General features: G+C 41.2%; 4 protein-coding genes, 1 long non-coding RNA gene and 1 pseudogene across 5 annotated transcripts; 4 read left to right on the forward strand and 2 right to left on the reverse strand.

The window, feature by feature from the left end:
- The first annotated feature begins 20,148 nt into the window (after window positions 1-20,148).
- On the forward strand, window positions 20,149-102,001 carry MMS22L (MMS22 like, DNA repair protein). The gene is made up of 28 exons (XM_088520410.1): window positions 20,149-20,327; window positions 20,680-20,805; window positions 23,415-23,467; window positions 26,186-26,273; window positions 26,363-26,540; window positions 27,571-27,664; window positions 30,372-30,502; window positions 35,839-35,952; window positions 38,118-38,297; window positions 43,424-43,486; window positions 49,841-49,960; window positions 50,407-50,633; window positions 53,011-53,520; window positions 65,685-65,766; window positions 66,222-66,371; window positions 79,205-79,314; window positions 79,748-79,889; window positions 80,224-80,509; window positions 81,654-81,804; window positions 85,538-85,680; window positions 86,448-86,590; window positions 86,746-86,905; window positions 89,245-89,414; window positions 94,496-94,707; window positions 98,035-98,198; window positions 99,164-99,260; window positions 100,161-100,328; window positions 101,867-102,001. Exons 1-28 carry the CDS (start codon window positions 20,149-20,151, stop codon window positions 101,946-101,948), a joined length of 4,323 nt encoding a protein of 1,440 aa, XP_088376536.1. The 3' UTR covers window positions 101,949-102,001.
- Window positions 102,002-106,966: 4,965 nt separating this feature from the next.
- Window positions 106,967-202,117, reverse strand: KLHL32 (kelch like family member 32). The gene is made up of 12 exons (XM_088520408.1): window positions 202,088-202,117; window positions 195,428-195,544; window positions 183,560-183,648; window positions 182,312-182,492; window positions 166,835-166,942; window positions 158,642-158,740; window positions 138,830-139,045; window positions 117,343-118,069; window positions 110,872-110,930; window positions 109,307-109,499; window positions 108,237-108,331; window positions 106,967-107,128 (listed from the first exon to the last, which is right to left on the reverse strand). The coding sequence occupies exons 3-12, from the start codon at window positions 183,580-183,582 to the stop codon at window positions 106,967-106,969; spliced, it is 1,863 nt and encodes a 620-aa protein (XP_088376534.1). The 5' UTR covers window positions 183,583-183,648; window positions 195,428-195,544; window positions 202,088-202,117.
- Window positions 202,118-202,477: 360 nt separating this feature from the next.
- On the forward strand, window positions 202,478-207,504 carry LOC104566461 (kinesin-like protein KIF11; annotated as a pseudogene).
- An 8,267-nt stretch (window positions 207,505-215,771) lies between these two features.
- On the forward strand, window positions 215,772-218,724 carry NDUFAF4 (NADH:ubiquinone oxidoreductase complex assembly factor 4). The gene is made up of 3 exons (XM_088520405.1): window positions 215,772-215,923; window positions 216,276-216,373; window positions 218,413-218,724. The coding sequence occupies exons 1-3, from the start codon at window positions 215,797-215,799 to the stop codon at window positions 218,707-218,709; spliced, it is 522 nt and encodes a 173-aa protein (XP_088376531.1). The 5' UTR covers window positions 215,772-215,796; the 3' UTR covers window positions 218,710-218,724.
- Window positions 218,725-232,293: 13,569 nt separating this feature from the next.
- LOC148595506 (uncharacterized) lies at window positions 232,294-242,009 on the reverse strand. The gene is made up of 4 exons (XR_015913131.1): window positions 241,960-242,009; window positions 240,839-240,928; window positions 239,906-239,984; window positions 232,294-232,303 (listed from the first exon to the last, which is right to left on the reverse strand). It is a non-coding gene; the product is annotated as an uncharacterized LOC148595506 (long non-coding RNA).
- Window positions 242,010-262,804: 20,795 nt separating this feature from the next.
- Window positions 262,805-266,800, forward strand: GPR63 (G protein-coupled receptor 63). Its single transcript, XM_010216996.2, has 2 exons — window positions 262,805-262,864; window positions 264,842-266,800. Exon 2 carries the CDS (start codon window positions 264,986-264,988, stop codon window positions 266,243-266,245), a length of 1,260 nt encoding a protein of 419 aa, XP_010215298.2. The 5' UTR covers window positions 262,805-262,864; window positions 264,842-264,985; the 3' UTR covers window positions 266,246-266,800.
- Window positions 266,801-288,358: the final 21,558 nt, after the last annotated feature.

Consider the following 288,358-nt stretch of genomic DNA (forward strand, 5'->3'; position numbering starts at 1 on the left):
TTTTTGCTTGTATCATATTTAATGCTTTTGGAAGTTTTGTTTATCCAAATAGCACTCAAAGGAATGTGTGTCTGTTACTCTGCACATTTTGACTCTATCTTTTCTTTGTGTCATTTTTCCTTTTGGGTCCCCAATTCTGTACAAACGTGCTTAATTTTAATGTGGATGTAATTTCAATGAAATCACAATGAGGCGTTTGGTGTATAGGTCTTTTTTTGGAGAAAGTCTGTTTGAGAGATCCTATTTCCTATCTTTTCACAAATACGTCCTAAAGTAAGCAGTGATTTAGTCTGGCACATTCCGTCACTGCTGTGCACATCTTTGATACTTTATCAAATATTAAACAATGGGAGTGGCATATTTATATTGCACTATTAATCAAATATAAAAATATAATAGCTTCTCTAAAGAAGAAATCATTATATTTTTAAACATTTCTTTCTACAGAGAGCAGGAAAAAAGTTACCCAGGCGACTTGAGACTGTCATATGACAACTGTGAATGAGGTCTGAAACCTCCTTCAGCAACAGCTACTGTAACCCTGCAGCCCTAGAAAAAGAGGTACATGATGCAATTACTTAATGCTTTACATAGTCCATTCAAAAACAGGAAAGTTTTGCAGTCCCATAACTGTGACTAAGTCCTGTGATGCAGGAATGATCATTGCACTGGAAAGTCCTAATATAGAGGTATAAAGTCGTATTTAGTCTCCCCTGTAATTTGTTGAAGACAGCAAGGATGTACCAAAAATTCTGTCCCTGACTGCTCGTTCAAAAATACCGTGTTAATCACAGCACACATAAAAGTATAGAACTACATCCTTCATCACCCAATGCTTTGCATTTACACACTTACACAGCTAGATTAGGAGATGAAACACATGGGAGATGTGTAAATCAGCACCAAGAACGTCTTGTACGTCTGCTAGGCACCATGCTTGAATTACTTCTAAATAAAAGTGACCAGAAGTCCAAATCAGATTTACTGCTTCTTCAACAATCTTTTCAAATGTAATGTGAACAACTCAATTCTCTTGCCACAAGTGCTCAACTAATGCTCAACTGAAGTTAAACACACAGGTATGTGATCGGAAACAGTAGGATAAATGAAACGTGTTAACCTCAGCTGAATACAGAGAAACTTTTCTATTTTTATTTTTGCCAAAGTATAGCTGTATTTCCTCATATTCATTGTGTAACCATATTCTCAACCCCAAAATTGATAAGTCTAACCTTCCAGGTCAGTTAATCGCCTTAGCATGTATAGAAAAAAAAAAAAAAAAAAAAAAGGACTTTTTTCTTTCAGAGAAGCTGTATCACATATTACTCACATGCAACATACTTAGACTTTGAACACTGTTGGTTAACCAGGAGTTACTAGGATGCATCATTATATTATATGGACACTATGAGTCACATTTACTATGATTTCTAGTTTTTATAAAGGAGCTCAAATTATCAGACTCACATTTCTTATGAGGGCATGAAAGCAATTTAAATTATTTGTTGTATATCCAGAATCACAAACTTTCATCTGTACACTGAGCATTCTAAAGAATTAATGCCTGATATATGAGCCCATTAGCTGAAAAGAAACACTCAATTCACTTTATAGTAAGTATATTTTACTCAAAGTGCCCTTGAAAGCAAGTATGCACATCTTAAGTGTTCCTTCCTATGTACTCTTTAATCCTTGCCAATGAAATTAGTCTCTATTGATTTCCTAGTTCACTAACAAAAATGTCAAAATAGAAGAGATAAATGAAAATACTATTGACCTCATTTCTGGACTTTCTGTTCCTCTTTACGCATACGACAGCTTTATTTATGAAGGGTTTTTTTAATTATCATTTTAGAAGTTACAGTCCGTCTAAAGCAAAACTTGGAGCGTATCAGGATCCCACCGCAATTTCTAATGGCCCCTGCTGATACTTGACTTTCGTTCGTTTAATGCTAAAGGAAATAAAACTCCCTGTCACCCCTCAGAGACCAGTCGCGCAGAGGGCGCAGGCCCCAGCGCGGCTTCCTCATCCCAACCGGAGCAGGCGCCACCCCCACAGCGCGTGTGGCGGCCGCCGGCCTCCCCAGGGCCACGCAGGGAAACCAACCCGGACCTCCAGCGGTGGTTCCAGCTCCAGAAATACCTCACGTTTTTGGGCTGCCTCTGAGGTCGTCGACAAGGAAAGCTTTACGCTCAGGAAGCCCCGGCACTGATCAAGGTACTAGAGGTAAAAGACGCAGGATGGGAGTGAATTCAGAGCTCCTCTGTACAAAGAAAGAGCTCTGTATTTTGTGATCTCCCAGTACTAGGACTCAAATCCTTTCATTTGGTGCCAAGCCCATTTTGGAAAGGCACGGCCTGAGGAAAAAATTCTCTTTGCGTTCTTGTTCCCCTTCTTGCAGGCTTTTCCAAGCAAGTCCCTCGTTTGGCCCACAGTTACACTCTTCTGATTATGTGTAATTCTGTGCATTTTATAGGTACAGATAAAATACTGTTGCTTTTATATATCCTCTTTTAATTTTTACCATTGCTTTGTAAATACAATTATAGGGATGTTCCGATGTTCCCAAAATTACAGTCTTTTTTTTTTTTTTTTAGGAAGAAGGAACAGAATTGTAGACAGGTTTTCTGAACAAGAACGCTTGTAGATTGGTTTCCTAATTTGATGATTTTAGATTTTACTTGCAGGTCACACATGCTATTAAGTATTTCAGAAGAGGAGCTATTATTAAAAAAGTGACTTCATCTTTTCTGGAACTATCAATTAATTCCACAAATAGCTTATAGTGCCTATCTTAAAACTTCCTAATGTTTGAGAAAATAGAAAGATGGGCAGATAACAGCATGAGAAATACATGTCATTACAATACGAATACAAAAATGGTACTACCAGAATGTTTCATCATCTTTGATGGCACCAAGTTACAACCATCTTCAAAATGTTTTGACTTTTGGCCATCTGATCTCAAAAATGGCGAAGCAAAGAGTAATAAACTGAATATAAGTTAAGAGAGTCTTAATGTCTCTATAAAGCTAATGAGAAGACCAGCCTTATTTGGGATGAAACACTAGACAAAAAAATACCTAAGACAGATATATGCAGCAATATAATAAAAAAGGTTAAAAAGACTCTCAAAGAACATCTAGTTCATCTCCTTGCATGTCATAAGCATAGATCAAATAGATATTAAACAGACTAATCACAAACATTAAAAACTAAGCTGCAGTTTTCCTCGTTTAAAACATAGCAAACTTTCAAAAGTGAGCTCAGTCTAAAACCCAACAAATTAACGTAACTATTCAGCATTGAGAATCCTAGTTTGTATTCTTGGCATACCAAGGCACATACTGAATTGTTTTATTATGCTACCATTCTGTTAGATACCTGCATACCATTTGGAGCACAATTTTAAACTTTTATAAATACATTTGTGAATTCTGCTTCAAAGTACATCTTTTAAAACTCCATTTCCATTGTTCACAGCTATATGGGATGAAATGCATCATCACAAAGGAAAAGGGTACTCTTCTAAAAAGCGTTTTCCGATTATTAAATTAAGCAATCTGGTTTTTTTTAGATCAAGTGATATAGGAGGAGAGAGTTTCTGGTATGACAAACAACGAAATTGTGCATTTGATGGCAAGGACTAGAGCTCAGACAGTCAGCATACTAGGGAAGTTCTGCCTGTAGTTAAAATTAAATATTTTGGAAAAAAACAAGCCTCAAAAGTCTTCATCTTTTCATCTTTCAATTCCAGCAAATATATGGCACAGAATACATAGGAGTCAGTAAAGAAGTAAGGAGAAAGATGATGCAACCTCATTGGCATCGAGCCTTAAAATCAGACACTACTTTCACAGATGTGGTGAGAAAAAATGTGGAATGGAACAGAGCATCTACAGGAGACTTTTCAGTGGAATAAAAATACTCTATCATAAAGACAATCAATCCTTGGTTTTAAAATGGAATGATAAAAATACAAAACATTTTGCAGATATGAAAAAAAAGGATAGAAATGATAGTATCAAAAGCTCCTAGTAATGTCTTAGAGAGAGACATGTAATGGATAAGGAAAAAAAAAGTAGCCAACTCCTATGTTTGCTGGGGATTTTTACAAAACTCTTAATATTAGAAAATAGTACATACTAGTTAGATATGACAGATTTCTCAGCCCCTGAGAACTTGCAATCTGAAAAAGGAAAATCCCAAAATAGACCCAAATAACATTGCTAAGAAATGCATGAGACTCAGCTTTCACACAGAAATTGTCTTGGCCACTACCCATCTTCCCCTCATGGATATTCAGACCATTTCTACATTTTTTTTTATTTGCACAGAATACCTTATTTTTCATTCATGACCAGAATGCAGACTACTACATCTGCTACAGACAGAGCAAACAATATACGTGAGAAATAAGTAATTCATTTCGCTTAAAAGCTGAGAGCGAGCAGCAAAACATGAGCAAGAAGTTTTTCCTGGTTCACTAGATCATAACCTGAAAATCTTAAAAAAAAAAAAAAAAAAAAAAAAACTAATCTAAAGGAAAAATATAAACATAATAAAAAAGTAGAACTTTTCTTATGACAAGGAAAAGGAGCAAACACACAAGTGTGCCACACACACACAAACACAAGTTTTAAGTGCATAAAAGACTTCTGCTTTTCCCTTTTGGAATCAAAGTTCATAAAGACAATTTTGTGAAATAAAATTTTTATCACTCAGCCAAATTAAGTCCAGCAGAGGAATAGCACTGACCAACCCTGAATGGAACCAAAATTTGCTGAAAATGCATAATGTAAGCAACTTATCCAGAGACAAACACATCTACACACACAGGGACCTGCAAATATATACACTTAATCTGCCTCCCTGCATACACGTACACGTGTAAAACATGTGGACTTGCTACTTATTTGCTAATAACACAGCAATAAGCCTCGGTAAACAACTTTAAAGTCATTCTTTAAAGAAGAGTTCCTCTTTATATTCCAGAATTGACCCTCCTCAGCTCTGCATAACTTTGGTCTTAAAGTTCCCCTGCAAATTTCCCCAAACAACTAGTGAAATGCCTTCAGAAAGCACTCCCACAAACTCCAACATCAGACCTCATATCTGCATCAGCTATTATGGCATTAAAACAATAGAGACTTTAATATTGCCCATAAGAACAAACTCTGAAAGATTTTTTTTTTTTTTGCACTGTCCCTTCTTGATTCAAAAAATGCAAACTTTGATGGAGTAAAGCGGTCATTTGTTCTTAAGTGCTGAAACATCTGAATTAAAATCAGATTAAAAGACCTGGGGTTATCTCCTTTTCACAGACATAGACTGATCTTCAAACCTACAACAAAAAGCCAGTCTGGAGGATGAGGAAAAAGGCTCAAGGAGCACACAGAGAAATTGTAGCAATTATACCACCTTATTTCTTAAATCAAAAAGTAAAAATTGTTTCTAACAAGTAACTGAAAAATGGTAAGGCATGAGAAATAAAATGAAATATAGAATGCAATAAGCACAACAGGCCCTCCATCAGAGTCTAAATTACAGCCAGTTTTAACAAAAGCAGTGAGAAAGTGTGAGCAACTCAACAACTTCCAGAGAAGAAAACATTTATTAGTCAATCATTTCCACTGAGAGAAAAGTATCATTTTTCTAATGCACACTGCCCAAGATCTTGAATTATTGCTTTGTACTCTATCTAGAAAGATGACAGTCTTGCATTTATATAATAAACAGTATTAGGCTAAAAGCTTCTGTCAAACAAGACCGACAACAATCAGGAAAAATACTGCAAGAATAATCACAGAAAATTCACGGTTGTGTAACAGAGAGCATTTTTTTTTTCCTTGGGAAATGAATTTCAGCAGACAGCATACAAAACATATTCCAAAAGCAACTACCTATAATACCATAAAAGCAACACTTGCTTAAGTGTAACGAAGAACTCTAGGAAATGTGAAGAATCTGGAAAACGAGTAGCTCTTGCAAGCAAAGTTTTATTACTCACTTATGCCATCTACATATACTGTCTATGAATGTATTAGCAAATCATATTAAATAAGCAAGGGGCGTATTTTCTAGCAGTATATTGCAGGCTCTGCCTGCATATTTACCTCCATAATTTAAGCACTGTTTATCTGTGAACCATAAACTTCTACATAAAAAATAACAGAACAAAATAATCGAGGCTCACCTATTGAGCACTCAAAATCTGACCCTGCCCTTGTGTCTGCTAGCAGGTATTTCTGGATGTTTTGATTCTGGTCCTCTCTGAGGGATTGGGACTCAGCTTAGGGCATTCAGATTCAGCCAAAGCAGCAGCTGTTCTGTGTTAGTTCAGTGGCTATTCATGAGCACAGTTAACAGGTACCAGAGGAGCTGTGATGAAAGACGATATTAATAAAACACTATTCCCAACTGTCAACTTTTTGCTATTTATGTTCCTAGACATATTCCAATTTTGTTTTATTTTTCTAGAATAATACGATTAAGGGAATTGATGACATGGAGATAGCATGTAAGACAATCCGATTCCAAATGAAAATTCTAAAGATTTCTAAAGGATTAAGAGATCACGTAGATACTTCTAGAAAACATAAGAAATGCCTGGAACGTAAAACAATTTTTTTGAGTAGAAGCTAAAGCAGTGAATCCTGTAAACCATAAAGGGTTACAGAAATGAAGGAGAGAGGAGAGGGGGCTGAGGGAAGAGAATGCAGGGCATGTACTGGAGCTTCTGGGGTAAGGCCAGCAGAAAGAAGCAGCAGTAGCAGCTTCCCACCCTGGAAGCCTGACAGCTAAACAGATCCTTCAGGATACGGATGAGATTTCTATGAATATGAAACTATGACTATATTTAAATATCAAATAATTCAAAATGAAAAAAAAAAACACCATATTTTTACTAAGAAAAAAGGCTTAGCAGAGTCTGAACAGAAAGCTGCTTGTACCAAAGACTGCTGTTACTTTTCACAATTCCCTGAAAAGTCAGTACTGTAATAGTACTATAAGTCTCTTTGCTCATCTTGATCACTTGTGGTAACCAATTTTGTCCCAGGGAAGAAGTCTCAAATATATGGCAATCCTACAAATTTTGTGAAAACAGGCAGCTGTTAGAAGAGGCTATCTGCTAGTTAGAAGAAGATAAAGTGAACATTACTTTTATTTAGCTGTATAAAATCCACTTCTCAGTAAAGGCTTCCTTCTGCAGTGTGAGATTTTATTTAATTAAAACACCAATTCACAAACATAAACACATAGGAAATCAGGATGCACTTAATCTTACAGAACTACTTTTCAATACTTCTAATTTAAAGCATACAAAAAGATCAGCATCCAGGTCTTTCTTGGCATCCTGCCTCCGACAGCACCCCTGAGAGCAGCCAGCAAAAAATTGCCAAAGGAAGGGATGTAAGAACAGAATAACCACACAGTAATGCTTTCCCTGACATATTCTACCAGTAGCTGGTATTTTGTGTTTGTATAAGACTACAACCATGTTCATAGCCTGGACTTGAAGCTGTCCTCATAACATTGCCTTAGGAGGGCTCAGTAGTGGTGACTTACATAGGGTCTAGAAAGGAAGCTGTCCCACACCTCCCTTTACACACCTGACTCCTCCATGCTTTCTAAAAGAAGGAACAGATGAGCACATGCAGTTAAATACGTTCATGAACAAAGGTATGAACTCCTGCAGCCTTAGAAAGAGCACAAAAAAGTCCACGCTCAGATACTAGAAAACAAATCAGACAATTTTCAGTTTCAGTAAAACCAAATGTACAGCTGTACAGAAAAAAGAGACTACATTGTCTTTCCAATTAATAATAGTTTAAGAAATAGTAGTATTTTGAATATTGAGTTTCCAAAATCTGCTATGCAAAATACTATGTCGATAGTTTGAAGGTGCATTTCTTATTTGCAGCAATTTGGGAAGTGAATTAGGAAGATAACCCACAAGTTTATTGGACCAAGGTAGCCCCTGAAACAGAAACAGCACTACAGCCTCAGCACAAAGTTGTGTCTAAGTGAACCAATATGTTCAGGTGTAGAGTGTATTAGCTTGGACAAAGCAATGTGCTAATTCAGTGGTAGTATTTTCAAGACCCTAGCCTGTGTTTCTGCACTTCAAAAATGATATAATCAGCCTTGTTGACCCTAGTTTTAGGGTCAGAAAAATATCCTGTGGATTAATTAGCACACTGTGTACTTAAAATGGATAGGTTCTTTCTAACTGGCCATGATTATCGAGGATATCTAGCTGATTGCCTGTTGTAAGAAGCATTGAAATACGGTATTGATTTTAAAAAGGCTACATCGCAGTGCTAATTTACGAGAGATTCAATTAGTAAAGATGACTATCAACAATTATTTAAAAATGTTCTTCTACCTTCTCTGCTTGTGAATTCCTTTCACAAAATATGAATTCTAAAACTTTAGAAACAAGAAACAATTTCCAAAGAAAAAAGTTTCAGAAAGTTAGATCCCTTTGAAATACCTCAAACAACATATTCAGAACGTGGGAACAGAAGAAAAAAAAATCAGCTCTTACTTTTAGGAGCGTTCGTCTAAATAATTTGTTGGATTTTCACTCCAGCTGCTGCTATCCACTCTGTTCCATCAAAATGTGCTCATTTATTATAGTTGCCCTGCTTTTCTGAGCAGTGTGGAGGTGTCTTCTATGTTTTACACAGAAAAAGTTGAGCACCAATTGAGCAGTAGCATTTATGTTCTTTTCTAAATCTCTCAAGAAGTTTCCACCTGGCCTACTTTTTTTTGTTTCAGTAGAGTTCATGATACCATAATGTTTATAAACAAATTGAAATCTCCCACTAACAGGGGGTATTGCCTTCTCCAGATGAAGTCTAATCATTTTCTATAATTTCAATTATCAGTACTGTCTCTGGTCTTCATTATGCTCAGAAGCGAAAAAAAAAACTCCTTTCTTTCTATTACTGTGGGAAGAATCTACTCTCAAATAAGCGATTATTGAAACATCTGCTCCAATGAGTTGTCCAGACAACTAAAATAAAGTTACTATTTTTGTCGAGTATTTAAACAATCACATCCTAGGGTTTGTTTGCTTGGCTTTTTTTTTTTTTTTTTGAGAATCATCTTTGTCCATGTACCAGATCAAGAGACTATGCAAGAATTTTTCCTGTCAGCATCATAAGCAGCTGTATGGGCTACTTATAGTGACATTCCCTTGGTAAAACACAGTTCATCCCATAAAGCTTTGAAAATTCTTTTATTTTCTTTTTTTCTGAAAGAAACAGAGATAAGAAAGGACCACTGCCTCAGTTCTTCCTCTAAAAAAGTGCTGCCACAACCTCACAGAACTGCATTTACACTGTGCTTGGAAAAAAGGAGATGTTATTTTTTAATTTCTTCTACCAAGGCTATATTCATGGCCACATTGGTCTGAGCAGGAGATAAATTACAATGTCTTAGGAGTGTCGTTTTACGAGGACACTAGATACAGTTTACTAGAAATAGTTAGTTTCGAACATAAATTTAGCACAAATTTACAGCTTTTATCAACCTACTTGAAATTGCAAGACCTCTTCCTTTACGTAATACCAATTTACAATCTTCATTTTTTCAAAAATAACTCATCATTTTGGTAAGTATTGTTAAATCTATCTAGAATATACAATATACAATTAGATATCATTACTTAAGCCCACTAGTTAGACTGAGACACACTTTTAATACAGTTTTCATTATAATGTGCTTCTGTTTTTGTAGCCTAAGCCTGAAGCAAAACAACTGTCAGTTTGTTCTCACTACTCTAAGGTTTCTAATCCCAAACTTAAATTCACATATCAGATTGAAAACAAGGAAAGTTTTATGGTCTTGTAAATCATATAAGCTCATCTGACAAATTACAACGCATATCTCTCATAAGGATATAAACCTGAAAAATCTTTAAAAATCTATAATTCCTTGCATCTTCTCTCTGTGTAGGTTTATTAAAGACACACAGAATAAACTACAAGGCACTTCTTGGTGTGGTAAATCACTCCAGGAGGCAGCAGACAAACTTTCCCTTCTCGCTTCCCAGGGAGAAATTTGGCTCTGGAGATTTCAGATCTCAGCATCAGGCACTATCAGGTCTCTCCTATCATCTAAACAGGGCAACTGATACTCATATCCAGATCATAGCGTGTGCGTCGGGAGACAGGATCATACCAGTAGGATCATTTTCAGTTATCACACAGAACTGGTTGTTTTAAGGCAACCAGGCACAAGAACAAACTCTCCTCCGAATTCCTCTTTTCTTCTCTGTGACAGTCGCTTGAGGACAGTCTCATTATATAGTCCTGTTCAAGTGTGCTCTCAGCAACTCTTCAGCCACGATGTCTGCTTCAGCCCTATTTATTTACCTAAATGACTGCTGCCAAAACAAAGACTATGTCATTTTACACCCCTGTTTTGTAGATTATATAGCCAGGGCATCTGCAAAATGAAGGTTATGCTCATTTATTTTGGCAAACTGCTTTGAGATCAACTGATGAATATCTGTACAGAGTTGTTTTAATAATATACTGGCTAATCATTTATCTTTAGACAATCTGTATTGATTTCTATACAAAATATCTTAAGCATTTGTTTTTAGTGGTTCATGTTACTTTTTGGATTTTTTTTTTAAGAAAAAGGTCTTCCTTTCTCAATTTTTCATTTTCTCCAAGAAAAAAAAAAGAGAAAAACCTATTGTGAATTAATTTTATAAGCAAGCTTTTAGCACAGCTACACAGTAGCTCAATAACATGAAATTCAGACAACCTTATCCCACATTCTGAAATGAATAATGTGGCTGCTGAAGTCTAAATGAATGAAGAAAAGCTGCAGCACTGTATGACTGTGTTGTTGCCAAGATCTAAAAAACAGAGCAATGCGTCACTGCTGCCACTGGGAAATAGTAATAAGGGTGTGCAAAAGATGAACAGGGCAATGTTGACCTACAACAAATGATAACTAAAACTAAAGAATTCAATTAAAATCTGAAAATGTAAATATATAATTTAAGAATGAGTATTTTGACAAATTTCCCTTGCAGTTCTAGAAGGAAGCTAGCATTACAAATATGTGCTTTGCATATTTCTTTGCAGATGACTCATGTTCCCCCAACTGGTTAACAAACAAGAATATTTTCCTCCAAAATTTTCCTCAAATACAGAAACATCTTCAGGTAAGTATTTTTAAAAGACATTAATCTTGTTCAAAAATAGACATACGCAAGATTTGATGCAAGTAAGACTTGCATCTTGATTTTTATCTCATCAAGCTTGTAGTAGATGATTTTAATTCCACAAATTGGAAAGACTTAAGGGGTCATCAAGTCCAGTTTGCACTTTTCTCAGGCAAACAGTATATGACTCCTTCCACAGACTGTTCCCATTCCTTTTCAAAAATCAGCCCCTCCACCTCCTTTCAGGAATCTCACTGGACAGTTATTCAGAACTTCACTTCATTGATGGTTGGAAACTATTTTTAATTTCCACAATTGTTCATAATAAACTTTTTATAAATTTACTCAAATCCTGTGTCAGTTCACTTGAGTATCTAAGAGCTTCTTGTAGGCTTCAAATGAGAGCAGGACATCGCTGGGATGCTTTAATCACACAATAAGAGAGAGAGCATGCACTTAAATTCATATGGTCCAAAGAGATTTGAACTTTGGATTCTGAAAAGAAAGTAGGAAGAACCTAGTCATGAACTTGGGTCATAATCACTGCCTTCATACTAATCACATATCTTTTTTCCTAAATTCCTAAGTGATTACTTGAGATACAGGAATAGTATGTTTTTCTTCCAATACATGAACAGTATGCTAAAATTCAGAGAGAAAAAAGAAAAAAAAAAAAAAAAAGATCCAGAAGTCATGGTAAGTATCCAATAGTCATTTTTTTTTTTTTTTTAAAAAAAAGGAGGGTTACCTGGAAAGGCAAAGGGCAAAAGTGCTCAAAAAAACTCAAAAAGAAATATTGCTGAGATGAGGCAAAAAAAGACAAAATAGTATACTTTTAGAAACCTCACATGAAGTTTATCAGAGATCCACCTTTTTGATTTTGATCCACCTTTTTGATATTGTTATCTGTTTTAATTACAGCAGCTATAAATAGGTATTTTGCTTCTCTAAATACCTGTTTGAAAATGTATTTTACACTGAGAGCACCTCTATGTGAGGCCCACATCCATAACCACAGAGATCATTAACTTGCTTTCTAAATGTACAAGCCACAAGAAAGGAAAGCTTTACTAAGTTCATCAGGAAAGCAGGAGCCTAGCCTTGGTTCCCAACATTAGACAGATACTGTTAGACGACTAGACTTAAACTTTTTTTCTGATTAGCAGCTTGAACTCAACTTCATCCAGTGGTGCTGAAGCAAATATTTGGCTTTTAAAAATTCCCCAGAAGATTTATGCTTTGGTTTAGCCAGACAGCTCCTGCTAAGCTTGATGTGGCATTGCAGAGTTGTGCCTTCCACTTCCCAAAGTCAAGGGACACGACCTGCTCCTTTGCACTGGATACTGCCAACACACACACACACACACACACACACACACACACATTACATCAAAATGCTGACAGTCAAGAGCCAACCAAACAATCCTGCCAACACCTAGAACGCGTGTAGCCCTCAGCGTGTCAAAAGCACTGACTCTTCCCAAGACTGTGCACTATCTTCTCCAGAAGAGATGGACAGATGCCTCCTACAGACTGACATCATCTCGTCACTGTAGTGACATCTCGTCACTGTAGAAAAGCTACGTTTTTCTTGTATTTACTCGACCACTTTCTCCCACAGCTTCCCTCCTCCTCAACCTAATAGCCTCCCCACTAGACAAATGGAATTGTGTTGCAGAAATGTTGTGATGAGTTCAAAAAGACTGACAATGTTATTGCAGCAGTTGAAATATTTAACCATGTGCATTATTTATATGACTACTGTTACAATTGTCAGTTGTATTGAGATAGTGCCTCAAGGCCCAGTGTTTTGGGCTCTCTACAAGCACAGAACAAATTCAGTCTTTTCATTTGAGAGCTTACAATCTAACTTAAGTGGGGAAACAGAAATGGGATACTACAAGAAAACAATGCAAAAAGATAGTATGATAGGAAGGGTTTCCAAGCACATGAGCAGCCAAGCTGCTGTCAACTCGTGTAGCAAATCTAACAAAAGACTTGTAAGGAGGGAATAGTAAAAGCCCCTTGAGCTTCAGGAAGAACATGAGGGAAAGTTCAAAGTTGAAAACATTGGTGAAGGTAAATGAATTTGAGATTTCTACCAGATATCCTGATTACTATAACTTATTTAATTATACAACAACAGCATATCTTCCACTGGAGAAACAGATAACTTTGGAATTTTAAATATTTGGAATTTAAAATATTTGGAATTTAAAATACTCAATCTCTTTCTATTCTGAATATTTGTTTCTTTTGGCTAGCCCCATTCATTGTCAATCAAGTTAAAATAATGACTCAAAAAGGAGACTTCCTGACACATCTATTGACAAGTTTTTAGGCTATTCCACAGTGCAGTACTCCCACTAGTTCTCATGGCAATTTTGCATATAAAAGGATTGCATTAACAGGCCAGACTAAGAGAAGGGTATTTGGTCACATGTATCATCCCACTTCAGCATTTATTACTTATAGTGATACTTGAATCTGGAGGTACACAAATAAAAGCAGGAAATACCACGTACGTAAGTATGTTATGGATGGATTTTTTTGATGTTTGTATTAGATATGCCATTAAAAATTGAACTAAATTAAGAGAATATTTTCTTGATTTCTGTGATATAAAAATAATTACAGAAATGCAAATCAGTTAATTCTCAAAACCTCCATAGTTCCAAACCTCTAAAAGTCCAAGTCAGAGGGCTCTCACAGCTAGCAAGCTAACTTTCTAATTTTTTTTTTTTAAAGCAGTGTACATCTTTGCTACACAGGTAACTCAGGTCTTTTGCTACTGGTTGCCACTAACTCCCTTGCCATTTCACCACCACGACCACCAAAAAATATCACCTAACTTCTGTGTTGCCTCAAACTCAGACCTGGCTGGGGATATGAGAAAATGTTCAGATTTTAACTTTTCTGGATAACAAACTTCCTGACAACAAGGGCATGCTCTTTTGGTCTTCAGACAAGTCTACCTGTGGCAGCACAGAAAATTTCTCTCATGAGTCTCTGGCTACTGGAATTCACTAGTTACTGCTAAGGATAACATAGTCATACATACAGGCCAAAAAATGTTTTTGAATTAAATTTTTGAGTTTGATTTGAATTTTGAATAAGCTTTTTGAATTAAAAACTTATTCAGGCACATAGCGCATATCTTCATCCTGATCTAGATTGTATGCCTGAATTAGCAGATGTCATTGCATCTGTAACATGCAAGTCATATTGTTAAGATTTTCTTCAAAACCCACAAAAGCAACAAATAACTTTTTCTAAATGAAAATGCAGAACTTATTTTTATGACAGTTGGAATAGCATGTCTGAGAAGCGCATTTGAAGAAAGAAGAAATACAGAAAATCCAGACAACAGCAACAAGAATGAATGATCTAAAGCACAAAGAAAAGAAAAAAAAAGAGTCATTTTTTTCTAACAGGAAAAAAAAAAGTGGAGTTGATAAGAGAAGAAAAGAGAGAAAATGTGATTAAAAACCTCAAAAAATGTATGTAAAATGTATGTAAGAATTTGGTACAGAGTGGGAAAAAAGTCTCTGCAATCACACTGTAAAAAGTAACAGGCTTATGTAACTTTCACTGAGTAAGTTTCGGGTCAGAAATTAGTAAAAACTTTCTAATGACAAGGCTGGTGAAATGCTGGAATACGTTAAGTGGGAAATTAATCATAAAAATATTTAAGCTAGGCAAGCAAGCATTAAAAAGACAAATTTTATTGATCCTGTCTTCATAGAGAGTGAGGGCTTGGACATGATGCTTTCTTGAAGACTTTTTCAACTGTGTGACTCTACTCTGAAATGACTGAAGAAACGGAGCTATGTAGTGATACCAATAGTACATACCAGCACAGTTTGGTGTGGGATCGTGACTTGGAATGAAAGCCATATTCTGCAAAAATCTCAGTTTCTTCATGTTGATAATCACTTGAATTCTATCATCAACTAGTTACAGATCAGCTATCTACATTAATCTATACTTCAAGTTCTTTCTTTGGCCATTTAACAATAATTATTTTCAGGACTGGACTACACATAACTAGTCTAGCTTTAGCTGCTAGGAGTAATGATTTAGTAATGTGTTCTGAGGCCTTAAAGACAACACCAGTAAGAACAACAAAAGACATGTAATTCCAGATTTAGTCTCTGGAAGAATATTTTTAAAGGGGTTAGCTTTAAAACACTTTGTTTTCAAATTCTAGATGTGCTCAAAATTCTTAATCCTATGTCTTATATTTGACTATTGAGTAGGGGCTCTTTCATTTTTTTAAATGGAAGAGTAGATCATCTTTAAGAGTAGATCACCTACTATTAATAGGGGATTATGTTTAATAATTAGAACTGCAGTCCTCCAAATACTGCATGAGAATAGGTTTATTTCAGAGAACTGTACTCTCAGAGGCTGTTCTTTATATCTTGGAGACTTAATACAAAATAATTAAATCAGCTTCTCCAGTGAGATATTTCATTTCCAATATGAAAATCATGAATGTCTAATGTGAGAACTCAGGACAACTGTACAGCTGCCAACATGACTAGTGACTAAGTATGCAAAAAAACACTCTCTCTCCAAATTCTTCACGGTTGTCCTGAGTTTTATTCTATAATAAGCAGCGTAGAGGAATGGGAAATTTGCACAACCATGCAAATTTCCTACATTTAAGTCACCTGCCTTAAAAACAGGTTAAAGGCAATAAGGAGGGGAGGAGGAAAGGAACAAACTTGTTTTATAAAACACATTTTTGGATGGTGAGGTGGTACTGTTAGAAAAAAAAAATGTTTTCTAAAATGTGCATACTTTGGTGAAGTCCACGAGAACTGAAAAAGGTACCACCACAAAAAAAAAAGCATCAGGTGTTCTCCAAGTTTCTACACTTAACAAAGTAACTCCCTTTTACAAACCTGCAGTTTGGCAGAAGCTACAAGTGTCTGTGCTTCAGATAAAATCTTTAAAAATACCTTTAATGTCCCCACCAAATCATTGCTCTTTGCTTAGCTGTACATCATTGCCCTGCTCGCAACTTTGGGACAAAACAGGCACAAAACACAACTCCACCCCCATACCCAGCCCCACCAAAGGTGCCAAAAGCAGGGCTAAAAGTTAAGTGCCCCCCATTTTGCTGCCTGGAGGTACTCACCACAGCAGGTTGCTCCGGAGGGCCTCCTTCCCCTCCCCCAGCACCTAAGCACAGGAGCGAGAAGGGAGAGGGTTTCAGAATTAAATTTGAACTTCCCTGCTTTTGTTACTGTGAGTCACCACCTTAACATTATCTCCACTGTAGACTTTTATCTGTGAATATCTAAGCCCTGTCTTGTGGAAAACTAATTACTGAGCCACTGAGAGGCTTCATAATGTCCTGCATTTAAGTCCTGAACGTCATACATAATGCATAGGAAGCAGTCTCTGCACTCTGATTACAGAACACTGTCATTAAGTGAGCAAATTAAAGATGTGAATAATTCACTGGCTGAGCTTATTGTCAGTGCTGCATTGTGAAATTAGAATTTCTAATAAGTACTGCAATTTTTTTAACCCAATTAACACAGAGAACATCTTGAGTCTGATTAGTACAATAAAAATTATTACCTTATTCTTTTGCTTCACAACAGCCAAATTAAATACTGTACTTAATTACGCAGCATTCATTGCTTCTGTGATAGAATAAAAAAAATCTTGCTCTTGCTTTAGTAAGAGTTCTAGTATTTAGAAAACCACTGAAAAAACAGCATTTAAATCTCTAGCGCAATTTCTTATCACAAAGTTGCTTTTTTTTTTTTTTTTTTAAGACTTTGCAAATCAGTTTTAACATCAGTGGTCGACCATGATGTCACTGCTGAAGTCGTCTCTAGAAACAAAAAATGTATTCGGGGGGGAAAAAAAAATCACAGAATGACCCTTTCAGACAAGCTCTGAAAATCATAATGAATTAACTTTTGGCGGGTGAGGTAATGGCAGGGTAAAAAAATCCACTTAATGATTCTCGGCATACATACAGCTTGTGTGCGTGTGTATATTTACACACATCTACAAACACATATATATATGCTATGTACACACAGAACATATCTTGCTTCAAAAAAATGCTTAGGAAAGATACTAAGGAAAAAGAGCAGGACGAATGGCTCTCTTACCTCAGTTCCCCCTCAGCACGGGATAGATAACATCCTTTCATCCTAGGAAGAAGTCCGACTCAACATCCAGCATGTTGCTTTTCCCGCACACACGGCGCCTGCTGCCATATTAAATAAAGAAAACGATCTCTGAGGACGCAGCTTTTGTCTCCCAATGTTTTTTGGCTGCCTTTTGGTGCCAAGGAGCCCAGGCACCCCAGCACATCTGGCAGGGCAGCACACACCGCTGGCTGCAGCTGCTGCAAGGGCATTTTCTTCAGCCCTATTTCCTTCCAGCTCCTTTTCCTTCCCCATCCCGGGGAAGTTTAGTCAGTGAGCCTTGGTGAGAAAAATAAAAAAATAAAAAATAAAAGAAAGAAAGAAAAAAAAAAGATAAAAGATCAAAGAAGGTGGCATTACAATCATGAGATTTCTTAGGTTTTCTTCCTAGAGACAGGGACTGCAGCAAACACCTTGCATCTTTGTCTAGTTATTTTAGCATGTGCGTGCAAGAGAGAAAAAAATAAAGGAGCCCTGAAAATCATTCAGACACAATGCAATAAAGAGAAAGAGAGAGGGAGAGGAGGGAGGGAGGGAGGCAGGGAGAGAGAGAGGAAAAAAAAGCTCGCAGAGACTAAGAGAGGGAGAGGGGCTGTCAGTGCAGATAAATCTGCATATGGAAATCAGGGTTATCCTGGGTACAGTTTTATTTAACCATGATGTACTGTTTTTTTAATTAGACAGGAATTTAGAGAGGGAAATGAGGGATTCTTGCATACACAAGAGCGAACGGAGGTTTTTTAATCACAGCTGAGTTTTCACAGCAGGCTGTGGCACCAAGAGCAGAACTTTTTTTTATGGTAACTTTCCTGTTAGAAAGAAAAGTTTAGTGCGCTGCTGCTAATTTACACTAAAAAAAGAGAAAGAAAAAAAAGGGGGGAAGAGCATTAAGAACATTTTGAAATTAAACTAACCAAGGGCAATGCAAAATAATGCAGTAACTATTGAAAAGACCAAGGAGACACCATTGCACAGTATGTATCTTAAGAAGTTATGCCAAGTATAGGCTCTAGGACTTTCTCCCAGGCTCCTACTCCAACTGCCCTAAACATGGAAGCGATTCTACTGAACAAAAATAGTGGTACCTAGCCCAAATTCTGCATGTGCGAGCACAATTTCCTGTGTGTGAGGAGCATTGCTACTCTGGAAATGGGTGCCTGAAGGATGGAGAGGGATGAAGGGTTTATGTGAAGGGCTGGGAGATGGGTCTGTGCTTGGGCTACCGGGAAGAGGGGAGACAAGGAGGAAAACCAGCTCCTGCTGCAGGGAGTTGAGAGGCTGAAATGGACCAAGCCGCCAACAAGATGGTGGCTGACAGAGAAACAGGAAGACTAGGAAGCAACAACGAGATCTGGCAGCTTTATTAGGAGCTGGGGGGCCACAACGAGCCCACGACGGCTGGGTGGGCAAGGGGCACCCTGTGAGCCCCGGATCAGGAGGAGAGCAGAGCACAGAACCCTCAAGGGGGGAGACCCAAGCAGAGGACAGGGGCAGCCACAGCGCAGGACCGACGCGGGGCGGGCCGAGGAGGAGTGCGGGGCAGCTGGGCACGAGGCCGGCACGGGAGGGCCCCGCGCGGCCGCCCGGGGACGCGGCGGCTCCCGCGGGCAGAGGCGCCGGGGCCGCGGGGGGCGCGCGCGGCCGGGGCGGGGCGGGACGGGACGGGGGAGGAGGAGGAGAAGGGGCGGCCAATGGGCGCCGCGGCGCCTGCGCAGTGCGGGCGTAACGGCGGCGCGCGGGACGCGCGGAAAAGTGTGCGGGGCGGAAGGCGGCGGTTGGCCGGGGCCGTTGGCGGCGGCGGTTGGCGGCGGTTGGTCAGGGCCGTTGGCGGCGGCGGTTGGCGGCGGTTGGTCAGGGCCGTTGGCGGCGTCGGCGGCGGTTGGTCAGGGCCGTTGGCGGCGTCGGCGGCGTCGGCGGCGTCACCGGGGCGCAGGTAGCGCGCGGGGCGGTCTCGCGCTCGCTGTGTGCGGCTCTGGGGAGAGCGGCGGGGCGGCCCCGTGGGGCTGTTGTGCCTCGTGGCCGGCGCTGGGCTCGCCGCCCGCCCTTATTCCCCCGTCCTGGCCTGGGCTGGGGCGCCGGGCAGACGCCGCGAGTGAGTTTCCTGCGCTCGGCCCAACGCTGCTCTGCTGCCGTTCCCGAAGGCAGGGCTGAGTGTCCGTGATCAAGGGTCACGTCGAAAGTGGGCGCCGACAGCAGCCGCGGTGCCGGGACGGGGCCGTGGGTTCGGCGGACACGCGGCTTCAGGGCCTATGCGCAAAGTCTAAGAGGTAGATGCTTGCTGTAACACTAAGTCTGTCAGCAAAGAGGCCTTCAGGAACTTCTAAGTTACTCCGAACTGAATTACTCTGAACTAGATATTGCTGAAGCCAACTCACCCGTGCTCCCTTTCTTGGCCTGCATCCCCACCTCTTTTTTGATCTTAGTGGTATTCTGACCCCATAACTGGTCAATCCAGAGAACCAGCTGAAAATGCACATGTATTGTCCCTTTGTAGGGTTAGGGGTTTTGCTCATTTAACTCCCTGAACCAGTTGCTGTGGGGGAAGACAAACTGCAGTTCTGCACAGAGCTGCAGCGTGTGCCAAGGGGTGGAACCATGTCTGTTTTGTTTTGTTTTTGTTTGTTTCTTTATTTGATGGTAGCTCCCCTGCTGTTTTCGCACTACAACCATGCTGATCTGTGGGGTGCAGGTTTGGTAACGTAATAATGAAAAATTTCTTTGTAAAATATTGAGTTTTATTTATTGATTACTTCTGTTTTCTAGAACAAGTGGAAGCCATGGATGATGACTATATGGATTCTTTCACGCCCCTATTCCTCACTGACAGCTTGGAGATGGCAATGGAAGTGGAGAAAGAGCACTCCAAGCTGTCCTGCTTTTCCTGTGTTTTTGACAACCAAAATGGAGGGAGAAGCTTCTCTTCAGAGTCTTATTTAGCTAGTGGGTCTCTTAAGAGGTACGTTTGTGTTGAGCTACATCTGTAATGATCTTTCCACAAGTTTTGAGTGTTTCAGAATGCTGACAGGGTCTCCAAATCAGTTTTTCCTTGAGTTCTTACAGGCCTGGGTCCGGGTCCTAGCTTTGTGAACTTCATCTTTGGTGGTGTAAATGATGTGTTGCAGTCTTAGTAGAACTCTTCTAGACAAAACTCTAGAAAAATTCCACTGTTGGATAATAGCATCTAAGACTTGCTGCAGACTATACCACTAATATTTGATAAAAAAGCAATGATACAAGACTGTAGGCATTGAATCATTAGCACTGTTCATAAATTCTTTGGTAATAAGCCTGATTTTATTTTATTTTAGAGTTTTGCTGACACTAGATCCTTCTCCAAATGACTATGAGGAAGATACAGTGGAAATGTTTGGCTTTCAGTGGGTTACTGAAACGGCATTAGTTGAATCCTGTGGGCTTCTCTTTGGATTACTTAGGTAAGATGTCATTAATGTATTCTGTGATTAATACACTTCAGCGGTTGCACACCTTTACATAAAGAACTTAACAAACATCTAAAAGTTCCAGATAATAAGAAAGACTGTGGGTCATGTATCTAAAAAACTGTTATCTGTGTAATCCTCTGATAAGTGGTGGGAAACACACAAATGACATTATTGGAGGAAATAAATTATGTATTGTAGAGGTGTAATATTATGTGGCTTACTAATATATTTTGAAGCAGGGCAGTGCATAGCTTAGCTACAGACAGCTACAGCATGTTTATAAATATACTTGCTAAACAATTTTGTGATTAATTTAGAAAGCAGAGTAATATTATTTGTGTGGCTTCAGAGTATATGAATAAACTTTGTCAGATTTCCTTAAATGATTTTATACTATTTTTAGCGTTGTGTCCCCTCCCGACCTTTTTTGTGTGTGTGAGTAAAGAAAAGTAGAAGTTAAAAATCAAATACTGTAAATGTTAGATGCAATATTTTCTTTGATTGTTTGAATTAGGATAGCTTCAGCAATCTCCTCAGATACAGTTGCTCAGTGTTTGGCTAATTCAATGCAGATGTTTAATCTGGTCAGTGCAAATATACAGATCACTGATAATCCGCTTTGCTACTGATAACCCTCAGGATGCACAGCACTTAAGAGGGTTGTTGGAAAAGGGGCTTTTGTGCAATACGTGGATATGTGAAATATTCCATAGTTCCTTTGACTGTAGTGGATTCTTCCACTACTTGATGGTGTGACCAAGGGCATGGTGTGAATGTCATCAGTTGGGTTTGCCTATTGGAATATGAGGGCATAAATGAAAGGAAGTGCTTTGGAAACTGCTGTTATTTCGTTTGGCTTGTTAAAGCAAATTTTTACTTGGTTGTTTGTTGTATTTCTCTACTTGATAGATAGGAAGATATTCAATTAATAAAAAGCACTGTATGCATTTCAGCATCCTCTCTGATCAGTTTATTAGCAAAGAATAAACTGATTGGGTAATCAGGCAGCAGTGTAATTGATCTTTGGAATATTTTTTTTTCTTTTTACAAAGAAACCCATCCTGTAGTCCTCTTCTAATTTTAGTGGAGACAAATATAGGACATTATATATATGTGTGTGTATGTGTATATATATATATATATATATACATATATATATATATGTAGAGAGAGAGAGAGTTATTCAAGCTGTACATGTTGCAATCGCTTTTAGTAATAAAACCATTCAAGTGGCAGAAATTATGGACATGAGCTGACTCTTGGCTGTGAGAGTTTGGTTGCTAAGCTGTTTTTTGGTGTGGCAGGTCCCTCTGCAAAGATATTCTTTCTTTCAGTTCATTTGTTTAATCATAAAATGGAGCACTTCATTTATAGAGCAGTTGGTAACTGAAAGTAGAAAAGCTTATTTCTACAGTGTAGAAATCATGTGCGAAAGTACAAGTTCTGCTGCTGTTTTGGGGTCAGGGTGGTCCTCCTGGCCCCGTTCTGACACACTCTAACTTTCAGCCTCAACAGTCCCCTTAGATAAAGTCAACCATTTTTAGACTTCCTTGCATTCTACACAGCTGAAAAAGTTGAAAAAATCATTCAGAAATTCAGCATTTGTAAAAGCTAAATAGCTGAAAGTAGTCCTAGGTAGATTTTTATCAAAGCTAGGAAAAGCTAAGGGATATAGTTTTAAAGTGTGTTTACTCTAGTTTTTGTTTTCTTTCTTGTTTTACTCCTTCCCCACTCTCTTCCTCTCTTCTGGATTGGGCATCCTATTTTGAATTGTGCAGTAGCGAGTGCTTAGACTGTATGGACCATAGCAGATAGAAAGCTCCTTCCTCAATTTATGTAGTATTTTATAAATTGAGCTTAGCAAGTTTGTTAGGCTTTTCTTTCAAATCCTTGTGCAGTTGAGCTTTTTATGTGTTCAGTCTAGTGTCCTGTTATCTCTGTGGAGAATATACTTGATGACTACTTGAAAATTAGTTGCTGTAGAATATGGCAGAATAAATCTGTTATTTGCAGTGCCTGTTAGCAGCAAATTCTATAAAGATGGTGTCTCTTCCGCTCCAAAATGGAGTTTTACCTTTTGCAAAGATGCTTTCTTCTTTGACTGTTGTTATTAACTGTGTGTGCTCAAGTTAAGCAGTAGAACATATTAAGCAGAAAAAGTAGAAAGCAGCTGGCAAAATTTCCCAGTACTCTTTCAGAAGTGAATGAGCTCAGTGTGTGCTATGAGGGCTATCATTCCAGTTTGTTTGGGAGTCAAATGTGAGGGAGATTGAGTTATATTTGTGGGAGCAAATCTGCAAAACAGGCGCTCAGTAAGGAATTTTGAGTGTTGGATTTTTGTTTGTCTGATTGTGTTTTTCTTTTTTTTTCCCTCACTTGGGTATTTAGCTAATTTTATCGTTGTTTATGTTCTGGAAACAAACAAAATGCTGACTAGTATTATTGTTTCACACGGAATGTATGTAGTCTTCAAATTCTTTTACTCAAGTTATATTTTTGTAAGCTTTCTCAGAGCAGATGTGTTCCTTGCTTTGCATTTCTTTTTATTAAATACCTTGCATTTGTATAAAAGCCATAAACCTTTATTTCTTTCTAATTAGGCAACAGATACACAGTTTGGAAAACCTAGTACAGATGAGTTCGTCTGATTTCAGTAAGTTTAACACATATCACTTTACATGGGTAGACATCTGACCACATTTTCATTATATGTATTATATAATCCTTATAAACCTGCAGTAGGTGTAATAACATATGCAACAAATTGATGCAAGTTGAATGTGAAAATAGATATGTGACCATGCCAGCTGAAAGCGTTATGAGCCAGTTTGGAATTGGATCTTCCTGTGTAGCAAAGTCATAGGTCAAAATTCTGGTTTTATTCCCTCGGTAAGGAATGCTGTGTTAACTTGATAAGAACTAAGATAATACGTCTCTGACAAGGCAGGACTTGGCAAATCTATTTACTCATTTAATTAAAAATGGAACTTGCATTAAAACTCCCAATAGCTATTCTAGTTATAAAGGTAATTGATTAGATTCTTTCTTACCACTATAGCACTTTTTTGGCTTACATTTAAACAAGTTAGTTATGTTTGCCTAGGTTAGAAGTTATTTACAGTTATTTATCATTGCAATAGGATCAATGAAATAGGAGCCGTACAAAACAGTTTGTTTGAATTAAATACTAGTGCGTGAGAAGCAGTCTGTTTCTGAAAGATTATTGCAGCCTTGGGCTTATTGTGAGTTTGAAGGCTGTGTTACTCAGCAAGTGGATAAATTCAGTAATTTATCCAAGATGCACCCTGTCTGTAGTATCTTCTTGTTACAAATAAACTGGTCGTATTATAAGAGCACAAGTGGATATTCTCATACCCTTTTGTTATTAATTTGGCTTAAAATTGTCATACTATGCCGTTTCTATTGCTGTTTTGAAGAACTAGTAAGATTCTCTCATATGCTTTTGTTGATTGTATCTTAAAAGTATGGCTTTAGTTGAGATTTAATACTTAAATGGAATAACTATTTTAAATTATACTTAAGCATTCATAGCATATCTGGACATCAGTAACTGTTCTTTAATTTGTTCTTCCTTAAATTTAAACATCTGCCTGGTTCTTTTCTTTGTTCCTTCATTTATCAAATAAGTTTATTAAATAGTTTATTAACTAAAATCAGTGTAAAGGTTATATGGAAAAATGTCAAAAAATATGAACTCTTCTCCATGCCCAATTCTGTAACACAGGATGCATAATACTCATATCCGGTCTAATTGTATAGCACGAGTTTGGATTCTGTGCTGTTACTGATAATATTGCGGTTGTTTCAGCTAGGTCATATATGATGTTAGTTGTGAAATAAACTTTGCATACAACTTTAACCATACCTGAGTTTTAGCAACTTTATTTTACTATAAAAATAATTACTTTAAAGTAGGCTGTTGTATAAAATGCCCTTAATAATGTAATATAATGAGCATGATGATTTTTCTGGTGAAGCAGTGCTTTAACTCTGTAACGTCAAGCAGGGATTAATACTTGAAGGTGCATGTAAAACAGGCACAAAACCGATACAAATGTTTGCAAAACTCAGATAAACCGAGGGAAATGGGTTGTATAAACGTGCTCCTGCACCAAACTGTGAGAAATGCAGGCTGAATAAAAACTATCTATCCTGCTTAAATACCATCGGACCTGATTAGAGTCCTCTTCAGAAAGCATTTCTGCATTTCAAGGCCATGTCCAGGACCTATGAGATGTGAATTTTATGCTTTATACCTGGCCACTTTTATCACTTAGAGCAAATCACTGATGTATCTGTGCCTCAATTGTCTATTTATTCAAGCAGGGTAGTAGTAAGAGTGTAGTGTGAGGATACAAATATTTAAAATGAACAGACAGTGTGATGGTAAGTATTATTGGTATCTCAGATAAATGGGCTATTGTCAGAGTTGAAAATCAAGTTTGTTTTTTAGCTCAATGTATATTTGTTGTGCATATTCCTTTGTGTATGTTGATATAGATATCAATATTATACATTTTGTTTGGTATCAGTCTTATGGAACTTTGGAGGTTTTGATTTCCTCGAATGGAAAGTAAAAGTGACCAGCTAAGGTGAAGGAAAAAGGAGGGATGTAAAGGGTGATTCTCACAGCAGTGGCAGTTGCTTACCATGAAGCTTGCCTTAGCAAAGGTATTCGGGCTTGCAGGTACAAGGTGATGAGGGTAACACCATGAAAACAACAGCAGGAAGCAACAAGGGGCAGGAAAAATACCACCATAGAGGCAGAGACAGTCACAATAGCTAGATGAAAAGATGCACCCTGCAAGCAAAAAGCAGGCTACTGCACTACAAATAAAAGGCTCTTAGCATTACCCAGCTTAAGGTAGCTAAGGCACTGTGCAAATGCGCTGTACCACAATGCAGTGCTTCCCAGGAAGATGTGACAAAGCAAGGTTCCAGATCAGTCCATCTGCTTAAGAAATTCCCCAAGAGAAAAGGATGCCGAGAAATTGCTTCATACTGCTGTCTTTTCTCAAGGCTTCTGGGAAGCAGACAGGGAGCAGAGCAGTAGGGCTGAATAGTTTGTTCTGGTAATGATTGCTTGCCTCTACCCTCTTTCTGGAGGGTTTGGATACCTTCTCTTCCCTCTGTATCTGGATATGCACCTTTGATGATAAGATTAAAGAATTACAGTTCCCTCTGGCAAGATGGCTTTTGGAAGTGGTTTGTTGCCCCTAGAAAATTCACCTAACCTGCAGCTTCCCCCTGCCCCAAACCTGGATTCAGGAAAAAAGATGGCTTCATGTGATTCATGAATCACAGTTTGGACAAGTCAGCTTTAAGCTATTGATCTTTTCTTTTACTTCAGGTCAAGCTGCAAACATGCACTCAGAAGCAGACAGCATCAGGCATCAGTGTATTGAGTTTTTGCATTATGTGAAAGTTTTCGTCTTCAGGTGAGAGTTGCATGCAGTTTACTTATTTTATGTATTGAGCTCTGTCTAGCTGTTTTTCACATGTTCTCTGATTGTGTGTGTCTGTTCAGGTATCTGGAACCTCCTAAAGCAGAACATGACGGAATGCTCCACCCGTATGAAGAACTAGAAGCCCAACTACCATCTTTGTTGGTGGAAGAACTTCATTCTTTGACCCTACAAATTGGTCACCTTTATGAACTTCCTAGTAGTATTCTGGCGGCATTTACCATTCAACATCAGGCAAAGGTTGACGACTGTTGTAATTTTAAATTTATTTGTATGTGTTTGACTTGAAAAAGTGAAATTGAATAAGAATTAATGTTTCTTCAGAAAAGAAAATGATTTTATGCTTTTTAATTTTCCCCTTTTTAAACTTAAGTGCCATTTCCTTCTTCAGAAACAGCTAAAGAGCTCTTGATTTACTCTTTCATTGTTTGTTATACTTTCTTTCTTTTAAAATTTCTCCTATAATATACAGATGATAGCAATTACAGGTAAATAGGTAGACTTGAGTTAGTATAACATGTTACAAATTTCTCAGTGATTGTCCATGATAATGGTTAGAATTTCTGACCTCCCCAATAGAAGGGGCACTTTATATTCTGAAATGTGTTTCTAAATAGGAAAAAAAATCATTGAAAGAAAAGTGCAAATATGGAAGAAGGTACTGTAACATATGACACTGTAAAGTATATACACCACTAAGGTCTGGACAACTAATGCTTTCAAATCTCTAACTTCAAATCTCTTGATTTGAGGAAATAAAAAAAAAGGAATTTCAGTCTTTGATTGTATGAACTAATATCTGGAGAGGAATGATTCACTGAGGAACAGCATTTTGAATCTTTCTGTTCATTTGTCTTGTCAGCAGGAAATGAAATAAGTGTTTTCAGCAATCTTAAGGGAAGAGAATATTAACTACTTGGAGTTCTAAGTGCATACTTCACTGTTAGCACACTTCATGTGCCCCCTAATACTTTGCTGGAAAGCAAAGGATAAGTAAATGCATTTAATCTGGAAAATCTGAACGAAGATGTTGTGGATGAATTGTAGTTTAGATCAAAGTCTTCATGACTTTGTAGTCTACATGGTCTACAGACAAATTAATTGTTGGGAAGCTCATTTCACTGAATGGCATGTTTGTATGTTACAGCTGATTTGATTGCAGATATCAGTAACATTACAGACTGTATGCCCGCATTCATGTGCCTTAGTAGCATCACAAATTCGCTAAAAAAAGTGATCTATAGATAATGTATTTTTTTCTTAATTATAGCTCTTTCCTCCATCCTGGCATTTTTTACATCTCCATTTGGATATCCATTGGCTAGTACTGGAAATTCTTCATGTACTAGGTGAAAAGATGATGAGTAAGTATATGTGTTGGTTTGTTTTTCTGAAACGTATTCTTCTGCATATGACTTATCTAGATTTCTTATCTGAAACTGCCTAGAATAATTTGCTTTTTGTTACAGTAATTACTAAGCATATCTATATTTAATTGGTTAGGCTCAAGCAGAGTGAAGACTTTTTTGTTTTGTTTTGGCAGATCTTCCTTACAACTCTATGATTAAATCTTCCTTAATATAGCTTGCATTAAATGAAATAGCTTTGGGAATTTGTTGTATCAAAAGTTGACTAGTATTATAAAGTTCTTTCTTGACTGACACTTGCAACTAAATATTTAATAATAATATACATTTGACAAAAATTTGCAGAAATCCAAATGTATAATGATGCACTGCAGTTTAATGCAAACAATGTAGGAAAAGTGCCCAGGGATGGGCCAGAGCTAAGACTCTCAGATGCGGTCTCAAGCATCAGAATATCAAAAGGAGAAATATTCTTCTAGTGATGATTCCTCTTTTATTATTAGACTTGCTAGAAGGTTTTGTGAAGGCTTAAAACAGAGAATCCACACTGCTAACCATATATAACATTAAGAAGATACCGGGCAAAGGTTTGGTCAGAGGAGTTTGTAAAACTACAACAAGAAAAGGGCAAGGCGAGACTTTTTTTAATGGATTTTAAAAGGGCAAGGAATGGATTGATATGAGTAAGCTGTTCAAAGCAGCTGAACAAAAAAGGTCATGGGATGCAGCTGAAGAACCAACTTAAAAGCAGTTCAGTTTGTTAGAGAGGAAGTGTTAAAATATAGAACATTTCTGTGGGACTATGTTTTTATTATTTTTCAAGAACTGTTCATGCGTTGTTAATTTTCGTGTCAGCAAAATATATCACAAAAAAAGTTTTCTCCTTTAATCATTATTGCATTACACCAGAACCCCACTTTATTACAAATCAGCTATACAAGTTCTGTATAAGAATTGCAACAATTGGAGTAACATTGAGGTCTATCTAGAGTGCCCTATAAGGCTAGTCCAGGTAACTGGTATTGAATCTGAACTCTTAGATTAACATTAGTCCACTTTTGAGTGCTGTCACAACACAGTTTTACTCAGGTTACAGCTTCACTGTTTTCTGCACCTCTCTTTCTGGACAGCTTGTGACTTGGCTCTTCAGTGCATTATGTCTTGAAGAAAAGCTTTGTTCTCTGTTTCTTTTATGATCCATTGTGGGATAAACTGTTTTCTGGTTTGAGGCTTTGAGGCCTTTTGAATAAGGATGGGAAGACTGTTGGCTGTCAAATGATTTTTCCTTTTTCTTGGTTAAGGAGTAGATAGTTCTAATCCAGAGCTATGCTTTGATTCATGTATATATAATCATATAAGCATGAACATATTCAAAAGATGCATCAGAACAGAAATATTTGCCCAGATGTTATTGAGAATTGACTAAAAAAAAAAACCTTATTAAAGCTAAGACATTAGTGTAGGCATTGCAGTAATTTCTTAAGAAGATCTACCAGTCTTTCAACTGATTTGAACTCATTGAAAAGGTGAGAAAAGAAACAGCAGAATTGAGTCAAAGCAAAACTTTCTGTTGTGGTTCAAAATACTGTTTTATAAATTATCACAACTTCTTGATTATTTGTTTTGCTTGAGAGTACCATAGAAAGTTTGTAATTAATTTAAACTGATTCACTTGAGCAACTGATTCTTTATTTGTTGCATTCAGAACTGTTTTCTTTTTCTTTTTTCTTTTTTTTTTTTTCCTGTGCAATAGAAAGATATGGGTTCAGTATTTCAAAAACACTTATGTATGGGACCCACAAAATTTAGCACTGTTTTCAAACAGGTGCTTTCCTTAGCTGAGGGGAAAATAGATGTATTTTGAGAATGTTCTGAGACTATGAGGATTATTTCAACATTTGTATAATGTCGACCATGTGACGTGTGCTTTACAGAATACTTGAAAGGCAACATCCCTCTGAAAATTTGAGCTTGTAGGGTAGTATAAAAAAACCAACGTGGCTGGCAAGATATTTCTTAGGCTTTCATCTCATTGCATAAAGCCTGCTGAGCAAAAACTTCACGCTGCTGAAATCAGTGGCAGGATAAGTGGGCTCAGAGCTTCACCCTATGTTTCCAGGAATGAACAGAAGCTCAGTCTGCACATCTTCTGTTGCACTGATGTCGAGGAAGTTGTGCTGTTGGGAAGCTAGTGAGATACCATCCTACAGTCTCTTAACTCTACCATGTTATCTGTGCTAATGTCTGCAAATGCTCAAGTTGGAATAGGATCATGCCAGCTTTTCACATCAACACATCTCTAGGAAAGTGTTAGACCTCCCTAGAATTGTTTGTCATCAGCTTGCATATCTGTGAACGACTTCATGATTTCAGAACATGCGCACTGGCATGTGTCAAAGGAATTGCAGATAAATAATTTTTTATTTCCCTGAAAAGGCTGTGCCAATAAAAGACTGTGGAAATGTCAAACCATTCTACTGTCAACCAGAACAATATCAAATTTCTGTGTAATGATGAAAGCACTAACTTGAATTTAGAATGGATGAACTTTCCCAAATGAGTTTGTAATTGAAAACTACATATAGCTCAAACAAACCAATTTCATGATATACAGTATAGGGGGGAAAAAAATATGTCTTTCCTTGTATTTCTAGAACCATTGCCAGGCCTAAGTAGATTTTTCTAATTTTCTTTTGTCTTTTAGGACAAGTTGTATATGCTAACCATTTCATAAACCTAACCGGAGAGAATTTAACCAGTATCAGTTTATTTGAAACACACTGTGGAAATCTCATATGTGATTTAATAAGTATATCCATCAATAAGTATCTAAAGGTAACTTTTGTATATATATGTATATGTATATACACATATATAGGACAAATTAGATGCTTGTATTAAGAACCACATTAGGTGGTGTTCTCATGCATAGATTACTTCTTACTGCTAAGTTTTAAATGTTATGTGTGGCTTAGTATCTCCATGTTTTAAACAGTGTTATTTGTTAGGAGCTCAAATTGTGTTATATTTATTCATGACCATCTGGCAGTTGAACGAGAGAGTAATATTGAGATGCAGTGCGTGCAGAGCAGAAGTGTGCCACGTTTCCTAACTTCAGTGTTCCAGGTTCCATGCCAGGCATGGCACAATGTAAAACGTTTAGAGCCACAGATGAAAAAAGAAAAAACCTCTTTTCAAACTCTCTCCCCAGGAACAAAAGAGTTACTGTATTATTGGCGTTAAGCTAACTGGACACTTACAGAATTTCACTGTACGTTTTATAGTTAAACTGTTTCAGCAATTTCATCTTTTCAGCAAATGCATCTTTCCACTATAGTGCATCTTTTCTATTACATTTGTCAAAGGAAAAACTTTCTTTCCTTAATGTCGTTCTGTCTTTCTTTTTCCTACTTTGGCTGTAATGTTTTTCTTGCTTGTCTAAAGCAATCCAAAACTAGAAAGTCATAACAACTCCATATATCAACTACTAAGAGCTGTGCAATCTTCTTTGTCTGTGTTACTGAAATCTGCTTTAGATGGGTATGTGTGATCCATGAATTCAGCAATAGACTCTAAGAATAACTAGCAATGACCACTGTATAATTTATATTTTCCAGGTACAAAGATTAGAAAACTGGGGTCCCCCTTTCTTTTCTATTTTTCTCTATGGGAAGAGAACAACTGTGGCAGCATCTGAGAAATCTTCTGTTAAACAGTCCTAGAATCATAGAATGCTTAAGGTTGGAAGGGACCTCTAGAGATCATCTAGTCCAACCCCCCTGCACACGCAGGGTCACCTAGAGCACGTGGCACAGGACTGCGTCCAAGCGGGTTTTGAAGATTTCCAGAGAAGGAGACTCCACAACCTCTCTGGGCATCCTGTTCCAGGGCTCTGTCACCCTCACTGTAAAAAAAAAATTTCCTTAAGTTCCTGTGGAACTTTTGGTGCTTCAGTTTCTGGCCATTTCCTCTTGTCCTATCAGTGGCCACCACTGAAGAGAGGCTGCCTCCATCCTCCTCACTGCTTCCGATGAGGTACTTATAGACACTGATCAGGTCTCCTCTCAGCCTTCTCTTCTCCAGGCTGAACAGGCCCAGCTCTTTCAGCCTCTCCTCATGGGGCAGATGTTCCAGGTCCCAGATCATCCTTGTAGCCCTGCGCTAGACTCTCTGCAGCAGCTCCACATCCCTCTTGTACTGTGGAGCCCAGAACTGGACACAATACTCCAGATGCGGCCTCACCAGGGCTGAGTAGAGGGGCAGGATCACCTCCCTCGATCTGCTGGAGACGCTCTTCTTAATGCACCCCAGGATCCCATTGGCCTTCTTGGCCGCAAGGGCACACTGCTGCCTCATGGTCAACTTGTCGTCCACCATGACACCCAGGTACCTCTTTGTAGAGCTGCTCTCCAGAAGGTCAGTCCCCAGCCTGTAGTGGTGTCTGAGTTATTCCTCCCCAGGTGCAGAACCTTGCACTTGTCTTTGTTGAATTTCATAAGATTTCTCACTGCCCAGTTATCCAGTCTGTCCAGGTCCCTCTGGATGGCAGTGCAGCTCTCTGAGCGATCGGATACTCCTCTCAGTTTGGTATCATCAGCAAAGTTGTAGAGGATCCCTTCATCCGGGTCATTGATGAATAAATTGCACAGGACTGGACCAAGGACTGACGCCTGGGGGACACTGTTAACCACAGGCCTCGAAGTAGACTCTGCATCACTGATCACCACCCTCTGAGCTCTGCCATCCAGCCAGTTCTTAATCCACCTCACTGTCCACCCATCTATCCCACACTTCTGGAGCTTGCTCAGGAGGATGTTGTGAGGGACGGTGTCAAAAGCCTTGGAGAAGTCGAGATAGATGACATCCACTGCTCTGCCCTCATCTATCCAGCTGGTCATTCCATCATAGAAGGCTATCAGGTTAGTCAAGCAAGATTTCCCCTTGGTGAATCCATGCTGACTACTCTTGAGCACCTTCTTGTCCTCCATGTGCCTGGAGACAACGGCAAGTATGAGACGTTCCATCACTTCCGGGGACGGAGGTGAGACTCACTGGCCTGTAGTTGCCTGGGTCCTCCTTCTTGCCTTTTTTGAAGACTGTCGTGACATTGGCCTTCTTCCAGTCCTCCAGCACCTCCCCCGTTCCCCAGGATCTTTCAAAGATGATGGAGAGCGGCTTAGCTATGGCATCTGGCAGCTCCCGCAGCACTCTGGGGTGCATCCCATCAGGGCCCATGGATTTGTGGGTATCAAGTTCCCTTAGGTGCTCTCTGACCCAATCTTCCTCTCTCCAGGCTTCTTCTCTTGTCCCTAGGGCCTGGGACTCTGAAGGGCTGCCCTTGGTAAACATCGAAGCAAAGAAGGCATTCAGCAACTCTGCTTTTTCTGTGTTTTTTTCGTAACCAGTGTTGTCAAGGAGAATTCTTTATCTTTTTTAAATTGGTTTTGATGTAGCAAATTTTCACAGAATACTGGAACCTACTGCCCCCTCAAAAGGCAAATAGAAGCAAGTGGCCTTTCTAAAACAAGATTCAACTACTATCTGTTGACCACTGTACCCGATGGTAGGTTCTGCACTGTCGGATGCTAAACTGAAATTCTCCCTCCTGGCAGACAGAAAAGATCCTTTTGTGGCCAGGGAGACATGAAGGGATAAAAGTCATTGCTTCTCTTAGCATTGATTTCAGGCTAGATGATGCTAGCTTCTCAGTCTCTTTCCTTTTCCTGTGTTAGCAGTAATTTTGGGCCCCTCATGTACAAGAGGGAGAAGGTTTGGATTCTCCGCAAGTGGTAGATGAAGATACTTAGATGTTGCAGCAGCAGGCGTTCCATGTAACAGGTCTGCAGCTTTGGCTGTAAGAGAGTTTGCATATGTAATACTTCCCTGAAATGCTCTGGTGTTTTAGTGCATCTGCAATAAGGAGATTGCTCCTTATTGAGGGATCTGTTAGATTCCTTGAGTTACAGTAATTTTGAAGCTGTTTCAGCTTTGGGTAGTCAGCAGATAGGTAATGGATATTCCATTAGACTTTAGACTCAGCCACTTTTGAGGTTTATTCTGCATTTTTATTCTGAGGTTTGTTCTGCTCTGCAGAGAAAGACCTGGGTGTCATAGTGGACGACAAGTTGACCATGAGGCAGCAGTGTGCCCTTGTGGCCAAGAAGGCCAGTGGGATCCTGGGGTGCATTAAGAAGAGCGTCTCCAGCAGGTCGAGGGAGGTGATCCTGCGCCTCTACTCAGCTCTGGTGAGGCCACATCTGGAGTACTGTGTCCAGTTCTTCTGGGCTCCACAGTACAAGAGGGATGTGGAGCTGCTGGAGAGAGATCAGCGCAGGGCTACAAGGATGATCAGGGGCCTGAAACATCTGCCCTATGAGGAGAGGCTGAGGGAGCTGGGCCTGTTCAGCCTGGAGAAGAAAAGGCTGAGAGGGGAGCTGATCAGTGTCTATAAGTACCTCAAGGGAGGCAGTGAGGAGGATGGTGCTGACCTCTTTTCAGTGGTGGCCACCAACAGAACTAGAAGTAATGGCCACAAACTGAAACACCAAAAGTTCCGCAGGAACTTAAGGAAATTTTTTTTAACAATGAGGGTGACAGAGCCCTGGAACAGGCTGCCCAGAGAGGTTGTGGAGTCTCCTTCTCTGGAGATCTTCCAAAACCTGCTTGGATGCAGTCCTGTGCCACGTGCTCTAGGTGACCCTGCGTGTGCAGGGGGGTTGGACTAGATGATCTCTAGAGGTCCCTTCCAAACTTAAGCATTCTATGATTCAATGATTTATATTTGCATAAGGTTTTTAGGTTTTTTTTTTTTTTTTTTTTTGACATTCCTGGAAGCATGAAGAAGCATAGGCATGTGAATGACTCTAAATAACCTGCATGGAATGTGAATAAGAGAATTATTTTAAGAACTTAAGTCTTGATTTCATCTTTTTTTTTTTTTCTTTGGCCCTGGATCCACCATGTTCTAATTGTGAGCATGTGATTTTTAGTCCTCCACTCCCGCTTCTGTGTTCTATTTCACATAACTGCTGCTGTTATTGTCGATGCATGTTTTGAATGAATTTTTAATTTATGCTATTACACTTCCAAATTCAGGAATAATTTCAAGTGCCAATGTGCTGTAATAGTAACTGTGTGTGAATGGATCAGGATGGACAAGAGGATATAACAATATAGGATGCATCTCACCAGCTTTAGGTGTCTGAGTTCATCTAAACTAGTCACCCTAGGCTCCATTTATTTTCAGAAGAAGATAGCAACAGTTCTTCTTAACTGCCATAAAAAGAGTCATCACTTGCTGTAGGTGACTCTTTCTTTTTCGGCTTTAGAAGAGTTTAGGCTGGTTACCCAGAGTTGGACTCCTGACTATTTAGATTCCTGGAATTGGGAGAAATACTCAAGGTTTGTGGGATAAATTTAGTATAACCTGCTTTCTCTTACCTCTTATTACATTTCTGCTTGCTGTTTTGCTTGTTTTGTTTCACAATTCAGGGAATGTAAAACTGAAAGATGAATCACAAAAAGACTACTTTGCATTTGAAATTCATGAGTCTAAGAGTGAATTTTGTTAAATATAGAATAGTAATCAAATAACATACATAACTTGAAATATGTTGTTTTCTGCATATTAAAAAAATGCCTTGCAGTAAATTTACTGAAGAGCAAATTTAGTGAAATGTTGTAGGAACATTAACGTCCTCATGCCAACAAAAAGATATTCTGCTAGCATTATGCCTAGTCATTAAGTTAAAAATAACGACAATAATAACTATTAAATCATTTGAAATCCTTTTCATGTCTTCCCAGGAGCATCAAGAAAATCTAATCAATCATTTTCTCTTTTTCTCACTGTCAGACAGTGAATCAGTATTTATTACAATTCCTTTTAATTTAGACCTCAAAAACCCATTTTCATTTGGTTGAATGTTTGAAAGCGGCTTGGAAAAAACTAAGAAATAGTACAGCCTATAAGATACATAAAATTATGAAACAAAACCTTTGTTGCATGTGAGATGTGCATGTGATTTTGGAAGTTAATAGGATAATGTGCTTCCCAGTCTGTAATTATGGATGTATTATTTAACTGAAAAAAAAAAAAGGTGTTGGTACATGAAATGCAATTTCAGAGCCACCACTTCTCTGAGTAATGGGATTGCGTATTCTTTTTTCAGGTGAGACCTTCTGAAGCTCTTACTAGTCACCATTACCCCTGTACCTGCATTAAAGAGTTATGGGTTCTAGTTATTCATCTGCTGGATCATAGAAATAAAGGGTGTCACACAGAGGTAATGGAAGACTATTGTTACATATGCATATGTACTATATGTGCAGTGGCCAAATGTCCTCAGAATGCCATAAATGCACCAGTTCGTACATCTGATGGTGAAGTTGAGCTTCATTTTTGCAGGCTTGATGCAAAATTCATTTTTGAACTTCATTTTTGCAGGCTGCATGCAAAATGTGAGGCTTTATGCTGTGTGTTTTTCAAGTCCAGACTCCAGCTTTACAGCTTACTGTTTAGTTATGACCTAGGCCAGTGTCAAGGAGAACTCCTTGTGCTAAGGAGAGCAAAGGGAAGGAATGGGCTGTGTAGGTTGTGTTATGCTATTAAAAAAAGAAAAGAAAGCATCTTTATCCTTTTACTTTTTATTTATTTATTTTATTTGCAATTTGTGAATTATGTTATGTGAAAATTTGTCAGATACCAGAAATATGAAAGTGATCAGACCAGTGATTCATTTGGTACATCTTGCTGTCTTTGGCATCTGTAATTTAACCAACTGTATTAGAACAACCTGCTTTGGTTTCTGAAACTTTTACCTGCTGACTTCTTTCGATGCTTCCTTACACTTTGTTTTAAAAGTATCTGTCATTACCCACTCTTCTTCATTATACTAGTATGACTTTACATGCCTCTTCAGGTTCTCCGATATCTCCTGTGTTCAGCTTTCTCTTTTCTGGGCTGAGAAGTTTTGCTGTGTTCAGTCATTCCTTTTGCAGCAACCAATCCATGCCTGTGGTTATACTTGTTGACCTTCTGTTTTGCATCCTTTCTACATCCTTTTTGGAATGTCAGAGTATGAGAATATCCAAAGCATGGGCTATGTGGTTGTGTGATTTTCATTTTTCTTTTTTTTCTAATACTAAATAATGATTTTTTTTTCTCTTTGCTAAGAACTCCTAGTGTTTGGATTTTTATTTCTCTCTCTTTTTTTTTTTTTTTTTTTTTTTTTTTCCCTCCGTTGCTGTTGGGAATTCAGCTGATGTTTTGCTGAGTGCTTATTAAAAAGTAGCAAAATTCTTTGAAAGCTTTCTGGAACAATCACGGTTTAAAACGAAAAAGAAAAAAAAGGTGCCATCTGCACAACAAGTGCCTTTAGTGTGGAAGAAAGTACTTCGTAGTAGAGCGTTTGTGCTGATAGTTGTTTCTCACTAATGGCAACAGATGTAAAGGGGGAAACAAATCTGAGACTTTGCAAGCGTTAATTTTTTGCATGGCACTGGCAACTTGAAGCCTAAGTTAGGATCAGGACCCAGCTAGGTGAAGAGAGGTGTTATAGAAATGCGTGGAAGTTCCTCAAAGCTTCTACATAATTAGGCACAGACTATGAGAAGTAATATAAATATGAGAAGTAATATAAATAGGCACAGACTATGAGGAGTAATGTTAGGGTATCATGAGGCTATGAGTCAAAGAGAGAGCTAATCAGTTTGATGGTGCTGGAGCAGGCTGACCCCAAACAAAGCAGGGAATCTGAACCTGGGTCAGCCTCTTCCAGACTTTTTTTCTTATTCCCTTAATCTTTCCCTTCCGATGATTTCCTATGGTAGAAGCTGCATTTTGTTCACTGCCATAAATAAAAGATCATTTTTATATTTGTGATTATTCTCTTAATACTATAAATGAGTATTAATGCCTAGATCTTTTTCTACCCTATGCTGTTTCTTGGCATTAATCACATGTTTTGCGGGCTGCGTACAAACTGCTACCAATTCTGAGAAATAAATGTATCCAAGGTGTCATTGGGTAAGGTGTTAGGTTAGTCTGGGGCAAAGACTCTTCTCAAGGGTCTGTTAAAACACGTCTTCCTTACAGAACTTCAACGTCTGTAATGCAAGTACGAGCTGTTGGTGGTACACCATTCTATCTGTACAGCATTATTCCTACTGCCTTGATTGTACCTGTAAAGTGTCACATGATGTTGTCACACCAGGTGACCAGAGCTGGTCCTTTCACACTGCTTTCTGCTGGCATTTGAGACAGCATCCTAAAATGGTTCTAGGTTTTCTCTGGTAGAACAATGTTCACACTGTTGTTATTTTCTTATATGATTGTCACCTAGCTTGCTCTCTGCAAAAGCAAATTTATCAGTAGTACAATATTGTAGGGAAGACTGTTTACAGTTTTTGTTATTCACCACATTTCAATTTACTTTTCCATTTTCTGCAGTCTTTCTGGAGCTCAGTGAACATAAATCTAAAGAAGATCTTTGAGAAACCAAGCAATTCTGACAGGGCATCTGGTTTTGAAACAATTCAGTGTAAAGATCCATTGAGTTTTAGCTGGTGGATTATTACACATCTGGCGTCACTCTACCAGTTTGATCGTAATGGAAATCTAGATGAAAAGGTGGGTATACTTCTTCTAAATATTTGAAAGCTGTATATTTTTCTTAGATCTGAAAATGTGTTTGGTTGTTTTTGTTGGATCAAAACAACAGAAGAATTTTAACATACGTGTTACCAAGAGTCCTTTATAACTCGTGGCAATAAGGTATCCTTGGTGCAGTTCACCGTGTACTGCAGGGTATAGACACTTGACACATTGGTGCCTAGCTCAGACCTGCACATGCATTTCCTAAGGTTGCAAGATACATGTAAGATACATGTAAGGCCACTGGTGCATCCAATTCCTTCATGAGCCATTCCACCATTCCACATGACTTCTGCACTTCTAGAGCAACCTAAGCCTTCACCCTTCTTTCAGTCTCTTACTGTGAAGTTAATCCTGCCTAGTTTTAGGTTTCTGATCATAAATTGGGAAGGAAATAGACACTTGCTGAGGCGATTCATCCATTTTGAGATATGAAAGCTGCCAGTTTGCTTTAATTGATTAAAGATGGAGCTGCAGTGACTAATATGGACTAGTCATGCCAAAGAGATCTCTGGGTATTCAGTAATCTTGTTTATTAGCAGCTTCGTGGTCTGACGAAGCCCTCAACATGAGGGAGCATCTGGTTGTACTCTCTTCCATCCTCCTATCTTCTCTGTGTTAGCTGCAGAAATGTCTCATTTCAATCTTAATTTTATACCATTTTGTGGTATAAACATCTTGCCTTGATTTCAGGAGCTGAACTGAAGCTCTCATCTTCAGTTTCCCAAGCATCACCTATATATGGTTCCTTCAAAATTAATCTTAGTTGTACTTTCTGAAGTACAGGATCTTTTTCTGAAGTACATTATCTTTCACTATTTGTAATTTAATAGTGCATACTAAAAGCTTTAATATATAAACAGAGAAAGATGTTGAAATGTTGAACTTCTCTGAATACTTTTGATCCTAAATAAAATTAGGCCTTCTAATCAAAATAAGAATTATTTTCATTGTTTTTTATCTTGCTAACTTGCTGATTTGTTTTTAAAAAAAAAGGAAAAGAAAAAAAGAAAAGGGGAAAAAAGGCATGATTAGGATTGATTAGGGAAGGTGTCGTCCGCAATGTGTGAATACTCAGCTGAAAAACTCCTCATCCTGTTTGAAGACTGGAGGACCTGGTGAAGGAGGGACTCTTACGCCTCTGTCTGTGCCTTGCAGGCAGGAGAAGTTTAGTTTCCTGAGGGTTGATGGATCCGTCGGGGTTCTATGAGAGGTTGCCACATGCATCAGCCTAATAGAAGCATGGCAAAATGCAGCAACTTCTCATACACTTAAGCAGTGTGGGGGACCACAGTGTACTGGGTATTTTGGGAAGATAGAATTTGATCTTACAACTTATTACAGGAACTTATATGCAGAGAAATTGTTAATCCTAGGTCGAACAAAGAAGCTAAGTTTGAGATGTGTATCCTGGGTTTCTCCTATCCTAGTACTGTTTGCTTTGATCATTGTTTTCCTCCTGTCCCTCTTGGTGATACGTAGAATGTATGTAGCCTCCTGAGAGTTTATTTTTGCTGCAGGCACTATATTATTTAAATAAGCAAAACAGACATAGAATGGAGGAAAGAAAAAAAATTCTTATTGTTCTTATTTTAAAGTAGGAATCTGAGATGCAGTGTCAGAGAGTGACTTGCCTAAGATTAAACAATACTTTTTCCTTAAAGTCTAAGTAGAAGAAAGCCAAAATTTGTAAATCATGAAGCCATCCAGTGCACAGTTCTCTGTTTCCAGCACTTTTTATTTTTTGACTATTAGTCTGTGCTTCATAGTTCTCTGTGTTAAGAGTTTGTCCAGGCAGCTCTTCTATGACTACTCTTAATTTGCCCATGGGTGCTTACAAAAAAAATGACAGGAACGTAACCTGGTAATGGACAGCAATCACTTCTTACAATTTCTTCTTCCCCCTGAGTTATAGCCTCAAACGTTCTTTGACCACAATAAGATAAAATAGTCCCTTATAAAATGTTAAAGTCAGTGAAATTACATCCGAGCTGAGCGTAGTCTTGTCCCACTGGTTAAACAGTCTGATGTGGTGGCCTCCTGAGCCACGTGCTGGCTTTTAATTAACTGTGAGCAGAGGTGGGAGGGTGATGTGGCCTAGTGATGGTTATTCATGTGCTCCATAGTAAAAATTGCCTCCAAGCCTATGTCATCTGTGGAAGATTTTCAGTTTTTTAATGTGGGCTGCATGGCCTTGAGGTTGTTATGAAAGCTTTTAAAATTCTAAATAGGTTTCAAACCTACTTCTTTTTATTTTTTCACCTTTAGCTCATATAGCATAATTTCATGTATGAAATGATTCATATATATTAAAAGTGTTTTTATACACATGAAAAAGTGGGTTTTTTTAACTAGAAGATTTCCCTATTTTTTTCTGGAGACTCCTTTTTGAGATATGTACAGTGCATATCTTTTTTATTTTCCCTAACTCCACATTCAGGTCCCACTATGCTATTCTGAAAAGCCTGTTTCGTACATTTAAAAACCAAATGGGACCTGATGAGACAAATCCCTACTTCTGAACATTGCAGGGGTCAATTTCAATATATTGTGGACTTCAATATATGTGGACTTGAATATATAAGGGAATACAGGTAAAATTGCTTGGGGCAAAGAAATCTTGCCTTTGAATAATCTGCAGTGGCTCCCTGACAAGATATGCAAACACACATTTCCAGCTGAGAAGCCAGCCTGTCTCTTCCAGGTAGTAGCAGTTAAAGTCTTTGCAAAAGTTTATACTATAGAATCCAGTGAATTTTAGTTCATTTTTTTGGCTTTTCCAGCACTTTAACATACTGCATGAAGTCTCCAAGTTCTGCTCATTTTAGGGCTTTGGGGGTGTATGAAGTATACAGTAAGTCAGCAGGTTTGGAAAAAGATATGCAGATTATACAGATTATCTGACAGGGATGGATTTTAAACTGTTGCCATGCTCTGTTGCCAGTGTAGCAGGGAATCCTGTTGGATTGCAAATGTAACTAACTTGAATGAAACAGGTTTCTTAAAAGGTAGAGACAATTGAGGCGAAAACAATGAAGCGTGTTTTCGGTCTCATTCCTTCCCTGAGTGTGAGATAACAGGGATCCAGTCTTGTCATCAGTTATGGCTAGTGTCAGGAGTTGCCATAGATTTCTGAAAGATCTCATAGTGTGGTCAGCAGCAGAACTGAAGCTTGTAAACACCTTGCACAGAAATGACTGCTAAAAGTGTCTTGTGGGCCAGCGGATCCAGAAATCTCACAGCCTTAGGAGGACTCTCTGGTGTGTGTTTCCCTGCGAGAACCCTGTCCTCTGAGCAGCTGATGCTCAGAGTTACCTGGGGGTTGCAGTGGTCAAAGTGTGAAATGGGCACGTGTGAAACAGGCACGCTGGATCCGTCCAAGGACACTCATCATATGGTTTCTGAAGTTGCTATCTGTGTCCCTTGGCTGCTTGTTGGATGAAATAGTCTCTGCTCCTGCCAGGATTCAGTTCTGGTTTCATGCTATAAGGACCTTGGCATCGATAACAATTTAAGAACTCCTGTTTATTGCTCGAGGCATGATATACCCTCAGCTGGGCACTCTGGCACAATTAGAGAGCTATTAGGTGGCCTAGATGAGGTTCTCTTATTTTTTTTTTTTCCTTTCTTTTATTGTCTTCCTTCATTTCTTTCTTTCTTAAAACTCTGGGTTAGTTCACTTTTCTGGTTTGCCTTGGCTTTTACAAGCAGAAATATTAGAACACCAGAAGTAAGCAGCATGCCACAGCTGCGAGGGCAGAGGAGGCAGCTGGCAGGATGAGGAGGAAGAAACAGGAACCCCCTTAAGTTATGTTGCTGAAGTTGCTGAATCATTACGTCAGAGCTTTAGTGCAACTTTCTGCAGATTTGTCTTCTCTTTGCTTTCTGTTCTATTTGTTCTTTGAACAGGTAACAGGTTGCTATCATCAGAAGTTTACTTAGAGGTTTTTATTTAGAATTTTCTTCTTTGTAGTGCAAAATTGTAAAACTGCTAAATAGCCAAACTATGTTATGTGAATCGCAGAGTATCTTTGATTGCTAAAATTCTCTGAATGTTCTCTGGAATTCTGTGTGGAATTGACACCAGATCACTGTGTTGAACTGGCAAAGTCAACAGGAGAGGAAGGCCATGGAGGATGCTGCTGCTGCTGCAAACTGGTTATATTTCAATTGCTAAAGCACAAGATGCTCTTCATTGTATACTGTAACCACATGTTAGATAGCTACACGAGTTGCATGCATAGCTGTGAGTAGGGGATGGTTGTGTTTCCTTTTTTTGTCCTCTAAAGTGATCTAGACGTAGCCAAGAATTTAAGTACGTTGGCTTGGTCTTTGATTATTTATTATTTCCTGGCAAATAGTCTGAGTCGCAAGACCTTCTATTCTGTTATTTCCCACTTTGCCAAAACAGGTTTTTTCTCCTGTCAATATACTTTGCCATACAATTCTGTTGCTTTATAGGAATGGTCTAGTTGATTCTAATGGATAGTCATCCAGCTTTCCAAATTGCAGAATATGAATTATGGTAACATTTGGGTTACCTTTTTTTTGGGGGGGGGGGGCGGGAGAGGGGGGAGGTGAGGGGCGAGCAGGGGATGGGAAATGCAATCCTGTCTGTTCAACTGCTTACTAAGTTAACCAAAACAAATCAAAATGAGTTAAAAGTCTCCCTTTGGTGAATGGGAAATAAGAAAAGTAAGGTTATTCTATACCACTCTTCCCACCCTTCTCCCTTTTTTTTAGAGAATGTCAAGAAAAGAAATTTTAATATATAACACACCACACTAATTGAGAAGGCCTGAATATTTTGCTTCATTGCTATAAAAGGGAAGGTTGGGGTTGAAAATGAGTCACTTAAGTCAGTTAAAATAGCATTTTATTTTATAAGGAAGGCTTTCTATTCGTTTTTGAGGCCTAATTATTGAGGCAGATATCAGTCACATGCCTAAAATAGAAAAGCTCTTTTCAGTGATGGTTACAATATCCTGCCATGAAATGAAATATTTCTGGAAATCTCTTGCCCACTTATTTTCATGTCATTACATAATGATTTCTGTGCAGAGTACAAGTGCTGTTTTCTACTGATAATCATTATTTTTCAGAAACAGAAGGAATCCAATTGGAAATTTGTGGAAGAACTACTCAAAAAATCCATTGATGCTCAAGTAAGTGTGTAAAGGAAGAAATAATGAACAGGGAAGTGTCAGAGATGCTTTTTTGGAAAAGCCAGTGCCTGAAACTGAGACCAACTAACAGGTGTAATTTGGAACTCTAGTGTTTTTATCACAAGTAAATTAACATCCTTGATGTAGCTGAGCTACGGATGTATATACAGTTCCCTCCTTGTTAGCAGTTGCACTTCCTTTAAAGTGATTGTGCTCGATGCTAAATTGTCAGATGAAGGAAAAAGATAATTATCCTGGAAGGGTATATGGCTACTCTGACAAGATGTATTCAGAATAAGAACTGGATGCTTAGAAAATGTAAACTGTACACTGCCTGTAAGGATATCAAGTTGAGAAGACATGATGAGGGAGATAGTCAGTTGCATTGAAAATTCAGCTATATCCTCATCACAGCAGGAAGGTGACTTGCCTTGCTGAGCAATTTGTCTTACAGGCTTGAATCAAACTCTTACTGATAAGGTTTTAGTTTCTGAGCACTCATTTCATACCTTATCATTTTTCTTTCTGCAGAGCTGTTAATGCAATGCTTCATGGCCCAGAGGTCAGAATTGACCTCCTTTTAAAGTGCTTTTAAATATGCTGTTCATCACATTTTTAAATATGTTACGTTGCAGCTCTATAAATTTGTTCTGAAGCTGCATGGTACAAATTGTAATTGCTGTAACAGTAACACCTACAAAAATAATTTCTTTAATTTGTATATGCTTAAAGTGCGAATAAACAGTTTATCTTTTGTATGTGGTCTCACATGAAATAAGTCCTGCAAAAATCTCTCTTTAAAAATGAAACAGGAGTGAGTTCTTTTTTATTATCATTGCTGCCTTGTCTGGGCTTTAGTAAATGCTGGGGTTGAAGCTTGAGTTAGGAATATAAGGAACATAAGAAATACATTTCTGTCTAATAAAAATATTGCAGAATAGTTGAAACAATAGATTGGATAATGGAAAATCATTCTACACACAAACTTTAAAGAAATGTAAAATTTGATTAAAAAGTGCTTAAAAAGAAGGGAAAACTTTTTGGCCCCTGCAATTTAATGAAGGCAGACGGACTTGCAGAATGCTTGTTCTTAAAAATAGTTGCTGATATCCCAGTTTCAGCGATGTTACAGTTATGTCAAAGACACTTAAAATCTTTCTCATATAAAGGGGAACTCTCAACACTTTGCTCTAAGTTTTGAAAAATTATATTCTGCCAAGAAAATCTTGTAGCAGTATCTGTTTCAACATCTCCTCCACGTTCATACATAGGTCTGCCTGTGGTCTTGGGATTTCATGTTTATTACTTCCCATATTTCATTTTTAAATGCCTCAGTGTCTATATTTAGGAAATGTAACAGAGTCATGTTGAGCCAGTGCATTCACGTTAGAAAGGTAAATCTATCTTACCCATAACTTAAAATATATTTTAATTTATATAAATATTTGTCGAGTTAGCATGTTTGGTTTTAGTTGTCTCTTAATGCTGATAGTTGGGGAGATATTTGTTGTCTATGTGGTCTTGTGGCTTATTGAAAGATTAACTCTTTTCTGAATGATTTCATTGCATGTATTTGAAAATGTATCCTGTTTGTTCCCATTGAAACTATAGTGATGAGATCACTTATTGCATGGTTACCTCTCTGTAAGAGAAATTGCAGAGATATAGATGAGCTAAGTCATAAAAACTGTAAGTGGCAAATTAGCTGTTTTCCTACAAGGCATCTTCTGTAGGGCAACAACCAGCGAGATGGTAGGAGAACCCTTGTGGTTACTCAGATTTCTCTAGAAAATAGTCCTCTTTTCTTGTATTTATTATTTTGAATCAAGAATACTCTGAAGTCAAATATAAGTCATATAGACAGCTTTTAGACATTTCAAAAATGCAACTAGATGGCAAGTTCAGAAGACCTGAATAAGGAATGAATAATAACACTGTAATAGGAGGTAAAAATCTATTATAAGATCCAAGGGCAACCAATTTCAGATGTAAAACAAACCATTGTTTACCAAATTCATGTTTGCAACTACTGCCAACAGTTTAAGGAGACATCTAGGTTATATAACATTATTTTAATTTTTTTTTTCTTCAATTGAGGAAATGCTCCTTAGAGAGTCGGCATTGGTTCCTACGTGTGTGTGTGTGAGTGCTTTATTAAAACATGCATTTCCACCCCCCCACTTCCTTTCCGTTTACAATGGCTTTCTTGACAGTGCCTAGAAAGGAGATTTTCTTTGGCCAGTAGATACGATGTGTCCATCTCCTCTGTTGCACTCTCAGCCTTGTGTTGGCAATATTGCTCTTGCCTTTTGGGTAACCCTCTCGTTTTGTTGAAGTGTCTGCTGAGTGAGGATTCCTGAGAGCAGAGAATGTGGGAGTGAGAAGCACAATGAGGTATCCAGAAGTCAAGAAGGAAATGGAACGTGGGCCAGTGGGCAAAACCCGAAAGGAGAGAAGAGGTCTTTGTATGACCAGCAGTAATAGATACCTTGCCCACAAGGAGTTGTCTTTAATTTGTTGGTAAATCCTACCTGAGACATCCTTTTAAAGATGTTTTATGTGTGTCATGAGGAAGTTGTATCCATACACTGTTGTATCTGTAGTAGATATGTATGATAACAGCTATGCAGAGTAAATTAGAAAAAATGGTAATTCTGAGTCACTCATTTGTGTGAGAGTACGGGCGTTACTGGCTAGAAACTTAAGTATATAGGAGATTTAAAAATTAGTGAAGTTTTACACTGTTCACTAGCACTGTATATATTTAGGTATTTCCATCAATGCCATAACCTAATTGAAGGTTTTGCTCCCTGATTTCAAAAGCTTACTTGATTTAGGAGTGTAAGGAGAACTGGATTAGAAGGAGGCTGGGGTAGGTATGGCAAAATCAAGTATCTGTAACTTTGTGTGTTTGGAAAAATGTACAAATCATAAATTTGTAAAGTACACTGGCAATTTCTCTCCTATCAGTAAATGACCTAAAGTTTTTCAGGCCGAGTTGCAGGGCTGGCCCTGTGGGTCCCCACCGCAGAGAGGGCCGAGCTCAGGAGGCTCCTGAGAGGCTGAGCCCAGTATGTGCCTGAGGCAGGGCGGCATAACAGGGGCTGCTGTTTTTAGTGATTCTGGGTAGATAGAGCTAGAGACAATTACTTGGCTTAACGATCTCTCATCTGTATCGTGAAACCAGTGATTTCAGGGGGAACTGATTGCATCAGGTATTGCCTACTTATAACTTGTATTTGTTTGTTACCAGGCTATTGCCAAAGGTAGAGCAGGCTTACAGTTCTGTTTGAACTACAAAATGAAAATTACTGCACTAGGAATATTAGAGTAGCTGTATTATTTGTAGACTGGGTAACACTGAACTGAGCACGTTCTGTGGATTTTTGGTACAGGATGAATTTGCGCTTACAAACTTGTATTGTGAGGATTGAAGGAAGGACATTTTTATTCATACGAACTAAACAGCAGCTTGTGTCTTACCTCTCATTTTGGAAGATGAATGCTTTGTGTTGTTTCATTTCTACTGCAACTTGATTAAACCTCCGCTACCCTTTGTGTTTAATTCTACTCTGAAAGAAGAACAGAAGTACTTGCTGGAGTTCTAGGAAACCAATTTTGTTACTACAGTAGGAGGTCATAAAGGAAAAACATTGTGTTTAGATAGTACTACCATTTGGATAATATCTGGTGTTCCTCCCTTCTGCGATAAATTAAAAGCTGGCTGCCTCAAGAGTTCTGACAGTATTTCCAGCAGTGCGGAAGACCATTTTAAGCAAAAGAGCAATGAGAGAATCCATTAATCCCAGAGGGTTTTGAAGTCTGGAGAACTCTTTCGTGATAAATTTGAGATAAAGGCTTCCGTACCATCCTGGTTTTGAAAACTGCTCTAAAACTATGGTTGGAACGATAAATGGTCTGAGATGGAAGCTGCTCACAATACTGTATTTATTGTTGAATTAGTCTAATAAAACCAATAATTGAATGTTGAATCAGATCCTAAATATAATCCTGTGCACAAATTTGGGCTTTAAAACTAAGAGTTCTCATTTAGGAGCTTTTTTTCTTTTTTGTACATTTTCTGTAACTTTGTAGATCTCTGGAAAAACAGATATGGTTGTCTCCATTTTCTTGTGTTCTCTGTCGGACACTTTTATCCATAAAAATAGCAGCTGTTGAAAATGGCTGTGGTTCGGTCACTTCTTGTTTTCAGACAGGGTTACTTTTATTTCATTTGAATTGGAAACTACCAATTTAATAGTACTATTATATATGAAAACAGCATTTGAAGATCACCCTTCATTAGTAACTATTTTTATTATATTTGAGTTATTCTCTAGTTTTTAATGAGGCTCTCTTCAAGAGTTTCCCTTCTATATCAGTTTTTCAAATATTATAATTCATTGAATACATATTTTGTATTACAAATGAATTTCTTTTCTAGTTTCAAGCTGTTTTAGGAATATACCCCTTGAAAACCCATATGCTGTAGATCAATTGTTCATGAGAAGGCAGACATTAGAAGTTACCGTGAATGACTGGCATAATTGCTCACAGTATTCTGATAAAGTATAGCAAATAACAGGCTGCCCAGAGAGGTTGTGGAGTCTCCTTCTCTGGAGATCTTCCAAACCCGCTTGGACGCAGTCCTGTGCCACGTGCTCTAGGTGACCCTGCGTGTGCAGGGGGTATTGGACTAGATGACCTCTAGAGGTCCCTTCCAACCTTAAGCATTCTATGATTCTGTGATTTTTTTTTATTATTTTTTTTTCTACAGAGGAGTGTGGCCAAATTTATGATGTTAGTTTTAAGTTCGAGTTAGAGTTCCTCTACAGTGTTGAAAATGGGGGAAAAAGCAGGTCTAAAACATAACAAGTCATAGGAAGTAGCTCTGTGGGTCAGATCAGAAGTCCCTCTCTTCTGTTATGCTGTCTTTGATAACAGTGTAAAAGGTGTTTTAAAAACCTTATCCTTTCCCATCACCTAGCATCAGTGTTTTGTTTTATTTTTTTGTATTTGTTTGTTTAGCAGTGTTTGCTGGATCGGCTTTGGCAATGTGTCTTGTGCGCGTTAAGATCCAGCAGGGCAACTGGAACTGAAGGGGGCAATTTGCTGATATTTATCTGAGGGATGAAAGAGGTTCTGTGTCTTCTCCCTCCTGGATACTATGTTTTTAAGTTTTTAAGACTTCACCTGTGTTTCTGTCCCTTCCTGCTCCCTTCCCCCTCTTCTTTCCCTTTATTTTGTGGATTTAGACATCGAGGCCTATTTAGTATTCAGAAGTATTTGAAAACTAGGAGTAGGTCAGAGGTTTCTCTTGTCCCAGATGAGTTTGTGGCAATCTCAGATGTGAATAAAAGTGTTCCCGTAGGATGACTACACAGAAGCTGGTCCCCTAAACTACCTTTCTATAGTCAGTAAAAATGAGAATGCTCTTCCAAGGAATTATCCTTCTCGTCTTAAAGCCTGATGCCTGAAAGTTCAGACCAAAAGTTCAGGTATCTGAAACAGGAAAACATAAGATTTCAGCCTGACTGTGCCATAATGTCCTAGATCTGTTGCAAGTCCAGCTTTGCTGCTCTCAAATGCTGGCCAAGATGAATCCCACCTGCAGTAACCCAGAATTGCCAGCTGAATATTTCGTGGTCTTTAAATCATTTTGAATTACCTATTTTCTTTATGTGGACTATATATTCTTCCTTACTGTGCAGAGTTGGAACTGATGAATACAAGAAAGTGGGGTTTTATTGTTTGTTTTTTGGTTTTGGTTTTGCACTGGAACTAGTTGGCAGTGTTGAAGCTTATTTGCCATTGCTTTGGAGTGGTCCGAAATGTTCCCACACCTCTGCAAGGTGGCTAGGGTGAGAAGAAACATGGTCCAAAAGGGGGAGCCCCTCCTGCTCGTACCAGCGCCGTGTCCCTGGCAGTGTGCCCTCGGGTAGCCGGAGCTGCAGCCTCGCGCAGCCCCTGCCCCAGGGGCTTAACGTGCCCCTCACTCCTCTGCTCCCTGCAGCTAATGCCCCTTCTACCACCCTGGGAGGTCTGGTGCCATGCAGTCGTGCTTCAGGCTAGGCTCACAGTATTGAATTTGCTGTTACCTTAGTGTGGACACTTAAAAATGTGTATGATGAGCTGTTATATTGGCTGGATTGAGGGGGCAATTGGATGGAAATACATGTTTGTCAGCTTTTATTTTCTAGTCCATTGCTCATACTAGTAGACTATATAGTTATATAGTACACCATATAAGTAGAAATAATTTTTATATTAGGAAACTGTGTGGCAGTTTGATGGTATTGGGTTGACATGTAGGCAAGATGCTCTCTAACAAACTTTTTTTCTTCCCTGTGCAAGTCTGGTGTGTTAGAGGAGCAGTTACGAATGCACCTTCAGTGCTGTTTGACTTTGTGTGGCTTCTGGGACTTGAACCTATCTGTTGCCACCATCCTCTGGGATTATTACAGCAAGAATTTGGTAAGTAGATGGATTTTTGATGAAATAAAATTGCGTGTGGGCAGTCCTCAATTTTAGCAGTTAATTCTGCTTCTTCTCTGACCATACATTATTGCTATACTTTTGTAAAACTGATGGCAGGATCTCTAAATTTGCTTATTTATTTTAACAACTATGTTTAAGCATGTATGTTGTTATATTAGATTGTTATAATAGAATAAATTAATAAGTAGAATAAATTAATAAGTAGAATAAATTAGAATACATTTTGACTCTTATTTTTAATCATTGCAAATAATTTTAAAATCTTGTAAAAATGCTTGTACATATTGAGGGTGCATTTGCATTTTTGGACTTAGAGGAGGAGACAGCATTTTATTTATATGAAGGACTGCGTCTTTTTGCCTTTGGAATATCACTTTCTTTTTGTTAGTTAACTTGTTCTGTGGTTTCATTTATTGTTTTAGAACAGCTCCTTTACTGTTCCTTGGCTTGGACTGAAGGGTCTGGCAAATGTTAGTAAAAACCCTTTGTCAATGCTCGAGTTGGTGAAAAGCTGCTGTTGTGACCAACCGATCCCTGCTCTGTACAAGTCCAGCAACAGTTACCTCCTTTTCCTCAGCATTTTGGCACGGATGATGAAAGGAGAGGTCGAGAACAGTGGTGTGCATCCCTGGAAACAAGTCAAGGGACGGTATGGCCGCTCTTTATCTTATGCTCCCTGTAAGAGACGTAGTCAGCCTGACTGTACAGGCCTTGGAGCCCCACACTGCAGTGAAGGTGCATTGCCTTCATTGGAAAGGGGTGAGGGACTCATGATTGGAAGAAAGCAGTTGTTGCCACCTAAGGCTGTGCCAGGTGTATAGCTGAGTCCAAGAGTCCTCTTGGCATCCACAGCCTTTGATGGTTTTCTTCCAACAGGCCAGGGATTTAGTATACCGGCATCCTGTGCACCGGTATGGCCTTCTTGCCAGTCAGCTAATGTAGGTAAAGCACAGGAATTCTACTTGAGCTCTATGTAAGCCATGTGTCGTCCAAGAACCTGCAGGCAGGCTCTTGCTGTACCAGTATTTCCAGTTATATTTACATTTTTATGGTTGCTATTTTTTCCACAACATTTCTGGGAGGGTTTTACTTTTTCATTAATTTTGAAATATATAAACTATGCGATATATTAAGTGATTACATAAAGAAACATGAAATACATGTGCTATAAATCAAATTCTGATTTTTTTTATACTTACTGAATCCTTAACACTTGTATTACTGTAATAACACCTTACTGATCACTAAAGGTGCTAAAGTTTCTAAGAATTGGTTCTAGACTCTCGGAATTAGTTCTTAGGTATTAATCTCACATTTGTGCATATGTAATACATGTATGTGCATATATATATATATATAGACACACATATATATGTATGCAAATCCTACAATGATCTATCGCAAGCTTTTTCCCAGAAGGAAGCATTATCTTGGTTCTCAGAGGGAGCAAATATATCTACTGCCTATCTATGCTTCCTGATTTATTAAAGTCTTCAAACTTGCATTTAAGAATTACTACAACTGCATATTGAAACAAATATGACATTGAATGTTGAATCCAAGTCTTGCTTTCGTTAGTAATTTTAATTAGTCTGCTCTGTTTTCACTGAAAACAAATCATACTTACATTTTTGTCTTATTATAGCTTGTTGCTTTTCCTAATTTAAGAGGGGGAATAATAATATATAACACACGCTCTGCCCGTCTTCTCACCCAGTATTCATCATTTCTACCTTGAATAAATCAATTACACAAGTAGCAAATTTTAAAAGCCTGCAGCTATGATTTTGGGATGAACTCTGTTTTCTGCAGCTAACCAAGCATTAATTGATGCATGAAAAACATAAATGCCTGTCAGTAGTAATTTACTACTAAGCAACATTAATTGGATTTGCTATAATTTTTGGTAGCTAGATTTGATAACCTCGGCACCATTTCCAACTGTTTTTCTGGGTGATGGAATAAGAAAACAGCATTTACGGATGTTTAACTACTCTACGCGGAACTTATTTCAAGTTAAAGGTGAAGGAGATGCCCCAGTTTGTAATCACAAGATGAGCAACCCGTTTTCATCTTATTTCATCTCATAAGAATGGTGGCATTTGCTTAAAAATCCAAGTATAAGCTAAGATCACACAAAAATACGTATGGAAAAGCTTTCTGCTTTTTGCCAATCACTTTAAAGTTGCAAAGTAGCTTTTCACCATCAGCAATGTATGACCTAAGTGCTATGATATAAGCAACCCAGCTCGAAGTTTTTATCGTATCTTCCTGCTAGAGAGAGTTCCCTCTCCCAGATGAGCCAGTTTCCTATTTTCTCCCAAACTTGCAGTGTGCAGTCCAAACAGCAGATAAACTCCATGCAAGACTTGGGCAGAACGCTGTCCACAAAAGGGACTTTCAGGAGTTCTCCTTTCAAGTGTAGCTGTAATTAAGTAGATGAGCTTTTAATAACAACAACTCTGATAGTATAACATAAGAGCAGAAATTAGTATTTTAAGGAGAGAGATTCCTGACCATTTCTGGAATTGTGTGTGTGTTACCTGGAAATCACTGAGCTCCCAAAAGGGAAGCAGCTGAGGTACAGAAAATGCTAGGTACTGTGGAGAGATGCAACTTTGTGAGTTAAGAAGTTGCTTTCTTTTCCACCAGTGCTCATTGGGGATGTGCTAAGTGAGGCAGGGTATGGAGGGAACCCATCACAGACAAAGCAGAGAGTCTCCTAGTAGCACTGGGCTAAACTTTCTGCCAGAGGTTAGATGTTGGGGTAAGGGAGGAAAGTTAGGCTGCACTTGGAGCTGAAAGCTCCAATATGCACCTGGTATTGGGAGCAGAAAATGAAATAGCATTTTTATTCTATTCGCCAAAATAGTAGGAAAGGGGAAGGAAGGAAGGGAAAAGAGGATATCTAAAAATTAAGAGTTATTATAAGAGGGCAGTTCTGGAATAAAAGCATGAAAATACAATTGCAGGTTGAAAATAGCATACTTAAACTGTTGTTTTTTTGTTTGTTTGTCTTGATGTAGAATTTATTCCAAGTTCCATCGGAAAAGAATGCAGGAGTTGACAGAAGTAGGACTGCAGAACTTCTTTAACCTTTTCCTTATGCTAGCAACTGTTGCAGAGACAGAAGACATAGTGAGTCGAGTGTTGGATCTTTTGAATTTCCTGACTCCATCCTCTGTTACTATCTCTCAGAGAGCTCTCATTTGGAGAGGCCAGTTTGCTTTTCTTTTGATTTATGTTGAGAAGAACATGGATATCAGTGTTCTAGCTGAGAAACTCGCAAACGCTTTCCGTGAAAAAGCAAAGGAGTTTTTGGTAACCAAAAATGACTACACGCAGAAACAAAATCTCTGGACTTTACTTTCAACGTATGTTGATGGTGTCCAAGAAGTGTTTGAGACCAGCTGTGACCTGAATCTTTCTCAGGAAAAGCTGCTAAATGATGGCTTTACCATGCTGCTGCCTGCTTGTCGAGGAGCTGAACTGAGTATGGTCCTAAATTTTCTACAGGTTGTTCTAGCAAGACTTCGGTAAGTTATTTAGTGAACTTAATAGACATAGCCTGGCATGTTGTGTTTGTAGTGAAAATGTAGTTCATACTAATTTCTTCCTGAAACACAGCGGCGGTAGCCAAATTTGCTTTTTTTTGTTAAGTTATTAAGGGGTAGCTGTTGATCTGCCATTACTTGACATGTGTAAAACTGGAATATGTAGAAAGAACTGTGTGGGAGTGTGGAATAGGGATAGGGAGGCCCATGCAAGATCTCTCTTTAACAAAGTTCTTTGTTATGGTCTAGTAGTTTGAGTGCAGCTGTCAATAGCCGATACATCCAGAGACAGCTGTGTTTCTGCCAGTCTTTTGAACAAATATGAAGCATGAAACTAAGTTTAGTTGTTTTATTATTTATTATTTCAGTTCTACTGAATGTATTTACTGGAATAAATCAGAGATTTCAAAAATACTTTGAAATTTTCTCAATCAGTTAATATATGCCATATGTTGGGTTACTTTTAAAGATCAAGTAGGGAGAAATTTTACACTGGTGAAAAAGTTGTCTATTTCATAACACTGACATTGTTCTGAAGCTTTCCAAAACTTCAGGGTTATGTTGTCCTCTTGTAACACAGAAGGTAGAAGTTGATTCTAGACTTCTCAGGACATCATGTACAACATGCACTACAGTATTTACACCTTTATTTATACAAAGGAGTTGTGAAATAACTTGCATTAGCAGCATGCTCAAATACATATCTGTATGAGCAAGATTATTGGAACCTTTTTTTTTTTTTTAAACTCTTATTTCAATTTCTGTGTCTGTATGTTTGATTCTTATTACCTGCCTGTATATTATAAAGAAGCTTATTTTATTGAAGTGTGTAAAGCACTTGGTCTTCAGGTGCTGGGGAATAGTGAAATGTTGTTGGGTTTCTTTCCCACTTTGAATGACTCACTGAAAATAGCCCTTTGCTGCCACATGAATAAAACAGCACTAAAAATAATCTCTTCATTCAGAAGATTTAGAGGACTTTGTGCCAACCGCAGTATTAGCATCTTAACCAGACTGATTAGGCCTAGTCTGTTTGCAAACTTGGAAGAGGATGGAATGGTTCAGTGCAGTTCTCTCTCCTGTTCTAAAGATCCTGATGGACAAAAGATAGTAGAACTTTCATAAATGTATATATATATTTTTCTCTAGTCTGCACTCTAATAGTTTTATAACTGTGTGACAGAGAATTTCCACGTAGGAAGGATGTGAGATCACTGATTAAAGAGAGAAACAGCTCCCTCTAGGCTGTTAGGAAATAATAACCTCATATGCCCCTTTCTGCTAAACCCAGAAAATGTCACACAGGAGCTTTATTTATTGCTCATTGAGCAGCACTGTGGAAATACCCACTTGATTCTGTTAACTAAATGTCTCTGTATTTAAAGCTTAGATTGTCAAATAGTCCTAGTCATTTCCTTTAACATTCCTTGCAATGCTGCAATCACATTCCAGATTTCCTACTTGCTTTTATTGAGGCTATTGTAAAAATGGCAACCTTTCCTTTACAGAGTGAGGTGTAGCCAAAAGCTCTGCTTTAATTATAGCCATTTGTGCTGCTCTGGTTAAGGGTCGTGTCATCATTTCCATTATAAACTATTTTTTTCACGGGTTTGAAACATAGCTGTGAAAACTTGCTCAGGGCTAAAGCTTGGCATAGGAGGTTTTGAAAGTGTGCTTGTTTTCTTCCTTCCTTTCTTCTTAAAAGGCATCACAAAAACAGACCTCCACTATTTTTACACTACTGGATTTTCAAATAACCCTTTCCAGACCTTCCCTTTGTTTTGTTGACTGCTGGAAAATTATGGGGAAATTGCTTTTTATTGTTGTTTCCACCTGTACTTGGAGTATTTCAAATATATGAAATACCACTTTTTAATGATTATCGTTGTCATAATTATTACTATTTGACTGTCCAAGTACTTCAAGTGAGCTGTGACTTAGCATAAAAAAAATATTAGTTTTTGATCTGTGGAGAGTGGATAATTGGAAACAAGATGCTACTTGCTGGCATGTTCCAGGTATTTGGTTTTCATAATGAGATTCAATATGGAAGTGTAAGATTTAGTCTTTAAAAAGGAGACTATTAAAATATAAACAGCCACATACATGCGAACTTAGTAAAATAAGAAATGTGACAGGATATAGACTTCCTTCTTAGGTTTATTTGGAGCCTTCAGCATCTAGCTCTGACATAGGTTTTCATTACTTTTCTATTCTTTTTGATATATTTTCTATTACTTTTCTGATTTTAAACAATGCTTTAGATCCCCGAATTCCTTGTCTTTAATGAAAGATAAATTTGGGGTGCTTGCTCCATGTGTACTTTCATTTGTTGCAAATTGAGTGCTTTCTATTATCAGAGGACCTCATGCCACCAAAACCAAAAGTTAATAAAAATACAGACTCTTATTAGATTTAATAAAGCCACATTTTATTTAATAAAATAGGCACAGGTTTAGAGAAATTTGCTGAGCAACTGGAATACAGTAGGTTACAGAACTTTATAATATTTTACTCTTAAAAGAAGCGCTTGCAACGTATCAAAATGTCTTTTATTGGAACCAGATAGATGTTGTTCTGACATGAGCTTTTTGTCATTAGCATCATCCTTTTTGTAGTAAATTAGAACTGAGTTACAGGATGACAAAATGCAAATACATGCATGGCCTTGGATAAAACCACTGCCGGTGCTCTCAACATCTGCATAGTTTCAGTGAGACTTACTGCGAATTCACATAGGAGAAGGAGAGGCTGCCACAAACCTAGTTAGAAAGAGTAATTTTATTTGTGAAGACAATTTCTGAGTATTTATGCTATTTTCTACTGCACTGACAAAATTGTAGGATATGGAAATTTCCAGAAAAGTTCAGTGTGTAAAATTTCCTAAGTTTGTCTTTTTGTCTGTGCATGAATACTAATCAGGTAAACATGTGCAATTAAAATCCCCATTAATAATTCGGCCCTGGATAGCAGCAGCAGTGGAAGTCTCTATCTGTCCCAGGGAGTCCAGCCTTGAGGCAGTGGGAGGAAACACGGCAGGAATGAATAATCCATTCCTGGCTTCACTGGGAAAATATGTAGGGTTTTGTTTTGTTTTGTTCTTGTATTTACATCAAAAAAAAAATGTGGGAAGCATTCTGATACCAGCAGAACTTTCTCTTTCCCTCTCTGGTACTGCATTAGTCATCAGGTCGAGGAGAATGGAAAGGTTCTCCCTCCCTCCCTCTCTTCTTCCCTTCCTCAGGGATTTTTAATCTTCATAAAGTATATTTTTCTTAGGCTGAGCTTCTGAAAACTGTGCTTGGAAAGGTTTGGAGGAATATGAATGGTCTCTTAGCCATCCCCTCCCCTGCAGATATTTACAGCTACCAATGTGATGTCCTGATAAGTACAGAGGATAGCTCTGGGATAAAAACATTGCACTGAAGTTCAGGAGAACTTAATTTGGCTCTGCCAGGTTTACTGAATAACCATTAGAAAGTCTCCAAATGTTGCTGCAAACTTTGCTTACCTCTACAAAAAATGGCAGCAAGTCCTTCCTTTTTTTTTGTCTTGCCGTTAGAGGCTGGGGAGTAATACTAGAATTGGGGAGAAAGCATGTCTACTAAGACATGTTTTGTTTTGACCTATAATTTAAAATATTTGGGGGCTTCGATTCTGTTAATTAAGCTGAGGTGTGAATGAATTTAAAGGAAATTTAATATCTATTGGTTTGGGAACATGGAAAATAAACATTGCTTTAGAATGTAGCACTATTTTGGGAGATCCGTTGTGCCTAAATGCTTTCCAGTCATCTGTTTCAGTCTTCTCTGGAAATACTGGATGTGTTCTGAGCTACTTGATTACTTTAAGGTATGGCTGTCATAATTAAAATTACGTTTGTTTTCTCTACCTCTTTCTTTACCTGCTATTGCACTCTTGTGTGAATGTGTAAAATAGCATTGTATACCTTTGTGTTGTGATTTTTCAAAGATATCTAGCTAAAACTGAAGTGCATTTTGATTGCATGTCCTCTGTTCTGAAAATACTACTATACTAACGCAGGATACGAGCTACCCCGCGCTGAAGCTGGTCCCTAATAACTCAGCTCATGGAAAGGGCCTGCCTTTGTCTAGCACTGCTGCAGGTTTGCAGGAGTATTTACTTCCACTTCTGGCTATCAAATTGCTTGAGTCTGTAAAAGGTCACATGAGAACTGAATAATTGCTTGAAATCAATTTCATATTAGAGTTGAGGATGTAATAGAGAGAGCACCTGCCATAACACCATTTTAAGAACAAGCTGAAGTAACAGAAACAGCCAAGGAGTCGGCCAAGCTTCTTCTTGTTGATGCCCAAGTAATGCCAATCTTTTTAGATATGTAGGAAGCTAAAGAAATTCACGTATAGCACTGTAATTATGAAGATATTCAGCTCTGTCGCCTGTGCTAGAGTTTGGAACCTTTTTCTGTCTTTTATCCTTTGTATTCATTTTATCTACCCCCAATTAATTCATACTTTTTTTTTTTTTTTGTGGCCTAGCTTACAGCAATACAAGATTTACTGTTGTGAAAGAGTAAATCCACAAAAAGAGACTAAAATTGTATCCAGGTGTAGTAAGAGCCTGCTGGTTGAGATCCTGTGGTTGTTTAGAAAAATATGTGCTTGCTCCCTGAAGGATGTAAAGCGGAGATTTGTTTTCTGGTGGAAGTGTCTCATTTTTGAAAGTGTTTTCCCCAAATGAACTTTCCTCTCTGTTTTCCTTCTTATATTCTTTGCCTGAAGTGTGAAAATGGCATTTCATACGGAATATGTTTTTGTTGTGGATTTTAAACAAAGAAATATTTTTGCCGGTAAAACCATTATATACAAGTAGCATTCTAATCTCTTAATTTTGATTGTTTCTTCGTTACCTTACAAGATATATATTTCTTCTCTCTTTAGGATATCTCTTGTCAGATTTAAGGCTTATTTAAAATGAAAAGAAAGCTGAAGCAATTTTCTTTATTCCATTTCTGTCTCCTAAGGCCTATTTCCCCCTGGTGAGCTCATAGCAACAGGGGGGTTTAAGGGAATTCAGCTTTCTGCAAATTAATGTCTCACATCATGAAAATTCAGGACTTTTTTTTTCCCTCTATATCTTGAAAAAGTAATACAGTGAGTGCGAGTATTATTTCTTGCCAGCGGGTGGAAGATGAATGATTTTGTCACAGTTTTACTGCTTGATGAGCAGTGTCCTGAGGGTCAGGCTTAAGTCTGTGTCACTATGCTGCTCATTACTCTTGAGCTAAATAAGGGCTGATTGGATCTAAATTGCCTAGCACATGGGCCGCAGATGAGCTCGGTGAGCAGGGCCTGACCTGCTATTCAGGCTGGGAGTCACCCCGGTGTGCAAATGCTGCATTAGAGCACCGGGGGAGAAGGAGAGGCTGCCCACCGCTGCCAGCAAAAGAAATCGAAATGTAAAAACTCTTTGATGCTGCAGCGTTAGAATTTGAAATGGAGGAAGTGACAGGTTGATGGTAGTTATCAGCTTTGGCTGGATTAGAGAGCAGTGTCACCCGCTTCCATAATGTGAGGCGAAGGAAGCTCCCAGCAGCTCCTTGGCGGCAGTGACGGCTGCTGCCCCTGCCCGCGGCCGTGGTGTGAGCCGGCCCCGGGGTGCTCTTAGCCTCTGCTGCGGCCCACAGGGCACTCGGGCACCTGCCATGCACCCCTTCCTCAGCCCATGCTCTCTTCTGCCAGCGGAGAAGCCACAGACCTGACTGCTAAAGCCTGGGTGAATGTTTGGGGCCAAGAGCAGGTCACTGCTGCAGCCTTTAGAACTGCTGCACCGCTCATCTACTAGTCCTGACCTAGGCGTGTGCACGTGTCTGCTCCACACGTCACTTCCTTTATACTCATCCCTCCTTTGCTGGGCTCTCTGAAAGGAGATGCTCTCTGGAGAGAAGAATTAATTTGTGTCTGCCTGCTTTAAGGAAAGTTGCCCTTAGAACGAGGACATGACTCTACACAAACTCCAAGGAGAATCCTTATGCCAACTGAACAAATGAATATGCTTGTCTTAATGGAGGAAAATGAAAAGCAAGCAAAGCACCTGCCAGACTTTGAAGAAAACATGGCTTTATAGTAGTGTTTGCAGTTTGAGAGATTAGGCAGTTCAGCAGAATGATCTTTTTATTATGTTTTGTTTCCTTGCCCATCACTGGTGCTTTGGAAACTGAGTAATAGCTACAACAACAATAAACAGCCACTTCATTTTTTTACAAGGCAGTTTCAGATTCTGATAGTGTCAACTGTAAACTACAAGCATGAGCCTCTCTCTGTACTAACTCATGGGACTGCCTCACTAGCAGAAACAAGGTGGTTGGCTCCTGAAACCAGCTACTAGCTAAAGAGAAGGGATGAGTCCAAATGTAATCTATGTTTTCTATTTACTTTCATACGCTACCTGTGAATATACCATTTGATTCCTCTTCCCCAGGGATAATTCTGCCCATGACGAAATTCCTTCTGGGACATAAAAACAGCTCCCAGTGTATTCATTTCTAGGCATTGTAATGAAAAAATAAAAAAATAAAAATAAAAACAAGAAAGAAAAAAAGAAATGGGAAGAAAAATAAGGAAGAAAGAAAACTGACAACAGGCTCACAAGAGCAAACGTTTTTACAGTAAAACAGTGTGAGTCTGTGGGGAATGAGAGAACAATTTTTAAAGAACATAATTAATGTGAGGTTTCACTATTACATGAAATGTGTTCTTAGTGTTATCAATGTTTAATGGCTTCATATTGGATCACTTAAGATGAAAAACTGTTTAGCATGACTAATTTTAGTAGATGAAAGTGTCGAGTTATAGAATAAATTGCACAGAAATTAAGTTTTGTCTGTATGCAGGAAAAAATGTATGGTATTTCTAGGCACTCAAATGCAGAGCAGAAACAGAATTTGAAAGGATTTTGATATGCTGGAAAAATGGTCATGAACAAGAGGTAATAAAGTGAAGGCCAACTACTGGAATTTGGAAAGAGATATATTAATAGAAAACAGGGAATGCTTGGCATGGCAGGAGTAGTGTCAAAGCCTCAGGAGGCAGCATGTACCGTGAGAGGATGGGAATAACGGTGGCACTGCCACGTCTGGTGAGTGACACCGAGGCAGCTGCCATAGCTGCTCCCCCCATCTGGCTGTCTCGCCCTTTCGCGTGGGCTTTGCTGCCCACTCAGCACGGGTGGCTGCAGGACATTGATCTGTCCCTGCACCGGTGCTGTTTGACGTCTGGCACAGGGAGGAAAACCAAAACAGTTCGTGAAAGGCAGCTCAGGTGGCTTCTCCAACAGCTGAAAACAGAAGAGCGAGGAGCTGTATTTATGCTTTGGCTGCTGTTTGCACGACTATGTATTTAATTTCCAATAATTTAAATGTCTATAAGAAAATCATTATTTGCAGTTTGTTTGAAATTTGTCTGTGTGCTAACTCCCATAACAATAACTTTATTTCAGGCACACACCTTGTGTGGTATCAGGACTTAATGTGACTCTGCCTGAAAGGAGGGCGGAAAAAAGCAACCCTCCTTCCCCTGAAAAACAAAACAAACCAAAAACTTGGATATTGTTGTGTAGTGTAACAAGTATTCTGGGTGAGGTACAGGAGCTGCTTATTTTGTTTTTAGCTGTGATTTTGTAAGCAGTTCTGGACATAACAGTTTACAAAATAGGTTTGAATAACTGAAAATTGAAGAGCTGCTCAGAAGTGAACAGCAAGTGTTCCCCATCCCAGTGGCTTTTAGCTTAAAGTTGCCTTAATTTGTGTCTGAAAAGTTTAGTTTGGCTATTTAAAACATTGTGAAAGTGTCAACAAGCAGTAAAAGAGCTATAGAATCAACTTTTTCACTTTGTAGAAAAGATATGTCAGGGATCTTTGGGATCTTTGTCAGGGAAGACCTCAGCAGAGGGCTCAGATGGACTTTCTAGATGACTGCTAAGGTACTTCCCAGCCCTTTGTTTATGTTTTGGTGATTTCATATTGAAGACTGGGTATGAAGGATGCTCCTTAAGCAACAGTCTGTGCTCTTCTTTACAGAACAAAACCTCAGTGAAATCAGAAACCAAGGGGCACAAAAGAAACCCTATCTGTCATAAAGGAAACGGCAAATCCGTCCTAAAGTTTGACTTTGTAAACCTGCCATTAATTTTGATTTATAGTGTCAACAGTCATATCTCAACTTCTGATTTCTATTAGGGGAAAAAAAGCAAATGTGTTTCTTCTTGCAGTAGTAAAGTTTGGGATTTCTGCAGCGGAGGTGTCAAGGTGGCCTGTGCTGCCTGCTCACCAAAGTGAATCTGTAGTCAGGCCTTGAAAGCTGTTTAGAAATGACTTATACAAAATGTTGCCTTTTCCCAAAGGAAGCACATTGAGGCAGGGCGTATCTGTGTGCGTCGCACGTGTGTTTTGCTTGGAGCGAGTCCAGGTGCCGTTTATTGCCCGTGCCTGCCGTGCACAAACGTGCTGCTGCTTTGCCACTTGGCTAAACCAAGGGCGCAGCGCATGTGCCCAGGTTGAGATGAGGCTGATCCAGTAGGGCACCTCATCCTTGGAAAGGGAATGCAGAGAGCAGAGCTGCCTCTGCAAAGTGCGCATCACACGGCATGGCCTGCTCTCCTGGGGCTCCTTTCCTGACACAAGTCCTGGGAGGAGGGAGCAGAGAAGGTAGAACAGTTGTGGTTTGTCTACTTCTGTGATAAGCTGAATCGCTGTCTGTTCTCTCCTCTTTTGCACAACCAGAAGGCCCGGTTTATCTCTATTAGGGGTTAATTAAAGCCTTAGGGCAGTGCTGAGCCCCTGCCAGTGGCTGCAAGGTACAGACCTAATCACGGCTGCAGCCCTCGCTGCAGGGAAGGAGGGGGAACCGGGCGCTTATCGCAGGCTCCGCTAATACAGCAGGGCTGATTCTTTCTGAAAACACGCCACTGAGCTCTTCTGTCAAATAGTTCTGTTCAATTCTTGATTTCAGAGTGTTAGCAAGCAGTGGTAAGTAGTCCTTGGTTTAATGTGTGCGCTTGCAAATCCACGCCAAGAAACAGAAGCCTCCTGGTTTCATGTAGCGTACGGCGGTGCCCAGCGGGGCAGCCCTGGGCAGGAGCATGTGCCACAACCCCCATCCGCAGGGAGGAACAGGCCGCAGCTGCTGCGCCTGCCGCGCTCCCCTTTCCTGCCGCTGCCGGGCCCGCGTCACTCGCCCAAAGTCAGCAGTGAGAACACAAGCAAGTATTTTCATTGGCATTCCTTGTTTTCTTGGGCATTAATGTATTGATAAGCCACTGGTGATGGACATGAAAAATAAGTGCTCCAGGTGTCTGCCTAAAAATATTTTAAAGCTGCTAAAGATTTGCTCCTAGGGAATTCTTCCAGTTCAGAGCTATATATCCCACCTCTATATCCCCCAGTGTTGTACAGTGCCTTAGTATGGGAAGAAGCTGGTGTGTGTGTGTGTGTGTGTGTGTATGTGTTTTAAGTGCTGCATTTACATGTAGTTTGGCGCTGGGTGAGAAAGATGACATCAGAAAGCAGTGCATCGTGTTTCTTAAATAATAATTAACTGTAGCCTAGCCAGGATTATCCAGATGTCATAGGGAGAGTGAATAGATTCAGGCAAGCGAGGGACTTCCAGTGTAATTATTAGAAACAGGGGAGACCTGACCCTGTTTTGGATAGCAGGGAGCTGTGGTTAATTGATGTTAGTCTAATCAAAGTTTTGCCATTTTATTGTTCTGGGAATCTAGGCTTTGCTAGAAAATATTAATGTATTTAGGAAAAAATCCAACATATGAAAGTGCAAGCCAAAGACTCAAAGACTCAAACTTAGGGTTACACTCTGTCATCTGGCTGTACTAAATTACTGTTGTCACGATTGTAAGGGTTCAGAAATCAGATATATTGTCTGTAAATCATCCACGTTTTTATTACCATAGTGAAATGTAATACATTTTGATTCTGAACCTTTATTTTGTAAAGGCATCTATTTTTCTCAGTCATCAGGAATGACTACTGATTTTTCTAAACAGAACTGAAAAAGATGAAGATCTTTTTTTTTCCTGCAGCCAAGAAATTTTTGTTTTCTTTTCTTTTCTCTGAAGAAAACCTTTGATATGTGCACACTGTGAGCATTGTGACAGAAAGTGCAGTTGATGCAGTTCCCCCTGGAGCTTCATTGTCTTCTCCAAGATTAGAACATGAGGACATAAAACAGAATTTCATTTCATTAGAGTTCATTATGAAAGGGTTTCCACTGTACTGCTGTGATACTGAACCTCTGGAAGCCACCCCTTGGAAGATCTGAAGATGAAGTGTAGCCCTGCTAGTGTCTTTTCCTGAAAGTTTCTCGCTTGCTCTCTTTTTCTTCTCTTTTCTTCCTCTTCGTTGAAACAAGGTAATTTCTGAAAACTCTTCAGCAGGCCTATCTCCATGTAAATTAATACTGTAAATTGTGCTGCTAGGGAGGGTGGAGAGAGCAGTAAGAGTGGGTGGGGGGAGAAAAGAATTAAAATCATTCCAATAAGTGGTTTAATTTATGCCTCAGCAGTTAAGCATGCTCCTGGTTAACAGAAATACCCTTCAGCTACACAGGATTTGGGAGGGTTGGAGGGCACTCATTTGCACATAAATAGCCATTAACTGATAAATTCCCAGAGGTCTCCTGTTGCATGCTAGTGGTTCTGACCTACTTAGCTAGCTTAAATTTGTTTTACAGAATTATTATAATTCCATCCTTGGTACTTAAACTTTGTGATTAATGCATGCCTCACAATACAATTAAAGTATAATTACACAGTTTTACAGTTTGCTATCATGGTGTTATTATTATTACAAAGAGCTGGATTTTGCAAATATTAGAAGAATTAGGGTTCTGATACCCATCACTTTGCTGTTATTAAGTGATTAAGTTAAATGGGACCCCTTTATGTCTGAAGAATGAATTGGAGAGAGAGAGGGGAATCATTAACTAACACATCAGATGGTTTCTAAGTGATTGAGGAAGAGATGTGTGGTAGGGGCTTTTGGGAGGGGGGAGGAAGCTGGGAGAGGAGGGAGGGCTGGAGGGTTTTTACACATCTGTAGACCGTAGGTGCAGTTACCTCTTTGTTCCTCTTTGCCAGCTGCCTCTGATCTGCTCCAGCAAATCTGTGCCCTGGTGCTGAAAGTTTCTACTTAGTCTCCACTAAGCATCTCCTTTTAGCAGTCTGTTACTAGTCATTTGCCCATGTTAACCATCCGATACTGTTCGACTTTGAAGCTTTTTATTGGAGGGGTCATTTCTCTGATACCTTTGCTGGAAACACTAACAGAGCCGTAGATCTGTGCAGTGTACGTTGGGATGTGCATGGAAAGATTGTACAGTTTGGATTTTGTGCTCTGGAAACCCACAGCAGTTCTCCGAGGTGCACACGTGGGTTTGAGCAGCTTGAGAATATTCGTATTTATAGTAGCTTCAGATAGCTAGTATACCAAATCACAAGCACTGCTATTTTTGCCATAAATAAGGTAACTTTGTAATATAATATATATAATAATAATCTTGTAAGGGTTCCTGGCCTTCCCGTGTTTCTTGCCACCCCTAGTTCTGCAGCTGCAGCTCAGGCGGGAGAGATGTGAGAATCACGTTACTTATGTGTGACCCGAGAATCGCATCCGTTCTGTGTCATTCTCCTCGTAGCCTTTTTGCGGAGACACAGCTGAACCAAAAAATCTAAGTCTTTATGTTAGCCAGTAATAAAGTTAGTAAGTCAAAGGATTGACAAGTAATCCTTTATAATATTTCCCTAGTCCAATATAAGTTATAAATCTTTACTTTTACTTTCTTTACCTGTGAGTATGTGCCATGTTGCACACATCAGTGTTAGGAAGGATGTCAGATGACACATTTTCTGAATTTTCAGCCTGTTATTCTAAAGCTCTTAAGGTTATCCTGTAGTATTTTGTAGCTACAATTGCATAGTGGGAACTCCAAGCAGTGTACAAAATCAAGTACTGCACCCTCAAGTCCTGTTTGATCCGGCATCTTAGATTTCACTTTTGCTTAGTTTAAAATGGTCTGTTGCTTTTGTGATTTTCTGCTCTTTTAAGTATGGTATGCTGTAACCATGAATATATTTATTCTTTGTAATTCCAGAGAACACAGAGGACAAAAAACAAGTAGAAATCTTTTCATTGGAATGCTTTCTGTCACATCTGTCATTTTAATCTATGTCACTGTACTGTTCTGTATGTACATGCTATGGTGGTACAGTAATATATCCTCTGCTTCCACTAGTATCATTTGCTGCCATTGAGGTCAGAAAGCACCGGTCATTATTGCTGATCCATGAAGGCACGTGAGCAGAGAGCCGGTAATGATGCTTGGGAGAACTCGGTGTGTTTCACTGCTTCCTGCTTGAATGTATGCGAATAGATTTTATACCTATTTGCCTATCTATACCTGTGTGTGAATAGGTTTCAGACCTAGCCTTTAAAAGAAATACTTCATAGAAATGATTTAAATCATTTTCATGTGGCACAGCAAAACCGCAAAAGCTCCTTAACAGCGAGAATGGTCAGCAATAAGAACTGCTTTGCAAAGTTGGCTTGCAACAACTGCCCGGCTCTAAGAGGAAAACAGTTATCCTGTAATAATAAGACTAATGAATTCAGAAATCCATTGATTGTGTAGGCTCTGCGTAGCTTATGTGCAGACTTGCTTCGAGGAGAGGAATTTCTGAAAGGTTCGCGGCATCCAGCAAGCACCGCCGCTCTAATACAGCCGCCTCCTCAGTGGTTTGCTTTGATCCCGCGGAATGAAAGGACAGGAGGATCAGCTCAGGTCTAAATGAGATTACAGCTGGTTCGGCAGCTTATCTGGTCTAATGCCAACTAGTGTGGCTTTGCACGTCCTAAGGGGTTTACAACAGAAACTGTTTATTGAGTATCATCGGTTTACTCAACACAAGCAGGCTAATCCTTCCCAGCCTCAGCGTGTTGTAGGATTGTGCAGGAGCCAGCCCAAAAGCTGCTGTAACCAGGGCCTCCTGAGCCCTTTGTCTCACTTCACATTGATTTTTTTTTTTTTTTTACCTGTTTTAAAGACAGTAAAAAATAAAACCAATAACCAGTCCTATTGTGAGCAAAAGGTTAATCTGACCTAAAATCTTACAAAAGCATCTTTTAACCCTAGCAGGAATGGCAGCCTTTCTCTGACTTTTCACTCAAGGGATTTTCATTTCAGCTTTTGAAGAGCAAGACGGGAAAAAGGAGCTAAAACATTTAACTCTGTGTGTCTTGCGAGGTCTCTGAAATCTTTGAGCAGCTGCTTAGCAAATTTTAAACAGTAATTTCTGAATAGCAACCACTTTTTAATAGAGTATTGTCTATTTGGGATGCATGATGCTGTGCAGTAAGACCACAAGGTAGTAGAGAGTGCTGGGAGTTTGTTGGTATCCCAAGGATCATCCTGTCTTTTTCACTATAGTATTTTTTATGTTAAAAATTCAGAAAATGCCTTGTTTGGTTGCTTTCTCCTAAAAGGAATTCAGAACTAGGCAAAGGTTTTGTAAAGATTAAAAAATAAAACAGGCCCATGGAAGCAAGCAGATTTAAAAATAAAATAAAATAATGTGCTCCAAATTCTTATTCAAAAGAATATCCCTTTTTGTCTTCATGTGGAAGAAAATTGAATATTGAATATAATAGTATTTTACTGAATGTGTTTCCTGTCTGAAGTGAGTCTCTCAGAAGACACTGCAATATGTGATTTATTATATTTTATAATGAGCTGTTTTTCTTGCATAGAGAAGAAATAGACTAGAAACCAGGAAAACATGCAGAGTAACATCAGTACCCCTGCAGGGACTAAAAACCCAGGAGGCCGCTGAACAGGCCTCACTGGCGATATGTGGGAACCGATGAGCTCCCCGCGTTTGTGGCGTCTCCTCTGGGGATGGTTAGATCAGGCCTGGCCTGGCACAGGGAGCTGGCCCTGGTGCCAACCCTGTCGTGGACACAGGGCACCCTTGCCCTGAGAGCTGCTCCCAAGGGAGGGCCACGTACCTGGGCAGGAGTTGGAGGACACGCGAGTGCTTGTTTTCGTCCTCTTAATTGGCTGGACCGTGCATGTTAAGCCAAATGTAAGCAAGGCGATTGCCATGGACACCATGGAGGCGCTGGGGCTCGCCTGTGGTGAACTTGCTAAAAAGGAGGTGCTCGAGATAACCAGGAACTTCACGCAGTCCTTAAACTTGACAGGCGGGACGCGTACCAGTTGAGAATGTAGTATTTATCCAATCATTCCCGTTTTATCCAACCTGGTCTTAAAGCAATTAGTTGCTCTCATGGAGTATTATGTTTTCAGTACGTTTGGAGATAAATATATTGGTGGTGATTGCTTAAACTCTCTTTGTTCAATCATCTGAACAGTATAAATCAAAGCATTTTGTGAGACGGAGAAGTTTCGCCTAGACAATACTTCCCATACACATAGATCACCAAGGAAATTGTGCTCCTGGCTCTACGGAACAGCCCGTGCTGGAAGTTAAATGGGTGCCCGCTGGTAGAACTTGGTAAACATTTTCCTGTTAACACGACTGGATAGAACTGATGTTGTTGATGGCAGCTTTGATCTAATAAATCATCAGTTCTAACAGTGATATTTTTTACTGTTTCTGAAGGGATGATGATAGAAGCTTAGCAAGCCCACAGTACTTCCTGAATGACAGAAAATTCGCTGTGCTGTCTGTGTTACCGGATGTGGGGAGCAGTGTTAGCAGGGGATGTTTTGCACCCAAAGTAATCTCCTTTGCTAGAAAGATGCGTTCCATGAACAGCATTCTTTAAAACAGCAGATACTCCATAAAGAACAAAATTGCTTTTTAGGAAGGAAGTGCAATATTTTGTCGGAGAATTTGGAAGCGAGTTACTTCATTATCTTGACTACGAGACGCCTGCCTTCTAAAATTTATTTTATCTCTTGGTTTAGGAAAATCTTTTGCTCTCTGCTTGTGACATATGACTCCCAGCAAGTTGCTGAAGTGCGTACATATGCATCTAGTGTTTGCTTCTCTGCATAGGCAGCTGGAGAGTTTCATTTGAAACAGCTTTTTTAAAACTTCACATTTGAACTGTAACGTTTCTCTCTGTGACCCTCTTGCCTTAAATTAAGGGAAATAATAAAACACAGAGAGAAGTATTTTCCAGCACTACCTAAGAATAAGCATGTTATAATAGTGAAGTGCTACGTATATAATGTTGAATTGCTCCGCACACATAGTGATGAGTGGTGCTTACTGGAAATCAATGTTGGCACTTCTGAAGCCAGGACTGGTGTTGGAGAAGTTCATATGTCCTCCTGGTTCTTAAGTCTGGATGAGGACATCATGAGAGAAACTGCATGTCTAACGCTGTGGCAGATAGAGGAAAACGCTTGAAAGAGATGGCAACAGTATTTATTCAGGACAGGACTGGGGTATATGATGATACGTTTTAATATGCAACTTGGGAAAAAAAAAAAAAAAAAGCAAAGGCTCACTGAAAAGTCTTGACTGTGCTGAGTGAATCTTGAGTATTTGGAAGAAAGGTGGCGTTTAACCTCTCTGAGGGTTATTTGATCCCTGTTGTTTACTTTGATCCTTGAATCTTCATCTGAATTTACCTTCTGCTCTTGGTACCAGATGGACCAACTATCATAGTACGTTGTTAAAGAGGTTCTTGAGCACAGGAAATAGTAGGTATTCTCAGCTAAAAAAAAAAAATGTAATACTGCCTGTTTCTTATATGATACGTATTAGTCTTTATGTTCCCCGTAGGCTACAAACTTGACAAATTAAAAAACAATCATTTAAAGTGATCTAGACTTCCTGTTCTTTTGAAGACAAGATACTTTAGAATCCAAATCTAACCTCTAACATATTGAAGTTGATTGAAAATATATCCCTGTAATTTCAATTCACAGAAGTACAATTACAATTCCTGCTTAGTTTTTCTAACAAATCTTTTAAATGAAAGATTTTGTTTGTTTTAACAAGGATTTAACTCTCTTGGGAACTGTGAGATATTTTGGGGAAGCAGGGAGTAACTTTGTGTGTCTGTATGTTCAGTTTATAATTACAAGGCATTAATGACAGCCGGATAACTGTGATCGTTCTGTGTAGTATCTGGGAGAGGCTGACTAGACTGAATACCAACGAAGGTAATGAAAGAAAAAATGCATTTAAACTCAGATTAGCTACCTGATTTTCCCAAGACTGTTCCACAGGCTGAGATGTGAACTGGTTACACTGAATTCGCATAGAAGTTACATAGTTTTTGCTGCCTTTTCAACCTAATCTTAGTTAAATGTGGTTAGGAAAAACGAGAGCTGTCTGGCACAAATTTGCTGGAGAGGCTGAAGAGGACATAGTATTCCCTGTCCATGGACCCGAATAGAGCAGCCTGGAGCTCTGTAGCTGCTTATTTAACCTATGGTCATAACAACCTGTCTTTTCCAGGACATAGCTGCACCCTTTGAGAAGAGCTAAGGAGAAGGGGCTACCTAATTTGTGCAGCTCTGGCTGCTTGGCTTTGCTGTGCTGTTGTGCTTTAGAGTCATGTGTCTCTTCTTGTCAAGATCCTTACTTTGTCTTTGAGCACAGTAAGGATGTTGGGGATTTCTGGTTCTCCCTGTGTGTTTCCCAGGTATTACTGAGCACACACAACATGCTGTCACGGTCAGCATGGGCTTCTCTATTACTGTGCTTAGCTGTAGAGAGGATTATATTAAACTCAGTAACCTTGCAGGAGCCCCTTTGTACATCGCTGCTCTATTGAGAATCTTTACATGATTCAGCCGCAGTTGAAAACCTTTTATTAACACAGAATTAACACTTTGCGTCCCAGGAAAGATGGAATCTTTCATATCAGCAGATGAGCTCTTTAGTGTACAGGCAAACACTTTCTTCTGTTGTGGTCCTGCAGATGCTGATTTGGACATTGCTTCAGCTGGACATGTGTGGACAATGCTGCTCATCAAGCCTCAGCTATTCAGAAAAATCAGTAAACAAATAATTTATGGTGTCCTAAAATGAAATAGTGAGTGGCAACGGGACTGCTCAGCTGTCTTATTGCCAACAAGATAGTCAATGTTTTAGGAAAATATAGTGATTTTTATAGTAATTTTAAGAAACTCACAAATAAGTAATTAAGGAAAGACATTTCCTCATATTCAGCATTTAAAAATGAAGAAGCAGTGTTACCTGTGTACCAGGGCGTTGAAGAAGCAATAAAAGAAGTGTTGAGATTTTATCTGTGAAAAATACAGACCCAGTACAGATGCGTGGTGAACGGCTTTCTTCTGAAAATGTGAATTTAAATACTTAGAAAATGTTATGACTTTTTAACCTAATTCCACAAAATGTGCAGTTTTGCACATTACAAAATCATATTTTTGGGGACATTTACCTTACAGCTCTTTAAAATAAGAGGAGTCCAGCCAGTGGACAGAAATTTTAAGCTTGATTTCTTTTCTGTTTTTCCATAATTCTGTTTTATTTTAGGTCTCTAAAAGTTTCTTGCGGTCTCCTGTAACTTAATGAGAGATTTTTCTGGTAGGCTGCTGGCCCATTTCTAAGTATATTTGTTACAACTTACAGCAAGCAACAGGTAGAAGATTCCTGCAGGTGTTTGTGTAACAGCTTTCCCTTGCACCATTATGGCCTCTGTTTTGCCTCACTCACTGCAAATCTTGCTGCAGCCACAGCCATCTGGGAGAGGAGAGTGGACCGTGCTTGGAAATCACTGTTTCTTTAATTTTTTCTGCAGCTCCACAAGTTTTAAAATAGGCTTTAAACACTCTTGTTTCTGCCAAGTCTGTTACAGGGGAGCAGCAAGTGTTTCCAGGATAGGGAAACCCTGCAGGACAGGGATGCTGAGGCTTCTGCTTCACACGGCTTCTGGCTTCCAGAATATATGAATTGCACTGCAAATACTGAGTCAACTTCGTCTCCCCGATGTATTGCTCTCTTCTAAATTTCCAGAAGACGAACTCCCAAAGAATTATAATATTTCAAGTTACAAGGGAGGTGGCTTCATAATACTTGCACAAGACGCGGAGAATATCCAAGACAAAGGTGATTTGCGGCTGTGTCCTCCTGCTCATGGGAACCCCGAGCAGAATCATCTTGCTCAGCCTTTTGCATCCAGAATGTTCAAAATGCACGTTGCCCCCCTTCTCTAGCCTTCGTCACATCCAGGCACCCAGAAGCTGTACAGACTGACACATCTTTTGTGGATCCCTGGCCGCGAGTGGGGGAAGCAGTGAGAGAGAGGTTGGCTGTTCTGTCTGCTTTGTGGATGCATGGGTTGTCATCCTGAACCCTGAAAGTCACTGGATAGCTGGTCAAGAATTGCTTCAGAGTAATATGGAATTATTATTTTAATTAAGGCGTTTGTAGCAATCAGGAAGCAAGCTTACTGAAATTTTATGTTTGTGAGGTTTGAGTGCTGATCTTTCTTTATGTGTCTCATGAAGTAGTAGTTCAATAGTATCGATTAATTCCATGTATCCTAACTTATTATTGTTTCCATTGTGCCATGTAAAAGAAACTCATCTTAAAACCAGAGGATTTTCCTTCCTTTTCCAGAGGATCTTTCTTCATGCTACAGGTTTTTTGAAGTGTTACACCCAAATACAAAGAGTTTAGGGAAGAATATAGCTTTGCTAGATTACTCCGTATTACCTTGAGGCGAAGAAGAGCCAAATTTTCTCTACTCATTTTCTTTAATGAAGTAGATGCCAAATGATGTATTACAGTATCTGTTGTCAAAAATAATTTGTTAGGAAATTGACTTAAAATTTGAATAGGGGAAGTTTCCCATTTTTGCTTATTACAGGGCCAGCAGGAATGGTCTGTGATTTCTTTCCTTCTTTTATGACATTGAACTTGGAAAGCTTTATAAAGAGAACTGCATTAGATTGATCTGCTTCTTATTTTGGCTCAAAATCATAATCAAATGCTTTTATTTGTGCAGTTGATTGAGTTATTTCTAGAGGCATATAAATCAAGAAAGCCTCTGAAATAGTTGTAAAGTATATTCGAGTCTTATATAGAGACTTATTAAAAAGTCACAAGGGCTTTAGCTGTAGATAGTGTAGTTATTTAATGTGTTTTTAATTGCTGGCTATATTGTAGTCAGTACTGAAGCATTGTATTTATTGGTGCCCAGTTTAAGAAGGTGATAAAATATTGACTGCTGATATGCTGCAACGTTTTAAAGGACCTTTTGTGTTTTCCCAACTCTTTGATATGTTTTAGTGAAGATATATATATATAAGTGTATATATATATATATATATATATATATATATATATATACACACACCCAAATAATGCCTGAGAATTGAAATTTGTTTTCATTCTTGAAATCAACTCAAGGAAAAAAATGTAGCCATTTACAATGCTTGACTCATTTTAAAATATTTGCATCTTCAGAGAGGTTTATATAATTTTCTTGTATATGTTACTAACTGAGCAGGCTGTTTAGTATAAGGTATTTTCTGTTGCCATTGTTTATCATGCAAAGGTGACCCTGAGCTGAACTGAAATGTGCAATTAGAATGCCCATGGGCTGTCCTTCATTGGTTTGATTGGGGAACATTACCTGGATTTTTAATATATCTTAATTACTGTGCTTATATAAATCGTCACATTAGAAACTTCTCAACTCTTGGGTCTGTTCTGTCAATGATCCACTAACAACAGGAATATCCTGGACTCTTCCAGTGAAGCTTGAAGCTCTGTGCCATCAGCGAGAGAACTGGAATGGTTCCACAGAAACCTGCTCCGTGGTTAGTAAGGGTCTGTAGTCTGCTGCCACCGAGGCAGCAACTGCTGCGTGGCAGGTACATGGAAAAAATCCTTTTTTAATGAAGAGAACGTAATGCAGGCTATGTTTTAGGATGCTTATGGGCAGCTGTTTGCTGACATGAACATCAAAAACAGGGAACAATTCGATGAGGGTTTGGTGGGGAGCAGTATCGTTTAGCAGTGATGAGCTAAGGCTTTGCAGAAAAGCTGTCCTAACTGAAATACTCCCTGATGGCTGGATGCATCCCTTGTAGCCTCTATTAGATGGTTTCTTTTAAAAGTACTTTTATTTAAATCCTTTAAATTGGGTTGTGAAAGGTGTCAGTCCCCGAGTGTTATGGTGATTTAGGACTTTTTACTCCCAAGTGCTGGGCCATCTGCCAGCTCCATTCAGATATTCTGGCAGGATGTAGAACTTGAAAGGCCCTTCAAAGTTACAGGGGTCCAATGGCAAAGAGTAACGGGGCCAGCTGAGTCGCGGCTCACTTGACGTGTACAGCAAGACATTTGACATGTCTTTTAAATCAACTTCCCTTCAAAAGATGTGAACTATAGCTCTAATAAAAACAAAATAGTTGCCTGCTATTAGTTAGGTTCAGTACCTGTTTTAGCTGTATGGCCTACAGAGTGGAAGTCAAAACTCTCTGAAATCCTGCCGGCTGAGTAGGAATTTATCTACTGAAAGGCTACAGCAAAGGTGAAATGCAGGTTTGAATCTGATCCTTGTGGTGGGACCAGAGGTGTCTGAATCACTCAAGAGCAGAGTTCTGTCTACTTGAAATCACTGGGAAGCCCCTACATAGTATGAAGAGAGAAGAGTATTGTGGGTTCCAGTCCTTATTTTAGGATTTTGAGGGATTTATCCAGTGACCTATTTAATGCAAAACTCGCAATCCAAGGAGCAGAGTCTGACTGCAAAACCAGATTGCAAAAACTGTACCCAAATGCCCTGCCACCTGTGGCTTTGAGTCATTGGTGCTATATAAAAATATACATTTCCAGTTTTAAAATGATGGTAGCTACTTCTGCACTCTACATAGCCTGCTTTCATTGGTATGGGTTAGCAATGGTCAGATTTCTGGGCCCTGGTAGTTAGAAATTAGAAATAGATGCTCAGCTCAAGGCATTTGTGGATATGTAGATGAATTATGGGCACCAAGGGAATGTCCCGGTCACAAGAGGTTGATGTGACTGCCAATTGAGTGGTCTGCAATTACGATTTGAGAATCTAAGATCTCATTGTGCCCTGTTTTTTACCCATTACATCCTTTTACTCCTCCTCTCCTCTCTTTGGATCTCACCTAACTTCTGAGCCATGTCACTTTGCCAGTGCTGCATGCTGTGGTGCCTGCTTGAAGGCCTGGGGTAACGCTGCGATGACCAGCGTGACTATGTGCTATGTGGTCTGATCTGGGAAAACCTTGAGCACTTATGGGTGAGTTAAGGAAATACTGAATTAAAATTGCCCTGCATGTTACAGCATCCTTGTTCCCTCATGTCCCTGCTTTACTTCTTCACCCCATACAGTTACATGTACACATACATCACCGGGTGTGTAATTCAGACATCATTTTCTCAACAAACATTTAAACATGCAGTTTATTTTGGATTATTGAAGCAGATTAAAGAGAACACCACCGAAATGTGCTGTAATAAATACTGGGCTGATGGAGGCATGTTAATGTTTGATAATATTTTATCAATATTTTTCCAGTTCTGTTTGTACAGTCTGCAGTACAGCACTGTGGTGGTGATGCTATCGTTCTAGCTCAGACAACACTGACACTTTCATTATAAACCCATTTTTTTCAAATGTTCCTGTTAAAAGATGGGGAAATTTATTTTTGGCCTTCGGTTTCTCATGTTGCTTATCCTTCTGAAATCTGTTTTTTATTTCCCCGAAGGTTGCACTAAAATTCTGTGGTCTTTGTTTTTGAGTTATCAGACAGTGAAAAGGCTGCTACTCAAATATTAAGAAAATTCACAACCGCTTTGTGCATTGCAGATACAGAAGCAGCTTAAATTGAAAGATCCTGATTTGGTGTGGGATTAGTTCTTCCGCTGGCTTGCTACTGCAGTCACACCAGTCCCAGTGTATTGGGTGCTATATAAAGGCATAAAGAAGAATCTGTGTCCCACATCTGCGACTTCTTAGCAGTCTCCGATGTGCATTAGCTGCAGTGCTCTTTTCTTGGAGAACCAGCTAAATGCCAAGAGTGCATGAGTCCAGAAAGAGAACATGTAAGAGCTAGAGACACAAAGTTGCTCTTTCAGACTTGGAAATAGATGCTGAAGTCGACAGTAAAGATATTTTTCATAGCTGTTTTTCATCGTGGCCCGGATGTGACCCTGGGCCACGTGCTGTAGGTGCCCCTGCTTGAGCAGGAGGGCTGGACTGGATGATCTCCAGAGGTCCGTTCCAACCAGCATTCTGTGATTGTTTCATATGGGCTAATTTTGGAGTCGTGCTGCTCAGTTGCTGGTCTTACAAATTTCTTTGCCTGATCCCTACTTCCCCCATACACTAGAAGGTATTAATTTTAGTGTGAGAATCCCAGTCTAGAAGCTGGGTGTTTTAACAGGCAGTCTGCTTGTAAAGCAGGCAGCGTTGAGCTGCATTACAGGTAACCCAGGAGTGTTGGTCAAAGGGACCCACGGAGGTCCCCATTCCGAATTCCTGCTCAGAGGCGCCTGCCCTGGATCACGCTGCTTGGGCCTTGTCTAGGTGAGGCTCTGAAGTCTCCAGGGATAACTGCCAAGTAACTAATGACATAATAGTCAGATAGATGAATGCCTAAACTGAATTATTTTCAAAGGCGTACAGAGAAAATCTCTTCCAACTTAATTTTGGGTAGAACTAATTACTGAGGCCTTCGATGGCTTCTTGGGCAACTTGCTTACAAGTCTAGTCATCGTAAGAAACAGCAAGTATTGGTGAGTGAATAATTTTGCACTAAATTCTGAGATACTGCTTAGTAAATATTGGTTGGTCTTTGAAGCTGAATGAACTCCTCTGTCTTTTTCTAGTGGAGATCTCAGAGTTTTATTCCTGTAGTAATAGCAAAAAAATGAGTATATCACTGCAGTATGATTTATACAATCACAGCAAGTGTGGCTGCATTGATTTCTACAGGAAAACCCAATATTTTGCCATAGAATAGTGCTATATAGCCTGTTTGTATTGGCAAGTGAGAAGGGAAGGGAAGCAAAAACACCTTTCCTTAGGGAATGAAGTACTGTTAACATTGGCGTTTTCCCCTGGATTTCATTTTCATGCTGTCTTTATGGTATAGCTAGTTGCCAGTCTCTTCAGCAGGAACAAATATGCTTTTCACTGTGTTAATGTGGTTTTGGATTTGGGGGAGAGGGCTCAAGGGCAGTGTCGGTGCTGTGTTATTCAGCTCCATGGATGCTGTGGAGGCTGCAAAGCTCCTGTTTTACCCACCTTTGAATCTTGCTGTGGTGAAGCTTGGTTTCATTTTGCTTCTGACTTTTTCTTGAGAGAGCCAATGTTATTATTTAAAATTCTAAGCATCAAAGCCATTTATCATTGTAGAAATAGCTCCTATGCCTCTACCTGATCTTCCGCGTTTTACCAAGGGTGTTGGTTCTGCTGCCGATTTTTCTTGTCTGTTTGCTTCAACATCCAAAGGTCATTCAGAGATTGTAAGAAGACTTCCCCGGCTTTAATCTTGGCTCTGCTGTACGTGTGGGCTCTGTGGCTACCCCTTGGCCTGGGCTGGCTGCAGCACCCATGAAGAGAGCGGTGTCAGTGCAAGCTTCTGTGGGTGGTGGCCCCTGTCTCTGCTGTGTCCCCGTGGCCTTGGTGGGAGGAGGAGATGGGCACCCTGTCCCATTGCAGCACACTGGAGAGCAGATTAAATGACACTGTGTTTGCAGGAGCCCGTGCGCAGCCAGCGCAGGTTACGGCCAGCAGGATCTCCGGTTTCCATTGCGCCGGCAGGCTCCCGCCTCTCGTGTGTTTTACCCTTCCGTTTGACCTAAAGTTTCGCTTTGTTTGGGCAATCCAGGCTTGGGCTAGCAAAGGCAGGGTTTAGCATTGCAGGAGCCACATCCAAAGCAATAGTTTCTGTTCCTTAGCCAGGTGTAGCACATGGCAAATCAGCCTGCATACTGCTGCTCTGTTTATACATCCAGCAAATCCTCCTGCAGGGCGCACAAACAGTCCCTTCTTCTATAAACCCAGGGTTTATTTGATCTGATAGCAAAATGAAAAACACCTTTTTTTACAGAAATAGAAAATCCAGGATTTAAAACAAGTAAAAAACACACCAAGTTATTACCATTGTAATAAGGCAACTGGTGGTTCCATAAATCTTAAGACAATGGAAAATCATATATATCTATATCTATATCTATATAGATAGATATATATATATAGATATATATCTATCTATATAGATATAGATATATATGATTTTCCATTGTCTTAAGATCTATATATATATATAGATATATATAAATGGTGCAGTGTTTGATATGCTTGTCTGACATTAGAATAATGTAGAAGTCTGGATAAAAATGGTATTTATCAACATTTTTATGGAATTAAGAACACTTGTTTATGGGTAGGAGTGGCTGACTACACAAGCTGCAGCAAATATTGATGCCCCATTGATTCTAAGCATTTACCTCATTGCAAGCATTTGTGTAGGTTACTATGAATAAACATAAATACTGATTTGTACATGTTGCCCTTCCAGTGACACGGAGATATATTACCTTGCTTTGGTAGTCTGTGCACCCTTCTGCTTTGCATAGATGGCTAAAGGAGATGCAAGCCATCCTTCTTTGGAGAGGCAGTTTAGAGGAGAAAAAGGTCTTTGTGCAATGTTGCAGTTTCGTCTGGATGCAAGTAGGACAGAATTTGGTCCTGGGAGTTCTATTCTCTGCGCCGTGCAGCATTATATTAATAAATGCTTTCCTTTTCAACAAAATAAAGTGCAAAAGCGCTTTATGATTTTATGGTTAAATTTTGTTTTGGAATGGGAAAAATATATTTTTACCTTTCTTCTTTAGCCTTCCTTTTAGCTTATAATGGTTTGTCCTCTTTACCTTGTGTTTTCTTCCCACTTTTTTTTTTTTTAAATATTATCTTGGAAAATATACCTTGTAAATGGGAGTATCAAGTGAGATGCTGAATATAATCCTCAGTTTCTAAACTCAGATAGTTTTCACAGCATCCTGAAAGGGAGGGGAGGCAGCATTAATGTCCAAATACTGGGACTGGGAAACTGAGGCCGAGGAAGGCTCCATGTTTTATGGGAAGCTGCAGAGGGAAGAGGTTTAGGATAGCAGGTGCGTTACCCAGCCCTGGCTTCTCTTGCTATGTTTGGTCTAGAGCTGTCTCTGAAGGAATACTTGATTCATCCTAATATTACATGGCCTTCCATGTCTCTTAAATGTAGCCATTCAAGAAGAAGCTGATACTCAATTCTCCATGTCTGTCCTATTGAAAGTAATGGGTGCCTGCAGGCAGGCATGAGGTATCGTTACCTTTGACAGCCAGTATGTTTTATGTTTTAAATTATGTGTTAGGCAGAATTTTTGGATACTAATTTGATATAATGAGATGCGCTTCTAATATCCACCCTGGTAAGTGAAGGCCTTGCAGCCAGCCTACTCTTTATTTAAAATTATTCCATTTCAGATGTCCTAATGAGTGCTGCGAGTTGTGTAATTCTTTTATAATTCCCCCACATTCCCAGAAGGGAACTAGGAGCTGGAGTGGTTTTTTTTTTTTTTTTTTTTTTTTTTTGTTCGTTTGTATTTTCTGTTTTTGTTTTGTTTTATTTCAAATTAGGATGAGCACAGAATAAAGATACAGGAGAAGAGACAGTTCTGTGAAGCGCTTGCTGTTATGACAATGGCAATTAGGAACAAATGTTGTAGGCTACCAGTGTTAGCGCTAAGGCAAGTCTTGACGCCGTCGCTGTTTGCCATTATCTTATAAATATCTTGACTCTGACTTTACAGTGCTGCTTATAGAATTTAATAAAGCAAATGTAATAATGCTGCCTGTGCGCTAATGCACAATCTCAATCGAGTTGACCAGAAGATAAATAGGAACAGGAATGATAGCGCGTTCCTACAGATTGTTTTTAATAAGCGTGTTATTTAGCTGATCAGTGCGGTGCAGGAATGCCTCCTGTGCAGCTCCACCAGGCACGTTTATTAATGCTGCCCCCCGCCCCCCGTTTCTCTGAGAACATTGATTCCCTGCAGACATATCTCTATTAAACCTCTAGAAAGTCACAACTTCCAAATTAGATTAAGTAGCAGGAATGGTACTGGGAGAATCAAAGAAAATTGAGTGCGTTATTGAATCCGTGCCACGTTGTCACAGGAAGCGAGGGGACTTGTGTGTGGTGGTGGTTTCTGCCCTCGCTGCACTCGCAAAGCTGGGGGCATCGCTGGAGAGCCCGATCGTGCGCGGCCCGGCGCGACAGCACGAGTCGCTTCTGCTGCCAAAACTTGTATCCCGCAAGGTTTGTCAGACTAGGAGGAGGTTTCAAAGAGAAGCCGTACGATTGAGCAAAATCACCTGCAAAATCGTTATTTACTCCACACCGCCCTATCCTAAAAGCCGTCGTGACACAAATTTGGAAAAGCATCTGGCCGTGGATTGTAAGCAAACTGGCTTGTCATGCTAGCAGTTGCAAAAGGCAAACGTTCCTCTTAAACTACCTATTTCTCATTTTGATCTGACATATTAAAAAGCATATAATTAATGGTTGACATTAGTAATTAACATTAACTTTATGGTGCTTAATATCCCATCATTCATCCATCAAATAACCGGTATGCATAATGTCATTGCAGAAAGGTTTTAATTACACAAAACGCTCCCTCGGTTCTCAGGCTCTAAATTTGCTGCGAGTGCGTTTTTGCGAGCTGCGCGTTCTCCGTTTCCCGCCCGTAAAGGCGGCGTTTCCCTGTGCCTTCCTCCGCAGGAGCGCGCGCAGCCGCGGCCCGCAGCCCCCGGCGGCGGCCGGCGAGCACCACCTGGCTGTCGCCGCCGCGCTCTGGAGAAACTGCTTCCCGCACCTGAAGAGCCAGCGCATGGCGCCCACACCGCCCGCCCCGCCGCTCGCCGACGCCGCCGCAGGTGAGCAGCCCCCGCCGCGCTCGTGCCGGGGCCACCGCCTCTGAGCGCGCAGCGACCTACCTGCGCGTACGGGCAAAGCGGGGTCTGTGCTGACTCCTCCCGTGAGATGCGCACCTGGTTTATTTTTCTCTCACTTATTTCACTATATCCAGAATTTGTATCCGTTTGTAGAAGTTTGTTACAATTTTGCATGGAACTGTTTTATTTGTTATGCCTTTGATTCAGTATAATTTTTCGTTTTGTAAAATATTCTTCTCTGAAGACAACTTTTTAAGAAGTTGATTTTATGACTGTTGCATTGTGCTGAATCTTTAGGCTCGTGCTCATAAATCTATTTTATGATTCCTTTTTAATTTGCACTGAAGTGCAGAACATCTCAAAGTGCAATGTTGCATATTTATGTGTTGCAAAGAATACTGCTCCGTCCCCAGCCAGAGGGTCAGCATGTCAGTGAACAGAATGAAAACCGAGTCAGATCTTCAACACAGCATTAGTAGTTATCGCTGTATTCTCCTCCACATTATTTTCCCTGAAAATTTACTATACTATGCATGTTTTCACCTTAGTGCAGTATTTAACACAGTAACCTCTGCAACATGAGCCTGTTTTGATAAAACTAGAAAGGTACCAACTCTTACTGGCCCCAAACATTTCCTAACACATTTCTTCACTGAGTGAATTGTGCAAAAATAGCTGAGGAGATAAATAAAGCCCTGTAAAAGCTGTTATGCGTGTAAAGGAAATTATGGGTAGAGGCAAGAAAAGGAGTCCAAGAAGGCAAAAAAAAAAAAAAATTATAACGTGGTGAAGCTACGCCTTTAGCATTTATAAGCTGTGGTGTCCTGGAAACTTTTAAAATTGTGCAAATTTGAACCATATATTTGTTTGCAAGTTTGAATCAGTCTCTCCTTCTTTGCATTTAGTGCATCATCTTGCCTTATAGACTCCCTGGGGCAGGACTACTTCTTGCCATGTGCACTAACAATATCCTTTGGAAAAGCTGCCCAGTTTTCACTGAGATTTCTGGTGCTTCCAGGGCAGCACCTTATTAACTGCAATCAAGAAATTTCAATGCTTCCTAGTGGAACAGGAATATACTGAGGTATCATTAACACTCTGCCATGTTTTCTCTGTTTAAAACCAGGTTTTACTCTCCTGGCTTTGGACATGCCCAGCAAAGCCCTGCCAGAGCTGCAGCCGCAGCCGGTTCTGTCGATGATGCAGTTGTTCGGGTGGGATGACATGGTGTGGCCACAGCTGGTGTCAAGATACCTGAGTCACCTAATACAAAACAGGTGAAAAATTGCTTCTCTTTTCTCTTTTAAATCCTTCCAGATGCCTCTCATTTCATGGTCAAACCTACAGAAAGTGTTGCTACAAACAGCAAGTGTTTCGTTAAGGTGGTTCAGGTTCTTCGCATCTCTAATTTCCAGATTTTTTTTTTTTTGAAATGAATGTGTCCTCTGTACAGTTCACATGGGGAGTCAGTGCTGCTTCTGTTGGTTGGTCTGTGTGCTTGTTTCTTTTTTTGCATGTAAATTAAGGTATTAAAAATTTGTCAGGAAGATAGCTAACTATTTTGCAAAATATACATGTATTTTATATAGCAAACTACTTTTTTTTTTCCCAAATGAAAACAGTGTTATTAATAGATTTTGAAAAACAGAGACTTAATGTCTCCAGAGCAGTGCTCCTCTGAAGACGAGTACTACACCAAAGGGAAGTGCCTGGACCCATAACCTATTTTTAATTTGCCTAATTGTAACCATCTGTCCCCTTCTATTACTGTTACACTTCGGCAATGTTGTTAGTTTGAGAAAGCAAAAGCCTCCTGCCTTAGCTGTGCTTTAAAAATAAGTTGGATGTTGTAACTTGGTAAAATTAAATATTCTGGTCTTAGTCTCCTCATACTGTTTACATGTAAGAGATTCAAAACTTATATCCTTATTTTAAAAGTCAAGATAAATATTACTGTAGAAATCTGAAGATAACGTATGATAAGTATTCAATATTTAAATAGCTCGACTTTTGCAAAACAAAGAACTTTTGCAGGAGGATGTGTTGGGTAGTATCCAGACCTTAAAAGAAAATGATCACAAGCAATGCATGTACTGAAACTTTCTTTTTGGCAGTCTGAGGCCAATTTCTGAATGCCTAGTAGTGTTGCTGATGTTTGTTGAGTTTCTGAGAGCTGCTAGACTGCTGCTTTAAACTAAATACTGGGATTAAACATGTATCGTGTACTCTTATGTACCAATGTTTGTTCACTTGTTTGTTCTTAATAAATAATCTTTATTGCCTTAAATAGGCATTATTTAGTTAAGATGGGCTTTGAGTCAGGCTTTGGAGGCAGAGGAGGTGAAAGAGAAGGGTTTATATTTTGGACAGTATTTGAAAGTGAAACGTATTGCATATTTTTGAGGGTACATACTGTGCTAAATTGCTCTAAGTCAATCTACAGTAGAGGCTGTATAAGTGTGAGTGGCAAAGATGAGTCTGGGTGCTGCTTGCTGGGAATGGGGAAGGGGTTGAGCTGAGTTGTGAGGGTGGCGGTTTGGAGCTCGGAGATGGGCATTCAGACCTTGCGTAGGACAAGGTTAAATTTGTGCAAGGTTTCGGATACCCAGCTCACACTGAACGCAGTGGGAGGTAAGCACACAAATAATAATTTGTAATTTGCGAGCTTTGCTCTTCAAATAAGGTCAGGAAAAACACTTTGATGCCTCAACTGAAATTCTGGTATAATTTAGGTGCTTTAGACTAATTACCAATTTCTCTGGTAAGCACTGAAGTGCTTGCAAATAGTTACTTAAGTTTTCATTAGTAACATTAATTAAGTGCCTAATGTATTGTTATATGTGCATTTGCAAACGTATTGCCATCCTGACCGGGGCAAACATATATCTACTGTGTTCGAAACCACAGCCTAAGGATTCCTTTTCTCAAGTGTCGGGAGCCTGATTGAATTTGCAAGTGCAGGCGCGCGTGGCTCAGGCTGAGCTCCCCGTAAAGCCCTGCTGCCGTAAAGGAAGGAGAAAACATGACTCCAGAGTTCAGCAGTGGTGGATGTTTGTCTTTTGCTCATTAGGAGTGTGTATGTTCCCTCCTTTGCCTTTCTCTCCCTCTCCTCTTGGATGACTTTTCTGGGTGTAGGGAGCATGGGACATAAAGCACTCACCCGAGGCAGATGATTTTGCCTCTAACGTACTGGGAGTATCATTATGTGCGTTATTTCCCTCATGAGTTGCCTATGTTCCTCTCAAGGTAAATCATCTGTATCTGAGTCAAGGCAAAAGTAACTTTGCTTCGTGCTCAAGAGAGTGCTCAGATTCCCTTGTAAAAGGAATCTGTTAGTACCTAAGATAACTTGAGTAAAATTACACAGATATATATACTATATTCTAAACATTGTTGTTTTATTGTATACTAAAAAGATAACAAAGTTCGGGTAATATGATTCGTGTGCTTATTTACCTTAGGCAATTGTAAGAGCAAAAGTTAGCAAAGTGTCTAAGTGCTGGGATCTTAAGACTTCATGGTTACTGTGCTGTAATAATTTTCACATCAAACATTCTCAGGTAAAAAGTGAAAAGACTGATCTTGCTGCTGATGCTGTTATCCACCCGGCAAGCTCAGCCTGGTCTCCTTAAGATTGAAGCCGTGTTTGGCGTAGCAGCTGCTTCAGTATCAGTAATAAAGGTTCTGAAGGACAAGTTGTGCCCTTGGGAACATAGGCACAAGCGAAGGTGTCTCTGCTGCAGCTGCCTAGAAGTTCCTTTCGAGATCCGTGTGGTGCAGCGCGATGCTGCTGCAGCCGTTCAGCCCAGCGCCGAGCGCGTGCGGGAGCTCCCTGGTGCGGGCGCCAGCAGTGACGGGCCCTCTCTTCCTGAGGGGCTGGGAGCGATTCCTATGCCACCCTGCCCTGTGGCCTGGCTGCCTGCGCCAAGGGGAGGTGTCGCTGCAAAGAGCCTTAAACCCCCAGGCATCCCTTTTGTGTGTGTGTTGTACTACTGGAATGTGATTTTCATTTTTGCATTCCCTTTGGTTGCATTTTGTCTCATTTATTTTGTCAGTAGCTCTTCAGCAGGAATGTTCGACAAAATGCAGGTGTCAGTTGTTTTAACTAACTGAAAAAGAAGTAAAGAAAAATAAAGGTTTATTAATGTTGTTTACTGAGAGGTAGAATCCGGCTTGGTCATCTGGACTGGTGTTGACTCTCTCTTGCAAGCATGGGTAAAAAAATCAGTAGAAAATAAGTAGATTTATATGTACATATATCAAGAAAAGAGTACAAGCATTTATCATTAAAGTCAAAGCACCTCGGACTGACCAGGGAAGAAATCTCTCAAATAAGAAGGCGTAACTATTTTCCGGAAATTTCCCTGACCTGAAGCACATACAGAGCTCACTGCGTAGGAGTTGCAAAACGGACCCGCTGGCCTTTAGCCGGGACTTTGCAAGGGTAGCCAAGCATAGCAGTCTCCTATGTCATCTCTGGGTTGCCTTTTTATGTTTTAATCTGTTTTTAATATAGCTTTTTTTTTTTCTGATCAGACGCATCTTCATTTGCTAATGCAGACCTTCTCTATCTAAGGGGGCTTGAGAAGAGCACAGGGGTTCCTGAGCTAACTTCAGGTGAAAGGCTGGGGTGGTTTAAGCAGTGTCAGTATAAGGTTGCAGGTTGATTCAGGTAACTTAGTCCTGCTGTTGTATGTCACTGTTTAGATAATACTCTCAGATTGCTTTTTTCATTGTTGTTAGAATGAGGAATTCTACATTGTGTGAATTCTTTTCTCTCTGTTTTGTTTTGTAAATATGCTTTAAATTACTGTGCTTTAAATTTTTTGTGTTCTCTCACCAATATACTGTGAGCAAAATCAACAGAGCATGCAAAAAGTACGCAATTTAATTTTATTTTATTTTTAGCTGTCTATATGTAGTATCTTTATATCTAGAGCCAAATGAGACCTTTTGCCACCTTTTCACATGTTTTTATTAGATCTCTTTATTTGCCTTCTACCTATGCAGTGAGCTGTATGAAGCATTTTCCAGTATGGGCTATACCTCCTATGAAGCTTTGACAGTTCGTTCTTGGTTTCGATGCGTTTTGCAAATGTTCATAGATCAGCCGGCGGGTGCGCTGGCCAAGACAGATGCTGAGCGAACAGTTGGTAAGTGTTCACATTTCCCTAATGTTTGCAGCAACGACTCTATATTGCAGAACTGGCAAACATTTTCAGCTAATTACAAAATATATTTTTGTTTGTATTCCTTTACTTTTACCTAATTACAAAATGTGTTTCTTTACGCTGCTTGCGCTATTTATTGATGGTTTGCCTGTTCTGCATATGACAAATTTATCGCAAACAAAGATAAAAGAGCTTGTTTCCGTGGAAGCAGAGAACAAAAACTTGCTCCCAAGGAGACAAGCTATTTTTCCCCCATGGAGAAACTGCTCTAAAAAAAAAAAAAAGTGAAAATATGAAGTAAATAGTCAGAAATCATGCTGTGAATGCCCTAAAAGAAAAAAAGTCCAATTGTAAACACGTCTTTCTTATTTTATATAGGATATTTTGCTTTCCTTAGTTTTTTTCGTTATTGAGCAGTACTTCACTTTTTTTCTACAAAGCACTGCAGTACTAATTATCTAGTAGAACACATGTTCTAGAACTTTTTCATGCACTTTTTGTAGATTTCTAGGAAAACAATCAGTAAAATGAAAGATTTGATTATCCATGCCTAATATTCTTCATTCTTGTAATCCTGTATTGGATTCATGCTTTCATTCTCTAGCATGGTGCTGTCAATTGCTGAGTACTTGTGGTTTGGACATTTTAAAACCTGATTTTAATTTTGGGGGAAGAAAAGTAAATAGAAAAGCAGTAGACAAGCATAACTGTATACTACATTTACTGTTGTGTTTTCTTATAACAATCAGGGAAAGTTTACATGGAGCAGCTCACTGAAATGACAAGACTGGTTTTTAAACTGAAGGAAGTAGAAAACATCCTCTCAAAGGCTCATGTCGAAGAGTCATTTTTCAAGCAAGACCCTAAAAACGCTCTTGTCCAGTTTATTAAGGTACCATACTTTTGTGCTAGCTCATAGGATAATTTAAGAGAAAGAGGATTATATATAGTATTTTGGTTTTGTTTTCAAGAAGAAATTACTCACCCGAGTCTCAGGAGAGGTGAATAAATTTAATCTGGTGTTTATTTCAATGTCTGTTTCCTCAGGCTGTTGGAAAAACTTACAGTGGCCTTCAGACACTCCCTGAAAAATCTGCCATGGTAGCAAAGGCTCTGGAATACTTAGGTGACGTACTGAAGTACGTAAAACCTTACCTGAAGGTAAAAGGACCTCCAGAGGGCCTGCAGCTTACCTACTGGATCATAGGTAATTATTGCACACCATCTAGGAATGTATGTGACTTTTTGTACTTTTGTTTTATGTGTTGTCTGTGTAAAGGCCAGGTCACCAAGACAAAGCAGCCAAGTAAATAAAAGCAGAAACAACAACTTGGCGAAGCGGTTTTGTGCTCTGTTATGTTTACTGGAGTTAAGATAGCGGACAGGTCTGCTTATGGAAATCAGAGATGCAGTATGCTTCCTTCTAGAAGTGCTCTCCTTACGTGCTCTCTGTGCTTTATTAAAGCTCAGAGCCCAGTATCCTTCCACTGCAGTGTAAAACCAGTAATGGCATGCAAAAATAATCATGGTGTTTGTTATGAATGAGTCTGACCCACTTATCTTTAAATAATAGGGTAAACCTTACCTATCATAAAGGCAGAGGTAATGATTTGCATGTAAACACAGTGTGCATCATGATGATGAGGAGTACAGTGAACAGCATGATCACAGCACAGAAGGTGCCTCAAATGTACTGGAATTTGAATTTATAAAGCGCTTGACTTTCCTACTGCAAGATCTGTATATTGTGCTGTACAAGATAAATGTCAAATGAAATGTTTTCACGTATGCAGATAGTGGAACTTTGCAAAGTAATTTTAGATTGATATTTTTCTTTCTCTTCTTTGCAGTAGGTAATGATTAATCTTCAGTCATGCTCTTGTGTACAAGAAATTGCCCTTTCATTTAAGGGGAAAGAAAGAAAGGCTTTACAAAAATATTCAAGGCTATTTCGATCACTTCCTTAATGTTCTGTAATGTAGTAAAATTATCGGGGCAAACTAAGATATTTAAGATATTTAAAAACTTTCCGTCCGCGCAAATACATTGGATTGTGTCTTCTGCTGTCCCATTCGTCACAGCAGTGGTAGTGGGAGGAGCACTTCTGAATGAGCATGTGTCTTGCAAAGCAAGGAGCTTGGCCAACGTTATTAAAAATATAGTTATATGTTCATTCTCTTCCCATGTGATTGATCATTGTGTTTTCTTTCGCTCTGCAAGATTAATGTTGTTTTTCGTTGCTTTTAGAGATAGTGATGGGATGACTTTTATAGATTAATAATATCTTGTAACATGCTGTTTTTGATCTTCCGTTATTTACTGTAAAGTCTTTAACAGATTTTCCTGAGATATTCCTGTATTTTCTACCCAGCAAACTTTTCTGTGCTTCTCATTAAATATAAACTTAAATATGTTATTAAATGACTTAAATATGTTACTGAAATGAAAATGACTTAAATATGTTACTGGAACAGGCTGCCCAGAGAGGTTGTGGAGCCTCCTTCTCTGGAGATCTTCAAAACCCGCTTGGACGCAGTCCTGCGCCACGTGCTTTAGGTGTCCCTGCGTATGCAGGGGGGTTGGACTAGATGATCTCTAGAGGTCCCTTCCAACCCTAAGCATTCTATGATTCTATGATTCTATGTTTGTGAAAACTACTACGTAGGAATCTCTTTTATGAGACACCTTGTACTATTTCATATCTGTTTGGAGTATTTAAACTCCTGAGTATGCAGTCATTTTCTCGAGAAAACATGCATCTCACTTTCTAACAAGGATGTTTCAGAAAGTCAAGGTATTCATGAGTGCCTTTTTACAGTTTTTGCAGCTCAAAAATAAGATTTTAAAACTAGCTGAAGTCGTGCAAACAAGACATTAATATGCTGGAAAAATGTATGATGGTCTCTGTGACTCTCTCTGTGACTCTCTGTTCTCTGTGACTCTCTATTTGTGGACTGAGAGCCCATGAAGATCTGGAGAGAGGATGCTATTTCTGTGGTGTTGACTGCATGTCGTTCTTTTTAACTTGCTAAATTAGAAACTGTAAAGAAAGTTTCAAAGAAATTTAAAGTTTTTCTAACATCGCAAATCTGTGCGAGTAGTTGCTGATGTGACCAGGCTGTCGCTAGACAAACGTGACAGGAAGGCAAAGGCAGTGTCTTTCTGCAAAGTACAATCAAGGCACACAGGTAAATGTTTTCAAGCGCGCCTGTGCCTTATGCGATAGTTTGATGTTCATGTTAGTTAATTTTCCTGCAGAGGTGTGAGAAACTGTTCTTTCTTAATGGCTTTACTGTGCTTTTCCTAAAGCAACTTTGCCTAGAACCGTTTAATGTATTAAAACAGTTGGTGCTTTCATTTTGCTGAACTGTAAATAGACTTTAAATCTTCTTCACTGGGTTTTTCTAGGCAAGTGCCATGGAAAAGAGCACATGGAAATGAGCATTTTGGTCGATATTGTTACTCTTGCCTTATCTAACTGGTAGATTGCCTATTTAGGCCTTTTTCTGTCAATGACCTTGGAAATTCTTGATTCTTTTCCAACAGGGTGTCTTGTGAAGTTCTGGGCACCAATCCTGGCCACGTCGAGGGCGCAGCAGCTCCTCTTCCGCATCATAGACTGCCTGCTGCTGCCCCACTCCGTGCTGCAGCAGGACAAGGAGCTGCCCGGGGCCCTGCTGTCCGCCATCCAAGAAAGCCTCCCCCTTTACCTGCAGGTCAGTGCCTCGCTGGTGCCACCAGCAGGAAGCCTGGCGGCAGGAAAGCGTTGGTGCGGCAGGCAGGCGTTCCCCCCGTTGCGAGCAAGCCTCGTTCGGATGGCCCTGCCATGCGACGCGACGCGGCGTCGCTGCGCTCACCAGCACCTCGAGAGGCGTCTAGCCACCCGCTGCCTACCTGCCCTCTGAGGTGGCGGCTTTCCGAAAGAGCAGATCAAATATTCGTCACGGAGAGGAGGGCACTTGCTGAAAGACAGAGCAAAGAAACGGGTTTTAATTCAGCCTTGACTTGCTAACAGTGGCTAGTTAAAGGTGTGCTATTCTCTGCATTTTTGTCGCTCCTAGTAAAAAAGACAACCCTCTGCATACCATGACACTCTCTTATCTTAATAGTTTGAGGATATGTCTTGCTGGATCAAATTCCTGCTGTTTCTGCTGACGTTTCTGAAGCCTTATTGTCCGTTATGCCTCTCCTTCCTCCTTCAGCTTATCTGTTACCCTTGAAACTCAGTAACGCTTTGATGCTGTTGTAGAAAGGGTGAATTCCCATGGATGAGGAAGAGAAAAACATACATTTTTAAAATAAGTAAGTTGACATATTATTCTTTGTAAATCCTTAGGTCTCTTGCGCTTGCCGTTTTCCCTTCCCTTGTAGCCTTCATTTTGATTGCAAACTTAATATAATCCTTAAAAACTATCAGCTGCGAAACAGTGAGGTAGTGACATGGTAAACATCTCTCGGATGTATTCCTTCTTTCAAAACTTGCATTGTGATTGATGGCATGTCGTATGGAAATGAATATGGCTATATAATGATGTGCAGAGTAAGACTTGCTTCTCTACTGCTCTGTAGGTGTTTTCAGAAGCTATCTACATCTAAGACCATCTGGACACTGATATTACCTCGGAGTGTGATTGTCTGCTTGCTAATTTAGTACTGGAGCCAGAGAGCACATTATGGTGTTTTTCTATAGTCTGCACATACGGATGTAGTTTTAAGATGAAGCCACTCAAGTTAGTTTTGAAGTCCAAGTGTCGTGGACCCTGGCTGCTCGTTTTCTTCGTCTGTCTGACCCCACTAAGGGGCCCTTCAGCAATCTGCTGCTTAATCCATGTGCTTTCAAGTTGATGGTTCTGGATGATTTTATTGAGGAAATAGTTTGGTTTAGGGAAAAAAGGCTGCTTCTGGAAAATCCAAATTCTTCTTTAATTTGACAGTTTTGGAGGGAAATCACTTAGGAAGAAAGGGTGAAAAAGAGCAGATTTTTTTCATATTTCAGTACAGAAGTGTTTAACTTTTTATTTTAGAAAGTTCCAAAATTGTTATTGTTCAAAGGGCTTCATTCATTCAGAATTCCCTCCTCTCAAATCAAAAATGAGAATATTGAATTATAGTTTAAAAGGTTGTTCTCACGGGACCTCTTCTGAGCTCCGTTGTGCCCAAGAGGGTTCTCGGCGTCGGCTTCGACTTCTCCGGTTGTTTCGCAGTTGGCTTAAGCCAGTGGATTTGTTAGCTGCCAGCAAAAGGGGGAAATTCCTTTCACTGCCATGGGTTTATTGAGTTAGTGATTTTTAATGATTTTGTGAGTAAGGATGACTCAAATCTGTGAGTTGATTCGGCTGAGAACTACCTCTAACAACAACAACAGCAACAACAAAAACCAGGCCGATCGGAACAGTGATATGAGAGTGTAGGTGAGAAGGAGGGGATTTAGCCATGGTGGGGAAGATGGATAGACAAAGTCTTCCAGGAATAATCTCACACTGATTAATTTAAGATGCTGGTGAAATACATGATCAGACGCTGCCCTTGGCACATGGGCCTCTGGCTGGGGCCTGTTTGTCAAGGTGGAAGAGCAGTATTTTAGTGCAGGGAACCTACTCTGTTGTCGTATCACACATGCACGTTGGCCCGTGCATCTGTCCCCGTTAATACTCTGATTTACTGCTGCATCCTCTGGAGACTACATGAAAATAGAAAACTGTTCTAGGAGATTCCTGGAAGATAGGAATTTGGAAACCAAAAACCCCTCCAACATCCCCATCAACCCCATCACCCCCCCCAAAAGAGAGGTTTCTTTTTAACAGCTGGCATTAAAAAGTAGTAGGTAATTTTACATAGGCAAAAATAACAGCTGAACGCAGTGTTTAAGAAGGGTATTAAGGGTAGACACGGCATTTTTCTCTTTTCAATTTAGACCAGTTGTATTTAGTTTGCTTTGTCTGCGTTAACTGTATACGTAAATGGCAGCTATAGATTTGTGCCTTTTGATATCTGCTCCGTTCCCTTTGAACTTGCCCAGAACTATCAAACTCACTCGCTGATGCAGCCTTGATGAGATTAGTTCTAGCATTGACTAGCTTAGCTCCAGCCTTGCTTTGCAACTTTTAAACTGATGCTTTTTCCTGTCCAGGGATTGCTATATGGATATTGTTGTTATTCTTACTGTGTGCTGCCTGTTTTGATAGTAGCTATTTGCCCAGGAAAGATTTTGCTGGGATGGGATATCATGGTTGTCATCAGAACTGTTTGAGGGATGGGCATTAGAAGGCAAAGTATAAAGGACATGAGCAAAAAGCCACTTTAAAGCTTTATGGGACTGTTTTTAATTATGAGATAAGGGCGTGAAAAATCTCAACATTGGGTCTTTTGCTGTTGTGAAAAATTTTTGTGATTTTTGCACAGGTGGATTGTTGAAGCTGCTACAGGGAGGTTCAGAACAATTTAGTTTGTTCACTGGTGGATTTCTTAGGGAATGATTTGGAGGAATCCTAGTATATTTTTGCTAGTAATATAGGAAAGAACCTGAAGCAGAGTAGAGAGTTGATTTCAGGGAAGATGATAGTAGTTTAAATATGTCCTGCAGGATGCAGGCTAGGTGCATGGAATCAGCATAGCATACATAATGATGGAAAAGATAAGATACCCGGCTTGGCTTACGAGTGCCAGTCTGGCCAAATACAAGCGATGATTGATAGCTACCTAAATACAGGACAGCATCGCAAGAGCTTGATTCGAGGCAGTGCTGGCACATACATTTCCCAGTGACTTTAATGAGCCTGTGCAGGCTCAGCATTTGTCAGAGATCAGACCTTAAAAGCCCTCCTGTGAGCCACATCTGTGGTCTGATATTTGAGCAAGCTTATTAATACATTTTGTGAATTATAGTATGTGTTTAATAGGAATTGTACATCATTAATTGGTGAACAGCAGATTTATTCCAACAGCAGGACTGATACTATAAGTCATCATTAGGTAGCTTGGCATTTCTGCAGTGAGTAGTTCCAGTAATCCATACTAATCGGTTCTTCGCTCTCCACAGGTGATTTACAGATATATGAATAAATCAGAAAAAAGAGGCATCTCTGGCCACAAAAGGTTCCTGCAGTGAACACACAGGAATCAGTTGTCTCTCTGATAAAACGAGGAGCAGATGTTGTCATGCCCCTCTGCTCCCCTTAAAATTTCTTTGCTTTTTTGCCTAGTTTTCCTCAGAAGATGACTAAAGAATACAGTGAAGAAAAGAGCGCAGCTCTGTCAACCATTCAGTGACCATCTGCTTTCTAGACACTGTCCTAGGAGTCCAATGCAGTTGACTCAGACCTGTGGCCCACTGTGCAGTGCACTATCATGCCTTCCTCTTTTTTTTTTTTTTTTTTCTTGTATACTCTGGAGCATTTGCTGCTGTTCGGTTTGGAGAGGTCTCTTGTTTTAGTCAGCATCACTGCTTCTTCACAGGTGATACATTCTTTATATATGCTCTATCTGATGTCTCAGGTAGACTGAATATTGCAAGTAGGTGTTCTATGCTCCTTGCATTCTGTGTCCTTGCAGTGTGCTCTGCATCCCTGGGATGTGATAGCACACTTCCTCACAGTTGTTACTTGTGTTGAAAGAGTCTAGAGACTTGCGAGGTCCATCTTTGATTATAGGATTATGGATTTTTTTTTATAAGAGCAGTGCCAGAGAAAGCTCCTTTAAACCTCCTGCAACATCTCTTTAAAGACACTAAGCTCTCAAGGTTACAAACTGAATAACATCATCTGTAACAATATCTCTGCCTTGTATTTGCCATAGAGTGTCTTTAAGAACTCTGGCGTAGTAGTGACTGCCTTTTAGTGCAAACTTTGGTTTATATCAGCAAATGGCAGAGTGAAGGTGGGTTGCTTATCAAAGCCTGACTTTTGTTTCAGTAGTGGTTGTATTTCAACTGAGACTTTTATCACTGAGACTTACGGCCTTCCCAAGGAGCTCTGCACGCGTGGGACCTGGGGCTGCAGCTGAAGGTGTCGGTGTTGGGGAGGGCCTCGTGCAGGAAGCCGCAGCCCTCCAGGCACCCTGTCCCACAGGGCTTTGTGGCAGTGACACAGGTGGCCGTCTCACACGTGGAGCCTGTGCGCTGTACGAACACCGAGCGGGGCTCGGGCCGGCGCTTCCTCTTCGGCTTTCGTTATCCGTTTTCTTTGGCATCAATATTGCTTATATTGGATAAGTCACACCAGTTTAATCCTTCGTTTAAAGAGATTTTTAAAATCTCCAAATCTCTTGCAATTGCTGTTTAATTTACAAAAGCGTGTTTATGCTGTGATTCTTCTTCTTGTCAGACATTCTTGTCAGACATCATTCTTAAGCACTCGTTATTCTGCGGTGCCATCCATACAAAAGTATCTGAAATTGCTTTACAAACTGCTGAGCTGCTCCATTTCCCCTCATACACCTTGCTGTCTAATATTCTTTCTTACATCATATGAAGCTGAAAAAGAAAAGGGCTCTTGGGTCTGAAATGTCATGTTTTTGCTTAGAATTTGAAGGGCAGCTTGTGTGTTCCAGAGCTTGTCTTCCAAGTGTATTAGTTATCTAGTAAAGGATATCCTCCCTCCTTTATAAACCTTGCCCTGATTTAATCTTAAACCATGGTAGCTGCAGCAAATTCCTCATCCTTATTTGTCATGCAGTGGTCATGCAGCGTGCAGTTTAGTTCACACGCAGGTTGTAGAGGAATAGAGAATGTATGTAGCCTCCTAGTGTTTATTTATAAGATTTATTCCGTTTTCTTTCTGATTTTTTTTTTCCCCCGCAGGGCTTGTCCTTCATATGTTGTCAGTCCCTAAATCAGGGGCCCTATTTGAATCAGCTGCTCGGGAGCATTATTCAGCAGTACTTTGGACGCTTCCTCCCTCCTGCACCAGCGGCGCCAGGAGCCTGGCTGCATCCCGTGGCAGTGGCCTTGAGCACTTCCCTGACGCTCCCCCAGATGCTCCGGCTTCGGAAGACCACTCTGCATGTCATCAGGTAAGGCCCAGCGAAGGAGGAAGGCTTGAGAAGTGTTCGCCTTTCACAGAGAGCTCCTGAGAAGGGAAGTGGCATCGCTGACTTCTCAGTAGCAAGCAGGGTCTGAGCTGGGCTCTGCAGAAGTGCACTCAAAGACACTCCGTGTTGTGACAAGCTCTCAGTCTGCTTTATTCAAGAAGTAGCAGTTAAAAGTAGTGGATGTGACACAGGGCAGTCTGAGCGCAAAAGAAATCATGACAGCAGTAATGAGAACACAGCTTAGACCGATGGGTTAAATGCACATTTTTCCTGTTACTCTTGACTTTTACATTTAATTTTTTAGTGATTAAGCAGGAGATGAACAAAAGTCTACAGGACTGTCTTTCTTAAAATGATTTTCTTAATGAAAATTATATATTTATTTATTTCCTTCTCTCATGCTCATTTTTTTTAAATCAGATAGAAGATAAAACTGCCAATAGTTCTATTTTTATTATGCAGCTTCAAGAATTTGAGAGCTGGAAAACATCACAGAGAGAAGAACAGCAAATCACAGCCCGATAAAGCTGTGACTTGTAGGCTGGCAAGCGAAAGGGCAAGCAGAAGGCAAGCAAGACCATAGCTTATTTGTTGAATATTTAACCCTTTCCAGCTCTATAAATAAATAATTGTGTATCAGTTTGACTTGGACAACATTTTCTGGAAGGGCCTAGGAGTCCCCATGCTTGTGTCCTCGAGGGGTCAAGCTCTGTAAACCCACACACGCTGTTCACGCAGTTGTATCAACATATCTGCCCAGGGCCATTTGCCTGCCCCTGGGTCCAAATCCATGCAGGCAGATGGAGTGTCCCTGCGCCCAAGTGCCCCATGTTCCCACTTCCACTGTTAGCATCGGTTCTGTTGACCAGTATTCATCCTGTGGTGGATAGAAACCACAAGGATCTTTTTTCCTGGTTTGAGCACTAGGGAGGGAGGCTTGGGTTCTGTTTTGGCCTCTGTTGCCTGTAGGTAAGTGGAGCGCTTCAGTTTCAATGAATGCAGAAACAGAATCCTCTGTAACAGAGAATTCATATATGCTATGTGTTATTAAGGTGGTTAGTTTACATATATATATATATATATATATATGTAAATATATATATGTATATATGTATATACATATATATATATATATATATATATATGTATCATAGATTAGTAGTACTAGCGATCATTAAAAGTATTTCTATCATAAGACCTTGATAGAAGTACTTAAAACTTTACTGCACTTCATCAGTTCAAATCTGGATTTTTCAGTACTGACTTCAGATTGTCGTTGTTTCACGGGCACGCCTGTATGGGACACTTCCTTTGATCATTGCAGCTACTCCACATCCCAGAGCAGGCACTTTAAATTTGATACAGAGTTAATTTCAGTCTTCCACACTTCATCAAATTCATTTCAGTTGTTCCTATCTCATCTTAAAAGTCTGACTTTGCATGTGAGCAGGCCGGTGCCTGGCAGGCCCGGAGCGTTCCTGTTGGCACCCAGGGAGCATCGACACGGGGATGGAGGGAGAGGTAGAGGCCGGGAGGGAGAAGTTCTCAACAGTGCTGTTGCCCCCAGCCCCACAGCAACAGCAGCTGTAACCGCTGGGTCCTTTTTGCTGGAGGCTGAAGCTCCTCATTTCATGTACCCTGGAGTTTTTGTCCTTTGGCCTTACTAAACATCCTCAATACAAGGCAAATACTTGCAGTTAAAGTAAATGTGTTTTAATTTATTAGTGTGCATGCCTGTTCGCTATATAAAATCCAAGGCTGATCTTAGATTCAAGGAGATTCGGTGGGAAATCCTGTAAGTAAAGCCTGTATTATCACATATTAAGAAAGTGAATTAAGATTTCACAGTCTTTGTTCTGTCATTTCTTAGCTTACGAATACTCGAACTTTGTTATCTTACTAGAATTATATGGGAATGTGGGCATGCACGTGGGAATTTTTAAGACTGGTAATGGAAAGGAGTTTCTGTAAGTGCAATGGCATTTGTTGACTTGTAAGACATGAAGTGTTAGGGATCTGTGAAGAATATCCTAGAACTGAACAGCAGCCGCTGAGCTGCAGCTTGCGGGACGGGCTGGAGGCAGGCGCTGGTTCCTGCAGACAGAGTTCACTAGCTGCTTTGCCTTTAGAAAGCTAGCTTTCCTGCTGCACAGGGGAAATGGAACCACCTCTAAGTGGTGTATTATCCAGATCAGATAATCATTTTAGTGGAAGAGAGCCAAAAAGATTGAGTCTTGAATTGCCATAGTAAATGGTCTAAATACTGACGTCAATATTATATCTGAAATCTGACTACAGTATGCGAAGAATATAGGAGGAAAGTGTTACCACTGGTATTTGCTGTGTTATAGTAGTGCTCTAGAGCTGGGCAATCAAATCTGCACACCTCTGAAAATGAGGTTTCTTCTGACAGTGCAGTGGGGTTGTGCAAGCAGGCATCGTCGTTTTAAGCCTTGAACAAGAAGTTTCTAACCGATGTATGCCTTGTGCAGGGAGCTGATTTTAAACATCTGGAGAGTTATTTTGACGGCTCTGGGAGTTACCTTGTTAACTGATGAGTGAATTCTGTGTTCTGCTTACCTGTGCTCTTCTCTCCCGAATGCTTAAGTGTAGAAGTCGTGTCTTCATTCAGTAGAGTCACTTGTAATTTCAAATCAACAGCTGTTTAGACTCTGGCATCCTTTTGTGAAAAATAACAAATCAAGACATTAAAACTGGGACACTGGGAATGTGCCTGTTGTCAAAATTTACTCCTGTTGCAGAATGACAGGTTACCCTTTATCTTTGCAACAAATTTTACAGTCGAGATAGTTGTTTTACTTCTGACAGAGCAAAAGCAAAGATTGCCTGTCCCATTACAATATAATGTTGACAAAAATAAGTAACAGCACATTCCTTGAAATCAGAAACAGGAGAGCTGTTAACACCGTTGAAATGCTAAGTTGACAAAAGCACGTAAACAAATTAACTGAATAAAAGTTGTATTTTGAATGTTGTTTTCAGAGTCTGCTTTCATTCAGTTGTTTTGTCTGTATTTTAACTTTTTTAGTCATATTTGGCTTTTTAACTATGATAGCTGCTATTCTCAATTCCCTCTCAATAGCTGACTTAGAAGGCATCACTGTCCTCTGATAAATTGGAAGGCATTTCCAAGACTAAGACAAACAGAAGCTGTTAGTTGAAACGAGATAAAGAAAGGAATCTCTTGAAGAGCCCTGCTGCTGTAGCAGAGTGTTGTTTGGGAGCGTGCGGCGCTCGCAGCGAGCGAGCGGGCAGTAACCCTGTGCCGTGTTGTTGGCTGTGCGGCAGGGAGCAGTTCCTGCAGTTCCGAGGCGCCGCGCCGCCGCCCCGCCTGGCCGCCGTGCTCGCCTTCCTGCTCCACGTGCTCCCGGGCGCCGAGCGCTGCGACGAGGCCCTGCTGCTGCTGCCGCCCGTGCTGCGCTGCCTGCTGCTGCTGGGGAGCGAGCCGCAAGGTGGGTGCTGCCGCCCCGCGCAGAGCCAAGGCGGTGCCAATGGCTCCGTGAGGACAGCTCCGAGCCTCTGTTTCCATTTTTAGTGTCTTAAAAGTGAAGTACTCCCTTTGCCCCCCTTCTCGCACATTCTGCCCCTTGCTGCCAGTGGAGGCATTAGGCGAAGTGGGGATTCACCTCTGACTTCTCCTGGGGAATTTAGGTGTTAAAGTAATTGTTAATTCTGTTCTGTAGAAGTTCCAAGGACAACATATGCTCAGGAGATGACCTGAATTCCTTCCCCTTCTGTCCCCTCGGCCGTATCCCTGTGAAGGTGCCTACCTTGCAGCGTGCTGGAGAGCAGAGCTAGCTCTGTGCGCTGGGCTGCGGCAGCCACCAGGCCCCTGCAGGCCTGGACAGGCCTCACACGCCCCGGGCAAGAGGCATCTCGGTCCCTTCCCAAATTCGTAAGGGAAGAGGGAGCTATCTTGCAGCTGCAGTGGTTTTGGAATGAATTAAATGGAAGAAAACTGTGTTACACAAGGAGGATAAGGAAGAACTCAGAACAATATCCCCACACAGAAAGTAGGGAGTAGATGTGTGCAGCTTTGGGCAGGATATAATGCCCAGACTGCTTTTCTTTAATTCAAATAGGAATGATTTAAAGAATACAAACAAAACCTAAATTTAAATAAAATCTCCGTTTCCATTGAGCGTGTGTCTTTCTGCTTTGACTTAGAGAGTACCGTACTTAAAATCTATGTCTTCACAGGATAATGGTGGTGAAATAAGGCTACTTTTGCATAAATCTGTGATTCATTCTGTTCTTTATAGCCAATCTTACTAACTGCTTTTGCAGTCATTTTATTTGCATCGAAGAAAGATTGAACCATTTTTCCTCCTTTAAAAAACTGCAGTCTTCAAAAGAGACATTCTCCAGATGGTCAGTTCAAGGGCTCTGTGTGAATCTTGTGATTTTTCTCTTACAGTTAAAAAACTCTCTACAGACATTCTACAGTACATGGTAGAAGGCTGCCAAGCAGGGGCAGGAGGAGAACGTGCCGCCCAGCTGACTGCTGTATTTAGGTAACCAGAAGCTTTGCCAATTGGCAGCAAAACTATTGCAAGCCCATTGACAGCAAACATATTTCTTTTAAATAACTAATTATCCTTAACATACTGCATTGTCACTTGTTTATAGTACTTAAATTGTGGTATTTCTGGCACTGGTTTTAAAGATGGCGTGGACAAAAAAGCCAGAGCAAAAAAGATAAAAGCAGGAAACACATCGATTTTCGCACCGATTAGGTAGTGTTTTGAAGGACCAGTAGTAGGGGAGGATTTGGGCACTGTAATGAAAGAAATTTTCATGGATGGTGATGCTCAGTGTTAGGTACTGTAACAAACAGAGGTGCCTGCCTAGTTAAAAGTGCATAATAATGGATATCAAATGCTCATATGCAAAGCTTTACTTTTATCTATGTTTTGGGTTGCCTTGATTTTTGTGACAAACCAGCCTAATAGATTTTTATAATGTAAATTATACTTACGCCCTACCTCTGCAAAATGATATTCTCCACAAATGCCATTTCTCACGTGGCCGCAGTGGAAGTGTGAGCTAAGGCCCCAAGACAGTCTGCGAACACGTGCAGGAGGGGGCCCGTGTTGTACAAGACCGGCTTGAGAGCCCAGGGCCTTGCTGCAGTCAGCGTGGGTGCTGGGGGCCTGCCAGCTGCCTGGTACAGGCTGCATTAATTGCATGGGACAGTTTTTTCCCTCTTACTCCCAATTCAAGTAATAATAATCTTTTTTTTTTTTTTTTCCTCCAGCATTATCTGCAAAAACATAGAGAAAGTGAAGTATTCCAAATAAGAGCATTTCAGTGCAAAAATATGAAAGCTTTCGTGCTCTGGATTGCTTGTTTGATTAGACTCTTGGGTTTCGGCCCGTTCTCCGCACTCAGCTCTGACCTCTGTGTCTCCACAGGCAGTTTATCCAGGACTACACAGCCCTGTACGACCAGCGGGTGCTCGGCATTCTGGAAACAGTGGCCATCCTGGACCCGGCCTTGGTTACCGGCCTGATCCCTACGGTCACGCAGGCCCTGAAGGAGTCGGAGCACAAACAAGGCCTTGGACGGAATACTGCGCTGAGGTGCGTGCGGAGCGTTATTCAAAGTACACTGCTTCTTCCCAACGAACGGGAGGGGTTTTGCTCTCTTTCTAGAGAGCAATGCTAGCAGCACAGATACTCAAAAACGAGTGATTTTTAAGTGTGTTCAGACAGAAATCTACCTTTCTTTACGCCGTTCATGGTTCTAAGTCTTCCATATTTGCTGAATATTTTCACAGACATGCTGACACTAAGTCTACAGACCCCCCAAAAATTATGCAAAGCCAGACTGTCCCTGGACACTATACTGTGTGTTCTAAAATACAGAACAGAAAGGAATTCCTGCCCCAAAGAACTGGTCTGTTTGTCTGCAAGTCCTTGCTTTAGAGGATGCAGATTATGCGTAAAATCAGTATAATCATATGTGACCGGAGATTTCATAATTATTTCATAAATTATTTGCTTTTTATTACCCTCTACCAAAAAATGCAATTGTTTTATTTATAGGCCTTCACAATAGGTCAGACTGTAGTACTATCATATGCATTTTCAGATGGATTTTCATACTATCTGCATTTGTCCTTTTAGTAATGTACTTCATAGTCAACTTTCTTTGTTTCGTGGTTTTTTTTTTTTTTTTTTCATAGTACCAGTAAGGCAAAATTCATTCATTTACCTACAAATATGGAAGAAAATTGGTTGTTTGAAACTCCTCAAATACATGTTTCAGAATTAAAAAAAAAAAAACAGCCAAGTTTCTTTTAATTGTATCCCTTAACATATACATTATCAAATCTCTTCTTGATGTTCTGTATAAATAATTTGTATTTAGAATGTGCCCCCTTATCCAACAGCCTGAGTTGCTCCGTGAACGTCTCAGTGTATGTGCACTAACAACTGATTTTCTCTTTGCAGTCCTGGCCTATATAACATTATATTAACATATTCTGTTCAGTTACATGATAGTCAAAACCCACGTATATAGGAGAAACCAAGGGCAGAAGTTGAATTAGATCCTTATAGTAGCAATGCCCACAGTTACTGTTGCGAGGAACTAGTATGACCGCTGCAGGGAGTGCGTATTTTCAGTTTTGTTTGCTCTAGTTAATAGTTTCACGCAGCAGCTGTATTGTATAACGGGCGTTTACTCCTCAGCAACCCCCTCCAGGCTGCCGTGGGGAGCGTGAGAGCACAGGCAGGCGAGACGCGCCGCGCCAGCAGCCCCCAGCTCTGCGGCCCGGCCGCCCGCGACAGCCCCGCGCTCAGCCCCGGCTTCATCTGGAAACTCACAAAGGCTGCGGCTGGGCAGCGGCCTGGGGCTGCCGGTGCCGCTCCGCGGCCTCGTGCCCGGGGCTCCCGGCCCTGTGCGGCAGCAGGAGCCACCGGGAGCTTCTGGTTCCTGTGCGGAAATCCAAGCACTCGTCTCCTGGGAGCCTTGGTGCTCCGTGCTTTAAAATTGAAAAAAAAAAGATCTCTTTCATACCTTGTGGTTTAATATCCCAGTTAAAGACTCTAGGAGTTGTGTGCTTTTATGAGTGAAATTAAGTGACACGTTACATTCTTTTTTTTTTTTTCAACAGAGAAGCCTATAAGAGACTCTTATCTCACCTCGCAGAGGCTGGACAATGTGAGATAGAAAAACTGGAAAATGAGACAAATTAGCAGTGTGTTGGCAATTAATCCTTTCCTCCTGAATCTCCTCTCACTGTTGATATCTGAAACAGCACTTCACGACACACTGCCCAGGTTGTTTATCTTTACAGCTGCAATGCCTCTGTTGGTTTTTTTTTGGTTGGTTGTTTTTTTTTTTTTTTTTTTTATTATTATTTTTATTTAGGTTATACATTGATTATAGTAATTTCTGTGGTATTTGAATAATGGCATGTGTATGAACTCATGTAACTCAATTCATTGTTGAATGATGGCTGAAAGATGTGGCAAATTTCAATTCAGTTTTCAATTCATTTCAATTCATACAGTCCTCTTAGCAGTTCTTCTGACCCCCTTCCCGGTCAGTATGTTCTTATGAACATTACAACTCCTTAGCTTCTAATTTAAAGTATTGGTAGAGCGAGAGCGAGGGTGATCTCTGGTGCTGCACCTGCTGGACACGGTGCGTTCGCCAGGAGCTGGAACTGTGTCCTGAAGCTGGAATGGTGCCCTGGAGCTGTCCTGCGCTAAGGGAAGGCTGAGTGTACAGCGGACAGAATTCACGCAGCTCCCTCCTGTACAGAAACATTAAAGTCCTTCAGATTTCAATGTAAAATCGCTTCTGTTTTCCTTCCGAGTCATATAAGAAAAGGTAAGTTCAGATCTCTCTTCAACACTATAAGAATTAACTCAGAATTTACAGTGATACCGTGACAGTTTTCTGAATATTCATGACACACTGACAAGTGTTCTTTTGACTTGGACTATGTGCAAGTAGAGGGAGTAAAAAGAAGATAGGGCATAAGGACTTTTTTATGCTAATTTTGGAAATTAGTTTTATTACATTGTAGGCTACTTATTTCTATTTGACTAGAAAGCTGAATTTTTCTAATATTTTGCTGTACTGTGGATTATTTTTTTGGGTCTGACCTGTCTTCCAAGACAGGTCTAGCACTGCAACTTTGTCTATGCTTTTTTAAACATCTCCCAGGGAACCTCTTTCATGAATAGCTGTGGAACTCACATTGCTCACTTCTTCCCCCACTAACCTGAATTTCTGCAGCTCCTACTGGACTGTGGGCATCGTAAGTTTGCTCCTAATGGCAGCACCGGGGAACAGGATGCCCACTTTCATCATTATTCAGATTTTAACTTTAATGGGAAGGAAAGATTATTTTTTGTGTCTAACAACTGCACGAAAAAATCCCTAAAATCTTGTTCAGAGCAGCTTCTGTTTCGTCACAGTAATCTTACCAAGTCGAAATAGATAATCTTGCTCCCTAAATCAGCTGTCGCTACTTCACATAATGCAGTAACTAAAAGCCTCTTTAGGCTACTTAATAGTGCAGAATATGGAGGTCCTTTTCATCATGGAAGTGACTTATTGAACTTGCATTGTAGCTTCTTGTAAGTGTCTGTACCTGGGAGGAGTTCTATTTGTCTCAGGGGGATTGTGCATCTAAAAAGCTTTTTAATATATTTATATATTTACTTATATAAATATATATATATATTCTATATATATAAAATATATATATATATATATATAAAATAAAAAAATCCTCTAAGTTTAATACTGCCTGTAGTGGTTGGAATTTTTGGAAAAGGCAACGGAGCTTTATGCAAATGTGAGACAATACTTGGTGCATGAGAAACTAATTTGAACAGTTTGGAAATTATCATTCTTCTATGTCAAAAAGTTAATGCGCACAGAAGTGCAGCACTTTGCATTGTATTCATCAGCCACTGCCAACTGGGCAATCTGCTTTGGTCTAATTATTTGGTGTGGCCGTGTGCAGATGTGACTGACAGTGCTGGGAACGTTAATGAGGTGGAGGCTCCGGCGTGACTTACCGAGTAAATCCCAATACACCCCTCCAAACTTGGGAGGGAAAAAAGAAACTGCTGAATTTAAGTCTCATACAGGAAAAGCAAGGATTGAAAACCACCGTAATCTAAAACAACTACGTATTTTGCCCTATTATATGCTGTCCACATGAGACCTCCCTAGGCCGCAGAACATTGCTTGGATCCTGCACGATCCGCACGCGAGCGGGCGCGTTCCCGGCCCCGCGTTCCCGACCCCGCGGCTGCCGCAGGGAGCTCTGCCGGCAGCCCCGGGCAGGGCAATCCGGCCGGGAGCAGAGCACGAATCCCCTGCCCGTCGCACAGAGGTGCTTCGGGGCTATGCAGTCAAAGCCGTCTATCTGCTTTATACAGATTTCCCATTTTAAAATTGTTATTAAAGAGCAGGAACAAGAAAATTGAAATTGCTCCTTGCTTCCATTTTCAGTCGCAAAAAAGCAGTGGTGGGGAAGGCATTCGTTTCAATGAATGCTTCTGAAATTAAAAAAATCCTTCCTTTCTTGCTGGACGAGAACACCAGACCTATGCAAAAATGAGGTTCTGCAGCTCTGCTGTGACTGTGCAGAGCAGGGGCTGCCAACAGGGTGCTATTTAAATAGACATTTAAGGAACTTCTGTGACTGTCCACTTAGAAGTGACATATTTCCCTGAGGATACAGAAAAAGGCTTTATTGCACGCTGTTTTTTTCTTCTTTTGGTAGCTTTTAAAATTATGCATGGGTATTTTCAGTTTAATCATATTTTATAATTTTTAACTATTACTTAAAGCTCACATTCAGTGTAATCAGCCCATCTGTTAGCAATACTTACAAAATTATGTTGAAGATTAAAAATCTGATGCAGTGTCAATATGTCCTAGCATAATTAAGCTTGTTTTATAATGAATGACTAAGAAATGGCTTTTGTCTGTTTGAGCTGCTTCCCTAGTAAAGCTTTATAGGCTTAGTGCACAAAATATATCCAGGTGTGTATGTAGGGAAAACAGCCAAGGCCCCTCACATCCTGTATCAAAGGTCTGGTGTCTCTGCAACCCTGGGGAGACACCAGCTGGGTTGTGGCATGGAATTATGTTCACTGCATTTTTAAATCCCTCAGACGCTATCTCAGCTAGACTGCCCTACCTGTAGAATGTCACCCAAATAAGCATTAAAAATTCAAATTTGCTAAATGTACTTACTAATTTTAGAAAGGGCCACCATAACCTGCTTTGCAGTGATGCAAAACTGAGCACAACTTTCATGTTTATGCAGCCAGAGCGACTGAAACTATTTCGTTCTTTAGTCCTTTAAGTATGGTAACATAATCTAACTGCGCAGAATAACATCTAAAAAAAATTAATTCTGGCATTACTGTGGAACAGCCCTATACTCACCATCTCTATTGGAAAAAAAAATCTTGATAGAGACATAATTTTTTTTTTTACCTTTAAAATGTGGTCTTGGGGCGGGGGGGAAAAAAAAAAAAGGTTTTGTTTGGCAAAATCAAGCTGTGCAAGCCCTTTAAGCAGTCTGCTTGCTCAACTTTGTGCAAAGTTTTCCTCTCCTCCAAACTGCAGCTGAAGGGCTTTCACCTTGCCCTCTTAATTTATTCTGCAGCCTAATTTTCAATAAACAGATGCCGCCTCTTCTCGCGCTTGTTTCCACATTGTTCCACAGGCTGCCTGGGTTGTTTCTGCATGTGTGACTATTCAATTATCTCGTGCTCCAGCATCCTGCAACTGCTGCCCTGAACGTCTGCACGGCTTTGGGGGAGGGAAAACCTAAAGGAGAAAGAGTTACAGCACTGGGAGTCGGGGCTCTCCTCCCTGTATCCCTAAACAAACCCTCAGGCCTTATCCGCTGTGGAGACCCTGCGCAGGGTGACCTCCAAAGCGTGGCCGTGGGGCGAGCGGTGGCTCCCGCCGCGGCGCCTCCTGCCCTGCCCGGCCACGAGAGGCAGCAGGAATCCCACGGGCCGGCTCAGCCAGCCCAGGGCAAGCACCAGAGCAGCAGCTGGGGCCGAGCGGCAGCCGCACCTGTAAAGCACAAACAGAGGAAGGTTTAGTTATGTGCTTGGTTAATATTTACAGCCACTGAAGGTGGTGTTCAGATGTGTAAACTTGAGACGAAAATAAGAGACGGGGCTGCACTAGCCAAGCAGAGCCAAAATAAAACAGGTTGGATTGGAGTTTTTATTCCAAATTGACATCTTTCTGGAGGACGGTGTGGCAGCTCACCATATAAACTGCAAGAATAAATAAATATGGACATGGTTATGCACCTGTTTAGCCTCTAGAGACCAATGATTTGTGGGACCATATGTTGAACAAAATGAGACTGTTCATTGATAACTGAAAATGTGGTGACCCTTCACAAAATGGATATTAAAAATATTAAGTAAATGGTACATTTTAATTATAGAGTAAAGAGGCTGTTTTCCACCATTAAAAGACTGCAGCTGTCAGGCAGAATTGATCCTATGAGAGAAGGTACCATGTATTTGATCGAGACCTTGGTAAATGACACCCCAAATGATCTTTAGCCTCGCAGACAAACATGTTCAGTTCAGACTTGGGTTTCACCACGAAGCTTCAGCATCTTTGCCTTTCAGACAATACAAACATCAGGCGTGTTCCTCATGTAGTGCAGGCCTTGTCTGTTGGTTGTTGCTTTTGTTTTAATCTGCTTGGCAGTATTTAAAATTCAAGTGAAGTATTATTAGATGGGAAACTGTAAATGCTGGAGTTTGGAATTGGTAGCCAGCACGTTTGTTACTCTTTTGGCCACGGGTATGGAGTTGCATCATCACCGCAGTTTTCCATCGTCTCTGTCAGCACAGACAGGGCTTGCGGGCGTCTTCCCGAGCTCCAGCAGGAGCCGAGCACTCTCCCGAGGCCGTGCCAACTTGCTTGAGGAAATTAAGAGACAGGGAGCGCGGGGTCATCAGCAGAAAGGCCCAGGGTCTCACACATGTGCACTACATCTGAGGCAGTGGAGAGGAACTGCAGGCAGTTTGGGCAGCCTCCTTCTTGCCTACTGTGATCTGGCTGCAGGACAAATGTGTGAAGGAAGGCGAAGCAGCAGCCTGCGCGCGTGGATGCTTTCCTTGATCCAGAGAAACCCTCCTAGCCCCCGAGCTTGATGTTTCCCCTGGACTTCTGGCCTTGGAAGCGCCTGTGCCCCGTGTCACAGGGCGCCCATCCTGTGGTGAGGCACTTGCAGCGTCTGCAGGTTGGGGCAGGTGAAGCAGGGGGCAGGGAGGAAGCAGGCGGCGACCCCGTTGGAGGCGAAGGGCAGCGTGGGCCCGTAGAACACCTCCTCCTTCCCCTCCTTGCTCACGTCCAGCACCTGCGGGCAAGGCGGAGAGAACAGCTCAAGGACCGCAAACGAAATGAGAAACCAAGTCACTGGCACACACTGCCAGGTGCCAGCGACCAGCACACAAAGACGGGGAAAAAGTGGTGGTTTGGTCCTTCCGAGGGAGAAGGCAAATTCAGCTTTGCCACATTTGAAGCTGAAAGGGCCAGTTTTACTGGCTGAGGCCGGGCACAGCGCCAGCGACTGAGAAGGGAGGAGGCAGCACATGCAGTTCTGCCAAAGCCCTGGGCAGGCTGCCAGCTCACGGCCGGCTGGGGATGCGGACGAAAGTCCATTTGGAAAGGAAGATCCCAGGGTCGTTTTCACTTGTCACTGAGCAGTGTTTAACCCCCGGGGCAGCAACCCTGCCAAGTACCTGCGGGTTATAAATGAGTGTTTGTGGTATCCAGCGCCTTGGCACAGCACTGTGTGCCACTCTGCACTGCACTGCAGCTGCTCCCAAGGCAGCCCCAATGAATTCCTCCAGTTACAGTTCCGGGGTAGCCAACAACTTAGAAAAAATATGATTGCACTGTAACCAGAACTTAGTTTTGACTGTTTCTCTTGCATGATCCCCTCTTTACAAACCTTGTGACTTCTCAGCATTAGATCAGCAGCATGGCATTCCGTACATTGCTTTATTGTGCTAAGTCTAACCTGTATCCATGTGGGACATTTAACCTTTGGAGGTTGAATTCCCACATCATTATACTTGGAAGCTAATGAAAATGTTGTTCATTGGCAGAAGAGCAGAGTGAGGCGTAAGGAGGTTCTGCCTGCCGCTGCCCAGCTGGTCACACCGGGAAGGCTGCGCGGGACATTTCCATCGCTCAGAAAAACGTAGCAAGATAAAAGAAGTTCCTAGTGTCTGCACAAGGATATGTGAAAGCTGCGGATCTGCAGGGCAGCTGCTATCATTACATTTAATAACTAACCTGGCAATCTTTTTAAGACCCACAATGTTTCCTCTGCGCATTTCTGAAGGCTCAGCGGCTGCATAGGAAACACCTTTAATCTCTGCCCTTCACGCACATTTTCACTTTTGAATAACCTTGCAAAATTACTGGCAAAGACTTTTAAAGAAACCTAAATCACTCACCTGGATACACGCCAAGGGCTCATTTGTCCAAATCGAGTAGCCGCCAACTAAATATATTCTACCATTGTGCACGGCAACTCCAGACTCGTTTTGACCTACAGTAAAAAAGGAAATAATAGAAATAGGAACCACTTTCAACGTTCAATTTACCCTTTTAGCACTGAACACAAACGTGGACGCACTTGGCTGCAATTTGAGCGTCTCTGAACTCGGTACCTGCCACAAGGGGAGGCGAAGAGCAACCAGGCACTGCTTCCTCTGACACAGAGCTCCTGTTTATTTCAGCGAACTTCCAGCTATGCTGAGCTCCTCGTTAAGATCCTGCAGCTTTTATATCCCTTCCAGGGGTCGATCTTGGAAGGGAAGGCAGGGCCACATGAAAGAGGATGCAAAGTGCGGGAGGGCCAGTTCTCAGGCTCCAGGAGCAGCCCAGGAACTTTTTGGTAGACAAAACTGTTCCCACAAGAGTGCCGAGTCTGCTGAAGAAGAGACCAGCCCCCAAACTAACAGTGTTCTGAGAGCACATCCTCCTCTGCAAAGCTCCCCTGGCTGTGACTCACGCAGCAGGTCCTTGCCTGCCCCTCCGACGGCTCCGAGGTGTCCGCGCGCCCGGGAGCGCCACCGGCCTGGGCTGCTCCGAGGTGTCCGCGCGCCCGGAAGCGCCACCAGCCTGGGCTGCTCCAAGGTGTCCGCGCGCCCGGGAGCGCCACCAGCCTGGGCTGCGTGGCAGAGGCAGGGGCAGCAGCAGCAAGATGCTGCAGCAGCCCTTCCTGGTGACTGCAAAGGAGCTTACAATAAGGACTGATGATTTTCTCAACAAACTACTGTGACTGCTTTATGAAGCCACATTAAGCCATGCATCTTCCTGAAAATTCTGTCTATGATACCCTAAAGCTAATGTTTCACAGAAAGGTTTTGCCAGAACAGTAATCAAAACTCTCCTGCTGGAAGGCCCCCAGCCCGCCTCTTGACCTGTGGAGTTTTACCTACTGCAGGCATCTAGAGGCAAGGAAAAAGCAGCTGTAAAGCTGCACTAATGAAACACTCACTGCTTCTGCACCAGTACTGGCCTGTCAACATGCTGAAGCTGCAGCGCGTCCACTGGTCGGTGTCGATGTTGTAGCAGTCGATGTGCCGGACGAGGACGCGGTCGTTGTTGTAGTCCAGGTCGTTGCCGCCCAGCACGTAGAGGCGGCGCTGCACGCCGGCCATGGAGTGGTAGACCCGTCTCTGCGGCATCGGGCTGCGGCCCAGCCACTTGTTCTGCAGGCGGGGAGAGCAGGCGGCGCTCAGCGGCGCTGCGGGGCGGCGGCAGCAGCAGCAGCAGCAGCAGCAGCTTCCTCGCGGGCTCCTGCCCCTCGGCCCCACTGCGCCCTTGTGCTACACCTGGGCCCATTGTAGCACGGTCTGCATATACTGGATCTTCTACACTGCCTACTACACTAGTTCTCGGATTTAACTTTAGTAATTTATTAGTATTTCTGGCTCTGTGTTTTTCTGTTTATCTCATCAGATTTCAAAGCCTTTTTTTTCACCTTTATAATTCAGCAGCAAATCCCCCTTAAGCAGGACTATTATGCTTCAAGCAAAAATAAAGTTTTAGATGTCTGTCTCCTTTGTATATAGCACTAAAATTATCCAGACCAGCTAGCTATGTTATGAGAGGAGAGATTCTTCTACCTTTTGCTAATCAGAAGCTTATTTGATCTTCTCCTTGGGGAGCAAAGGAATGGGGAAAAAAAAATACTTTCCTAGAGAATCTTTTCAAACGATTCAAGAAGTGGGTTTAATGCTAACCCTTTTTTTGGGGGGTACTTGCAAAGCAACATCCCTTTGCAAATCTTCCCTCCTGATTAATGACATCCCAGAGTGCTACTTTTTGAGGAAAGAGGTGCGGGGACAAGGAAGCAGCGGGATTAAGACACAGCACTTCTTTCTTTAAGAAAGCAATTGCTTCTGCTACGCCTACATCAGATAACCCAGTGACTGACAAAGATTAATATATTAAAAAGTGGATGAAGTTAAAAATTGGCCATGTTTCCTCCCGCAAGCAAGGGCAGAAACAGCCCCCAGCCTCCGAAATGGGCACCGAGCGCTAACCTACCCAAGACACACGCGGGACGTGAAATAAATAACCCCTAAAAGATACTCTAAGCGCTTGTGTAGTGCCGTGCTAGGTGCCCCAGAAGCCAGTGGAGTAAGTCCCCGACGGGCAGCATAGTTCTGCGAGCGTGCAGGAAACAAAAGGCCTGCGCTGCTACAGAAGTTACTAGGCAATTTCAGAGCAGAAATGCCAATGAAAAGTAGCACTTCTGTGACGCTGGCTCAGGTATCTGCTGCCCAAGGCTTTGTTACGGAAAAAGGAGCAAGCAAAATAAACACCACTGAAATCAGGAAATCTAAAACACTTCCATGTTTCCTCCAGGATTTTTCTGACACCCGAAGGCTTCACAAATACTGAAAATGTCAGAGTCTTCATTACACGATTAAACAGAAACATCAGTATGGAGTTAGTGTAAAACACTACCAATTCACTCGGGCATCACTTTCAACCTTACAAAATCTTCAGAGGCATTTGCTACTAGACCTGGTCAAAGCAAAACATACGAGAAAAACACACAACACGGACACCCACCTGCTTTGGATCATAGACCATGAGCCTGTTTTGGTACTGCGCCGTATTTGTTACTCCTCCTATGAAAGAGTTTACACAGGTTACATTTTTTCACATGAACAAAACCGAGACCCAGATTGTGCAAAGCAAACTAACCAGTGCTAGGATTCGTTTGCTGACGCAGTTGTACTGTCCCCAACCAGATAGATACACTTTACTTTCCGCTGCACTTTTTAATCTGGCTAAGAGCACATTGCTAAAAAAAAAGGGGGCCATAAAATAACAACAACCAGCTCTCCTCCCACTTTCCCTCTAATTCCATGGGTTACAAACAGGATAAAAACATGTTTGTTGAGGAACGACTGCCCATTCAGCCCTTTCAAGACACAGCGACAGAAGCCGCGGCTGCTGCGAGGACCCGCAGCGCCTGACACGGTTTGGAGAAAGCGGAGGAGACCGTTTTATGCCACAGAGAAGGGAGAGGTGAAGAGGAGCTATCCCTGTGTGAGGGCAGCAGCGCCAGCTGGAAAACCGTGCACAGCTCTGAGCAACTGCCTGGTATTTCTAAATTCTGTACTTGCCTTACGTTAATGAGGGCGCATCTCCTGGCTTAGCTGTGGCCTTCACTGGGAGGTTCCTCCATAGGGATCAGCAACATCAACCCTTTACCAGTACTTACTTTTCAGGAATGTGTAGAAACCAGGGTGGGGACAACCTTGGAAAAGCCTAGGACGGGTTTTTATCAAAGATGCCCCAAGCATCTCCTCCCCTCCCCACGGGCAGTACGGGCTCAGTGCTGGAGCATCCTGTAACCTGGTGGGTTTCATGGTAGGTGTCCCTGAAGGAAGCACAGGGAAACGCCTCAGCCTCCAGGCTGCAACCGGAGCTGAGCAAACGCTCCCGGGACACATGGGAGCCGCCGGGAACGCCGGGCCCTGCAGCACCTCCACGATCCCCGGCCCCACCGCTCTCCGCCGGAGCCTGGAAGCCGGGACCAGAAGGAGCTCCCGCCAAAGCGGCTCCGCTAGGTTTGTCCCAGCAGGAAGGGGGGCGCCGCTGAGGCCCCCTGGCAGCCACGTGCCGGGGAGCACCAGCGCGGCAGACAGGGACACCACAGAGAGGAGCAGCCGAGTGTGGGGAGGGAGGCAGCGAGGAGGAAGGGAAAGGAGGGAGCTGCTCCCCGGCAAAATGATGAAATAATCAAATACGCAAAATTATTTTCGTCTCTCCACACAGCTCCTCGCATCAAGCGCGCAGCAGCTCACATCTCTCCCCCTGCAATACTGCTCATCTTGGTGTTTCATCATTACATTCCCTTCACATACCGCTCTCCACTTTTAGATTAATCTGCCAAAATGAGATGCTGAGGATTTGCATACAGATTTGACTACACAAAAATAGATCTGGAATTAATAACAGTCTCTATATGTTTTAATTTCTTCCAGACTGGAGTACCCTTGCCTCCAGCAGTATTCCTGGCTTTGAAAGTCATCAAGCTGATTTGCCTGCTCTTAGGTTATGATGCCACATGCTGCTACACTGTCCCCTGCAATCAAAGTGCTTGCGGAGACAGATTCCATGCCTTCCCCTAACAAGTGTATTTTATAGATTGGCAGTTTTGATCTCCCCTCCCCAGGGGGATAATCTGCATCTTAACAGGTTTCTATAGATACATCTGTCATACATCCTATATCTGCATCAATTTCCAACTCAAGTTCCTCCCAACTTTGAAGTGCTCTAGCAAAAGTTTAAAATTTTCTGCCAAAATTCAAATTTAACATGTCTGTAATGTCCTCTTGAACTATTCTTTTAAAAATACTCCAGGCAGCTGGGAGAGGGCAAAAGAAGAGTAATATGTCTCTTAACAAATAAGCAAAGGAAAAATAAAAGTTTAAGTGGTACCAAAAATAGTAAGATATTTTCTCTCAGAAAAAAAATGGCGTAACCCCGAGATGATTTCTTAAATTCCTCTGCAGTGCTCCCTGGTAGCAGCACTTACAAAGCACTTACTTAGAAATGAAATACACATTATTGCATTTGGCCTCAGCAATAGCAGCTGGCATGGCAGTAACCCATCGCATCAGAGAAAGAAAATCTTCGGTAAATGCCAACAAGGTTTGCAGTGTGGCCCGGGCTGACGGGACCGCTCAAGCCCAGGGTCAGCTCGGCAGGCCGCGCTGACACGGCCGTTTGCCCGGAGAGCCGCTCCCAACGGAGCCCTCCCAAAGTCAGGAATTGGCCTGAACCCGCCCGCTGCCCCTCCACGGGCACTCGGGGTTGTTACCTGCCCTGCCGCGGTTCTCGAGCTGAACCCAAAATCATCTCTGGTAAAGACCGCTCCAAAACAGCAGGGCGGGAGGCCGCGGCTTCAACACAGTTTTCGCAACTGGGAATGTGCAATGCCTCTGTAACGTGTCCTGGTAAGAGCCCCTTGTGACATCTAATCCCATGCAAATCCCGGAGAAAACGGCACATGTCCCTGCGGTCCCTGCTCGCTGGGGTCGCGCAGCGGGACCCGCTGCTCCCTGCAGCAGACGCCCCCGCACAGCTGCCCACGGGGACCCGCTGCTGCTCGAGGACACGGGTCGGGTGTCACACGCCAGACACGGCCCCTCCACGCGCAGCCCCCGCCTCCCGCGCCAGCCGGCCCGGGGACTCGGAGCCCGTTCCTGCAGCAGCGCAGGAATCCCCTCAGAAGAGCTCCAGTCTACACTGTTCCATGTCCTGGAATTGCCAACAAGAGGAGCACCAGCCCTAGCTGAAAAAAAATCATTAAAAATTGATGTTTACGTGCAATCTAAGAAGAAACAAGGACATCAAACCCACAGCATCAGTGTTTTGAGCTGTGTGAGACCCGCTATTCTTACTGGGGGTTGATGACAGTGAAAAGGAACCATCTGCCAAGCACGGACTGAGAAGGCATCACGGGGAAGTTTTTATCTATGTGTTGTTAAGCCCATAATAATTTCCCTAACAGTGGCAGCACAGAGGTCGACTTGGTGAGATACTGCAGGGTCTTGTCCATTCCCCATCTATTTTTGGTACAACAATTTCACAGCAATGAAATAGTTGCAGACACAGAGCAATTCCCCAGGATATGCAGTCCCTATTTTCTCCTTGGTCAAAACCACCACAGGTAGGAAAAAAAATGTCAGCAATCAAACAACAACATCAATAAAAGAATCAGAGAAAAAAAAGCTATTTCATAAGCTGCAACTCAACCCCGCACAGCTGAGTTTTCACGCGCACGTTGGGTTGTGCTGCTCAGCTGACGCTCTCGGCCCACACGTGGGGGCGGGAGGCAGCAGCTCCCGCGCTGCCCGCGCACCTTCCCCCGCGGGGAAGCACCGCGGTGCCCGGCTGCAGGCGGCGCCCGCGCCGGGGCGCAACGCGGGCGTCCGGGGCGCAACGCGGGCGTCCGGGGCGTGGGGCTCGCCGGGAACACACGGGTCTCGGCAGGAGCGCGGAGACCTCGTCGGGAGCGCGGGGGTCTCGTCGGGAGCGCGGGGGTCTCGTCGGGAGCGCGCGCACTCCGGGCTGTCCCGGCCGCGTGTTGCAGGGGCTGCCGGGCGCCGCGAGGAGGGAGGGTCGCGCGTCGGCTGCCAGCTGGGCCTGCAACCTTCAGTGCCCCGGAAAACTTCAAAGCCATCTGCCCAGTGCTGCTCTGTCAAGGCAGAAGACTTATTTTAATGAATTCTCATCCACTTTTCAACTCTAAACTAAACTAAACTAAAGGGCTGTAAAAAAAAAAAAAAAGGACAAGAGCAAATCATGACACAAATATAAATTGGGATGAAGCTGACAACAACTCCCCACACCCTGCACTGGTAACAGGGCAACAGGGAAGCCCTCCATCTGCTCCTGCAGAGCGCGGATGGGCATTCCGGCTCTTTGAGTGCAGGTCACATCTTGAGGTGTCTCTCCACAAATCCGGGGACTGGAAACTTTTATTATCACTATTTAGTTTATTCACTTATAAAAACCTGGACAAATTCTCGTGGTTACTTTGCCAGTTGGTTGTATCAGCCTGACCTTAAAAGCTCTTGCTGACCACCCGCCGAAAGGAGCAGGAACAGAGCTCAGAAGCTCCTCTAGCTCAGAACAGTTTTCTAGCTACTTAATTTTAGGCCACATATTATTAGTTTTCTTCCTCCTTTACAGAATACTCTTATTCTACCACCTTATATTTCATAATGGAACAGTGGGTTTGTTCAGCAGTGACTACAGATACTTTGGAACACTAAAACATCTCTCTCTACCACTGCCCTCTCCCTGAATGTACATGTAGAAAGAGCTAGTTTCTGGCCCTAAGCAATTAATTAATAATAGAGAGCTAGCTACAGTCTTTGCATCTGCATCTACTTCTATTTTTGAAATAACTGCTTTCAATACATATAACCCAGTTTTCAGTCCGTGCGAGCGCAGTGCAGATCAGCACCGCACTGAAGCATCGCACCAGGCGCTCCCGCTGCTCCCACGACGCTGGCAGCATCCGGCAACTCAAAACCGCGGAGAATTTTCTCCAAAGGCAACAACTATCCAAAATACAACCGAGAAGTCCTGCCTAGTTCATTCGACTGTCAAAACACTCCTCCTTACTGCGACTACTATATGCCACTGTTTATATGCCATTATATGCCACCACAAACAGAAAATTTGCTAGCAGTATTTTCAGGTATAAAAGGAACACAGTTGACTGGATATTTTTGTTGCTTTGCCCGATTGCAAGCACATCATCTTCCTGTTGTCTTCCACTTACTTCTTGCTCCGCTTCTACTGTTGTATTAGCAGCACATCTTTAAACGCAGCATCACTCCGGTTCATAACATAAAAGCAGATATTGTTTAAGCAAATGGCTCACACACACACACAAACACACACACACGCGGAAAGATGCAATCTGCAACCAACCCCACAGGCACCCTCAAAAATCTCAATCAAAATAAACATTTTCTTGCTCCTTCTTGTTAAAGAAAAAATGAAATTAAGACGGCTTTTTTTTCATGTATCGGAGCAAGGACCACACTCTGATGAGTGCCTCTAGTCCTCTCAGTTTTTATACGCATCTGTTTAACACAATTTCTTAAAAAGCTCCTTTCTCATTAATAAAACCTGCCAAACATAAGCTACGAGAGGTGGGAAGGCGAGAGAAGAACAGCCCTCGAGACGCAGCAAGCGCAGCACATTGCGGGGTGCAGGCCCTCCTCTCCCCTCTCCGCCCTGCCAAACTGGGGAGGGACCCGCTGAGGCCTGACCCTAGAGCCGGCTGCACCCTAGAGCAGAGCTTGTGTCTCCGCTCCTGCTCCGCGGGACTCGCACAGGGCGCAGGGCCCCCCTCGACGGCGGCTGGTAGCACGAGGCGCCTCTCGGGGCTCCTTGGGCCCCGCGCGTGCTGTGCTGCCCTTCATTCCAAACCCTTCACTTGCGATTTTAGTGCACATGTATAAGGACAGAGACCTGCCACTTCCCCACCACTGCGTGGGAAGCCACCCTCCTTTGGCACTCAATCCACATAGGAAGAAGGATACATCTGTGAGGAGCCCCGCTCACCTCCGTGACATATGCTGGGAAGCAGTCACGGCATAAGTAGCCAATTTCTTCTTTCATTCAGGTACCTTCTGTTCGCCAGCAGGATCCCACACCATATGAAGCCTCCCAGAGGGCTTCTACAGTGAAGACAGCAATCACTGCACATTTTCTTCAAGGGTTACACTCATTTACTCATTACCTTCCCTCATAAATATTACAACTTTATAACTTTCCATGACACATTCCTTACTGAAAGGATTTTTTTGTCTCTCAGATCTTAGGTAGACAGCACTGACCTTTTTCCAAAGACAACCCACGCCACATAAGCCACAACGAAGACTCACGACAGCGTTCTCAGCTCCTACCAACGTGCACATGTAAAATAAGAGTGCATCAGACTGAGTTCCAAGTGACTTGCGCTGGGTTACGATTACGAAGCCTTTACTCACGGGTGTGAGCCACGACGCTAGGATTTCACCAGGCAGCCCGGTGCACTCCTGCCAGGCAGCCCTGTGGATCCATCCACACAGACCCACAAGCAGTTCGGTCACCGTTTCACTGTCAGGAGTAAACGCACGAGACCGGATCACACCACAGAACCCGGGTTTTGCTTTTCTGCTGTTCTTTTCAGCAAGCACAAACCCACATGTGCCAAGAAGTTGGCAACCACTTTCATTCACTGTGATTTATGAATGGTGACTGGAAGCAGCACATGTGCTGTATGCAGCTTTGAACACAGGGGTATTCAGGAGACACAAAATATTGCATAGGTGTGTAACACTCCTATACTTCTGACCAGGCTTCATTACATGCATTCCGGCTTAAATTCTTTGAAATGCCAATCTCCTAAGGCAAAAGTTACCCTGCCATGTAAACCAAAAAAACATTTGTTAGTTTCACTGGAGACAATATTTCGTATTTCATATTTTGTTAGTACCTCGAATTGTGTGAAACGTTTTCTACCTGATATCCAAAGAAGCCCATCCACCACATATCCCGCATGGCATGAAAGGGACCGGTCAAAGGACTGTACAAAGGTCCACTTGTTCTTCTTGGGGCAGTACCGTTCCACGGTGGGGAGAACCTGGCGCAGCTCGTTCCTGCCCCCGGCGGCGTAGAGGAAGTCGCCCACGGCGCCCAGCACAAAGTGCTCCCGGCAGTTCTTCATGGGGGCGATGTCGGCCCACGCGTCCGTGCGCAGGTCGTAGCGACAGGCCGTCCTCACGGCGCACGTGCGCCCCGTGGCCTGCTCGGCCTCTCCCCCCGCCACGAAAAGGAAGTCTCCCATCACAGCGACACAGTGGTGGCTTCTGCCCACGGGCATGGGCGCCAGCTCGCTCCAGTTGGCGATGCCGGCGATGTGCACGTTCTCCTGATCCACGGGGTTGAAGTAGCGCAGCTCCTTCACCTTGCAGACCTCGCGCTTCTTCCCACCGATGATGTACAGGGTGTCCGACTGGAAGCGCGGCCTCGTCCTCCCGGTCTGCCACACGGGCTGCGCGTAGATGCTCTCGTGGTAGGCCAGGGCCTCGTTGACAAGCGCCGTGGCCGTCTCGCTAGCTTGGACGAGCGGATGGGAAAGGGCTACGGAGTGCAGTGTATCCACATCCATAAGGCCGAAGCGGACGTACTGCAGAAGCTCGTCCATGTACTGGAAACGGCAGTTGTGTTCCAACCACCTCACAGCGAGCTGAAAGCGCCGGGCGGAAGGAAGGAAGGAAGGAAGGAAGGAAGGAAGGAAGGGGAAAAAAAACAAAACACACACAAAAAAATCAATCATCTGCATACAATTCTGTCAAAATTTGGTCTTTAGAAAATTGTGTTTGCATCCTAAGAACTGTATATTTGCCTTAGTAGCAATGTCAATCAGTGCAAGAAGTACTTGTGAATTAATGAATCAACATAAAATATACGCTTTAAAGCACGATCTACTATATATATATGTGTGTGTGTGTGTGTGTGTTTGTATGTATGTAAGAGTACCGCCTTTTACTATCCCCCCCAAAAGTTACAATTTTTCACAGTATTAACACCAGACTGCAATAATGCTATGCAATACTCCTGCTGTGCAGACTGGTCGAGATGCTTTAGGAATGACCAATACCCAGGAATCCAGCTGCTGGAGCACTATTACAAACACAGACTATGTGGTCATTGAAGGTAGATTGAAAGACAGTAAGTAAGATTATGGTTAAATAATTAGGGAAAAAAAAAAAAGCTCTTTTTTTCCTGCTCCTTCTTTCACTTCATTTATGACAAAAAAATATAGGAATATAAGAAATAAATAATGAATCCCTCATTTTTTTTCCATTTTCATTTATTTTAATCATAAAATGAGGAGATATTTAAAGGGACTGGCAATTCAAAGAGAGAAGCAGAGAAGGGCTTGAGACTGGAAGGGAGAGAGAGAAAAAGAGGAGAGGAAGAGTCTGAAACCTATCAGAAATTGTAACTGGTCCCAAGAGCCAAAATAAACACAGATTTTAAATCGCAAAGCACACCAGCTGGATCCAGCCAAATCTATGCGGAGGCCAGGAAGGCGTCTATCCCTAAACCATTTCAAGAATGCTGTATAAATTCTGATGAAGATCCCTTAACTTCCTCAGGAAATCTATGCCCATGCTCTGCTATCCTCTTGGACATTTTTTCCTTTTACCTATAGAGGAGCCCAAATCTTTCAACCTTTTGTCCCATTTTCCACTGCATCTTTGTATTTCTACTGCAGAGCTCAGGAACCCTTGGTCCGACTGAACCTCCTTTGAATCTGATGACTGCTGCATCCTGTCCATACAAAATGTAAACCATTTTGCTACCTTCCTTTTCTCCTCTAACTCAGATGCATTTAAAGATGTCTGCTGTAGTTTCCACTCCTCTGCATGAAAAAAATCTTTTTTTTCTTTTTCTCTCAGGTTACATTTCACAAGTGTCTGAACCTCTGCTGCTTGGCTATGGCTCTCTCTCACAGAAAGGAAATTCCCCCTTTTTCTTGATAATTGATAACCAAAACTGGGTAAAATCTTCCTTTTAAGGTTGTGGTAGTGGAAAATAGACAGGCAGGATACCTTTGATCACACCAAGCTATGCCACTCTTGTTTGTACATTGCCACTAGTTGAGACTTACTCTGTCAATACACTATGATATTGGTGATGCACATTTAAGGTTATGACCTGGTAGTACCACATTTTTTCACAAGGTGCCATGCTTCTATCTGTTACTGGTGAGCTGCCTACTTTATGCCACTGTCCCAATTTGCTTAGATCGTTTTGAATCTAATTTTCTTTTTGAAAGTGCTTGAATGCCATTCCATTTTCTGATGTTCTGAAAATATAAAGTCCTCATTATTCTATCATCCAAGCCATTAACAAGACACTGAATAGCTTCAGGTGAGGACAGACTCCTCTCCTTGATAGAGCCTTTCATGATGACCAAGGGCTCCTGAGCAGAAGTTTCTGACCAGCTATGCAACAACAGATTTCTTTACAACTTACTGCTGTGCACTGCTCAAGAGAAAGTTGGGTAAAACGGCCTAAGAGTAAGGCTGGTGTTTGGATCAGGGCTTTTTACACTCACAGTACCTCAGACTTACTGCTTCCCTTGTATTCTGCAAGAGGAGGACTGGCAAACCAGAAACCCTGTTTTATTAAGATGAATGTGAAACCTTCTTCTCTATGCTATTCAACCCTGGCAAAAACAGAGAATCAGTGAAGAGCATCAAAAACCGCAACAGTTCAATGAGTTACAAGCTGCATTGTGTTTCAGTGGGTGTTTGCTGTACATGCTGGTTAGCATTAAGGTTAATTAAGTACATTTAAGAGCGCTTATGGTCTTGAAATCATTGAGGATTATAGTCACATGTCCTGAAACCTATCACATACACATGTCTAGTTGTCTCCTGTTGTATGGCTTTAAGTAACTCCCCGCTCCATCTCTTTGGCTGTATGAAACATTTCTCAAAATGTTCAGATATTTAGCACTGCGCATTAAGTAGACACTTAAGTTCATGAGGAATTCAGGTCATCCTCATCATGATGAAGACACCTACTGAATTCAGACCGACTGACGTGCGGGCAGCTATACTGAAGGACAGATATTTACAAAGCATGAGCACTTTATCTGTCACCACTCGAATCCAACTGATCGGTGTTTCTTCTGCTTACAGTCCATGTCCTCACCCATACTTAAAACATCACGGCACAGGCGTCACCTGCACTATACATGACAAAGGTTACAGACTATTAAAAGATACACATTGCTGCCATCAGGTCTTGGTAATTGCAAGGTTTTTAAGTCACTTTTAATATCAGTGCCTGCTAATATCTTAGAATCTCACTCCTCCTTTTTCTCCCCCTCCAGTAAATACTGTGTAAACACACAAATAGCACTATGCTCTTAGCTTTCACAAAAGCACTATCTGCATTTATTTGTGCATATGGGGATATGTGAAGAGCTGCTGCAGCAGCAGAGGTGGACATGTCCATTACAACACAAATTTGCTGCTGTATGAAGTTTGGTAAAAGCAGTTTGGGTCACCCTGAGTTTGCTCTGCACTGAGATTTTCTGCAGCTACGCTACTTCTACCCTTCTCTTCTAATGAGCGACTACAACAGCAACAGAGGGAATAATATGAATCCCAGACCATGCCTTTGGTATAGGCAGCTACTGACTCCTACCAGACTTCAAGCCTGAGTTTGTTGTCAGGTACTGCAATTTCCTATACAAATTTAGAGGCAGGGCTAAGAAGCCTATGCATGACCTTATCACCTGTGTGGGCTGTAGGTAGTTGGTACTGGGCAGGGAGGCTTTGCTGGCATCGAAGCTGCTCATCAGGAGAAACTGTGATCTGGGAATCACCACGTGCAACACTCACTGGCATCACCAGCCATGTGACCTCCTGGTACCACTGAACACAGCTTGACTACTGTATCTTATGCAACTTACACCCATGTGAATATATACTATAGAAGTGCAAAACTGTATGCAAAATACTAGCAAGAATCTGTATATTTACTCATTGCAGGTTCCACCACCTTCAATCACAGGAACATCACAATTCACGCCATATACACCCCGATTAGAGTGCCTACTTCCTGGCCTCCCTGGCAGCAGGTACCAGCAGCGGCAGTCGGTATGGGCAAGCGAAAGCCATTTGACACTTTGGGACATTGCAAGGACACATCCAGACTTCTCTAAGAAGACTCCACTAATGCTTGAAAATACAACTGGGTTTAAAACACAAACAAGTAAACAAAAACAAAGAGACTCTCCACAATTTGGAGTTTAAAAATATTTATATCACTACTAAATAATTCACAAAATAAGGAAGGACTCCTACTCTTAGTACCATAGGGGCAAATGCTGTTTAAACTGTTAAAAGCTTCATTTCTTATTAATTTTAATATGTGAGTATGAGAAGGAAACCACAGCTCAGGACCTGTATCAACTTTAATAAATAATTTACTTTGCCATATTCATCCTCGAAACTAAGTAAATGACAAAACCAGGTCCTCAAAGGACATGATTTCCAGGCACACGCAAACCATCAGGGAACAGGGGCACAAGCTCCTGTGGCCTGGCTGGAGCACGCAGCAGCGTGCCTCAACGCACTGCAACATGCCTGAACACACCTCAACACGCCGCAACACGCCTGAACACACCTCAACACGCCGCACCATGCCTGAACACACCTCAACGCGCCTCAGTGTGTCTCAAAGCGCTGCACCGCGCCTGAACACACCCCAATGCGCTGCAACGCACTGCACCGCGCCTGAGCAGACCTCTATGCGCCGCAATGCGCCTCAGCACACTGCACTGCACCTGAACCCACCTCAACACGCCGCAACACTCTGCACTGTGCCTGAGCACACCTCAGTGCGCCTCAGCTCGCTGCAACACACTTCAAAGCGTCTCAATGCGCCTCAACGTTTCTCAAAGCACTGCACCATGCCTGAACACACCTGTGTGCCTCAGCGCACCTCAGCTTGCTGCAACGCACCTCAACGTGTCTCAAAGCACCAAAGCATTCCTCAGTGTGCCGCAACGTGCCACAACACACTGCACCACCCCTGAGCACACCTCAGTGCACCTCAATGCACCGCAACACGTCTAAACGCACCTCAATGTGTCTCAAAGTGCTGCACTGTGCCTGAACACACCTCAGTGCGCCACAACGCGCTGCACTGCGCCCGAACACGCCTCAACACGCCTCAATGTGCCTCAGCGTGCTGCAACGCACCTCAACGTGTCTCAAAGCGCCACAGTGCGCCTCAACGCGCCCCAACGTGCCTCAGTGCCCCTCAACGTGCTGCAACGCGCCTGCCTCTGCTTTCGCTGCGCTCAGAAGGGCTCCTGCTGCTCCCAACCCAGCTCAGCAGCCCAGCCCTGGTGTTTCCTGGGCGTCCAACTCTCCTGGGAAGCAGCAAGTCCTGAGAGGTGTCTGACTTGCCTGTCCTCTCTTCGCGCTGCTGGAGGATATGAGGTGCCTGAGCTTCCGTTGGCCTCGCGGGAAGTTTTCCAGCCAGACACGGCAAGCTGCTTTGTCAGTGCAAAGGCCTGGCATCTTCATCACACCCACGTTCATTTGTGAGCTACTTGAAGTCACAAACTTAGTCACAAACATTAATACTTACACGTTTTTAGATTTTAAATATGCAAAACTAACTTAGAGAGAAGCTTTCTCCAAGGCTGGAAGCAAATATATTCAAAACAAACCATCAGATTTCTGCATGGCAATCTGATGGCATACCAGGGTAAGGGGGTAAAAGCAAAACAAAACAAACACCTCCTTCACCACCCCCAATCTTTCACTACAAATCTCATCTGAATCGTCTTTCCGTACCTTGTTTATACGTAAACAAAACTGAAAGCCAAAAAAAAAATCAATTTACTATCTTAAGTAATGATAAATAAGGCAAAAAAGTCATAAAAGCAACACAGCTGCTACAGAAATGACTTTAAGGGACCTAGGGAACTTCAAAATGCAAAATCTGGAGTTTGCCAGTTCACCATTTGCTTTCAGTTCTAACTGTATTGTTTCATTCTCTTTTGCAATGTGAAAGTGTCTTTCATCTATAAATTGGCACATCAGATTTGGCCTCTCCTTGGAGTTTTTATAATGAACAAGTCTCAGATTTTCCTGACAGGGAACCTCTTTCCTCAAAAGCACTATGTTATTTAACAGGACATCGTCTGCATCACCTGGCTCCTCAAGTCTCAAGTACAGGATGGGAACCTAGGTATAAACCTAGATATTCACCAGAGCTCTGTAACAAAGTCCACTGAGGCCATGGAGCGACTTCCACTTCTAAAATACAAATGAATTGGCAAAGGATTTTAATTTATATCTCTGACGGGTCCGAGTCCTTGTCTCTTTCCAGAGACTCTTGAGAAGGAAACCGGTTTAGGTCATCAATTTAAGCATTTTATATAAGCAAGGTGGACTAAATTGTAATCTACCATCCATTCAGGAAAATATATATATATGTATATGAAGAATTCCTTCTGGAAACAAATGAACAAAAAAGATTGTACGTTTTCAAAGCCAAAGTTGCTTATGACTCTCTTTAGGAAGTAGACATGGAGGTTAAGAAAGCAAGCACATGGCACAGTGTCCAGATGATCTTCTCCAACTGTATCAGTCAGGTACTTCCTTACATTTGACAGCAAGTGACTCAAACCAACATGATACAGAGCCTTAAAGATAGAAATCCTTCTCTCCTTTTTTTTTTTGAATTAAAAATGTGCATAAAAATAAGATTGTAATGAGCTGCATGTAGAACAATCAAAATTATTAGGTATTTGCATTTCTTTTGCACCTTGAGCCAAACAACTAAAAAATTATGCATAGGATCCTCTCAATCTGAACAAAGTAAATATTAATAATCTCCGAATCTGCAATGAAATGTCTTTTGCCCCGAACCCTGAAGAGAGCCCTCCCAGCTCAGCGCGTTGCAGTGCAGTGACGATGCCTGTACTCGCAGCGCCAAGCCGAGGCACACGTGTGTGACCAGGAAATAATGCTCCGCCACCCCCCGCTCTCGCTGCACAGAGACATTTTAAATTTACCTGTTTGTCAGTTTTACAAATGGGTGTCTGTGTAAGCAGCCTCCTGCGTGGCACTGCGTTAGCAAGCGAGCTCTCATTTGCACATGCTGATTTTACAATCAGAATTAAAACATTTACTCTGTTCAGGGTGAGTTGATAAACAGGGATTTTAAAAATCTTTTTTTTTAATATGAAAAATGAAAGAAAAGTGTTCCTCTGGATGCATTATGCCTTTGGGCTCCATTTGAGGGAAGGGAAAAAAAGACAGAGAAAGCTACTGTGAAGGTCACAGAGTGAAAGAACTTCCTCAGGGCACAGAATAAATTAAATCCCAAGGAAAAAATAAAATGTGATTTCCAGAGTGTGAGGCACAAACTCAAAATGACAATGATTGACAGGCAAACTATATCCGTGCAATATCCAAGACTGCACGTTCTCATTTACCTCAGTGTAGCCAGCAAGCGCCCATTAAACATCCGTCTGATGCCCAAATTAACCTTCTTGGCAAACTGAAAGAGGCACAAACTATCATAATCAACCTTTCATTATCACAGCAGCCTCTAGTTAAAGGGTCAGAATAATTGTGCCATCAGAGCCCTGATTGTTTTCAATCAACAGACGACTGGAGTGACAGCTCAGTGATGGAGTAGTTTGATGAAACCGCACCAGGCCTAATCAGAGCAGATGAAAGGAAGGCATGATTGGTGCAAATGAACAGCCGTGCCTCTCTTTTTCATTTACAATCTGAAATTACTCTTAAATTTACAGGGTTTTTTTCTCCCTTATGAGTACCTCTGGAAGAATGTTTGACTTATTACTGAGTTCTGACAGTGCAGAGTTATAAAACACAGGTAGGGTTTTCAGCCGAGGCTTTAAGTGGGTATTCAGCATAATTCTAACAAATTCACTCTTGAAAAGCACAAAATGACTAAAGACTTTCAATGACCTAACCTTTCCGTGCTGTTTGATTAGCAGAACAATTTATCACACATCACATTCTTCACGATAAGAGAAGATTTAAAAAAAAACGGGCAAGGATCTCTTGCAAATGTTTTCTCTTAGCCAAAGTATTTATTGCATCATTGCTCTCCTGTTTTCTCTCACGCACACACAAAATCAGAGAGCAGTGCATTAAAATGCCTTTCCCCTTGGAAGAGAAGCCAGGCAGCGAGTGTTCGGAGAGGAGGGCAGTGCCTGTGCCGCTCACGGCGCCGCCATGCAGCTCTCTGACGCCCTGTTCACTCCCACGTGCGAGCGGCCGTGATGTCAGCCTGAACCATTAGGTGCTCCTCACCTCAGCCAAAGCGAGCAGCGCATCAGAGCGCTTCACAAATCAAAGAACAACAATTTGAGCTCTCTTTTGGCACAACCTGGAAAGAGTGGAAGGTTCAGGCTTCCTGCAACTCCTTGGCTACAGGCAACTTTTACTCCTGCCTTCACCCAACTGCAACCAGGGCTGCCCACCCTCGCAATGGCATTGCAAGGAAGCCACTGGAAATCAAAAGAACCTCTTTGCATCTTCAAAGGCAACAATTATTTCAAATGGAGAATGGCAGATCTTTTCTTACGTGATCTTTGCCATGATCAGATGTTCTCTAGTCTACCAGCCATCACTAAATGTGTATCGACATTAGGGTCAGCATAGGAAAACAAAAGATTAATATTTACCTGAATCAGAAGCAAATAAAGAAGACTGATGCTGCCAGTAAAAGCCTTTTAGGTAATTCTATTTTCTGTACCTTTTCCTCACACTACCGAACGGAGGTTTTACAGCCCTAAACTTCACAGAATTAAGCCCAACATCCCTGTCAGTAGAGGAACATGACTGCCCTACGTTGAAGAGGCTCTGAGCAGGCCTGGACACTCGCCCTGGCTGACACAGGGGCTGCCATTTGCGCTTGCTCCTGCACTAGTTTAATTTACTGAAGTTGGCTGTTGACACAAGCAGGTTCGCAGTAACTAAGTCTCTGAAGAAAAGGCACTCCACATGGATATTAAATCTGAAAACAAACTGTAACTATGAACTGATACTTTCAGGTTACCCCATATCCCTACTCAGCAAGCTGCCTGCACCTACTTTCAGCCAGGTACACTCAGCATATTCAGCTACAGACCTTTTTCAGAAATACATGTGCTTTTCTTTGTATAACAAGCAGTTTTACTCCCTTCAGATAGCATAAAGGCTCCAAAACCAGTCTTGTTAAGAAGGCTCTGTTAAAGCCAAGCCCTGCTTAACTAAACAGTGTCCGGTCTGTCCATGGTACTTTCCCTCCTCACTCCTTCACTATGACAGCTAGGTTCCCATCCCATTTCAAACACTGAAGTGCCCAACTTTTTGTAGGCATAAAGACCCTGCTTTAAATCTACATGCAGATGTGCTGAACTCCTGGGAAGGGCTCCAAGACATTCCCAAGTGCACCTGGCCTAACATACCACGGGAGAAGCATGGGAAGTTGCCAGCAGAGAAAAGATTCGGGGGAAAAAAAAAGCTGTTTCCCACACAAACAGCGACCAAGTAGCGAAGTCTCTCTGTATTTGCATCTCCTCCCGTGCTGGGATCACACAACCATTCCAAGACACCCTTGTTCTGCTGCCTGTCTCCAAGCCCTTCGCACACTCCTACAGGACCCCGGCAGCAGCAGTGGCACCGCCTGGGTGTGCAGGGGGGCCGCACTAAATGTACTCCCCCCGACCCAGGGTTTCACTGACAGGACTTGCAGATAACAGGCTCAAGTGAGAGGAGGCGGAAGCCAAGCTGTAACTGAACTATTCAGTAAATATGTGGCCCAAAAGGAAGACGAGAGAACCCCAAAGTTAATTAGATCTGGAGAGCGAAGGCACTTACTTATGCATCTCCCCCTGGCTCCTTTGGCTGGAATTTTGTTGGTTTGGGATCTCTGTAGCCTAAGGATGACAATCTCTGGCTTTCTGAAAGCATCCGTTCATCTGTGAGCCAGTGAGCATCCAACAGGCAGCAGCTCGACTTTGAGCTTTCAGCACAGAGAAGCACTCTGGAAGCTGAGTGTTGGGCACAGCCTGTCCAGCCACATGAATCACGTGCTTCACCATAGTATACTGTGATTAAGGTAGAGCTGCACAATGCAGCTTATTAATAGCAAGCATTTATCAAAATTAATGGTGTTAAGGTGAATCACAATGTATTAAAAATATTTCTCAGATTTTCTCAAGTGCTTGTAAGATCTCTCTTCCTAAATCAGTCATGCTGTAAAGCATCAATCACCAACTGCCCCATTTCTGCACAGGGCTGCTAGGTGAATATGCTGTCCCATAGAGTCCTCAGCAGGTACCAGAAGCATACATATGCTTCATGAGTTGGGCAGATCTCCTGGGCACACACTCTCATCTCAAAAAATCTTCAATATTTTTCCCCCTGCAACATTCTTGTTAGGAAGGGAGGTATTAATGCCTCGACTTTGCAGATGAGGAGCTGAAACGAGCCAAATTCCAGCCACGCACAAATATTCCAGCAATTCAATCCAGCGCCATTCTCCGTCCAGCACTTTCCTGCGAGCTTCCTTCTCCTCCACAACACTGGCACAACCACACAGCCCTTCCAACAGGGCCATTACGGTACCAAGGTGGAAAAGAGATGGTGCTGGTTATGGGGAGGTTCCATTTTTCAAGCAAAGTTCAAAGGCCTTTTTTTTTTTTTTTGAAATATAAAGGAAAATATTATGCTTCATAATGATGACCAATTATAAACAGTGAAGAATCGAAAGTACACTTTCCAAAATCTTATTCAATTACTTTCAACATTTTATCCAATGTGTTTACTTTACTAGTTCTTATCGATACTGGAAATGAGACTAGATAGCAGCTGAGCTAGAAGACACTGACTAACCTCAATAAAAATGTTTCAACTTTTCAGACTTTCAATAAACCACCATGTTCAAAAGCCAGTTTTACAAAAAGGTACTTGCATTACACTAATATAAATATTAATGTTATATATAGTAACATATCATATTATATTAGAGCAAAAAGGAAAAAAATAAACTTTTCGTCTACTCAAACATGAAGTAGGGTAAGTTGAGGTGAGGTGAGGACAGAATGTAAACTCTCAGCAGCTGTAAATGGCCACAGTTCATGGAAACACGCCATTTTATACCTTCTGGGGAACCTGGACTTCAAAATTATGTGACACTTTCCTCCAAAGTCTCTCACAGCAATTTATAAGCACTAAAACTAGAGCTTCCCTGTGAGAAGTACACATTTCAACCATGATCCAGGCATGGAAACTAAGAGACAGAAAATTTAAGTGATATGGCCCACGGCAGGAGTGGTTCAGCTAAGGTCCTGTCTCCACAACCTGTCCATAACTGAAAGAGCCTTTCCTCTGCAGCCTAAATCCCCTTGAGATATCTGTGCTCTGTGCCCCAGATGAAGGTGGGCCCAATGCATGAATCTGACAAAACATGAAGAAACAGACTCCTAAATATGATCTCCAAAACTATTTAATACTTTTTTTCCCAAGAGGAAGTACATTCTCATGCTATTATATCTCCAGCCTAATGGGTGAAGTTGTTTCCTTTACAATTATTTGGGGCTTCTCTACAAAGATGATCTACCAAAATGCTTCCTGCACCTCTGTCACTCGCCTGTTTTGTCACAGGGATGGAGCAAAGTCCTGTGCAACCCACGGGGCAGGGACACTCCACACACAACTGCACGTTGAAAATTTCTATGAGCTACTGAGCAGCCCCTACTGCAACGCACTCTGCAGCTACCCCACGACTGACAACAACTCTATTTTCCTGTGTGCTGCAATGACCACCAGACCTGGAAGTGTGCACAAATAAATAAAATAGATGAGGTGGGATTGATCACAGTGGAAAGGCTGTCCCAGCTCTTGCAATCAAAGCGACCTTAGCTGTAACAAGAACATCAGGACAGAGCATGGAGGGTGACAGTCTAACCAGATCACACAAAAGCAATGAAATGAAACCCCCAAATTGGAATCCAGAACCAGGAATACCATCTTTTCAGACTAGATCAGCCATAGAAAAGAATCAGAAATGACAAGCAAGCTCCCTGCCATAAGCATGTCCTAGAAGTAGCTTAATGGGTTCCTAAAACAACAATGGACATTGGCCTTTCTTTGATAACTTTACCAAAGGGCAGGAAGCTCTGCGCTACCAACTCCTCGGGCGCCCATTTTCTAACTCAGAAGAAAATGCTCAGGTTTGGCCCCACCATCATCTGTCATGATGGTCAAACCAACACTGCTAGATACTTTATCTCACTTGAACAATGTTGTAAAAAGGTGCCATGAGCAAAAGCTTCCCTCGGCGTAGAGAGAGCTGTCCACCTAGGACTCTTCACTGTGACTTGAGTTTAAGGAGAACAAAGTTTATGGCAGCATTAAACCAATTTAAATAATCACAATCTCTCTTTCTAAAAGAAGGGTTAGGATGGGGCCCATGGAAGGCAGAGGAAGAGAAAACTCCCAGCAAGCATCCTTTCCAACTCCAGAATAATTCCATTTTTATTTTTAAATAAACATTCAGACTGACATTAAATGCCCTGAAACCTTGTATTGCCACACTTAGCATGAAAATAAGTTGTTGGTGTGTAATTATAACTGTAAATGACAATCTTCTACCTTCCAAGACACACTATTTCGTTATACCTCTGTTTTTATTTTATTAAGCCCTTGGAATATATTTAAAACATGTAGCAGTTCTCTGTGGAGACAGGAATCTACTGGCTTTTATCAATAAAAATTGTTAAAGAATAAAAAAGATGCAAAACCAACAACATTCTATTCTATACTGAAATTAGTCTAAATGGTTCTTGAATGTAGAAGGATTATTATTCCTTTCTTCTGTACTGTTAGGGTACATTTTCTATAAAATCTATAGGCAAATCTAACAAATTACATAAAATGTATACTTTTCTGTGATAATCTTGACAACAGCTATAGAGGACTTGTATATCATTAATGTCCTAGATCGCACACAAAAACACGTATCCAAACACATACTCTTTGCTGGTTTACATATACATATGCTCTCAACAGAGCACATAATTATAAACCTGAGGTCAATTTTTCCAAGTGCAATCCTTAGAGGCATGTTATATATATTTATATATATGTAGTGTATATGTAGTGTGTATGATATATGTATCATAGAGTTATCATAGAATCATTAAGGTTGGAAAGGAGATGATCTCTTTAGAGGTCATCTAGTCCAACCCCCCTGCACACTCAGGGTCACCTAGAGCACGTGGCACAGGACTGCATCCAAACGGGTTTGGAAGATCTCCAGAGAAGGAGACTCCACAACCTCTCTGGGCAGCCTGTTCCAGGGCTCTGTCACCCTCACTGTTAAGAAAGTTTTCCTTAAGTTCCTGTGGAACTTTTGATGCTTCAGTTTGTGGCCGTTTCCTCTAGTCCTATTGCCGTTCCTCTAGTTCAGTCGGTGGCCGCCCCTGAAAAGAGGCCAGCACCATCCTCCTCACTGCTTCCCTTGAGGTGTTTATAGACACTGATCAGGTCCTCTCTCAGCCTTCTCTTCTCCAGGCTGAACAGGCCCAGCTCTCTCAGCCTTTCCTCAGAGGGGAGATGCTCCAGGCCCCTGGTATCACCAGTACCTTCACTGCAGGAAGAACCTCATTTCTGGTTTATTATTTCAGTGAACCCTCTGACAACCACAGTGTCCCTCCACCCTTCTGGGTTTCCTACTCAAACGCTCCCTGAGGGTCCTCCCCTCCCCTTACCCACTCCACACTCGCAGTACGGGAGGACACCAGGTACCGCAGGCTGCATCACGCATTCGTAAGCCCAACTCCTCGCCTCTCGAGCACTGCAGAAACCTCATTTTAAGGACAGGGCCACTAAAACTGCCTGTGGGAACACTTACATTTTTTTTTTCTGTCAGTGGACCGCATATTTGTACTTTACGAGTTGGCATTCCTTTCAGCTGATTTTTCAGTTAGGATTTCCATTACAATGTCCATTTTTTTGATTCTGATTTAGCCTTTAACACCCACATGCTAGGCTTCAGATTAATGTATAACTTTAACTACTTTGAAATAATGAGTTTAATTTTCAAAATCAACTAATTGCCCTAAGAATATTATTTCTTCTTAAAAGTGACTTAGACAAAGTCACATTTGTAAACATATTTACAGTCCGATGTATTTAGTATCTCACGCATTGGAAAGGCCAGAGCTTAGCTGTAATAGGAGGAACACAATCTTACTGATACTCAAACTGGTTATTTACATGGCTTTAATCTAACTTTCTTTCTCATTCTTCCTTATTTCCATAGTTTCAAATACAGGCAAGACTTTTCCCTGCTCTCAAAGGCAAATGTAATGAAATATGGAGCCTGGCATCCTCAGAAGAGGAAGCTTCACATTTTCTAGTGGTGTCAGCTAGGTAAAACCTATCAGAAAAAGAATAATGTTAAAGAGCTTTATTGGAATTTCCAAAAAAAAAAGTAGAGATTATTGCCATTCGTAACTCTCAATGACGAGGATGGCTGACTAAGATGGTAACAACTGACTGCCTCATTTCAGCATCCATAACATCTATCAGATTATGCTTATATATTCTTTTATCTGAAAATGAAAGGAAGATGTATTTCCAACCATGCCTGGCTTTCACAATACTATGGCCATGGCAACTTTCTTACACCATATAGCTGTGTATTAATATAATTATCCTTCACTTCATCTTTTCCAACAGATCAGTGCCACAAAGAATATAACATTTAACACAAAACCCCGACTAATTCAATCCTCACTATTTTAGATGCGGACTACACTGCTGTGTCTTGCTGTGTGCACACGCTGGTGTCATCTCTGGCTGTCTAAGCCCAAACAGGGATCCACTGCCTGGCTGAAAAGTGACCTAAATTCCCGAGCCCCGGGCACAGCCGCCTGCCTTGATACTGGTGTGATACTCAATGCAGTTCTGAAGTTAATCAGGAATAAATTAGGTGGCGTGATGCTACTGGAGGACACTGAAGCACAACTAATGCCCTCCAGTAATTTCCTTATTGCTTGCAGCAACAGCAGCAAAATGATCAAGCCTTTTGGAATCAACATGTATCAAAATGAAAATTAGAAGAAAACACAGTTGCTTCTAATGTAAACCTTTTCTTTTTTAAAGGTTGTTTATGTTGTTCTTGCTGATAAGTAACAGTTATAATAATTTGCCAATATTCAAGAAATAACATGCAGAAACTTTGAGAACATCAAAACAACACTCTATAAAGCACAGCAAATTTATTTTGAATGACAAGATCTAAGCTAAGGCAGACAAAGGAGGGAGATGCCTGTGAAATCCAGCAGGTAAAGGGACAGCACAAACAGGCAGGAGACATTTGCACTATAAAGCAGGATACTAATCCCGTAACAGATGATGCAGAAGTTACATGAGGAAGAACGTGTGTGACCTGGGAACATTAAGAGGGAACACTGTGATGTTCAGCTGCTCAATCCCCCTGCACCCTGCCCCATCTCCACAAGGACACAGACTGAGCGCCATGTGCCCACCTGCCAGGTCGCCCTGTATGTCATGGATATCCTACCAAAAATGCTGCAGACAGCTATGCCTACACAAATGAACCCCACCGAAATAATCCATAGGGACTGTTGGGAGTACTGCCATTGCACACCCTCCATTCAGGTGGGATAGACTGTGGGAGCTGGGCCTGTTCAGCGTGGAGAAGAGAAGGTTGAGAGGGGATCTAATCAGTGTCTATAAGTACCTCAAAGGAAGCAGTCAGGAGGATGGGGCCACCCTCTTTTCAGGGGTGGCCACTGACAGAACTAGAGGAAATGGCCAGAAACGAAAGCATCAAAAGTTCCACAGGAACTTAAGGAAAAATTTCTTAACAGTGAGGGTGACAGAGCCCTGGAACAGACTGCCCAGAGAGGTTGTGGAGTCTCCTTCTCTGGAGATCTTCCAAACCCGCTTGGACGCAGTCCTGTGCCACGTGCTCTAGGTGACCCTGCGTGTGCAGGGGGGTTGGACTAGATGATCTCTAGAGGTCCCTTCCAACCTTGAGCATTCTATGATTCTATGATTCTATTCTATGATAATGGGGCAGGGGGATTTACCTTCGGAAAACAAAATCCACATCCTAGCACAGGCCGTGTTTTCACAGCAGCTTTACTGGAGGGCAACTGCATATCCTTGGTTGGAGCTGTCCACGATACAGCCAGCGCGAGGGCAGCACATCTGGCACAGTGCAGAGTGAGATCTGAAAGTGGCTCTTTGGCACTTTACACAGACTGCCCATGAAAAAGATAGTACAAAGCAGGTGAAAAACCACCAAAACACCCACAGGGAATACACTGATTTTAACACATAACTTCCATAATCACCTCAGCCTTGATATGCATCAAACTCCTTTTTTCTCTCCTACACCGCTTGATAAGAGGCTGACAGCCACGTTAACGCTAGTCATTTGCTACTGAGGCTAAATACTCCCTACAGACACGCATTAGGCCACCAGACATAATTTTTCTTATTGCCCAAGAGAGCACTTAAGCTTATTTCTTTAACAGTGAAATGCTAATATACTGTTTAAATACAAAGCTGATTACCAAAAGGCTCTCCTTTACTTACTATTCAGAATGTTAACTTGGTAACTTGTTTTGCAGTAGGACTTCAGCTCACATTTAGCGAGGCCCTTAGACCACATTTTGTCAAAATGTATATAAATCCCCGAGAAACACAATTTTTGCTATCATATTAAAATTTGCTCATAAAATCCAATGATTGCAAGCAAAACAAAAAAATAGAATTTCAAGTACTACACAAACGGAAGGGCAAGTTTGGACTGCTACCTGACAAGCCACCTCTAGCAAGAGCTGCTGCACACGAAGTTGGGGTATGCTCGTGGGCCCGGGGCAGAGCTGGATCCCTGCGGCAGCCTCCAAGACATCCCGCAGCACTGAACTGCAGGGCTTTTCTGCTGGAGAATCCATTTAGCCCTGCACACTTGTCACAAGGAGGTTCAAATGCATCAGTATTGCATAAAAAGGCAGTTAAAAACAGGGTCCCTTACTCTTCCTTAGAAGGAGATAAACAGCACTACAATCAGAAAACTGGATTTATACATGTGTTATTTTCATAAAACAGATGCTCACCAACCTTTCACTTATTTTCCTACCTATTCAACCAAAGACAGTCCTCTATTATAGAGACCAAAGACTGATTTTGCACTTCAGGTTCATAGTAAGAAAAGGAAAATCCAGCACAGCCCTTTTGCACGTGGAAGGTCAGTGGGCGCGAGGCGCGCGCGAGCTCACGCACCTCACCGGGAACAGCTGACGCACCCGCGTGCTTTCCGCCTGGATACAGCACTCCGGGACTGGTATCTACCAGCTCTTCCTACGTTACTTAGCGCTTGATGTCAGGAAACTGGACTGAGTGGCAAAGCAACAATTAACAAGAAACTCTTAATATTAACTTGAGAAGTACTGGCAACCACTAAGATGGACCTACTCTTAATTTTAACCATTTAAAATAAATATATATATATATTACACCCTCTAATAACCTACTTTCTCAGTAGCAGGGGAAGAGAAACTAACCTATACTGATCTCGAGTGATGCTTTTTAGTTTCAGGCGACTCAGAATTCCTGCTGACTCAAGTGCAGTGTTTACTACAGCATCATTTGACCAAGTACTGCCAGGGACGGAATGATCCAGTTAACATGTTAAACTATTAGCATGATTCTTGAATAGTGAACTTTGAAGTCTCTTGACACTGATTTTTAATAATGTTTATGACTGAGATACAACCATACTGCAGCTAAAGCTAACATTAGTTTATTGCTTAAATCTTTGGCTTGCTTTCTCCTCGCAAAGGTTCCAGCGAGCAGCCCACTTCCACTCCATGGCCCCAGGCATGGCACAGCCATAGAAGGCTGGCTACCTTGCCACTTCTCAAGGGAAAGAATTAATCTGCTTGCTTAAAAGAGAGCCAGTGAGTCTTTTTAGTAAAGGCCAATTATAAAAAGATTCACTTTTCACCTCATGCACAACTAGCCATTTAGGTCCTCATCATGACTGTTTCCTGGAACTAAAGTATGCAGCTCAGACACAAACATATCACGAAGAGGGAAAGCACCAAGGAACAATCTGCTTTTTTAATCTTGGTTTTCTTTGTAATTTTTTAATCCTTTCTTTCATATTTCAATTTTAAGTTTACTCACATTTTAACACAGCAGACAAGCCATACCTTTCATATGGTTACAAAGTAATTTTTAATAATCTCACATAGTATTTGAATGTAATGATCAGTATGAAAAAAAATGCTATGCCACATAATAATCATTGTTATTGGCTTAAGCTACCTAAAATACTCCAATGACTGAGGCTAGGAAACTGCTCCTATTTCTCAACCTGTAGAGGTTTTATGAGGCAGATTGCTTGCTTAAGAAATACGTGTTTATATTTATTGTTTATTGCATCTTGAGAAATAATTAACCTACAAGAGTCGAAGCAGTTTCATAAAATTTTAACTATTTAGTTTGTCTATTATAACCTCATTTACATTTTCTTTCTGAAAGAATTGTCAGGAATTACTACACTACTATAAACCAATACATACCCTAATTTATTGACATTAATACTACTGGTTAACTTCCTTAAACTTAATTTGTTCAAGGATAAATCCTAAAAGATATCTACACTATAACTAAAGCTGGGCAATTTGTTATTGGCAGTCAATAACAACCTGGCGGGGGCTAAATACGAGCGGAAATCCCTGCAGTTCAAATCACACTCAAGCACGGCTCTGCATACAGACCGCATGTGCATCGGAGTCTTTAAGTGCACTGGGTGCATGCAGTGGACACTGGGGATGCAGGCAGGATAACCGCGCTTTGCAGAGCGCGGCCTCCTTTCCAGAGGTTTCGAGGGAAGCTTTAATGTGTGCTTAGGGAGCCCTGCTAATCCTCCTAGCCTTAGTAGTGCAGGTGGCTTGACTACCTGGGGACACGTTCAATTCCTGGAGCCACAACAGGCGCGCGTGCGGCAGAAGGTCTCACTGCCATTTGATGTGTGTGTCTTACCTGGGGCCAGCTGCGAGGCACCTCCCCTGCTCAGCTTTTCTATTACCTACCCCACTTGGTGCCAATTTCGTCCCGCTTTCCCACCACCTCTTGCTTTGCTGTTCTTCTTTAAAACATAGGATGGGAATTTGTCAAAGTCAATGAGCACTTTATTACAGTGAGAGTGCTCAGTAATGAACAATTCAGCAATTTAATGAGATTCTGTAGATCTGTCTCCAGCCTGTCCATCAAGTTTCACTTCTATAAAGCACCCTGACACTAATCCTCTGGCATACCCAATCTTCACCCTGGGCTGAATATTAGATTCTTCCATGGTATATTGCATTACCACTATAACCTTAGCAAAAATGATGAACTTAACTACACTTGAGGCAATATAGCTGGTCTGATTTGATTTTCTTCTATTGGATTGACTATGAAGGAATTACTTATTTACTAAGATAAAGCAAAAACAGTTTCTTATTGCCTTCTGAATGCCTACATTGGTAAATATTTGTGTGTGTCTTTTAATTCATTTTGGGGACCTGTAATATTTATAAATATATATTTATTCATGGGTCTACAGAATGAGTTAAAATGACACACATATTGCCTGCAGCAGCAAAGCAGTTTAGGAAATTCTTCGTAACTGCATGAGTAACCTTTACAGAGGCAATTACGATAACACTTAAATGGACAGTGCGGAGTCTGTTGTCACTCAAAAAGCAGCACGTTGCCTCTAAGTATCGCTCCCCACGACGACTCCGCAGCAGCAACATAAGCTTTGTCAGTCTGGCTTTATAAAGTGTTTGGTGACGGGAGCGCAGACAGTTACGAAAATGATTTACGAGTTACTCCTGCAAGACAGGAGAATGCCCAAAGACCTAAGAACTTCCATCTCCTAAATGCTATTTTGGCAAGTTGCGTAGGGCACGCTATCTGGCATCCTCTTGTCCTCTAATGAGCTGACATTAAACAATTCTTGCATGCCTTCTGCAGTACCTATTCCATAGCAAAAGTATTTCCAAGCACAGATCTACAAGACTTCATTGCACACTCAGAGAAATGATCATAAAAAACAAACTGGCCAGTCAGCTATGCCCCATATAAAATCTTGTACATCAAAACGTGCTTTGCTGATCAAGGGAATATAGGCTAGGACTCCAGAGTATCCGGCTTTAAAGGAAGAGCCAAGAAGCACCGCAGGTAGCGGCCTCCAGGTTCTGCTGCACACACGCTCCCCAGAGAGCAGCAGAGGAAGAGGGCAACTTTTCAATATTACCATCTGCAGAAAATAGCATCTTCAGAAAGACTCCAGAATCTTAGCCTCAAAGTTTTGGAAACAAATATGTCAGTTATCAGAGCGAAGGAGTAAATTACATCTACATGCTGCCATTATAGCTGGAAGAGCTTAAACTGGAATATTTGGTTCCTACCTGTTACTGTACACAAAGTACTTACAGATAGTATTTTATACTTTGAGAAAATGATAGAAGACAGATGTAATGATTTGCTTAAGATAATCCAAAATGCAAGAAGATAAACAACAGGGTTTGAATATAAATTAATCTTCTGAATCTTGGGCTTCCCTGTTGGGCCAAGATGCCCACTCTTCTAGTAGAAAGATTTCTTTCAAATCAATTAAGTTCTACCTTAAAAAACCCTGAACCACTTTGCTTTTACAAAACATGACAGAAAAAAGAAAAAAAAAAAAAAAAGCAATTCAGGTTATCAGGATTCACTTCCACTATATCATGACCTCCAATTTTCACCAGAGTGCCAGATGTCTGGTGGCAGTGTTTCCAAGGCTGGGCTATTTTTTCTATAACAAATCTCACAAAACAATACTTTACGCTTGCTAATATTCTCTGTCTGTCAGCGCGTGGTCCCTTCTGAGATCCAGCTTTCTGCAGTAGGAGTGACCATCACCGCCAGCTTCCTGCCTCATCCCCCAGCAGAGAGAGCAGCCTGCAAGGCCTCCGCGAGTCCCAGAGCAGCCGCAGTGGCCCTGCCCCAGGGCAGGAACTACCTGGAGGCACCGCAACCAGCTCTGCCTCGAGGGACGGGACGGGCAGAGCTCGCACGAGGGGCCTGTCACGCACTGGTGGCGCTGGCCTCGCTCACCAGCAAAGCCGGATCTGAGAGAAAATACCTCATTACACCTGCAGCACGCAAATTAAGCGATAAGCAGAGTCCGCTGCAAATGAACTAATAATGTTAACATAATACAACATTTTAATCAAAGTTTTTGCTCAAGTCCTTAGTCTCTCAAGATTGCTCCAGGCTACAAAAAAAAAAAAAAAAAAAGTACTGTTATGTTATGGTTTACAGAGGATCACACGTTTTTCTTGTTTCACTGATTTCCTTACCTGCCAGATTTGTTCTTCACTGAGTGAAGTGAGTCTATCGCTTTTAAAAACTTCCCGAAGGAGACAGTATGGGAGGGCCAGGACTTCTTCAGGATGACTCTTCAATAGCTCGGACAGATGTTTTACTAAGAAGTCAACCACTGCATTCTCCAACAACGTGAGGTTGAAGAGGTCCGCCAGCTTATACAGGTCCAAATAATTGAAACTATTTAGTTCCTAGATGAGTGAAGCAAACAAAATACGTCTCAGAAAAGAAAAATGGAGGAAAAAAAAAACCCAGAGATCTCAGATAATAAAAAAGGCTGCTCTTTTGGAAGCTGGGGAGAAAGAAGGCAGTATAACTTCAGATTAATTAACATAGTTTCATTCAAAATGTATGTGCAACTGCTACCCCTGTATATACAAATATACATGAGAGGACTCATTTGTGCCGCAACTGCTAATGTTATATATGTATGCAGCATCTATAAGAAATACAAAGTAATACACAAAATAATAAACTAGCATGACTTACAGTGCACAACAAAAGCTCTCAGGCCTTAAAAAGTAGATGAAAAATATATATTTGTTAATTACAATGGTTTGTTCCAAACAATTGTTCATTATTTACTATTTTGATTGAGCTAGAGAAGCTGTGTGGCATAATTCTCAGCTCCATTGAAACAAAACGCTTCCTTATGACACGATCAACTACATTTTCTATATAAATTTATTTTCAATGAACGACAACAACAAAATCACTTTTTTCCTACCCGGCAGCAACCTGTAGATGACACTGGCCTCAGTCCTTTTTTTGCTACCAGCAGAAAAATCTAGAGACCAAAGCAACACTAACTAAGCACAGGAAGTACTTTCTCACGCAGCTAACAGGTATCCCGTATTAAGGAACCAGTAATTTCAGTTTGGCCTTCTTTGTAAACTAGGGCCGCTCCTGTTCTGGATGGGGCCCTCAGGGCAGAGGCACGAACGCGAGCGCAGCACAGGAGAGCGCGAGCGCGCTCGGGCAGTAAGCGCGTGTGTTTGGGCCTGCTCTCGCCGCGGGCTCTCCCTGCTTCCCGCCCTCCCCACGCGTGGTTTCCATCGTGCCCATCGCCGTCGCGCACCCGCGCTGAGGCCGACAGGCCGCGGTGTCAGCTTCACTGTGCCGCCTGCTTAACGTGGAACCGAGCGGCAAGGAGAAACCGACTCCACTAAGTCAATTTGCGCCGTGCCGCGCGGCTGGGGGCAGCTGCGCGCTGAGTGACGCTGACAGGAAATCTTGTGGTGTCACAGGAGCCGCGTGGCAGCCAGAGCAAGCGGCCGTGGGCAGGGGAGGAGAGGCAGCTGGGGGTGTTACACAAAGCGCAGCCCCAGCGGGGAAGGGCGGCTGTCCTGGCGCCTCTGGAGCTCTTTATGCAGGTGCAGTGCACAGCGCAGGGTGCAGGGGACGATTTTTTTTTTCTTCCACCTGCTTGGAGTAGTCAGTACTGAAGGAAATTGAACTGAAATAATCTTCCTCTCTAACTGCTCACTTCTGGTGGCAGGGTTATATGTAATAAATAAATAAATAAATTGTATTTATTATCTACCTAAGCTCCTGCATAGGAGTCGCATTTTTTTTTCTTGGAAGAAAAGATAAAAGTTGACTAACTTGCTGGAATAAGCACTATAGGCCACAAGCTCAAGAGCCACACAAATCCCCAGCGGTTCTACTGTGTCACCACCTCTTCACAGTGAGTAGGGGAGGTGAGGATAAACCCTCGCCAACAGCAGAGAGAACGAAAAACAAAAAACAACAACAAAAAAAGGAAGAATGAATTTTAAATGAGAAGCGTTTGGTGTGTGCTTGTTTTTAGAAGTAGCACGTGCAGATCACAGATGGCACCTCAAAACACCACCCTGCCAAGCAGCTGAGGCACAATGTAAAGCAGCGTAATTCAAAGAAAAACCACAGCATTTATCAGGTAACAACCACATTTTACTGTCACTGGTTTGGAAGAGCAGCTTTAAAAAAAGAATCATCAGCTAACGGAATGAATTTGAAACATGCAGGGAAAAAAAAGAAATAAAATAATGCATATTTATTGAACTTGGGTTTTTTTGCAACCAACAGCTATAGTTGGGAATAACAACAAAAATAAAACCAATAATCAAGATCTGTGATGAAGATCTGTGATCTCGCTGAGATACAAGCCTGATCCAACTCCACTGCGTGTCAGTGGAGGGGGCCAGAGGGACGCTGGTGGTCTGCAGAAGAGGGCAGTAATGGCTGCTCATTAGCCTGACAGAGCCACACATATCGTCACGCATAAATGCTATTTTTCCCTGACAAAACAAACAATCAAACAAAAACCTTTAAATCTTCAGTGAAATCTAAAAGACACTGCAGAGGATTCATTTTTATTTGGGTATTTTTGATCATCTCCCAAACTCCCCTATTCCTTCAAATCGACATCAGTTGAAGTTCTTGCTGAAAATTGTTACATAGTTGAAAAGGCTGAAGATACTCACAGACAAATAAAACTATCAGTTGTTTATTTACAGTATAATTTAGTCATATTTGTGTGTTCATTTACTCATTTCAGGTGTTTATTATATGCATCTATTTATGATGGGGGTTATCTATCTATTTGACTGCTAGGCTGCAGCAGATGCTTGAGATTTCCTGCCACACCCAGCGCTAGTGACTTGTCACGACTAGTGGCTTCCTGCTTGATGCTACTGCCAATGCATCTCTTGCAAACTGGTCTTGGGCTGCGATCACAAACTCACTTGTCTTTCTCTAAGGTTGACCTATAGGTCTGTATTTATTATTATCAAGTCATCCTGTACTTATTATTATCAACTCATCCTATTTTCTAGATTTTTTTCAACTAAATTCTTAAATTCAAACTTTCTGCTCAATACATAAAAGTGAAATTGTTACTCTTTCAATTCAGCTGCGGGCAGGGGTAGGAGTTCTGCCTGCCTCTGCTTTCCATGAGTTTTAGTAGATAGCGTTCATAAGTAGTAATAAAAATTTAGAAGTTGGGTGCAACTTTCTTCTGGAATTGTATCATAGAAATTTTCCTTTTAAAAATGGAATACAAAACAGGTATTGATTTCCATATTTCCATATTTTCCAAGTGTTTATATTTGAATAATTTATAAATTATTGTAACTTGTAAAGTTGTTTTGTTATACACTTTTAAATAGGCCACTTATCTTTTTTGAGTGGAATGACAAGATATAACCACAGGCAGAACTCTCGAGAACTAAAGAGAATTAAAGACTGGTAGTGATCCTATCTTTTCTTCTAGGATGCCTTTTACACTACTGAAACACTTTTGGACAAGGAAAATATGTATAAGATTATATATAAGACAAATCTTACAGTTAACAGTTGAAATGATTCTAAAATTGCATCACAAACTCAAAGAAGTTTTAACAAATTAACCAAATGATTTATCAGTGCGTACTTCACAAATGAAGAGGTATCTGATCCTGTGCATTCGCTGTACTAGACATTTCCCACAAGCTGACATTTAAAATCCTCATAAAAGAAAAACAGTTTTCCAAACCTGAAAACAAGACAATATTAAATGTTTAAAATAAATGATGTGACACTGTCTGTATTTTAATGCAGATATGCCGTATCATAACTCTATACTAAAACTGCCAAACAGGAAGGCTTTTTTATAAACACTCTATTTAAATTACTTTCAAATTCCTCCTTGTTCATTTGTATTTTCAAGAATAATTGCATTGCACAAGCCACAAAAAAGGATACAAACGTAGATAAATTAGAGTTAATCTTAACCAAGAACACAGCAGACTACAAGGCACCTCTATTCCTGTGCTCTGTGTTAGAAATAGCAGAAAAAGTGCAAGGAGAACTAAGGGGAAAGAATGCATTTCTTTATGACCTTATTCGAAAGATAAACTCCTTGGGGAAATACAATTTATTCAGATTATCAAGACCCTGCTGTGCAAATCTACAGTCTGGGAGCACACTACAGAGATCAAAAAATATTTACTTTATTCTGTGGGGTATAAAAGCTTTTAATGAATGCATAATTAAGACAGAAAAAGTATATACAGCTTTGGAAATTCCACTGCCGAGCCAAGCCATTAATACCCAAAGCCCCATCCCCGGCTGCGGCTCCACCTGCTTCCCGCGCGGCTGCCGGCACTGGGATCCATGCGGGATCCGGTGCAACAGGGTCCCGAGCCTCAACCCTCCGGGTGTCCGCGAGGCTAAATACAAGGCCCCAGGTGAACCCACCGGGCAGAATCCTGGCACACATCGCAGCAGAGAGGTCCGTAACAGCTCAGGAGCGTCACCGCAGCACAAAAGCCTGGTTATATGACAATAAAAGGGATCAACTGCATTTTGAGGGAAAATAAATCCATTTCAGTCAGTGCTAACTCTTTCTTCCTATGCCAGCAAAGGCGCCCGCAGTGGAACGCCCCACTCGTTTCCCCAACGCTCATTTCCTCCAGAAGCACCAAACTGCCTGTAGAGGGAACCAGCCAAGAGATGCCCTTAGTTCAGATTTAGCACGTACACAGATACTTCACAAACTGTGTTTTAGGTCTCCTCTGACAGCTTCCTGCCCCCGAGGCCCAAACCGTGCAGCTGGGCCATGCCAGGCAGTTTTGCTGAAGCAGAGGCACAGCGGGGCCAGAACACCCTGATCTGCACAACAGCGTTTACATCATCACACCATCGCTGCGGAGCGCAGACGCGTTTATAGACACAGTTAAGAACAACTTTGTAACTGACTCATTTTCTAAAATTATTTTTTTAGTTATCATTCAATATGGCTAATCTGTCAGCTCCTTTGCTGACTTTCCCCCATCCATTAGTTGTTGCTAATGTTATCAAATCCAGAAGGAGCAAGTTTTGTGCTTCAGAGCCCCAGCAAAGCTCCCAGAAGAAGAGCCAGGAAGATCTCTACCATCGGCATGAGGAACCACAAAAAGCAGGGCTGCACAGTGCCGTTTCTTTACATCTTTTTGTAGAGTCTAATGACAATTTAAGAGACGAGAACACAGGACTGCAAGCCGATTCCTCTGCAATACTGGATGAGCTCAGTCTTGGTCATAAATTTAGCAAGATCTGTCATAAACTACTTCAAGGTATCGCTCCCAACTGCTACCACCAGCAGGCTCAGCTGATTTGGAGGCTCCTTCTTCTAATTTCGAGCTTAATTTACTCAGACAGTTTATACACATTTGTTCCTGTGCCAACATTATCTTTTAGCTTTAACAACTCTCTCTCCCTAGTGTTTATTCCCTTGATATATTTACAGAAAGCAATCATATTCCTCCTCAGCCCTCATTTTGCTAGACTAAACAAGCAAAGCTCTTTTAATCTCCTCTCATAAAACAGGCCTGCTGATCATCCTAGCTGCCCTTTTCTGCACCTATGCCAATTTGACTTCATTTTTGCTTCTGCTTGGGCAAACTCTTAAAAATACTTTGCATGATGTTTCAGCACTACCTCGTTTATTGGCCTTGATATTTCCTTAGCTTTAAGAAATTATCTTGCACGAAATATCCCATGCTCAAACTGCCTTCTCTTGATGGTATCACATTAGTCGTTCAAAGTCTCCCTATGATTCAAGACATGAAAATTCTCTGTAAACTTGCTCCTCATATGAGACACAGTAACAGCCCTTCTGTCTGTCAGGCAGGACAGGAATAATATGACACGTTACAAATGGGAATTGAGTATGATCAGCTGAAACACAGCAGATTCTACTGAGGATGCTCAGAAATGATTTTCCAATTCTTTTTTCATTTCTTTCTATATTTGAGTAATGGATCTGGCAGCTGTCCTGGTACACATGATTGTTTACTGGTGCAAAAACTAATTTCAATAACTTTCTTAAGATTTGTTTCAAAAGTCAGCAAGGAAAACCCCTTAATGTTCTGAAGAAATGAATAATTTTTAAATCAATACTAAAGCATGAAAACCATCATGCATAGTGGAAATACTTGCCAAAAGTACACCTAACACACAGTAGGTTAAAATATCATTTTCATTAACTGCAGTCTCCATCACCATGAAAAAAATCTGCATTATATTAGGTCTGTTTGCACAGTTAAATTCCTGACACTTGTCTCTCTAATGCCTTTTTTTCTCAATCACTTGCTACTTTGCCAAAATTTAATACTTCAAAGTTGAAGCTTTTCAGCCTCAAAACAATCTCTTCAATTCTGCAGAAAACACCTCAGGAAGTATATTAGATATTATTAAGAATAAGACAGAGTAAAAAACGAATAAATACACATACAAGCATATACATACACACACATATTTTGCTTATCCACACTCAAATTTATTGCAAAAGGAAAGAACTGGTGGGAGCTGCTGTCACTGCAGCTTCCACAGCTGACCGCAGTTACAAGCCCCTGGAAAAGCAGGATATTTTGCATATGCTCAGGAAAGACTGGCTTGCCCTTGCCCTTGCCCTCAACAAGGCCCGTGGGCATCGCTGGCCCCGCGGGCCAGAGCCCCCGCGCAATCCCCAGCGCAGGGAGCCTTCTCCCCTCGCGCTGCTGCGGGGCTCGGGAATGCAGAGCCGGGCACCGTCACGTGGAAGTGCAGAAACATCAGCAAAACCCAACGCGGAGGAAAGCGCGGAGAGCACCCGCAGCCAGGGAGCCGAGGGATGGCCAGTGAAAGGGAGGGAATCCAGCAGGAGGGTGTCGGTTTTACTGGAATTACAATCCAGAAAGAAATGGTCGCATGAAAGATCCTCAAAGTGTTTTGAATAAACATAAGCAAATAATAAGGGAGATGGAGAACAGCAGGGGAGTTACTAACTAAAAGAGGAAGTCAATGTTATGATTATAGCATTATCCATCTATATACTAATGTTGATAGTCTAGGTACAAACAACATTTGCAGACGTTCATATACAAACAACTTTGTTTCAGAACCTTTTTATGACATTTTATTTCTGGAAAACCAAAATAACTGCAATAATATGTTAAGAAATGCAATGTGAGACTGCTTTACTCTTTAAAAAGTCTGTCTCTGCAAAGCAACAGAACTTTCTTGGGTCTTTTTAAGGCAGTACATGATACTCCTTAGACACAAAGACCAAATCCAGTGTAGGATAACTCGATACTGAAAACCATTTTGACGGACAAAGCTGAGTCAGTCAGGACAAATTTAACACAAGGTATTACAGGAAACTGAACATTACAATACCCTATAAAACACTCAAAATGAGCACTAAAAAAGACCACATACAAACTCAAGATAAGCCTCTGGCTGGTCAGTTAAACAGAGATGTGGAAGTACGAACAGAACAGTACCAACCTGGGTATGTAATTTTGGAAAAAAGAGAAGCAAGCAAAATGAATTTTTGACAACAAGGGGCCAGAGCCTATTTATAAAAGCCAATAATGAAGTTGCAGATAGTGACACAGGAAAAGCAGAAAAATTCCAGTTACTTCTGTACTACCTTTAGCATGAAAGGCTAGCCTCCCCATATCGGCTGCTGCTGTTTGAACAACAAATTTTCTACTTGTAACAAAGTGAGATATGAACAGAAATTACATACCTTAGTATCACCACCATGGACGGCCTGCAATAATGAATTTTAAGGGAACCCACTAAGAATTAGTGTTAACACTGATCAAGCTTTGGGAAAAAATGGAGAAACTTTCTCGAACTTCTGTCCATGCCAGTGACCTACAGATTGGTTAGATAACTTGCAATGCATGCAATGAATCTGGGAGTTTATTTACAAATGCAGGTGAATAAGAGTGAGATCTATCAGGTAGACATTGGAAAATGACATCTCCTACCTCTGCAGAAAAACTTGGTTCATTTTATTAACTGCATCGATAGAACAAAGCAGTTCTCAAAAAATACCCAGTTACAATCTTTATTTTTTCATATATGAAACATATGTAAGATATGTTTCTCTTAGATGGATCAGAGATTTGTTCAGTGACAGATCTCCTAATGAAGTTATTAACAGGAAGTTATCAAGCAGTGTGACTCGTAACAATGAAGTCCTCAGGGGATTCGCTCTTGGTCCAGCACTGGTACCAGTATTATCAAACTAGACATGACAAGTTCTGCTAGCAGAGCTTGCACAAGACTCTGCAGTAGGGTGACAAATTATGAGAATGACAAATAAGAGAATATTGTCTGGCTTTCCCAGCAAAACAATCACATCCTAATGAAATACATCTGAGAACCAGTAACAGAGCTGAAGCAGAAAATGTAATAGGCCCTGCTTGGAACAGGCCTTATGGGCTACCAGGGGCACATAAATAACCATATGAGTTCTCAGAATACTCCTGTGGCAAAAACAGGCTCATGACATAAACTACACACCAAGTACTCCCCAATTAAAGGAACCTTCTTGCTGTCTCATATAGTATTTTTAAAACTGCTCAAATATTGGTCAACTAAGAAAGATGTCATTTCTCCATATAATTATATATGTCAAAACTGTTGCAGAGAATCAGAACTGGGAAGAAAAGTTACCATTACTCCAGCAACTTCTAAAAGTTATGGCCTCAAAGATCAAATTTTTCAAAGACAGTTTCTGATTTGTGGATGTAGGATCAAAATTTCACTGGCCTAGAAATATGGGACTTTTTGCATTACCTTCTTATGCTTATAAACATCTTGCATCTCTGCATTAAGAAAATTACTACAATAAAATAAGGGTTTTGCTGATTGTTTGTACAGCTGAAGAAGGAATTCGTTCCTTTGATGCATAAATTGATCTTTAAGAGAGTAAGGTCCCATATTCCTCTGAACAGTGGGAGACTTGTTACAGGAAGATGTGAGAATACTCATCTCTTACAAAGAATCTGATCATCAGCATCTGAATGATAAAAAGGCATCATTAAAGGATTTGCCAAATATGCATTATTTGTGAAACTGTTACTTGCTTGGTGCCTCCATCCTCCTGCAGTATCTTAACACCTCAAAAATCAAATAGATTTTGTGCTCACAACTCTAAGCAAAAGCAAATCTGCATTTTACAGAGAAAAAGTGGGGCAGCAGAAAAATTTAAAAATTGGCTGTGATGGAGAAGTTTGAAAATTTAGATATGAAAACAGAAGCTCAATTGCCTGGAACCCATTCCAGTGCTCCAGCCACTATATAATTCTTTTCATCCAACAGTAACACGGTTTTAAATTATTTATGCAGTTTAGTATATCAGCAAAATGTCTGTAACATGTTTTGTTAAAGCAATATGTCTCAGTGATATAAAACATCTCTGTAACAGTCCGTCCTCAAATTTATGCAGTGAAAAGAACATACCTCTTTTTCACATGACTGGGAGCTCTGCTGATTAGTAGGTTTACTACATAATAATCAGAACTGATTTATCTGGAGGTAAACACGATGAAAAGAGATAGGAATCCACACATGGGTGGCAAAGAAGGAAAAAATGAAAAAAAATGGAAGTATCACTGGCTAAAATAAAAAAAAGATGGTATGCTTTAATGGAATCTTTTTTTATTATTATTTCATTTTACTTGAAGCATGAGTGACCTTGGATTTACATATCAGTCTCATGGTCAAAAATCATTGTAAATCCGACTTTCCAAAACAGGAAATCTAGGAAGTGCAAAGCCCAATGTAAAAAATGTGGACACTGACTGACTGTCTAGTTTGACAGATTCTACATCTGCCTCTCATTATCACAACATGAGTTACAAGTCCTACCAAAATTAACCCATCTGAATGTTTACACTGCTGAAGGTGTTAAGCATAGTAGGATCTTCCAAAGATCTAGTTTATTTTGCTACTTTAGTTTCCAGGTGCTCTTAAGAATAAGAAAATACCACCATGAGCCCCCACCCATCCTCTGCCCACCTCAAACAAATTATGGTCTCAATTCCTTGCTTTACCCCAAGGCATCTTCTCCTCATAAGTAAAGAGAAGAAAAATATTTATCAAAGTGTTAGGCATGCAAGACAAATGCAGATTTTTAAGATTTCAACCACTACAATAAACTGCTGTTACCATTTTACTTTGTATCTTATGATAGGCTACATATATCTGATATTATTGCTTTTTCTGCAGTATTCACCACACTAATAATTTTGGCTACTTATTTGATTACTTTTCCAGAAGCTCCATCTGTCTGTTCAACTTCTGGAGCAGGGATGCATGGTGCTACCCAAGTCCAGACCCCGACTACAGCTTTCCATGCTACACAATCCAGACTCACAGCAGTATCTAGGGGTCAAATACTTTCAAGTATTTAGTTACAGGATATAATTAATACCAGTCTCTGAGGTCCTTGCACTGTATGCATGCACTAGCTGCAGACTTCTGTTCTCCATGAAAATGGTAGAAGTGTCAATATATCTTAAGGCAGACAAAACTAAAACCCAAATACATTGACTCTGAGTGATACGACATTGGACCTCTCTCCTCAGCTTTCTCCCTGTCCAGAATTACCTTTTCAGGTAATCGGAATTCCAATTTTGAGGCATTTTAGAAGCTGGACCTATCTGAAGTTACCACCATACCTTACACCCATGTGCTTTGATACTGTAAAAAATTCAAGGTTTTTTACGGAATTACATAATTTTACATTTTTTTGTACAAAATACATTTTACATAATTAGAACAGATGTGTTTTCAGTTAATAATGAAAAAAATCTGAAATGGAATTTAGAAAAAGAAAATAAAAAGAAAATAAAAAATAAAACAGATATGAGAAACAAACACCAAAAGTCAAAGCGTTTTGGAAGGAAGCCCAGCTAGTATGTTATTACCAGTTTCCCTATTCCAGAGGATATTACAGCACTCTAGTTACATACATACAAAATCCTGTAGAAGCCATTCCACAGGCTGTCAGCTCAATTCCCTCAGAACAGCAAATTTAAGTCCTGAATTTAAGTCACTGAAGATGACCCAGTACAGCAAGACACATTCTGTGACATAAATCCCAAGTTCTGCAAGGCTCTAGCGACACAGATGGGAAATTTAGCACCAACTTCCTTCAAATTAATAGAGATGTTTACCATAATTTACTTAAGAAAATAGGTGAGTAAATTTAAATATTTTTCAGGTTGGAATAACATACTTGGCAGGACATTACTTACATATTACTTACATATTTCAGAGCTCTCATTAGCTATTGGCTGCAGACTCAGTAAGACATCATGCATACAGTTACATTCACTCTGGGTTTAAATCCTCTTCATTACCCTACTAGACAGAAATGCCTTTTTTTTTTTCTCTCTCTCTCTCCTCCCCCTTTAAGTAGAACTGAGTCTGATCACTCCTGTTTTCCTGGCGGGTTCTACCCCTCTGCAGTTGTGCAAAGCAAAACACTACGAATGAGGGGATGTGCTACTGCACTGCCTCATTGACCACTGTGAACAACTACTGGAAAACACAAAGTGCCTTGCAGAGGACTCTCTGCTTTGTGCCTCCTACAAGCTGAAATGTTTAGTGAGGAATGCTTCACTATTAAGTATTTAAATATTTTAAATTTTAAAACTAGATGTTAATTTGGGGTTCTTCCAGCTCTGAAACTCCTTATGCATATTTTAGGCTTAGGATCTCGCCATTTTCTTTATGTTTCTTTTTTTCTACTGGCAGTCGAGTTGAGTGTGCTGTGAACAGCTCAAATAAACGGATCCAATGGTACCGATTCAACCATCAGAGGAACATGACATATAATGAGAAAAAAAACCCAACTACACAGACTTGCATCAAGTTCAAATTTCCTGCCTTTAACTAGAGATGGTCCAAAGAAAACTCAAAAATCCAAATATTGGAAAACAGTAGATTGTATTAACTTGGATCTTTATAATTTCAGTCCACCTCTCCCACTAAGCAAATAGATGAAAGTTTTGAGGACATACAGGCCTCTATTAAACTGACTGTAGAATAAAAATAAAATCCTAACAGCTATTTTAATCTCTGTTAAAAAATATGCTGAGATATTAAGTATTTTCCTGAATGTAATGCTTTAAGTGGCCTCTCAAAATTTATCAAATAATAATTTCCTCATTTTCTCAAAAAGCTTCAGCTTAACATTTCAAACTTCCAATTGATCCCTATGCAAATGATAACAGAGTATTTAAAATATAAAGAATACAGCATGTAAAAGATACTTATTTCATAACTAGGAAAGAAAAAAGAAATAAAAGAAAATCTGTTCTATTTCAGCAAAGCCAATATAGAGAAAAAAAAAAAAAAAAAAAAAAAGGCCGGGCAATTACCTATCTGCCACGGTGGCACTTCTGAGATAAAATCAGACTCTAACTCACTTCAGGCCCAGCATTCCCATCCAGATTCATAGGTCACAAATGATTTATAGTCACCATTTTGTACTTCCCATTCTGCCTTTTCCTCTACTGGTAAAGACTTCATAAGCGAAGCAGTTTTGTGCTTCGGAATACCTTGGCTAAAATGACTGAGCACGATTCAAATTGATTTAGATCGGAGCAAACTTAGATAAACCGTCCCCGCGCTCCTCCGCAGGAGGTGGATGGAGGCAGCTCTGTGTACCCGGTGCCTGTATTCCTGTTCCTCCGTACTGCAGCAGCAAGGCTCCTCTTTCAGGTCACGTCTTCCACATAAAAGTGCTAAACTAATGCTGCTTAATGACAAATTAATGTCCATGAATAAAAAATACACCTCTAATAGCATAGAGTAATTTGCCATTACAATATCATCATTGGACATGCCCCTGGTTTAATACGATGTATTTAATTCATAACTTAATGAGTGATATATAAAAAGAGAGAGATGAACCCTGCAATTACATTTATGTGAGTCTGTCACCTTATTTGTAAAACCTTAGAGTCATTTACATTCAAATTAGAACAAATGAGTGATTTCACAAAGTGCAGTGATAAATGACCATTGCTGCACAAGGCAGACCTGTATTTCCTGTGAAAACATTACCAGTTTCCTATTATTTGTTAAAAATTACAATGCATATTGCCCAGTGTTGTGCGAATAATGACTTTTTTACTGATTAGGTCAGGAGACTAATACGGAGTAAAAATAAATAATTTTTCTTTTCCTTTTTTCTGATTTCAGCGGGAACGCAGCCGCTCGGCTGCTGTGGACTCACACTGCCACCTGCCGCCCACGGCCGCGCGGGGAAGGGAAGGGAAGGGAAGGGAAGGGAAGGGAAGGGAAGGGAAGGGAAGGGAAGGGAAGGGAAGGGAAGGGAAGGGAAGGGAAGGGAAGGGAAGGGAAGGGAAGGGAAGGGAAGGGAAGGGAAGGTCCCTGCGTGCCGCTCTCTCCCAGCGCGCCCGTCTCACCTTTCCCTTGTCATGGCTCGCAGGGAACCGCGTTTTCCTCCCGGCCTGATAACTCCGCAGTGCCACCGGCTGATAAACCAAATTACCAGCAACGCCTGTTTTTTTGTGCGTGCCTCTGAACCGCCCTCCTTGGTAAGGCGAATTAGTAGCTCGAGAAAGCTACTGAAGAAGCTACTAAAGAGAAAGGGAGGAGGGGAGATGTAAAACATTAGTATTGATCAGGCAGCAATAAAGCGGGGGCAGATTTTGTCCACTAAGCATTCTGTGACTCATCGGGCACCGTTTCCAGCCTTATAAAAATACTTGGGAAGGATCCCAGGAATCTTCTGGGGCTGAGAGACAGAAAGCCATGCAGGTAGGCCATCCGGCCTCCAATCCAGCTTTCCCACTTACTATTTCATTAGCAAAATCAACACAAACACATTCCACACACACATAACCCCAGGAGGTCCCTGACCACAGCTACCATTCACTGCCAGGAGCGACACTCCAGGAGCAGAATCCATGACCAGAGCACAGCTACAGCAGCAAGAGGATTGCAGTAGGAATGGGATTAAAAGGGACTGGGTCTACTACTTTCACTTGCCTCACTGACACCGGCTGGAAAAAAAAAAGGAGAATACCACCAGCATTTCTTTCCAGTCCCATTCTGGCTGGAATTGTCAGTAGTGCATTCACATTTTATGTGGATCTACCTGTGTATATGTATAGATACATAACACGGTGTACATGTTAAAGAGAGAGAAGCCAGAAATGCCCAAAGTCACTTCTGAGCCCGTGCAAGAGCTTTCCTGGTGATGCTGGTCAGGCAGGGGCTCAGCACTGAGCAGAGACGGGGCCCCAAGGAGCAGCGGGAACAGCGCCCGCTCCTGCTTGTGCGGGACGGGACGGGATGCAGGGTCTGCTGAGCGTGAGTTTTGTGCTGATGGCTTTATAAAAGGCCACTCTTACTCTGTGAGCAGGCTGTGTGCTTTTACATAGAAATAAATAACTCCATATTAGTTAAAAGAAAGAAAAAAGCCTTAGTTGCTAGATGACCTTTAGATTTTTTTTTTCCGGCAGTTTAATTTGCTCTATATGAAAAATCCAGGAGCGAAATTCCCAACTGAGCTGGGGTTTCTAGCAATACAAAGGTGATGCTCTCAATCTCTAGTGTAAGAATTAATTCATCTCTGAAGGAGTGTATCTTAGTGAAGGTTGGGCAGTGTGTTCTTGGCACAGCTCCAACAGAGAAGGTAGGTTTAGCAAGAATTAACAGCTTATATAGCTCTGGCTCTATCACATATGTAGACAATACAGAGCCTTTTTCATATCACAGGCAGACCCATTTGTAACTTCTTCCTTTTAAAAACAGAAACAAACGTAATTTGATATGAAAACACACTCAAATAGTTTTAAATTAGTGCAAGAAAAGTCCCAGCTATTCATCAGGTGCTCAATACCAGAAAGAAAGATTTTATAAGCACAGACTGACCAACACGGTAGGTTACAAATTAAATGTCCCTCTCAAGACAATTAGTCTGCTTCAACTGGTACCAACAATTATTCAAGAAGGTTTTATTTTATTTTATGATTTGAGAGTTGATGAATTTAATCTAATTTGTAAATTCCAGCCAGGTCCTGCTCACTGGCTGCTTTTGTGTGTAAGGATGCAGGGCAGACAGTACAGAGGAGACTCCAAGAAAATTCCAGCTGACTGCTACTAGAGAGCCCTGTGGTTTTCCTTTTCAATCACTTTTTGCTCATTCACTGACCTGCTCCTTCCAGCTTAAGTTGGCCCTTTTTCAAATATCACTGCCATTAACAGCCAGACAGATACACCTGTGGGAGTCCTATCCACTCACTGCAATAAAGTTTGTAAGGGGTAACCTGGTGTGTTATCCTTTAGCAGAGAACTTAAAGCAATTAAAACAAAAGGGAGATTTGGCATTAACCTTTTAACTTCCCTTGGGCTGAAAACATTCATAGTCCCAAGAGTAATTTTTAACAGCCAAGAAAAATTCAACAGCAATCAGGATTGCTACAGTTGTCTGAGTCTTGCTGCTCCTGCCTAATAAGAGAGAAGAGGAAATGCTGAAAATCAAGGACAGTCAACAAACAACACTTCTAGCAAGGCTGCATAAAACATGAAAATATGCAGCTGTGCAACCAGCACGTGCAACACAAACGGTATCTCAGGCTGCCCAGCATGTAACTGCCTTTGCTCCTGACAAAATACTCCTGGCCTGGCCACTAAAGGGTTGAGGAGCTAAACAGGAAGCACCACACCATGTTCTTCCTCTCACACTGAAGCCGCGGATTGCTCTGGACAACCCTGCTACCTCTGCCCCCTTAATCTATATCCACCACGCTGCTATCCTGAGTGGTAATCAGGAGGCACATAAACTGCAGGGGAGAGAAAGGCTGGACTTCCGGCAATACCAAAAAGTCACTTAAGATGTCCACGCTTAAGATGTCGAAGGTGAACAATCTTAAGTCTGAGGTCTCTGAATGACAGCTGAAATCATGCTGGTTTTAGAAGCTGATACTAATTTATACCTATACAAGAAAAAAAAACATATACACACACATAAATAAATTAAAACATCAAAAACACTCCCATATTCATATTCTCAACAGCATTCCCTCCTCATAAAGATATAAGGCCCTAGACTGCTGAGATGATCTGCAGTTTGAGATACCTTTGCTATTGAATACTCAAAGAGATGAGGCAGAGGGAGAAAAAAATCTTCCTCCTACAGTCAGTTAGAAACCTTGGACAGACTTCCAAAACAAACATTAGCAAGTTCTGAATAGATCTTCTAAAAGTTTATCTTCCATAATAAAACAGTCACATAACCTTTCGCAAAACATTCCCAAGCCTTAAAGAGCCACCCCGGCCATCACAAACACACGACCGGGCACGGAGCTCTCTGCAGCTCCATTCAAAAGTCCATTCTCAGGTCCCCAGCTACACATCCAAAGCCTGCCATGGGCCTGCTCCTCCTTCTCTAATGCCACATCTACTAGTTCTATCAGTAGTAGAATTCTACTAGTAGAATATTTACTCCATAGATACTCTAAGAGGTTGCCAACTTCTGAAGGCTACAATTTTTTTATTTAGATAACCTGTTCCTGTTAAATTTCAACGACCATCTATCTGCTATTTACAGTCAAAACTGACAACCAGAAGCTGTACACGCGTGACCACGTGCTGAAGGCACATTCAGGATATTCAATGTGTTCATGTGTTCGGAAGAACGTGTAAGATTTCTAGCCTTGTTTCAGTGTTTAAAGTACCTGAGAATTATGCAGGTATTAAAGTAGGAGAGACTCATGAATATTCATGTATATTAACTAAAATAAGTAAACATGCTTAAAAAAAAGGTTTCTCTCTACAAGACGAGCTGAAAAGAAAAACCCCAAACAGCAGAAGCTGGAGAGTAATCACAATTTTAGCTAAAGAACTGAGGAGTGGGAAGTTTGCACCGTTCAAGAGTGGAGTTACACCTAACAGAAAGAATGGGATCTTTATGGGAGCTACATAGCCTTTCTATTCCAAAGTGTTGGGTTGTGATCAGCGACACAAAGTCCAGTTGCAGGACAGTCACTAAGGGTCACCCTCAAGGGTTCAGAGAGTGGGGAATATTCTCAATGTTTGTAAGTATTTGATGGGAAGATGTAGAAAGGATGGAGCCAGATTCTTCTCAGAGATGAGATGAGAGGCAATGGGCACAAACTGGAACATAAGAAATTCCACCTGAACATAAAAAAAAATGCACCTCTTTACTGTGGAAGTTGTTGAACACTGGAACTTTTTTTTTATTATTATTATCATCACTTTTTCAGAGAGGTTGTGAAGTCTCCATCCTCCTTGGAGACAGTACAAACCCAACTGGTTTGGGTCATGGTCCTGGGCAACCTGCTCTAGCCAGCCCTCCCCAGTGCAGGAGGGTTCAATCAGCTGATCCCAGAGATCCCTTCCAATCCAGATTACTCTGCAATTAGGCACTGCAGGGTATTTGACACTAAGGTGTTACATTCATAAATGAGAAAACACACTTAGTAAGCTAACAGTGTTGTCACAAGCCTCAATTCCATCATACTATCATTTCTTAGATATGGATATTACCTAATTGTGGGGAGGAGAAGGGAAAACAGGACAAAAACCAAAATGATGAAGAATGAGAAAAGATTATTCTCGCTCCTTGCCTCTGTATCATAGCAGGTGAGGTCAGGTATAACAAGATTCCCCTGTTCCCAATTCCAGCAGTGATAAATGGATTTTAGGAAACCTTCTTTAACTCTTTCATTGTGTTTTTAGATCATTCTAATATAAAGCAATAGATATTACAACATAAAAATAAATTTTATATAATTATTTTGCACCCTGCAAGATATCACAGTCTATTTACGCACAGCCTATTAACCTCTGCTAAAAAGACTTACATGATTATCCAAGGTTGATTACTTGGATGGACCGCAATTTTGCAGAAGAAACTAGGTAGATAAATTATTTCCCTGGTCTATTCAGACTGCAGATTTGTCCATAGATATCCTTTTTTTTTTTTTTTTGACACTGAAGTTCATAAATTAATGCAGTGAGAAGAGTAAAATACAGTTTAGAGCCCGAGATGAGATAAGCTACAATCATCCTACAGATATCCATGCTGGTTCAGTACCTCACAATGAAACCCTGATTCAAAAGCACCTTTCAGAACTCTAATCTACTGTCTCCTAATACATATTCTCCCCTTATTCCCCAGCTCCATCACTGTAGACCTTGGGTTTGGGTCCCACTCCCTCTGGACTTTTACAGCAGAATAGCTCCAGTTGCTCCACATTGGCACGCTGCTGAGTGCCACAGAGCTCCTTCGCATCATTCGAAAAATACTCACAGACATCCCCATCCATGGGATTTTTATTGATCTGGAAATAACAGACTGATTTGGCAGCGATGTTTGCTCACTCTTTTTTTTTTTTTTTTTTTTTTCAGTTCATTCACACACTGTTCCTAAATGCCCAACATGGCTCGCACATTCACGGGCACTAGGACCAAAGCACAGTTAACTCTACAGCTCTTTCCCTTGCAACTTCAGGTTGGAAACGCATAAAGACGGTGCAAAAGGAAGAGCTGCCAGTACCAGATGCTCTCCAGCACAAGTCAAGGGAACAGTCAGCAAAATTCTTAAACTGGGCCTCAACCTGCTCCTCTCCCTCAATTCTCTCCTGCCCCTCAGCAGCTCTACAGCATCCAGCTCCTCTTCTCCTCCCTTATGCTTTCCTAGCTTCTTTATCACAGTGGTCTCTGGTCCACTTTCTGGCAAAGACAGAGAAGGCAAGAGGCAGAGACAAGCTCACACTGACCGATATGCTAGGGGACATTAAGCATACTTTATGTCAATCAAAGCTGGACCTATACCTTCCTCCTCACTCTATAACCCCTTCTCACGCCTCCTTTAAAGCAACTGCCAACCTCACAGCTGCTAGGCAGCGCAGCTGTGTGAGTTACTTGGCATTTCTTATTTCTCAAACTGTCTTTCCCATTATGTTTCACCTCCGTTTTCCTTTTTTTTCCTAAAAATAGCTCAATCTTTCTTTATAGTCCCTGAAAACTAAACTGATATAAAATGCACTACTCTATCAGCTACTTTAATTTTCTAATGGGTTTATAATGTACAAATTGTTACCTCCTCACTGCCTGAACATATATTTTGAAGGCTTCCCTGAGGCTATCCCCAAAGAATCCTCTTTCTCTACAAGAAAGGGAGCCTTTTAGCTCTTCCTGAGGCTCCTGCCACGGGATGCTGCACGTCTGTGGTACTCCGGGGCCCAGGGTGCTGCCAAGCACGCTCCGCGCACAGTTGTGCTGCTGGAAGGCAAGCGCATATGGAGAGCGCTGTGCTGACACGCACTTCCTTGCCCAACTGTCAACTGTTGCACAAATACAGCCAAAGTGCCCTGTTGCAGAAACAATCTTGAAAGATTACAAAGACAAGGAAACAGTTCTGTAGAATTGCTACTGCCATTTTTCTCAAACACAGCTTTTCACTGATGCACATCAAAGCTAATGTTATTGCCACGATCGTGAGCCATTTCCTACAGCAAAGCACAAAAAAAATCTCAATTCAGATTTGTTGCTTCAAAATGACAGTACTAAATCTGTTATTGTTATTAGCGTTACAGGCATGAGGCCAGGTGTTGAGAGGTAACTGTGCCCACAAATATGCATGAATATTCTTTGTAGACACTCAGTCATGATCACACCAGGGAAGTATTTAATGTTTGTGAAACTGAGGCAAAAGAACGTGAATTGTTTGGAAGAGGAGTGAATCAAACTCCTGTGTGTTGATATTAATCAATGGACTGTGCTTGCTTACAGGTCTAAAATTAATAAAGTGATTGGGAAGTGAAAGCATCCAGCACAAATTAATGTCCTGCCAATGATAAAATACAGGTCTCCCAATACACATCTTTACTAATTCCATTAGACCATGTACTGTACTAAGGTTATCCTACTGAAAATTAGGCTTAGAAAAATACATTTACCAAGCAGGAATGGCTAATAATCAGGTAGAAAAGCGTCACCTGGATGAGATAGTGAGAACATAAACTGAGAAGCTCCAGTAGCTGCAAATGACTCCCAGCTGCTAGCACGTCCTGGATCACCCCTGGCTCCAGGAGGATCTGTAAAGAAGAAAACAGAAGCTTGTTAGAAAGAACTCAGAGCATTTGTAGAAAACTCTACAGGCCTTTGATTCTTCAGAGATTTAAGTCAACAAAAAGAACAGAAAGAGTAAAATCAAGCACATACAGAGATTTTTGAAGGATGGGAACAGAATTTTAGAAGTTCACTGCAAGCGTCCAAAGAATTTTTAAGCAGATTGGTCTTTAAGTGCCCATGAACTACATCACCCCAACATTCTTTAAAATTAAATGCATGATATTTTAAAAAGAAAACTTTTCAACATAACAGAACACCCTTTTGTTATCAACATGCCTGGAGGTTTCCATATATATTGATGAAATGGGATAAGAGAATAGACTCTGAAGTCCCCAGATTTCTCATGCATGTTAAAAAGTGCATGTTAGAAGTTCTCACAGAGTGAGAACGCTGCTGGGGGGCTGCCAGAAAGGGCTTAGAGATGAAGCCTGATTATCCTGACACTTGTTCACATGAAACTCCCACTCATTTCAATTAAAATAACGCACAGGCAGCAGCCAGGGTAACTGGTCTCAGTTCCCAGCCTGCTGTCTTGGGTCAGTTTGCTAGAACATCCCTCTCAGGATATTAGAAAATGCCTGGGACCACAGATCAACGGTCTGTTAATGATCAGCAGTCAATTTCGATCATCAAGCACATTACAAACTACCAAAGCGAGTATAATTTCATGACAAATGGTGCAGCACTCATTACAATCTGAAAGACATGAGAACTAACACTGATTCTGCAACGACGCTAAGGCTGTGCAGGGCTTTATCCTCATCGCAAGCGTTTCCCCCAGCAGCTTTGGCTTCACACCACATGAGGTCAGTCTCTCACTGCTCCACAGGGAGGTAAAGCTGCTTTCGGTCCCCATACTCCCTCCCCCTCCCTTTTTTTTTAAATTTTGCACACACACTGTAGTTATATGTCTCAACCACAGAGGAATAAGGAGGTAGAATAAAAAAAGAACACAAGATCACCTGCATCTTCTACAGTCAAATTAGTTTTAAGAAGATGAAAAAAATAGGTGCACATCTCTCCACACTAAAACAAAATTGCCTCCCACACAGGTGATCTTTTGGAATGGGAAAAAGGAAAAAAAAAAAAAAAAAAAGAAGAAGGAATGAGCTCTTGTTTACACCAAGAGCTTATTTACACTGAGTTCTGGAAGCATATGTCATACTTATAGCTTCTACAAATTACTGCATACTCATGTGAAGTCTGAAGTGACCATACGTGTGATTTATATGCAGTACAACACTTCCTTTAGTCAGCCAGGAAGACATGCAAGGATCTCCGTGTAAATGAGAATCTGGCCCAGCATGACCTAGGTTTGCAGCTGATGCTACCTAGGTTGCTACACGGGCTGAAAAATACTCCACTCAAGGGAAATCTGGACTGGATTTCAGTTATAAAAACACCTTTCACACCCACAATTTAAAAAATGTGTAGCACGGTCAAGACTTCCACAGGGAGAACTCAGGGTCAGATTGACAAAACACTCAGCTAATATTCTCCAGGGCCCGCTGCTTTAGACCTACAATGTTTATTATTCAGACACGGTTTCTACTGAACAAGTTCTGTCACCTGGACTGATGTCACATTACTTATTAAATGCCAGCCACGGGCTTAATGTGGGTAAAGACACAATAGATGAACTAGAACCCTAAGCAGATTAGTGTTGTGGGCACAGATATAAGCTCTATTTAACTGTGTGAAATATTAATATATTTTAAAGCTAGAGCAAAGCGTTTACAAATAATATATCATGAGCAGCAGCATGAGATAAGTAGGACAGAAGCAAGGAGGGTCACTGCTTACTACATAGAGGGAATCTCCACAAAATCAGCAACAAAAGTTAAGGTGGCAGCCACTTGAAAGAGCACCATGTAATTTTCCAATAGTCCAAACTTTCAGTTCTAACTAAAATAGCTAGAACTTTGCAAAATTAGTTATAGGATCAAGTAGTTGGGTTTTTTTTTCTCATTTCTTACAAGTTTCTCAGCCCACCCAAGATGAGATTCTGCTGAGAAAACACGTCCACTTTTATGACTCCCAAGAGTACACAGATAAGTCTTTTGCTTCTCTTCCCCAAGGCTTCACCTTAAATTGAACTGTCTGAATTTCTACTCAATTCCCATTTGGAAATACACAAAAATGCTTGTGCTAAATGTTCACATCAGCAAAATGCATTAGAGAGAAATCCACACAAAAAAAGAAGCACAATGAGTAAAGAAGAAAATATTTCATGCCCTCCTACTGAACTTGGGGCAACTGGCAATTACTAATAAACCTCTTAACCTTTCTATATTAGTAGATTACCGTACATATATAATTTTTTTTTAAATCACCAGCACATCTGTTTATATGCTTTACAGGCTGCCTAGCTCAACCGTAAGAGTAAATACACATAAATACCACTTCAAACAACGCCAAATAAACACAGTGGCTGCCTCTCCTCTGCTTATCTGTTCAACATCAAAACAACAGCTCTGAGGTCTAGAATGACACGGATAAGAGAACTAAGGGAAACTAAGACCTATTTTAGATTCCCACCTTCAAAATTAGTCATGAAGCAAAAGCTGAAGGGAGAAACTTAATCCCCTTCCCTATTCTACCGCCAAACCAAAGATTATGGTTATGACGATTAAACATATGAGGACAAAAGCTCAGATGGCATCATTTGGAGCCATCAACTTCAGTCAACTTTGCAGTCTTCACCAGTGCAGGATTTGCCATTGTGTAATGTATTATCATCTTAAGACTGTTCTCTGTGCTATTTTTATATTAAGATTAACTACATGCAATTTAGATATTGTGTCTGGCAGCACATTACAAGCAGCTCTCTATTCAACCCTTACTTCTGCAGGTTAATTTTCATTAAGTTCTCAACTCCAGGCTATGTTATCCAAGAAAACCAGCTTAACCACCGTCTCCCTGTAGACTTTCCCAAATCCCTAGGTCTGAGGCACTGCACATTTTGAGACTGACCTCACTGGCCAGATTACTTTCTCCTACACAACTAATTAGTGTTCAGATAGAAATTCTGGCCTTCAAGGTAGCCCTTTTCCCTCCATCCAACAAATGTCCAAGACAGCACCCTATCCTAGCACATTCCAGCCTAGCGGGCATGACTTCTTGAACTGGGATCAGCATATGAGCCCAGGATACATCCTTTCTCATGAACAACTGTAGGAAGAATTCTCCCCTCCTTTCCTTGAACTGCTTAGACTGCAATATTTCTCCTACTCCTTTTTAACGCATTTTTTTTCTCTAAAACAAAACCAAATAAAACAAAACTAGGACAGGCCCCACAAAATTTGCATGGAAATAGCAAAGGCTGCAGCGATGAGCAAAATAGAACAAGAATGAAACTTTGCAACTCTCCCTATTAACAAACCAAGTAATAACTCGAGACATGGCATTATTTAATAACTGCATTATCACAGAATCATAGAATGGCTGAGATTGGAAGGCACCTCTAGAGATCATCTAGTCCAACCCCTCTGCTCCAGCAGGGACACCCAGAGCACGTGGCACAGGGTGGTGTCCAGGCGGGTTTGGAAGATCTCCAGAGAAGGAGACTCCACAACCTCTCTGGGCAGCCTGTTCCAGTGCTCTGTCACCCTCACAGGAAAGAAGTTCTTCATATGGAGGTGAAACTTCCTGTGTTTCAACTTACACCCGTTACCCCTTGTCCTGTCACCGGCCACCACGGAGAAGAGCCTGGCCCCATCCTCCCTGCATTCACCCCTCAGGAACTTGAACATGTTGGTCAGATCCCCTCTCAGTCTTCTCCAGGCTAAACAGGCCTCTCAGTCTTCCTTCATACGATAGATGCTCAAGCAATAGGGAAATAGGCAGTATTACAGCAGACAATTAAAAAAAGCAAACTATGAGGAATTTAACACAGAAATGGGGAGAAAAATCCTAAGATTCCCAAAGGTCTGACACAAGAGAAAATTCCTTCTAGACATACAGGCAGTGAGCTGCATATCAAACAAGACAGGTATCTAAAAAAAATACCTGTTGTTTCTTCCACCTAAAAAAAACCTTTTTTCACTCATCAAATCAATTGGGGGGGGAGGAAAAAAAAAAAAAAAGAGCTGTTCACAAAACTGAGATATCCCTTTAGCTAAGACAGGAAGCAACAACTCAAACCACCACTTCTGCTATGTGCCCTAACATTTTCCAGAAAAGTGAATAAGAATGTATGTTGAATACACTGAATATCAACCTAGTTTATAAGCAAATTCATGACCTTTTTGAGGAAGATGTACTTGATTACTCTCAATTCTAGAAAAGATCTATTGTGGATATCTTCATATCTATCCAGAGCAAATAACATAAAACTCTATTTTCTCTACAATAAATTATGCACACTGAGTTCATTAAATTCTATATCTTCCTAAGTCTTCTGGATTCTCTGTAATTCAACTGTAAACTCGAAATTTAGTAGTAATAACCTTATGCTAGGCTCTGAAACAAGATTATCCTCTTTATAATATTCCCTTTTATATTATGTCAGAGTATCAAATACATGGCTTTGGTCCTGAAACTACATTGAAAGTGATGGTAAATAGACATTTACAGTAAAACGTAGTCTTGCTGTAATCACAGTTTTCCGAGACCCCGGCATGAATCACGCAGCTCTCGTGGCCGTTGACCCTGTGTTACAGGAACCCGACAGGCCCACAGAGTCACCGGGCAGCTAAGCCAGCCAGAATCTTCCTCCTCTCCCTTCTGCCTCGAGTCTCACCCTCCCCACACCACATCAAGTCTTTCAAAATCAGGCCAGTGCTGTAAAATCAGTTTGATCACAGTCTCCAAGTGATACAAGAATGGCAAACAGAGCTGAAGAAAACAGCACTGAATATTTCAGCTGTTTTTCCCCTCTCATGTCTATGTCCCAGAGGCCCTTGCAGACAAGAAAAGGATATTTTAAGGCCCTCTCCCCTGCACTTCTGCTAAGGACCCCAGGTAGTTTGACTGACCCCTGTGATTCATATTTGCAAAAGGCAAATGGTAGAACGGTGTCAGACAAGAACCAGGAGGTCACTTAGGCAAGAAAGGAAGAAACATAACACAGCTTTGCAACACGGCTCACCCCCAACAGAGCTAGCAAGGATTTATGGAATAAGAGCTGTCTAGATCCTTAGATCTGTTCTCCACAACCTTATTTGAAAATGGAAGGTGAAACACCAGCTAATCACCAGGAAAGACGGAGTTTTGATGAGAGGTACAAGGCCAGATTCTGTAAAGGAATCAAAGCAGCTGTATTTGCAAATATTTGTAATGAATTAATTTATTTAGAATTATTACATGATTTGTAGTTAACTTGAGTTTTATGATGATTTTTTTTTCTATTGAAAAATCAATTTGCCTTAAGAGCAATAGATTTTCAGCAGTACTTATGATAAGGCAGTGCCCGCCTAGGCAGGCAAGAAGCCACCTTTCAGAGCAGAAAGGATGTGATGATGTCAGAACCGCATTTCAGATTCAGTCATGCCAAAAGTTATAATTTTATTAAATTCTAATAACTTAAAATAACCACAAGCATCAAGTATTGCTATCACGCAATATGAAATATTTCCACCAGATGTCTCCAATATACTGTTTTACACAAAAAAATACATTTCAGTTACAATGCATTCAAATTGAAAACAAGTGCTTAACTATTTTTTTTTCCAAAACAAGGGAAGAAAGCAGACTTTGAATATTCATTTGTTTACATACTGTGTTACACATAAAATGAATACCCTAGGACTGTCTCTGCATTGTTATTAGTTCTACAGTGTTTTCTAAAGAAACAGCAACTTTTTGGATCAACACGATGGTCCAAAGGTTTAAAAGTGGATCCCATGAAATCTCCCTTTTTTTCTTTTTATGATTTATTTATTTTCCTAAAGGGTAGATCAGATCATGTCTTGAGACTTTCATTTTCAAAGCAAAACAAGGTTGTAAATAGTAGGACCAAATTTTGGATAACTAAAAAGAACTCTGATGTATGCATGAACTACTCAAATTATTTATTATATCCTTTATGGATTTCTCCTACTCACTATCTTGAAATATTGACCAATATTCTTCTCACTTTGAATTTATTAATATAAGCAATATTAGCTCAATATGTATACAATCAGAGTGAGAGCAGAATTTCAAGGACATAAGGGAAAATTCAGTGTTCCCTCATTCTCAGACCTGTACCAGTGACCTGTGTTTTCAAAAACACCTTTGTAAATCTTTGGCACTTATCTGTGTTTCAAAGTAGCTCTTGGTATATCTGAAGACACAGAGTTCAAAGCTTTGCCCTACAAATGCTTATATATGTGAGCAACTGTACCTACTGGATACAAGTAGTTCTAACTCAAAAAGCCAGCTCATTTATTCAAACTAGGTCACACCTGGAAACGCAACACTCGAGTGTGTGTGGGATCAAGGCCAGAAATCACCTATTATTCACTAGGGGCTGAAGCAGGGGTTGGTGGCATGGGGTGGATTACTGTTTTTTTAAAAAAAAAAAAAAAAACATAGCCTTATTTTCAAGGTTCTCAATGTATTTTACATTTATTTATTATCTTTTGAAATTCTCTTAAAGACAGGGGAGTATCTCTACTCACAAGAGAGAGCAAAACTCACATGCAAGTAAATTACTATTCAGCATCTCAAAATTAACTTTGGAAAGCATCCAGTATCTTTTGGGTACTTCTGTTTCACAGCAGGAGCTCTCCTCTCCAAAAATGACCTATAATCTCAACTGACTTGAAGCACAATACAGATACTGAAAGCACAAGAAAGATTCATTCCATTTTACTTATCAATTTAGCCACCTTTCAACCAAAGGAAGAACAAAGAGCATAGAGATGACGAGCCATGCACTGAGACGTCCAGTGATTCAGGAATACAGCATATTAATCTGTGTCTCCCACCTACCTCAGAGATAAATCCCTGAATAAGTTACATTTTCCGTAAGAGTAGAAACATGAAAGTTTCAAAAGCTAATCTTTAATATGAACATGAAAGTACTCACTGTTGTGTGGACAGATTATAAAAATAATTCTTTTAAAACAGATAAAAAAAAATCTTTCCTTATTTTCTATTTGTATATATTTCTATTTACTTCCCTTCATTTTTAAGGCCAAATACTCAATCCACAGTATGGAACAGACGCCTAAATTTGCACAAGCTAACAACTTGAAGTAATAAAATACAAATTGAAGCTTCAAATATGAATTTTGTTTCCAAATTAAGCAATAGTGAACACAATAATGAACTCAGATCATCAATGAACTCAGATTTTTTTTTTTAACAGTATTTCCAGAATCAGTTTGGTTACCTAGAGTTTTAGGGTCCAAAACAGAAATTGCATGTCTCCATGCCCCGGTGCAAACAGATCTTAGTTCACTAGGCCTGAACCCTAAACTGAGATCAAGTCAGACCACAACATGAACACGTGCCTGGGCAGGCAGTGCATAGATATGGCAGGTCACACGTACTATTTTGGAGGCAGGGGCATCACTCTGCATTCCCTGGAGTTCAGTGTGGACTTCCATTCTAGCAGCATATCACAGTAAGCAAGACACTATCATTGCAAAATGCTGCAGTAAAGAGGTATCTGCAAGCATCTACAATGATGCTTGGAATACATCTGCCAGGAGAGTAAAAGACTGCTTACACAGAAACAGAGATCCATAAAGATTATTCTAAAAACTATCTAGGCTACTTCTTTTAAATTTTATTTAGCAGATGGAATCAACTCGCATTATATTTATATGAAGAGACAGGTCACTATAAAGGGGCATAGGAGTTCTACATGCTTCACTACCTGGGAACAACACACAACTAGTAGGTGCTTTCTATTAGATAAATCTTAAAATAAAAACAAAGCAAAAAAAAAGGAAAAGCAAACAGAAAAAATACAGCAGAGCCTTACTCTGGATATACTGCTCAACTCAGTTGACGTTTTACTGGGCAGGGCACTGACATAATCATTTCTAACACTTCTGTAAGAGTCATCTTTAGTTTTTGCAATTGGCTTTCACTTGCATCTGTTAATTTGAAAAACTGTACAGTACCTGTCCAGTATATGCAAAGTCCAGGGCTTGTTTTAAACCCAGGCTTGTGACACCGTGTAAATTCACCTCATCAGCTCCACTTTCAACCATGCAGAGACTGAACATTGCCTAAGAAAAGAAAAGAACTGTTATTAACCATTCAAAACAAGACTTACTGATGGTTCAGGAAGAACAGGAATAATTTTTCCACCTTTACTAACTTTTCTTCTTCTCCAGATCGTAATCATAATCCTGAACAGCAACAGACACAGACTTGCCGGTCAGAATGACATCTATACCAAGTTTTAAATATTACCCCAAAGCAATCAATCTTGCCACAGAGTCCTTTTACTGATAAAAGGAATACAAAAATTTATTCTGGAAAAAACAGAAACAAAACCTTTGGGTATATACACATATATATATCTCTCAACTAAGTAATTTAGGTGAAATCAATGGGACCAGTAACACAATAAAAATTCAAAAATTAAAAATTTGACTCTGGAAAAAAAAATCTATGCACCCAATACTGGAAAAAGTCTCTAAAAGAAAGAAAAACAATAAACTATACACAATTACTTGTACAAGAAGTACTAAGTTTGTTAGGAACAGTTAATACACCATCCCTTATAAAGAATCCCATGCAAATGACACCTCACACTGGAGTGTGAGCCGTGATCCCCAAGTAATTGAATGAAGAGTCAGAATGGAGGTGCAGTCACTTAAAATCAAGATGCGCCTCTCCTTGTTACCTTCCCACTTCCACACCGTTTCAGTCCCCTGCGTGACACCTAGGCTGCCGGTCGGTGACATTGTGTGGAACCTCCTTACGAGTAACAGCGAGGAGAGAGGCTGCCCTTTTCCCCCACCAACCTTCGAGGCCTTGTGGACTGAGGCAGCCATACAGGGAGCCCAAGCCCGAACAGAGCTCTCTCCTCGTCACTGTAAAGATTAAATTCCTGGCTTTGCCTCAACTCCTCTCCTAGACTGCACTTACTGCTGCCTCCCTATCCTCTTATCAGCCCTGTTCTCCAGGCCAACACTTTCCCAGGACCAAATGTGCTCAGGGACTTTAGGAAAAGAACAACTCCAAGTTTCTTGCAGACAGCAGCACCCAGTACAACAGAACAGAAACCTTTTTCTTTACCACCCTCCCACACATATTTTAAGCAAAATATCTCACACAGTTTTTAGACAGTAAACTGTGAACAAATAAATCAAACAGTTCTACCATCTGTCATAGCTGAAGAGAGACTAAACTTATCCCTGGTGGGTTTTGTGTAACATCTAGTTCTCCTACGCAGTGGAACTCCAGCGGGCAGGACCGCAACAGCAGAGCAGCCCCGTAGCTCCTACGACGGTGTGTCCACCCTGGCTGACACCTACAGAGGCCGAGGCCCTCAACACACCCACGGGATTTCCTATGGGCAACTCGCACGCCAGCTACTGCTGAACTTCAGCAAAAGAGTAGCCCTGACACCCTAAGCCCAGCACTGAGGATTCGCCTCAGCTCGAACGGCTTCTTTCAAGCACTGTGGCTCCTGCGAGCTAGTCAGGTCATTGGAAATGTCAGCCTCTTTCATCCCACTGAAATGCAATGGTTTGACACAAACCTGCTGCCTGGAAATCAGCCAGGATAAGCAAACATGACATTTATCACATGGTCAGTGCTACACTTTTGCAATTTCTATTCCAATTAACTGTTATCAAGACTTCTTCCAACTGGCAAGAGAAAAGAAGTGTCAAATAGTTTAAAAGATTTATTGCACTAATGTAGTAAGATACAACCATACGAAATATTCCTAGCTAGGAGGAGAAAAAAAGAAAACAGCAAAACACAGAACAAATTGAGTAGTTTTTCTAGTTCCATTGAAATTCCCTGATTACATTATCAAGATTGAATGCTTCATTTTCATTTAGCTATATAACTACTAGTAACTATTGTGAGGATCCACAGTTTGCCGGGAGCTGTAGGGCACCCATCAGCCTTCTGCCCCGTGCAGGAGCAAAACTGCTCCTCGTGGCGGCTAGAGAGAACTCAGGGCAGCAACTGGCTGCCCACAAGGCTTGGGCAAAACCCTGCCCTGCCTCTGACACCTCTGACTCCTTTGGGAGGTGCTGCCTTCCTGCATGGCTGAAAATAGTGACTCATGTCAAGGGCTAAAGATGAGCAGTTTCATCCAACACTGTCCTCCACATGCTGCTGGTCAGGCTTAAAGATAAAATAAAGCAAATACTGATTCACTAGTACCCCGGGTTTTAGAAACATCTAAAAGCAGAATAAGCAGATGCAAGCCTATTCTGAATTTAGCTACTTTCTGGTTGCCAAGTTGAGTTAGTAAGACTTGGCTCAGCTTTCTAACAACAGTTCTAGTCAAAAGCAAACAAACAAACAACACCCCAAGCTATGATCGTTGCCTGAAATTAGGCTGGATATCTCCCTTTCCAGGTGTTTACCTTCCCTACCTAAAATCCAGATCTACCTACAATCTGGAAGTGTCCTGGACACAGGAACTAGGGATTTAAGACACACATCAAGCACCTCTTGGCTGCTGCTTTCAGCTCCGAGAGGAGAGGGCTGACATTTGTCCTCGTGAGCCTCCTCCAAGTTATCTTCCACTTCAATTCTGGGGCACAGACTGGCAGCAAGGGCTTCCTTGCCTAGGATAACCCTTCCCTGCTCTCTCCCCTTAGGTTTCACACTGCAGTTTCCTCTCTCTCACCAAGCTCAGGCTTCTGCTCTTCAGACGACACAGGCTACACCTGTGTTGGGCGGTGGTGGGGCAGCTCTACAGAGCAAAGGTGGTGGCGCTGGGAACCCACCACCAGCACCTACGGTGCTTTGGGAGGGTGCCTGGCCCTGTTACGTGCCACATAATGCCTGGAATGCATCTTCCAGCTTTGGTTCATGCTGAAGGAAGCCAGTCTGCACTACGAGGTCATGGTTAACAGGAGCAAGAAGAAGAACTTTACAAGGACACCCCTGGCCCAAACTACGGTGCTAATCTGGCTACCTCCACAGCTGCAGTTTTTGCAAGGTCACGGCCCCCACTCCCATTGCAGCCAAGGGCTTGACTTTAGGATATGAAACACACACACTGGGCAGGCCTTTCTGGGCTCGGGAACTGAAAGTCAGGATCATGTGAACTAACAGAAATATCTAAAAAGAAATCATTTTTCACTCCATGTAGACTTATTTCACAGGCACCCCTAAGCCTCCATTAGAGCTAGTATCACATACTGGGTGTTAGAAAAGGAAACTCAGACACGAACTTTTTTTTATGAAGGTTATGAACAGTGATGTGTCACCAGCTAAGAAGAGATCTTGTGTTGACCCTGTCGGCTAGTTTTTCTAGGTATTTTCTGGATGCTTTTACTGGGATTACTTGCTGCCCATTGCATGCAACAGAAGTGTTTCTAATCCCTACACTGATTACAGTTTCAGTGGAGAAATACTTAAATGGTCAGTGGGAATGGTCGTAGATCTGTTTCCTGAGTCATCCATGTTTCAGTACATTGGAATGGAGCACCTGCCGAATCTCCTGCAGCATTAGCTGTAAACACATTCAGTCATGGGAACGATTATCACAGCATGAATTGTACTCCCACCACAAGAATAAAAAGCCCTCTGTGGCAGGGAACTGCACATATTGAAGTGATTGTACATGACAGCACACGATGATGAGAAGGGTAATGCAAGACTCAAGACGAAAATCATACCAGATCACTAACAGAGGAATATTTAATTTGCCATTTTTACATACTGAGCCTTTCAAAAAGGATGACTTTGTTAAGCACAAATACATTCCTGGTAAAGATCTGCTATGCTTTGCAAATGGATGCATGATTGCTCACATGTTATGGCTATTACTTTTCATTAAATTATGAATTTTCCATATAAAAAGTGTTTTTTGTGCTTGCTAAGCATTAACCAATGAACAATTATATCTTCATATATTTAAGCTATATACATGCCACTTTTTTAAACATTAGGCATTGTCAGTATGTCTGAAAGAACGTCATGCTACAGTTACAGAATACACTGTGCCTCAGTGGAAGAAGGAAAAATGCTGATCAATTTCTCGTACACAAATGAATTTACACTATTATTAATGACACAGTACCAAGTGTTCCATGTGTCAACTGCTTCTATTTATACTAAGCAGTAATTTGACCTATTAGCACCTATTATGTTGCAGAAGTTCATTCTATTTCACATGTGCCCCAGCCCGGAACAGAAAAACACTGGCTTCAATACTGAGTTTATTTAGAAGCTGTGATCATCTTTCTTGCTGCAAAGCATACAAGTTAGATATGGCTTGTAGTAGTCAGTGTTTTTCATGAACTGGTTTTCATGGATGCACATGGACTACCTGGACTTGAAGAAAAATGTTTTTATTTCTTTTTCTTTCTGCAAAGGTGTATTTCCAAAGCCAGGAGCATCTGTTAAGTATTCTAAACTTACACAGAGGCTCTTCTTTTAACCACATTTGCCCTGATGCATCTAAGATAAAATATTTACCTGTGTCACCATATCTATATGTACTTCCTTTTTTATGAAGGCAAACTTCAGATCTCAGAAATTCATAGTCAAACAACAAACTTACCAGACAGTGCTCCTTTGCCACCTGACTCCCTGAACAAACAATCTTGGAGGGATATTTGTTTGCACAGCTCTTGCCTGGAGAGACGTGCTCACCTCCTAAGCCCGCCGCAGCCTCGCGGGCTGCTTGTGGCAGCCTGCAGGTGCCCGGTGACACATTTGCTGACTGCACTGCAGCCGCGCGGTCCCAGTCAAGGCCGCTGCAGGTGGCCCCGCGACGCTCTGACTGTGTTTACTGGTTCCCTGGCAAGTCTGAAGATATTAGCCCAGCTTTAACTCATTGTCCAGGTACTGCAAAAGTCTCAAAAGAGAATTTTGATTCATGTGTTTACGCAGTTAATACTGTAATATTACGCGACCCCCGCGTCGGGTCCCGGCAAGGCCGCGCTTGTTCCGCGCCACACGACGCGTCTCTGCCGACTCAGCTCAGCTCCCCCGGCACCTTCCAGCCCTGCGAGCTGGCAGGGGAGGCTCCTGGCAGCTGCCCTCCCGCAGGTGCCTTCACCTTCCAGCCCGGAGCGGCCGGCACGGAGGCGCTGCCGCGTTCGCTGCGCTTCCCACAGCACAGCCGGCCTGCCGGGGCGGGAAGCGGGCGCGGGCTGCACGGCATTCCTGCAGCTCCTCTCCCTGCAGCACGCTGCGCAAAAGCAGAGGTGAACACCCAGGAAGGGCAGCTGAATTCCCTGGGAGCTAGCCTTGACACACACAAGCTTTTCGTCTGTAAGCAAGCACAGAGCTCTCTGTTAAAAACTCATTCCTCTTCCTACCAATTATCAACTATATTTAAGAACTCCCGCCAAAAGTTACAGGAAAAATATTCTATTCTGTCTTACCAGAAATTAATTCATAGGGACGCCATTCAACCCAGCCTCTTTTATTACTGAGGCTTAAATTATAGGCAACAAGCAAAAATCATTTAATGACTTTTTTGGCAATTCCATTGCCTATTTATGATGGAATAGGATTTTTTACTACCCAATTCAGAAGACACTATGTCTAAAGAAAAGAAGAAACTCTGTATCTGATGACTGTAGCTGAAAAACACCATGTGCCAAAGGACTTCATGTGTCAAAGGACTGAGTGCCTATTCTGTCCCTGTAGCAAACCCTTGCCAAGGTTTCCCACAGCTCTGTCTTCCTGCATTGAATCTTCACGGCACCCTCTGATTCTGTTCTGCTACTTTAGACGAGCAGAATTTCCATCACAAATTTCTCCTTATCTGCCACAATTCCATAAGGACATTGCTTGAGCTCTTCTTTTTAATCATTTTAAATAGATCGGTATCTTCATTAGAGTGCAGTGTACTGCTCAGATTTACTTCCTACAGGACATTCAGCTTCTTCCCTATTCAGCTGTTGGTATCACACCTCTGCACCCTCCTCCTCCCTGCAATTCACTGCACTTCTGATTTGATGAATCATAAAAACCACTAGAAGTGTAAACTAACATTTAAAGGATTTTGGAACAATTCTCTACACTGCTCAGGTAGCTCAATTGCAATGTGACATCTCTCAATTTGTAATTGCTTGTGTAACCTTAAGCCTGTGAGAAGTTTTACAGGCACCCATGGAACGACTCACATCCCTGTATTTCCTCACCAGGAACCTGTCTGCATATAGGTTGCTGAAGCTGGTAAGATCCAGAAACTGTTTTAGGCACTTGGACTATAATTGCCTTGAGGCCAAAGCATTCTGACTTGCTCTTGAGAAAATCCTCAGAGCCATTTAGGCAGAATCAAAATACTACTTTGACAGGTGACAAAGTCCAGATCACACTGAGTACCCGTTATGTTCTAGACACATAATGTATATGTCCCCAAATGACCTATTTAATACGCACATGTTTCTTCACTGCCTCTAAAAAACGCCATTCGTTCTTATATCTAGCATGCTCTACTTTGCTTTCTTTTTCTCCCATTTTGAGCCTGTCTATCCTAAATCAATCATTAGCCATGTCCTCCAGTCTCCTGCACTCTGAAAAACATATCCATCAATATCTACGGCATGAAATATGATTAACAGGCTCATTATATGATTCTCCTGAATAAGTTCTATACAAATTGCCATCAAAAATGTCACTATGTCAATCACTGATAACTGAGCCTGCAGTAACACATCTGCTAAATGAAATCTATCTAAATATTGTTTTTAAGCTTTTGCCATATAATTAAAATGATGAAAGGTCAAATATCACTCATTTTTAAAGAAAAATATATTTACAGAAACTCACATAAGAATAGAAAAAAAAAAGAGCACCAGAGTATAGTTTTATAAGTCTCACATGCTACTGCTGGTGTAGCAATTTCCACCAGACCTTTGAAGTTTCTCAGTATATCACACAGTGCCAGAATACACAGCACCTAAGAATCATTACACCAAGATAAGTCACTTACAACATGCTTTTGGTTTACTGCACTGCTAATACAAAGAGATACAATTTCTTACTATCTTAAGAAAAAAGTAATAAAAATTGCTTTTCCAAATAATCTTAAAAATGGAAGCAAAGAGCTAACCTACTTTACTATTCCTGGGAGCTAAGGATATGGTGTTTTTCCCTATTTGTATAGCAAGTATTTATTCAGAGTTACCTGGCAAAAATGAAAGAATTTTCTAGATCGTAACAAGGCAAAGGTTCCGTGCTCACAGCCAAAATAGCAATAAATACTCACATTTTTGTGTAGCAAGTTACCTTCCTGGACGAACCTGCCTCATTTATGATTGATATTTGGATACTTATATTTTTAATAATCATCGTATTATGTTTTCTCAAAGCTTACACTTAGGTGCACAAATACAATCTGAGAAAAGGGAAGAGGACAGATTGTACCATCCTATTCCTAATGGGCTGTTACCTCCCCAGAAAGGCCCATATGCAAAAGCAGCCCAAGTTCTAAGGTGGAAACAAAATAATTTTCTAACTGACATCTGCAATCTCATATCAGAACAGAAGAAAATTACATGTGAACTGCTACAGCTAACATAATTAGTTGAGAATTTCAAAAGAAACAAGTCATTTTTTGGTGGTCCTGAATGCCATAAAATAGTAGTCCTGAGTGCCAACTATTTTGGCAGAAATTAGAAAACTGAATTGCAATTACAAAGCAATGCAGAAATATGCAGTAATGTACAGTCTGTCCTAACAACATCCACTTTTAAACAGACTTGCCCTTTGGAATACCAAGGAAGCAACATTAACTAAAAACACAGATTTTTTTTTTTTCCCAGAATTTCCAGTCAAGCACAGAATAGTATGAGTCACATTTGCAAATTCTGGCTTAAATTGGTTTAATGCTTCCCAGTGAGTACATAAGCCTATTGTTCCTTTGATGATTTTAGCAAGTGATATCAAAAGCAAGCCCAAAATAAAACTGGAATAAAAATCAGGTAGCTCTTAAACAAGCACTTTAATAACCACAGCACATTTCATTTAGAGAGACAATCCTTCTTGCCATTTTTTTTTTAAACTGGGGCAGCAAAAAAAAAAGTCAAGATTTTCTTGATGACGTTTAGGGGGTCCTTTCAAAAGCATATTAGATACAACGCTGCCAAGATAAGCTCCTCGCCCTAGAGAGCAAGCCCTAACTGCATAGCTAGTTACCCAGCAAGGTCTCATCCACCAGGCCTGGAACAATATAATGCTGTAGGAAACAGAAGGACGATTCATCTCCTCAGACAGGCTGGATCACCTTGACCTTGTCACAGTTCAAAGACCTTTTAAACAGCAAGGAAACGACTTGCATTGGAACAGGGGGCAGGATCGGCTAAGACAGACCAAAGAGTCCTGAGAAGGGCACGAGACCCATTTAAAGCAAAGAGCAGATCCAGGAAAGCCTCTTGGTACAGTTAGACTGGGCAGTTTAAGTGGTCCAAGAGGCAACAGTAAGCAGAACAGTTGGCCATATCCTCTGTCCCTTCTCTTCTTTGCAGGCTGTGCTGATTCACCCATAGTTATTAGAGAACTAGAAGACATCAAAATTCTTCTATACTCAGTTTTCTGAAGGGACTCACTGTGAGGCCAAGGAAGCATCCATCCTAAAGAACTGTGTCAGGAAAGGAAGAGGGAAGCCACAACTAAACCCTATGTCAGTGTGACCGTACCATCCAACTGCATCCTCAAAATTCCTGGAGATGAGGAGATGTTTCTAGAATGCTGGGAGGACTAAGTAGGGCTTTTCCAATGCTGGGAGAAAATATAAGCTGATGGAAGTAAAAAGCAAAGCTAAAATTGCAGACTCCTGTTTCTTCACACTTTCCACAGCATCACTGTAGAAGAAGGAAAACACATTTTGTTTTGTTTTTCAATTTGTCTTACCTGATGGATTTGAGCTTTCTGTTCAGAGAGCTACCGAGTTACAGATTACAGTAGGTACTCTTCAACTTCCAGTAACATGGAACCTAATTTTAGATAATTAATTCTCAGCCACTGTCTTGAATTCCTATAGAACTTTAGTTACAATCTGATTTTGATCATGATGGCTGAAATAATAATAATAAAAAAACCAACACTGGAAAGGGATTACTCTGCTCCCCAAAATTTGTTCCAGCTATATTCCACTTCAAGTACTATAGGTAAAGTAATATTTTTTGATGTATTACATACTACATACTGAAAATTATCCCTCCATTTCCATTGCTTAAATTCATCTAATATTGCCAACACACACTTTCAGCTGTGCTTCTCTAATAACCTTTACTGTTTCAAGAATTAAGAACATCCACTTGCTTGATCCATTTCTCTCTCACACTGTCTGCAAAAGTTTAATATATGTAAGAGAAAAAAGACATAATCTCTATTCATATCAGCATTGGATCTGTAGGTAGCATCACTGCAAAATCCCTCTGTCACTAAGAATTTTAATCTTAGTTATTATTATAAGTAGCTTCTTAAGAAGCCATTTATAGAGCTGACGCAAATGTCATTACTCACCGAAACCCAAGCGTATGAACTAACAGCAAACGATGGCAATTATCTTCCACTCTGTAACCTGACTGAAACAGCACTCAAGGTATATGAAAAGCCAAGTGTTGCAGTTTTATATGGTCCATTCTACCAGCAGCTGAACTAGGTATCCTTCAGATCTTTAAAACAACAGAACTACAACTCTCCAGCACTTCTCACCAAAATATTTATTTAATTATTTGATACAAAAGCTGAAGACTAAAACCAGCTTATTAACCATTTTAAATTTGATTTTCCATATCACTTTACTGGGAAAACTTAAAACAGTAATTAAAGCCTAATAGTTTGCTGAATAAAACCAAGCTTGGGTTGAATATTCAAGTCATTTGTCGCTGTAGTTTTTCATCATCGGCTGAGCTCTGTGCCCCATGAGCCATCTCCTCTGGGACAAAGGACTCTATAAAATCATGTCTTCATTTTATTTTTAGTACTCCAAATTTGGCTGTGCTCATTTATCCTTTGGCTTTTCCTTCATCTCAGATGAAAATATCCCCTCCAAGGAAAAGAGTACACTGATGTCAATTGTGTTATCCCCTTAAGTTCAATAAACTTTACATCTAACCCTTTTCAGATGAAATCCAACTCTTACGAGATAGATCCTCGAGTGCCAGACATAAGAACTTCTGAAAATGCAGGCAGACATTTTGTAAGGTCCCTTACATGCAGTAATTTTGTTTTCAAATGAGCTTTACATACTTTGTTGCCTATTTTATTGGCGGTACCCTAGAGCTTCAGAAGACCTGATACTGGTTGCGCAGTATGGTACCAGATTTGCAGGACAGTTTTTTTGCACACATACGCAAACATCAAACAGTTTTTACATTTGTAAAAATAACAACTATAGTTTGAAAACTCAACATTACTGAATCTAATATAGGCACATGCAAAAATACATGCCCTAGCTCACAAGGGTGCCTGTTCTTTATCCTCTACACCCCCATCTTCTTCACAGTGACTAAGACCACCTGGGTACAGCCACATCCCACCTAAGGTGCTCAAGCTGGATTCCAGCTATCCTCTCTCCAGCCCACGGGTGACGAGGACGCTGCACTGGGCCCCAGCCATCATGTTTCTGCTTCATATTGCCCCCAGGGGGGACTTTCAAAAAGCTTTTATCAAAATTGCTTATCAAAGGCCTGTAAGGCAAACTAGGCAAGAGAGAAAAGGAGCAACGTCTTTGCCTGGGTAAATAAGTGACTGAAGACATAAAAGGGAGGACAGGAAGACAGCAGGCCAGTGTTCACAGGGGAGCAGTATCCCCTGGGGAACATCTCAGAGCCTGGGCTGTTTTACATATCCATAAAAGATGTGGAAAAGGATAATGGCAATAAGGCTAGAAAGGTCACTGAGACAAAGTTATTCAGTATAACAAGGAAATGGGCAAAATAATGATAAATCACAGAAGAACCATATGAGATAGAGGGACTGGGTGTATGAAACAGCAAATGAAATTCAAATTAGTGATGAACATGAGGAAAAAAAAAAAAGAAAACTAACCTCACATAGAAAATCTTTAGTTCTGACTTGACCATTACAGCTCAGGAGAGAAACCCTGGAGGTTGAAGGAGTTCCATAAAAAAGACATCTCACTATGCAGGAGCAGTTAAAATAAAAAAATAATAATTTAAATAAAAAGAAATAAAAGCTTAGAAATTGCTAGGCAAGAAAGAGAAAACAAAACAACCCTATGGCAGTGCAGAAATTTATGCTTGGCCTGCACTGCATGTAATTCTCTTATCCTCATCTCACAGAAGATATTTTAGAGCAGGAAACGCTCCAGAAAAAGGCACAAAGTACGATGAAGGACATGGAACAATTTCCATTTGAGAAGCATCTGAGTAAGTCAGAAGCCTCCAACCTAGACAGAGATAACCAAGTACCATAAGAGTACTCAAGGAAAAAAAGAGGGAACAAAGTCTGCTAGCAGAAGCAGAAGCAAAATAGAGAAAAAAGTAGTTTTTCATGCTGCAGGCAGGCAGCTTTCTTGCCAGAGAATAGTCAATGAAAAATTTCGCACAAGTTCAAGGAGAAACAGGATAAATGTTTGGAAAACAGGCTTATCTGGGGTTACTAAATAGACAAAAATTACATCCTTCTCCAGAAATGCCCTGAACTGAAAACTGCTGGAGAATTCTAAGGACACGTGTCACATTATCCCTTATCCCTTTTTTGCTCCTTTTCTCCAGACATCGCAAATATCAACTGCCGCCCTCCTGCAGTGAACTAACCCTTGATCTGACCCGGCCTGGCCATCCCTATGCGCTCAGATCGCGCTGCAAGGGCAGTTCCCTCCCTTCTCACTAACAGACTGGCAGCTAAATTCATTTGTCATTTCTACAGTGGTCATTCAGTCAGAGTGGATTAGGGCTTCAGACAGGTTTTTAGATGTCGGACTGAAAACAGGTTGACTTAGAGAAATTACATCCTGCCGTAACAATTGAAGACCTTAGCGAAAGGTATTTCCTCTAAGACTTCCAACCAGCACGTTGTGCAACACAAAGGGCACAAGCACATGCACTGTGATGGATTTCTCCTTATACAAATGAGATTAATGCAATAAATCCTGAGGGATCATCCCGACGAAAAACAAAACAAAGCAGAACTCTTCTGATAGTGTTAAAATATCCTAACAGCTGCTATGTACACTTTACAAATGTGAGATCTGGGTTTTTAGCTCTTCAGCAGACTTGCCTCTTTCTTTGGATACTTCTCATGTTATTAAGATGGTCTATGGGCCCTTTGACTGAAACTAAAAGCAGCATTCTGCCCAAATAATTGTCTTGGGTGCCCACAAGATGTTTCAGCTTGACTATACCCACAGAAGAATAGCTTTAATTTCTGAGGCAGAAAATACTACTGAGGGCTGCAAAGTGTACAAGGTGTCTACTGCACACAACCACATTCTAAGACAGAAGATTTCCTCAGCAGACCTTAGAGACCAAGAAAAAAACAGGCAAGAAATGCTTCTCTGCCACAGGCCCATCCTGATGAATTGGTTTTCCCTTGGCAGATTCTTCTAGCATTGCAAAAACGACAGCAAGCCCAGCTCGGGTTCTGAGCACCCACTACAGCTATGCTGTAAAACTGAACTGAGGCAGCCTGGAGGAAGAAATGGAGAGGGTAGCAAAGAAGACTGGCAGTTATAGAAACAGGACTGCAATGAATCCTTTTCATTTCTGTTCTTTTTAAGCAACCTAATGCTATCTTAATTAGCAACAAGAAGCCACAGTCTCCTAGGGCCTATCTCACTAACCGCAGAGTTGCTCCTGCTCTGCCTGCTCACAGCGCCCACCCACGCTGCATGGAAGGACGACTCGCAGAGCAGGACACCATGTTGCCACCCAGGAGTGCCACAACTGCAATCGGTTCATCTAAATACTATGAGAATTGCAACAGCCACCTACTCTACACCAGAACTGCTGGAAATTTGGATACCTCCTTATTCATTAAGAAAGAGACAAAGGGAGAGAGGGAGGGAGGGAGGATAGAAGAGTGATGGAGTGTCAGAGAAAGACCCAGATGCACAATGAAATATTTATTTAGAAGACATTAGAGCATTTATAAACAATAGACACATATACTTCAGAAGTACACATTTTTTTCAGATAGAGTTCAGATTAGAAAGACTTTTCTACAATGAGCAGTGTATACCTACCCTAGTTGTATTATTTCCAGTGATTTGATTCAATTTTGTAAAGCTATTGGCAATGTCTATATAATTTTTCTAACAAAAAGCAAGCAGCACTCCAGTACCTATTACAAGATAAGACCTTAACTTCTCTTTTTTATTGGTACCAAAGAAGTCTTGCTCTTGAACTTTAGCTTTCTATATCTCAAGGCGATGCTCTAATTCCTGAGTTAGTAACTGTCCTAGATCAGGTCTGCAAACATCTCTCCATTTAAACTTGAAGCTAGAGATTTTCCACTGGAGCCAATCACTTATTCAAATGACATAAGCCTAGATTAAAATTGCCACTTGGCTTTGTGCTGAAGAGAAAGCAAAACCAGAAAAACAACATAAGCCAATAATATTCCAGAGGTTTGCTTTCCATACGCTCTTATATCTTAAATACACAGAAATTAATACAGTTGAATGTGAACAGTTCTTCATGCCAGTGAAGCAAAACAAAAGCTCTCAGCTCAAGTGAGTTATCCATTATCAGCCAGTTTTCCAACCACGCTCTGCTTTTTTAAGGCAATGAAACCTGAAAGTGTAACTGATGTGTCATGGGTATTACTGCTAGCTGAAACGGCCTTCCCCTTCCACAGCCTCACACCTTTTGCAAAAACTACACTGTTTGCATGGACTGAGGACTTGGCAACTGTAACATATTCTAGTGACTGTCAGCTGTAAGAATTCTATAATAAATAAAGGAATAAAAGCACAAGTGTTTCAGCTACGTTCAGCATGCACCAAGAAATTATCTGCTGACAGGGAGGAAAGATATAAGGCTGGAAGGCCTATGAAAATAAGCTTCTTAAGAAACAGCTGGGATAGTTTTAAGTACAAGGTCTGTACATAATATTAACATCCATTAGGTTCACTTTAGAGAGTAATATCTTTTAAGAATTGAGCATGCTTGCTGTGGCAGAAGTATTAAGCATGTGGAAGTTTGCTTAAAATACTGTTTGCTGCTTAGAAAAAAAATCATTAAAAAACATATTTACTACTCTTTACATAGATTTCTTAGAGTATGAAGGTGGCTACTAATACCCTTTGAAATAAGGGAATTAGAGAAAACTAAACTAAACTAAATTAGAGAAAACCACAGAGACTCTTCTTTCAAAGAAGAGTCCTTCAGGAGTTACCATACAGAAAAGAATTTGAAAATCATAACATACAGACCTTCCTCATCATTCCTCTTCTGTGCACTAGGGAAAAGAGAAGTAACAGAGACCGTGTGTTTCCTCTGTTCCAGTGGGCCAGGGCACCATGATAAAACAATATTCACAACTCTGGCAGAACAGCACGTGCAGTAACAGAACACAGAAATATGTGGACACCCTCAAAAAAAGAAAAAGCAATCAACTTGCTCAAAGTCATCACAATGAAAATAACATCAAGTCTTAAATGTCTTAAATAATTCTACCAGGAGTGTGAGTACAAGACAGAAAGAGAAATTAAGAATACAGTACAGTTGCCATTAACTGTATTACTATTCTAACAGAACAAAGAGGTCACTATAAAGAGGTTCAGCATTACAGTTACGGTGGAGGTAAAATATCAAATAAACTTACTCTAGATTTACTGTAGAATTCAACATTCTGAGCACATTCACTATAATGAAGGTTGCTAGCACTGCTTGCTACAAAAAATGCTGTTCTTAGAAAACTTCTTTTCTCAGTTACTTCAGCTTATATTTTGAATGAAAGCTTTCCATGCTGAGTACTGGAGTTAGTCAGATTCCCATGGGAATATTTTAACCTTAATTTTAACCTTTAATATTTCAGAACTATTTCTATAAAAAAAAAATAAGAAAGCTCTTTATATTCAAAACTTACTAGAGCCTCTTTTTTGAGGGAGGCCATTGCCATCGCAATAGAAGTCCTCTGTCAAGACTGTATAAACTATATTTATTAATATTTAAATTTCCTCTCCTCACCTTCCCACACACTAATCACAAGTGGCCCCAACACCTGAGGCCTAAAAACAATCATCTTCTTTCAGACTTCATTGGGGTACAGACCTCATAGAAAGCTACACACTGCCTTTCTCTACTGTAAAAGAAAAGCACAACTAAATCATAAATAAGGATAAAAAATGATGTTCTTAATCCTTCTACTTGCATTTTTATTGCACTATGTGCAATAATCCCCAAATTTCCACAGGCTCAGACTTCAAGCTTCCTCAGTATAAAATCTTCAACTCTCTCTCTCCCACTTTCAGGGAGATTTTTGATGTTGACATAAGGAAACCCAAAGGTCTTCGGACTTACTCGGAAGTAGTCGCTGCAGGCTGCCAGGACTGCTTTATGCGCGTGGAATTTCTGCTCTTCGGCAACGAGGGTGATATCGCACAGGACGCCGTCGCTGCGCTGCTGGTTCAGGGCTGCCAGGACAGCATCGTTGTGAGAGCTGGACTGGCAAAGCCTCTGCCCTGTCAACATCTCCCGCACACTGAAAATGTAAAGGGGAGGCGGGGGAAGAGAGGAAAGGTTTTATCAGCAACTGCAGGAAAGAAGTAGACTTCATCAACAGAATGTAAAAGCTTTTTTGCAAGACAAGACTGTTCAGTAAGCTGGACAAGAAAGAGTCATGACTTTGATGAATAGTGAGTAAAACCACTGCTTTTAAATGCAGTTTATTTTTTTCAGCTTCATTTTTTTTCCAATTTCAAAACTTTTTTTCAATTCAATGACGAAAGTGAAAAAAAAAATCAACTCCTTATCCTTTATCAGAGCAACATATGTAGAATGTACACCCATACAAGGCAGTTTAAACAGATCTTATGAATGAGAAAACACTGATTTATCAAATGTTTTTTGTCCATTTTGTCCCTAAACTAGTGCTTAACAGCTAAAAATCACCAAGCACCCAGGTCTGCCCATGAGTGTTAACCACTCAGACAAACTATCAGGTTTGTGGTATGTCAGGTTAGTGGAAGCTTCTGCCAAAAAGCAACTGGATGAATAAGTTTTGCTCTGTGTACTGCATAAAAGTGCTCCCAGAAACTAATTTAATTTATAAATTCAAAATTCTCTGCTGAGACAATACAAATACAGGAAAGGAGCCGGACTAGCAACTACATATGGGCAATTAAGACCCAAAAGAGGGAAAGAGGAAGAATGGCAGAGAGGATGCTTAGAAACCATTTCACAGAAAGGGAAAGAATACTCTGTGTCCTGAATACTGGAATGATCCGCACATCCGAAATCTAGGCTCTGGCTGCATGCCTGTAAAATGCCAATTGCTTCCACCATCAAAAATTCCAAGTATAGACACAGGCATAAACAAAACAACGTATGAAAGGCTCAGAAGACCCAAATCAATCACTTCCCTTTGCTGAAGATGAATGGCAAAAAGAAAGCAAACTCTTGCAGGCTATAGTATATAAATGTGCTATCCAATATGAATATCTAAGGAACAAAATTACTAGTGTCACCTTTTTAGTACCTGCTATCAGATGCTGTGGTAAACATCATGCTCAGTGTGAAGGGCATTCTGCATGCTATAGTGTACCGTACCTGAGACGCCTCTCAGATGGCATCTTTCAGTTTCACTCTTCTGAATATCAAAGCTTATAATCCCGACGAGAAAGCAGCAAGCATTCCAGCTAGAGGGGCAGAAAGGAGAGGCACATTAAAATTCAAGGCATACTCAGCCTTAAGGATCAATACTTTCAGGACATGTAACTCAAGAGCAACTTTTTCCAGGTCATCTGTTTCGGAAGACAGAACAAAGTTTCACATTCAACTAATCTGTATTGGCTAGATTGACTGCAGCCTGAACGCAGCTTTTCCTCCAGTCTTTTTTAGGAGAGCACACATCATTTGAACTTCCTGCACCTACTACCACTGAGGTACCTCTCTTTTCTGCAAACTCAAGGACACAGACTACTTAAATGGGGTGGGAAAACAGTGGGGGAAATATCTTCCCATCAAACCAATTTGAAGAGCAGGCCAGAGGTATCTTTTCACGTTTGCTTACTTTCCTGAACATCCTTGACTTACTAGCCAGGGCTTTGATCAAATACCACTGTCGATTTGTGTATATACAGACCCTTCGGCTAATGCAAACAGTATGATCTGATCTGTTAACTCATTAGAATATCTTTGAGGTCAAAATATTAAAATCACTGTAGCAATGAACCTACTAATTTGTGGAGGCCCGCCTCAAGGACAGCAGTACAGGATGCCTTGTTAGCAGATAACCAACCTCAAGGACGACAGTGCAGGTGTCTTAGCAGTGGATAAGGAACAAAGCCAGGAAAAGGGCAGAACCGCAACCACACGGCTGGCACGTGATCCCGAAGCGGACTGGATAATTTTGCACAGAATTATTCAGATTATTGGCTTATTTAGCAACCGTCCTTCGCATGTTTTCATGAAAATAAGGAATAATATCTGGGACAGTACAGTATGTAAGTTGTATCTGATGCTCAATAAAGGGTCTTTGGTACATTATATACCAAAGTCCGTTTCCTCATACGCTGCAAATGGTGCCCGAACAGGGACACAAACATTGAGGAGGCTCACAAAGTCTGAACCCAGCAACGCAGCCCAGCCGAACCAGGAACGGAGCAGGAAGAACTCTGGTGTGCACCCAGCACCTAATTACAGGTGAGCGGCTGGGAACCATGGGAGGTGGAATGTCTCAAGAGCAGAAGCACAGCCTGGACGTGCTGCAGCGCATGATGCACAAGCAGAACCGGGAAGTCTCCGGCAAAGACTTAGTAACTCTGTTAGAGTGGATCCAGGAGAAGGTGCCTACCTTTCCAAAAGAAGGCACATTCCAGCGAGAGGTGTGGGAAGACCTCGGAAGGCGCCTTAGGGAGGTGATGGCAGATGGTGATGCAGCCGCAGTAAAACATGTGACCACCTGGTGGCAGATTATGTTTATCCCGAAGGTCACACGGGCCCCTCCGAATAAGACAAGACTGACCAGAAAGAAACACCATCACCGTTAGCACTACCATATGAGGGGTGGCTGACCCCCCGAGCGCTGATCTGTTTGACCCTGGCCATGTCGACCGGGAGAAGGAACCTGATCTGTATCCGGCAGACTTGGATCACAGGGACATAAGAGGGAATCGAGGGTCATATCGTTGGGAAATGTTTAAGAGAGAGGCAGTTCGGCAGGCAGATTTAGAGATGTTATCGGGCGTGCCGGTTGTGCACCAACTGAACGCCCTGCTGCAGTGGGAGCCACTGCCATATGAGCCTGTAAACAAGTTGCAGAAAGTGGCCAAGGAGAGCGGACTATTACCAACTGTGACTATGACTTTGTTAGAATATATAGCAGACAGTTATATGTTAACCTCGTGTGACTGGAAGTTAATATTGCCATGGTTCTAACTCCTATGAGCTATCGTGTATGGTTGGACGAGTTTAAGGAAACGTCCACATTACAAGCTATGGACAATATCTCGCAGAGTATGCCGATTTAGTATCAGATGTTAGCTGGGGAAGGCCCTCATGCTGCTCTGCAAATGCAGGCTGGTTATCAGTGGCCAGTATACGCGCAGATTAGGGACTTGGCTTTGCATGCGTTGTGACGTGTACCAGATGCTGGGCTGGAGACCACCCAGTCATTCACAGCAATCACTCAGGGCCCCACCGAGGATTACTCGGCATTTCTGGATCATCTGCAAGGGGCCTTGGAACGGCAAGTTCTGCATCCAGATGCTCAAGAAATACTACTGAAACAATTTGCCTACGATAATGCAAATTCAGATTGCTAAAGGGCATTGCAGCCCCTGAAACCTCGAGATCCTTCTACTGCTAACATGATTAGAGCCTGTCAGAACATCGGTACTGCAGAGAACTGTGCCAACGCACTGGCTATGGCCCTTGCCACGCATCTAATGATGCAAAGCCAGGTCTCAAATCCAAATGGGGAAGTTGGGAGTGCTTCAAATGTGGAGAGGAACTCTCCACATGTGGAGAGAAACAATTTAAGAAAAGTTGTCCCAGAGGGTCAGGGGGTAAGCCAGCCCCAACCTGGTTATGCCCGCACTGTCAGAAAGGCCCTCACTGGGCTAACGAATGCCGGGCTAGGCTTCACACCAATGGTCAGCCCCTGAGGCCACTGTCGGGAAACTGTCGGAGGATGAGGCTGCGCGCCCCAACGACTCACAGAAACGCAGGCAGGGAGCAAGCAAGCGCTTGGCCGGTACACTGCGGGCAGCCACAAGAGGGAGCGCAGGCCTGCACGTGGCCACCTCCCGAGACGTAACTTGGAGCAGTACTTGGGTAACGTTAATTACCTCTGGGGTGCTTGGACCCATGGGGACGCTCCTCTACAACAAGGATGGGACCGTTTGTGCTACCTGGAGTTACTGATGCTGATTACATGGGGGAAATCCAAATTATGGATTGGATTCCCATGCCCCTATGCTATATCCCTGTGGGAAAACCAATTACTCAGTCCACTTTCTGAGCCCTTCAATGCAAGGGCCAGAGCGAAAAAGGGGATCGCAGGGTTTTGGGAGTACAGGAGAACCACAGATTTTCTGGGCTCAGCAAATTGTGCAACAAAAGCCACTGTTGACATGCACCATTAAAGGGATTAAATTTAGAGGGCTTGTAGATTCAGTTTCCATTGTGCAAACAAGTGACTGGCCACCCCACTGGCCGACTAAAGAGCCAGCAGCTACCATTATGGGAGTCGGAGTCATGCAACAGCCCTGGCAAAGTACACATTTGCTAACCGTACTGGGTCCAGATGGCACTATAGGTCTCATAGCACCCTTTGTATTGCCTGTACCTTGTACTCTCTGGGGCCACGATTTGTTAGGACAGCTTGGCACGACCTTATGTGTAGGTTCACCCAAAGAGGGCTCAACAGTTTTTCAAGAGGGGCCACTGGCAGGCCGCTAGCCCAGGAGCAGCTTATCCAGCTCACCTGGCATACAGACACACCAGTATGGGTCAACCCGTGCCCCTGCATAAAGGGCAGCTGCATCAGCTACAGCTGCTGGTGGAAGAGCAATTAGCAGCAGGACATTTATGTTACATTTATGTTATTCCAAAGAAAAATGGTAAATGGAGAATGCTACATAACTTATGGGTGGTTACTGCAGTTATAGACCTATGGGCGCCTTACAACCTGGATTACCCTCACTGGCTATGTTGCCAGCAGGATGACCTTTGACTGTCATAGACCTGAAGGACTGTTTCTTTCCTATACCGTTACATCCCCAGGATGCCTCTCGATTCACATTTTCTGTGCCCTCTCTTAACCCTTGTGAGTTCATGTGCAGGTATCATTGGACTGTATTGCTGCAAGGGATGGTTAATAGTCCCACTGTTGGTCAGATGACAGTGGAAGGAATGTTGCAGCTGATTAGGCAGAGAAATCCAGACATTTTCATCTATCATTATGTGGATGACATTTTAATTAGTGGATCATCACTGAAAGCAGTCGAGCAAGTTTCTGAACAAATACAGTCTGCAGTAACTGTAGCTGGATTGCAAACTGCAAAAGAAAAAGTACAGCAAGTAAGCCCCTGGGATTATTCAGGATGGAGGATAACAGATGGTGAAATTCAACCTCAGCGAGTAAAAACTGGAACTGGCCCAATAAGAACGCACAATGATTTACATAGGCTGTTAGGAGCCATAAATTGGATTCAACCAATGATTGGCCTCACAAATGAGGAATTATGGCCCCTCTTCTTGCAGTTTCAAGGGGATCTGGATTTAAAGCCTCCACGGCAACTGAGGAAGGAAAGTCAGCAGGCCTTAGCAGAGGTAGCACATGCAACTGAGAAAAGACAAAGTTATAGAATCAAAGAAGAATTAGAAATTGACTTTGTTATTATACCTAACAGTTACCAACCGTTTGCTGCCTTGATGCAATGGGATGTATCCATGGCAGATCTGCTCCGAGTACTGGAATGGATCTTTTTGCCTCATGGGCAATCAAAAGCAATTATCACCACAGCAGAGCAGTATGCGCACTTAATCCAAAGAGGAGAGCCCGCCTTCGAACGCTGAACGGTAGCAGCCCAAGAGCCATTTACCTCCCTGTGACAAAGGAGAACCCGCAGTGGCTATTAGCTGAACATCTGCCTGTGCAAGAAGCTTTAGCAGATTTTGCAGGACAGATAAACATTCACTATCCTCCACACAGGATGTGATCTGAGGTCCAAACATTCCCTTACTGTCAAGATCACTTTGGCAACAGACCCCCATCTCAGGTGTTACTGTCTTTACAGGTGGATCTGGGCGAACTAACAAGGCAGCTATTGCCTGGAAAACCTCGACGAACAAGAAATGGCAGAGAGAGGTGCAAATGGAGGTACCGGGTTTGACACAGGTGGTGGAGCCAGTAGCTGTAATCATGGTGTTTCAAAAATTTGCAATGATAACTCTTAACATTGTGACTGACTCTCTATATGTTGCAGGCATAGTAAAGTTCCTGGAGAGGGCTATACTCCGAGAAGTTGCCAACTCCCTGCTAACGGCCTGCCTGCGACACCCATGGACATTATTAAATCGACAAAGTAATGCTTATTTTATCAATCACAATCACACACCACTATGCCAGGACCATTAGCCAAAGGAAACAGAATGGTAGATCTATGTACTATGGTAGCAGACGTTCTGCCTGACTTATTTCAACAAGCCAGGCTGTCACATGATTTCTTTCACTAGAATTTCAATCAACTAAGAATCAGGCATGTCACATCATTCAAGCATGTTCTAACTGTCAATGCTAAGTGCAATGCCATCACAAGAAGGTGTTAATCCTCGAGGCCTTGTGGCCTGTGAACTGTGGCAATCAGATGCAATCACACAGGACAATCTGCATGTCTGAAATACATCCACATTACCATAGGTACACATTCGGGGTATTTAATGGCAGCTGGGGAAAAAAGTTGAGATGTTTATAAGCACTAGTTGAAATGTTTTGCAGTTATGGGTGTCCCAAAAATGATAAAAATAGGTAATTGGCCTGCATATGCTGCTGTACAGACTCAGGAGTTTATTAAGCAATGGAGTCTTCAATACATCTTTGACATTCCCCATTCCCCTACAGGACAGGCGATTATTGAATATGCTCATCAGACTTTAAAATATATGCTAATTAAACAAAAAGGGGAAACACAGGGAGATGGTCCTCAAGAGAGATTAAATGAGGCTTTGTATGTACTTTATTTTTTAACCCATAATTTAGCAGGAGAAAGTCAAGTCTCTCAGCATTTTGGTCAACAGTTAGATAACTCTCAACTAAGGCCCCGAGTTACAATAAGGGACCTAGTCACAGGGGGAAGGGGTTATGCTTATGTTTTGACAGACAGAAGACCAAGCTGGATCCCTTTGCACTGTGTACAGCCATAGCTATCCTCAGCAGCTGTGAAGCCTTTATCCCAAGTGGGGTCAAAGAGTCAAGAAACGGATGGGTAACACTAGCAAATGCGACATATCAAACAACCCTTTGCTTAGCCATGTCAACATCAGAGAACCCTTTTAATCTATCTGATCATTCAGTATCTATCCAGAAGAGCATCCGAGAATTAAAAGTATTAAACAGCCAGCTCCAAGTCGATCAGAACTGGGACCCATTAGGAATATTTACCTAGTTAAGACAATGCAAGTTGTAAAGTTTCTCATTATTGTACTAACTGTACGTTGTTTATTGTATGTTGTTATTCAGTCTGGGATAGGCATCTGGCATAGAAAACCACAATCTGACAGTCGAAGCATCCAAATATATATATATATATATATATTATTGGAAACAGAACTGTGTGGTGAAGTGTTAAGACACCCTCATTACTGACATAAGAGCCAGCACAGCTGACAGGACATTTTGGTCTCACACAACAGGTATAAAAGAAAAATATATTTCAGTAGAAAAGGTCAAAAGCAAGTTTAAGACATATATGGATTACTTAATACAATTTGCTGACAACAAAAGTTCCAGCATCTATTCTTCTATTAACTCCCCTGAAAGAAGTGAAGGCATTTCACATTTTTACAAACACAATGAAAAAACTCGATTACAAGTTTCCCTCTTGTCTTCCAACCTGCTAATTCTTAAGTCAAGAGATGTCAAAAGGTCTTGATATTATTGGCAGCAATAGGGGAATCCTACAGCAGCCAGAGACCAGCCTCATCTGCGCAAGAGCTCCAAACTCTCTGGCCCACAAGAAATAAGTGGTGAAAGGAAACGGGACCAGTAGTAGAAAAGACTTCCAATTGTTTCACATTTATAATGTGAAACACACATTTATATATTTACGTCCAAGTAGAGAGCAAAAAATACAGTTTCCAAACAAAAACCCAACAATTAAGTAGTAAGTATTAAAAAAAAAAAAAAAAAAAAAAAAAAAAAAAAACTTAACTATATTCTGAGAAGTAGGAGGGGAAAAGGGGTAAGGAGACCCTTAGTTTCCCTGTAAAGCACTATATGCCTTGGAGTTTCAAAGACAAGGAAGTCAAAAGAAATATCACACAGGAAATATCACATTCATACTAATGGAAACGTCGAATTTAGCAGAACATTTGTTCTGTGGCAACCTCAGAAAATGTCAGTCTTGTTAGCTATTCTTCTTTGCCTTACGAAGCAGCAGAGCAAAAATAGTTTGATGCTCAGGAAATCATGAAGCACTTCACTTTACCACATCCACAGTATTTTGCCAGGCTAGGCTTCTTCTCTAATCTAAATTAGCAGCATAGATCAAGAATTATTTGTCCAAGCATTTAAAAAAAAAAAAAAAAAAAAAAGTTTAAGTACAATTTCCTCCCTTAATTTAACATAAATTGGTTTGGAAACATGAAACAAAGCAATTTATTTCCAGAAAGTATTCAAAAAAATCTTCCATTCATTTAAGTTAATGTAATCTTGAGGAATCAACAGCACATTCAAGTTTAACGCAGAAGGCATCCAAGGCAACTTAAATGGGGGGGGGGGGGGAAAAAGTTAGAAAAAATAGTTTTTTCTTTCCTCAAATTCAATCCCTTTTAAAGTATGTTTTTAAGTATTAAAAACAATTAAGAACAATTTCAGCATTAAAAAAAAACAATGCCACTCAAAGTACGCTTTTTACTTTAAGTTAGAAAATGACAAAATAATAAAAACACACACTAGCTGTGAAATGAACCACGGGGAGCAGAAGTGTCATATTATTTTTCTTCTGGAGAACAGCAACATCTTCAACTTAATGCATTATGAAGAAAAATCATTTGGACATCATTAAATGTAATTTTCCCCTTACTAACTTCAAACACATGGTTTAAATTTGGCCTTCATGCAGTCTTAAAAGTCTTCATTTAAAAAGAAAATGAAGCCATCAAAAGCACACTGCATGCATTTCCTCACAGAATGAAATCATGGCCTGTTTTGAAAGAGCCTGCCATGGGCTCGGAATAAGAAAATTAAAATATATCCATGGCTATTTTCAGTCCTAGTTTAGATCCTTATTCACTGAGCTGCTGGTTTTGTCTTTAAAGTATTTTTGGCTTTAAATAAGTCGGAGTAAATCAGTCTTTCAAGCCAAAATAAACTCCCTCCCAAAATAAAAGCCATCGTCTCTTCAGAAACAAAACTATTGGTGCTTACTGTTCACCAAGGATGCAGCACAGCGTTATTTTCTAACACTTAGCACAGTCCTGCTAAATTAAGTGATTGCTCTTTGCACGGATTATCTGCAAATTATCAACTACAGTCGTTGAGATAGGTGACATTTATTGTCTATCACTACTAAACTGCTGCCTGTCTTTACAAACCTTTAAGATAAACTCCAAGGGTAAAGGATGTATGAGCAGAACCATCATTTTACATCTATATTAGTGTATACCTGTTTTCCCTACATACCCCCATTTAAGCAGAGGATTGTGGTGATCTCTTGATAAAACGATAGGCGGTTCAGTGTAACTGAACACAGCATCTCACTGTGCATGGCTGAGGAAAAGGGACTACAGCTCCACCGGGAACTGCCCGCTGCCAATTTGCTGCCTTTGAAGAACTCACTTGTTTCCAAGATGCACGTACATTGTTTAACATTTTTAAAAATAAAAGATCTATTTTATACAGCTACAATAACCATATTTTAGTGTACCATCAGCTTATTATTTTCAGAGCCATTCACCACAGCTATCACTTAAGCAGCCAGTGAGAGGAGGAAGTCCTTCCTTGAGTACAGCCAACCCATGTGTCACGGCCAGGAGAACCACCCTATAGTTCACTTCTCACCCCTCCGAAGGCCGGGCAACACACTCATGGAGGACCTTTCCTATAAAGCTCCACAAAAAATTGTAATTCATTTTTCATGGGAAATTTAATCTATAGTAAGTTTCATTAGACACAACAAATCCTCTTCTCTAACTCAAGCATTTTCCTTCCAGGAAATTTGATAAATTTGTTGCAAAATATAAAAGACTTCTCCAAAAAAGGTCAGTGATTTATAATGAAGAGTAACCAAAACTTAACTATAGAGAGCATAATTCTCTGTCCTGCTAACTAGAGAAACCAGCACAGAGAAAAGACACACAAGGATGAGGTATGTTCTGAAGTGTTGTCAACCTCACCAGTGCCACAAGCAAACCTCCATTTTTAACTGTTTTTTTTAAAAAAAAAAAAAAAAAAAACACAAAAAAAAAAACAAGACCTTTTGAGTAAAGCAATCATACTTTCTTCAGAGTAGTGAGAGTCAAAAACACAAGCATGCTTTGGAAACCATTAAGTTTCCATATACTTACATCAGACAGAGATACACAGTATCATAGATTGACCAGACTCTTGGTAATTAGTTTACATGAACTTTTGCATTTTACACATTTTGAAGCAATCACACTTTTGCTTAATAGCAGATTAAGATGCTAAGAATAAATGATTGCTGGTTAAGTCAGCCTCGTGTAACCAAGTAGCAGACATGTAAGTGCTCATTTGGACACCATTGTGAGAAGATTTATTAACTTAAATATATTCACTGGAAATGCTGTATTTATTTCAATAAAAGTATAGAGAGCGGAGACTTTTCCATGGGGCTTGTGATACTCCTTCAACTTTTTTTCAGAAAAGAGCATTCATTAAGTTTAAAAGACGACTACATGTAGTAGCAGATGCTGCAAAGTAAGCATGCACCTCCTCAGAAGGACGTGCTAGCCCCAGTGGGGCTATTGAGGTATGCAGAGGGGTCTTTGTGAATTTTGCTAAGTTATGATGGAAGGCAAAACTGCTGCAAATATGCAATATTCTGAATTAACTCCCAAAATTCTGAGTATCCAATAGCCTACCCAAAGCATATCCTACCATTTATATTAGGTCAAACCTTACTAACATCAAATTCATCAAGAGTTTGAGCAAGGTTATTCATGAGAACCACACTGAATTCACAGGTTAACAGTTTGCATTTCTTTCAATCATTTTATGGTAACATTTCATAGCACACTAGTAGAAACACCGCAACATAAGCTGTAAAAACAAATGAAATATTAACGGTAGATCACTCCTCCATGTGTAGCTAGGTATAGGCCTAGCAATTGGCAAGCAGCTCTCAAAGGGTACATAAGTGTAAAGCATTCCCACTAGGAATGAAAAAGAGAAAATTAAATCTTGATTAACCACTCATATTGTAATGACCTTGCAGTCCTTAGCTGCACAAATGCAGTGCAGCCCCTTATGCATGGGAGAGGTTGCTCAACTTCCCCCTTCTGCCTGCGATTTGAGCATGCCGCAGGCCTCCAGGTTGGGATCTCCACGGGAATAACCGGCCAGGCAGTGGGGCAGAGGCGCTGGAGGAGACGCGCTCCGCCAGCACCGACCCACGGCACGGGACACAGCGGCAGCTGAGCCAGGCGCTGCGCTCTCCCCAGCGATGCTGCAACACAGGGGGCCTGTGGGGCTGGGCACACACTCTGCAACGCCACCCGGCAGCCACACAGCAGGCAGGCAGGCAATTCACAACAAGGGAACCATGAGTTTCAGATGCAGTAACAGTAGCCTTCAGGCTAGGCATAGCCCAGAAGACACTGAATTTTTTCCTGGATATGGCAATACCAAAATTCCACAACAGAGCCTGTAGAGATTTATTCCCTCAGATCTTTTCCCCAGGGATACATTTAAAGACTCTAAATCTGAAAGACCCACGATGTTCTGAACAGTTCAAAGCATACAGTTAGTACTCTTACATTATATATACTCTTTATTACATTATATATACTCTATACAGTTATTAGGCTTTTTTTAAGCAGAAAAAAATTTATACCAAGAGTCTCAATTGACTAGATCTATGCTGCTAATTGTCTTAACAGTGCATTTTATTTTATCCACAAAGATCTCACATCAGCATTTTTAATTATTTAAAACAATCAGCATGATCAGAGATTACCTTCTTAATAATCACTCTTGTTCAAGCGTAAAGCATTTGATTCCAGCTGCTGTGAACTTTAATACAGTCAAAAGCAACTTTTGCTGACATAAAAGGGACAAACCACACAGCAAGAAACAAAGACGAAGCTAAACTGCATATACAGCCCCCAAAACAAATACTATTTTACATACAATACTATTTTACATTTTTAATTTGTAAGATATTCCCTTAGCTTTAGTTAAAAAGAGAAAAATTGTAAAAATATTTACTTACTTCACCTATGGCAGGTTTGGACATTTGAGTTTAATATTGAAGTCCACAGATACCAATCCAAATTTGAGAGATATTGGATTGTTTCATTGTTAATTGTGTTTGTTCCACATACTTTTTGTTATTCAGTCTATTAATAATGTCTAACAGGCTATATTTCTTTTTCCTACCTTCACAATCACAAAGTCATCTAATCTATGGCTCCAATTTTCCAAGCTGTTTGATTCCAAAGAAACCACAAAGCCAAAAGAGTCTCAATTTGTGAAGACCCCCAAAACAGCTTGAGATTGGTTTCTGCTCCATAGGGGAACGGACAAGAAAAAGACTGGTGAAGAGCAGAAGCGGGGCCACATACGTGGTTGCATGAAAAAAGTCACTTTGAGCTAGGAATGTACTCTGACATGACTCAGTGAAAAAAACCTAAACATCAACATAAATATTGAATAAAAATCCTGAAGTTGTGATGTAGTGCCATGTAACAAATTCACCACTACTTAAAAAAAACCCTCAGACACACAAACCTACCCTTCAGCTGCACCACTAGAAACATTCTGCTCATCTGAATACTGCCTACCAACGGCATTTTGTGCTGTAGTATTAGACCAAAAATTATGTAAGTCTGAAATACACCAATATAAAATAATATGGAGAATAGTTTCCCAGAGTAAGAAATAACCCAACTGATAACCAAAAAGAATGATTCCCTTGTATGAAGTGGTTCACAAGAAATCCTTTAGCAAACCGCAATATTACAGATAATTAGTAACACACACGAAAGCAGCAGAGGAGACCTCAGAAATACCTTGGGGTGATTCAGAAGATTTCTGGCAGAGTTAATGCTGCAGCTGGAGATGTTTTTCACCTTTCTCTGAGCTGGTTAGAACCATTGCATTTGGCTTCCTGGGGCCTCCCAAGAAGGCTGCAAGCAGAAGAACATGAAAGGTGACTGAACTTTGTCCCACATTTGCAAGCCAGGTTTTTCAAGATTCAGAATTAACTTGCTCCTTTTTGTGCACAGTCTCTTCCTACTTTTGTAAACCATCAAAGACAGCGCATCTTTTATTTGTTTTCACTTCATCACAGAGCAGCAGTTTGTTATGACTGCTCTCTCCTACACAAAAGCTGGGCAGGATTTCCATACACCCTTCTGTTTATTTACAGTAAGCTACCGTGAAAATATTTGCTTACTCCATTTCAGTGAAAGACTACGGTAAATAAAAACACTAATTTAATACCTTTCATTGCTCACTGATGAAAAACACTAAGCACACGAGGTCAACATTTCTTCCTTAAGTAGGCATATGTTCACAAACTGGCAAAGCAACCAGCTGCTGTCATTTCTGAAACAAGTAGAAGTTCGGCAGCAGTCCTGCCTTACAGGATTTCCTGTTCTGGCTTAGAATATATGCAGGTTTATGTGGGACTGCTTTATACACATGCACACATGCTGTGTGCACGTATATACATATATTCCTGCATATGGTACATATGCAGAGCAGGTACATCGGAAGCATCCTGAAGCTGATATTCCTACAGAGCCTCTTGTATCATCAAAGTATGACAGAAAAGAGAGGAAAAATTGAATGACAACTTCTACTCAATCATCTGCCTATCCAGAAGAAGGGCCTGAAAGATGATAAATCCATGAGATTTCATATATTTCATGTTGTGAGAAATACTGTTGCTTCTGACAGTTAAAAAAGTGCATACCATAGAGATACACACAGAAAATAAACGTAATTGAGACATGATATAGGGGGGGGGGTTTAAAAAACTCTGGGTTTACAGTTGTCAAGATTTTTAACATCTTCCCCCACTCCTTATTCTGAGATGCATCTTTTCCTTTATTTGGGCACAAGCTCCTGCTTCAAAGACAAACTCTAAAAAGATCTTCCAACTGGAATCTTTCTTAATCACTGAACTTTAATTAGGATAAAAATGCAATTAGAGAAGAAAAGGAAGACAAGCTTTTAGATGTACCACTCTTCTTCAGGTCTAAACAGAAGCAGCCCTTGTGGAAGCCTCATCCTTGCTTCTCTCTCCCATGTGCAGCTGGCTCAGCCTCTTGATTTCCTCCCTCTGTAACAACTCCCCTTCCCCCCTCCAAAAAACACCAAAAAAAACCAGACAAAACACCCTCTCTGCCACTCCAAGCTTCATCCTTCTTGTAGCTTTAGATTACTACAGCTACACTATCAGTTTCTTGTTATTCACATTTTTTCCTTGCCTGCTCAAGTGGTGATCTCGTTTCCTATGGGCCACTTGGTAATCACCTAGTGACACCTCTCCCATTACCAACCCTCAGAAACAAACAGGACAGAAACAAGAGGTGGAGTCTATGAAAATTCACTCCTTTGGGTTTCCAACAGCAACATTAAGTACTCAAACAGGGACTAATTAAGAGAGACAACAGCCATGGGAAAGCAATTGCAAAACCAACTGTACTTCACAGACCCTGCTCCTGGCTCCCCACCCCATTGGGGTTAGAGCCCAGACACATTCAGCAGCCGCAGAAGCTCCAAGAGATGTCCCATACCAGTGTCCATAGCTACACGAGATGCAGGTATGTGCCCTATGCTACCACATCCGCTGCATGGACAGGGAAGTGGGAAGCTGGGGGTGGTTATGTTTTAAACTACCACTAACCACAACCGACAAGACAAGGCTACTAGAGACCTAACTCTCTTCGTGGTGTTGACGCATAAACTAATCAACGCAAACTCAACAGTGCAAAGAGGGACCCTTTGCACCCAAATTTATAGGGCCCCTGCAGCAGTTTTCCTCCCTTGAAGATGCCTTAGGGCTGCACTGTGCCAGCTCTGGGATGCTATGGAATAGAAGCACTGCAAGAGGCGCAGCTGCACAGGGCTCTCACGCTACTTGACTTGGATAAAGCTCTTCTGTCCGAGGCAAAAACAGGCAACATGGAATCAGACCTCATAAAGCACTGACTAAAAACAGATCTGACCACAGGTCTTAAAGAAAATGGGCAATCCTAATACGAATCCAACTGTGTGCTTCAAAGGGAATATGTACTTAGCGTCCAATCACAGAAGAGCTTTGCACATTAGAAGACCAGCTTTGGCTGAAGAAACATTTTGAAATTTGACTTGCTTGAGGATAAAAAGTGGCAGTTGAGCTAATCAATATGCCTGACACAGTACAGACGCTGTTATCCCACTAAAGGGGTTCCATGCTTCAGCTCAAGATACACTTTGATCTAAGTCACAGTTCTTTGCTGGAAAACTCGGTTCTTTTTTGGTTGTATACACGGAAAATAAAGATCACTTCAATTGAAAGGAGTCTTTCAAAACTAAGCACCATATAGAAAATTAAAAAATGCAAATTATGTATCCCCTCAAAAAGGGAATCCTATTATTGCTGTAAAGACACCATTTATTTCAAGTTTGTATTAGATGGGGGCAGGGAAGAAGAATGTATTCAAAGTCTATTACTGCTTAAAATATTAACTATTTGGAAAACAAGTTCAGCAGCAATTTCGGTACCAGTCTTTCAAAAGGCAACCTGAAAAGAATACCGTCTATATATCCGGGTGTTACCCTGACAGGTTTTGTCCCATTTGTCTTAGTAAGCCAGGTAAGTTCCTGTCTAGCTGATTAAGAGCAATAGCCCTTTTAACTTCGTTTCACCTGAAGTGAACTCTGATGGAAAATATTTCAGACATAATAAGGCCATAAGCTCACTCATGTCCACTTCACGATCCTTCATTAAGCTAAGCAATACTCTTAAAAAAATTGTTCAAGGGAAAAAACACAAGCAAAAGCATTCAGGGCAGAAATCTATTCTTATAAACTCAGCAGAAACAGACCTCAATCATTCCTAGCTGCAGTACCTGCACAGCAAAAGCCCTCCATCGCCCAAAGCAATTACGTTGACAATTTATTTCAAGTGTATCCTTACTGAACAGTGCAATGAAAGACTATTCTAGACACATAAAGGGATCAGGAAAAATGAAGATTAAAGTGTTTAGATTACCAGCAAAAACACACACACACACTTAAAAGAAATGTCCTAAATCATGCCAATCTCAGTAAAATGACAGTAAATTAAGCTATAACATTACCTCCTCTAAACTGTTAGATCCACCACTCTGCACATGATTCTTCAGGGAAAACAGAGAGAGTTGCAGAAAAGGACAGCCTTCAGAACACACTAAAAGATGAAATTACATTTGCAATATTTTTCCCCATATAAAGCTCATTTTTACCATTATATGTTTTCTTCCACATTAGTACAGTTTATTATCACAGAAATTCTGGCACAGGATAGATTCTTCTTCTATATAGTTGTTCAGAGTAGTCACAAAGTAACACATACTTTCAAGTATTACTTGTTCTGAAAGCACTTGTTCTGATTTATTTTACTCAATTTAAATATCCTATTGTTTTCCCATTACACACTTCAGTTTTACAGGCAAGCCTGCTGAGAGCAGGTCAATCACTTCCTAGGGGCACATACGCAAATGGGGTCTGAACGGCGTTCATAGCTGGGACACTTTTTGGAACTACACCCTTCATTTCTCGAATTACTGGAAACTTCCACAGAGCATCTTTGAGTGATTCAATGCTTCCCTGACAGTGTAGAGCCCAGAAGACACCATGGTTCAGCTCATATGTGCAACGCCTTTGTTCCTGAGAAAGGAAATCAAACACTAGCGATCCACAGAGAGCCTGGTAAAATTCCTCAACGTCAAAACTGAGCTATGACCAAACATCCCATGGTTGAAAGGGCAGTTAAAATACAATTCTTCCCCCACTGATAAAAAATATTAACAAGAAAAACAGTTCTCCAGTTCTACTCTTGGCCAGATTGCTTAGCAGACAACAGCAAGGAGTCCCTCCCTGAATGCTATAATTTACAGCGGCTTTCTTTGTGTGCTGGAGTAACCTGGAGTCCTCGTAGCACAGAGCACTCTGGCAAGTGCTATATGAAGATCTAGACAGATCAGAAATTTAAGGATTATTCCATAGAGTAACAAGAACTAAAATGAGACAACTGCATGCTTACTACAGGTGAGCATAATTGTAGCATATAACACTCATGCCTGCTCGGTTGCTTCTGGTAACACTGCCAACTGCTTTCGCCTGAGTGTTTAACTTCATCCAGTTCCCATTCCTAGTCCAACTTATACTCATCTTTTCCCTGTACTGGAGTGGCAATAAATTAACTGCCATCCTCAGCCATTGAGTCAATCACAGCGCAGCCAGCCGAATCAATCAGACGGGCCACAGCGGAGCCCTGCATCTCATGCTGAACAGGCTCCTGCCACCGCACCGCAGAAATCCGTTTCACACCGACACCTACCACCAGGCACCACTTCATCAGTGTCAGAAGCTCCATTACACCTCTAGCTGATTTTTACAGGCACAAACAGCACACCGAATTAAAAACGAGAGAAAAAAAAAAAAAAAAACACCACACACACCCTATGGCAATAACAGCCATTTTTTAAACAAACGTGGAATTTTCTCAGGTCAAATCCAACTCATTTTTCTTTGCAAGCACACAGCAAAGAACAGGTGCACAGAAGTCCAGGTTTTTATTTGCTGCACAATATTATTTCTTACTGCTAGCTGCAAATTTATTGCTCCTCTTACTATCAAGAAAGTGATCAGAAAGATCAAAAAAAGAATCTTGATTTTAATCCATTTCTTTGCATGATCAAATTCAAGTCCTGAGGCAAATTAATCTATAACATGAAGCAATGCACAATTTTTTTAAAGAGGAATTGCCATCTCAAACACAGCTTTTCATGCTCTTTAACAGAGAAGAGAGACTCAAGGAAGAGGCAGAGCTCAGTTAGATGATGTCAGGCAAGACTGTACACCTTCTGTTCAGAGCCAATTTCAGTTCAAGCCCTTCTGAGTCTGTATGCCAAGAATGCCCAGAAATTTAAATTTTGGATAGTCATCTTTACTTCTAGGATATCACTTGATTTTTATGACTGTTGAAACAGTGCTTAATCCAATATTCTTTGTGATTAATATTAATATTAACAGGCTGAAAGTGTTAAACAGATAACACTCCTATTTCCATGCTAAAATTCCCTTCCTTATAAGCACTTGCAATCTACTTGCAAATCTAACTAGATCCTTTTTGAAGCAATCCAGACTCTTTCTCCCCATTTTTCTTGGTTGGTGGTTTTAAGCCATGGAGGTATCCCTCTACCCATATCTACCAACTCAATAGCTTCCCAGAGGCAAATTTTCTCCATACATGAGCACATCGGAAAATTAAATAAAGTAAAATAAAGGACCTTTTATTCTTCACATGCACAACAGATATGATTCTCATGATTTAATAAATACTGTAAGCAGAGAGATCTTATGCTTGAGAAGAAACAGCTGGTACAACTGCATCGTTTCCACTGCCCCACTCAAACAAGCTCTTGTTACGCCGTGCAGCTGCTCAGACTCTCCCTACCTGCCTTACTACCTCACACGTAGCTGCAAAGCACTCTAGAAACACTGTCAGCTGCTGAAAAGCACACAAAAGCCGAGAGGTCTCCTGGAACATTCTCAATATTAAGTAAAAACATCTCTCTTTAATCCATTGTAAATTTGAATACAGCAGAGGCCCGACCGAGTAGCTATATACTGCTTGAATCTGGAGGAGTTGTGGTGGCCATGCTGTTTGTTCAGCACGTCACTGCATTTATTTAAGCTTCAGTTAAACAATAAACTTGGTTTCCAGATAACAACCTCTAAGCAGTTGCTGAGCAGCCCCTGGAGGCCTTGCCCTCAGGGAGTGGGTACTAGGAAGAAAGGAATGGATACAGGGACACAGGAGATCCCGTGTGTGCTCTGGTTAGCAGGATTCTGGCCTCTGGATCTAATCCCGATCTTTAGATGACTACAGGAACACTGTCCTTAGCACTTACGCAAGCGCAACTAACCCCAGTGTCCTTCAGAAACATTTCTAAGGCATCCTCTTCCCCTCACCCCGCAAAAATAGATTAATTCACAGCAAGCTAGAAATGTATTAGCCCTACTCGCTGGGACAGCTCTGCTCTAACCTTCCGTGCCTATTTTAAAGGACAGCTCCTGCTCTGGTTTATCGCAGCACAGGTTGCCGAGCACGCCGGTTGCCTGCACGAACGGGACACGGGCTGGTGCAAAACGAGACCTCCCTGCTCCGAGCCGGGCACTCAACCCCGGGCAGCAGCGCCGCGATCCAAGCCACGGCCACCAACCGCCGCCGGAGCTGGCCCCGCGCGCGTCCTGCCCCGAAGTCAAGCTGAGCCCAGAGCGGGACGCGACGCCGGCCCTGCCGTTACGCGGCCGTTACCGCGGGGCGCCCGGCGCGGCCGTTTGAGCCGTCTCCGTGGCAACGCGGGCGCGCAGCCCCCTCGCTCCCTCCCGAGGGCCGCGCCGCGGGGCAGGCGGCGGCCGCCACCGGCCCCAGGCCCGGCCCGCCCGGAACGGCGGCTCGGCCCGCTCACCTCGCGGCGCCGGCAGGGACGAGCCGCCGCGCCGGCTGCGCGGTTCCGTCTGCCCGGGAAGAGCGGAGCGGAGCGGGGCGGCCCGTCCCGCCCCTTCCCGCCCCGCTCCGCCCAGCGGCACCCGCGCAGCCCCCGCGCGGCACCTGCCGGAGGAGGAGGAGGAGGAGGAGGAGGAACCGCAGAGAGCTGCGGGGCGCGGAATGAGGGCGAGGAAGACGTGGGCGTCCTCACGGGACCGGCATTTAGGATTTCTAAGCACCTGCCCGCTTTAAGGGCTCTTGGGGCTCCGATGTGGCTTCCTCCCCGCACCACTCCCCTTCAAAAAAAAAAAAAAATCTCTTTGCGAGAGGGCGGAGGGAGAGCTCCGCGGTGAAACCGCTGCATACGGGCATGCGGCAAGCCTGGGTCTTCTGGCTGCTGCCTTGGGCCCGGCGCCCTGTCGGCAGCCTGAGCTGCGCTGCTCGTAGCGGCCAGGGCTGCTCCCGGAGCCCGGCCTCGGCTCCCCGCATGCACAGCCCGTGCGAGCCCTGCCTTGGCCCCGCGGCTCTCACGGGCGGGAGGCGCCTTGAGCTTCGCCCCGGAAGCTCCAAGGCCAAAATTCAATCAAAAAGAAATTCAGTGATTATGAAGCCAATCAGGGTACTGAGCAGCACTGGGCATCGCTTTACAACATGGGAGGAAGTAGCGCTGTTTAGAGCAGCTCTGGTTTCGAGTCCGTGTGCCCTCACTGGACTTCTTGAGGAGCCTGCAAGGAGCGGGTGGCTGGCGGGAACCTGAGGGTACCGGAGGGCAATGTGGGACGCTCAGTGCTTCACCTCGCTCCGAGGCCTGACGTAGCTTCCCCCAGCTGCCAGCGAGGGGTCAGCGCTAGAGAAGAGAAGGGCAAGAACATCCCCGTGATGTTTGTAGTGCTTCAGAACATAATCCAGGCTCTGAAGCTGTCCTAAGTCTGTGAGCAAGCATGAAAAGAAGCTGGTGACCATCTGGGAGGGACTTAGAACATCAAGAAAGACTTACACGTTTGACGTGGTTTCTGGAGCTCAGGCAATACAGGTGTGTTTTTTGTGTCCCACCTTTGATGAAGTTATGGGTTAAACTGTACACTGCTCATGATCAAACTGGTACTGGACAGAGCTTCACAGCAGAAGGGGAGCCACCATTCAGTGAAAAACATTGGAAACAGGATCCTGTAGCAGGTGTAATAACCCTATCATGTCAAAAAAAAAAGAAAAACTCAGAGGGAACAATAATGAGTTTTCTGTGAAAGTCTCTCTTCTGGAAATCTGTAAGGAACAACTTTTGATTTGCTGAATCTGACTTCTAATGCTGGAAAAAGACTGCGGATGTTTCATGATCTGTGAAATGAGAGAGATGTAAATTAAAAAGGCTTGAAAGAAATAACCGTACATGCCAAAAATTAAGCCTGTCAGATGTTGGAAAGGGGTATGGAAGAAAGAACTATTACAGCTACTTATATTACTGAATATTCTGGTCATTCCTGCTCTAGTTTTGAGGTGAAAAAAACCACAATAGATGGGTAGGGGCTTATTAAAATTGGGAAGCTAAACCTGGTTGATGTTGCTGGAAGTGAAAATATTGGTCAGTGTAAGGCAGTAGACAAAATAGCTGCTGAAGCTGGAAATACCAGCTGGTTTGTTCTGACTCCAGGAAAAATTATTGTGTAAAGATGCAGAGAATCTAAACTCACAAGAAGCCTTCAAAGCTCTTCAAGAGGCCAAACAAATACATCAATAATTGCCACAGTTTCTACAGTGTCTATAAGTCTTGAAACATTGAGTACATTGGAGTATATCTACAGAGCAAAGAACATAATGAACAAACTTGAAGTTAACCAGAAGCTGACAAAAAGAACTCTTACTAAGAATATGCTGAAGAGATTGAGCATCTGAGCCGAGAGTCTACTTCTGTACAAGAAGCAAACGGACTCTGTATTTCCCTTGAAAATTAATGAAGCCCTTCATGGAAAGCTGACAATGAGGAAGAATACATTGCAGAGTATATTGACATAATCAGTGCCATGAAAAAAGTGAAAAGAATCACTAAGCCACTCACAACTAATAAAAAAGAACCCGAACAATGTAAAGCAGATCTGCAAAACAAGAAGAAAGAGAAGAAACACAGAAAGATCTGCAAGAAATCAAGGTCGTCTGGCCGAGGTTCATATATACTTTCAGTTTTGGAAAACACTGAAGAAAATCTTCATGGCCTAGCCAGCAAGTTGTTTAGTGCTATTATAACGAAAGATTTATCTGGTCTTCATGTGAAACGGGATCATAAGAAGGCTATTCATGTACACAATGCTATCATCCAAATACATCTGCAGAAGAAACAGAAGTTCTGTTCAACAAAAGCCAAGATTCAGTCAGTGAGAACTATGTGAATGCAAGAACAGCTGTTACCATCTTTATACAGATTTTATAGGTGACCTCCTCTCCCCCAGTTCTTTGGCAGGTAATATCCTTGCATCAGCATCTTTTACCTCTGTTAAAGAACTGGAATCTGAAGTTTCTTACATGTCTTAAAAGTACTGCAACACGAGGCTGTCATTTCATGGTAAAGCTGAGCTGCTGAGGTTGCTTGAGGACCATACATCTGGAATAGGAAGAGCATTAAATAGCTTTACATCAGTGGCAGAAATTTGTCCTCCAGCTAAACTGTCAGATTCGGAATAACATGAGGAAATATTCTGCTACGGCTGATGAGACGGGGAGTCATAAAAAGAAAATGCATAATTCCTTTGGAGATCTCTCACTCTGAAAATATTACAAGAAGAAATAGCCAGTGGTTTTGCTCAGCTTCAGAATGATTTTAGGAATTTAAAGGAAGTGGAAATGACGAGGCTTGCAAGGGGAACAACTGAATTAATGTCTTTGCTGCAAAGACAGAATGACCTGATAGTTCAGGAAACTTGGAAGAATTTAGCTGGTGTATTCGCAAAAAAAATAGAAGTTTGAAGACAACCATGACTGCTGTGCAAGAAAATGTGCGCCTGAAAACTACAGACCTAATCAACAGTACAATTTCTAACTGCAACAAATTTATTGTGTCTCCTAAGAATTTTTCTCCAGATCTAAGGGACATAAATGGTTTTAAAAAAAAGAGATGCTAAAGGAATCCACCAGCCACTTTCAGTGCCATTCTCGGCAGTCTCACAATGTGTCTCAGGATACTCGGGGTGAACATGTAACTGCTGAGATATTAGGCTTTACTGATCAGCAGCTGTCCTCAGCAATGAGAAACAACTGCAGTCCTTGCAAAAGGAAGGAGAAGGAATTTTGCTTGAGGTGTTTCTTTTGCATTGTGTATCTCGTTTTGCATTAAGTTGCGTAGATGTGGTTCAGCTCTACCACAGCCTCTGAGTAGACGGTCCTTTAGACTATTGTCTATCAGTAACACGAATACCGGTTTGTGTCCAAAGATACTAAACATATTTCAGGCACTAAAATGAGCTAAGTGATGATTTTAAAAGCTTTGGAAGTCACGAGACTTCCAAAGATGAGAGCTAAAGATGAGAGCTGTGAACCAACAGCCTATACTCACCTTAAAGAAAGAAAGAAAATGTCATGTTGTTAACAGTCATGTTCCGCCTCTCCACATTCATGCTCTCACTTGGAGGCCTTGCATGAATGGCCATGCTAAAAAAAGAATCTGCTCATTGATTTCCAGTGTGTGCTGACTGAAAGCCAGTCAATAAGTAAGAACTTATTCAAAGAGTGGAATTGTGTTCTGGTTATTGGAAGTTGGTAGACAGACAACAAGCAGTTCTGTATGATAGGAAACAGAATGGATTTATTTATTAGATCTCTGAAGAACATGAGTGAATTGCAGTCTGTGGCATTTACACAGTGCACGATGAAAAAATATCTTTAATATATCCTTAAGATTGTAGAGCTATAATTGCTTATATTGCTACATATATACTCCTTTAGGTATTTTTCATAAGTCTGACTTCAGAGACTGGCATCAGTGCAGATGGAGATTGGCATCTCTATCATTACAACATATGGCAGCTTCCATGCTGCCAAAACATGGCCATGTTTCAGCCGCAGGGTACAGCTGAGTTGAACTTAAAACTGAGACTGTTTTCAAACACAGATACAGAATTTTATTTTTCTGACAGCATAATGGAAGAATAAATTCCATTCCAAATGCCATCTCTGTGCTCTTACTGAAAGCTCTACAGACACTGCAGTCCTTGGTTATTGATCAGACACTGCAGTCGTCAGTTATTCATAGCAGAAAGAAAAAAAGAAGCTCCTTTGAGCTTTCTGGTAACATCTAAGTGCTAAACAGTCACTGTCTCAGGCCATACATCACTCAGCTAACCATACTGAAAACTCTCAGTTCAGATCCCAGCATCGATCCCTGCAAGATGCTGAATCTTACTGTGATTTATGGTGAATTTCCCACATAACCACAAGTTACTGCACTCTCTGCTCTTGTGCAATCAATGATTCGATAAACCTTTTATTCTCAGAGGCTCCTGATAACTTATCCACACATTATTTTCTTCCTAGAATTTGCTTCCTCACTTGCAAAGCTGAATGTTAACTTCCTGTAAGTGTTATCTCAATATTCCAAAAATTAGCCAGAAAAATCCTAGTTGTGTTTGGTTACTATCACTATCTTGAGTAAAATCATAAAAATACTGAACACCATGCCAAGTTCTGAGCAGTTTACTCAGCAGAGCACTTCCCATATTACACTGCAGCACCACAAGCAATTAAATCGAAAAACAGTCCACTATAAAAAAAAAATGAAAAATGACTATGGGCAATCCTCTTCCTCCAAACTCATAACTAGACTTAGAAGAAAACACAGAAGCACATGGGTGGAGTGAAGCAGGTGCCTCAGTTCTGCTGATTGGGTGGAGCAGACAACAACAGTTATCTGCCAAAATGCAGCTCAGTGGCCAAAAGTGAAATGGATAAGGGTATTCTCTGGAGTAGCTATATAAATAGCAGTGCTAACTCTACTATCAGAGTTATTTAGATGCCTGTGTTGACCAGGTTCTTTCATTTAGAACAGATTTACTCAGATGAGATGACAGTCTTTACATGAAAAAGGAAGCCTCCAGATGGACAAGGTCCCATTTTTAACCTTGCAGTGTTTTCTCTGCGACGTATGGTATTCTGAATACAGTTCTAGATGCAGCACTTAACATTCATATAAAAGAAGGTAAAAGCTGGGAGTCAGGCAACTATAAAAAGCTTGCTGAACAACCGTGGTAACACTGTTGACAGGTAAGTTATTTGGTACTGAAGGGTAAAAAATTGTTTTATTCCTCCTTCCCCCTTTTCCAGTTTCTCCCTACTCCCAAAGAAAAACAGACCAAGCTCAATGAGATGCTGCTTCAAGGAAATCATTCTCAGCTTCTAGCTGCTGCAATCCAATAGTCTGGCATGCTAAATGTGACACCACACAGCTTTTACTCTTGTGAAGTAGGAGGTGTTTCCAACACAAACAAGTGTATCCTGCTGCTAGTACTGGGAAGCTGTCGCTGTTGCACGTAGCATGTGGCTGCTGCAAGAGCAGCCGCAGCCCTGCCGTGACCCATCTACACTGCATGGGATTAGGCTAGTTTCATCACAGGAAACAGTGACTACCAGAGTTTACACAAAAGCGCCCCTTTTCTGGTGCTAACACATTCGTTTTGCTTGTGATCTCTAGTTCTGGACTGTCTCCTAATAACTAATGTTGCCTGTTAACTAATTCTCTGGGATTCAGGCACTGCGGAGACTCTGGATGTATCCCACAGGAACACACCAGAAAGAGCTCACAGGGCTCACTCTAGAGAGATCAGAGGTTCCCACCAGCAAGTGCTGCTAGACTGGGATGTAAAAGATGAGTGACAGTGGCACAGTGAAGAGCAATAATTTACACATTAAAAAAGGGCTGCATTTGGCAGGGAATGCTGCATTTCTAGTGCATAGAGCATGCCTCAGAGGAGGGCAGCCTCATGTTTCACGCAAACTCTCTTCATAGTCAATGATAAGAAGATCCCTAATTTTGCCACCAAAGTCTTGAAACTGCAGCTACTTTCTGGATCATGACTGGGTTTAATGATACATGTGTTAAACTACTTGTGAAGTAGATATCTATGAAATTATGCAGCAGATGAATACTGGATTTCAGGGTCACCATTCTGGACATACCTACACTCCGGTATTCAGATCCCTAAAGACTTTCTTTAACAGCTGTGCCTGGATTTGTCACCATGCAAAAAGTGCATAGAAGTATCTTCTTACCTCTAGGGTTTTGTAAAATTGAACTGACAGAAATGGCAAGGACCACAAGAGCAAAATAACCTAAATCTTTCAAGTAGAAATGTGGTATGTTTTTATCAGAGTAACCTGAAGTGGGAAACATAGCTTGTACTCTCATGATTGTGCTTGCCGCTATTTAGGCTTTTACGTTATTAGGAAAAGATTGAAAATACAACCTGACTAGGATACAGGCAAGTCTGAGTCCTGATTCTAACTTGAAATGTTTTGCTGGGGTTTAGAAAAATAACGACAGTAATTTAGCATGACGACTGGTAAATGACACGGGTAGCATCGCAGTATCTGCTGTATGTTAGGTCTTCAATTTTTAGGCCAATCTGGCTGAAATCATGCTGAATCACAGGTATGGTTGAACTAGGTGATCTCCAGAGGTCCCTCCAACCTCAACCATTCTGTGATGCTGTGTGATTCTGCGTGTGCTCCCCAGCTACCGGGAGCATCTGCACGTGGCTGCAGTGACTGCGAAGGGCCAGCACGGAGCACAGTCACTGCATGAAACATTTGGCTTGGGACAGCAGGGCTAGAGCTGACAAGAGGCCCTCCTCTCCAGAAGAGCAACAGAAGCAGATGACCGTGTGGACGTGTGCGCTTGTCCGCTGGGGCCTGGCACTGCGAGAATGGGAACCGTCTCCCGTTTCCTGCTGCGTTCAGAAAAACAGGGCTGGGCGTGTATTGCTTGGAGGGAACAGCGCACACACGAGCAGATCTCTTTCCAAAAGCCATCTCAGTAAGTCTGCTTTCATAAAGTACGTTAAAGCTGGAAGTTTAAAGCTTAATCTTGTGATACAATCAACAACAATGAACTTTAGTACATAGAGGTAGTCCCTTTTTAAATAATTTAGGAACTCTTTAATTGTATATTTTAATGTCCTCTTGAGCAACCTGCTACTTGCATATTTAGAAACCATTATATATAATTAGTAAATTACTTCAGAATGCAGCTGTATCTCACAGCCTTCTCCCAGATTTTTGATGCTGTGGAAAGAGACAGACAAAACTCTACCTTCAGTAATGAATTCCAGTTGGACTGTAATACTGGTAGTCATGTGTTGGCATCATTGAAACCTTTTCTTGTTTCTCTTGTTATTTTCTACCAACACAATATGTATATATAAGTGCTGAGGGAAATAGTAATGCTTATGAATGAAAATGAAAAGGCTCAGAAGTGGTAATGGAACTCTACTGGAAAGCCTGTTATCATATTACAGAGTAATTCATTTTCTGCCTTGCTATACATGAAGTATGATAGATAGGAATAATATAAAATTCAGCAAAAATAATACAGCATTATTTGTCTTAATTATATCCTCCTCTGGGGACTATACCTCAGAAATAATTTACGAACATGAATGAGTGCTGCTGCATTAGCTGCAGACCAAATCCTTTGCAGCAGGCCTCTCGGCTATCAGAAGAAGCATTTTTCTGCAATATGTTGCAGTAATGAATATTGTTTCACTCCCAAGTCAAATACAGCATCACCTTTTATGGCAAATGAAGCAAGTGAAGAATATATCTATTTTCCCATGAATCAGTGAAATGAATCAGCCTGTCTGTGTAGTCTTGAACAGTGCTTCTAATGACAGCTTACAGAAGGTGCTTCAGAGTAAGACGCAAAGGAAAGGCAGAAACAAACAAACAAAAAAACCTACAGCAGATATCAGTAGATATGAGAGTCTTCCTTCTGGGGAGTTTTCTTTCTGACTCTCATTGGACTAAACCCAAACCTTGAGAATTCCTTATGTTCCATTTCAAACGTAGATTTTTGTCTATCGGCTTAGATTCTTTCTGCCATTATGTTTCATTCCTATTTATCTTGTCCTGTTTAACAGTTGCTGAAGTCAATATGAGTTTTTAATATTAGCTTTTGCAAGTTTATGGCCAGCCCCAAAACAGCTATTTTTTAAAATATGGAGAAAAATGAATATAATCACAAAGCTAAACATAAATCTACGCTTGAATCAGCTAGGCTTGTCTGTCCCAAAACTTTGCAAAACATCCCAGTGCCAGGTAGACTGTAGCTGCTGTAGATCCTGAAAACAGATGTGCACAGAACATGCAGTCAAAGACTGCTTATTACTGCTTATTAATACTGACCAAGCCAGTGTTATATTCTGACCTACTAAACTGGGCCATAACTCTTGATATTTGGCTAGAACTAACTTCTACTGAGCGGCTTCACCGGATAGGTGGCATTGGTCAAGCTACATCTTGAAGCAACAATGATTTCTATACAATCCCCCTCCTACAGCCTGTGCACTGACAGAAGGTGTAGGTGCTGCTCAGCGCTCCTTTTTCACACACAAAAAGAAGGAACTGAGTCTTCCTGTTGGTCACAGTGCTCTGTGGGTGAAGCCAAATCTTCATTCCCCTCCTGCTTTTTTCCCTGCTCAGCAATATTAAAACATAAATCTTCAGAAAGGTTTGTGTTTGGGGAGATCAGTAATCTCAATGCCTTTTTGTATCAAGGTGCCCCTAAAGAGATAATCACTAAATCCTTGCAGGGCCCCACATTCTTAATCACCCTCATTATCACAGCTCAAACATTTTTGTTACTGGCATATTCTAAATGCCTAATTTAATTCACTGCTTTATTTATTTATTTATATTTGAATATAGCTCAGAAGTAAGACAGCTGTGTAAATAGCCTATATATGTGTCTGATTGACCAGTAGCCCTGCTGACTAACTGACTGGGGTATAAAAAGCAGTGATTTCTATATGCACCTCCTTTTTGATACACTTGAAAGAAGAGGTCTCAGTCAGATCGGATAAGTGGGTACCCAGTGTACTTCAGCCATGTCAGGCCCTTCAGTTTAATGGCCATTCAGTCACATAGTTTACCTCAGACCCATCACTAGTTTGTGGGAGCTGTCAACCCATCAGTAATTGATATGCCTTAGAAAAATCACAGGACATTTTGTTTTATTTACTAAATCCAATCAACTGGCTGATGTTCACCCCGAGGAGCTCCTGCAGCACGTGTGACGGCACGGTGCACGGGCTAAAGGAAGAAGCAGGGGCAGCAGCTCTCTGGGGCCATAGTGCCACTGAGCCCTGTAAGGATGAAGAGCATGTTACCTCTCACCGAAAAGCAGAGCAAAATGCACATTTCTAATCATGATAAGTAATTAATTCCAGGCTGTCTCATTATGAGATATGCTGGCTCCTACTGTGCATTTCCAAGTCAAAGGAATCGGCTAATTGAGATTACAAGCACCAGCTAGGAAATTTGCTAAAGATGATGTCAGTTGTACCAGGCCATAGTCAATCAGGGGAATTCAAATGAATTTCCCAATAAACCAGGTGTGGGCCTGTAAACATGGGCTTGCTGCACTCTTCTGAAACCTCATCCCAGGGAAGGACTGACGGAAACTTGTGCTCTACATAAGCACTGCAGCCACCGAGCCTTGAAAAGCTTCAAGCGTTTAGCAATGCTCCAGGCATAGCCTGGAAGGGCAAAAGTCTTTGTGTATTTGTAGATACTTCTGGAGCCAAAGGAAGATGGATCAGGTGAAGCTCAGTAACACAAAGAACAGAACAACCAGAAATCACTTACATCTAACAGTAATCTCAACATCCATCGGTTTTTTTGAGTGCGTCTTCTCAAAGCCAAGGGACCAGCATTGTTTCCGGGGTTGTAATTAATTCTTGCTAATGCTGTGTTCTCTGGCTCTTTTTTCCTGCTGGTGAGACAAGGAACAAATGGATCAATGCTCTCATTGTATCTAATGGAAAACCAGTAACCAGAAAGAAGAGCCGAGGTCCCTTGGTCCTAATTATACATGAATTTGCTCGACAGTATCACCATAGATTGCCATAATTTATGAGCAATTGGGAAAATAAATGTGAGAAGAGAAAAACAGTATCAGTATTAGAAAGCATGGAGAAAATCAAATATTAAACTATGTCACTACAGTGTGATTCACATTTTTCTCTGCCTTAAGCTTTGTAACTATTCTAGACTATGAATCATGTAGTAAATTTCATGTACCTCTTCTCAAATATTGTCAAATCCAGCATCCTTTATTAAAATAAATTATTATTTCCCTGAGATTACCTGCCCCCCTAGACTAATAGTCTGAATTCTGCTTTTTCTGAGCAGAAAAGAAAGCTGGGAAACCTTGGTAGCATCTTACAACGAGAAAGTTAAACTTCTTTCTTCCGTAAAGGGAGTTTGCAATAGATCAGTCAGCCTTTTTTAATGCTGATTAACTACCAATACTAATTTGGGGCTTATTTTGTATTCAGCTATGGAATTAGTCAGGAATGAAAAACATACAAACAAAACCCCACTACATAAAATCAAAAGTGGTATGGAAGAATGAAAAAAAGGCTTAAGAATATTTGCAAATATACTTTTATTCTCCAGGTGTGTAACAATTTAAGAAAATTCTCCCTTGGAGGTGAGAAAGGATTAAAATAATATCCAATATGGCAGGTTATGGCACATATATATGGTGCCAGTTCCAGTATAATTTTTTCAGTATTTCAGGTTCCTGATTCAAGAAAAATGCATTTATAATGGAGTAAAAGCTGAAAACACTTTTTTTTTTTTTTTATGTTTTGAGGAACTGTATGCTCATTAAAAAAAAAAAAAAAATCTCTTGCAGATATGTGAGAGAGAAAACGTTCCCCGGCTCTTGGGTACTGCTACTTACCATCAATACAGTTACTTTGATAAAATGGTCAGTGGTCAAATAATTTTTCAAAATCCCTATTCTTTTGCCTGTGACAATCAAATTGCACTTCTCATACTTCGTTATACATAAAAAGAACAGCATTGTGCCATCCTCAGTGACAGGAAGCGACAGGCAGAGAATGACATCACTTCTTATTTTTAACTGACTGCCTTCTGCTGAATTTATTTTGCTGTCAGTAAATATTACAGCAGTGTTAGTCACACTCAGCCTCTGCAGATAGGGAATCTCTGTGAAGAGTTTGATCCTAGAAGCCAGCAATTCTTAGCTCTGGGAGGGGAGCGTCTTTATTTCCAGACTGGTGGCAATGGCTTGCAGCCACTCAAAGACTTAAGAACGCGGCTCAGAAAAACGCCGCAGGGCACATCAAAGGTTGTGACCACACAGAAAAGGCATCCGTGTGAATCTTACCATTGCTTTTACCATAAAAATACTGCTTAGGCTAAGCACAACAAAAACACCAACCCTCCTGAACTTCCAGAACATACATGACTGACCACTAATATTTAATCAGATATTCCACCGGGCAGATGCAAGACAAAATCTTACAGCAGCTTCGATGTTGCTATTATTAGGACATATCCAATGCCTAAAATAGGATCACTTTGGTTAGAGGCTGAGTTTATAAACAGAAAGCAGAATTTGAAGAGCTGTTTCCATCCTTCTCCTACACGCAATGAGAGTCTTCCAACCGTGAATGTGAAAAAATTGCCCCTTCAGGACACACGCGAACGGCAGAGATGAAGCACGGATCATGCTCATGCTGCCCTGTTCTCACCGCCTTGCTGGGTTTATCTGTTTTCCTCACCCACACGCTTTGTCTTTTGAATTCCCCTTAGGCAAAACCTGTTATTCATTATGCAGTATTCAAGCACACTGTAGTCTTAATAACTACCACATCATCCTTGTTATTACTAACAATAACGCTGCTACTAACACTAATAGACATCCATGTTTCCTTGTGCACAGCAGTAACAAAGCTAGCTGAATGCAAGGACAGCACCTAGAAAAGCACCTTGGGAGACACTGGATCTTTTCACTATCCTTTGTGACACTCACTCTCTTAGCCCCTTGACCCAGGTAACCACTATAATGCATGAACAGAGTTTGCAAACAAGATACAGACAACTTCAAACCACAAGGCAATAGCGTATAGGCCAAATCACACACCACCTTGGATTAACAAGGCAGTAATACGGTTCCCTCCTTACTAAGGTACCCGCTCAGCCTGCATGCACCAGGCAGTCACCAGTCAAGTGGAGAAGGCTCGGCCTCTAATGCCTATCAGAGCACTGATGTGTTGCTGTTCTGACTCCTTTCTTCTCTCACAGGATTTCGTATCTTTTCACATTTATGCTCTTACCTCTGGTCTGCAATTTTACCTTATCTTATATGGCTCAAGACTAAATACTTCCTTACAGCTTTTTTCTCTGCTTATCATTTTTCTCAGAAGTCAGAGGCAAGGTTATTCAGCTGGGCTGCATCAGCTGGACTGCATCTCTTATCAGAGACAGCTAAACGAGGAAGGTTACAAGACCACAGGTGAATAAGAGAGCGTAGCCCACAAACTCTGAACAACGCAGAGGAACAGCTCTCTGAACTGCTAGGTAGGGTGCATGTTCTATGTCATGTCTGCCTAGAAAATGAATTTTCTGTCACTGAATAAAGCAATTATGTGCCTATAAGGACACACTGTACATATTAATGATAGAATAATAGTAAAATGAGTGACATCCCTAAACAATATCCTTCCATATTATTATTCAAGAAAAAAAAAAAAGACAAAAAGAAAAAGCATGGTAAGGCACTGTAAACTGGCATTCTAGTTGATTAACTGTGTATTTGTAGGCTAGAATGTGAAAAGAGGATGGCAGCTAATGTTTTATGCATTAAATGGTCCTCTTATTCTTGCTGTCAGGGCCGCTAAGGCTTTTTAATAAGTCTTTAGATGCTGGGGAGGAGGACATGTATTGGCCCGGTGGAGATTTTCGCTTGCACTACTTTCTCCTAAGGTTCCTCTGGTGATGTGCACAAGCAATAACCCTGCTTTTAACTCAAAAAGTGCCGTATCTCAAAACCATGTACAAAACAGCGGTGCCGACGTCTCGCATGAAAACGCTGAGAAAGCGGCAGCCGCCGTGCGGAAACCCTAGAGCAGCGCTGCCACCTTGAGGAAATTCCCAACTTTGCCCCAGCAGAAACCACGGGGCGCTGCTTCTCCTCGGGCTGAACGGCCGCGCCAAGTTTGGGTGACGAGCATATTAAATAAAAATAGTAATAATAAAAGGAGTTACACCAGAGCAGTCATGTTCATAGATGCTTAAAACAAATTCCCCCAAGCAGAAGTAGAGGGACTGTAAGACACGTGTTGCTATTGCGGGAGACCGTTATTACTGCACTTTCATCCGCAAGTAGATTCTTGGGGGGGAAAAAAGACTTTCCAGAACGACCGTAACGCGCCTCTATTCTTGCAGCAGCGAGAGGACACTTTTTCCACAAGAATAAAGGAGGATTTGAAAACACGATTACAGCAACGCACAGATAAGGCGACAAGCCCCCCGCGAGGGCGCGTTTGAGGGTTTCGTATCGGTTATGAGGCGGCAACGGGCGCCCGCCGCCCCCGCGAGCGCCCCGCCCCGCCGCAGCCGCGTGCGCATGCGCGGCGGCGCCGCCCGCCCCCGGGCGCTGCGCAGGCGCGGGCGGCGGCCATGGGGGCGCGGGTGACGCGCGTGTTCCGCACCTTCAACGTGGAGAACCGCGCCCGCCGCGAGATCAGCAAGGAGAAGCCCACGCCCGCGCCGCGCCACCCCACGATGCGCCTCGACCCGCTGGCCGGTGAGTACCTCCCCCCCCACCCCGCCCCAAGCGGCGCGGAGGAGCGGCAGGGCGGCGAGCGGCCTCGAGGCGCGAGGAGAGCGGGCGGCGCGACGTGGGCGGCCGCGGTCGCGTGGCGCGTGGGCACCCGGCGCGGGCGGGAGCAGGGCCCGCGGCTGCGGGTGACATTGAGAGCGGCGCGGGCGCGCGCGGGGCACGCCGGGAAGGCGCGGCGGGCGGGGCGGGGCGGTTGCCGCGGCGGTTGCTAGGGGCAACAGTGGCCGTTGGCGCGTGTTTCTGTGTAACCGTTGGGACTGATTTCTGATGGGTTTTGTCGCCGCTAACGGCGACTGCTGACCGCGCTTGCGTTTAGGTCGCCCAGAAATACAGGAGGAAATCTACAGAAAGGACGACAGGCTCCTCGCTTTGTTAAAGGATGTTTATGTTGAGTCTCGAGATCCCCCTGCGCAGGTGAGTCTGACTGTAGGAGCGAGCATTCGCTTCGTGGTCCTCAGACTCAATGCAAATATCGGCTAGGGTGCAGACTTTTCAAGGGAAATACTCTATCAGTGCCTAAAAACTATTGCATTTTTACAGATGAAGCTGTTGTTTTTATTGCTCTTCCATATATCAGTAGCACTGGCTGTGTTTGACCCTCATGGTCTTGAAGATATGGGAGGGAGTGCCATGGTAGTGCCACCTTTCAAATGTTTACACTTTTTTTTTGTTTTGTTTTTAACCTCACGATGCCTTTTTTATTATTGCTCAAAGTAAGGAGACTGGGACAAACACAAAAGCGTGAATGTGGTAGAGGATGAAGACATTAGCATGAGTAGTTAAAATACTCTGCCAAAATGTTCATGTTGTGCTACACAGAGCTCTTTCCTTGTGTGGTTGAGGTTGAACTTTAGTGCATAACTTCTGGGACTGTTTTTAGATCAGTTTCCTTGTCACTAATGGCTGCGATCTCACGTGAAAGGCAAGGCAAACCCCTTCCAGTAGTGCATAGGCTGGAATTCAGTCTCCTCTCTTACACTTAGTTTTGCTATATCTTGTGGGTTTTTTTTTTTACCTACTCCGTTACTGGACTTTTTATTCCATCTTTTTCATGCGGTAATAAAAGTTATATGATTGTCTAGCAATAAAATTCTTGAATCTCTCTGATTTACCACTTCTTTAGTGCCTTCCATTCAAGATTAAAAGCATCTTTAATGTAAGTGGATTTCTGCAGTTTCTCCCTGAAGTATCCAAGTAATTATCCAAGTAATCCATTATTTTCATAAATGAGATTAAGACTCTAACCTTGAAGTGCTAAAGATTTCAATATCTTTGGCCTGATTTCAATATCTTTTAATGCTTCCATTTGTCAGGCTGCTAAGAGAGATTTGAGGAAAAGCCAAAAGCAGAATAGATCCCTTAGTGCTTCACTAAGTTGTTAAGAAAATATAAAAGTGTCAGCACTGGGACTTATTCACAAAACTTAATTCAATAGCTTATTCCTTTCTTTCCTGTCACTAGTATGAATGCTTCTGTGTGTATGTCTACATGCCAACAGACATGCAGAATATACATGTAGGTGTTAAATAAAAACACATCCTCCCCAGTCTTGAACTGGCAAGATACCTAGAGCTGGCTCATTTTATTAAGATGTTAGGGTTTGTCACCTTAATATCATTTTAGGAATACTTAGGGAAGGGTGAAATTAGTAACATATTGTCAAATGTTATTTTTAATTTAGAAACAGTATGGATGCTGGAGAATCTTCTTGGTTTATGGGTTAATATGAAGTGACTGAGGGCTAATCTGTGGCAATAGCCAATGAAAACTTCAAAATTGGTGCTCCTTGAGTTTAAAGTTTTCCACTGCATCTTTTCTGCAGTGACATTCACTGGTAAAGTCCTAGTGAAGGGCAGTACAGGGAAGGCAGACGCACTTTGAAAAATACTTGGAAAAGCAAATATGAAAGGGTTTTAGACAATAGACTTTGGATGTCTGAGCACTGGGAATCATGGGAATCAAGCTGTATATAGGGCTGCAAAGTAACTTTATTTTGGTCTAACAAAGCTCATGGATGTAAATATGAAAGAAAGGGAAGGAGAGAGAGAATATATGAAAGGGCTGCTATCAGTACCAGAAGAAAAATAACAATTTGCAACATGATGCCTCCACCATGAATCAGTACTGAGTGTTATATATCGCCTGTATTTATGTTTCAGTACCAAAATCCGCTGTGTGACCAATGTAGGGCTGTTTAGTATGTACAGTGCCTAGTGTTTAAATGGATGCATGGCTTTCACAAATCCAGGTAGAGATTTGGCCCTGTATGTAGAATGGCTGTGCAATAGCTGACTAACTTTGGTGGTATCAAGAAGTGCAGCAGATAAAGCATCTTTTCTGTAATGCAGTGAAAATGGAGAAAAGAGGTATTTGGGAAAACAGCTTGGTTCTTACAGTGTGCAGAGTGAACGGAACTGCTGTTAAGCTCTTCTTGTTTTCCTTTCCACAATTAGGTAAAAGATCAAGGTGGTGAATATCTTCCGTGCAAACATGAGGAAAAGAGACTTACAAAACTAGGTCATTTGGAGGCTCTAGATGTTAAGAAGGTTCCCAAAGGCAAAATTTCCATTGTGGAGGCTCTGACACTTCTCAACAATCACAAACTTCATCCTCATATATGGACTGCAGAGAAAATAGCAGAGGAATACAGTCTGGAACTGAAGGAAGTAACCTCTCTTCTGGAATTCTTCATTCCCTTTTCTATTCAGGAATTTCCTACTGAAAGCAGAAAAGCTATAAAAGCAACATAAAAATAATTACCAAAACCTTGTGTGATCTCACTCTTGTTTTAACTTTACTTTGAATATGTTCGTTATCTAAAAAGAATTACTAATGTCATCCAACAAGGCTGTCGTCTTATGCCAGTAGGATATATTTGGGCAATTCCATTTTGACTTCAACCAAACATAGTGATTATTGGAGGCAGTTTGTAAACCAGAATATATTTTGTGTCAATGAGATAATCAGAGAATCATGTGGCACAGTGAACCTACTGTCACATTCATGTTCACTTAAAATATGTCAGTTCTAGTCAGATACATCTCTAAGATGGGTAGCTTTTCTTAACAGAGAGACTTCCTGGCCTTCAGCCAAAGCAGTGTTCTGTGTGTACCAGCTCTGTAGTTTTGTGTTATGGTCCATATTGAAGGACTAGCTGTCAAGATATATGTGTAACAATGTTATATATTTCCTCTGTATGAAAATGGAATAGTATTTATAATTTGCAAAGAAGAATACTGATGGAGAAAGTCGTAAAAAAAAAAAAAAAAAAAAGGCTTTATCGAAAACTTAGAGTGAGAATGAATGGCAAGAAGACCTTTATGATGCTGAAACAGGAATGGCTGATGGTAGCTGATGCAGCTTTAATGTCTGTACTTCCCCATATGCTGTCAGTCAGTCTGTGATTTGTAAAGAACAAATGGATCTTGCTGTATTTGAGTCTCTTACAGCTGTATCTCAGCTACAGTAGTATCTATCACCTACAGTACAGACTCATGTCATAATTAACAGGTTCTAGTAATTAGATCCAGGAATAGATGTGTGAATTGCTGCCTGTCTTGTTACAACAGCTCTGTTTTTCTTGTGGAGGTCTTATCTGTTTTACTTAAGTGTGAGCTTGGATCAGCTCATATTCAGTAAGGGTAAGTTGTGAACACACTACAACATTGAAATTTAACACTGTCCTTTCCTACTAAAGGATGTTACAAGGTGTGAAGGGGTTTTTAACCTCTTGGATACTTCAGCTACTCAGGTGTGCATAAGGAAGGAGTTTTGCACTGATGTTAAAAAAACACTGTGGTGAAAACTGATTTATGTCTTCAGCTAAAATAGACAAAGGGGAGAGAAAAGCATGTCAATTTATATTTAGAAATGAGTTATGATTGAGTTTTTGTTTTTGTTTTCTGTGAAAATTTAATTTTGTGAAATGCTGACATTCCTAATAGACTTCACTTAAGAAGCCAAGTATCTTAAAAGGGAAAAAGTCAGTACCAGGCCTACAATGTAACTGTCCTTTGAGAACTTTAGCTTCCTGATTGCATTAAACGTGCTATGAAGAACACCGCCAATCTTGTTATTTTAGAGCACAGTACTTTCCGCTTCTCTGACGCAGATGGAACAAGGTATTTATGGTATAGTGTAACACCGTATGGTTTGTTTCTGCCTGTGCATTAGTGAAAGATGGCATAGCCACGCAAGTGCATTGTGTAAAATCTCTAATTCCTGCAGACATGTGAATGGACGGTGGGTGACAGGCTTGTCACTGTTCCTATAAGTCTTACAGAGGACAGAGCTGGATTCTGACACTACTGCATATTGCCTGAGAGCTGTGTATTGCATAAAAGATTTTTCCAGAGAGGATTCTGGTTATAGACCATTATTCTGGTTCCAGCAAGCACTTGTATGCTTGCCTGCTCGAGCTAGCATGGAATTGAAGGTAATGCTCACAAGGAGCAGCTGTGGACCGCATTTGAGAGACATGCTTATTTTTGGAAGCTCTATGATTACCTATTTTAAAAATGAATTTTTGCTTGGATAATTTGGTAAAATTAAAATCTCGCTTCACAATTTGCCAGCAGTAGAGAACTTCCCATGCCTCTTGGCTAGCTCAGTAGGCAGTTTGGCTCCTTTTGTCTCTTTTTATGAACTATCTTGCTCTGGGTCTAAAACCTATTATGCTACCATGTTTCAGACAGAAGGACCCTGGAGACTTGATAAATTCTTCCTTTTTTCCTCATGCTCTTCAGTGGGCGTGTGCTCTTGTTCATTTGAAGCTCATCAGTGTACCTTCAGGCCAAAATTATTACAAAGATTATTACAAAGCTCCTCCTGTTTGGGTGAGGCAGGGTGGCGTCCAGGTGTGTTTTGAAGATCTCCAGAGAAGGAGACTCCACAACCTCTCTGGGCAGCCTGTTCCAGGGCTCTGTCACCCTCACAGGAAAGAAGTTCTTTATATGGAAGTGGAACTTACTGTGTTTCAACTTACACCCGTTACCTCTTGTCCTGTCACCGGCCGCCACGGAGAAGAGCCTGGCCCCATCCTCCCTGCATTCACCCCTCAGGAACTTGAACATGTTGATCAGATCCCCTCAGTCTTCTCCAGGCTAAACAGGCCCAGCTCACTTAGTCTTTCCTCATATGATAGTTGAGCACAAGGGGAATTTGGGTGCTGCCCTCAGCACTGCAAGTTTCCTCGCTGGCTGCAGCCACGTTCCTCTCGGGGTGTCCCTCTCAGTGAGGCCAAGCTGTGGAGGTGCTGGAGGCTGCGGCACCGGCAGCACCGCAGAGGCTCCCGCGGCTGCTCCGCGCTGCTTCCCAGCACGCCGGCCCTCACCACTCTCCTTGGGCTATTGGGCAGGACAAACCATACTCCAAACTGTACTTATTTATTTATTTTATTTTTTAGTGTTGTGGTGATGACATTCACTGAATGCAAAACATTTTGTTCAAATGCCTAAGATGCCTTTTCTGACTCTATGACTTCTCAAATATTGAAGAAATCTCCTTTTTTTCCCCTTGATCTATCACAAATGCCAAGACTTTTCGCAAACAAAAAAGGTTTATTTTTATTTTTTTTAAGTCTCATCGTAGTTAATACCATTCCCATCCTTGCTTAACTCTGATCCACCCACTGCCTCTCCTAGTTTGGTGCTGAGTGCCATCTGTCAGCTTTCTGGTCAAGTTTTATAGCTCTTTGGGGATAAGACTGATTTACTGTGTACCTAAAGCTACTGTGAAACCGGGATAAATAAAAAGTTAAGTGCATTGAATAGCAATGAATCAAAGCAAAGTAGGTTATTGAAGACATCTTTAGGAAGAAATAGTGGCACTCTCTTGGCTTTGCTTCCCTACAGAGGAAGAAAATGGGAATACATTTCATATTGCATTCTGCCTCTCTCAATTAGCTGTCACCAGTTAAAGATTTCCTGTGTGGGAGCAAATTCACAGTAGTCGCCACATAACAAAGATAAATTCTGTCCATTCACTTCAGCAGATGCAGTGGTTCAGGATTTAACTCTCAGGATATAACTTTTATATTGTAAAATTCTTTCTCATTAATGTGGGAATTTGAGAAATTCAGCCATCCTTCTGTTACTCTTTATAGACTGATCAACATTTAATCACTGGTTCCTCCCTCTTTTGAGAGAAATCTACTATTTTGTAGATCTTTGAAAGAAAATTACTTGACTTGTAGGTTCATAACTGTGATTAAAAGGTGAAAAGCTGAAGAGATACTACTGAAAGCCTTTGTTGTTGTTGTTTCAACAAATAACGTATCTATTTGCAATGTATCTGCACGGAAAAAAACAGCTTTATTGGCAGAGCCCTTGAGGAAAGCCTTGCTGGACTTTTATGCTCAAAACTCATGTTTTCTGCAATACTGTTGCTTTGGAACTTGAAAGAATTCTGCCTTTGCTACAGTGTTGTGCTCTAGCATGTAACATTTAATTTTGCCAAAATGTTCAATTAGTTCCCAGCTGAAAGCAGAAGCTTGGAAATATGGACTGTATGTGAACCATGCTGCTCAAATCCTCTTGGGTCTGCTGCAACCCAGAAGAAGTGGAAGATAACATGAATCTGAACTAGCTTCACTTGGTGCTGTTTTCACACTATTTCCATGATAAGGAAAAGCGATTATTTGGAGATGGAGCCCAGTATTCATTCCAATTGGTCAACGTGTTTCTATGGCTGCATAGTATCTAAAAATGCAGCTGAAAATGTGGTTTGAGGATGAGAAAGCAGCCTACCCATTGCATCCTTTCTTTCATCAGATATGCTAGAGAAAAATGGAGCTCTAGGCTACACAGGAAATACTGGAAAGTTTTGGGGCGTGTTGAATAATAACGGTGTAAAATACCCCTCTCTCCAGATGAAAACAGGAGAAAAAAAAAAAAAAAAGGCTTACAAGGTCATGTCCTCTTACCAAAATTATGCTCCAGTTGCCTCTGGTGGTTTTTGTTGGTGGTGCCTAGCAAAGCTTCTAAGTGCCCCAAGATTTATCAGAACATCATCAGTCTCAGGGGAAGGCTCAGGGAACCTGTGTGCACTGTGAGAGAAGCTGACTTACCAATATGCACCTAAATGTGAAATATGAAAACAAGAATAATATTTGTTTTGGTTCCATGCTGCAAGGTCACTTCACCCCACTTTTACTCAGGAAAAATCATCACACAAAACATTGATTTATCACTATGGTTTTCTCTGTGGATAAAAAGTTTCAAGATAAAACATAATAAAATTATCTTGTTTGCCTGGGTATGCTTTTCTCTACGTGCACATTTTTTGCTATGATACAACTTTATTTCTATTTCAGAGAAATTACTTTTTATGAAAGTGCAAATCATTAGCAACACCTGTAATTTCTGTAGTGCTTTTTAGAGCTTGCCCTGTAGTCTGTTAAGGTTGTCCAGAGACAACTGCAGTGCAGGAATAAGTACCAGGTTCTTACTAATGTGCAGGAGCTGGATGACAGCTACAGTAGGGGCCTGGGAACCTCTGTGGAAGTCGAGCATAGTCGGACATCCAGCTATTTGGGATTGAAGTGCTCAGGAACAGGAAACAGTCTTTTCACAAAGAACAGTGAAAAGAACTGAGTAGTTCAGCTGGGAAAGAGGTGAATCAGTTGCTGCATGAAAACACTGGCTCCAAAATTGGGTAGTGCTGGGCGCCACTTTAAGTTCATAGAATTCCAGAATTTAAAGTTGAAGGGAATAACTTAGCTTGTGCTGCTGAGCTTCCTATGCTTCCAAGTTCTGGGCAACCCGTTCCAGTGCTCAGCCATCCTCAGGGGGAAAAGGCAAAATATCCCGTGTTGCCCATTGTGGCCGTCACGCCTTATCCTTTTGCTGTATCCTCTGAGAAGAGGGACTGAGTCTTTTCTATAACTACCCAAATCTGTCTCAGCATGACCAGAACCTTAAAAATCGGGGGAACGAAGCTTAATTCTATCCCTCTGTGCTCTGCTGCTTTGCTCAGAACGTCACTCATTCTCCTCGTCTTCCCACTCCCAGCCAACTCTGTCATCTCATCTATGAGGAGTGGAGAGAAAATGTACAAAAATATAGCTTAAAAAACAAAGGAATCATTCAACAGCAGCACTCAAACATGCAATTTAGGGATTAATCCATCATTCTTCCTCCCACCTTGCTTGTTTTCTCTATATAGCCTTTACACAAGGAAATGCATTTGTCTCTCAAAGGCACCAGCTATAGTTCTGAATATGTGAACAGGAAAACAAGTGAAGAGTGAAAACCCAAGCTAAACTTCCCTGTGTTTTTTCCCTTTGCAGTTTTACCAATAAAGTTTCCTTATTTTAATTAAGGAACAAAAACGTAGAAAAGCTGTATGTAAACTCACAACTGTTCCTTGCCCCCTAGAAAATATAACGAAATTGCTAGTACTAAGGTTACAGGACTCATCTAAAGTTTAGGTTAGCAGTAGAAGAAAGCAGAAAACCTCTGACCTGCCCCATGAGCACTGCAGAATGGCTGCAGGATGCGGGGAGGAGGTGCACGCTGGCCCCGCGCCGGTGCAGGCCGGCACCACGGCTGCCATCGACACGGACACCGCAAAGAGCGAGAGGCCAAGGGAACAGCACAGATCTTCAGGTCCCGACTTCTGTGAATTTCTCCAAAAAATGGATTAAGTTAAGCTTCTGGTTTTCACCTTTTTGTTTGAGGGATGGCAAATGCTGAAATACTCTCCTATGAAAGTGTGAGGGGGCACCCTGTGAAGACTTGAGCAGGAAAAGGCATGGTCATGCTGCAGTCGTGTGCAGCTGACCTGGCCACATGAGAATCCTTTAAGAGTAGAAATGATCTTAAATTCAATTAGTCCCAACACCTTAGAGACTCCTTTTTAACACTCTGCTTTAAGTATTATGCTATTACAAAATCTCTGACATTGCACACTGCAACTTAATAAATAAGTGGACTTCAAAAACAGGGGAAATTCACGTTGCTTATAGCTAATTGTGATTTATTTCTGCACAAGGGAAAGGGCGTATACATACGCACAGACACATACAACCTGTTATCATTCTAGTGCAATACTTTGGCTTTTGGGCTATGAAAGCTTGCTCCACGTCCTAGGCTTTCCTGTGGAAAGTCCTATGGATATTCCTTTTACCCTTTCTTACAGTTTCCCAAGATTCTTGCTTCCTCAGCCGCTGTGTCAAATGCTGGTGCTGTTGGGTGAGCTGGCTGGATCCCAGGTAAGAAGAAAGGCATTTCAGATGACTCTGCATGCAAGTTGGAGGTGTTTTTGTTTTCCCATATATCCCTTTTTTGTTTTCCCATATATCCCTGACAGCTAGAAAGCAACAATACTTTTTTTCACTCATTTTAATAAACAAATTGGACTCTTATCCAGATTTGCCACACAGAGTAGATATCAAAGATTTATATTGTATTACTCAGTGTTTAGAAAATATTTAATGTCACTATAGAGTACAATTTGCTTATTTCCATTTTCATGCCAACATCATTTGTATGGCAGCCAATGTATGCCAGTTAGAGAGGTTTCCTAATTAATTTTTTGTCAATGTGTTGCCTTAACATGATTTAAAATATGCAGCTTAATGTATTAAAACTGCTTCTACTTCCCATTGAATACCAGGTAGTAATTTGCTTTTGATAGCATATGTTTACAACAATCTTTAGACACATGTTCCAATAAAAGTGAACATCCAACATGTTGGCTCAGAATGAGTCATACTTCACAACAGCTCAACAGGGAAGGAGATTAGAGTTGTGTATTCATTTGAAGTAATAGCCATGAAAATAAATTGTTTTCTTTCCTGTGATCTATATTTTGTGCTGTTTATTCCACAGTGAACATGAAAGTCCTGAGCCTGGCCATATGTACAGCATGTGGCAAGGTAGCTTCAATGAAAGGTTGAGCGGAGGGCTCTTCAAAAACTTGCTTAATTAGGTTTTGTTGCTAAGCACAAAGCCTACTCTCTATGCGTTTTTATCACTCACAAATTAGGCACCAGCATATGCCATCCTAGTTACCATGGTTTCCATTCAGTCACGCTGCCCTCTCGGAAAAGAAACAAGTTTAGTTTTATATTCATGTATCTTAAAAACAGAACTGCAAATTGAATATTTATGGACAGATGATAGTGATTCTGTTGCTAGAATGAGCGACGCGCCTTCCCAGGCCCACAAACTTCTCTCACCCTGAAGAAATTTCTAGATGAACTCTGTCATAGAGATCCCTCTTGTCTGAAAGAGCCGAGGCTATGGGGAGAGTCTTGTGAGAACAGCAGGCTATGACACAGCGTGAAAGTTGCCACGGCAGGACCTGGGCAAGCGGCGAGGAGGCCCCGACGCCTGCCCGGTGCTGGCCAGGAGGTGCCCAAGGCCCGAGGGGTGCAGGAAGCCTCCTCCTCTGGGAGCAGTCGCGCTGCTCGTGCAGTCCTAAGAGGGCAGCTGAGTCCTGACCACAGCGTCACCCACCTGGGGGCGTCAGGCGAGATCGGCATCTGCTGATGAACGGTGCCTCTGAACGGCAGCAAGGAGAGAACGCGCCATGGCCCGGTCTCTGGCAAGGCCCCCAGTCCGGCTGTATTCGCGTCACACCAAGTTCAGTGTGATGCCTTCCCAGGAAAATCTACAGCAATTTAGTTCGAGTGAAACAAAGCACACACGAAGAACAAAATGTGAACGAGATTAATGTGATCAGAACAGTAGACAATATACTCTTTTTCTAAGTATTCACTTTTCTTCTTGAAGCACAGGAGTCCTCCGAATATGATGAACAAAGCTAGTATAAGCTAGTCTTCAGACAGCAAATTAAATGTGGAATGACATATGGAGTACGTCTACTGAAACCACCGAGAATGAACCAATTAGCAGTAGAAAAGCTCATTTCAGTAGCCTTCAGAGTCAGCACACAATTACTAAACAAGCCTGCTCGTGATTTTCAGACCCATCACCATTTCCAACTTGTTGCAGCTTTTCCGAGCCATCGCTCCACCCGTACACACAATTCATTTGGTGAGAATTTGCAACAATGAGTGACAACAAACTATAAAATGAAGAATAATTCTGTGGAAAGAGGCACCTCCAAATCCACTGCTTTGTTTCCCCTATATCTTTAAGCATAATAGAAAGGTGTTTTTTTTTTTTTCCCCCAACGAAGTCAAAAGAGTCCTACAAATGTTACACAGGCAGATTTATTTGTTTTAATATCTCCTAAAATACTCACAAGATGTGGATCTGTTTTCACTTGTCACTAGAAAACTGTAAGGAAAGACATTTGCTACACAAAATGTCCATTTTTAATCCCACTTCTATAATAGATTATAGCTGTGCTAAATCTGTAGTAAATACCCATTGGAAAATGTTGACAAGTTAATTGGGCTCATAACTGTGAAGGCAATGAGACATTTCTGGAACTGTTTAGATCAATTTTGCCAGGACTATGTCTGTTGCAAGGGCTACACATTTAATTCTGCACAGAACACGTGGAGAATAAATTGACTTGCAGGCTTGAGGAGCTGAATTATAGTGCAGGAGGATAATTACCATAGCAGAACACCTACTTAGAAACAAAAATCCTTGTATGGTACAAACACCTGGAATGCAATTAAACTGAAAATTAATGCTGAGCATCCAATAAATATAAAATGTGAACATTGAATAAAAATAGTGACACCATTTTGAGCTATGATCTTATGAGAATTTCTATATTCTGCAGAGTTGAAGAAGGGCAGTATTTAAACACACTTCCAAGATGTGTTGAGGAGATGCTGATCACTAAACATCCATCTGTCTCCAGACTAATGAATAACTGTGGAGTTACTTGCATCTGCTTTCTCTACAATCCCCACAGGTACAGTAGGTGAATGAAATGCAAGTGGTCCAGAAGGTCTGCTTTAGTTAGAATTATATATAATTTAGAGCCATTAAAAGCTAAGGCAAACTTTGGATTTTGGATTGATAGAACAGAGCTGTTTCAGGTAACTGCCTTGCACAGACCATTGCCAATTTTGTGTTCAGGTAAATACCTATGAATTGGCTCACTTCTGTGCAGTCAGCATTATTTCTCAGATACGATAATCCTGCAGCTGGTTTAAACTACTAGCAATAGTATAGTGTTCTGAGGAGAATATAAACTACAGTTCAAGTCTATCTAGGTAAAATAAACCCAGGAAGTGATATGATCAAATATTAAGTATTACAATACTCAATACATGTTTCCCTGTTCATTAAGGGCTGAGCAAAGGGAATGCACTGAGAAAAAAAATTATTCTGGAGTCATCCAATCCCTATGAGATTGGAATGCAGAGTTTAGGCTGTAACACAGTTATTTCTCATCTACAACAAAGGCTAAAAAGAGATAGGAATGACAATATTATCAGCCCCAAGCATAACACTGTCTCAGGTTTCACAATACCGCTCTAAGATCGGGGAATCTAAAAAGAAATACAGGCTTTACGGTTTGTCTTATTTGGTATACGATGGCTGAGCCTTTGACACACACTTTTAATGTTTTCTCCACAATCATAAGGTTCAGAAACTTTCATTAAGAAGGAAATAAAGCTTTCTCCTCGCAGCAACACAGAAGGAGCTAAAACTTTTTCTTGTATAAGCCAGACGATCTTTACTTCCTCTGAATTATTCCAAAATAAATCACGACTTTCAGTGATATTCTGAGTTCTTCCTTTAATTTTTTATACTCTGTAATCTTAGATGTGGCCACTGTGTTCATCTATTATGGCCTAAAATATAGGTAATGTAATAGTCCTCTAAATTTGTTCTCTCTTGAAACAGAAAACAGCTTTTAAGGGAAAAAAAATTACACCCATTATTTTCACTATTGATCAAATAATTTCAAGTGAGAGACAATCCTTTACAGTCGTTTGGGAATTATCACAGTGGTTTTCTTCAGCATTCAGGTCTGAGCATTTCTTCTAGAATGACCTTATTTATGGTAAGTTTTCAATCATTTATTTCCTCTTCTTACACCACTGCTTATTCGACCAAAGGCCAATTGTGTTCCCCATGTAGATACTCACAAACCGTCTAGTAATACCATAAATCAGAAGGCAGTGTTACATTATTGATCCCAAAAGATTTCATATAGTTTTTCTTCTTCCAGTTAATCACTGATCAGATCTTGCTTCTTGCACCGTGTTGCAACTTAACTCTGTAACTCACATAATACCAGTCTAAGAGCTGTTGCTGTGAAGGACAGAAAACACCTCCAGAGCAACTACTGTCAGGAAAATAACATGCCTAATCAAAATGCAACATATTCCAAATAAGATGTTCAAATTGTTCCAACAAGAATCCTACCCTATTCATTCTTTTGAGGATAAACACCCTGGGGGCCATAGAAGTTGTTTTGTTTTTGTACCCTGCTGACTGTTTTGAGACCTGCTGTATCTCTTAAGTGCACTGATGTTATCACATCAAGCTGTGAGTAAAACACTTTCTATTAAGATTGGGACTAACACTACAGTATAATGAATCTTTTCCATTTCTAGCTCCTGCATGTGTCCCTGTAGGCTGAAACTTTAAAATGAGCAGGCTAAATAGCAAACAAGCTCCAAGGAGCACACAGCTATTGTGCAGTGTCAGTCCTGCAAGCCATTCCTTTTTTTTTCTAATATATAATTAAATTGTGGAACTCATAGCCATGAAATGTTATGGAGGTCAAAAGTATAAGTGGATTAAAAAAGAACTTAAAAAAATAATGAAGTGAAAGACCATCTGTAACTGTCATACCCAGCGATCTGCATGTAACATCATGTCAGAAGAACATCCGATTTAGGAAGTCCTTAAGCAGTCACGGCCTGCTGGAGGCTGGATAGGATCATTCACTATGTTTCCTGGTTCTTACACAGTTCTTGGGAGCATCTGCTGCCGGGCACTGTTAAGAAGAGTCCTCTAGGCTGAAAGGACCTCTGGCCTAAGTCACTGTGGCTGCTTTTGTATCTCAATGAAGCTCATGATGGTGGCAGCCGCACGGCCTGATCACAAGCCTGGGGGCTTTCATTGCCAACATGTCAAATATCCCTTAACCAGCACTCAAGTGCATGTGAAGACTGGGACTCTGGTGCAGAGATGACCAAATGGGTCAAGAGGAAATGGGCCGCAGGACAGCAACAACAGGAGTTTTTGAGCTAGACCCTCGAGTTCATAACTTCTGTTCCTTTTTTTATTATTACTTTTTGCCATGCTCTAGGTCATAGAAGAGCATCCCGCAATGTGTAAATCTGGAACCAAACACCTTCTGGCAATGCTGCAGGCCCGTCCGTCGGTGGGGCTCACGGCGTGGCACCAGTGGAAGGAGCCGGCTGCACACACGGAGCCACAGGGCTGTGTCTGATAATCACCATGGAAACTGGCAAAATGGCAGCCGAGGGATGCGGCCGCCCTTCCCTCTGGAGGCTGCTCGGCCTCTGCGGCCCAGCCTGTGGCAGGGCCTCGGCAGCCCTCCCACTCTGCTGTGCTAAGCCAGCTGCCTTACTAGAACTGTTGCTTAATGCGTCTGGAGCTCATCTGGGCTGACTCTTTGCAGAAGCAAATCAGGACGGCTTGTACAGGCCGCTGCCAGCTCAGCTTGGGTAACAGTACCCTCCAGCCAAGCGCAGTCATCTTCAGCTTCGGCAGAGCCTGTCACAAAAGTTATTTAAAACATCTCGGCAGCTCAACAAGATCTCACTCCCCGCATAGGAAAGGCACAGCAGACTGGGATGTGGATTTTCTCCTTTTATTCCCTAAAATACAGCAGTCACGGTGTGCCTGCATAGGCAGCAGATTGCCCAGACTGCAAAATTCCTTCTACCTGGTAGTTTATGCAGAAAAGAGAGTGTACAGGCTGTGGGCAGCCCTCTGATTAAATTGGCAGAGCTGGAAATCAGATGTCATCTTTGCACAGTGAAGGATTCATCCCACTGTGACTTCTGAAGAGCTGCTCCAGAATCAGATTCTTCCACTGATTAGAAATGTTCTAAATTTCAAGCCTGAATTTATTCCTAGCTCTTCTCCCTCCTGGGTGATTATCACCTCACTGCCTGCGTAGTTATAGGCATCAGTCATATTATTAGAAAGGAATTTATATAGAGCAATCAGGAGAATTATGTTTCAGTAAACATGATACAAAACTGCAAGAAGGATGGATTTATTTTTTGCAAGCTTGGGTGTTAAAATATTTTCATGAAACATTTTTGCTGTAACCTCCTCCTCCCTGCATAAAAAGAACAGAGCTGACAGCAGCTGTGTCGCTTTGAAGACAAGAAGGGAGAGGAATATACTGATCAACAGCAAAACGCTGATTCTTCTACTGCGTTTACCCTTACTAACACAGAGGGGCTTCAAAGGGACAAAGAGCTTGCAAATTAAGATTTTTTTTCCCTCCTCCAGTAGTCCTCATTCCCAAGAGTAGAATAGTGTTCAAATTATTCATTTTTAAGTGACTGTTTTATTTATTGTTTGCATATTTTACCAAAAAAATGCAAAAAGCAAACAACAACATGAACAAAAAACCACCCCCCCCAAAAAAAAGAGCAAGTAGCATCATCTTTTATTTGCTTCGAAAGCTGATTTAAAATGCCTGAATTTTTAAAGTATGAGAAATAAAGCACTGAAGAGTGTTACAAAAGAATAGCACATTGTCTGTTTGTATGATTGCCTATACAGGTACTCCGCTAAAAACCATTATTGTTTCATGTGGATACTTAGCAGAGAAGCACTAACGTGCCAAGCAATATGTAAGAGATATACTTGAATACAGACCACAGGGATTCTCCTTTCTCCTAAAGTATTAACACAGGTGAAGACAAGAAAAGCAAAAGAGTTTTCTCCATATGCTTGTTCACAGATAACAAGTAAAGACGGCTTGGTGACAGAGGCATTGTACTGGGATTCAAAGGTCTAGGCTAATCTTTCACTTCTTTTACAGACTTTCTGTCTGAGCTGCTGAAAGCCATTTTATCCTCTTTGCCTCCTACCTAGATCCAAACTCCACTTCTAGGTGTTCAGATCAGGAGATGCATCGTGTACGGGGTGTGCACCGACAGACAGGCACAGAAAGGACACTCTCATTGGTCCCAGTGCTCTCATGAAGCCTCTGGTAACTACAGCAAAAAATAAAAACAGAATCAAACCAACTGCTCACTAATGGCATCCATGCACCTAAAAATGTTAGAGATGAAATTAAAAAAAAAAAAAGGAAAGCATAAAGATTTGTGAAGATGATGTTGATGTTTTAGGAACACCAATTCTCCTCCCCTTTCATGCTGAGTTGGGATCACGAGCCACAAAGAAAGAGTGGCCTCAGGTGCCGCAGCAAAGGTAACCATGATTTACCTTCTCTCTGTTGTCCTCATTCCTAGGGTTTGCATCTACTGCATTTTTACCTCCTCTACTCCATAGAGTTTATTTGATCTTATTTAAATAAGAATTCCACTTCACTCAAAATAGAGCTGGAACACTGTTGGAACATGGGGACACGATTCATTGGGAACAACAAATTGCAAACATAATCATACACAAGATCAGGAGAAAGCTCCTGTATGGGTTAATATCACCTCTAAAAATTAACAGCAATCAGTTGGCTAAATTAGCTTGGCTTCCTCTGAAGCACACAGCACTATCACACAGCACTGCCACATCTAACCACCAGATCCAACTCAGGAAAAAAATAAAAGTGTTGGGCAACATCAAAAAAAGGTAGTGAAACGGCAACATTTTGCCATTACCTGCAACACTCATATACCCACATTCTGAATGTTATATACAACTCTGGTCTTGATATCTAGATAAAAGGGACACAGTAGATTTAGAAAAGACACAGAGAAAACAACTGAGGCGAATATAGAGATGGAGTAACCGCACCAGACTAGAAGGACGTGACTCTTCACCTGGGAAAAGAGAGAGCTGCAGCAGAGGTGTTCAAGGTTTATGAAATCATTTAGGCAGGTGAAAAGATATGGAGCTGTTTTTCATTTTCTTTCACAGCTTGGGTCACTTGGTGAAATTAGTAAAACTGAAATAAAAGGAAAGCATCCTGCCAAAGGAGGGTATGGAGGCATATACCAACAGCAGGTTCAAAATAGAATTAGGTAAGTTCACATAAAGCGGGTCCAAAAATGGATCATAAAGGGACCAGGCAAAGATATAGTTTCCTAAAAGCATGGAAGCCTTTCTTGAAGAGGGGAGGAGAGGGGAGGAAAAGGCTTATAGAACATGGCCAAGCTTGTGTGCTCTCCATAGTTTCTCCTACTGCTGTTCTTTCTATTCTGTTTACGTCTTTTCTGTTTAGGCACACGTCAGCAAAACCTTGAAGCCCTTCCAGAGGGGAAAGTGCTAAATGAAAAGAAAATAAGAAGGAAGAACTATTTATGACAGAAAACAAATAAAATAAAGGGAAGAGGATCAAAAATACAGTTCTCTTGGAGGAGAACACCAGGCAGACAAACCCTGACACCTCACTCCACTACCTGACTGCAGCCAAGGAGCTGGTGGATGCTGCCCAGGGATGTCCTGGCTGGAGATGGGAGAAGATGGTAGGATCAAAACCACGGCCACCAGGATTCGCCCTCAAGCTTCCCGCTCCTGGTGGCCTGAGTAACCCACTCAGCAGGGACTGCAAGAGGCTGACAAGAACTTGTGACTTGGAAAGGGATAGGGAGAGTATAAATAAAAAGCTGAAGGGAAAAGTGCATCCAGAACTTCAGCAAGAGGTTCTGGAGTAGGTGGAAGAGAGACCACAGCCTGGCTCATAAATGCTCACTCAAAGCACCTGATGTGCTCCAGGGTCTTTTGTCACTGCTGGAGAAAGAAGGGGCTGGAAAGACCATCGCTGCCACCCACAGGGATGTTTACTATGTTCATAAATGTTCTTCGACATCTCCTTTCTGCCTGAGGAGTATAAGCTGTAAAGCTTCTACGGGTTAAAGTTGCTATTAAAATACTAATGCTAATCCAAGAGAGCGAGGCATAGTTAGGACAAAGGCAACCTAAAGGAAAATGTGCTAGCTGCAGTTTCCTAGGTATCATGTTTTTAAGAGACAATTGAAAATTATGTAAAATATCACAGTAAGATTTTTATATTCTTATTAAATCCAGTGAACATAAAACCTTGTTTTAAATTTACTATTCTTTGCCCATTACTTACCAATTTATAGTAAGGGATGTTTCCCATCTTTCAATAAGTGAGTTTTTAGCTGTTCTTTTTATTTAATTTGAGGGTAATGTGAAGTGTTTGTCATTCCACTTTATTATAAAGCTCATTTCTTCATAACTAGGTAAATGGGGCACTGCTTTTGATTCTGCATAACAAAAGTGTAGATTTTTAATGCATTACATTTATGTTGTCTGTCTTGATCTTTAGCCTTTTTTAAATATAAAAAAAGGTGAATAAATGACTAAAAAAATGCTGCACAGTTAGATTTTAGAATACCACACTAGTCACATCAAAACAGAAAGATGCCTTTGCTGCGTGTAATCACAAAATTATTTCAACTTCTCGCATGAACATCCTGTTCTTTCATTTCTGATTTGCGCGAATTGTTATGTTCTTCTGTGTAATTGGAATGATTTTCCTGCTCCCTAAAGTGCAGTATTTAGGGGCTATCTGATATTTACAGTTAAAAATTTCACAAAAACACCAGCACTTATGTACTTCTCAGCTGCAGCTGAGGACACCTGCTGAGATATTGCACTTTCTTTGAGGTGGCTTTCACTGAAATAATAAAGGGAAAATTAAGTGCAGCACTGAAGCTGATGATGGAAGCTTTCAATAAAGATACTATATACTGGTGTCATATTCAAAGTGTAAGTATATTGTTCTAACTTGAAATGGTCCCTATTCCCTCTGTGCCATTCCACATGGAAAATGTACTTGAATATTTTTTGTCTAAATCTATGAAATTATTTGCTACATCCATATTAACTCATGCTCTACCAGTGTCAAGGGAATGCTGTAGCTCTATTTCTATCTTCTGGTTTTGTTTTCTCCACTTATGAAATATAGAATTACCGGTACCAGGCAAATGCAAGGTGGAGATAGTTGTGAAAATCATTTCCATCATGCCTTTGACATACCACCAGCCACCATTTTCCACTTGTTAACAACCTTACTATGGTACCATGATGCCTCTTTAACTTATTCTGCTGCGGATGTTTAAGAGCCCGAGACACTGAATATGCGCATCCAGACTGGGGCTACGTATTTGCCAGCAGCCCTGTTCACACAGGGGGAAGCAGTTCCCACAGTTCCCAACTTCTTTGGCGGAGGGTGACCTGTGTTGGAAACTGGTCCAGCTAAACAATAATCTGTTGAAATTTAAAATACTTTTGAGTGGCTCAATGCCCTGGAGTTCAGCTCTGTGTGCAGCATCACAAACACCTACTCAGCAGCAGCAAAACTGGAGCAAGACCAGGGCAGTTGCCGCCAGTGCTGCTTCGGAAAAATGATCCGTGCAATCACTGCCTCAATACCTGTGAAAGTCTAAATGGCAGCATTTTACACCCACTTGGCATTCACTTTACAAACTGCAAGACACAATCAAATCCGCAGCATTTCACTTTAAGGCAAAGCCATTTACCTAGGTGGGAAGAAGCAGTCCTCCTCCGTTCCCTATCCCTCCAGCTTCTTTTGTGTTACACAGACCAAGGAATCTTGGAGAGGTGGGAAAAAAAGCCCTTTCTGCTAAACCAGCTCGCCGTGTCATTCAGCCAGCAGCCCACAGCTGCTAGGTCCAGCACTGCTGGGGCTGGGTGCTGGACAGGGACAGAGAGGGAAACATGAGAAGGAAATGTGCCTTCACCACTGTGAAGGTACAGCTAGGATTGGGAAGAAGGGATTTAACCCCTTAACTTGTTATGGATGGGATGCCACAGCTTGCACACAAGGGCTGCGCTTACAATCCACGCACAAGCCACTACTGCAAGGGGACACGTGTCAAGGTTCCTTCCTGTTTGCCCAGAGCAGGGTGAGAGCCATTGAACCCTCTCAGCCAAAAACTAACCTGCCTTCTCCTCTGTGGTTTCCCCCACTTCTTCCCCAACGATTAGTTATCAGATGGATCCAACTCAAGGGTGGTGTCCGATCACAGTGTCATCACGAACCCACAGATGCGCTCTGCCTTCCAACTACAGCTCACACAAGTTATTTAAAATCCTCAGGGAAATGAAACACCTTTGAGTGCTCAAAGTCATCTTCGACACCCGAAACACGGGGTTGCTCTGCATTCTTCAGTTTGCCGACTGTTCTCCAAGAGAACCACTTGGTCAGGACCTTCCAGAGCTGCCAGTAAGCAGGAATGCATCCTCTCAGGCCTGCGCTGCCCTGCTCCGCTGTGGATCTGGGGGTGCAGGGCAGCCAAACTCTGTCAAGAATGATGGGTGCTCGGCACCTCCAGAAACTCAAGCCAAGATCACTGCGAGTGATCTGCGGGTATCACACCAGCCCCGTGCTTCAGACATGCACGTGAGAAAAGAAAACACTTCTTGTCCTCATCTCTATTCTCTTCCAAATCCACTGCCAGCACTGGAAATGGGCAATTGTGAAAATGGCTTTAAATAGATCACAAAATAGTCTTGACAAAAGACAATTCATGGTGGAGAATTGTACTTAAAATACTTATTTTTAACCAAGAAGTAAACTGCTGCCAAAAGAAAAGGCACAAATGTTAGCAAATTTACAATGGACAGCACACTGCCACACAGCATGCTCTAATTCTTAACTGATGATGTGAGAAACCAGATCTCCAAAATAAAATCAAGAAAATACTGTTTTTCAAATTGGAAAAAAAATGTTGCACCCTTTCCTGCTCTTTTTTCAAACTATATGCCAAATTCAGCTCTTCTCAAGCATGCGTGAAGTCCAAATGGAGCCAAAATTTGTGTGAATAGTCTGAGTAGAACTTAAACTTGTCAGATTAATATTAAGCCCCTTTCCCTGGCTATTACTTGACTTATTTCAGTGTTAGGTACTATTCTAGCGTTCCGTGTTCCATGTTTGAACTACTAGAAGTGGTATAAGCTTCTCTAAAATTATCCTGTGCTTGGAGGCAATAAGAAACACCATTTTATTCAAAAATTTAATGAGGGCCTCGTACAAAAGATTACAGGTGGCACAGGGAAAGCATATGCAAGTGCTTGGAGGGTGAAAGTCCCTTTTCAGTTCTCATCTTCTGTCTTAACCTTTTTTCTCTTGTTTCTGTCCTGTGCCATGTCAGAAGAGAACTTCAAATAAGGGCCTGAACCACCCAATCTCAATGTGTCTTCGGGCTCAGGGCAGGGGTAAGAACGTCCATCCCACGTTAGTCTGCCCCGTTTCTGTTTTTGTCTTTGCAAGGAAGATAGAAGGGAGATCAGAGAGTGAGGCTGTGGAAAGCAGGGTGGCAAAGCAAGGGCAAGGGCAAGTCTCACTCTCCCAAGCCAGGCACAAGTTATCTGTGGCTCGGGTTCACATCTGTCCTTCAGGAACAACCAGCACAAACAGAACTTGTGCTCTGGGGTGCGTGGACTCCGGCTGGAGTCCTTGACTGCCAAGATTCACGGGCTGACTAGGAATATGACTTCCCTTGATCAGCCCCCCTACCAAAAGCTCTCCAGCCCAGCAGGCTGCTGAACAAGAAGCTGAACAAGCTGCTGAGGAAATCCATTAATGTCCAATACTCGGGCCAAACTGCTGTCACCTGCACAGCCACGGGCAAGCAAACTAAGAAAAGGCAAATGGGAGATTGCAGTCCATATTAAAAAAAAAAAGACACAACAGAATAAGGGAGTGCTTGCACAAAGGAGAGAGAAAGAACATATAAGCACACTGTGATGTCTCCTGTTTACAGGGGAACAGCGTCCCTGCACACCTGGATATTCTCCCTTCACCTTGTAAAGGTTTATTACGACTTGCAAACATTTTCTGCTTTCTTGTCCTGCCAGGGTCCAGAACAATATGCTAGGTCTTGTTACCCTGTATTCCTATTCAAAGCATTAGGAAGGATGGAGTCCCTGAAAACATGCTGGAACACAGGCATCAGCATGGGCAGGTACTACTGAAATACTGAAAATGGGTAGGTTTATATCTCTTTCCCCTTTTCCATTCAGTATCATGAGGTCTGGAATAAGATGCCACGAATGCCTTTTCCCTCTCTTTTCCTCTCCGAAAAAAAAGGTGTAGAATCACACTTAAAACGTGGCTGTTGGTACCTCAGCACTGTTTTTAACCTAGTAGATGCAACCCAGTGGATGGAAAACTGCAGCTGTGAAGGGACCCCTCACTTGAAGGAATTTGAATCAACATAGCTGAGATGATGACCTGAACTACAAGGTCTCTGTCAGATTGGCTTTATTTGGTCCGGAAGAAAGAGAGAAGGGGAAAGAGAGAAAGAAAGATGGAGAATAAATGAACGAATGAATGTTCATGCCTGTTGTGGCCTAGAGGAAAATTTGAGTCCCAAGACCAGCTAAAATAACCGTTTATTATTTTATATCAACTTAGTCACTGGAGGAAGAACAAGCAGTCCTCAGAACAGGATTCATACCTTTTAAAAAGAAAGTGGAGAAGTCAGTGGTGGTTTTCAGCCTGCCCCTACTACCAGTCAGCTTGAGCAATAATCATTCAGGCCTGTCAGCCACTTTGGGGCACATAAAAGTCTTCAGGGGAAAGGGAAACTGTGGGGCTTCCCAGGAGATGTGGCAGCTCAGTGAATATTCCTCGGGACTGCAATTCTGAAGTTGGACACGAACCTAGATGCAGCTGGAATATGGATGAAAAGCTACACTGCTTTTATGCTCTGCATGAGAGCACAGGAAGCACTAAAGCTTAGCAGGGGGAGCAGGCAGAGACCAGGGAAAGAAGTTTATAGTTTCTTAACGTTCTCTCTAGGAAGGCCATGCATCAGTATTTCTCCCCCTCGTTCCTGGATTACACAACAGAACAAAACAAGGATCACATTAAAAAGAATATATTGACTTTTGAAATACTAGACCTAACCTCCTTGCCAAAATCTGACATAACAGAAAGTGCCTAGCATACCAAGTAAAAGGGGAGGACAGTTCTCTTACTGGAGTCTGAATTAAGAGAAACATTGTGAAGCTGACTGCCTCAGCTGACCTCCCATTTGGTAAATGGGAAGAAGATACATAGGCTTTGGGGGTGAGTTTCCAGGGCAAAATAACACTTAGGAGACCATTCTATGCCCTGCACGTAACTTCCATGAGCTTCAGAACACATTTTGATCTAATGATCGTAATTGTCAGATGCTTTGTGGCTGTAGAAGGTTAAATTTTCCCTAACACTTTTTTTGTAGGGATGAGGATGGAGCACTGATGCTGTAGAGTTGGTCTACCCTGCTTCAGAGACAAACAGTAGCAAATGAAGCAGCAAATGCTCTTTGGGGAGAAGGTGAATTTACAGAGTTTGATCAACTTTCCCTTTTTGCTGTGAGAAATGAAAGAGCCTCCACTGAAATGCCTTCAACAGATACACAAATATTGCCAGAGAGACAAAACAGAAGACAGGAGACACTGAATGCACTGGGACACTTGAAATGACATCCTAATAGATCTTATATTTGCTTGGCAATGACACAAGTTTTCCTGAATTGCCCTCCCTCTCTTTCACTGGCTCTAAGAATAAAAATAGGACTGAAAACAAACTATTGAAACTGTGAGGAAATGACTAGGACTTGCTATTTCCTCCACAGCGAAGGCAGCTCTAGAGCAGCTCACATCTATGGAGAGGTGTGAAAGCGTTTTCATGCTGCATTTCAAACTCAGCTCCAATTCACAAGCCTTCTGCATCAATTCACAGATAAATGTCCTAAATTTTCATCTCAAAACAGCAGCACATTTTTTTCACCGCAATCCTTACTCACCCGGGCTTTCTTCACACCCCCCAGTTCACGTGGTGTGCTTGCATATACACCAAGCCTGTACAGAACAAAATACGTGCGAGGCTTCAAGCACATGAATAACCCACCGAGGTCACGCTGCTGTGCTCTCCCCCCTCACTGTTCCACAGTACTGTGTTTCTTCATGTCTTCAAATTCATTCTACTACTAGTGTGAAAAAAAAATGGGCAAAAAAAGTCGCCTAGGATGGTAAAGTTTTTATTTTGGGTATACCAAAAAGACACATTTCGAAGCTTTGCTTTTCTCTAGGGCACAGACTTTAAAGGAAGCCTTGAAATTCAAGGCTTGCTACAGGATGTACATTACCTATACCTAACTGTTTAATAAGAAGAGATGCAGATATAAAATCTCTGCATACTTGAATCTTTTGTATCACACATGTCCTAACTTTTTTTTTTTTTAGGATTTTTTTTCTTTTGGGGAAGTCTCCCCCTTCCTCAAACATTAATCCTTGGCCTGCTATTTAAGGGAAAAAAATATATCAGTAAGGTTGTATTTTAATAAAAAGTGAGTAACAGTTATGTTACATCGTTACATCTAATATCCCTTCAAAGAATAATTCTAGGTTTCCAAAAAAACATGCTAAGTGATTCAAAAAAAATCACTACTGAACAGAATTGTTTCATAAATATGAGTAAGATCATCAGAAGAGTCTAAACAGTGTTCAAATGATTACATAAGGCACTTCCAAGCAACAACTGTTTCAAAAATTCAGACAGCTGCACACAAAGTAAATCAGCATAAGCATCACATTACTTATTTTATAATAATAATAACCATGTAATGTAATCAGCCCAGTGATGAAGTAATGAGACACTGTTCTAGGAAAATGACCAATGTGCCTGGAAAAGTCTAGTAAATACTTTAATTAACAAATACTGCCTGCTCCAGGATTGTCTCTGAAATTAATGAGATCTGTCTTCACTGTTATATCAGTCAGGAAGAGACACTCTACCTTCAAAGCCTTGTTTGCACTAGATACTGCATTACTTAAAACATACCTGCTCTACCTTACCAGATATAGCAAATTCTAGAGCAGTGAAGGGAACTGGTAATCAGCAAATTGTCCATTGTGTTGTCTCAGCCTCTCCCTGCAAAGAAGAAAAAAAATGCCAGTGCTCAGTTTATCATTTTGCTGTTCCACACTGCATCATGCAGAGAAGCCTGTTTATTACTGCTAGTGCAAGGGAGAAAAAAAGTTTTGGAAAAAAAAATACATTTCACTATTGCTAATGAAATTTAGCCTCTTTCTGGAACCTGCTTCTGGGGGAGGCAATTCAGAGAATTCTCATTTGTTCAACAGAATTTTCTCCTAACTTCTTCCCACACAGAACCCTATTTTTTGGGCCTGTATGACTAAGCTATTCTGCAGTCCTCTCTCAAGAAAACCTTTTTTTATTCCACTCGAGGAACATTCAGAGCAACCATTCCTCTTTGTATTTTCAGCTATTCATTAAAGTTACATGGCTTTCAAGCCATTTCAATGGCTCCAGACTTGTCCAAGCGCAACTATTACAAGGTTAACCATTCTATAATTGCGAATCCAGGTTAATTCCTTTTCTTTTTTTTTTCTTTTTTTTTTTTTTCCTGGTGGAACCAGCCAGACATAAATATGTCCAAATAACCCCCTGCTGTAACTCATAGTTGCTGCCTCAATGCCAAGTCCAATTTCCCAAAGCATTGCAAACATCAATGGAGTAAAGGTCAAAAGCTATGAAAGGCGCCTGAGAAAATCAGAGAACTCCTCTCGTTTGCTTGTTTGGTTGGTTTTGGTAAAACAGATGGCAACCTTCAACGCACATGACATGCAAGCAGGTTATCACTGACTTCTCATGGGGCTACCCACCAGGCCGTGCCCCACGGAGCAATCCCAGCCAGCAGCGCCTGTCCCGCAGCCCAGGGACCGTGGGGACCAGGTCACAAACGCACAGACCACGGCGGCTGCTGCGGGCGGCTGCCGTTCGGGGGCCCCGTGAGCCCGCGGACTCTCCCCGTGCCCGGTGCTCCTGGGTAAGCTCGCCTGAGAAACCAGGGCCTCTCTGCTCTCTAGCTCCTCTATTCGGACAACAGTTTCCTAAAAGTCCATCCGAAAGCGAAGCAGCAAGAGGTGTGAAGCACATACCTAAGCCTCGTCCACACAAAGCCATTGGATACAGCTAGATCGGCTGAGGACTCGGCAGGATTTAGATTCTTTTGTCAGGGATGAAATTCCACTGTCCATATGGTCTCAAAAGTTGTTAGTCTTTTACTTTTTTTGATTTTTTTCAGCACACACGAGGTGCACGAGGTGCACGTGCCAGCTGATTCTATGGGATGCCGAGTGCTTTGGCCATGCCCATCTCCTCAGAGCAATAGCACAGTCTTGAACAATGCAGGGATAAAAAGATGTCAAACACATAATCAGCTCCAAAAAGACACTTCAATAGTATTTAGGAAGTTAATTGCATCTTGATGGCAAACCATTTCTCCTAGATCCTTTTTGCATCCGTTGCTATTTGCAGTTCCTTCCTTTGGCCAAGAACCAGGCATCATTGGGTTTAATTACTCAAAGCAGCTCTACAGGATCACTTTAAAGTCTGTGTTGTCGCCTCTTCCACGAGATGGAGCGCAGCGGTAATATCTGGGATTTTCAAATTGAATCAATACATCACGACTCCCCCAGAAAAAGCCTTGAAAGACTTTAGCAAACTACAGCCAAACAAGTCAGCAGCCCCAGCAGGGCAGTTTCTCGCTGTCCAGCTGTGCTTATTTCACAGGAGGAGCCCAGAAGACACCCCAAAAGTGGGACCCACAGATCTTTCTGTCTCTGTCCAAACCCAACATAAGCAGCAGGTAAAGACCAGCTGAGGGCAGTTTGGGTGGGAGAGACTCTTCCTGACGCGGAGATGGAGGAGCTTGGCAATACAACAGCACACGGGAGTTCGCAAACCAGGCTGCACCCTCCCAGGCCCACGTACGGCCTTGCCGCGACACCTACTTCAGTTACGAAAATAAAACTACGAGACCACACAAGGCCGCCCCTCCCATCTGAGGTTACCCGAAATCGCAGGCTTTTGCCCCGGGCTCCGCCGCAGGGTGCCCCGTCCTCGGCCGCGCCGCTCGCGCGGGCAGCCCCGAGCCCCGGGCGGCTCCGGGGGCTCCCGCTCGCCGCGGCCCCGACCTGCCCGCGCACGAGGCACCCCCGCGGCTTCGCAGCGAGCTCCCCGGCGGGCCCCCCAGCGCGGCCCAGGCCGCCCGGCGCCCTCGCGGCTCCGCCTCGCCCGGCCGGGCCCTGCGCAGGTGCCGCCCGCCGGGCCGGGCCGGGACCGCCCGCGGGGTCGGGGCCGGGGCCGGGGCCTGCGCGCGGCCCCGGGGGCGGAGCCTGCGCGCGGCGCCGCAGCGGCAGCGGCAGCGAGCGGGACGGGCGGCCGCGGGGAGCCGGGCAGGGAGCAAGGGCGGCGCTGGCTCCTCCGCCCGCCCGCCCCGGCGGCCGCGGGCTGAGCGCGCTGCGGGCGCCGCCGGGGCCGCGGGGAGGCGGCGCTGCGCGGGCGGGCGATGCCCCGCGCTGCTCCGCCGGCGCTGCCGCCCCGCTCCCTCCCCCTCCTCCTGCCGCCGGCCGCGGAGCTTTTGTCGCCGCCGCCGCTGCCGCGATGGCAGCGGAGGAGCCGGGGCCGCGGGCGGGCTCGTGCTGCGCCGCGCCGGGCGGCGGCCGCGCGCTGAGGTGAGAGCGGGATCCGCCGCGGGGCTCGCGCGGGCGGCGGCCGCTCCGCTCCGCTCCTCTCCGCCCGCCGCCGTCCCGGGCCGGGCGGCTCCGGGCCAGGCCGAGCGGGCGGCGCGGGGGCCGCGAGCGGAGCCGCGAGGGGCGGCGGGGAGCGCCCTGCCCGCCCCGCGCCCGCCCGGCAGCTGCCCCGGCTCCCCGCCCGCCGCCTCTCTTTATTTCTTTCATGTTTCTTTCATGTTTCTTTTCCATTTAGTTCATTTTTCTTCTTTTTCTTCCTTTCTTTATTTTCTTTTTTCCTTTTTCATTTGGCTAAGCAGAGTCTGTCGCCTCGTGTGCTTCCAAGGTGGGCGAGCCCCCGCAGAACAGAAATGCCCCGCTGCCTTCTCCGTGTTTCCGTGATTTTCTTGTTTCGTGTAACTTTACCCTTTATTCTTTTTTCTTTGTTTTAAAGATAGCACGCCGCAGACCACAAAAATACTTAAGACTATTTTTGAAGGGTTGATAAGAATATTTAAGGGAGCTCCTTGTAAAGGTTTCCCGGTTAATGTGTAACAGCGCTGTTGGCCAGGTCAGCAGAGGATGTGCATAAGGGAGCAGGTAGGAACGTGCACGTTTTCAATGGGCAGAACCGGCAGCTGCTGCTCGTGCCCCAGGTGGTTGTTAAACAAAATCCCTCGTCCTTACTGAGTGGGAGAAAAAAGGCTTAAAGAGTGGCAGGTGAGAGTTTGTGGGATGATGCATTTTCTGTGGGACGCTTCGCACAGCCTGACATTTGAGCCAAGGAGAGAAGTCGGATCGTGGCAGGGATGGTTTCTGGCAGGTGAAGTGAGGCATTTCTAGGTGTTTGTAGGGAGCTAGAGAGGTTTCAAAGAGCATTCCTCAGGCATAAGAGCCAAGTGCTGTTGGCTCTTAAATGTGTCTGTATTGTAATTTGTTCTTAGTTATCTGTTGTGAAAATTCATTTGCCAATGATGCTGTAGCTGAGTTTCCAGCATAACAGATTAATGTATAACTTTTTCAAATTATTAGTATTCTCCAGGAGCAGATTTGGTAGTGCGGGGTAATTAGAAGAATTGTAATTCCTGGATAATTCTCACTTGAAATGTTTGCTGTTGAATGGTTGTGTATCAGAAACAGTTTATTATGCACGATTTATTTATTAGATAGTGAGTGGCTTTATTGTGCATGTCAAACTTACAATTTTGTTTTGTTTCTTAACTGAGAGAAGGCAAGTGTGGATATTAGCAGATCATATGCAAGGTCTGCCCACTCGGATGGGACAGGATGGGACGATGAGCTCTACTCGCTCCTGCTTTTCACCTGACGTGTTATAAGGTGTGGAGGACTCCAGTGAGGTGGTGCCTGGTGGGGGCTGTGCTCATGTGCTTGGCTCCCTGTGCTGCTCTCCACGTCCTCCTGCAAGAAGAACCGCAGGTGAAGCCTGGAGACGTTAGGTCTGCTTCTGTCCCGTTAATTAAATGTTCCCTGGTGCTCAAGCCAGCTGGCGTGGACTAGTCCTGCTCAATGCTGTTAAACTCTCCTGCCCTGCAGAACAGGGTAGCTGAACTCGGGCTGCAGCTGTGCTGGTTCCCAGCCTTGTGGCCCAGCAGCATTGGGCGAGCAGTAGCTGCCCTGGCCTAGGAGGATGCTGGTGCTTTGCAGCTGGAGCTGCGTGGCCTAGGAGCAGTGCTGGCAGCGACAGGTTTCCGTGGGCAGTCCCTCGCGACGCCGTGCTCGGTCACAGTGATCTTATCTGCCCGCACTGCGGATCACGGACGCTCTAAAACGCTGCTTTTCAGAGAGCTGCTGTGCAGATGAGTAAACAGGGAGTAGGTGAAGGTTTGGTGCCTTCCCCACTGGCCCATAAGGGAGGAGGAGTAGGCGGTGTCAGGGAAAGTCTTACACAACTTGTGCTCATCTGGGACCACTCTTCTAGAGCAGCAGATGTCCATGAGCAGTCCCAGTGGCTGGTGAGTTCCTACTCGGTGAAAGCAAAGATCCGAGATGCAAATGCACTCTGGCCTCTGCTTTAGTGCCGTTTGCTAGTTATTTTTCTGTAGGAATCAAGTTGGGCAAATACTTCTGAAAATTAAAAAAAAAAAAAAGTTATTATTTACCTTCAGATGTCTGGAAAGATCGCTAGACAGTTACAGTATTAGATGTTTAAAATAAATGATCCCGGACTCTGGTCATGTTAGCTGAGTGATTTTGTTGTTGTTTGTTGTTGTTTTGATTTTTTTTTCTCACTGTAATCGTAAGCAAAGCCCATATACGTCATACCATTCTGTAAATATGTATTTTGGTTCACATGTTTGGAATATTTCGCATTTAGGTTCAATAACAAAACAGAGCATCTGTAGAATGTTTTTTGCTTTTCTTGCTTTATGTATATGCATACCTCTAGGTTGTCTCATAAAATGTTCTTAGAAATATATCTTGAAGCAGTTCTAAAGAATGAGAGTTGTTTTAATTGCTACGACTGAGGAAACTGAGGCACGAGGATGTGTAACTATGTATCCAAGGAATCCCACTGGTAGGATTCAGAAGCAGACTCTTAGGAAGAAAATTGGTCTGTCAGGTCACACTGCCTCTCACAGACATAAAAAAATTCTTTAACAGAGTGGCAGAGTTTTTCTTTGAATTTGCTGGCAGCCATTATTGTAGCCCTTATTGTATTGCTAGTAATGTAGCTGGAACTAAAGTAGAAAAATTGTTAGTTAGCTCCTTTTCAGTTGAGGATTTTGCTTAAGTATTTAACTAGACCGTGTCTACATGACGGGAAGTGGTGAATGCTTGGAAGTGCTTTCCCGAGCAGGCAGTATGAGCTGAGGTCTTGGTGAAATTCTGTTCAGCTTTGTTTGAATGAAACCTTGAATGAAACCTTGTAACATACAAATCTTAACGTTGGAATGTGGCAACGTGCACTTTAGGAGCAAGTTCAGCTCTCCTTTATGTAAAACCAGTGATTCAGGAAAGAATTTACATTTGCACGTAAAAGAGTATGAGGGGGCTTGAATGGCACTTAGAGAAATCTCTTGCTCAACTGTAACCTAATTTGTCTCAGTCTAGATGTGTGTTATACACAGCCTGTGCTGAAAAGAAAACTGATAAAACCACGTTAAGTGTTTAGAAATGTAAACCTTGGAAGTAGTGGTGATGCGGCCATTGGGAGTTATGCTTTATATCATTTTTTTTTTTTTTCTTTTTTTTTTTTTTCTTCCCCCCACCCTCAGGGTACTGAGCATCTTGGACAGGGCATCTAAGATTAGTTGATTGTTGTAATTATTGGATCTGTTTCTTGATTTCCCCCTTGGTTATTGAATTGTGCTGAAACAAGATCTTGAGCAGTTGTTATCTTAGTGAGCTCTGGTCCTTCTAACGGAAGCCGGATTCTGTGTCAATAAACACTATTATTCAGGTAATTAAAGACTGCTTAAGAGCATTTAGTTAAGCTTCTGTAACTGGTACTTCTCAGATCTTGAACTTGACTTTCAAACATTTAATAGTTCCTTTTTTTTTTTTTAACATAATTTTAGGGGTCTGTAATTTTCCCAGCATTTTGTTCTTAGTCCTCACAGCTCATGGCAAGGGAGGCAGGCAGTCTTTTAGCTGAGCTATCTATGATCACTTTTTCTTTCCTTGACAGGGTTACAAGCTCTAGGCTGTAACCACCTGAGCTAGTAGCAGTAAGTGATGATCCTAAGTGGATTGACGGTGAAGGAGAATAGGATACTTTATACTTGAATTACAAAGGTGGCCTCTATTATCTCCTAAGTATCTCCAAGGATGGAGATTCTGCAACCTCTCTGAGCAACCTGTTGTTGTGTTTGGCCACTCTCGCTATGATGCATCTTCTTAACACCTAGTTGGAATTTCCCATGTCGCAGTTTGTCCCTGTAGCTCCCCATCCTTTGCTGCATCTCCAAGAAGTATCTGATTATGCTCATCAAAAAAGAGAACCAAATGTTTCCAGATACTTAAAAATACTGACTCTCTGTCAGGAATACAGGAAGCTTATGCCAAACACGTGAAGAAAAAATCCTCTTCCAGCCAGTCAAGCAGTTTTTACTCCCAAACGTGCTGGGGTTGGCTGAATTTTGTATATGGGTAAAATAAGCATATTCTGCTAGCCTTATTCATTCAGTCAGATGAGCTGTTTGAGGTTTCTCCTCGTTGTCCCTCGTGGTGAGGCATTATGTTCTCCGGCGGGCACCTGCCTCGCGGTGCGCAGTGAAGGGGCGCGGGTGGATCAGGAGGTGAACGCAGCTCTCCAGCCTCAGCCTCTGCCTTGTCCTGTGTTTTTCCAGCTTCATTAGGTGTATGGGCCCCTGCATAGCGCATTGACACCCCCTGACAATAGACTTTCTTGCTGGCTACTTTTCCAAGATATATTAATCTGTGGTGGCACTGAGGTTGTCTCAGCTGCTTATTCAGACTCTTGTACATTCAATGGAGAAAATAAATTTGTCCAGGAAGTGGTTTATCCCACCTCTAGCCAAATTACCTACTCGGGGTCTGTCTACTGGCTATGGAGAGAGTCTCGATGGCTCGTTTAGCCTCTGAGCCCACTTTTTAGGGACAGCCGAAGTTAGACAATGTTAATCCTAGAGAGCAGCTTTGCCATCTTTCAGTTTCTTGTCATTAGTTAATGCATTCAGTGGTCATGGGCCTTATTTGCAACCCATTCTGAATGTTTAAATGTTAACTTTAATCTGCTTTTTCTTTCTATGGCAGTGCTTATCCCTTTAATGTCTCAGTTCTTCAGGAACATTAAATTATCTTCATTACCTCTCAATTTTGTGGAAGCTATCTCCCAATTTTAAAAATAACAGTGCGATAGACACAGATTTACAGGAAAACATTTACAAACAGTAGGTGCTCAATTTGGATTGCTTTGAACACAAGGGGAAAACTTGCAACAAATGAGGAGAAAAAGTGCACATTTTTAATACAGTTTGCAACATAATAATTCTGTCTTTCTGAGGCCATCTTAGTTAGAACTTCAAAACCTGATATTACTTAGAAATGATTATTGCTGCAGGTTTTCTGCATCACTAGTGTAATTCACAAAATTATCTCTTTCAAAGGATTGTGCAAGTTTCATTGTGTATAAAGATAATAAAGAAAGTATGATATCTAATGTAAAAGAGCCTTTTTTTTTATCAAAGACTTGAAAAGTAATTTGAAACCGCATGATATTATATGTTGATTACATTCTTATCTGTAGTAGATAATCCTTATTCCAACAAGCCTTTTGTTACTTTACCATTCGGGTTTAGAGTCTTCTGTCAGTTGTTACTTTTGAAGTTTTCTTCAGCTACTTTTTCTGGAGTCTCACATGCTTTTTGTGGGTGTGTTTAGAGATATGCATATATAATGTATTCATAATATTTTGTTTCTTGTCTCACTCAGCGTATGTGCATGCGCTTGCATATACATAAATGGAGATAATTATTTGAAATCATATCTGAATTTATAATGCTTCTCCTTACAACCAAGAGGAAAGATGTAAAGTACAAATCCCCAAACCAAAATCCAGGCTGCACAAGATCTAGCCAAAATGTGCTGTGAAACACAGAAGGGCTGTACACAGAGTTGACTCCCAGAAATGTTGGTGCACTAGACCCTTGTGTGCTTGTATCGCCCATTCTAGAAAAGTTTGTGTGTGCTGGAGAGGAACTTCCTCTTTATTTTCGGAGTAAAATCAGCTCAGTAGCAATGGATCTTCCCACTCATGCCTGATGTCTGATTTGAAGAGTTCGTGTGTTGTTAGAGCTAAGAAATTAATGAAATCCTTCTCACTGCTGGATTTTCAGCAGGTCTTCTCAGTCTCTGAGTGTCTCATTTGTGATTAGGACTGACATTTGAAATAAATTTGGGAGTATTCAGTACAGCCTCATAAAGGCATGTTCAACATATTTATAACTGGCATCGGGCAATCTGTGTCTGCCCTGAGAAATTTCCATTGCACCAATTGGCTGGACTAGATGATCTCTAGAGGTGCCTTCCAGCCTTAAGCATTCTGATTCTGTGGTTCTGTGAAATCAGTTCTGGGGCTTGGGATGGGACTATGCACTGGCTGAAGCCAAGAGCCTTTTCCCTCGCCCTTCCCTGCATTCGGATGAGACAAGAAGACAAGTTCTGGCTGCGTCCGTCTTTCCTTGAAACACCAAATCAGAGCATGAAATCTCAGGTAACTGCACTTATGCTGCTAGGCTGCCTGATCTGAATGAAACAAGATTACATGAGTGTTTTCAAGGCCACCATAAATGGTAGACTTGATAAGGCAGCTCATCGGTAGACTGTCAGTATGATGGTATGCTCTGATAATGTCAGCATATATCAGAGAATAGGTTAACATTCTGATCCACAAGGTGGGAAGTAGCCCAGTATATTTGTTTGATCTCTCTAGTTTTCACCATCCAGCCCTGTTCCTTAACATACATCTGTTGGAATAAAGGACCAGAATCTTCCTTTCTTAATATCAATGAGTGAGTCACAAATTGGGCATTGGTCAGGGAGGATAATTTGCTTAGGTGGTGGTCCACGATTTCTCGCTTCCAAAATGATGAGAAAGATGAGTGATCTTGGTCCTGCCCTGGTGTTTCCTGTGCTCTGACAAGTTGCAAAGCGCAGTGAGGATGACAGCATCCTGACCCCAGGGCAGGGGCTGCTGATTCACGGCTGCTGCTGCGTGCCCAGGCCGGCTGGCGACAGCCCGATTGCCAGAGTTGTCTGAAACTGCAGGATGGTGAAAGGCTTCTGCTCGATCTTAGCATCTGTTACATAAAAGCAGACTGAGCTACTGCAGTGTCTGAACTAGGCAGGGGCAGCTACAACTATATGGAGTTCATATGTATGGTATTCTTGAAAAGTGAAGGTAGTTAAAGCAGGTATTCAAAATGGTTTAGAGGAATTTGCTTTTCAGAAATGCCTGTTCCTGTCTGACTGCTGACCGGCTTACCTCAGGGCTGTGCTGAGGTTGGGGAAGATCAGTCTCAGCCCCAGTGTTGTCACAGGAAGGAAATGTGGGCTAATATGGAAGCAGAGTTCCTTAAGATCTTAAGCTGGGACTGCATGTTGATCAGTGTTTACTGACGTTGTCAGACATTGCCTAAAGGGCTGCCAAATTTACTGTTCACTCAGTCTGTGGACTGCAGCAGGACTGAGTCCTAAACACTGCAATGAGCCTGTCTTCTGGGAACTTGTGGTCACTCAGGATTTTTTGAACATATAATGGTTTTTAAAACAATATTTATGAATTTGAGCCTTTCCTTCTGTCAGCTGGTACAAAAGATGTGAAGAACTGCTGTTGCTTCTGTCTAGCGTAGCCAGTCTGGTTTCTTCTTTCTTGGAACCGACCAACACCAAAACACCTAGGAAGTGTTTGCTGTAATCAACAGTCATGTAGGACCACACTTTTACTGATGAGAAAACTCTTCCAGATGGGGAGATTCACTCATAAGAAGAGTCCATCTAAGGTGTCTTACCTGTAATACTGCTGTCTTGTTTGAGAGAGGAATCGCGATCTACTAATGCTGCTATGGACTTGCAAGCTACTTTGCAGCATGTGCAGGTAAAGCTGCACAACCTTGTTGCTGAAATGGTTCACTTCCCTGGCAAAATCTCTTTGTGGGTAAAGGACCAGTTCCCTGTTGATGGGTCTTTATGAGATAGAGGCAGGAAAGTTTCTCTCTGTAGACGTAACTGATTAGCTTGCGCGTTAGCTTGGAACTGGATTTCCTTTGGATTGCTTGGAGCTGCCAAACTCTTGCAAAAAAAAAAAAAAAAAAAAAAAGGCATGTGTGGGAAGTGGATTCTGCTGTTTTAAATTTCTTGGTAGAAGATGGCTGGGTGTTATTCACGTAATTTCTTAGCATAGCCTTGCAGAGCTGCTGGTGACAAAGCTCATGGTGCTTCAAGGTATATGCTGCGGTTGTCTCCTTCGTGTGCCAGACTTTTCATACTTGTTTGCTAGTCTCTGAATTAAGGATTTTGGACCTTTTGATCTCACGTTGAAACTTTTTGCGGTGCCTCCCCGTAACAACTTTCTTCATAAAGGATTCTGTGGTAGAGTGCTGCTCTGAGGCTCTCACTGGGGACGAGCTGCATCTGCACAAAATGAATATTCTGTGGGCTTGTACGAATCAGTGGAGTGAGCTGTCTAAGGTACGTCACAAAGCTGAAGAGCGTTTCCAGTTTCTAATATAACATATAGGGACTTTCACATGGGCGTCTCTGTTGCGGTGGGTGTCACCAGTTGCACAGCGGAGTGCGCTATGCAAGTGTGAAAAGTGTTCACCTGGGGCACCCCATAGGCTCTTAAACGTGTTTAAATGCTGCTGTTGGGGACAGGATTTTTTTTGACGTGCATGGATAATGTTTATAGTTCTAGGTGCAAAAGCCTGAAGGTGTTTGAAGACTAATGGCCACTCTTAGAGTGAATAATTCGTATTCTGTTTTGTTGCTTGCCTTTAGCGGCGTTGTGCCCCAAATATTTCAAATTGCTTCTCTAGGAAAGCTCTTAAGAGAACAAGTGGATCTCAGGCATTTCTGAGGGCTCCTTCAGCTGAGCACAGGCGAACAAAGATGAGAGAAATGTCTTTATTTCTGAAACTTGTGTCGGAAGATAGGCAAGATCCCTCAGAACATGGGACTTCTGCCTGCAAAGACAGGATTGGACTGTAATGGCAAGAAAGAGATGCTATTAAAATACCTAGGAGGAGTTAAAGACTGCGTGTGCTGTTTGCAGTCGTGACCCGCTCAGTCAAAGTAGAGCATGAAGAATTTGTGTGCGTGTGTGCTTTAAGAACGTCATTGCCTCTTAAGCTTCATTAGTATGCTCGCTAATCGTGGTGACTGTACACTGTTTAAAGTATAAATGTTTTTGAGCCTATTTCCGGTGTGCAGGAGGATATGGTTTAGGAATTTAGCTTTCTGCAGCCAGATGGATTATATTGTTGCTAGGGAAACGGACTATAAATGAAGTGGCAGCTGAGTGTCCCCAGAACATCAGACTGCTTGAAGCTGGTATTTTAAACTCATTTAGGTGGGTAGATAAACTGATGATGTGATGAGAAATTAATTTCCTGTATTTTACCCTCCGTTAACTTTCGTTGCTGTATTAGTATTTACCTGACGCGTGGGTCACTGAATAAAAAATTCGTTATTGAAATTATAAAATGGAGAGAAAAAAAAAAAAAAGAAAAACTGTACAGTAAAGCAGTTCCTAAAATAATCTTTAAAACTACTGATCAATGGATAGATAATGGTGTCGTAAAGGCCTGGCAGTAATGTGGTCCTAGGGAAACCCATCTGGTGCTAGGAAATAAACAGGTTATTCTGAATCTGTGGGAAAGTGTAGAGCTCCCGTTGACCCGAGGAAGTACTAGATTTTCAACCTGGGGTTAAATCCCAATGGGAGTAAGTGTCAGTACCTGAGCAAGTGGTTATAATTTTATCCAGACATACTGTTTTGGGCTGTATCTGCTCAAAATGAGCCTGCCGTGCACCAAATACGTGAGCGCTAACAAGTTCTGTTGGCCTCTGAAGGAAAGAGGTGGCGAATGGCTGAGAGGAGAAGAGGAGGCGATGGTCTCTGCAGAGCTCCATGAGCTTGTACACGCTACTCCTGCACCGGAGAGGAGACCGGGAAAGGGCTTTGTAAGACTGAAAATATACGTGAACTTGCCTAGCAGAGCTCGCGTGAGCTGAGGGGAAGGGGAGGGCTTCAGGTATGTGCAGGGGCCTGGGGGACTTTCCATCGTGTGTTTTCTGAAGGAGAATGAAGTTGTTTCCATAAAACACATTCAGGAAAATGAGTCTGTATACCAGCAGGTTTAAACATCTTGAAAGTGTAGGATTTCAGCCTTGTCATTCAGAGCACAGTGCAGCAACCCAGCCTTTCCAGCCAGGTAGGCCGCGGTGGAGACGGCTGGAGCGCTCCGTAACCGTTTCTTCCACGCTCCTCGTGCGACTGGGCCCGTTGCTCCGACAGGATATCTGCACCAGGACCCGCCACTGTCTCGCCACCCAAGGGTAGCCAGGAGCAGAGCACAGCTGCCTGAGTGCGTAAATGGTGACTTTCCTCCTAACTGCCCCTTTCCCGAGGGACTTTTGGAGCGAGCCAGGTGACTGGTGGCCGTTCCTGCCGTATTCCCCGAAAGCCTCTGTCTCCGGCAGACTGCTCGCCTGCTGCTAGGAGGAGCTGTAGGGTCAGTGAGAAAGCTGCCAGCAAAGAGCTACCTTAACTCTCCTTGCAAAACACCCCTAGGAAATGGTGAGGACAGCAAGACGAGGGCGAGCAGGATGAAGCTGTGCCAGAGGGTTAATTGTGGCTCTTGGACGGTTTGGACCTGGATGAGAAATATTCTGAGGGAACTTGTAACAAACGTATCATGTATTATATATAGTATGCTGGAACAAGGCCTGCTGAAGTGAAACTTTTCTGTGTAAATGAAATGATGATGGGTAAACAACATTTTTGGTGTTCACTGAAGAGATTTTGTAGAAATATGGCAAATCACTCAAATTTAAATTAAAAAAAATATTTGATGGGCAACAGCTTCTATAGAAGTTATTTTCAAACTCTGAGTACTGAGGAGCTGTTCACAGAAGCCTGTTAAACTTAGAGTAGGAAAGTGTTTTTGAAAGAAATAGAGAAAATAATTAGAAGATAAATCAGTTGACAAGGGTTAGACAGAAATGCTTACTTTAAATTAGTCCCAGAGAGAGCCAGACAATAGGCATTTTTATTGATCTTCATGACATCTCCAATATTATCCTGGTGTGGAATCCTTCAAAACAACCTGCAGACCTTCCTCAGCAGTTCAAAATCTCTGTGATTTTTTTCTGAAGCATAAGGGGAATGTCACTGCCGATTTTTATCGGGTATCCTTTTTGATGTCTTGTACTGACTAATGTTGATTCTGACATTAACAATATTTTAAGGGTTATAAAGAGATTTGCAGAGAGCACAGCGGCAGGGACTTTCACTAGACTGCAATATCATTACCCTTGTGTTTTTTTTTTTTTTTTTTTTTTAAGATTTCATCCATAACTTAAAATTCTATCTGACTTTTATAAGACTTTGTTTCCATCTTTTTAAAAAAACAAAGCAGGCAAATCTCTTAACTTGATTTAATTTTGTTCAAGTTCTTGCTGAGTAGTCAGAGTCAAGTTAAAGGTTGTTATATTTATTATTCTACTTAACATTGTCCTGGATTCAAGATGATAAATTCCATGCAGTATTTTCTAGGGAATATTGAATTTAAATCCCAATAAACTTCTGTGTAATTGAAGAAACACTTGAGTGTTATTTGCAAAATGAGTTAATTGACCATACTTGAAAAAATTTCAGTTAGGGAAATATGGTATTAAGCTACCAACGTGGAAGACATTGTGAATTAATGTGCAACTCCTTCCTGCTATTGTCATGCGTCTTTTTCTAGTTCTTTTGATCAGGTATTTTTAAAAGTAGTGTGAAAAATGATGCAATTTTATTACTGGAAGAGCTTGCCACTGGAAACAAACCTCTCAAATAAGAGATTTGTGAACTGAGAGCTACTGACTCCAACCGTGTGAAAAGTCAGTTTAGGATTACTGTTTGCTTAGCAGTTCCTAGGTAGCACAAAATCACTGCAGTCAACCATAAGGATAATGTGAGGGAGAATTGTAAGATGCTGACAAGTAATGATGCCACAAATATCATATAATCATGTATTCTGTAAGCATAAGTAAGACACGTTGATACGCAGCATATTGTGCTATGAGATTTTTGGACTGAAAAAGTGAATGGAGGATTCTTTTAATCCATAAACACATTTGATTGCTTAAAATGAAGTTGTAAGTAAATTTCTAGAGGGGAAAAATAGAAAGCAATAAGGTCTCTTGTGTTACAGTACAACAACACAGTGTGTTCTGAAGCCACAAGATCAATTGAATATTTTTGGCTTGAAGATTTCACCCAATATTTTATCTCTTCATGATGCGCAAACATTTCTGGAGTCTGCCAGTCGTATCTGTACAGACACTGTTTGTGCCTGTATTGCATAGGATCTGTATGTCTGCAGCATGAGCATTTACACCTGGAGCAGTGTCCAAACGGAATAACATTTTATATCCATAGCTTTTTTTTTTATTATTATTTTAAACTAGGATTGTTGCTCAGAGATAAATTTGCCATTTTAAAAGTATTACTCCAGTTGACTGGCATGAGAGCAAAATTCTTCTGAAGCTGTTACAGCAACTGGATAGCATGGCTTAAACAGGAGCTGTGAATTATTTAGACTCTATTTCTACATTATGATAAGTAAGTTAATATTTTAATATGTAGCTGATTTAATAGACTAATTTGGATTATGACAGTAAATTATAGGGCAAATCTGGATAAAATTCAAAGGGGCACAGTTTATTACTTTGTTGCATTAAGCATAATTGGTTTAGTTTTCAGCTAAAGAGAGGTACCAACAAGTACTGAAAACATAAGCACACATTTGTAGGTGCGCGCGCACACACACACACACAGAGCTTTAGCTATATTTTAGTTCTCAACCTAATTTTATCCTAACAGACTTGGAGCAGAAAGTTGCAAGGGAACATTGTTGTGTTACTGAAATAGTCACCCCATTTAACTTGATAGCAGCATTCCTTCTCTGTGAGCCCATTCCAATGGTTCCCATGTTCCCAAAAAGCAAGATCCAGAACATCTGCTTTGCCACAGCAGGAGTCTTGGGCAGCAGCAGAACTCGGCTGCAACATGAGCAGAATTCTTATGGGAAGAACTTGGCTGGGATGGGGAGGGCCCCTTTACTCTGGGAACTAAAATCCAGTACATGGGAAGAAGAGTGGACTAATTCAGTAACCTTTTTCTAATCATTTGAACCACCCTTAGCATCGCTTCATACTTTTATAAAAGGTTGAAATTTCGTTACACCTGATTTTTATGTAACAAGCAAGCATGTTTTTGTGGGAAACGGCTTCCAAAATCAGTGTGAAGATGCTGATGGTGACGAGTTTACTGTTTTTTGAGATGAAAGTTGTAATCGCTTTGCCTTTGATTAGAAAGCTGTGTGTGTGCCAAAAGCTCTTGTTAAAACTCCCGACTAAAAGAAAACCCACCTTCCCCTATTTTTTAGTAGACTGTGATGTAATGTTGTATGTATGAAGAAGTATGTACTGGGGCAATACAAAGGAGGCACAAATGGAGTCTTTAGGTCTGTCTGATGGTAGCTGAAGCTGAGATGTCATCCCAGAATTCAATAATCCCTTCAGTTAAAGAATGCCTTCTCTGGCCTGTTGCTGAGTCTCTAATGTAATCTAAATGCTTGTGGGAAGCCCTTCTTGGTAAAATAGTAGCTGAGGTCTCTGATTTCTGGTTCGGCTGTTTCAGGTACTTCGAAATTATTGTTTTGGGGGGACTTAGGTGCAAATTACTCCAAGACCCTCAATAACTACAAGGTCTGTAGTTCTCACTGCTGGTACCAGCGCTGTCTTGAATGTCTTAGTATATGGAAGTTGAAACTAGCTCATGATGTTGTGCCTTACTCCTTGGTCTGTATACCCCAACATCTAGGTCATAATGTTGTGCCTTACTCCTTGATCTGTATACCCCAACATCTCACAGCTTCAGGTCCGAGGTGCGAAGCCAGGGTCCCTTCTAGCTCTGCTCAACCCTCCTGCATCACATTTGGCTGTGACTGAGCTGGAGGGTGTGAATGAGGAACTGAGTGCAGAGATGAAGGAATGAGGCAGACTGAGCCTTTCAGTAACCTGCTGGATATGATGTAGGTGATATATACCTCTTTTACATATCTATATGTATTTACTTTAAAGATACCTTTAAGGACAATTAAAAATATCTTCTGTACATGTGCAAGAAGAAATAGTTCTTGTGTCAGAGAACTCTGTCAGAGAACATGCTTTTCTGGTGGAAAGATCTGCCAGGTTGTTGCTCTCTCGAATCCAAGTTTCTGGCAAATTCTGTCACTTGCTGGCAAACGCATTTGCTGCTTTGACCCTTCAGAAAGGCTAACCGGGGAGATTAACAGTTAATGATGCTTATCTTGTTAAACAGGGAAGAGATTAAGGGTGAAATCTTATAATAATCTGGTGGCTGCATTTTATCTCTTTTATATAGTACTAAATCTTAGACCCATACTTTTGCTTCCTGCTCTGTTTTGTGGAATAAATGCAAAGTCCAATTTGGGCTAATGGAAATTAATTTGAATTCTGACTTTGTCAGAAAATCTTTGAGATCCACTTTTCCATCATGGCTAGATCATGCATTTGTTCTGCAGAAGGTGGATTTCTCAACAAGTTTAAACTACAATTTATTATTCTTGCTACTTTTGTAGGACGTGGCTGTCAAACATTGGCTGGTTTGTTCTCCAGCCACGTGCACAGCATTTATTTATACACTGTATTTCTGAAGTAGCCCGAGACCTTTTGCTCCAGGCTGGAGTTGGCTTCTAGATACTGGTTCTGAAAGTTTCTTCTGAAAGAACAGCCTTTTAAAATTAAGAGCATGAAAAAGACTGTCCCACACTATTGCTCTTTGCTTTTTAGATATAAATCAAATTTGTAAACAAGTTGGGTCATTGGCATCTTTCAGTGTTACATTAACTTAGTTTTCAAGACTTAGTGAAGTTTTCTGATGTCCCTATGAGGCTGCATGGAAGAGCTGCTTTGAAAATTGAAGACCTCTGTTAACCAGAGGTAAATCGTGGTGATATAAACAGCCTTTTTGCTCTTCCAGGCCCATTGTACAGAAATCGTTTTAACTACTTGAGGCACAGTAGTATCCCACTGCTGACTGAGTAACACTAGAGCATATAAGAAAAATGTTGACATCCTGGACTGAAACCTATATGGTTTGTTCTTCTTAAGGGAGCTATTCAAACCTGCTTCTTTGCCTCTGGTTTTGTTTTTTTGATGTCATTATGCCGATATCTTTGTGATTTGGAGTCATTCAGCATCTTTATGGTGTTCAGTAGCACTGTGAGGTTTTAAATAACACTTCTTCTGAGAGGCTTGGGAGGTCTCAGGATCAGGTTCCTGATGTTTCAAAACTAAGCACATCTTTTAATGGATCCAATAAAAGACTTGCAGTAAATACCTTCTGTTTGCTTGTTCATTATGAACAGGATGCTACACTAGACCTGAAAAAATAGTATTAAATGGTGAGAAGCTCATGCTTCATGGGTGAGATAGCTGAGGATGTGTGGACTAAATGAAATTGCCTTTAGTCCTATTTCTGCCAGGTGTGGATATATGACCTCTGTCTTATCAGGAGACATGACGTTTTTTATCTCTTCTAATAAAAACTAAAGTTTTAGAAAAGGGAAAGATGTTGTAATTCCAATCTTGCCCTGCCTATGTTACATATGTCACTGAATATATATATATATTTTATTATTTTTTTTCAAAACAGGGTGTTTGGGAAGGGAATACTTTGCTGAGCAAAGCAGCACAAGATGATTTGCGGGTCCTTATTCTTTTCATGGGAGCCTGCCTGGATAGGTATGTGTCGTGCTTTTTACTTTAGGTTTTGCTTTGTTGTTTGTTTGTTTGTTTTGTCAAACTGACCTGTAGTGATTGCATGTGTAATCAAAAGTTTCAGTTAATTTTAGGAAGCAAAGGTCAAAGTTTCCTTCTTGTTGTACTTTAATAGTAAAGCAGAGACATTTTATATGTGTGATATTGTTCTTGATACCACACTATTTAGCTAGCTTTTGCAAAAGGTATATGGTTGATTAAGACCATTGAAGCAGTGAGAGTTAGGAGATGAGAGAATAGTGTGACAGTGCTTGAAATGGAGAGAGAGCTTCATGTATCCTTTTACATGATCGAGAAATACAACTGTATTTTTTCATAAGAACTAAGAAAATTGAATTATTCATTCCGTTTTGTGTATTTGTGATTTAGAGTAGTAATAATGACTCCCATAGTTGCCATTTCTTAGCAGTTAATGGCTCTGTGAAGTAAGGACAGAAAAAAATTTCCTCAAGAGGGCATTTAGTTGTACATAATGACCCAATGCAAGGGTGGCTGTTTCCTCTTCCATGCTTCCCTGTGATCATTGCCACAGCAATGTTTATACAGTGGAAATGAGGAAAACTTCCCAATTCAAATTAATGCCTCTCACAGATAGTTTTGTGGGTCATCTACTCATGCGGCGTAGCTGATTAGTTTCAATTTAAGATGTGTTGCAGGTATTCAAACTGAAACTGCCTTGGCCTTAGCAGAAAGGGGTCCATGCGACACTGACAGCCTCCAGTTTCTGAAGAAAGACTGCTCCAGGATGGCCGAGTCCTGGTACTGGCCAGTGTAGAAAATAAGTTCACTTTTAGCAGATAAATTTCACAACTGATGGAGCATTTTGGCCGCTGTCCATTGCTTGTTCTGGTCTGTGTCAAGCATAAGTGTTATCATTGCACTATTTGCACAAGTAGAAAGTTCCCTGTTTGATCGTGTCGGAGTTATTGGTTTTAACTGGTGTTGGCTTTGAATATAAGATGTAATCTTTTATTTGTGGTTGAGCATGCTCTCTGAATGGAAATGTACTTACCTTTTAGCTTAGAAAGCTGTTAAAAATGGGCACCGTAGTTCTAGCAATAATTGTATTTGATGAATGAAATTTGTGTGATATTTAGCTTTAAATATCTACTTCATTGAAATGATTATCTATTATGTTCATAAAAAGAAAGTTGCATGTGAGTGAGAACCTTGCTTGAGAGAAAATGTGCAAGCCGAGTAATTTCCTGCATTGAAATGGAGAAAAAGGTGACTCTGTGGGGCTTTTTTGCATCAGAAAAGGAAGAAGTATATGTTCCAAAAGTGAAAATACTGTGACAAAAAGGTATCTGCCTCTTGCATGAGTGCTTTGATCATCAGTAAACTTCCTGTTTAAACTATAAAACCATGGTAAGCTTTGCAATTCAGCAGTGAGTCTGGATTTGAGACTATGTATTTTCTTTCTCAACAAGTGATAGGGAGAATAGTTGGTGGGAGAAGAAATAATTGCAAGGTGCATGTTTAATAACCGTGTGGATGCTGGTTGTAGAAGTCCTCTAAGTAAGAAAATATATATATGTGTGTGTGTGTGTGTATATGTATATATATATGTATGATTTACAGGAGGGTTCCTCTTGTGTTTGTTGGCTGAAATCCTAATCACTTCTTTTCTGAAATCAAGAAAAAAGATAACTAGCTGATCTGGAAGTAGGGTAGGTGTAACTCAAACACAGTTAAGCATGTAGGGTCACTGAGCACGGCAAGGTTACACACCTCAGTGATGAACGGAGTACCGAGAAAAATGCTTGCCAGGAGCAAAATTACAATTTACTCCTTCATTCCTCTTGGGCGGGAAAGAATAGCTCTCTGGTGACTTATGTAACAGCCAAATGGCTGAAGCACTCAGCTAGGTCCAGTTCAAAGCCCACTTTCAACACCAAGCACTTGGCTTGGTCCAGCTGGCTGATGTGAGGACATTACCACTTCTCTCTCAAAACTGAACAGCACATGAGCTTCCTGCTGAGGAAAGAAATCACAAAAAAGAAGGTGGATATATTTTCTTAGAGAGTTGGGATCATGAGAGAGCACATATGAGATTATATTTCCTAGCTGGATTTTGTGAATTCATTAAAAATGGTCTTTGGTCACCTCTGAGTCCATGGCCACTGAGTGGGTTCCCCTGGCTTGAGAAATTCAGGATAATACAAAAGTTAAGGCTGCCTAAATTAAGGGTGCAGAAAATTTATGTTGCTGCTTCCCTTTTCCTGTTTTGTTTTAGGGCACAATTGATGATGAAACAATATATTCTAAAACTGTCTGGAAGGAGGCTATAGTGAGGGAGAGTGCTGATCCCTTCTCCAGAATAACTGCAGGTAGGACAAGAGGAACTGACCTCAAGTTGCAGAGGAGGTTCAGGTTAGACATTAGGAAGAATTTCTACATGGAAAGAGTAGTCAAGCATTGGAACAGGCTGTCCAGGGAAGTGGTGGAGTCGCTGTCCCTGGAAGAACCGTGTAGATGAGGCACAAAGGGACATGGCTTAGCAGGCAGGGTGTTGAAGGGTTTGTGGTTGGACTCAATGATCTTGAAGGTCTTCTCCAACCGTAATGATTCTGTGATTCTGTAAAACCTTCATTCTTCAGCTTTGAACGTGAACATCTCTTATTTATTCTTAGGGCTTTTATGATACCTATTATCAACTAAGGCTAATATCGTATTCCAGAGTGTAAAGTTACGTGGTATAAACATGTTTAAAGAGCTGGAAACTTAGGTGAAACAAATTCTATTGTATACGTTTAAGTAACTGGATGTATGTGCTCCAAATACGTGCATCAGATCAGATGGCCACACAGCCTTTGCAGCCAGAGGGAGATACATGCTTCCTGTAAGTGATTCATCTTTCTCTGAGAGAGGAATCATGTGAAATATGTCCTAAATTGCCTTCTAAACCCCACTGAGTTTCTTGGCGTCCACAACATCCTGCAGCAAATATTTTTCACAATTAATTGCTAAATAATCACTTCCTTTGGCACTGCTCCTTCTTGTACTATGAGAGTCAGGAGTTCACTTTTCCTGTGCCACTAATAATTCTGTAGACCTCTCTGATACCTCTTTTTCAGTTCCATTTGAATGGAGATGGCTGGAGTGGAACTACACGTGTCACTGAAGATGCCAGCTGCCATGGATGTATATTTTAGCAGGTAGTGTGTGTAGATGTGCAGAGCATGTGCATATAGCTCCTGCTTCTCTATTGCTTTGCTAATAATTCCAGACATTTAGCTGATGTTTTCATACAGTAGACTATCATCATTACATGATCTGTGGTGTTTGTTTTCGCTGAATGGTAATAGTTGATTTAGTGTCTGCTACAGTGCTTATAATCTTATTTTTCTATACATGAATAGCTATATCTCTACCATCCCTGACTTTATCCAGGAGTGTATTACATTGTCACTGTCATGAGATCCCTCTGTATCTCTTTATAATTGACCTTTTTTATAACTGCTCTGAAAAAAATGTCCAGCATCAGAAAATATCATGGGTTTACCTTTTTCTCTTTCTTGCTCATTTGTTAAACAGCATGAACCCCGGTATAGATTTTCTTTGTAGAAATTCAAGACTTACCTTTACTGGCTCATTGCTTATAGAATTCTGAAAGTTAGTGCCCCAGGGACCTCACTTTGTGTACTCCATGTTTCTAAATCCCAAATTATTTGTTGAATTTATGCTCTCTTGCCTATAGTGCCTACAGAACGCTTCAGTTACTCTTCAGTGTTCCTGCCTTGTGGAGTCAAAAGCCTCTGTGAAACTTTGGGTGAGATTTTAAATATTCTAGTTTAAAAAAAAAAAAAAAAAAAAAAGATTTATGAAGGCAACAACAACATAAGGAAAAACAACCCATATATGCTGTGTGGCTGCTGTTTGTGCTTTAGCCTGTGATTAACATTGAGGCATTCTCTGTAAGAGTTATGACTAAATAAAAATGAGAGTAAGGAGGGAAATGGAAAATCTAGGTTTGAAGATCACCGGCATTTTTACAAGATGTCTGCACATAGCTTAGTGTGCACTTCAGCAATCTTCAAATGCAAACTGAAGTAGAGAAACAGTGACATCAATCCTGATCTGAGAGGAAGAGGTCCAAAGAGTGGAATTTGTATGACTCGATGAGATAAAACTTGTTTCTAATCATATCTTTCCATTGTGTTTTTGAAGATGAGAGAGGCAAAGATCTAGTGATATTAAGTTTGAAGATAGGAAGAGGGCAGCTTTGAATGGATTAAGAGGAGCAGGCCATAACACTAATATTCCTTGATGACTTTGCTGTGATTGTAACACAGGAATGTGGGAAGCCGCTTGATCCAGCTTAAGTTTTGTATCGCTAGAAGCCCAACCTGGGGACAGAGCTTCGGCTGTGCTGCTTTGCAGTTTGTGTGTTTGTCAGTAAAATGCTCTCTTGGGAGGAGGAAAGTTTTATTCCTCTGCTAAGCATGCGGTGCTTATTTAGTTTCTTACACACATTTCTTTCTCACTTCACTTATCTCTAATGTTGATGCCAAACAGAACCTGTGTAGACACTGTCGTGGGTTGGATTTGTCTTATAGGCACGCCAGGTTAGTAGCACAAGCTTGTTGCTGTATGTGGAGACAGGTAGGAGTTGTCCTCTGAAGGTATCTGTATGTCTCCTCTGATGAAAAACAGAGCCCTAAATGACTACTGCAGACATCCAGATTGAGTGAAATGAATCTCACTTTCTGGCTGATATTTCTTAAGAAATGCATAGAATATTTTTGGTTTCAAGCTTGATTGGATGCCAGAGCTTTCTGGGAATGTTTAAATTAGTCCAGGATAAACAGGGGGAATATTTTGGAAAAGCACCTACTGGAAGTCAGATTCTTAGCTTTATTACATGTCATTTATATATTAGAACAGCATGTATGTGATGAAATACAGTATACATAAACCAATAAAAGGAAATGCTGTATTCCATCACTATAATATTGAGAGAAAGAGTTCAGCAAAATGTCTAAGAGTTAGATTTACCAGGAAAAAGAAGACATGCCCAGTTAAATTATATGGGATATCAAGATGGACTAATGCAGCTACATCTAGACCAATGGCCACAGGAATTTTTGCTGTGGGGGATAAGGGTTGTGGAGACTAAAAAAGAAGTTAATTTTCTACAACTTGGTATGAGTCAGTCACTGAATGAAACAGAATGAAAATACTTTAATCCAGTGGGCAAGCTATTTAATAATTAATAAAAGGTCGTACGTTTTGCATGTTTACCCTGAGGCATCTGGTGCTGTCCTCTGAGATGGAACAAGGGAACTACATAATATGTGGTGTAGCTCAGATACTGGGTGTTAGTGCCTACCAGACAGACAGGCAGGCCATGGGCCTGCTAGTTGTTTGGAAACGTTACTGGTGTTTCTAGCTGTAGACGATTTCAAAGCAAATCATGAGGTTAGTTTAAGAATTATGAAATTTAAAGAAAGATACTGATTTGAACTAATCACTTCAGTGTTTGAAAACATGAACTTTACTGATGCAAAGTTTTCCACTCTTGGTAAGAGTACTGTACAGCATCAGCAGATTACAGGAGTAGCAGCTTTAAGAAAAAGACCAAATATTGCGAGATTCTTGTGACCAGTGCTTAGGAAAAGTACACTGACCTAAAATATTAATAAAGGTTTAGTAGAATCCTTTTTGACATTGAGGAAAGCAGAAAGATGATCTAGTTCCCATAAATTTCTGAGAATCTTACTTTTTATTTTTCTTCTTTTTTTTTCAGATGGAAATACTGAAATGAATTTAGGAACTTTGATGCTTTCAAACATTGAATTTTGGTTTGGTAAATGACCACAAGTAAGATATTGCCCAAACAAGCTGATATGACTTGAAGACCTTTGGTTCTACATTCATTCCTTCTGAAGCAATGGTTTTCTCAGCAATGTTGACACTGGCCCATTCTGGGACCTCGAATGCTACTTTTATTGTCTATGAAAACGCCTATACGAATTTTACCGCTCCCCAGTTTTTGCTTCGTAGTGGCACCACACAACCATTGAGATACAGTTCGGGTGCTGTGCTCACCACTGAGAGAAGTACTTTTCTGATAAACACGACAGCAATCCTGCCATCGCAAGAAGTTTTCAGGAGCTTGAGTTTGCCACTCCAGATCATTCTTTCTGCTGCTATGATATTTATCCTACTGGTTTCTTTCCTGGGCAACTTTGTTGTCTGCCTCATGGTCTACCAGAAGGCTGCTATGCGATCTGCAATTAACATTCTCTTAGCGAGCCTGGCTTTTGCAGACATGCTGCTGGCAGTGCTGAACATGCCTTTTGCTCTGGTAACCATCATTACCACCCAGTGGATATTTGGGGATATATTCTGCAGAGTTTCTGCCATGTTTTTCTGGCTTTTTGTCATAGAAGGGGTAGCAATTCTTCTTATTATTAGCATTGACCGCTTTCTTATCATAGTTCAGAGGCAAGATAAACTGAACCCTTACCGAGCAAAGTTTCTCATTGTGATTTCCTGGGCAGCATCCTTTGTCATTGCTTTCCCGCTATCCGTAGGGAACCCTAATCTGCAGATACCCTCGAGAGCACCTCAGTGTGTGTTTGGCTACTCTACGAGCCCAGGCTACCGAGCCTATGTAATACTAATATTGCTGATTTCCTTTTTTATTCCATTCCTAATAATGCTGTATTCTTTTATGGGCATTCTCAACACCGTCCGCCACAACGCAGTTCGTATCCATAGCCACCCTGATAGCATCTGCCTCAGCCAGGCCAGCAAACTCGGGCTCATGAGCTTGCAGAGACCTTTTCAGGTGAATATTGATATGAGCTTTAAAACTCGTGCCTTCACAACCATCTTGATTTTGTTCCTGGTCTTCATAGTCTGTTGGGCGCCCTTCACCACTTACAGCCTTATTGCCACATTCAACAGCCACTTCTACTACAAGCACAACTTTTTCGAGATAAGCACTTGGCTCCTTTGGCTCTGCTACCTCAAGTCTGCACTGAACCCATTGATTTACTACTGGAGGATTAAGAAGTTTCATGACGCATGCTTAGACTTAATGCCCAAATACTTCAAGTTTTTGCCACAGCTACCTGGCCACACGAGGCGACGCATCCGACCCAGTGCCATCTATGTATGTGGGGAGCATCGGTCAGTAGTGTAAAGCTGCAGCTGTTTGACATGATGATTATTTCCTTGGATTATTTGTTTTAAGCTTTGGTTGGTTTTTGTGATTGTTTTCTTTAATATGGCTCCTTGAGAATGGCCATGCAACTTGATTAAATGTTCCAGCGCTCTGTGCAATTTGGGGAAGGGAGGGACAGAGGAGAAATGATTGATTAGAGTTGGCTTTATTACCAGAGTACAATGTAAACGAAACAACAAATGTTACCTCTAGGATTCCGTGGAAATCCATTCTTTTAAACAAAAATTACAATTGTAACACTATGTCAGGTTTATGCTTACTAGGCCTGCAATTGCATCTGATTGTAGGGTTTTTATGCTGCTAAGATACAGTATATTTAGTTGATGTAATTTTTCTGAAAAATGTTGCTGCTGATTGCTGATATATTAGAGCCAAAAGGTCTCATTAGATGACTTCTATTTAATTTTAACAATACTTCAGAAGTGGTGATAGTGACACTAGAAAATGTTTTTTAATATTTCATTTTTTGTGCACTTTACAAAATTTGCTACAGAATTTGTTGGAATGTTTTCTTCTGTATCGAAGGGGTATTATCATTATTCATTATATTGGCGAGTTTTAATGAAAAACACATTTAAGCTCTAGGAGGGCATTTTTTCTTGGTATATTTACACTTACAGCCACAGACTCGCTTTTTCTCATCATTTGTAACTTTAACTGCTCAATTATTTGAGGGGTTGGAAGGAGAAAATGGGGAGATGAAAGGGAATGAGTATTGCTTGTCCTGAGGTTTAGGCTAATACGAATTCTAGACAAAGAGACTTCATGTGAAAATTGGCATAGGAGGAAAGGGTTGATGTGTATGATATTTTTGGTTATAAAAAACTCTCCAAATCTAATGATATTCCTGAAAGGTTATTCGAAATTAGGACTTGATGCCTAAAATTTACATTGCATTGGTGTAATGGTTTCTCCTTGGAGCTCACATTAGGTGAGGTATGCTCTACATTGCTCAAACTCTGCTCTCAGATATTTGTCAGAACAGGATTAGGGATATGAGGGCAAACCAGCAAAGAAACAGAACACGAACCATAGTTGGACTTAGTCTGCATGCAATCACTGGAAAAGAAAAAAAAACCCAAAACTTGTTTTCCATTTTGTGTCAAACTACAGCTATAAGCTGGCAAGGAGGAAGAACAGCTGGCCAGCAGTTTGCTACCCATAGAATTAAGCTAAATTTCCCATTTTCCCCCCTCTGATAATTACTTTATGCAGATTTATTTTTTTCTGCTTTCCCATGGCAGTGCCTGCTGCCTCAGGGGTTTGCTCTAGTGGTCTCATGTATTAAAGATCAGCTTTTCTCCCTGAACCACCTCTCTGACTAATGTCAAGTTGTCTTGATACTTGCCTTGAAAGCAGAAAGTCAAAGGTTTTTCTTGATGCTAGCCATCCAGTTTCCTAAATAATTGTATAATGAAAGATTCCTAAATAAGTATATAATGAAAGGTGAATCAAATTAAAACTTTGAGTTTGGGCTTTGGTGTTTGGTTGCTCTGGGAGTAGGGGAGGATACCTGCAGAACTTGTGCATATTTGCAGTGGGCTTTTGGGGATGTATGTAATTGAGAGGACGAAGAAAACTGTATGTCCAATTTGGCCAGGGCAAGGGTTTAGGCTTCGCTTGGCTCCAGCTCTCCAGCTCTTTCCAGCACTCCAAAGCACAAGGGTCTCTGTTCTCTTCTTGTTCCTGAGGAGCAAATGTCTACAACAAGCCATGTAGGGGATCAACTGAGTATATGAAGGAGATGCTCTGTGATGTATGGATGTCCAGGGGTCGCTTGCCTTCTGGGGTCATCTAAGAAGTTACAGCCCAGATTTTATTTAGAGCTTCAGCAGAGAACTAATTTAACATTAGTCTGTGTTTCTTGCATTGAGAGCTTTTGGTAAAAATATTGGTTATAGTTAAATTCCAGGAGTATAAAAGGAAAATTCTTTAATTACTTCATTTAAAGAAAAAAAAAATGCTTGCTCATACACTGTTAGTCAATGTTGTGGATTCACTGTAAAGGTACCCACGAGACTATGGGTTTATTGATGTCTGTGCTTTCCATTCCTTGTCAATTCCACTGGTGACAATATGTTTTTTTGATCAGAATGGCAAGCGATAATGGAGTTATGCTGTAAAACAAGAGTGTTTAAGTGTGTCTTTGCAATAGAGCTTTTATTTTTCAATTATATTTACATGGATAGCAGAAGTTTATGACCCGGGTGATATGGATTTTCTGCTTCAGAACTGTAATTCCCTTTTATTTATCTTTATTATTGAAAGCAGCAAAACTATGCTTTAAACTAATGTAATACAATGGGAGTCAACACTGTCTGTGCTGGCAGGAGCAGGCGTTCTTGCTGTCTTCCAGAGCTATATACTATTAGACCTCGCTGCATTGCTGTAGACATACTATGACATTGATTCAATGTCATCAAACGTAGCGAATCAAGAAGGAAAGAAGATGAGTAATGCAGTAAGGTCAGTGAAATTACTTTCTCGAATAGGGAGGGGAAATGTTTGGGGAACAGATTTTATAATATCCAATTTGTGTTGCTGTGAAGTAGAAATTGCAAGTGTCAATGTTGATTTGTCTAAGATAACTTAGTGTTTACTCCCACTGTAGCAGGGTTTCTGGTCAGAGCTGGATCTGTTGAGGCTCAGAAAAGAGACCCTGTATTGCCCAAATCCAAAAGCAACTTAAATGGTGGTGCAGTATTTACACTTACCAAGTTTTACGGATGATCAGAGCATACAGTGAATAGAAGAATGTTCAGAAGAAAGCAAAAACAAAAAGTGTCCTAGAAGTAACCCAGGTTAGTTATGTGTTTACAGAACTATTTGGCCTATCATGTCTAATATACTGTCTTTAGAGCAGTGCCTTGACAATTACCACTGAAGTCCTAGGATCAAGTTAAAGACCATGACACGGCGTAGTCTTGCTCTTTGCCATCCTGCCAAGGGGAGCATAACCTTGCCCACGTCTCTGGTGTCACCAGACACGTGCGTGCAGGATTGAGGCAATAAGGGCATTTTAATGGTCTTGACAAGGCAGGGTTTTAAAAGTGGAGATTAACTTGATTCTTCTTGATTCTACTGGGGAATTATAATCTTCCTCTCCAGAAAATATGTGTTTTACTAAACTGTATTCCCTTGCATTAGATTATCGGAAGTCTTTGATATGGAGTGTTGAAATGAATGTATCTTTCAATTATGTTGCAGTTTAACTTGTTCTGTCAAAGCATGCTGCTTTCACAACTTTAATTTGTACAAACCTATTGCTAAAATGGTTCTTTTGTACTCAAGGTTGTGTATTTTTGACATTTCTTGTTACTCATGTAAAAATATGTATATAGAGAAGAAAATTGTTTTGCCTCTTATTGCCTTCTGTTGGTTTTTTTTTCTTTGTATGCCTGATGGCTGTTATATTTTCTCTTATTTGGGCATATGCATAAATAACTGCCAGACTTCAATAGTCTTTCTGTAATCTTTTGAGATTTTTAGTTCTCAAGTCATTCATTAGTGCCCTCCTTGAAAGATATTCTGATTTATTTTTATGTGAAAAATAAAAATTCAGAGCACAAGTTCATTGTGGTTGGAATGGTGAAGAATTTCTTAAGTCCAGTTTTCCAGGAGCCGCTACTTTGCCATTATAAACTGGTTTGATCCTTTTTTGGGGAAGTAGTCATGTCAGATTTGCAGAAATCTTTAATTACTGTTTTAAAACAAGGTGTTAAGTAGAACGGTGTTGGGGTTTTTTTCTGTACATATTGCCCCTGTGAAAATACTAGGACTCATAAAATAAAAAAAAAAATAACAATAAGCATTCTCCAAAAAAGTAGCAATAGTCTACTACATCGTTATACGTATATATATTCACCACCTAAGCAAAAGACTTCATGAATTTAATGTCCAACTTCTAAACATTTTTTGTTTGTAAGTCAAATAACAAAGACTGATATGAACTGACTTTACTGAATTCTAGATGGTTCTTGTTTAAGTCAAAATGTTTTTGTGCAGTGAATTTACAAAATGGTCTTTTACCAGAAATTGTGTAGGGATATGTCAACATGTCTAAAATAAGAAATATAGAGAAAAAAAGAGAGAAAGGCCTAAGGAGCAGAAAAAGCTTCCTAAAAATACCATCTGAAGTAGGTGTGCTACCTTTTAGCTAGGTCTGAGTAATTAGAATAATCTTATTGAGCAGTAAATAAAACCGGCAGCGATACTGCATGATTCATTTCAGCACAAGACATTGACCTTTATGATTCAAGCACTGCATGTTTCTATGTGATGAGTTATTGCCCATGTCAGTAAAACTAAAAATGATCAGCATCCAAGCTGTTTGGGAGGAATTTTGCTAAGGCTATAGCAGAAATTCTGCTAGAATATTTCTGTTGAGTTATAAGGAGTTTGTGCAGGGTTGCTGAAAAGGAATGGGTATTTACAGTTGCTAGGGAATAGCCTTGCGCAAACAGGATAATGCAATTTAAGCAGCTGCCTGCATGCCTAATTTTGGAACTTCTTCCCTCTATTTCTGGAAAAAAAACCCACTTTCCTCTCCTTTTGCCCTCTATGTGTGCTGAGCTGCTACATTTGGGGTGCCATGCCAAGGGTAGGTATGGTGACAGCAGGAGATGCTGGTGCATGGGAGTATGAAAGGAGGAGGAATTGGGCAGCAAGTCCCACTCTCTCCCAGCCTAGGCACAGGTTGGAGCAGTGTGAAAGGCTGAGAGGAAGTTTTACCACCTTTGATTACAAGATTGGGGTTGCCAGGATGAAGCTGTTAGAAGCACTTGCACGTTCTTTGCCTCTAGTGTTTGTGCAGCTCCATGGTTCTTTTATCCCCCGAGTGTCACAGATTTTATGCGGCTTCTTCTGTCTGCCTTTTTGCAGCTGAGCTACAACAATCTATAGCTCCTTCACTGCTGAGGATGAATCCTGCAGTTGATTTGTCTCTCCTCATGAGTTCCCTGAGCACAGAAGCTGCTGGTCAACATCCAGTGGGCCTGAAGCTCCTCTTGCCTGCTCTCAAAGGAAAACACCATTAAAAAGTAGCTCACAGCTCTGATGTGAGGGGCAAATGAGCCATAAGTCAGTGACAGCACTGGGATGGAGGAACATGTGAGTAAAACTGAACTTATGGATACTTTACACACAGAATACTAGGGTTGTGTTATTTAATTTTGCTTTGTTGGGCAACAGTGAATGCAGCTTGATATCAAATCACCAATATCTTCAGAAATGGAAAATACCACATAGATATCAGAGTAGAACTTGTTCCTGTTTTAGTTGCCTGTGTCTAGATAACCAGCTTTCCTGGTGTGCGGTGCAGAACAGCTATAATGAGATACACTCCGTGCTTAATTGGTGTTCTGCCTTAAATAGATCACTGCAGTGCAAACCTCTGTAGTTGACCTGGAATCAAATTAAGCCTGTTCACCAACATGAGTAGGAATTCCACAAACACTTCCATTCAAATGTGAGTTTAGTCAAATAAATGGCAGTAATTCTTCCAAGACTGAATTAATCTGATCTCCAAAGGGCTTGTAATAACTGCTGTGTGTAAGCACAGTAAATATTGCAGTGTTTCCTTCTTTCTTAAGATAACTAAGCTCTCTGTCAAAGACACGGGAGATTTTGGTGCTGAGATTAGTGTCAAAAAAGCCAGCGTGACAAGAAGGAGCCACTACAGTTTGCTGACAGGAAAAGCAAGAGTAAGGGTGGATTATAAGGATTACATAAGGATGTAATTTAAGTCCTGCTTTTTTCTAGGGTGTAAATGTTGTCTTACTCTGGAAGAAGTCCTCTCAAAGAAGATTGGAGTGCTCTCTCTTCCACCTTTTCATGCTTCTTTATTGATACTTTTAACTATGAGACCAGTCATCTAGAATTTGGCTCCCTGTACTTGGTTTTCATTTCCATCCTTCCTGAAGGAGACTTGATCCTGTGTCTCAGGTTGTATTCTGTCGTATTTTATTCTGCAGGAGATGTGAGATGCTGTCAGTCCCTCCCGAGGACTCCTTCCCATTGAATAGCTTAGCATTGCTTGAGCCAGAGAGAATAAAGTGGTTTCTTTTCAAGAAAGTGCGAGGCTGTGCTCCACTCAGTTTGATACCAGGAAGTGTGGAATTTCACTTCTCTATGTTTAGGAGAAGAGCGATGGAAACCAGGTTTGCCCCCATTGCCAGCACATCCACTAGCTGCCCAGTCTAGGTCTTGGTCTCTTCCAGTGAATGTTTAATTATTTTATTCAAAATGGAATAGCTTTTACAGGAGGGAATGAGAATGCCGCCTCTTCTAACCTCAGGCTAGGTAACAATCTGCTGGCTAAAGCATCCAGGAGAGATGGAAACTGTAGTTTAAAATCATCTTGGATCCTGATAGAAACTGAAATCTTGTCTTGCTCTTTAGCATTCTAACCACAGAATTACTAGGTAAGGGAGTAGGATACCAAGAATTCTAATTTAGCTTGTGTTCCTGGCAGCCACATCTCATCTGAGTTTGAAAATGAACTTATGCAGTGTAGATAATGTAAAGCTTATTTGCAAATCCTACTTTGAGATGGACACGACTCACCACTGTTAGTCCTCAACCACTTATAGGCATGTGCAGAAGCAGGCTTAAAAGATGGGATTCATCTGCCTTAATTTAGCTATCTGTAGTGTATACAGCTCCTTCTGATCTCATTGCCTGAGGCTTCTTTGCAGACAGTGGAAACAAGTGAGTGTTTTTTAGGTAGGATTTATACGAGCTGTTTTGGAAATTTACCTTAGGGTAAAAGAAATTGAGCTGTGCATCTCTCCACTGTTATAAAGTAGAGATTATAAAAGGAACCTGGAGTGATGAGAGCTGAGATATGCATGCACAGTCAGATTAGTCTCACCCTGAAGTGCATAAGGAGTGGGAAACTGAAGGCACCTATGAACTCTGGGGTTAAATGCAGATTAATGGGGCTTTAAGGTTCTACCTTTTGACTTTGGATTACTGAAGTGTCTGGATCACCCTGTAGGTCCAGCTTTAGTCTTTTCTTGATTTCTGTTGATCACTGTGTTGAAAAAACACAGTGTTTGGAATATGAAGGCAAACTGAATTTTAGAATTTAACTTTCTTTAGTATTTCTTTGTAGACAAGAGATACAGGACACCTATGTTTTCTGCTATGGTAAACTGCAGAAGTCAACTGGCCTTCATTTGCTTGAATGTAATCTGAAAAAGTTTGGTTCTGAGTGAGAGCATCTGCACAGATATTACCTATTCTTTAACTAGAATGAGTTACACTCACATCTTTAATTGCCTGATCGTAATTTCTCTCGTTCCAGTGTAGACAAAGCCTGATGAAATCACCTCTAAAATTACCTAAATTAGCCTTCTAGTGTAATTTTTTAGTTTTGGTAATTATTTTATTTCAAACCCAGGTGTCATCATGCCATAGACTGAGCTCCTCTCCTTTCCATTTTGTTAGACTAGATGGAGGAAGCAAGGCAAGATTTGTAAGGCTAAATGGAAAGGAGCAAAGGAGCTGAGGGGCTCACCTGAAGGAGTCTGACCTTTCAGCCTGGTGATCTGGGCATATTAGAAGCTTGGGCAGTCTTAACTGCCTGCCTGATTTCTGTCTTCATTCAGTGATGACCGAACATGAAACACATAAGCAGACCAGGGCACAGAAGTGAGACCTCAAGCTTCAGTGTCCTAATTTCTACGCTGCAGAATCGTTCCTGTTTTCTCTTCTGACCCCAGAAGAGGGTCGCTGGTTCTTGCATTGTTTCTTGCATTGTGCTGCATCTGAAGTTGGTTAGTACTTCCAATTAAGTGGTGGCAAGGGCAATTGGACCTTACTTGGGCTCTTCACAGCAGCATGCATTAACCATTAAACTTTTCTATATGAGCATGGTTTAAAAGAGATGAGTTATTTTCAGATAGATGCCTATTGCCCAAGAAGAATCTGAAATTTAAAATTTCAGATGGGTAAAGGCATTCAGTGTGCAATAGGGGGTTGGACCTCTGAACTTCAGCAAGGAGGGTGACGATTTGGAGACCTTTCTGCAAAACATATCTGATAGTTCTACATGGCTTTTTAAGCTATCACATGGATGAACTGAAACAGCCGTCAGATGTAGCTGCCTTTCTCCGCTCAGTGCAGAGAATGTAAGTGCGAATCTCAGACCCTTTGAATGAGGGTCTACAGATGACTCATAAACTGAAGTGTTTTTGGTGGCTCTCTGGACCTTAAGCCCCGCCTTTTTTAACTCGTGACAAGAGTTCTTTTAATCAAAGCAGGTCACTACAGAAAAAGAAAATACAGAAAGCATTTTAAATTTGAGATTGGATATTTTAAGCAATGCTTTTGTTAAGATAATAATTAATCCCTGTGACCAGTATTATATTGGAGATCAGACTAAATGACCACAATAATTTATTCTGGCCTTACTCTAAATGAGAGGTCAATTCCACTTACATAAAACTTGCCTTTAATGGTACCATTGTCAAGGTGAGACTGAAGGTTGGTAGAAAGAATCTCAAATATAATTTAGTGTTAGAAAGAAATATCCCTTTCAAGAGTATTACTAACCTTTTAAAATTCAACTTAAACCAACACTAGTGGTACTTAGTTCTTGAAGTCTGGCTCTTCTAATCAACTTTCTCAGAGGAATTAATTATCTTAACACCTGTGACTAATGAAAGATGTTTTGTTCTTTTGAAGTTCAAGCTGATTTCCATGAAGGTTACTATTACTAAGCAACAGATTCTACAGAGTGCCTCTTGAGGGGCTGAAGCTATAGTGTCTATACAAGTAAAACAAAACATAGTGAAAAAAATGATGAAATACTAGCCCAGACAGAGTGGCCATGATGAGTACCACCTACGGGACGTGTTTTCAGGAGTCTTTTTCCTTGAAAGCTGTTGTTTGACTAATGAAAAAAATCGTAAAGGAGTTAAAGACCTGCATAAACCCTCCACTCTGAACCGCTTTTTAAATGTACATATACAACATCATGATCATTCAGAAAATTAATTCGACATAATTATTCTGAGGAAACAATCAGAAATAATGTATGGTAGTCATTAAATGAAAAATGCTTATTCTAATTGTGAGGCTAGAGTGAAATGAAGTACAGGACTACTTATGTCACAAAAATATTACAATATTAGTTCTATTTTATACAACTCTTTGTCAGAGAAGATTTTATGCACAGCTTGTTTGGGTAAAAATGGATATTCATCTTTTTTAGGATAGAGATTTCATTCTATCTCCATTTTTACTTTGATCTTATCCTGTGATTTTACTAAATAGAAGGTGCAAATGATAAAGGAGGAAGGAGGAAAAAAAAGAAAAACTATTACTTTTAACCATCTTTGATATGTTTGAGTGAATTGTTTTGGTTTTGTCCCTTTCCTTTTTTTTGTGTTCAAACTGAGTAATTGTTGAAGAGATCCGCTTTTCTGTCGTAAATCGTACATGGAGTGAATTTCAATTTCTCCTCAGTACTTTTCATAAACTCCATCAATATAGTAAAAATCCAAGTATTGTATGATCTAACTCACTAATCTTGGTGTGTGTAGGGTAAATACAGTCTGAAAATAAGGAAAATGTTCAAAATATGTGAGTTAATAAAGGTAAGGTGACATATATTTACATTAGTTCTTTTGTTCAGTATATTAGAAACAAATTCTCACTGGCAAGGATACAATGTCCAAAATAATTCTTAGCACAGAATTGTTCCCTATCCTCTCCCAAATTGTTCTGAGCTGCTCTGATCCTTCCAGTCACTGCTGTTTTTTCTTTTTAACAGATTTTTTTTTTTCAAATATATATGTTTTCTGTCACTGCACAGGAAAGATGTACTATTATCCAAGTTTTTGTAAAGAGAGAAACAGGGCACAACATAAATTAATACAAAAATAGGATTCAATGACTGATTCCTACCTCAGTTAAAGAAAATAAGCAAGTAGAATCTCTCATTAGAGAAGTTTATCTGTCTGTGGAGATACTGAGTGTCACGAGGTGTCTGCATTCCCCAAGCTACACAAGGTCTATTTCTGGCCATGTCGAGAAGCAGATGTGTCCTCACGTTGCTGAGCTGGTGGGTGTTACAGTCACACCTGTGACCCGTCAGTGTCCAGGTTTGCAGGTCTTTTGCCTGCAGAGCTAACTCAGTGAACTTACTTCAACATGTCTGCATTAAATTGAGACTGAAACCCACCTCTCTCCTCTTCCAGACAAATGCCCTCACTGGTAGGCCATCACATCTCTTGGTAAAATACTTGTTTTAGGACTACTGACTATCATAGCACTACACAGTGAATCAGAGTCTTGTGCTGCTCCAGGGATGCTCTGCAGCTTGTGGCTGGCAGATGCCTATGAGAGATGCGCATGGTTGCATGAGCCTGCTGATATCGCCACAGGGAGGTATCCTGTCTTTTGCTGCCAAAATATAAAGTTGAAATCTTAAGACTGACTCACAGAACCCTGGGTAAAACATAAGTTCTGGCTTTAAGCAGCTCCTTGGTACTCACAGAAGTATTAATACTCCTTTCACGTGAGAGAGAAAAATTATTTTCTTCTAAAGTCATCTCTCAAAAAACTACATAGTTTGAATGTAGATTTGAACTGACCTGGAGTCTCAGATAAAAATTATATTCAAACTTCAGGTCCAAACTGACTTTAGACATTTTGTAATCCTTATTGAATCTTGAACATGAATTTGGTAATTTTGGTTTTTTTTTCCAGAAATTATTTTGAAATGTTCAATTTAGCTAATTTAAATAGATCTAACTCTTAGAAAGGCCAAAGATGGAGTGATTTTAAATTCAGCTCCCCCGTGAGTTACCAGATGGTATAAATGGAATGAAAATAGTAAAAAAACATGTCTTGGAATCTGATCCCCTCACAAATCTTCCGTCCAGAGCTGTATGTGAGCTTTGCAGCTCTGTTTAAAGATCACCTACTGTTTCTGTTGGATCTGCTTGCATTAGGTTTATTGGCTAACAGCTTCTGAAAGTTAATATGCTGTATAAAATAGAAGTTATGAATTTGGAAAAAATAAATTGCAGGAAGTCTTATTGCTAGATTACAGAAAATACTACATTCTGTCTTGTGACACTTAAAATTTTAAGATATTTCCTAAGGTCTATTACATAATTGTTTTAATGCTTTTATTTCAAGAGATTTGAGCCACAAAGTTCTAGGAAATCACTGCTTTTAAGAGTGATACTACTTATGCTTAATTTACTGGTTGTCTTCAAAGTAACATCTAGTATCAAATGTTCCTTTGACATTTCACAGATTATAACATAGCAGTTATAATTTGTACTAGCTTTAATATACTTTGTTATATTCTAGGCTATGAGGAGCCAAGATGTATTAAGAAGACAACCATGGTTATTGTGGGTGGAAGATGTGTAAATAGGTATTGTGCATAAACTGCAGGAAAGCAGAATTCTTACTTCTGCTACTGATGGGGTAATTCATATTATTCTCAAGTACAATTTGGCATATTCCAATCATATTTCTGCAATAAATCTGAGCATGCAGAAGTCCACAATAGAGTGTGGCAGACTGACGACGGAAACATAAAGAAAAATCTGAGTTGCAAAGTTAGGATCATGGATAGGTAACACCTCACCTTATGAAAAGAGGCATCAGGAGGTTTAAAGTCTTGACCCTCAAAATCTCTTAATGGTTTTAGAGGCTTTTCTGCCAGTCAAGTCCAAGTTAAGATGAGGCTCCAAAGACATGAAAGCTTTTACCTTTATATCAGGGACCCTGAAAGATCTGGCACCCTTGGCCTCAGAGAAGCCTATGTGAGGGCCAGCCAAGAGCTGCAGACCTGATTGTTGAGTCCTGGGCACAGTGAGGCAGTCGTGGAGCTGCAGACTTGGAGGCTGTGTCAGCACCATTGAATGGGCCAGGACATGGACATGGTTGAGACATCTGGATTGAAGCTTGTCATGCTGTTAAATTCTTAGCATGGCTAATTTTGATCACATCAGTTAGCATTCTCATAGACACGAGTGAGAGGGTTAATGCTGTTTAACAGTTTGGATTTAGGCATTATATCTTAAGGGGAGACATTAATTGGATTAATAGGTGCTGAGCTATTCAATCTCAGAGATAAATTACTAGCTTGTTTCATTTGCCAGTACTGATGCAATTAAAAATGTTGGAGTTCCTGGCAGTTCCCACTACACCCACTGACTAGAGTGAGTTCTTGCCTATCAGTCCTTGAAATAGAGGGAAACATTGCAGTTTTGGTGCTCTTTGAAGTATTTTCACTGGGAAATTTTTAATTCCCTCTATTCATTGTTCTTTTTGTAACTTACTCACTAAAATTTGATGAAATAAAAGGGTTTTTAAAATATATTTATATAGTATATTTTCTATTTCTTCTAAGGGATCCGGGTGAATTGAAAGCTCACTTTTCTCTAAGATCATATATTTAAATACAGAACAATATGTATATTAAAGAAGGATGACTTACAAATACAATTAGAAAAGATGCTCAACTTATTTATATCCTTAAAATATCCATGCCAGGTCATTCCATAGTACCTCAGTCAATCTGTGTGTGCTAGAGATATTACACGGAAAAAAAAACCAGAAATATTTTAGATTAGTTTTATTTTAGTTTTGGACTCCTTTTTGCACATCTTTTAAAGGCTGGACCATCTTCCTTATAGTGGGCCAATTTTTGATCTCATTACAGCAATACATTATAGCAACTATAAACATGAAATGTATCCATTCATTTCAATATATTTACTCTCAAGAGTAAATGCAATGTAATCCTACATTATTTGGCTGTATCATACCAGTGCAGAACAGATCTCTGAAGGAAAAAAAAGATTAAAGTGCTGTTTAAAACCTATATTAAAATTATATGGTTTCTGACCCTTGTTCCGAGTGATCTAGTTTCATAATCTACAGTAGAAACAAGCTGTATATTTTGTTGAAAAGTAGGTCTGCTTAGATTTTGTTTGGGTTTTTGCAGGTACTGATATTTAAGATGCAAAACTCTCCCTCTGTCTAGAATTAAATTATTCACTTGGATGAGTAAACCTTTTGGAGGGATTTATGTAAGTATATATGTGCACATCTAGATCATTGTCATTGCTGTCCATGAATACTTACACAGCTGTCTCTACATATCTCCATTTAATGAATAGAGTCATTTTGTAATGGTCTGCAAAAATTGATGCAGAGTGGAAAAGGGAAGGCTGTGCTGCTACGCATTTTTTACTGCATTTACCATGTGTAAAAATAATTATAATAGGGTGAAATTAGCCATTTGTATTGGCCCCTCCTACCTTTTAGAATGGTGGTTCTTGGCAAACAAGAAAGCTGTTGTTTGAGGTACTGTCCCAAACAAGGTGGTACCATTTGCACATGGTTTGCAACACTCCAGAGTTATTTTGAGGTGGAGGGTGAGGCACTCCTAATCGTTACAGCAAGCTAATTATTATCATACCATATTGTATCATATCCTGCTGTTCATTGAGCATCTACAGCCCAAGTCTTTTAATTTTTGGCTGACCTACCAAATTACTTTATAAGACTGAGGAAAAATGTAGGCTTACAACATGAACAAGTCCCATGGCCTTGTATTTATAATGCATTGATGACTTTTTCATCATTTTTCTTATTCACATTTCAGTAATATTGCTTAGAAAGCTAGTCTTAGAGAATTAAATTCGTACATTTTTTTTTCCAATGAAGTAAGTCAAGCAGATGGTATTTTAATTTCACTTGTTCCAGTCAAGGATATTTAATCATAACCTTCCATATGGTATGTGCCCTAAACAGCAAGGTACACTACTGAGCTCAGTGCAATGGAAGACTTTGATCTACTTGATTTAAAACAAGTGTGTGTGTTTAATAAAATGTTGTTTTATATCGCCTTTCTGACCCTTCAGCTAAATACTGGTAACGCAATCACTGTAGGTGCAGAAGTGCTATTAGGGTTCAGATGGTAACATACTTAGACCTTCAGAAAAAAAAAAACCCCAACTATTTTCACAGAATCACAGACTAGTTGAGGTTGGAAGGCACCTCTAGAGACCATCTAGTCCAACCCCCCTGCTCAAGCAGGGACATCTAGAGCACGTGGCACAGGGTGGTGTCCAGGTGGGTTTGGAAGATCTCCAGAGAAGGAGACTCCACAACCTCTCTGGGCAGCCTGTTCCAGGGCTCTGTCACCTTCACAGGAAAGAAGTTCTTTATATGGAGGTGGAACTTCCTGTGCTTCAACTTGTACCGACTACCCCTTGTCCTGTCAGCAGCCACCATGGGGAAGAGTTTGGTCCCAGCCTCCCTTCATCCTCCCCTCAAGTACTTGTACATGTTGATCAGATCTCCTCTCAATCTTCTCTTCTCCAGGCTAAACAGGCCCAGCCCACTTAGCTTTCCTCATAAGAAAGATGTTCCAGTCCTTTAACCATCTTTGTTGCTCTATGCTGGACCCTCTTTAGAAGTTTCACATCCCTCTTGTACTGTTTTTTTTTTTTTTTCTAAACATGCCCATCAGAACATTGCTGAGAATGTCATGCTGTTTCCTAACTGTGTTTGGGGAGGTAGTTTAAATAGGTTTGTCATAATTTAGGATTATTCTTATTCAATTCATGCAGAGGAATATTGGGAATAACAAGTGTGTAGGTTTTTTTACCTGGCTCTTCTTCCCTTAGCAGCAGGACTGGCATAGCTCAAGGACCGTGAGAGTGGCTGTTTCTTCATTCCTACCCCATTAAACGCAATCTATAGCTATATAGGCTGAAGCCTCTTCCAGCTGAAGGAATAAGTGAAGACATATATTGCTGTGAAATACCGTCACAGGATAAATAATACAATAGGGTACATAAGGTGCTTCATTTTGAAAATGATGGTACATCATTTCCAGTTTCTTTATATTAACCCCTGCCATGTTTTAGAGAAAAGGCCTTCCTGCTCTATGTGTAGAGTGTATATTAGGAGCAGAGGAACATCACCCACACTTGTGGCAATCTACAGGAGATTTTTCCATGTCTGCCATGCTGAAACATTAATTTAACCAGGCAGTGAACTGAGCTTGTTTCTTTTGTTTCCAGTCAATACAAGCTGGCAGGTTTTAAAGGAAACAGGCTGGGTGTTTATTAATGTTCTTAATGTCACTGTCATGGATCAGCGTGATTGTGTGGGGGTTTTCTTATATCTTACACTGAAATGCACATTGCTTTAACAGGTTTGTATTTGAAATGCAATAATAGGACCCATTATGGTGTCTTGAACATAACTACACTTCAAACACAGTTTGTGTTTCCCTGAGGTAATAGTAATGTAAGAAACAAAAGGAACAGTAAAATTGTACTTTGTTTCTGCACTTACCTCCTTGGTGCATGTCTTTTAATGGCATTTGCTTTGAATTCTATCAAGAATAAACCATAACTACTGTCAGCTTTTAAAAAGCAATATAACTCTGGCAGCATGAGCCAAATCCATCTCTGCTTTTTCTGGCCTACATATTCTCTTCTAATGTCTTCTAGATTCTGAAAAAATAGTCAGTTACAAGATTCATTTTACCTAAATTTCAGCTCCAATAAGTTAAGCATCTAATCTAAGCTACTCCCATATGCTCTCCAGGTACCTTCAGGTGGTGAATCATCCTTTCTATCCAAGAAACTTATTTTATGAGGATGAATCATCCTCCAGAAATGCTCACCTCCTCCAACTGATTCTAGGCTGGAGGCCTAACTTTTTCTTCCTTAAAGTTTGGTAAAATGAAGCTCAATTTTTTTCCTTCCCTTTCTCCTGTGACTTGTTTATTATCATGGTCACATTTGTTTTAAAAAAAGAAAAGCACAGATTTGCACCGTGATTACTCCATAGCATTTACTATGTACCTCTACTGACTCAAATCCTATGTGAGCAGAGAAATTAGGCATCTCATACAGCATTCCCCCTGTGGACTGAACATGTGCAATGCACCTGTTTACCAAGAAGTGTAAAGAGGCAGTAAATTGCTTTAGTTCAAATTCTGGATGGCCAGTGTTGTCTCATTTTGCTTCTTTCTTGCCTCTGGTTAAGTGGGTGAGGAATAGAATCAAAGGGCATCTTGTTCCTTTCCTGTATGACATTACTTAAGGCTTACAGATGACATCTAACTCTTTTAGGTAACACTTTTCAGACTTGCCATCACGATTCCTATGAAAATGCTTGTAGGTACTGATTTTTTTTTTCCCTTCCTTGCATTGTTACAGTTTACATTTTTTCCCCAGTAATTTCCTCAATTCGTTTTGCCAGGAGCCAGCTTATTGAATTCATCTTTACCATGAGATTTTGACTTTCCATTTTTAAAAATAGATATTATTAATTCTATTACCATCAAATTGTGAATTGAATGTTTGTGCTGTTAGTGCAGTTTTGTTATTATTGGACTGTTTTATAGAACTGTATTATTAAATATGACAATATTTGGGCAAATTTTCTTTTAATAATGATATAAAATACAGCACAGAATAAAACTAATGTATAGGTTTTTCTCTTTGCTCCATCAGAATTTCTCTCTTTCACCTATCCTCTCCGAGGATGTTTCTAATATATTCAGCAGATCAGCCTTTCAGTTTCTCCTACAGAGAAGTATCCTCACATCTGGCCAAAAAGGATTGTGACTTCTGCAGTTAGACACTGTCTGGGACCTCAATATAGGAACAACACTACTCAAAATGTACTGTGCTACGTGGTTACTGTAATGGTTACTAAACTGTACTATGGGACTAAACTGTCCATCGCCCAGATTACCTAGTGCTCTGCTAAATAGGCGGAAGAAATCGTCAAATGCTTTAGCATATGGAGTTATTCCCTACTGTGGACTAGGAAAGACGAATTTCTAAGAGCTCTTTCCATGCTTCAACAAGCTGGCATCACACCTGGCACTAATCGGCACTCATGTCTGTGGTCTCATCTGAATGAGTCTCTGCAAGGTCTGGCCTGGACACCAACCCATTTCTTTGCTTCTTGAGTACAGGGCAAAACGGGGCTTTCTAACTAGGCAGGACTAAGGATGTGTGAACTTCCTTGCCATAGATGCTGAAGGACTGGACCTCTAATAGTGTTTTGCAGAAACTGGTAAATTTGTTTGATAACTGTTGAAGTTTCAGAAAACTGTTTTTTTGTTTGTTTGTTTTTTGTTTGTTTTTTTTTTTGAAAAGCACCCTGTGGAGAGCGAGGCATCTTCTGGTTTGTTGAAGTAGCTTCACTGGTTGAGGAAAGCTAAAAGTGGAGAGAAGTACAAAAAAAAATTATGTTACCCTGCTAGATGGGAAAATCACTTTTGAAAGGATTAGTAGGTTTCTGTGGACACTGTCCTATTAATGACTGACAGCTATGTTCCCATATCTATTCTAATCAAAATCTATTCTAATCAAAATCTATCTATTCCAATCTAACATCTATTCCAATCAAAAACAGAACTCTCTGATCTGTATTAACTTACCAGATCATCTCTGAGGTGAGAGTAAAGAGGCTTTACTGAATTTTGAAGTGGACTGGTTGGGAGCAGGTGGAATTTTGGCCTTAATCTTTGTGCAGGAGAAGATCTCTATTCTTTCATAATGTTCTACTAGATCTCGAATTTTCAGGATATTTATCTCAATGTCAACACTTTATGGAACCTTTATAAATCAAAGCACTGTATGCCGGTGTGGAAGAATATAGGAGAAGGATCCAGAAATTACTAGAAGATGAATGAAAGCAAGTTATTTAAGCATTTCTTCTTGATAAAATCTGAAAAAAAAGAAGAAGCGCTTTTGGAACATCTACTGCATTTGTGCTTCAGAGAAAATACACAATTAGCTAGGGCCTTGGTAGTAGGTCCACAGACATTAATTTTAACTCTATCTCCATATTGCTTTACTTTTTGCAGGATGAAGCTATGTGTTTGGAGAAAAAAAAATCAAAGCTGCCCATAGTATCTCACAGATGCTGTAATTTCTAATTAGAGACCCCGACATTCAGGAAAGTAATTATATTTTTCTAGATATTCAGTACACAGTGATGTTTTATGCTGTTCTTTATCACAATATTTAATAAAACACTTTACCCAGCAGTTAAACAGTTTGGCACTTATAGTGGGTACTATTTTTTTTCAAAAGAAATATTAGGCAGGGCTCTAGGGAGTCCTGGTCTTTCTGGTCTTTCTGAGAACAGCCCATTAGGAAACAAGTTTTGTTCTTTATTAAATTGGGAGTGAATACATTACTGTCAAAGTAGTTATTACTGGTTTACCTTGGTGTAATTCTGAGCAAAAATTGGCACTGTCGCTGGGTGGTTGCTAGAAATGAACAGATGGACCCTTTTCTCCACATCATATTTTAAGCGTGAACTAAAATGATAATGATGTATCTGACTATGCCAATTTCTGTAACTGGAAGTCTGCAAAACCAGAAAGGTTAAATCAATGCATGTTTCTTTGGGACATATCAGCATTTCTGTTTTGCCTCTTCGTTATTGAACTTTCCTGCTTTACATGCAACTCCAAATTTAGGTGTTGCTAGTACAATCACGTTGGATAGATTTGGGAAGGGCTTATGACCCTGCTTCAAACACAAGCAATGTTTGGCATTATGCTGGAGTGACTTATTTCTCTTAGATTAAATTGCATTCTTTAGGTTCAGACTAATTTGTCACCAGCATCCCAGTCAACCAAGAAGGAGTCGCGCTGTCCTGAAAGGATTTTTTTTGTTTTGTTTGAATATTTTTTTTGTTTTGTTTGATTTTTTTTTTTTTCCCTAATGGAAGGTGAAAGTGGAGAACTTCCCACATTAGGAATGAGAAAAGCATTTCTAGCTGCTCTGCTAGGGATAAGCAAAATTTGCAGGAAGGCTGAACAACTTTTAAAGCAAATGATGCTATTCTCTTTGAACACTGTGATGCATGAAATATTTTTCAGTGCCTCGTTTGCTTATTTGATTACAGAGGTGGCCTTTAATAGAGGAAATGAATGATAAAACTATGCAAATTCTCAGTCTGCTATAGTTTTCATAAAAATTGAATTAATCATTATGACTGCCATCAATTTTTAATTGAATACAAATAATGTAATCTTTTATAATTACACTAATGAACTACCCTTTAATGGTCGATTTTCTGGACTGTCAGTAAAGTCCAGCTATATGCTGCATTTCAAAATATCCGATAGATGATACAAATAATGCAAATTGCTGTGAAGCTCCACAATTAGCAAACCTCCCCTCCTGGTATTTTTAATCTTCCTTGTGCCACATTTTTTAAAGAGGCTACAAGTCTTGTTATAATTGGCACTGGCAGAGGGTGACACCATCACTGAAATAGAGGCAGTGAAACATATCTGCTTATTTTAGGTATCTCACTGCATTTTTTTTCTTTCGAGCTCCATCTGCTACCAGAGGCTCAGAAATCTGATTTAGATGCACCGCAATGTCCTTCCATCCCAGAAACTGCATAACTGAATCACAATCTTAAATCTAAGTGGGTGGAAAGTGCATTTCATTACACTAGAGCCTGAATTTTTCAATTTCCTTTTCCTTGCTTCTGGGAAGCTTGAGTGCTCTGCTATTTCAGCAGTGGGATTAGACAGAAACCTTAAAAGGCCCTCTTTCTTTGAAGGGTGTATGACAGGTTGCCTGGTTTCACTCCTTAGACTGAAATCTTTTTAGACACAACCATTCATGTCCAGCTTGCTCTGGTTTTGTGCACAACTTGGCAGAAATAAATATCCTCTTGCAAACTATTTTATTTGCTTTTCGTGTCTCACCAACACAGGTCTTCTCCCTCCCCACACTTCTCCCTCAGCTTGTCCACATCATCTCTCTGATGCCTCTTGTAATCAGCTCTGCCCACTCTTGTCTGCAAGGACTGCAAAATCCTCCTGCCTTTGAAATAGCTGGTCAGGTGGCTGCTAGCCACTCTAAAGGGCAAGGCCAGTTATTGATAACTTTGAGGCTTCCCATCCAACTTTCACCATTGTCCAGAGCAGAGCACCTATCCCCTCATGGTAGGCAAAATAGTTTTGCTCAGAAAGAGCAATAACTTTGTTGAACAAAGCTTCTGTTGCTGAGCAGGGGCCACACATACCATTTATAGACCATTCTGCTGCCTTCCCAGATGGCAGGCAAGAAGAGCAACTCTGACAGGGCTATCACGGAAGCTGGTGGACTACCAGGGTTGGTTATCTTGGGAGAATTTATATTCCCTGGGCAAGTCCCATCTTCGCAGATTCAGTGCCAGACTAACAACCTCTTCCTACCACCACAAAGGGTACTGATATTACCAGGCTATCAGCTTGTGATATGGCAAGTGCTTCATCCCCCAGCCAAGTGTGTGTGAAACCATGAAGGCTTCTGCAGTCATCTTAAGGCATTTGGGAGCCAAAGAACTCCCCCCTTTTTTATAGTGTTGGGTCTAAATCCCAGCCAGAGTGTAGTCTGGCTAATCTAGAGCCATGAATATGCATGGCCTCTGGTGGCTACTAACACACAAAATATACCACAGCTGAGCTCTCCCTGCCCTTTCTCCAGTGGGGTCTCATTCTGGTTTCTCTCCTCTCCCTATCTGCAGAAATGTTGTTTCATCATTTTTGAGACTCTACCTCTCTTTCAAATCTGGGAAAGGTCAGTTACCTAGGCTTTTCTCTCATCTCACAGGGAAAGAACAGACTCAATTTTCATTCTTTTAAGAGCTCTTGAGACACACTCAGGCCTCTGCTGCTTTTTAGAGAATCTTTTCTACTGCTTATATAGCCCCGCTATCAGGTGGATTTTGTTTTCTTTCTAAACAAACTTGAGCTTAGCTTTTGTCTATCTCAGCAACCGCTTATTAGAGGGGTTATGGCTCATGGTGGTTCTTCATAGTGACCAAGTCAAGCCATGGAATAGTAGGCCTCTGAGATACAGGCCTGTTGTCTGGCCACCTATTTCTTTCCATCTTTGATCACAGGGAGGGTCTCTGCGAGGGAATATGCTGGAATGTTCACTTCAGCTACCACTACTGGCTCCTAATCCTGTAAAAACCCTGTCTATAACAACAAACATAGCAATAGCACAGAATGTCCCTCACATTCATTGCAAGTGCAATAAGATACCATTCTTCCTGGAACCCCATTGGTTGTAATCATATTCTGCATTTACAGTGCTAGTTATTAATCTAGCATATCCCAATGTTTTGTAATGTTTATATGGCTTATTTGTATGTAGAATTCTAGAAAAGCTTCAAATAATCCATGTAACTTGACAGACCATGTAACAGATTTTCAGAGAGAAACCAGCGGAATCTAACTAAAGCCAGCCTACTATAAATGATGTATTCCCCTAGCAAATGGTGCTTTCCTGCCTGCTTTTCTGGCCACGCAACTGAACTGGTTTAAGCAGAAACCAAAACATAGCTGTAACAAAACAAGACTGGCAACTTAAAGTCTGTATCCTGCCACAAATATTAAAAAAACACACACACAAAATAAACATTTTGGTGACTGGAAATGAAAACAAACACTGTTTCTTCTTTTATGAAGTCTGGTAGAGGGATGAACTTTCTAGAAGCATAGTCAGTTAGATTTGAAAAATTGGGAAAATGCTTTAAATACGTGTCTCGATTTGTCCAACCTCTCTGATGATGGTGGAAAAAGGCATATGTAAGCCGAGAATTAGTTGTTTACATTTCCTCTTCGCCCCACTGAAAGCAAGAGATATATGCTCATGGCCACCTTCAATTTAGCCCTAAAACTTTCTTTCAAAATTTTTTCCTACCCCTGACCTTCCTGCATAATGAGTGTAGGTGAAATTATAGATTTTCTACAGTAGCTCCAAGGTAAAATGTGAATCACTTTCTGTCATAAGTCTAATTCTGGTTGCTTCATCCCCATTCACTCAACAAATGATTGCTTTTTTTTTCTTCCTTTTAAAGTCTTTTCCATCTGAAATTGGCAGGTACAGCAGAGCTGTAGCCAGAGGTACATTTTTCTGGAAAAGTTTCAACTTAATTGGACAATGTCTGTTTTGCAGACAAGAGATTCTAAAAATAACCTGTGTGTTTCTTTTCTTTTCCTTTTTCTTTTCTTTTTTTTTTGAAATGCCTTGTGATATT

Source organism: Tinamus guttatus, unplaced genomic scaffold (assembly GCF_059628265.1).
Source record: "Tinamus guttatus ecotype Peru unplaced genomic scaffold, ASM5962826v1 Tinamus_guttatus_pri_ptg000088l, whole genome shotgun sequence".
NCBI lineage: Eukaryota > Metazoa > Chordata > Aves > Tinamiformes > Tinamidae > Tinamus > Tinamus guttatus.

Bases quoted from the DNA above. Each gene is read 5' to 3' on its own strand.
- KLHL32 (XM_088520408.1), bottom strand. From the start codon at position 183,582: ATGCCATCTGAGAGGCGTCTCAG. The intron at 158,741-166,834 runs GTACTGTACAGT...TCTTCTTTACAG, and splicing joins ACTTTGCATATACTGGACAG to ATCCTCCTGGAGCCAGGGGT. The intron at 110,931-117,342 runs GTAGAAAACGTT...ACTCTTTCATAG, and splicing joins TGGGCTTCTTTGGATATCAG to GAGGAGTAACAAATACGGCG.
- MMS22L (XM_088520410.1), top strand. From the start codon at position 20,149: ATGGATGATGACTATATGGATTCTTTCACGCCCCTATTCCTCACTGAC. The intron at 20,328-20,679 runs GTACGTTTGTGT...ATTTTATTTTAG, and splicing joins GCTAGTGGGTCTCTTAAGAG to AGTTTTGCTGACACTAGATC. The intron at 86,591-86,745 runs GTACCATACTTT...CTGTTTCCTCAG, and splicing joins CTCTTGTCCAGTTTATTAAG to GCTGTTGGAAAAACTTACAG.
- GPR63 (XM_010216996.2), top strand. From the start codon at position 264,986: ATGGTTTTCTCAGCAATGTTGACACTGGCCCATTCTGGGACCTCGAAT.
- NDUFAF4 (XM_088520405.1), top strand. From the start codon at position 215,797: ATGGGGGCGCGGGTGACGCGCGTGTTCCGCACCTTCAACGTGGAGAAC. The intron at 215,924-216,275 runs GTGAGTACCTCC...GCTTGCGTTTAG, and splicing joins GCGCCTCGACCCGCTGGCCG to GTCGCCCAGAAATACAGGAG. The intron at 216,374-218,412 runs GTGAGTCTGACT...TTCCACAATTAG, and splicing joins CTCGAGATCCCCCTGCGCAG to GTAAAAGATCAAGGTGGTGA.